The sequence below is a fragment of the Gopherus flavomarginatus genome, chromosome 10 (genome assembly GCF_025201925.1).
Source record: "Gopherus flavomarginatus isolate rGopFla2 chromosome 10, rGopFla2.mat.asm, whole genome shotgun sequence".
NCBI lineage: Eukaryota > Metazoa > Chordata > Testudines > Testudinidae > Gopherus > Gopherus flavomarginatus.
In genome coordinates this window covers 18,631,378-18,919,735 of record NC_066626.1, presented here as the reverse complement: position 1 = coordinate 18,919,735, position 288,358 = coordinate 18,631,378, and the positions used below count along the sequence as shown (strand labels likewise).

The 288,358-nt window shown below is 44.5% G+C and overlaps 4 protein-coding genes across 8 annotated transcripts; 2 read left to right on the top strand and 2 right to left on the bottom strand.

Annotated features, from left to right (window-relative positions):
- The first annotated feature begins 85,543 nt into the window (after positions 1–85,543).
- On the top strand, positions 85,544–141,316 carry CREB1 (cAMP responsive element binding protein 1). 3 transcript variants are annotated; one of them, XM_050916199.1, is made up of 8 exons: positions 85,544–85,764; positions 114,647–114,768; positions 120,467–120,613; positions 122,361–122,461; positions 126,361–126,503; positions 127,628–127,810; positions 129,113–129,263; positions 134,640–141,316. In XM_050916199.1, the coding sequence occupies exons 2-8, from the start codon at positions 114,655–114,657 to the stop codon at positions 134,782–134,784; spliced, it is 984 nt and encodes a 327-aa protein (XP_050772156.1). In that variant the 5' UTR covers positions 85,544–85,764; positions 114,647–114,654; the 3' UTR covers positions 134,785–141,316. The 3 variants fall into 3 exon arrangements, with proteins under 3 accessions (XP_050772156.1, XP_050772157.1, XP_050772158.1); XM_050916200.1 differs by lacking the exon at positions 85,544–85,764 and having other exon boundaries at positions 114,670–114,768; positions 126,387–126,503; XM_050916201.1 differs by lacking the exons at positions 85,544–85,764; positions 114,647–114,768; positions 120,467–120,613; positions 122,361–122,461; positions 126,361–126,503 and adding an exon at positions 126,513–127,301.
- A 13,795-nt stretch (positions 141,317–155,111) lies between these two features.
- METTL21A (methyltransferase 21A, HSPA lysine) lies at positions 155,112–165,612 on the bottom strand. Of its 3 annotated transcripts, none has more exons than XM_050916216.1 (5): positions 165,536–165,612; positions 163,658–163,834; positions 162,059–162,170; positions 157,670–158,104; positions 155,112–156,107 (listed from the first exon to the last, which is right to left on the bottom strand). In XM_050916216.1, the coding sequence occupies exons 2-4, from the start codon at positions 163,814–163,816 to the stop codon at positions 157,707–157,709; spliced, it is 669 nt and encodes a 222-aa protein (XP_050772173.1). In that variant the 5' UTR covers positions 163,817–163,834; positions 165,536–165,612; the 3' UTR covers positions 155,112–156,107; positions 157,670–157,706. The 3 variants fall into 3 exon arrangements, with proteins under 3 accessions (XP_050772173.1, XP_050772175.1, XP_050772174.1); XM_050916218.1 differs by having other exon boundaries at positions 157,788–158,104; XM_050916217.1 differs by lacking the exon at positions 165,536–165,612 and adding an exon at positions 164,254–165,407.
- A 22,663-nt stretch (positions 165,613–188,275) lies between these two features.
- On the top strand, positions 188,276–241,327 carry CCNYL1 (cyclin Y like 1). The gene is made up of 10 exons (XM_050916196.1): positions 188,276–188,532; positions 204,295–204,369; positions 208,651–208,685; positions 216,880–216,980; positions 220,157–220,192; positions 222,540–222,591; positions 226,551–226,670; positions 229,642–229,808; positions 237,411–237,573; positions 240,712–241,327. Exons 1-10 carry the CDS (start codon positions 188,316–188,318, stop codon positions 240,826–240,828), a joined length of 1,083 nt encoding a protein of 360 aa, XP_050772153.1. The 5' UTR covers positions 188,276–188,315; the 3' UTR covers positions 240,829–241,327.
- A 10,122-nt stretch (positions 241,328–251,449) lies between these two features.
- FZD5 (frizzled class receptor 5) lies at positions 251,450–253,460 on the bottom strand. The gene has a single exon (XM_050916159.1). It carries the CDS (start codon positions 253,436–253,438, stop codon positions 251,534–251,536), a length of 1,905 nt encoding a protein of 634 aa, XP_050772116.1. The 5' UTR covers positions 253,439–253,460; the 3' UTR covers positions 251,450–251,533.
- Positions 253,461–288,358: the final 34,898 nt, after the last annotated feature.

The following is a 288,358-nucleotide window of genomic DNA, read 5'->3' as shown; positions in this document are numbered from 1 at the left end:
TATCCTGTCTCTGGCCAATATATGGTCAAAAATATTTTTAAGCTTCTTTCATTTGTGTCCATGCAGTGAGCCACCAGGACCTAATTTTAATACACCTTGAAGTAACTACAAAAAAGTGACAAAGTGGCACTGTCTTGCAGTTGCCACGGAGAAGAAGCAGCTGTATAGCTAAAGAGTAGAAGCCCTTTTTCAAAATCCCAGTGCTAGTTACACAGCCAAAATCTCTAGTCTACGGCCATGCACAGATCTCCCCTAACTTACAGCCTGCCTAGAGGCATCCATGGATCTTTGAAACTATAGCTCATCCTGTGTATGTGCAAAGAGCATATAAGCAGTACTTTGCCCACATGTGAGATTTGTTGGTAACTGGACTCTTGGAAATCAGTAGCAACACCTTGAATTGCACTAAAGGACACCACAACCACATTCAAACCCTATCGTTAATCGCAGCCAAGTCAGGGGATTATAAAGGTTACAATGCTATTGTTGCTCCACATTCCAATTACAACACGGTTGAAATTTGTACTGTATCCTGGACTACCCATGTCCCCATTACTGAGCTAAACTCTCAGACTAACCATGTAACATTTAACCACATTTGGTGGGACTTCCGTAGGGGCTCAGTGCTGGCCCAACTCAGTGACGTCAATGGAAGTGTTGCTATTGCTTCAGTGAGAGAACAGTTACGCTAAAGCTGAGTGATTTTTGAAAATCCCACCCGTTTGTAACTTGGTCAGGAGAGAGCAGTGGTGTAGCCAGAATCCTGTGGCAGTAAGAGTTGTTACAGTTGAGCTAGGTCCTAATAGTCAGCTTGGTTGGCACCCTCAACAGAGAGACCAACTGTGTTGCCGCTTTTTCATGTTTCATAATGGAATGTACCTGATCTCTGAGCTGGAGTCCACTGAAACAAGGCCTCTCCATTTCTGTGTTTTACCCTGGTGGGTTTTTTAAAAACTAGAATTGACAGTTGAATCAGTCTGTGGGATTTCACTCTAGATTCCCTGGATTCTGTGAATGTGACCAGAAAAAGTCTCATCCATCTCGCTTTCTCTCCTTCTCTGTCTTATACACACATTCACAAATGATGCAATCAAAGCTGGAGGTGAAGCAGGATCCCAGAAGGGAATGCCGGTGACTAATACTCTCAAAGACTCTTCTCTCCAATTCTCTGCAGGGCTTACAGCGTAAAGACGCCGCCGACATATTACTGTACATTGGGGACCTCACAACATTGTGATGAGCGGCACAGCGAGTGGAGTAGCTAATGAATTTTACTTGGAGCATTCGGGAAAGGTTTTCATGACATTATCCTTCTCTATTTTAATTATTGATCAGGTGTGGTTCTCTGATGAGACGAGATTGTAAGAAAGAGGTTTTCAAAACAAAATAAACCTCCCCAGATTTCAGTTGATAAGGCAGCATAACATATTTTCCGGTATGATTCTGTGGCACAGCTCCCGTGTCACTGTAAAGCTGACGACTTGTAACATATAGGCAATGTAGGGAAGATGTTGGTTCGTTATTAAACATACCATAAGCATCAGCCCTTCAGGAAGGGTGCCTTTAGCCGTCAGCGTACTTGTCATGTCATAGGATTTCTGATCATCCATATTCACAGCAAAATGTTCCCAATTGGCAGAATGGAAGAGAAAATCTAGCAGTGACCTGATACTTTGAGAGCCTGGGAGAGTTAAGGTTAATTGCAACCTTATTTCTAGCTTAGATACCCCCAATGCCTCTCCTACTTATCTTGCTCCCCTCCCCCCCTCGAAAACCATCTGCACTGATTTGAGCTCAGCTATGTTACTGACTTTCACTGCAAGCTATTAAAGTGTAACCAGAGAGCTCTTATAGCTGACAGGGAGGCAGGTCATGTTCCCTTGTTTGCTTGTTACAGAGATGGCATTGGTCACCTCTCAGCTGTTAACACCAGTCAGAAAACATCCTTGCTAGTGGGGGTTCCGTGCATTCCTGCAACCTGCCCTCCCCCCGTCAATCACTTTCCCGTATTCCTTGGGTGCTGAAAACAAGAAGCAGGTAGCTCAATAAAACTGTGCCATGGAGAAGCCCTGCCAAGACGGTAGGTATTAGATTGCTGGATTGCAAAAGAGGACTTGCAGTACACACTGTTTTCATGAGGTGCCTGGCTAGCAGAAGGCATTGCTATTGCCAAATTTAGAGCAGGCCCTTGTTCACTATTAATATGAGTACACATCCTGAGCAGAGCTCATTGCAAGAGCAGGGCCTTAGAGTATTCCTGTCTCTTCATTCCTTTCTCTCAAATGCATTCCTCCATGTCACTGCCACTTTGCCATGCTTCCCCACGGTAGGGGCATAGTGCCCAAGCTCACAGTCAGTCCCTGGAGACGTAGCTTAAACTGCAGCCTGAGAGTTTCCTGCATGTGGCCATCCTCAAAATCTTTGATTTCACATGCTGGATTAATGGGGAAAATCACCCTTGGTTTGATTGAGTGTCTGGCCTGGAAAACTGGTGCTCTCACAAATGTGCTCTTTTATGTTGTTCATGTTTACATAGAATAGCGTTGTAGCGGGGTGAGCACCCACTCCAGCCCTGCAGAGGGCTGGGACTGGGGAAGGGAGCAAAACCCCAGCTGATTGGGGGAAGTGGCTGCAGGTGGGGCCATGCCCCAAACAGACTAACCGGGCCTTATAAGAAGGCCAGGGCAGCCAGAAGCTCAGGAGTCTCTCTGCTTGTAGAGAAAGAAGAGCTTGGCTGCTAGGAAGCTGAGCAGGATACTGGGAGGGAGCGGAGCTGGGGAGCTCTGGCCCAGGAAAGCCCTAAGCTGCAGCCCTAGTTGAGGGCCTAAGACCAGTACTGGGGCTGCAGAGGGGCAGCCTAGCTATAGAGAGAGGCAGCAGGTCCAACCCAACCTTGCCTGTGATGAGTGGTGTATAGTGCACTCTGCCCCAGGGAGTGCGGCTAGATGGTGACTGGCAGTAGCTTTACACTGAGGTGGGGTTAGTGGGTGGGGGTTTCCCTGAGTGGGGAGACCTAGTGTGTGGGGGTACTGCCGGGGGGCAGCAACCTGGATAAAGGGGACTGGGTAGGGTGACCAGACATCCCGATTTTATCGGGACCGTCCCAATATTTGCTTGTTTGTCCCGCGTCCCGACCAATGTTAGGTCAGGACACTGGACAAACAAACAAAGTCTCCAAAGCCCGGAAGGGCTTGTGCCCTCCTCTGTTCCGACTCCGCCCTCTCCTTCCCCATTGGCTCCCTCCCCAAATCCCTGCCTCTTGCCAAGCACGCCGCGCCCAGGAGACGCAGGGGAGCGCGGGGCCGGGGTGAGTGTGAGTCCGGCCTGGCCCCGAGCAAGCAGGACTCTGGCAAGGCGGTACCTGGAGGGAGAGTAGGGGGATGGCCCCCGGGGCCAGGCGGCGGCTGTTCTCCCCACCTGGCAGCGGGACTTGGGAGCAGCTGCTGCTGCAGCTCCCACTGCCGCAGGGGGAGGAAGTGGCCAAGCACGTGGCACCCAGGGCCGAGCCCGGGCCTGCTGTGGTTACCCAGCAGCGTGCACACTGCGCCCAGCCCCTGGCCAGTCACGTCTGGGCTGGCTGCCCATCTGGTGCAATCCCATGGCGGAGGCATTGGCAGCCCAGCCCTGTTCGTTCCCCTGCGGGACCCGAGTGGGATGGGGAGGCTGGGGCCTGCTGCCCCCACTCTGGGGCTGCCCGTGGGATTGCACCAGCTGGGCAGCCAGCCCAGACGTGACTGGCCAGGGGCTGGGCGCAGCATGTGTGCTGCTCGGTCCCCGCAGCAGGCCCGTGCTTGGGGGGTTCGTGGGCGCCAGAGCTGCAGCCGCCGAGCTTGGCCAGCGGCCGCTTCCTCCCCCCGTGGCGGTGGGAGCTGCAGCAGCGGCTGCTCCCGAGTCCTGCTGCCCAGGTGGGGAGAACAGCCGCTGCCTGGCCCTGCAGGCCACCCCCTACTCTCCCTCCAGGTACCGCACCCGAGTCCTGCCTGCTCGGGGCCAGGCGGGACTCGCACTCATCCCGGCCCCGCGCTCCCCTGAGTCTCCCGGGCCTCCCTCCAGTGCTTGCGGAGGGAGGAGGAATCGGGGGTAGAGGATTGTTTGGTGTTTTTTTGCTCTGCCACCATTTTTTTCCCTCTGCCCCCGCCCTGCCCCCCCCCCACGTCCCGATATTTGATCTGGGTGATCTGTTCACCCTAGGACTGGGGTCCTGGGAGGGGTACAAGGGTCAGCAGTAAGGCGGATCACCAGCCTGCAGAGGGCGTTCCTGGGTTGAAGAGCTAATTCCTATGGACGACCAGCAGGAGGCACTGCAGGGGTGAGTCCACTCCCTTACAAGCTTATTGTGAGCATCTAGGGAGACCAGACTTATTCAGATCAGATCTCCCATGTTGCCAAAGGGATGGGCACAGGGAAAAGCCAGCTAACAGTTCTGATAGTTAAGCACATTTCTGTCCAGTCATTTCATATCAGAGCATTTTCCATACGCCTGGAATCATTCACTAATGCTCAGAGCCTAATAAAAACACACTCTTCTGTATGATAACAGGAACCGAGGAACCAGTCAGGATTAAATTTTCTGAGAGAAATGCCTTTGCCAGGATGTAAAGAGTGAGTGGTTTCATGATCACATTACTACTGAAATTAACTAGAACGATACAAGTGTATGGGAAGCAAGTTCAGGTGCCTAAGGACAACACACCTGTGAAATGTGTCAGTCGTTCCTGCAACCATAAGGAAAGTGAGCTAGTCAAAACCTGAAGCTGCGGTGGAGTGGCGGATACCCACTAAAATGCCATGTGCAGTCTATAGCAAATTGCTGGGTTTCCACTTAACTCACAGATAAGTCCATGGATAAGTCATTAACGTTTGGTTTGTTCGTTTATTTGTTTAATGGACTCTTAGAAGGTTTCATGCAGCTCTTATGTTAGTGATTCTTTCCTAAAGAGCTGAGCAAAGCCTTGGAAGTGCCAGGAATCATCATGTGGGGGACTGAACTAGACCTCTCAAGGTCCCTTCCCGGTCTGTGATTCTATGTGAGTCATCTAGTTCTGAGCAGACATTGTTCAGCTTTAACATTCCCAGCAATATTGCTTATAAGAAAGAAACTCTGCTGCCCTGAGTCATCAATGATTTTGTCTGCTTTCTAGTTACACCAATAGATTGGGCCAAAACATGAATCTCTTATCCCATAGCCTTTGAACTTTGATGGTTCAGATAAAAACAGAATTCAAATCCAAATTAGCCCTTGCATTTGCTTTGAGGTTTCGGGGATGCCCCCACAATACCTGGCCTCTTTACCCCATCTTTTACACAATAATACACACAAGCACCAAGAATGTCCTAGAACAAAACTGTGTTTATTATGGTGGCCTGGTAACTAGCAGAGGAAGGCGCTGAATAAATGAAAGCAAGAGTGGGGCCTCGCAAGTGAGCAAAAGATTTTAAACTGGCACCATCAAGATCTTCTCTACCCACAGGTATTTATATGATTCTTTACAGACCTTGTGATAGAACAATGTAGATGTGTTACTACAGGAAACTAATCTAATCTATCCATCTACTGTAAATAGTTATATGACCCCCCCATCACCATAGCACCTCCAATAACACAAGCTAGAGCAGTTATTTCATTACTACAGTATACACCATACAAGTGCTATCTGTATATTAGCTGTTAACCTTGAACACAGTTTTCTCTCTTTCTTATATTGCAGTAGCACTTTAGGTCCCCAAACTGGGCCCCATTATGCTAGGCCCTGTACATAACAAAAGGATGGTCCTTGCCTGGAACAGCATACAGTCTACAATCTCCTGCAAACATTTACGGCACGTGCTTAACTTTACTGGCATGAGTGGTGCCATTGGGGCTAATTAAAGCTAATAAGATTTTTATCTACAATTAACTCAGCAGGAAGAGTGAAATTTCTGCACAGCACAAGTTAGTGTTGTGATTAGAGGCAGGACTTGGAGCACCACCGATTATCAACTTTGCCTGATGCATTATGGGACCCTGTTTTCAATTGTGTATAACTTTGCCAAACTTTAACGGTTCAGGCTGAAATTTTCCATTCCAGGGGTCTGCTTCGGGCTGAATTATTGGGGAAAATTTCAGCCAAAACAGTCCAGCTGTTTCCAAAACCAAGAGACAGATTGCATGAGGAGCCAAAAGTGAGGGACTGGGACTGGCTGGGCAAGAAGACAGAGGGTAGGGTGGCATTGGGGAACACAGACTGGTTGGTCAAGGAGACTGGGACTTGTCGTGTGGAAAGAGAGGGAGAGTGGGTGGGAAGCCTAGAAGCATAAGACTATGACTTGCTAGGCAAGAAGACCAGGATTGAGCTGAGAAGCTTGAGTGGAGACAGGGAATAGGACAAGGAGCGATGGATAGAAGAGACAGGACTGGGACAAAGCTGGGTTGGAGGGGATCACTGAAAGAGAAGTGGGAAGAAGAGCCTGTGCCCATTACACCACCTTCCCCTCCAGGACCTGGAACAGAACCCAACATCCCTGAGTCTCACCACCCCTTTGCTGTCAGCCAATAACTGTGCAATCCGCTGGCAGCGTGCCTCATCCCCCTCTAATACTGGTGCACATCGAGGATGATAACCTACTTCTGCCATCAGTTACTCAGTCAGCTCACGTGGCAGAGGTCTGTGTGAGGGCTCTATAGGTTCCAACCCTGCTGAAGACCCATGTAGATGGCAATATGAGGCCACATGATTGAATTTTTGTGTTTTCAGTTTGGCTTTTTAAAAATCTAGGAAAATATGCATACAAAAACCCCTACATTAAGAGAACACTACTAAGGTTGCAAAGTCAAGCACTCCGAAGCAAGGAAATGCTAGAATTAAGGTTGCCTGCTTCATTTGTTGCAGAAGTTGGATGGAGGCAGGAGATTGCAGGAAGAGAGAAGATGGCCTGATGATTAAGGCTGTTAAAAGCGGCCCTGTGGAACTGGCCTCTGTTCCTGACCCTGCCACAACATTCCTCTGTGGTGTTCACTGAAACCAAACTTTTCAGAGCTGGTCACTAATTGTGTCTTCCTCGCTTTCTCAGTGTCTGACCTGAGACCCTGAAGACTGATTTGTAGAAGTGCTGAGCACTCACAACAGCAACTGAAGTCTATGAGAGCTGGGCTTTGAATATATGAAGGGCTAAATATTCTGAAAAATCAGATTCTAGGTGTTCAAAGTGGACACTCAAAATTAGTGGATACTTTTGGCCATAATCTCGTTGTCCCTCAGTTCCCCATCTGTAAACTGGGATAACTCCACCCCTCACTTCCCCAAGGTACTGCAAAGCACTCAAATAATGTAATGATAAGCACCATAGAAAACCCATGAGGAATTTAATAATTCTGTCTTCAGAGTAGGATTTGAATCGTGTGTATTAAATAATGCCTGGGGAATCACACACTGAACAGGCAGAAAACAAAATATTGACTAGCTGCTTAGTAAATGAGCACCAGCCACCTTGTGCACTGAATGAGGCAGGGGCCAGAAAAATAGCATGTGATCACATAATTGAAAACTGTACCATAATGGAGCTGAATCAGATTTCACAGGCAACCTAAATTGTGGAATTTCCTAACTTCTGAGTGTTTGACTTTGCAACTTTAATAATGTTCTTTTAGCATAGGGTTTTTTGGTGTTATATATATTATGAATGTCATGTATAAGCCTTATAATTCCCTGTTAAAGCAATCTACTAAATCAGCGATTAATTCTGCATTTTTGTCCCTTACCAGGTACAGGATAATTGCAATTAGTTGTCAGTACAGCTTGGGGTTGGGTTTTTTTTGGAGTTTCCAGAAAGTAGCATTTGAATTTTGCCACGATTAAATATTCCAGTACTTGAACACAAGAGCAGGCACACTGGGTTAGACCAAGGGTCCATCCAGCCTAGCATCCTGTCTGCCAACAGTGGCCAATGCCAGGTGCTCCAGAGGGAGTGAATCTAACAGGCAATGATCAAGTGATCGCTCTCCTGCCATCCATCTCCACCCTCCGACAAACAGAGGCTAGGGACACCATTGCTTACCCATCCTGGCAATACTTGGCTTTTTCGCAAGGCCAGTCCCATATCCAAGGCAAACCCTGTCTCTCACTATGTGTTTGTGCAGCACTTAGCAGAATGGGCCCTGACCTCGGTTGGGGCCTCTATCCGCTGCTCTAATACAAAATAATAATAATAATGAATATACTATATTGCCACAAGGCACCTACAGTGGTAAGACGCACTGTTCTGCTTTGCACAGGAGAAGCACAAGAGAACAGAAGTTAGGACCCTAACTTTGAGGATCTAGGCCAGTGATCCCAGGAGACCCCAGAACTGTTTGGGCTGCCATGCTATTCAGTAGCTCTGCTCACAGGACAGGCTTTTCTGGCACTGTAGATGCCTGAAAATTCAGTTTGACTGGCAGCTGGTGAAATCCTTCCTGCTGTTTACTTAAAATACAACAGCCCAGTATGAGCTAGTGGGAGTGAAATGTGGAGGAAATCAGAAGCAGGAAAAATAGTTTAACCTCCTCCCTCCCCCAAATTAATTATGAAACCATATACTCTGGTCAATAGCAATGATAAACTGGAAAAAGATCCAGTGAGCAGCAAGTGGAAGCCAGAGTGGTGATAAATCCCTCATCAATCATAGAATCAATCTGATAACTTCTGTTCACTTGACATTAGTGTGCCATTAAGCTGCTATTAGCAATAGCTATGAATCTGAGTGCAGTTGGTTCCAGGGGTTAATATTAGCAGCCTGGGATGATATTAACCAGCAGCAATCCTTCACTCACCTCTTAAAGGACCTCTGCTCCATTTAAAAGCCCTGGCTATAGCTGATCCAGCTTCGAAACCTTGACCTATTGCTTTGGTGTGGCAGGAGATTTTGGACCGGAATTAATTACAACATGGCTCCATTTGCAGATCAATACCAGCCAATTAGAGGGCTCCCTGCTGAGGCCTGTCCCTGCGGAAGACTGGGTGAGCTTTGGCCTATGCATTCCATGTGCGGGTGCTGCTATTTGGGGGAACCAATAAAGTTGATGCTCCAGCTAGTAACTCATTTCACATAATGTTAATAGCACCAGGGCAGCTTCAAGATGAACATTCCCCTTGAATACGAGAGAGACATGCCAGCAAATGCTAAAGGAAGGCAGAGATGTAAATTATACAAGCAGTTCATCCGCACCTCACATGCTGTTCCATCAGCAATCAGTGACCTGAACCTTGGCTTGAAAGACTCACGTGGCAGCAAGAGAAATGGGGGAATTCTGTCTCCTCATTGAGTAACCCAGGCCAGGCAAAGCAGCAACTGTCTGTTATATTGAATTATAGACCATTGTCCCAGAATGCAAGTTTAAATGTCACCAACCAGTCATTCCGTTTAAAGGAGCATAGGTAAAATCTTGACCCAAAATTCGAGTTTTCTCTAAACAAGATTTTGCAAAACAACAGAATAATAGATTTGTCAAGGACAATAGAAAGATGCCTATGATTTTTTTAAAGTTTTTAATAATAAACATCTCCCTGCAGTATTTGCACCCAAACATTACATCCTATTAGTCCATGAGGACCTAGCTGAAAATGAAATTGACTAGAAACAAGAATGAAACTGAGCAGCCTATGTCCAGATGACAAAAATACAAAAAGTAAGCAAATAGCACAGGTGGTGAGAAGAGTGGCATACAGGTATGTAAGGTTGGAGAGAGGGGAGTGTGTGGTGCACCTTTAAGAACAGTGTCTGCTTCTGATCCCCAGCCCATCTGTAACAGACCACCCTGTGAGTCAGCCCAAATAGCTGCCATTGTAGAGGGATCCTCACACACTGTGCTCTCTCACGTAGACTTTGTATGTGTTCTTTCTTTCTTTGTTGATTCCTTTAAAGTAAAATAAAAGTTTCCTAGACTGCTCTTTGTTCTTGTCTTGAAAAAAACATAAGAAATAGATGGATTATTAAACTTCATGCAGTTGCTATCATTTATGGTGTTATTAGTAACCCTGATAAAGAATCTGGATTTTAAAAATATATGGACCAGATGCTCACACTTCCCCTGTGCTGAGGATTGAATCTAGCTCTTTGGCTTCAAGATATTTCTACACTGGTCATTGGCCTTTAAGGGCCAGGAAGCCTTGGGTCTGTTCACTTAGCCCTACTCTGCTACACCTGTACTGGGTGTTGGACTTAAGAGGAAGGAAGCCCAGCAGCTGAGTGCTGATTGGAGAGGAGACTAGATGGCTGTGAGGACTAGAGGAGGGAACAAGGCAGGTAATGGACAGTGGAAGACTCTAGGTAAGAAGACCTGGGAGTGGCTGCTTCAGAAAAAGCAAGGAGACACCCAAAGGAAGCCTGGAGGGGCTGGGGGGAGAGATGGAAAAGCTCCTGGCAAGGGTAAAAGCATGGCCCAGGGTGGGGAGTGGAAGACTGCTTGGAGTACAGGAGAGAAGACGGACTCCTTGAGAAAAAGGAGCAAGCTCAGTTTGGACTGAGGCAAAAACTTTGTGTTTTGTTTGTTTTTGGATTAGATACCCTGTAAGGGTTTGAAATCTCTAATGTGGCCTGGCTGGGGGGCTAAGTCACCTCTATGGCAGGAATGGCCTGCAGATTGTTGTGGGGAAACTGAAGCAGAAGTGCTGCAACAGCAGGTCTTGCTGTGATGGGCAGTCTGAAATCTTATAACAGTCATTAACGCACAGTTCATTTTGAAGCATTATTCAGAGGCTAGCAACAAGGTATCTTAGGTTCACGTCTGGCACAACTGCCTCAGCCTTGGACAGAGAGTGGAGGACTGAAAGGGGGACAAGAGACAAATGGGGTATCTTACTTTCTCCAATTTTATGCTGAAAGGCCACTGGCAGTCCTAGTGTGTTAGGCTAGCATGCGTGTTTGATGGGAATTGGGATAGCTGAGTAATTATGTGGATTAGAAATGATCTTGTGGTTGTCTTGGTTCTGATTTAATGCCTGAGAATCCCTGAATGACATCTGTCTCATCACACCTGCTACTTTTGGAACAAGTTACCCTCCCCCCCACTACTTGAAAAGGGGAATCAATAACAAATTATGGACACTGTGGTTTTCATGCAATCTGGTCAGTTTCCTGGAACAGATCACTGCAACTAGGGTGACCAGATGTCACAATTTTATAGGCACAGTCCTGATTTTGGGGGCTTTTTCTTATATAGGATCCTATTACCCCCTACCTCCTGTCCTGATTTTTCACACTTGCTGTCTGATCACCCTAACTGCAAGACTAATGTAAGCTCCAGTTGTACCATTATTCATCTGTGAGAGTTTCTTTACTTTATACTCTTGAGTTTGGGTCCTGGGCTTGTCCCTCATTCCCCAGTGCAAGCAAGTATTGGCTGGCCTTGCATTTCTCTCGAATGACCCATGAACGTGGATGACCATCACATCCAATGTTCACTGGGCAACAGAGATAAATGCGGGAGGGTGGGTCTTTCTCCAAGGAATCCCCTGATTAAAACTTCAATATGCTTGGGCTTTGGGAGGCGAGAGAAAGAGAGGGTCTAATCCATCTCCTACAATGGTGTCAAACCACTGTAAGTAACTTCATTTATTACTGTGGAGCTACTCCCAGTTTACACTGGTGTAAATGAGATCAGAACTGGGCCCAGAGAGCTTTGGAGACACAGGGCCTAATTCTGATCTCATTTACACCAGAATCAATATGAAGCAATCCTGCTGGATTCAAAGGGGTTACCGTGGGGAAAGTGAGCTCAGAATCAGGTTCACAAAGTAAAAGTAAGGAAAGGAGGGTGACAGGGAAACGAAGAAAAAGGGAAGAATGGGAAAGGGGTACTTGGGGAGAACTAAAAAAGAAAGAAAAGGATGAGGTGGGCATAAGGATGGAGAGAGGATTGGCTGCAGATGGCAGATATCCATTATTTACCATTCATGTACAATAAAAAATACATTTTAAGGATGGGAAGAGCACAAAACAAGCTCAATAACCATTTAAAAACATATGGAAATAAAATGCAGCAATTTAAAAGGCTGTAATAAATGTACATCGCTTTTTCTAATCCCCTGGCAAGAACTACAAATGTTAAGCCTTGGTGAATTACACTTAAAAATAAATGCAACATAAAAAAGAAATTAGGTACACAAATAACTTTATGCTCAGACATTTACCAAAAAAATCTGTTTCTAGCAGCTAATTAGAGAAAAGCTCTAATGAGCATAACTTTTCTTTAGCTTAGGAACAGGGCTAAAAATGCTAAATACCGATATAGCTACAGTGGGTGCCATTAAAAACTCAGTAGTTGCAACTCCACAGTGACTGCAGTAATGCAGCATCCTCTGTTATAGAGATGGAGGGTGAAATCTTGATGCCATTGAAGTCAGTGGGAGACATGCCATTGACTGAAATGGAGCTAAGATTTCACCCAGGAAGATACTGCAGGCACCTGGGTAATGAAGATCAACATTTTTTCCCCCTTAATCGTAACATAAATATTGATTAATCTGGAAAACTAAGTAAATATCAAAATATGTAACTCCTGAATGGAAATAGTTTATTATTGTTTGCTTTGTTTTACAAAAGCACCTAGAGACCCCAACCTAATCAGGGTCCCACTGTACGATGTGCTCTCCTGCATTTAATAAGAATTTATAATCTAAATAGATAAGGCTAGTGCAGGGTGGGAGAAAGGAACTATTATTATTCCCATGTTACAGATGGGGAACTCAGGCACAGAGAGAGCTAAGCCTTGATCCAGCAAAGCACTTAAGCTCACACTTAAATCAACCACAGGCTTAAGTACTTTACTGTATCAGGACCTGCCCCTGTTTAGTCCTGCTGTGACTATTCACATGCTTCAAGTTAAGCACGTGTTTCATTGCTTTTCTGGATCAGGGCCTTAATGACTTTCTCTAGGGCACATCAGTTTGTCCTTGAAAGTTCTCAAAGAACAGCCCAGGTACAATAGCTGAAAACAAGGAAAAGCAGACGAGGGAATGCCTGTCAGGCTGGTATACCCCTACCCTAATGCAGCATTTTTAATGTCACCCATTGGATAGACACTGTGTGAGTTTGCATAGTATTTTATGCTACTGTCCATTACAGTAGGTTAGGAAAAGGGGAGAAGGATATTTGGTCAAACACCATAACGTTGATTATGTTAGATAGGATCTGGTGCCCGACTATTAGCTTTGATAGCTCTGTATGTCCTTCTATGAACACACTAAATCAGCAAATCCTGTTAACTCCGTGTGTTCATTCTCCACTTCTGCCTCCAGCATAACACAGACTGGCTTCAGGGGAGCAAGACAACGTGGGCCCGTTTTAAAGGAAAGATGAATCATGAGGGATTCGAGGCAGAAGGGAGGCTGTGCCCATTCAGAGCAGGGAGATAAAAGTAATGAGAGTGGCGCTGGGTAGACTGTGGATGTTGCCAGTTGAGATTTGCTGGGCACAGTATAAAACCTCATTTCCAAGAGAGCCTTTTGTGTGGTGGTGGGTTTTTCAAAGGAATTGCAGGGCTTGCTAAAGGTGTTGGACTGACAGCTCTGGAGAATGATATTCTGCGTTTATCTACAGCAGCATTTTTCAAACTTGGGTCCGCCTGGGTACTCCAGGGGGTCCGTGGGCCCCCCTGACCAACTTCTCCCCTCCCTCCCAGCCCCTCCTGCATGCCGGGGAACAGCTGTTCAGTGGCGTGCAGAAGGTGCTGGGAGGGAGGAGCGGGGACGGGGGTGTGTTATGGGGAGGGGATGGAATCATGTACGGGGCCGCCAGCCTCACTGATCAACTCCTCCCCTCCCTCCCAGTGTCTCCTGCACACCAAGGAACTGCTGTTCAGTGGCCTGCATGAGGTGCTGGGAGGGAGAGAGGGGGAGGAGCAGGGACAGGAGGGAGCAGAAGGTGACAGGGAAGAGGTGGGGCAGGGTGGGACCTTGGGGGAAGGGGTGAGAGGGGGCAGGGCCTGAGACTGAGCAGGTGGCTTGGAGGTCCCCATAAAATTTTAAATCAAAACAGGGGTCCTCAGGTTGCTAACGTTTGAGAACCACTGATCTACAGGTTAGCAGCAGAAGAGTGCAGACTCCTCTCCTCCAGCCCTGCCAATGTGCCTCAGCCCGTGGGAGTGGTGGAGATCACCTCTGCGAATGACAAGACAGTTGCATCTCCAGATCTGCTCAATCCCCACTGCTGAGGATGCCTGTTATGGGGTGATATGGACATCTCTGTATTAGGAACTGAACTGAGACGGCTGCTAGCTGGTTGTAATGACAGTGGGTCACCTTTCTACTGGCCGAGGCTGGATTTGAACCAACAATTTAGAGGTGAAAGGCCATATGTCACCAATTGCTCTGAGCCCAGAGAGACCCTTTCTCATTCGGGTGTGTTCTAGGAAAGAATAAACTACGGGGTGGGAATGAGCACAGGCAATGATGCAGGATCATTTCTCGAGTCACACTTTGACTTTATTAATCCACTGGGATTAACAAAAGATGAGGCTGGACGATGGGATGGGTCACTTGATGATTACCTGTTGTGGTCTTTCCCTCGGGGGCACCTGGCATTGGCCACTGTCGGCAGACAGGATACTGGGCTGGATGGACCTTTGGTCTGACCCGTATGGCCGTTCTTATGTTCACTGTTCTTCCAGACCTTTAACTCAGCTAGCTGGGACAGGCAACTAACACCTGAAAGAAGAGGCTATTGCTGAGTTGGAAGCTTTCCCTCTGCCAGAAGAGGCTCCTCGGGGCAAGGAGAGCAGCCTTCCATAGGTCTTGAACCTGATACACAACGTGCTGCTATAAACGCTCTGAGGACCCATTTATGCCCAATTTGCCACCTCGTTTCAGATGTCGGCAGCCTCCCTTGCTTGCTATATCGTGGTTGAAGAATCCTGTTGCTCACTGGGGAGGTTTCCAATCTCTTACACTGCTGGATTGCCACAGCCCTGGCTAAGCTGTTGGCATTAATGAATTGTTGTGATGTACCTGGGCCATTCAGCTGCACAGCAGATGTGTTGTACTTAGAAGTGCCTGGGAAGTTCAGCAGCCATCCAGCAGTTAGGAGGAAAAGGTCTTGCTGCTAATGGAGAAATATTTAAAGCTTCTCCCGAAGCCAAAAAGTTTCTGCTTCCAAACAAGCCTTGTATTGAGCTGTTTATAACTGTATCTGCAGGGTGTAAGTGTTCAAATTGGTGAGACGGAATTTGGATACACAAAGCACAGCCTGATTTTGGTGCCAGGCCAAGGTAAGCTAAGCCCAATATCACAAGGAGAGGGAGGCACTGAACAGAGGAGGAAGACCAGTTAGAGCACAGAAAGGGTCCCAAAGCCAGTTGTGTTTCCTAGTGGTGAAGGGGCAGCACACTTAACGTTTCACGGAGGAGAGATCTGGTTTCCTACACTCCCTCTGGCCGGCTGAATTGCAGCCCTGAGGACTTCTGAAGGGAGCTACCTCCCCTTTCCGTGCTTGGGAAGCTGGTCAGCTTGATGAGGGAGACTAAAAGTGAGGAGAGCCAAGGAAGGAACTCAGGCAGATTCTCAATGCCTGAATGGAGCCATGTGAATACCACTTTCCTGCACATGCTATATATGGTGAGATTTTCAATCCAGCTCACTCTTTTGGGTGCTGGGACTGGACACAGGCTACTAGGCTGGATGGACCATTGATCTGACCCAGTATGGCCATTCTTATGTTCAGATCATATTCAGTTAAAAAGATCCCATTATTTCAGGTTCCCTGAGGTACCGTCAAGTCTGAATTTTTATACAAGAAACACACCATTGACTGCATTGATCCCAAGATGCTTTCCACACTGTAACTTATTGTGCATCCAAGTCTGTAATATTAGCCTGTAACAATCATACTGTTGTGTCATTTTTCTGCATTAACAAATAAGCAAAGGGTGACAAGGAAATGTGATGACACTGCAAGGTGATGACAGATGTGCCTCTAGAAACAGAAGAAACGTGGTTTTGTGTCTTTTGAAATCTCTGTGTGACATCCATGATGTGAGGAAAGCCTCAGACAGATTCTCCTTGATGTGCCCTTTGAGGGAAAAGTATCTGCACAATACTGAGCCGTCAGTCATACTTGGTCAGTGAAGTGTCAATAATTGAGTAACTGTGAGAAGCGAAGGAGGTGGCGCTGGGTGAACAGTGAGTTAGGCCGATGCGGGGCAGCGTGCGAGTGTACCCGTCTTTCACTTCTGTAGAGCTAGATTCAAAGACTGGGTTAGGTCACAGATGGAAATGAATTTGGTGGCCTCAGTCTGATCCCCAGTAGCCGTTTGTCCACACCAGAGAACTTGGTACATCTCAGTACAATGAATGCTTTCTGCTTTAGTAGTAGAACCACTTGGGGGATTGCAGAAAAAAATTATTTTTTTTCCTCAGAAATTTGAATACAATTTTTTTTTGTCTGTCACTGAAATATTTTGATTCAGAAATTCTGCTGCGGTGCCTCATGGGATTTGTGGTTCAGCTGTCTCATGCTCCCTTTCTCCTCTTTGGTTCAGCCACCTCGGTTAGATCACACCTGCTATGATGCACCATAGTCTCCACTTTTGGGGTGGGGAGGTGATGTATCATGGAATTCCCTGGCCATGTTGCATCATGGAAGATTTAGTATGCCCAGAGAGCCTGCTTCATAGGGGACAACAGGGATATGAGACATCTGAACTACAGCTCCTGTGATGCACTGCAGCAGCAATGCCAAATCAAGATATTTCAGTGTCTGTGCTTTTTTTAATGATGAAAAATTAAAATTTTCTATGGAAAGCAGACACTTTTTGTGAAAACTATTTTTGAGGGAAAACTTTCACCCAGTCCTACTTAATAATGACCTGTGGTCTGATCCTGAGAGGTGCTGAGTGCAGACAAACACTTGGAATGACCAGCTGGAATAATAGTTTGGAAGTATTCTGAGAGAATGAGAAAATTTTGCATAGCATCAGCCTACACTATAATGGGACCCTAGGCAGCTTTAACAGCCTCTCACTTTAATGGGTGTTAAAATGCAACCTCTAGATTTAAATTTTGTGTCTCATACATAAAGCTAGAATTAGACTCTTCCATCTTCACTGGAGATGCTTGATTCTCAGCTGTAGCACCATACTTCAGAATGACTAAATCAAGCCTGAGTGTCTCTTTAAAGATCTGCTGTGCTTCAACAGAAGTTATTCAGCTTGATGCAGGAATCACTGTGTATGACCAGGATTATGTAGGAGGTCACAGTGGCTGCATCTGGCCTTAAAATTCTATGAACCTTTGGGAAAAATTCCCGGTTTCCAGATGAAAACTCTGAGAGACGTGTATCTAATGGATCTCCCTGAGTCAAGCTGTGGTAAAGAGCCTTACAATGTGATGATGAGCTAACATTGGATGGAATGCTGGAGACCTGAATCCTGTGGTTTCCAAAGAGGAAGAAAGAAGTGGTACCATAGGGCACATGCTTCTGGGTAGGCAATTAATAAAATAAAACCCAGCTAGTTGTGTGTAACAGCGCTGGATGCCATGATGTAATAAGATTGGGTATGACAATGAAGACTTTTTTTTCTCTTCTTTCTGTGGAAGGAAAGCTCACCACAGAGTTAAGTCATCATTTTTTTGAGACCAAAAAATGGTGGAGAGTGCAATTATATACCAGATTTCTCGCTTAACCCTGTCTTGTCTCTCAGAAACTAATCCTACACTGGAACAAAGTAACTTCAATTGATCATTAGTTCTACAAGGGTTCTGAAGATCTGGTTGCTAACTCAGGTGATCAGATAGCCTCTCCTAAAATGAGCCTCCACGTCTCAAACATCGGAGACTTGTTTGTTTGTTTGTTTGTTTGGGGGTTGTTGTTTTTTTTAGAAAAAATGCTGAGATTCAGAGACAAATTTTCATCTCCCATATAGGCACCGAAATAAGTTACCACGTTTTTTAAAAGATCTCAGCATTTTGGATTGGGAGCATGTTGGGTGCAAAGTTCTTTTGAAAATCTTCCTGTATATATCACTATGGGAGCTGCTGAGTTCCTTTGAAAATCTGTCCCCAGTTGTAGGTGCTAAGCCCTTGAAGATACAGCCTTGAGCCATATTTCTCCTGAAAATCTGGCCTTTAGGGGGTTCATTCAGGAATCTGCTCTGACAGAGGCAGGTAACTGAACTGCACAACTGCCTCTCCATTGCATGTTTTGTCTCCTGACATAGGCAGGACAATGAACAAGGAAATAGATATTTAAATAATTTTCATACATTCCATGGGATAGTCCCTTAAAAATCCAGGCTGTTCTGCTGTGTTAGCCAGAATAATTGACAGAATATTCTGTCGGACACTGAATAGTTCCTTATTTCTCTGGCCCGCAAGGAGGGAGAAAAAAACCTTAATCTTCAAACTGGAAACTGATGGGAAGCAAACCCTCAGACAGTTGTAGGCTCTATCTCCCCCACCTCGTTACAAGAAATATAGAGTGAAAAGAGACAGACTGAAGTTAAACATACCCCAGATTGATAACACATCCAGGATTGCAGCACTATTTTATCCAGAAATGGAAATGTTACCAAAAATCAGAGCTACCTGTGAGGGCAGATTGATGCTGTAAAACATTATGTTTGGTGTTCCCATCAAATCAAAGAACCTAGAGTAACCACCCTCAATCTACCACGGACAGTAGAGTCTCATCACTGTCAGGACTGGTGCTTTCTCAGTCTCATCTCCTGAATGGAACATCTTTAGGAAAGCTGCTTACTAGAATATATGGAATAAATCTGTTGAAGAGGTGTGGGCATGGTTGACAGGCTCAGAACGTGACACACTCTATCTAAATCCCAGCTGATGAGTTGTGTGACCCAAATAAACCCAGATGCTTGTAGAACTGTCACTCTATGCTGCTGCTGTCTCCAATTCTATAGACTACTACGGGATTGAAGTTCACAAGCATCCTTTTCTCTGAAGTGCTTAAAATACCTGTTACATCTCAGGTATTGTAGCCCATTTCCCAGCCCAGCAATGCAGCTTCTGCCTCTGCAGTTTTGATCTGGGATTAAGAAAACAGCTGCAGTTTTTGTTGTGGGGACTGATCATTCTGAATGTATCAGGGGCACTGTAAAAGAAAAGAAAAGTTGAAGCATGATCTTATTTCTTTTATTTATCTGGACTCTCCCCTTCTGCCCACTCATCCCCATACCATAGCAATTTATGGTAACATATTTTCCCCATTAAGAGTAACACAACATGGCAATAAGTTATGATTACACCTTTCGTTTTCCCTTTTCCATGTGAACACCTTTCTCCCTACAGCCCCATGTCATAAGCACTAACCTTTCGGGTGAGGACTGCATGGAATGTCCTCCAAAGCTCCTCAAGGTCATTCAATGGGTCCACATGCTTGCACTTGAATTGTCACTGCATTCTGAGCCCTGGGCAGCTGAGAGACTGAAACACCAGGACTGATCGTCAGAGCCAGGTGTCCTTCTGCACCGCTTAGACAACAAAGAAAGAGAGTTGAGGTCTCCCTCATTTCCTCCTGCTTTAAATCTATCATCTCCACTTGGGGGTCCTGTCCTGCATCCACTCTCCCGCTAACTTAGGAAGACCTGATCCTTTTAGATCTCACAGCTTCTGAACCTTTATTTGACTTGACCTGACACGACACATGGTATCAATATCATTCTCAGCCCCGGATGGCCTGGGGGAAAATCATACCCTGTTCTCGTACATGGCAATGCATATCTCTATCATGGGGACACAAAATGGGCCCTTGTTCTCTTTTTTCCCCCTTAAATTGGTTCATTAAAAGAGAATAAAATAATGTTCTTCCTTGCTTTTATAGTTCTAAGCTTTTGCAAACAATGTGCCTGTACATAAAGGAGATTCAACAGAGCAAACAAATCCAGCCCACGTCTCCAGTGAGGCACAAGGAAATCTCCATTAGGCTGCACTGTAGTGGAATGATTCCCAATGCTATGCCATGCGTAGGCCACACTCCCTTTCCTGTGGCGGACTTGTTAACATTTGCTCCCAATATAGCTATGGGAAACGCCCACCATATTCCTGACTGGCACCTCCCTTTTGACTTTTCGACTGTGCAGTAAATTCAGTGCAACAGTGCAGGACACAACAATAAGAGATGTTGATTGGTTCCTTGTAAAGGATATTGCTGGTCTGTCATTCTCTGAGGGATTCTCAACCATCGATTGCCTTTCACGCACACAAACAAAACCGACAATTTCTGAGAGTAAAATGTGGGCCTAGCTTTTTGCACTTGTAATTTCAGATGTCTGTGGTTTTTCACACGCAACTGAAACTTTTGTATGTGAGGAAGCTAGGATTTGTGGAAACATGCCAAATCTGCATGTGCAAATCAACTAGACACCTAGTGGCCTGATTTGCCCACATACCTTTGTGACCAGCAGTCTAGATTGTGATGCCCTTATATTGAATCCTATATTATACCATGCATTGGTCCCACTGAAATCAGTGGGGTTGCTTATGGAGTAAGGTACTGATCAATGTGTGAGAGCCTATCACAGGCTGACCCAGAATAGGGCCTTTTATGCATGCCACAAGTTTGAAGATGGAAAAACTAAGTGGAGTTTGAGAGGCTGAGTGGAGCTTCCTCTGTAAATCTGGCCCTTTTCAACTAAAAGATGAGTGAAAACACTGAAAACACCAAAGAATTTAATGTATATGTATTTGTAAAAGAGGCCATGTGGCATAGTGGCTAGAGCACTGGGCTGTGCCTCAGGACACCTGCTCTGCCACTGGCCTGCTGGCTGACTTTGGACATGTCACTTCACCACTCTGTACCTCAGTTTCCCCATCTGTAAATTGCTTTGTGAGCCACTGCTGGAAAGTGCTATATAAGAGCTATGTATTACTACTGTAACTCAGAACCTCTTCCGACTCAACTGTATTTCCTTCCCATTTGCAATTGTCACTCTTTTTTTTTTTTATTTAGCACTAACGTAAGAGAATAACTTGTGCTGTCAGCAATAGAGCTGGTCAGAAAATTGAATTTCCAGCTCATGGAAAATTCTGAAATATCAAAATATGTTTGTGTCCCAAATCAGGATAAAAAGTTGAAATCTGGAAATATTTTGCTGAACAAAAATTCTGAAACATTTTGATTCGGAAACATCCAAATGACCTTATCAAACCAAAATGTTTACATTGTGTCAAAGTATTTCATTCTGATGATGTCAAACCATTACAGTATAATATCTGAAACAAAATGAGAAAGTCAAAATGAAACACTCCATTTCACATTTGAACCATTTCAAAACTTTTCCATTGAAAAGGTCATCAAAATAGACACGTTCCACTGAACATTTTGCTTTTGATCAAACAACATCTTCCAATGAAAATTTTTAGATCAGCTCTACTCAACTGTTGTGTTTGTCTTCCAAAAAATTTAGCAGCTAAGGCCCATACCATCACAAGTATTTAAGTGCCTAATTCCCATTAAAATCAATGCAAGTGAAGGATCTAAATACCTTTTGACAATCTTAAGTCACAGACCGGTATCTGTATCTAGAGCAGAGGTAGGCAGACTATGGCCTGCGGGCCACATCTGGCCCTTGGGACCCTCCTGCCTGGCCCCTGAGCTCCTGGCCTGGGAGGCTAGCCCCCGGCCCCTCCCCGCTGTTCTCTCTCTCCTGCAATGCTGTGGGTGGCCAGGCAGCACAGCTGCAGAGCCGCAGCCTGTCCTGGTGCTCTGGGCGGCGTGGCTGTAGCACTGCCAGCCACCGAGGCAGCGCGGTAAGAGGGCAGGGGAGTTCGGGGTGGGGGTGTGGATAGGGGTCTGGGCGGTCAGAGGGCTGGAAATGGCTGGTTGAATGGGGGCAGGGCTCCTGGGGAGGCAGTCAGAAAGGAGAGGTGGGGGTTGGATGGGGCAGCAGAGTGCAGTCAGGGGCAGGGGGTCCGGGAGTGGTCAGGGGACAGAGAGCAGGGGGTGGTGGATGGGGCAGGAGTCCCGGGGGGGTCAGATAGGAGTTGGCGGCTGGGCCACGCCTGGCTGTTTAGGGAGCCACAGCCTCCCCTAACCGGCCCTCCATACAATTTTGGAAACCCGATGTGACCCTCAGGCCAAAAAGTTTGCCTGCCCCTGATCTAGAGTAACTCTCATTCCGATGAAATGTAATTTGTTGACTATATCAGAAACAGGGAACGTTTTGAGCAATATGGTCCTTTCCTAAATGCTATAATGAATTCACTTCATTAAAGTGTAGCAACATATAAAGTGGCTATAAAAAATTATTTGATTTTTGGAATGGTTTCTCACAAGAAGACCCGGAAGTCCCCTAAATTAAGTCGTTTAAAGCCATATGATGATCTCATTTGAGCTTACATGGTAGTGAAGAACCCTGTGTTGGCAGGGAGATGGACAATATGACTTAATGTTTTTTTCCCCTATGATTCTACGTTTCCTGAAGTTTTGGTTCCTCTGGAAAACACCTAATTGAAACTGCATTTAGTTCACCTTCTTCTGTCTGTCTCAGTTATTAGTATCAGAGCAGACTGGTTATCTCATTTTCTTGGCCAGAAGTTTATTGATAGTCAGTGATGTCAGAGGAGAGAAGAGCAGAATGAAGGACCTAAGAAAACAGAAGTGGGCTGGCGGTGCCAGAAGGGGAAAGGGAAAGAGTTACCAAAAATCCCGAGAGACCAGTAACATCAGCTCATTGGGCCTGATCCAAAGCCAGCTGAAGTCAATAGAAAACTCCCATTTATTGCAGTCGGTTTTGGAGCAGACTCTTACCTGCTTCTCTAATCTAAACCTTCACAGTCCCATTTTCCAGACTAATCAAGACAAAGCCTCCTTAATGTCCAGAGGTACAATATTGTATGGCCCTCATCCAGCAAAGTACTGAAGTCTATGGCACCCACGTTCTGAAAGTTAGTCATGTCCTGAAGTACGTTGCTGAATCAGACTCTATAACTCCATTCCCTGCTGTTGTGAATTCTGCTTCCATCACAGTGTCCACACACAGCGCTCTACTTTGCTAACGCTTTTATACGACACTTGACATTTGAATGCTGGCCGAACATTAACTAATGAATCTTCATTATAGGCAACTAACAAATCTATCTATGTACGAAAATCAATGATTTACCCTTACCCTTGCTACTAAAAACCCTAATGCATACAAGAAAGAAAGTATACCAGACATAATACACTGGACCAATGCCTTTTCTCAAGGGCAAAATCTGAGAAATTTGCTTTTGCACGTGAAGAAATTTGGCAGCCGTTTGCCGATCCATACATAGTTTAGATAAAGGGAAACCTGTATTAAATATCACTCTAGAGACTGGCAAAAACTGCCTCTTAAAAGAATCCAGAATTGTGCTCATCTAATTTCAGGGAATCCCATAAGGAGATGCCATGCTGATTTAATGCAGCAATATTTTATTGTTTGTGCAGCACTTAAAATACAGCACATAATGAAAAAGGCGTTAAACCTCCACCATGACACATGCTGTCTGCTCACATGAAATTAAATGGACAAAGGTGCAAACCTCAAGACAGACACTCAACAGTGTTGTAGTTCTGGGATGCCGTGTCGCACCTTCACTTGCAGAAGTAACTGTGAGGCACGTGCATGAGACCCTGCAGATATGAGCTTTGCCTTTCTGCAGAATGGGTGCTCCAGATTATACTGCCATGCACAGACACTGCAAAAACAACTGACACTTACATGCACAGCAACTTTGAAAGGCATTGTACTGCCACAGGGACCATTTTAGGCAGTCGCTGGTCAGCGCAGTAAAGCGATTTCCTACTAATCGTTAGCTTGCATTGAAAAGTGCTTTAGGATACTGTGGGATGGGCACTTAGGCGGGATGATGGCCAATATAGGTTACACCGAGTACCGCTGTGTCACAGGGGGGCTGGCCTCAGTAGAATGAAGTAGATCCAGTGTCCATTTAGCCAGTTGGGTGTGGGAGGCACCTGGGAGCTATAAAGGACTAGAGGGAGTCTCAGGGAATCAGAACAGACTGGTTCAGTTGGGAGCACATGAGAGCTGCTGGGAGCAGGGGATTGGAGGAGTCCTGGAAGGAAGCAGAAGGTGGTTCCTGGAAGAAGGCAGGAGAGCAGCAAGAGGGATTTGCTGGCTGGAATCCCCAAGCCAGAGAGCCAGGGCTGGAGAGGGCTGAAGACACAAGGAGCAGCAGAGGGGCTCTAAGCTGGAGCCAGAGGGCTGAATGCAGGGGAGCAGCAGAGGAGTTTACCCACTGACATCTCCTGGGCTCGAGAAATGGTCCCACAGGAACCATAGGAGGGCCAAGGGGAGTGAGAGATGCTCTCAGCAGAGAGGCTGTGAGAGTTCCCTGCTGGGGTCAGCAAGGCAGCACTCCATTGAGAAGGCCTGGGGTGAATGCCCTGGTACAAGGATGGGAGAGGACTGACAGAAAATCTGGGCATGGCCGAAGGTGCCAGTGGCAGGTGGGGCAGTGAGGGATGAGATGTCTTAAGTTGAACGGCTGCTTGCACTGGGATAAGAAACGGGCTACATGTTTGGACCTTTTGTTGTGGACTGTTTGGACTGTGTTATAATCAACCCACCCCAAGGAGGAACAGTACTGAGATAAGAAAGCCTGAAGTGAAGTTATTGGGTCACCTGAGAGGAGAAACTGAGGCAGGCTTGCCTGTTGTGATAGGGTCTCCAAAGGAAGCACTCCAAGTGGAGCTGCCTATTCACAAGCTCTGACCCAAATTCTGAAGTCAATGAAACCTATAAACCCTAACCCTAGTTATACAATAGTATGAACTATAATCAACCAGTTGAGTTCTGGTCCATGACTGTGGCTCCTAGATGCTACAATAATACAAATAACTTACAATAAGCATAATCCTTCAGTCCTTTTCCTCTCTCTTGCACCCAGGCCCGTCCCCTCTCCATATATCTTTTGCTTTGATTTTGTCTATAGAGGTCTGGGTTGTAAAATACTCTGAGCAGCCTGGAGCCAGCAAAGCAGGTTGAGTTGTCTCATTGAAGTCAATGGGGCTTTTCACAGGTGCAAAGATCAGTCAGCATGATGCTCATTGCAGGATTAGGGCAGTAAGTGTGTGCATGCATGTGATAGTTGGTTGAATTTTTGTTTATTTTTTTTATCTGCTATCTCTCTGGTTGTAGCGCTGCTGGTCCAGTTTCAGCGCGCAAAGTCAGCCTGCCCTTTTAGTTGGAGTAATCATTAAAATGACAGTTCCTCTGAAGCCCAGTTCACATAATGGAGGTTTGGAGCCGTTTATCAGGCATTTTTAGATACTGCTTTGTAATTGCCTTGTTTAACTTGCATGTTATGGTTAAGTGACTCTTTCTGTCATCACAGGCATGACTAAAAAAGAAATCACTCCAGTTTTCCTTTGGTAATGTGAGCTCCAGGCTTTCAACTAGTTTTGTTTCAGATGTGTGCTTTCATTTCTGTCTTCGAAGGGCTGTGTCACTGATGACTGCACTTGAAATGTCTAGGTGGATGAGTGCCAAGCCTCCACCTCTGGCTTAGATGGATGCATGTTGGAATTGGCAGACTATGTAATTGACCTCAGGTACACATTTGTGTTCTTTCAAGGCCCTGACTTGTCATCAGTTGTCTGATCTGTTCCACTGACAGATCCTTGTCAGAGGCTGTATTAATCTCAGTGCCAGTCTGTCATTCTGGATATTCCTGAGCAGAGCAGCATATTTCAATCTTAACTCTGGAGACAAGGCCATGACTCCACAATACAATACCGCTCGAGTCACGTTCTCGTCTTCCCCTGTGATTGGGGCTGTGGGGGCTACCCAGCCCTCAGTGTAATTTAGAACCACCTCAGGGCTGCTGTAATTTATACTTTGCTTCCCACATCCCCCTATGGGTCTGGGGAAGAAAGAGAACAGCTGGAGTGCTGTGAACACCCTTGCCCCACCCCCAATCTATCCCCTACGTTGGGGACTGGGAATAGGGCTGATGTAGCACCCTCAAGCCAGCTATGTGCTAGCTGGGGAAACCCATGCACAGAAAGCCCTCAGAATGTTGTTTAAGGCCCCTTTAGGTTTGCCAGAGTGGTTGAAAAGGGTGTTAGTGCAAGTGAGAATCAGTCCCTATATTGAGATTTAGGGATGATAACTGACAGAGAACCGACTCCCACTACAATCATAGACAGTTTGAAGTGAGGAGGGGTGAAATTCTGTGTTGATTTACAGCTTGGGGCGCCCAGTGGCATCAGTGGTACTACATGGAGTTTAAAGTCCGTTGCAGGTTTTAGCTGTAGGTTCCTAAATCCCCTGCACCAGCTCACTCAGCCAGTTTCATTCTTCTGTTTCCATGTTGTGAGGTGGAAATGCTACATCCAATTCGCGAATAATCAGGGTAATGAATGGGAGCTGCAGCTTTTCTTGGCAATAAATCCAACTGGGTTGTCTGTCTAATCACCTCCAGCTGACTTTTCCAGCCTCATGACGTAAACAAAGTGGGCTGATTTCCTCCAAATTGGTAATAGTGTGATTAACCGCCATTTCCTTGTTTTATAGCAATTTTATATGAAAAAATGTAATAAGCAAAAGATGAAACAAATTGAAGGGTTACATTTGGATAATAAATACGCACTCTGAAATCCTCTGCAGTTGTTAAGAAGTATCCCGATGTACTGGATTTAGTGTAATATTAACGTCAGAGTAATTGGCTTGATTTAGCCAGGGCTTCTGTTGCAGTCGGTGGTTCAGGCTGGGGACGATTATGTTCATCAGGCACAGAATATAGCCCCCAGCCAGCCTCCTCTGCAGTCCTGCTTGACACAGAGAACTGCCCTCCCCTGGTGACAACCCTGAGGGATGGCAGCAGTGTAAACACCACCTGGAATGAATGCCCTTTGGGACGCAGCCGCCCTTGCTGGTGCAGCAAGATACAAATTACAGCTGTGAATCCAGCCTATGGATTAACATCGAGGGCCTGATTCAAAGCCCGCTGAACTCCATGGAAGTCTTTCTGTTAACTTTTGTGGACTTCGGATCGGCAGCTTTCATCCAGAAGGCTACCTGAGTTTTTGTCTAACGTGCATGTAAATAGCACAGGTGTGATGATAATACTCAGGTGACAAGTTGGGGAGTTGTGATAAATTGCATTTATCGTGCACCCTTGAACACTTAACCTGCTCTCTGCCTGCTAATCTGTCTCCTCAGGACTTATTCTGACATGATGTCACAGGTGACCCCAGAGCTTGGGGCCCAGGGCAGAGGCCTATTGGACCTGGAGGGACATAAAGGCAAGAGGTAGGGACAGAAGAGAGTATCAGTGGGGTGGAGGAAGGGGAGTACCCAGTGACATTTATGGGGATTGGGATGGAAAGAAGCATGAAACACGGGTGGCCTTGGTTTCCCCCAGGGGGAGAGAATGTGGGGAGATGCCCCTGTCCTCTGGGCACAGAGAGTGGGGAGATTTGTGACGGTGTCCCACTTCCTGGAGGGAGGTGCCCCTGAAAACAATGGAGAATGGGAGAAAGGGCTCTGTCATCCTTCCCTGCAGATGCCAATGAGGTTAGATCTGGCCACTGGGCCTCCACTCCTGGCTTGCAGGTAGGAGGAGTTTGATGAAGTAGGGAGGAAGGACTGGGTGGAGGCCAGAGGAAAGCAGGATCTCCTGAGGTACCTTCATAGCTTCAGAGAAGCACCCAACAGTCTGGACATTTCTGTGAATCTCTTTGAGGTCCTGATATAACTAAGCAGGTTGGTAACATTGACCAGGATCTGTGTAGTAAATCTCAACAACAGTTTGACACCGTCACTGAAATGCAGCCACTTCTGGGGAGAACCACACATTTAACTTGGTGCTGCATAGCAATGCTGTGCAATAGTTCAGAACTTAGGTAGGCAAAATGCGGTGAAGCAGTCATGACAGGGTTAACTAGGTTACCCCGAGTATTATGGGATGGAGCCCTGCCTCTTTAAGCAGTGGGACTTAAACTCTATCGGGCTGCAGTTAAACAAAGCCGCAAGTTCCAAGCCTGCAGTCCTGTGTGTCACACTGAGTGGGTCCTTCTACAAAACAGAATGTTCCCCTAACTGGAGTGTGACCAGAACACCTGGAGAGGAAGTAGTCCGGGCCATGATATTATGTAGCATTCAAAAATCAGGAAGTGACATTTCTTTTCAAATCAATTTCTGATGACAATGTGGCATGTGTGTAACAATTACAGCAGGATTGACCCCTAGCACAGACAAAGGAATAAGGCAGTGGTCCCCAACCTTTTCGTCTGGCGCCCGCCAGATGAAGGACCATGGCGGTGGTGGAGCACCTGCTGAAATGCCGCCGAATTTCTGCCTCTCGATGACGCTGCTTGCCACCAAGTGATGTCATTGAGAGGCGTCGCCACCAAAATACCGCAGAAATTCGGCGGCATTTCGGCAGATGCTCCACCAGGGGCCAGTATGCGGGCGCATTTAGATGCCCCTGCGGGCGCCATGGTGCCCACGGGCACCATGTTGGGGACCCCTGGCATAAGGGCTGGCTTCTAGTTTCATACTCTAGACTAGATATGTGACTGTTATGTTGTCTTATGCTGTGAAGTTATTCCATGGAATACTGTGTTGGAGGAAATTCTGAAAGAGCCCTCCAGAAAAGTTGCAAGCTTGAAAAGCTGCAATGTTGACTCTCTGGGAGAGCAATGGAAGCTAAGCATTTCCGTTATTCAGAAGCATGTGTTTGGGTCTAGCTGTTTGGGTTTCAAATACCTTTTCCACATCCACTGGAAAATCCTGAGGTCAGCAAGTTTGTGGCCTGCGAAGGTGGAGTGTTTAACTGCCGTTAAATCAGATTCATTCCATTTAAGAAAGACAGTTAAATAAATCTGTGTGGGAGGGATCCCTTTGGAAATTGTACAGCCTAACTCTTTCTTTTCCCTGCTACGTGTCAGGTTATAATCGCACAGGGATCAGAGAATCGGTTTCCTTTGCCGTTCTACTGAGCCCATGCAATCTCTGACAGCAGCTGGATATGTACTGGAGGCAGAATCATGGGAACTGTTCCTCTGTCCCTGTTGTTTTCAAGTTAGTGAAAGATACTGTTGGCTCCTCTGGAAAGGCATGTAGTGCAGAGTTGCAGCTCACAGCTGAGTTGCAGCTAAGGTGACCAGATATCCCGATATTTGAGGCTTTGTCTTATATAGGCGCCTATTACCCCCCACTCCCTGTCCCGATTTTTCACACTTGCTGTCTGGTCACCCTAGTTGCAGCTCATCTGTCTCTTCAATAAAACATTACCTTTGCTGAAGCACTTTAGGAAAAACTTGCCCACGCCTTCTCTGCTCATTTCAGATTTAGTCTGCAAGGGACCACAAGTTGGCCTAATCCAAAATTATACCTTGTTATTAAGATCAATTACCTTAACTTGCTGAATCACTGACATTGCAAGACAATACTCCAAATTGGGCAACCTTTGCAGCACGTTAACCATTGTTTTGGAAACACAGGCAGCTTAAAAGTTTTTGATCTTAACCCTTTCATAGCTGGGCCCCTCTTTACTCCTATAATCCCATTTCTTTGTGGCCATTCTAAGAACACGGCCTTTTGCTGATTTGACTTGCTGATTGGAAATTAATATTCAGGATATTCCAGGGATGTAGGACAGCAGAGCAGGGGTTCAACAAGATCCGTGTGTCCCATTTCAAACCAGTGTTACAGCATAGATTTGATTTGTCAAGTGTCATCTGTTTCATAACTGGTAACATTTAAAAAAATGTTGCCAAAGACAGTCTTCCAAATAAACTGGTCCTGGATTCTTTGCTGGTGATTGTCTGTGTGACCTGGGCAAGTTTCATTGTCTTTGTTTACCCTTCTGTTAAATGGGGATAATAAACAGCTACTGATCTTAGGAGAGAAATATTAAGCTATATTGACCTGGTAGGTGAATATTGACCAAGACAAATTTCCTGGAAATCCAATGAGTTTTGTAATTCACTAAGGTCTTTGCACTGAAACCCACTAAAGCCAATGGAAAAACTCCCTTCACAGGGCTTTGGATGAGACCCTAAAAAATTAGCCTGGGATTTTTGAAAGCATTCAGCATTGGCCTAACTCTGCCCTATTTAACTGCAGAGGGAGCTCAGTTAGGCCAACGTTTGTTTGCTTTGAAATTCCCACCCTACGATTATGTATATTGCTGCTATGTATGTTTGGACAGGCATTAGATGTGACTAGAAATTTCTCCCCATTACCGTATGACCTTGAGTTACAAAAATATGAGAGCTTTTCCTTTGAAATGCCCTTTGTAAAAGGGACCCAGGCACTTAGAAGTCCAGAAATGTCTATTACTTAAACCTGCAAGAGGGGAACAGTAATTTTCATGGAATTCACCACAACCACCAGGACGCTCTCTCTTGTGCTTGCAACATGTTTACCATTATTATTGACCTCCGAGGAGGTAAACACTAGAAGTTTGATGACTCCTCACATGACTGTTCTCAGTTAGCCTTGAACCAGGATTCTTCTCATGTATTTAGCAGTTCTATTTACATAAGTTAGAGGTTTGTTATGGGAATTAATTAATGTTTGTCAAGCGCTTTAGATCCTCAGATGAAAAGGGCTATGGAAGTACAAAGAATTATTATTGTTAGGACAAAGGGGGGCAAAACTATAAAATACAGTAAACATTGAAAAACAAGAGGCCAGATTCTCAGTTGGGTAAATCCAGTGTAGCTCTATTGACTTCAAAGCTCTGCTGACTTACACCAGTTGAGGACCTGGCTCAATGGAAAAATAAAAGACAAAGGGCCAAATTCAGCTCTGATGTAAATGATTGCAACTATTTGGACTTTAGGAGAGTTACACTCAGGGCTCTCAGACTTGTCTTGCACTCCAGCAATGATTCCATATGTATCAATATTTACCTTTTCAGACTAGTTGCTGTGGAAGCCCGAATTCATCATGTCCTGACTTTCATGCAATTAGAATCTCATATTTAACATTGCACAAATATAGGATTTTCGGGTATATAAGGTACATGCATGCTGTTTAGATGGAATGAGATAGTGATGGATTGGATTTTCAAAAGCACTCGGCAATTGGCCTAACCCTGATGTCAATGAGTGTTTTAATACTGACTTCAATGGGGCAGTTGGTATGCATACTTCCATCTTTTCATGTTCTCTGTATGTATAAATATCTCCTGTCTGTGTGTTCCATTCTGTGCATCTGAAGAAGTGAGCTGTAGCTCACGAAAGCTCATGCTGAAATAAATTTGTTAGTCTCTAAGGTGCCACAAGTACTCTTGTTCTTTAGGCCAAGTTTAGGTCTTTTGAAAAATCCCATCCATAATGCTCAAATACTTATGATATCAGGGTCATAGGACAACTCTGAGATCTTATTGTGAATCGTGGGAAAGGTATCTTTCCTATAACAAAAGGAAAACTGAGTCTAGGAGTTATCTGTCATTCAGTCAGAAATAGGAAATTGGGCTCTGATCCTGCAAACACTTACACATGTGCTTAATTTTAAGCCTGTGAGTAGTTCCATTTACTTCAAAGGAGCTACACACATGCTGAAAGTTAAGCCTGTGCGTGTTTTCAGGATCATTGCCCTGTGTTGTAAAAGTCTCACTTTAATAGCTGCATCTTATTCACATCAGAAATGATGACTCGCCAAACTAAGGATTTTTTATGTTGGAGTCTTAAGTGGTTTTGTGCTACATGTTCATGGAAATAGTAACAATGGGACTGCTCCAAATTCTGTTAATAAATTCAATGCAACAGTTGCCAAAAGTATGGGAGACATGGTTGCTTCCATATCACAGGGTATTGGCAAACTTGACCTTGAAAGTAGCACATAGGTTACTGGATTTTTCTGAATTGGCTAAACCATGCTAATCTCTGTAAAAAGATAAGACCATGGGCTAAAGTACTGAATGAAAAAACATCTATTCCAAAGATCTTCTGAAATGATTCTCTGACTGTTCTTTTCATTTTCTTCATAGGAAACATTTGCCTTGCACTGCAGTAAAAACACAAGCACCTCATGCACATAAGTAATTAGATGCTTTGCCTGATTTGAATTCCTTCCAGCAGGCTCCTGTTCTGACACGACTCTTATAATTAATTGTCTTCTCGCTGAGCTACTGGAAACTGAAGTCTGACCAAAGTACATCTTCTCATCCCACACAGATGTCCTAGTTACTCCACAAAAGGTTAATTAATCACAAGAGGTGCTTGAGAGCACAAGGGACTAGAAGAAACACAGAATGGGCTGCTGGCAATATGCAGTAGCTGCTACCATCTTTATTGCTGGTGATCACAGACAGAGGCAGAGGAACAGAAGCAAATTTTAGATGAAGAGTTTAACTACACAGAACAACAGAGATAGATAGATGTTATCCTCCCTTACTCCCTCGTTTTTGTCTGGCTTCCAGAATTATTCATTATTATGATCTAATCTGAAAGGAAATGGTAGCTTTTGTTTGGCTTTTCCTTTGACTCACTATGTCTCTGGAAAGTACTTAGACTTGGGTTTCGTTAGATCAATGTTTTTTGTTCTAACGTAGAGAGAGAGAGAGAGGGAGAGAGAGCTTGGTCCTATAAACTCTCCACTGGCATGGAAACCCCACTGATGTGAATGGGAGTTCTCTACATGGAGAGCTTGCAAGAGTCCAGCTCTGAGAGGTGCCCTCTTGGATGACACACCTGGGGTCGAACCAGGGACCTCCAGAGCTAAAAAGAATGAGCTGCTGCAGCTTGAGTTAAAGCTCTGTAGCCCATAGTCTCTGTGAGTTGGCATAGGGGGGACTTGTAACACATACTCACCATTGGGTTACACATGGCCTTTTTCATTTCAGTGAAGCACCAGGGGATTCCACCAGGTATCTTGTATTTCTTTTTCAGCAATTGCCATTGACTAACATCATCAGTAGGATTGAGCCCTATGTAACTCAGATGTATGCTGTAATTCGGTGGTGGGTGACTGTGATGTATGTACTTTATGTTAACAGTGATGGTGGTTTTTCAAGTTCTATTTTCTTGGAATTTGGGTTAAATAACTGGGTGAAATGATCCAGTAGTTATTTTCTCTCTAGCTAAGCACATATGTTGCCCTCATCACCCCAGTATCTAAGCTCCTCCCAGTCACTGATGGATTTTTATCCTCTCAGACAACCTTGTGAGGGGGCGAAAGATGGGGAACTAAAGCACAGCGTACATGAAGTGACTTGCTCAAGGTTACACAGTCAGTCTGTGACTTAGGATTTCACTCTTTGTGGGAATCTCCAGCGCCAACACACACAATGGTCTTTCCGCCTCAACAAAATGCCTGTTGTAACATTTTCAAAGTTAGGAGCCTAAATCCAGATTTAGGCACTGCCTGATTTTCAGAGGGGCTGAGCAGACCTAGCTTCCACTGATGTCGCTGTGAACTGTGGGCACACAGCATCTTTGAAAATTAGGCCACTAATAGGGGTGCCTAAACTGAGTAAGCTTGAAAATGTTGGCCTGTAGCTCCTAGGGGGAGAAAACGTTACCTTAATTAACAAAACTGCAGAATTGGAAAGTATGGCCTGATCTAGTAGTTTCAGCCAAACGGTCACTTGCATCAATCTCTGACAAAGAGGCTGCTTGAATGAGCTTTGTTGTAGCCAAACCTGGAAGCGCTGACGGATGCTTCCTCATAGTCTCATCTCTTTCTTTGAAAAGGAATGCAAATGGCATATTTATTTAACGTTGCGATTATAAAAGGGCCTGGTTGCCTTGTACCTGTATCTCTTTATCTGTCATTAACAGTCCAACTTCATTGCAGGACAGAAGGAAATTAGAAAAGGCATTTTTATTACTACTGGCAATATGCACTTTGCCTACCTTTGGGCATTTTGCCCACACTTCTTGTCAAACATATTACCTAGATGTGTCATATTTGCCAGCCAGGGGTAGCAATGTACTTTCCCAAAGTGCCTACAGCATTTGCACAAAATTAGGCAATGGAAGGAAAACGGTTCAGCAATTCTATGAAGGGCTGATGGCAAGCCAAAAGCAAAATGTATGCAAAAGGTGTGCTCCTTTGCCAACTATTTAGGTTTAAATTACCGAGTCAGGGAGTTTTCAAATAAGTTAAAATTGTATTGCAAACTGAGTTTCAATTAGCAGATTAAATAGAAGAGCAGCCTAGCTGTTGAGTAGCGGCGAGGCAGAGTGCAGCAGAGGACCTTTTGTCTAAGTTAAACGTTACTGGTTTTAGGGTATTTTTAAACAGTTTGCTTTTCCCCTTGAAATGTTTGTTTTTTGGCAGTTCTTCTCCAGGGCTAGGTTTGCTCAAGCTCACGCAGCTGCCATCTGGCATTCCCTACTCAGCTCTCCACTTCCGTGTGCGCGTGCGTACACATCAGCCATGAGCAGAATGATACACTTGACCAAAGTCCCAAGTCAGTGACACACTTAAGCAGGTGTTTAACTTGGGTGTCAAGGACAAGTCCAGCAGATGCTTTGCTTACTGGGGGCCTCTGAGCCCAATCATTCCCTTACTGAAGTTGGTGGTCAAATGCCTGCTGATGTCAGTGGAGACCCAAGTTACTGTATCTCTGGCAAGATTTTGAATCCAAGTGGATTCCTCATACAGCCTTTATTTGATTCTGTAGGCAGGTTCTCCACTCCCTGCACACATGGCATGGCAAGGCTGTGGAAAAGAAAGCACAGGTGGGACTGAAGAACCATCTCTTGCTTTTCATGGATAAAGAGCAAATACTTGGACTTCTCCACAGCTTCCAGTATAGTTGCTTGCAAGATACTACTCTGTGGGCTGGGAGTTTTAGTAGTGATGTGGGGAGTTATACTGCAGCCACTAGAACCTGGCACCAGAGCGACACGGGGTTCTATTCTCCCCTCAGTCTGATTTGATATTTATATGCTGCCACTAAAAGAAACGGGGAGCCTTCGTGGGCTCTGATGCCAGCTATATGCAGCTGACACACAGTTCTTTCTCTCCTCGGCTTTATGGGGCCAAGAGCAGCACAAGGGCAAGGAAAAGCTGGCTGAAGTTAAGCTCTAGCAAAATGGAGATTAGGCAGGAGCAAACAAATGAAAATGCCTTCTGTCAGAAAGCGCCAACCAATGATGCATGTCTGCGAATTGCAATAGAGAGGCGCTTCTCGGCTTCTCACTGCTACCAGATCCTCAGGAAGTTGTGGCACCGAGAAGTGCATTCTGTCACTTGCAGCTGGCTAGCCCCATCGTTGCTGCTGATGATCTGTTCTCAATCATGCATCCTTCATTACCTTCCACCTGGGTTATTGCAATACCATTTATTTAGGCTTGCCAGCATCAGCCCTGAAGACACTGCAAACAGATGCAGAAAGCAACAGCGCGCCTCAGCAACACGGATTACTGAGAGCACATCGTACCCAGGCTTGGCTTTCTCTCCTTTATCCCCTAGAGAACAGTGCATCGAGTTTCAAATCCTAGGCCGGGATTTTCCAAGCCAACCAGGGGATTTAAGGAGAGAGCTTCAAAGGTGCACCTGGGAATTAGGAGCCCAACTCTCATTGACTTGCAATAGGAATTGGGCAGCTAAATGCCCTTTGTGCTTTGAAAATCCCTTTTAGTCACGCTACTCCCATCACAGTTAATGAGAGGTGTGTGGCAAAATCCCCTAATTGGATTTGAAAATCTCAATTTAGTCCTTAATCTTGAGGCACAGAGGGGACATCTACATGCAAAAAACACCCCATGGCAGTGAGTGTCAGAGCCCAGCTCCATGAGCTCTGGCTCATGGGGCTTGTGCTCTGATGCTAAAAATAGCTCTGAAAACTGGCAAGCGGGGGGGAGGGGGTCCTAAGAGCCCGAGTTCCAGCCCAAGAGATGTGAGAGAAATGTGGGACAGAGAACAGCTTTGCCTTTGTAACACACTCAGGCCCCAATTCAGGACTATAGCATCAGAGAAACAGTGTGGTCTAGTGGCTAGAACACCGCACTGGGATTTAGCTGGCTCTTATCTTGCTTCAGCAACTACCTTTCTGCATGCCCTTCGGTGAGTCATTTCAGCTGCCTGTTCCTCAGTTTCTCCTCTGTTTGTCTTATTTAGATTGTAAGTTCTTTGGGGAAGGACTGTCTCTCACTATGCACCTAGCACAATGGCATCCTGATCTCAGTTAGAGGCTCTAGGTACTGCTATAATAACGTTCAGAAACACATGTCAGCATATGTCTTGTACTTTCCTGGGCACTAAATCTGAGACTCTGAGAGGATCTCATTTCTTGTCCAAGCTCTTTCTGATTTTCATAGCTATGTGCAACATACATTTCCTTCATGTTTTCTGCAGTCAATATCTGACTCCTGGCATGTGTTCATTATTCCATTTTCTGGTAGCGAATGAGTGAATAGCAATCAGCATTCCCGTTAAAAAGTTTTAGGAGATAATTACAATGACAGGAAGTGTACTACAGTCATTATATCAGTCATGCTGTGTTTGTTGTGATACCACTAATCACACTGAATTTTCTGGTATTCATGTAAATTACACATACAATCTGACAGACATTTGATATTAATATATCATTATGTTAGTAGACACTTAAAATGTCACTCAAAGGAAAAAAAATCCAGTGATCCATGGAAAAGTATCTGAAGCCAAGAGTAACCAAATCAAAAAGATTTGTAGACCAGATTTTTTTTTCAAGCACTTTTTTTCATGTTCGGGAGAATTAAATTCCCTCGCACTCTCTTTGCCCCTTTCGCTGCCCATCTATGTTACAGATGAACAATGTCCTAAATATGTGGAGTTGGGCAGGGAATACACCCCCTAAACATTTAACTGAGGACAAAAATTCCCCCAAAATTTCAGCTTTAATTTAAGAAACAGTGTGTTTCTAGCCCTTTTTGCTACAGAGAGAGCCTTCCAAACCTAACCTGAATGCTGGGGTTGAACCTTTTTCATGGTGCTATTCCTAAAAAATAACAGGCAATTCAGATTTTCAGCACATTTGGCCGGGGACAAGCTCTATGGTTCACAAAAACCCATGGGCACCAGAATCCAAAATTGTTTGGGCAGAGAAACCATCTAATCTCTAGTGCTGCCTCAGTAGCCATCATTGTCTTCTCTTCCTAGACCCTCAGCCTCTAATAAGCAAGGTCAGGCCCTTTCCTCAGTAGGTGTTGCTGAACCTATTAGACATGAACCGGGTTAAAAAAACTGATATTTACAACACTTTCTGAGTCAGCGAGAGACCTTATTGCACCTTAATTGACAGCAATAATGTGGCTATGGACTCTCCCTCCTGAGCACAGGCTGGTTTTCTGCAGCTGATCCAACGTCTCCAGTTAGCACTTAGTTCAGTCTCTGCACCACTAGTAGGGGCCTCCAATGGAAGATCTAGTTAGGCCACTGACATACCAGTGTACAATTCAAGCTAATGAGTAGCTATGGCACCCCTGCCCTGTAACCTAGAGTGTCCTTCACACGGCTTTGCTGCTGTAGCCTCCAACCTGGACTCCTCACAAACAGCCTCTAGCATGTAAGTCACATAGCCCATCTATGTCTGTGTGTTCTGCAACCAGCTGGCTTTTACCAGCCTTGATTATGCTGCTGGGTGTCCCCAACAAACCCTCAGTCCCAGATCTTCCCCTAGAAATGTATGTTCTGTACTGCTCGGCCCTCTCTGGGACAGTACAAATATATTAAATCTGTTGTTCCTTAAAGGGAATAATATGCCCACTTATTATTTTAAATAGAGTACCCAAACACTCCAGATTAAACACACTGGATTAGATAAAACAGTAAAACAAGTGTATTAACTACAAAGAGAGAGATTTTAAGTGAGTACAAGTAAAAAGGTATAAAAGTCAGAAATGGTTGCGAGAAAAATAAAGATAAAATGCTTCCTAGCATTTACCTAAGGAACTACCTTAGTTGCAAAGCCAACTTTATCAACACATACTCCACTAGATTACTGACCAAACTCTCATGTCAGGATCCACCCCTGCCAGAGTCTAATGGCGGTTTTCTTTTGTCCTCTTAAATGCAATGCCAGAGACATTCAGCGAGAGAGAGGGATGTCTTGGGGTGTCTTCCCCTTCTTTTTATAGTCCCGTCCTGCATTTGAGAAGCATTTCCAGCTGGCAGCAAGGCAATAGGCAGTCTGGGGAAGAAAGGAAACTCCATGCTGTTTCTTTGCTAAGCCCTGGTTTACACTGCAGACTTACACCTGTATAACTACATCATTCAGGGGTTTGTATAATCCACACCCCTGAGCAATGTAGTTCTACTGACCCGTGTAGACAGTGCTATTTACCACCTCTCAGGAAGGTGGATTAAATACAACAGGAGAGCTCTCCCCGTCAGCGTGGAGCGTCTTCATTAAAGCACTACAGCAGTGCAGCTGCACCAATGCAGTGTTTTAAGTGTAGACCTGCCCTACAATGTTGATTTTCATCTGTGGCTGCATCTTTGCCAAAGAATGGCCACTTAGCAGGTAATGGCCTATCAGCCTTGTTGACACCTGGCTGAGACGTCAGCTTGCCCTTTGTCTCTGAGGAGACACCCCAATTTGTCTGGGAAATACACTTTCAGCCATGATTTCAGCTTATGATCATAACTTCATATATGATATATGTCAGCGGTCAGCAACCTTTCAGAAGTAGCATGCTGAGTGTTCATTTATTCACTCAGATTTAAGGTTTCGCGTGCCAGTAATACATTTTAATGTTTTTAGAAGGTCTCTTTCTATAAGTCTATAATATATAACTAAACTATTGTTGTATGTAAAGTAAATAAGGTTTTTAAATGTTTAAGAAGCTTCATTTAAAATTAAATTAAAATACAGAGCCCCTCCAGATCGGTGGCTAGGACCCGGGCAGTGTGAGTGCCACTGAAAATCAGCTTATGTGCTGCCTTCGGCACATGTGCCATAAGTTGCCTACCCCGATGTATGTAATGCTATGTGCATTTTGCATGATATTATCAGCTAGTTAGGAGTTGTTAAATGATACCTCACAAGGCATATATTGTACAAACATTATTACAATAGTGTAGGGTGTGAACACAGGGGTGTATTCTGTCACAGACACAGGCAGCCAGCATAAGGGGGCTTGGGACACAGGTTGGCAGCTTCAACAGCTGGAGGGAGCTCTCTGCAGAGGTGATTTCATGAAAGTCAAAGGCAGGTCAAATCTGTATCATGACTGATAGTCTCCATACAGCTCAAGGTTTTTTGGGGGGGTTTTGGAGGTCTCAGCATGCACTTCCCCAAGAGTGCATCTCTGTGGCAGTAATTCCAAAAGAAGAAAACACTGTTTCCAGTTGTTATATTTTTAAAGACATACCCCTTCTGATCTCAGGTATGCTTTGGAGTTGACATCTCATTGAGATGAATGGGGTGGGAGAAGATTGAATACCCACTTCGCTACTGTTGCTACTTGGCTAGAGACAGTTTCCTCCACAGCCCTTGTCTATGCAAACAAAATTACCCATGTGTGAAAGTGGGTGTCAGCAATGGGTGCAGGAGAACTCATTTGCCTGGAAAGTGCACCAAAAGACAAACCATGTTCATCACCATTCCAGAAACCCTGGCTAAAACTTGCTGGCTATAATTTGCCCTTAGCTACATGTAATGAGTTTAGGACCAGTTCAGTGGCACCTGCTGTTGTTATTCTCCTAGAATAGTCAGGATTCTGGACGGGGCTAACAGTGCAGCAGCAGGTCAGCTTACTGCTTATGGCTAAGTCTTTGCAATGGAAAAAGAGAGAAACTACATTTTTCCATTGAATCTTAGTAGTTGCAAAATATTGCAGAATGCAGGAAAAAACCAGCCATTCTCAAAATCACGAGAGCTGTTGTTTGTGTATAGATTTTTTGTGTTATTTTTGTTCCCTAGTTGATGTTTACTATAAAGAGAGAGAGAATCCTCTCCCATGTAAACTCTCCCAGGAGTATACCCTAAGAGGACAGCATCCCCTATTCGTGTCAAAATGATCAGGGAAAATGCACTAGAATTCCTTGCCTTACTGGATGCTATGTAGGGAATAGGGCTTCATTAATGTCTGCTAAAATCTTAGCAGATGCCCAATGAGCATGTTCAGAAGTGATTTTTCAATTTCTGTTCAATTTACTCTTCTCTCCTCCTCCACCCCTAAAATCTCATATCTACAGCAAGTATAATAAAATACACCAGAGAGAGAAGGTGACCCAGTTTTTCAGAAGGTCCGTGTACTATAAGAGTGCTCTTGGGTTAGTTCAAATACTGATTTCCTGCCCAAATTAATCTTAAAATTGGACCAGTTGGGCACAGGAAACAATGCCTTGTTGCTTAGGCTCCTGAGATGCTGTCAGTCAGTCAAACTCTAAGGATAAAGTGTGCAGGTGAGACATGATGGAGACACACAGCTTTCATGGAGTCATAGCAATCAGAGAGAGAGTAACACAATTAAACCAGAAGTAGTAATACCTTTATTAGTTGTGCTCAGCTGGGCAGGAGGGGGAGAAAAAGAAGATTTTATGTGTGTGTGTGTTAAATAGAACTGTGAAAAAATAAGCCACAGCTAGAGAGATAAGAGAGGGAGGAAGAGGAAGGGGACCCTGTTATTAGGAAGAGCCAGGTAATAGCTATGAGAGGGATTCAATTATTAGAAATATTCACAGTTGGGTTTGTGATGACCGGGAGAACCGCGTGGTGAATTGCCTGCCGGCTGTGAAGGTTGAGGATGTCTTGAGACATCTAGACAGACTTATGTGCAGTGCTGGGGAGGAGCCAGTGGTCATTGTACATGTTGGTCCCAATGCCATAGGGAAGGGTAGGAGAGAGGACCTGAAGCCAAAATTTAGGCTGCTAGGTAGGAGATTGAAGTCCAGGACCTCCATGGTAGCATTCTCTGAAATGCTTCCAGTTCCACACACAGGGTCAGTTAGACAGGCAGAACTGCAAGGTCTCAAAGTGTGGATGAGATGATGGTGTAGGGAGAAGGAATTTAGATATATTAGGAACTAGGAAAGGAGGAGCCTATACAGGAAGGATGGGTTCCACCTAATTTAAAATGGAACCAGATTGCTGGCATGTAGAATTAAAAAGGTTGTAGAGGAGGTTTTAAGCTAAGGGCTGGGGGAAAGCCAACAGCCGCAGAGGAGCACATGGTTCAGACAGACACATCCCTTGGTGGAACGATGACAATGAATGGGACACAGTAATACCAGGGTACATAGGAATGACAGAATAGGTCACACTGGTGGGGGAGTGGCACTGTATGTGAAAGAAAGCATGGTATTAAATATAATAAAACATTTAAATGAATCAAACAATGGCATAGAATCTCTATGGACAGAAATTCCATGTTTGATTAATAAGTAGGAATGTACCACTGACCAGGATGGTGAAATGTTCAGGGAGATTAGAGAGGCTACAAACACAGAAACCCAGCAATAATGGAGGATTTCAGCTATCTCCATGTTTGACTGAGACATGTCACCACAAGACGCGAGAATGGCATTGTCCCTGCATGGAACAGGTACATCACCAATAGCACCAGGAGCCCACCGTGCTGTGAGAGTGCCACGTCTCTGGCCGTGGAGAGACCCTGGGTGCTGTTGTACAAGGCAGTGGGGATTGAAGTGTGGGCAGGAGGAAGAGAGGGGGATGGCTGGCGAGTAGATCTTCTGGCCTTTACCTTGCCCCCAAGGAGGAGATTAGAGTAACAGTAACTGTTGAAGCAGTGGCTGTGGAAGCTCAGTTGCCATGTCACATCCTTTGCTCTTTGGCCTATGGAGTTCCTCAGCTAGCAGCCAAGTTGCTTTGGCCTAGACACTGAGGCAATGACTTTGACACACGTCTAGTTCCTCTGTACAATTTGTCTAAATGTGATGGCTGTAGCGGTGTATTCACGTTTGGCTAAAAGCCAAAGGAGGGAGGCAGCTTCATCTGCACTTTAAAGTCTGCCTGTTCTACGTAATTATAACGGCTAACTCATCACATCCATAAATGACCAGAACTCTGTGCAACTCAAATCAGTGGTGAATCTCTTTCAGTGGCTGCAGTTTCAGGAATTCTCTGTTAATATAGAGGGATGTGTGTATGTATCTCCTCGTTTGGACCCAACCCAAATTATTTCCCAATACTCTTGAATGGATAAGATTTAGGAAAAACTGATTCCCATCCCATATCTTAGGGTGTGTCTGTGGTGCACGGGGTGTGATTACAGCTTGTGTATCCAAGCTAGCTTTAATCTAGCTAGCTCAGGTAACAGAGCAGTGAAGCAGGGTCTCCAGGGAGCCAGCATAGGCTTGTACAGCCCCTGCTCCCACAGCTTCACTGCTCTGGTGTCTGAGGTAGATTAAAGCTAGCATGAGTATGTCTTCATGAGCTGCAATCACACCTGATGATTGCAATGTAGACATACCCTTAGTCAGACTTTGAATCCTCAGCTGTAAAAGATTGATATGATTTCATTAAACTCACTTCTGAACATCCCCTGAAACTCTTCTGCCGTGAAGGATGTCTGGTTTTTGCAATATTCATGATGTTTTGCTAAGCTTTTAATACTGGAAACCTTGAGAGGAGGGGTAGGGGGAAGAACTAATTATCACTGAATATTATCATCAGTCTGCCATTATAGTCCATTTTCTTATTAACCTGGTCTGTCTCTCTCTGCTTCCCTTGTCTATCCCCAGCTTCTCCTCTGTCCCTTCACGTCATCTTGCCACGTTTGGTACTAGAGCCTTCTCCTCTGAATTTTCTGCCATCCAGAACTACTTTTGGCCTTGTATACTTGGGGTTAGCCCTGATTCCACCATCAGTGGCCAGCGATCAGTGTGGCTGCACCAGTGCTGCCTCTCAAGGCAGATGAGGAATATTATGCTTTGCATTAGCTTAATTTACCCTGGTTTCAAGAAGGATTTAGCTCAACAGATGCAAATAGAGGCTTTGCCCTGCTGCACTTGAGATTTGCACCGGTACTGCGATACCACTTACTTGTCACTGATGGTTGCACTCCAGGCATAGGGAAGGCCTACATCTCTCCACCTCCTCTGCTCTCCACCTCTTCGGATCTCAGCTGCAGGCATATTTTTCCCCCAGGTTGTCTATGCCTCATAATTTCTCTTGCCCCATGCAATTATTTGTTGTTTAACTGAGATGTAGCTAATAAGAAAAATACTGTACCAAAATACAGTTGGGCTATGTCATTGCCTGTTCCTAGACTCACCTTCTGCATAGTTATCAAGGCCCAAAAAACTCTGGCAGGGGACCCTTGATTTGATGGTCTGTCTCTAACAAACTTGCCTGCCTCAGTGTCCTGCTTTTAGGGGTCAGGTTCCCATTGGTCAGACTTGGGATGGAGTGTCCCCTCCTACAATGTTTCCACAAACAATCCACTTCTGGCTACCGTTTTTATTACTTTACAACACAGTTTTTCCTCAAATTTTATGGCATTTCATTAAAGCCGCCAGAAGGTGATACTGCCCCCTTTCCCGAAGTGAAATAAATTCAAGTTTTATCGCTTCTGGAAATGCTAGAGCAGCTGTCAGGACATTTGATGGATTTCCTCAATTACAGGACTTGTGGAGCGTTTTATACTTACAGCCGCACTGAAGCCAATATACTGGAGCAGATATTTGGTCCCTCTCTTTCTTTCCCTTATTTCTTTGCAGCTCTTCATTTATAGTGATCGACTTGTTGTTTTTTCCCTTAATTCCTCTTTAACTGTAACCATTTTTCTCTTTCCTGATAGTGATCTAGAGTTTTATTATATTTTCCCCCTATAATTTTGGGATTCAGTGTTTGGGAAAAAAAGGAATACACAAAATTAAATACAAAAATGGAAGCAACCTAACTATTCCTATTGGGATTGAATTCTAACATGTTACATAGTTTGCACTGGCAATATTTATTAATGCAGGCCTAGATTTACAAGAGGTTACTGATTCTGAGTGGCTCAGTTTTTGAGAACCCAGTTTTACCCACTGTACAGAATTTCGGAAAGAGACAGCTACCCATGCTCTGAATATCTGGCCCCTTAAAGGTGTTTGTGGTTAGGAACCCCAAATCACTAGTTACTTTTGAAAATCTTGAGCACAGTATATAGCATATGCTAAGGTGATAAAGAGTTCAAACTGTGTTACCCTTCACACTGATAGTGCTGTTTCTATGATTTATTGTTATTTATATTTACATAGCACTTGCAGGCCCCAAATGAGATCAGGGCCCCATTGTGCAAGGAGCTGCACAAACACATAGGTCGAGCTGCTTAGAAGTTTGTAGTTTTTATCCTGTGAAAAATGTTGGCTTTTTCTTTAAAAACCAAAAACATCGGCATTTTTGGCCAAAAACTGGAAACTTTTCAGTTGTTAGCATCTTGACAAAATATCAGAAATGTTCAAGCTTTCAGTGCATATTTTCATTTAGCTGAAAACCCAATTTTTGCTGATATTTTTTGCACCAGCACTACATAGTTAATGACAGTCCTTGCCCTAAAGAGCTTACAGTTTAAAGAGACATAAGAAGTGCTATCAACCCCAATTTAAAGAGAGGGGAAACTGAGGCACGGAGTGATTAAGAGACCTGCCCAAGGTCACACGGGTAGTCTGTGGCAGAAGTGGGAACTGACCCCAGATTTTTTTACTCTGGGGCTGCTGCCTTTAACCACAGGAATATCCTTGCCCTCCTATTAGAAGCCTTTAGTTTATAGGATATGATGAGAGTTACTAAAATAGCAAGATTAACGGAAAGCATTGCATCTCTGGTGTAAACAAACATTGAGAATATTGATTGCTCCAAATGGCCTCAGCGTTGTCCAGACAAGAAAAGCTTATTAAGAGCTAGCAAATATCTAGCTGAGTTCATTGAAGTGTAAGCATTGCCACTGAGCACCAAATAAACTAATAATATGTGGATGAAGCAGAGGCAGTAAGTAAATAGAGCTGGCACAAATGGATTGATCCCGTCTGAAGGCCTGGGTGTGTCCTGTCTTTGAGCGGTTGTGTGGAAGAGGTAGGAAGGGCTTGGAGCCTCTTTCATTACATATGGACAAGACACAGTTGCAGTCCCTGTGCTCACCCCATGTGTGAGGCTTGCCGCTGCACACCACCGCAGCATGGCCAGTGTAGTAATGATGCCATCCAGTGTAGGGTGCTGTAACCGTATGTGGGAGGGCTTGCACTGCCACTGGCTGAGCAAAAGGGGGAAATGATGAATACATGGCGAGGGAGGAGAGGAAAGACAGCTGGAACAGGCTGTCACTCTGAGGGCTGGAGGTTGACACCAGCTGAGGATCTGGCCCTTGCTTTTCTCCCAGTTTGCTCACTGGATAGCTGAGTGCCTGCTATGTCAGGATCACGTTACAACAGGGTAGTGCCCCAGCCATGTTATAACGCAGCGTGGTCTTCTTCCCTGTGGAGATGGGTCCAGAGTGTCTATAGCCTGGGAGCCACAATGTGTTACAACCACAGAGAGCCCAGTGCAAAGTGGAGAAGAACTAGGCTGCAAGCAGCAGTCATTTGAGTCACATTTGTTGGCAGGAATCTGCAGCACTTGGAGAGGCTCATGTCTGGTTCTGCTTTGACATGTCTCCTTTTCTTCTCCCTCCCCCAGACCTGGGGAGATCCAACCACATGTTGTCATTGCCTGGGGCTTCCATGAGCTAAGTGGATATGCACCTCACTACCCTGGGTCTGAGCCCTCTCGCCTACATGCACTGGCCTCATTTGCTGTTGTGCAGCAGAAGTGAGCTTTTGGGTCCATGGACATAGAAATTTTGAAATCTCATATCTGAATGCAGGACAACCTGCTCCAGTCGCTACATTTAAACCTTCAGTTAAAATCCAGGTGTTTCTCCCTCCCCATAATCTTTTCCATGGGCTAGATCCTTAGCTGTAGTCGTGATGTGCTCAGTGCAGCTGGAAGTGCAGGGGAATGGGGGCTCCAAATTACCTTGGCCTTCCTTGATCGTAGAGTCCAACCGTAAGTTGGGCTGCTCTAAGTTATGTGCACTGTGCTGCCCCGAGGGCACATTCCAGCAACCCAAGATCACTGTAGCATGGGGACGCCCCAACCATGCTCCTGGTTTCCCAGGAATAGCCCCTGTGCCGGGGCCAGGAGGGAGATGGTGCAGAACCAGCATTAGAATCCCCTTGGCAGAGTGTTGAATCCACTGGCAAGCTGTCTGCTTTACCCCTCCAGAGCGGTACAAAGCTACAACAAAGGCCCTGAGACCTGGGCTCTAAATCTTCATGGTAGATTTTACTACAAAATATTTTGGTTCCCTGTCACTGTAGAGTCTTTCTGTATACATTTACGTCCCCCCGCACTGCCCTGTAAACTCAGTACTGGTCATTTTACGAAATGGTTCTATTTCTTTGTTGTTTTCAGATTTCCAACTAGCAATCCAATATTTAGTCACATCGATGTTTTCTGGTGGGACGGTGGAAGGCATTCGCATCTTTTTCCTATTATGTTGGCTGTATAACTGCAGAGACTAACATTTTGGCCATCCATGGGCCTCCTGAACTGCGTTATTTCTTTTGAAATAAATCCCATGATCTCTATTTCCTTCCCCATTCTAATTTACCCAGTTATTGATTTCATGACTCTCTCATGTGGACAGAACGGTAACATTTTCAAAGGCAGGAATTCTCCATACACACTGTCACTCCATCATTGCAAGATAGCAAAGGAGACAGTCTACAGTAGTTTGAAACCTTTTTTAAAAAGATCCCAGTGATAGATGAACATTCATTTCAGAGAGCTCCCGTGGGAGCCGTTCTAGTCCAAGTTGCTCCAGGGATCATTTTCAAAGAGGTCTATATGAAACCGTTTCTCAGACTCTTCCTCGTGCTGTCATGTCCCCGACAGGCTGCAGCAACTCACATGAGGTAATGAAAATGTTCTTGTATTTAGAGAAGCATTTCTGTGTGGGGCAGCCTTAGGCAGGAGTACCCCACAGATGCCTAGGAATTGAAGGACATATTTTAACACATCTAAATTGTCTTGGCATCCCAATAAAAAATATTCCCTTTCCTTCTTTCTCTTGGCTTTAATCTGAAATGGAGAGGCAGTATGTTTTATGACTCCCCAAGCCCACACTATTGACCAGCACAAGAACTGGAAAGAGTAGTTCTCGGATGACGCATTGCCACATTATTCCTGCACGCTCTGACTCGGAAGGTTTTGTGCATTCAAGGAAGATCCCTTTGGAAGATTACCGGCACATGGAAGCATGGGCTTTTTGAAGAGAGTTTCTGTTGCTTTGCCAGATTTAAAACTGGACCGGTTTTCCTTTTGTCAGAGTTAGCTCCGTGTACAGAATATGAGGAAGAATCAAGTACCAGACGTCAGAAAAGCTGCCATTTTTAGACAGTGTCACATCATACTTGGGGTTGGCACAAAATCCTGGCAGATCTGCTGGTATTGTGGCCAGCCGGTATCCTGACTACAGGATGGGTGGCACCCCTAGCAGTTGTCGGAAGAAATTCCCCTGCATGTGATTTTATGTCTCCAGCGTAGTCTCTTTCCAATGCACAACTTCATCCTCCATCAGAACATTTGAAGAGGGTCAGTTTACTCTACAGGTCTGAGTAACAGCTACATCTAAGGCCCACTGGAGCTGGCCTGATGTATTTAACCTTTGTATTCATGGTACAATATCTTGAATTGCTTGGCTGGCAAAACCTATCCTTCGTTTTAGCAGCCTATGAGGACTTTGAACAGTTTGGATCTGGATCCAAGTCTGCACTGGAAGAATTCAGATTACTTCATGGAAACTCACCAGTGCAAACTTCTTCAAAAACACAGCAATAGCACAGTGGCGGTTACTGCTGTGTAAGAGTGGACCCTGGCCAGAGTTTAAACCACATCATAGTGGGACCTCTATGCCATTCATCCACAGAGCAATACTGGATGTGGCAATAGAGGGGGAAATAATCTTCCCCAAGCCAAAGAACAGTAATAATTGCTCACATTTGTATAGCCCAGTTAATTTCAAAGTGCTTTACAAACGGATATACGAATTATGCAGGGGTCATTTCCTTCACTACTGAAATGCAGTCACCGGTAGGGTGTAATATGGCTGCAGTTTACTGAACACAGCAACACTGTACAATAGTTGAGTGAAAAGGATATGATCTGCAAATGAAACGAGCAATTGCATTCAGCCTAGCTAAAGTTGGATTGTGTCCAAGATGCCACGGTTAACCCTTTCAACTCTTATGAAAAGTGACATGGGATCTTAAAAGACACAAGTGGTCAAGACCTTGATTTTACATCTCATCTGAAAGGTAACACTTCTGGCAACCAGTACTCTTAATACCATGCTGGGGTGTTTGATTTATTACAGATTCAGTCTAGCGTAGCTGATACCTCACTGGCCTGGAACTCCAGAGACCTAGATTCTATTCCTGGCTCTGCCACTGGCCTGCTGGGCAACTCAAGTTCCCTCTTTGTGCCTCAGTTTCCCCATCTCTCAAATGGGGATAACGATTCTGACATCCTTCACAATGTGCTTTGAGATCTATGGGTGATGAGGCAGCTGGGGTCTTCAGGTTTTGCGGTCTAAAACCACAGTCCCCATTGTGAGCATGCAACTGTAATTATTATTATTAATAATAATATCCTCACATATTGAATTATTAGCAATACTTGGTGGAGCACCAAGGCGGTCCTTGGAATTCTCCTTGCCAAGTTCCTTTTAACCACAGTGTCCTGGCCATATTCCAACTTGGCAAAGTAGCCAGCGCAGGGACAAAGATCTGACCCACTCATTCTAAACCCCCATTTTCGCCAGTGCAAAAGCTCGATGTTGAAACAGAAAGGGAGTCCTGGTATTGTCACACACTGCTTTAAATGTTTGCTGATGGATTGTGGATTAACATACAGTTCAAAAGCAATTCCATTCAGGTGCTGTGTCTTTGCAGTGGTAGCAGACAAACCTGGAGAGCTCTGCATTGAGCGGTGATCTGGTTAGCCCTGGGCTGTCCTCCTTTCCAGGCTAAAAAGGCTCGATGTGAACAGTTTGTCCAAGAACTGGTAGTACTGGAGAAGGTCTGGAATGGACTTGGGAGTGCGTGTGGGTGAAGCAGAGACGTTTCCTTCGCATCCGATTTTTATGTTCTCACCTTTTAAGAATCCTATATAATATGAGGGGCTGCGGAGGGAAGGAGTAAAATTCTGCCTTGAGTTACACTCAAGCTCCGGTCTAAGTAGCAGCAGAATCTGCCCCATTGTACCCAGAATATTAAGCATCATTGTAGGGGATAATCCTATTTAGGGACCGATCCTACTCCCACTGAAGTCAATAGGACTTTTGCCATTGACAGCAGTGGAAACAGCCTCCATGGCAGGAGAATTATTAAGGCACAGAACAAAGAAAATAGTAATCTATTATTCATTCCTTTCCCATAGATATTACAAGCCTTTCAATTCAAAGCACAGTTGAAATTCAGTTGCCAGAATGGTGGGAGATGTTGAGGTTTTCGTTTAATGTGACCTCCTATCATGAAAGGCATCAGGGCTGCTCCTTGAACAATTAGGGCTCTTCTCCGCCACAATTCCAACACTGATTAAAAAGTGTCCTTAAATTGTTATATTAAGGAAAGAGAAATTCAGATTTCAAGGAAGAGCATAGGAATAAATAAATGTGTAGGGCCTCATTCTGAGGTCTTTGTTAAGGCAACGGTCCCATTGGGCCCGATTCTTGGTATCCATCCACCCCAGGTAGTCACGTACGCCTGTGCAGTGGGTGTGAAATGCAGGCAGTCTGGAAAGGTAGCCTGTTACAATCACTGTGCACAGGTATAAACAACTACCCAAGGTGCCGAGCAGTGCGGATCAGGCCCAGCGAAAGTTATTCCACAGTCCTTCCTCTGGCAAACCTCCCCCAGATGAGAGTTGGTGGAAGAACTACAGAATTGTCCTATAAGAACCAGTCATTTGAGATGTGGAGTGTATCCTGGCCTTGGTTCAGCAAACCCATTTAAACATGGGTTTAACCCCGTCCCTATCCAGCAAAGAGCGAAGTGACTTAACATGTGCCTAAACTAAGCATGCGCTCAAGTGCTTTGCTGAATAGGGATCGGCTGCTGAATCAGACCCCTTGGCTGCACCAAACATCCCCAGCACGGATTAGATTGGGAAATGTCAGTGCTCAATGTGTAAATCTTTTTAGTAAATTTCAAAACCAAGGTGTGATCCCAGATTTATTCAAATTAAGGCAATTAAAGAGAAGGGGGAGACAATTCCAAGGGGGAAGGGAAAAAAGGAACCACCACAAAGCAGAATAATTACCAGTAAAGGCTATCATATTTACATAAAAAAAGATTAAAAAGCTGATTTACATTTTTTTTTAAAATAATCAGGCCTCATTTAAAGTAGATAACACATCCCACTGAGGAAAAATCACTTTGTGCATAAAAAGGAAGCAAAAGTGATTATATTTAACAAAACAAATCTTCTCTATTGCTTTAATCAAATTAGGCTGTTTCACCTGTTTATTTGGAAACTATTACACTGAGGAGAGGAAAAAATTCTTCTAAGAACTGCCTCATTTCCAGGTATCAGCTGAAAGTGACTTGGGTTTCTAACCATCCATCCCGAGAGCCTTTAATGATGGTGATTGCTCTGGAATATAAATGTTTGCTTAAGACTATTCTGTACTTAATACATATATTCATGAGTCAGGCTTTAGATACTATAAACACACAACTTGATGGGAAGATTTTTTTATAAGTATAGATGGTCAGCTACTTAATACCTCGGAGAGGGCCTTGTGTCTGATTCTGCTCTCTTACACCATGTAAATCAGGAATGAATTCCTTTGAAGCCAATGGGATTATGCTTGTTTAAGTGAGGGCTGAATCAAGCCCACATCTCATGGTGCAAGCACTAGAGTGGTTAATAGTTATCTCCTGCTCTGCTTTATGAGCGGGAGAATCGGTAAGAAGAATGGAAACAAGCCTGCAAAAGAAGAGGCAAAACCCAGAGTTTTCAATTTATGAGGCAGCGAAGTGAGAATGGCAAGGCCAAAAACTTTTGATATATGCCAACAACAACCTGGCCGGAGATAGCTGGGTCACTGCAAATTCTAGTGCTGGGACATCTGAGTGAGTTGGGTGGCTTGATTTAAAACGTTTTACTGATGATGCGGGACAAAGTTTCATTAAAGCTGCCATGCATTTTTCCCGCCCATAAATCTTGGATAACATCATTAACACGGAACTTACCTGGGGACTGTTCCACAAAGAGTCATCCACATGAACACATATGGAATCAATATTGGTAATATTAATAATAATTAATTGTGCTTTGATATGTTATACAGTATCTTTCATCCTGAAGGTCCACAAAGCTCTTTACATACAGAAATCACTGCAATCACCACTCTTTTGGGGCAGGGAAGGGGGAATGCATTTTAATAGCACTCAGCAACACTATCCAACAGTTTAGGACAGGAAGTGAAGAATACTGTATCTGACTGAAATTGAGAGACAGAGTACATTTTCCCAAATTGGAACTCGTTCAAGAAAGGGTCTAAAATCGAGAATTGGGTGAATATAATGCCAAAAGTGTGTGTGTGTGTGTGTACACCAACACCCCCATCCCTACATATATATAAATTTTATAAAGTTCATATATGTCCATGAATATTCACACGTTAACCACTCCACTCTACAAAGTGGGCAAATAATGAAAACAATTCTTACCCCAGTAATACTATACAATCTCAATAAATTACTCAACCATTATGTGATCAGCTTGACTAACCTCCCTATCCAGATGAAAAGAGCCTTGGGTGTTTTGATGACCACAGATGCTAGGAGGCCAATTACTTTACATCTCCTTGAGTACCCTAGCAGACCTGGCAGGAGGATGGAAAGATGCAATAATTGGGGCATGCGTGAAAAAGTAAATGATGTAAAAACAAATCACTTCTGCGCATTGATGCTCTGCTCTGGTGTCATGATTCCTTTTGAATCAGAGGATCAGCTCTTCAGTTTTAGGATCCTCACCTATTAAACTGAGATGCTTTTTTCCCCATTGCTACTCAGAGATAGAGTACTTTGAAATACCGTGAGAACTTTAAGAAAATATGCCCATGAAAACAAATATGTTGGCACCATGCATTATATTCTTGGTTATCTTAATACTGAGTATATGTGAGTGTCAAATGGTCACAGTCACAAATTTGGCAGAATATCAAGGATCCTTTTCTTGCATTGCAATCTACAGCACACACAACTGTGCTAATTCTATCTCCTGCACAGCAATTTGAGCACAATTAGATCCATGATATTAAACCCTGATGCTTTCTTAGTCCGACCGTTGGTTTTTTAAAACAATACACTATGGGCCTGCTCCAAAGCCCTTTGAATTCAATGAGAGTCTGTCCATTGCCTTGACTGACTTTCGTTTGGGATCAGACTCTAGGAGAGCAAATTTAGCTATTTGTGCAAAAATGGGTTTTCAACTAAGGGGTTATGTTGGCAATCGGACAGATCAGCGATATTAGCAGAGTCCATATCAGGACTGCAAATGCCTTCGCCATCCCATGTCAGCCCTAAATGCATACTTCATCTTTCATATAAATGCTATTTCACCATCCTCTCAGAATTCCTGATTGGCTTGATTGATGCATACTATCTTGGGCTGGCAGCAAGGGAAGGAAAACCCATTACAGTTATTGGTATACAAATCAGTTTGGGCAAGAAATACATTCATTCCTCTTTCTAAGACTAATTAGTTCCAGATCCCAGAGAATCCAGAAGAGGCGCAGAAATAAACTTGTAGGGGGACAGGGAGAAGGAGGGAAGAAAGTGTCCTCCTCCTCCTCCTCATCGTAAATCATTGAAATTGAGTTAGATCCTCTCAAATTGAGACACAAAAAGCCAGTTATAGATCTATTTTGCAACGCTGCCTGACATGGCTTCCATTTGCGACTCAGTGAGTGACATTACTTACTCAGAGTGCTTCTCTGACAATATAAGCCCTTAATGTGAAGACGTGTAAAATTACAGCGAAATGAATGAAACCCAGGAATGTTTTTCTAGGCATCCTCTCAATTTCTCTCTCCTAAATTAGGATTGGGGTGATGTGTCCACTTCTTTTCCCTAGTGAGGGTTCTTTTCTCCTCTTCTGCATGTAAGCAACTCCCATTAACACTAGTGTGCACTGTGGGGTGAATAGACCTCCCTACATTTCTGAGACAAATACTCAGGCACTTAAACACCTATACTGAAGCATCTCAGTCTTCCAAGTGCAACACACTTATGGAAATCGCATTTGTTCTCGTGCAATTTGCCTGAAAGCAAACATTACCAATGACATTTGAACCTGATTTTTTAAACAGATGAGGTCTGCAAGGGGTTTAAGGACCCATCTATAAATTACAACATAGAGTAAAGTTCCTTCTGCCTTCTTTACTCTCCCTTATTGGTGTGAGTGTCAAACGGTCACACTCACATATCTGGCAGCATATCAAGGATCCTTTTCTTGCATTGCAATCTACAGCACAGAGGACAGTGCTTATTCTATCTCTTGCACAGCAATCTAACCGACAAGACCAATAGTGTTAAAAGCGGCATTTTACTGGTCTACTTCTAAAATGTAGACAATGCACCGTGAATGCCTCAAGCTGGTCACAGGCTGCGGGGAGCAATCATAATAAGCCTGGCCAGATTTCACTGCCAACTGGAAGGGCCAGATGTGGGGAACAGATGTGTTGTGGAGGTGATGCCCTCAGCCATCAGCAGGGGGAGGATGGATGCTGCTCTCACAGCTCTTCCAAATCAGCATCCCTACTGGTAACTCTAGAGCTCAGCATTAGTGCCAGCTGCTAACATTTCTGCCATCATCAGTGCTCCTGGCCACCAGGAAAAGAAGTAATCACTAAAGAGGATGGTATAGGGAACGGGAATTTGAGCCTTGGTATATTTACAATACATTGCTTTGAAGCTGCTGTGAATGCACTGAGTCAGCACTGTTTGGTTATAGACTCATAGACTCATAGGCCAGAAGGGACCAACATGATCATCTAGTCTGACCTCCTGCACAAGGCAGGCCACAGAACCCCACCTATCCACTTTTATAACAACCCCTAACCCAGGACTGAGTTATTGAAATCCTCAAAATTGGTTTGAAGACCTCAAGCTGCAGAGAATCCACCAGCAAGCGACCCATGCCCCACGCTGCAGGGGAAGGCGAAAAACCTCCAGGGCCCCTGCCAATCTGCCCTGGAGGAAAATTCCTTCCCGACCCCAAATATGGCGATCAGCTAAACCCTGAGCATGTGGGCAAGACTCACCAGCCAGCACCCAAGAAGGAATTCTCTGCAGTAACTCAGTTCCCATCCCATCCAACATCTCCCCGCAGACCATTGAGCAGACTTATCTGGTGATAATCCAAGATCAATTGCCCAAATTAAACTATCCTATCATAACATCCCCTCCATATACTTATCCAGCTTAGTCGTAAAGCCAGAAAAGTCTTTTGCCCCCAATACTTCCCTCGGAAGGCTGTTCCAGAACTTCACTCCCCTAATGGTTAGAAACCTTCGTCTAATTTCAAGTCTAAACTTCCTTATATCCAGTTTGTACCCATTCGTCCTCATGCCTACATTAGTACTAAACTTAAATAATTCCTCTCCCTCCCTAACGTTAACCCCCCTGATATATTTATATAGAGCAAGCATATCCCCCCGCAGCCTTCTTTTGGCCAGGCTAAACAAGCCAAGCTCTTTGAGTCTGCTTTCATAAGGCAGGTTTTCCATTCCTCGGATCATCCTAGTAGCCCGTCTCTGGACCTGTTCCAGTTTGAATTCATCCTTCTTGAACATGGGACACCAGAACTGCACACAATATTCCAGATGGGGTCTCACCAGTGCCTTATATAATGGTACTAACACCTCCTTATCCTTGCTGGAAATACCTCGCCTGATGCATCCTAAAATCTCATTTGCTTTTTTAACAGCCGTATCGCATTGGCGGCTCATAGTCATCCTGCTATCAACCAATACCCCAAGGTCCTTCTCCTCCTCTGTCGCTTCCAACTGATGCGTCCCCAACGTATATCTAAAATTCTTATTATTAATCCCTAAGTGCATGACCTTGCACTTTTCACTATTGTATTTCATCCTATTACTATTACTCCAGTTTACAAGGTGGTCCAGATCTTCCTGAATAGTATCCCTGTCCTTCTCCGTGTTAGCAATACCCTCCAGCTTTGTGTCATCCGCAAACTTTATTAGCACATTCCCGCTCTTTGTGCCAAGGTCAGTAAAAAAAAGGTTAAATAAGATCGGTCCCAAAACCGATCCTTGAGGGACTCCACTAGTGACCTCCTTCCAGCCTGACAGTTCACCCTTCAATACGACCCGCTGGAGTCTCCCCTTTAACCAGTTCCTTATCCACCTTACAACTTTCATATTCATCCCCATCTTTTCCAATTTAACTAACAGTTCCCCATGTGGAACTGTGTCAAACGCCTTACTGAAATCGAGGTAAATTATATCTACTGCATTTCCTTTATCTAAGTAATCCGTCACCTTCTCAAAGAAGGAGATCAGATTGGTTTGGCACGATCTACCTTTAGTAAATCCATGTTGCAATTCATCCCAATTACCACTGACCTCTATGTCCTTAACTGCTTTCTCTCTTAAAATTTTTTCCAAGACCTTACATACTACAGACGTCAAGCTAACAGGCCTATAATTACCCGGATCACTTTTATTCCCTTTCTTAAAAATAGGAATTACGTTAGCAATCCTCCAGTCGTACGGCACAACCCCCGAGTTTATCGATTGCTTAAAAATTCTCGCTAACGGGCTCGCAATTTCACGCGCCAGTTCCTTTAATATCCTCGGATGGAGATTGTCCAGGCCCTCCGATTTTGTCCCATTAAGCTGTTCAAGTTTGGCCTCTACCTCAGTTGCGGTAATATCCACCTCCATATCCACATTCCTGTTTATCATCCCTCCATCATCGCTAAACTCCTCACTAGTCTTATTAAAAACTGAGGCAAAGTGCTTATTTAGATATTGGGCCATGCCTAGGTTATCCTTAACCTCCATTCCATCCTCAGTGTATAGCGGCCCCACTTCTTCTTTCTTTGTTTTCTTCTTATTTATGTGGCTGTAGAACCTTTTACTATTGGTTTTGATTCCCTTTGCAAGGTCCAGTTCAATGCGGCTTTTAGCCTTCCTCACTTTATCCCTACATGTTCTGACCTCACCAAGGTAGCTTCCCTTGCTAATCCCGCCTTTCTTCCACTCCCTGTAAGCTTTCTGCTTTTTCTAATCCCCTCTCTGAGTTGTTTGCTCATCCAGCTTGGCCTACAACTCCTGCCCATGGTTTTTTTCCCCTTTCTTGGGATGCAGGCTTCCGACAATTTCCTCAGCTGTGACTTAAAGTAATTCCAGGCCTCCTCCGCATTTAAATCCGCAAGTTCCTCCGTCCAATCCACTTCCCTAACTAATTTCCTTAACTCTTTAAAATTAGCCCTCGAGAAGTCGAAAACCCTAATCCCAGATCTACATTTGTTTATCCTTCCATCTAGTTTGAACTGAATCAGCTCATGATCACTCGAACCAAGGTTGTCCCCTACCACCATTTCTTCTACGAGGTCCTCACTGCTCACCAAAACCAAATCTAAAATGGCATCCCCTCTCGTAGGTACTTCAACTACTTGATGAAGAAATCCATCCGCTATCACATTCAGAAAAATCTGACCCCTATTATTCTTGCAAGCACTCGTCCTCCAGTCTATATCCGGGAAGTTGAAGTCTCCCATAATCACACATTTCCCCTTTGTGTTTACTTCATTAAAGACATTAAAGAGGTCTCTATCCATATCCAAATCAGATCCTGGTGGTCTATAGCACACCCCAAGCACTATCTCAGGGGAAGCTCTAGTTGCTTTTTTACCCAGTGTGATTTTTGCCCAGACAGACTCTGTCTTATCCATTCCATCGCTTCTTATTTCATTACCTTATTTCATTATCTTAGCTACAACCATGGGGGAGCTATCTACAGGCACCCAGGGCTGCCAGGCACCTGCCTGCCATGGAAAGCCATTGTCTGTCGGGTCCCTGACTCCCATCTCTGCCTGTGAAAAGCTCCCTGTGCCTTTACATTACTAAAATTCACGCCTGTTGCCCTGAGCAGGCTCAGCACAGCTAAACACCCATGCACTAAACCCATGTCAGCTTTGAGCTACTGAACGCTATGCAATCGATACGCCTCTGTTAGCGGCGTGCTGGGGAGATCCAGAGCTTAGACACATCATCAGAAATCCTATCTGTCTACCATCTCCTTAATCAATAGCTTTGTTATTGTTTGCATTATCTGCCTATACATTTAGTCAATCTGTCTAGCTAATGGGCAACATGAGACAGGGTAGGATTTCAGTTTCCCCAAGGTGTGCAGCAGCAGTAGAACAGTCTGTATCCTTGTGTATAGTCACAAAGCACTATACACCTGGTGCAATGCACTGTGTGCCTGATATCAAATTGTGTCATGATATGTCACATAATATTGAGTATAACACTAGGGACGACACTGGGTGTTGGATGGAGCAGGTAACAAAACACCAGCTTTTATTGGGAGTTCTCCACTGTACCCCATAATGCTCTCTACACTCCCTGTGTTAATAGCAGGTCGGTCAGTGTACCTAGTTGGCTGCAGCTGGCCTGTTTATTACAATTAGCCCTACAGTAATGAAATCCAAAGGGGCGACAATATTCTGATCCACTTGCTGCACTTTAAAATATGTACTGTTTTTTAACATTCAGATTTGGCAACAACCTTGCATACAGCAGGCACACCTCAGGGAATAACGGAATTACTCATTTGTGAGTGATCATTGTGAGATCATTTTCATTCTCCTTGAAGTCTTCATCATCCTGCCTTCAGTCATTAAGTATTCTTTCATCTCTCTACATCGGTTGATATGGATAATCAATCTGATAAACGCACACACACAGCCCTCACAAAGACACGACTCAGGTTATTGCTACACTACCTAAATCTTGGCTTTAATGCATGCATATACATTATAACTGTTCGTTGCTTTATATAGCGTATCTCACAAACACCAATGAAATTTCCAAAATTAAAAACCAAACCTAAAACAAGGCTCATTTTCACTTCATCGACATTGGGATGTTGCCACCTCTGGGGTGGGACAGCTGCTGTTATGCATTTGTGTGTAGTGTACATTCAATTAAGACAGGTCACTGTACCCTTTGTAGTTTTCCCAAAAAATTCTCTCTCCTATTAAATTCAAATCCCACATAAATATTTCTGATGGTGTTAAATGTTCTTTTGTGTGAAACAGAGTTAAATGTGAGGGAAGGAAGTTTGCCTTTCCTTACAATGACCTCAGGAATGATTTAATTAAGCCCCTATTCCAATCCCAATTTATATTCTGAAATAGTGTCCTCATGACAGCTGCTCCTATGCGCTGTGTTTTCCAACAAGCAGAAATGCAATAAGTTAAATTAAAATGCCGTTCTAGTTTCTGCTGCCACCAAGAGATCATCTCTGACAATGCATTTGTCTCTGAATCATTACTAATGGTGGTGGGGGATCTTTAAAGGATCTGACAAGCCATCTGAAAGCTGACACCTTCCTTCTTTTTCCTCAGGATCTAATCTTACTAGATGACCTCCACATTTCTTTCGTTTCGTTGGAATCCCCCACTGTGCCAAAAGTCTGATCCAAACCCACTGCAGTCAATGGAAAGTCTTCCATTGACCTCAATGGGCTTTCGCTCAGACACCAATTAGGAACATAGAGCTATGCAGGGTGACGCCAAATATCCCGTAGGCCAGTCCATAACTCACTGAAGAAAGAAGCAGTTTTGGAAATTCAGGAATGGAGTAAAACTAAGCATGTGACTCAAAAATACGCAAGGCCTCAAAATAGCTGTCCCAGGAAATGAGGTGTCATGCTGTTTGGAAGGGCTCACGACTGTGAGTGCCAGGCCCAGGGCATACTGTCAAGAAGCAGGGCAAAACACCTCACATGGCTGTAAGTTCTATAATTAGATTTCATCTACCAGGTAGCAAGTGTGAACTTCTCAAGCCTTGACATGGAGTCACTGACAGTCCCCTGGGGCATTCCAGTCTATCTTGCCACTCAGGCAAGCTTGACTTGGCTTAACGGCCCGTGAGGGTCCCATGTTCCTGCTGGGAGGCCGTTCGTTCCTAGTCAAATTCCAGTTGATGCAAGTATTTAAGAAGGGGCTGTTGTTCTTGGGCTTGCACCAGGATAGTATAACTCCCTCTTATTCTGTGCAGGGACCACAACAGCGGCTACCCAGTCTTGTCTGGGAACATCAGAGATCCGAGCTATAGGGTGCGGGTGATCCAGGGTCTATAATGCTTATATGCAGCTGCCTGAGAGGAGGCCAATGCAGGTAGTGGGCTGTAAGCATCAGGGTTTTAACCATGTCTGCTTCCTTCCCATGTCTATCATATAGAATGCATCAGAGCACACCTACGGCTGGGATATGGATTTGTGAACACAGCATTGTGCACTGGTTTCACAAGAGAGTGTGTAATTCAGCAAAGGGCTTTCAGCTGGGCCTTGGGCTGGAGGCAAATTTTGTCTTGGCAAAACAGATAGGACATGCGCTGGGAACAGCTTATGCCTCCTTTGCATGGGGTCTGGTGCCCTGTGAGAACACATCAGTCGTCACTGTTATCTGCCTGGGGAGAACAACCTGGGAATGTATTCCGGGCTCCAACTGATTCGGAAGGCTGAGCAGGATATAGGGCTGCTGGTGGACATGTTTCCTGGCATGGGGATAGTATAGTTGGAGATACTAACCTGCAGGGTTTGGCGGACTGCAGTCCACCCACAAAAAGTGGATAGGGCCCGGAGGATGACCAGATAGAAAGTATGGACATGGCTCAGTTATCAGCCCACAGGGCAGCTGAGCTTTATCAAGAGGATGGAGTGCACCGCTCTGATATAGGTGCCCATTTGTTCCTGGATGATCTCAGTATTGGGTTGGCCAAGCTTCTAGGTCGCCCATGCAGAGTGAGGTGGAGGCCACCAAGCTGATGCTGGCATCTCCTTGTGGCAGATGCCCAGTGCAGGAACTTGTTTATTTAGGCTCCAGATCCAAAAAGGTAACACAGAGGGCACCCTGAGGGCATGTTCTTAGGGAATAGGGGCATTGTGTCTAACTCTCTGGGGGCAAATGTGAACCAGGGGCCTGGGCATTACCCAGAGTCACCACCCTGCCAATGCACTTGAACTCAGTGCTGGCTGGTGGTCAAGGTCCCCTCTCACTTTAACTGCTGAAAGGGGCTGAATGCTAGTGGGTGAGTGGAGGTGCCCAAAAATCCTCCTAATGTGACAATTAGCTTCCCCTGTGGTGGGATGCCCCAAGAATTGGCAAAGGATTGATGGCGTAGGAGTCACTGCACTGGGCTGTCCCCTGATGGGAACCTTGGATGTATTTGACTAGTAAAGGTGTGGCCTAGTTAATACCCATCCCACATGTCCTGGTCGTCTTCCCCACAGTGAGCACGCCAGTAGCCACAAGTAGCCAGGAGGTGCTTAAAAAAGAAGTGGAAAAATAATGCAAAGGCAGGGACTGACGAAAGTGAAATCCTTGGATCCTTGGGATTTGAGCCCTATGGTCAGATGCAACAGTACGTCAGAGGTAGATTGGGGGATGGGCAAGAGTCCATCTGGGGCAGAGGTGGGAGACTCTGTCCTGGGGAGGGTGGCCTGATAAGAGATTGTTTCTTGGAGAAGGGAGGAAGGAAGAGTCAGTTCTGTGGTCCCCAGAGGTGGCTGATCTGGGTCCTTACAGACCTAATGCAGGACACAGATCAATGGATCTGCTTGCTCGTACCATAAGCCACTACGCATAACTAGAGATGGCGCTGAGATGCGAAGTTTCAATCAACTTTCTCAACATTCAGGGATTTTTTACTTTAATTTTATTTTGTTTGGTTCAGACCCAGGTCTTCTCATGACTTCGCTGCAGCAGAGCAGCAGTTAGAGTTACATGGATGAGTTAAATAGACTCGCTGAGGAATAGTGCAGAAAACAAAAAATTCCTCACTGTTTTCTTTAATAAAGTATAATAGGCGCCCAGCTGGACTGTGCAGAGGAAGAAGTGGTGGCTTTTGGTAAGTCTACTGTGCTTCAGAACTGAGCAGTACCTGGCATCGGAGCTTCCTGTTGTTTGTGTGTGCACAGCCTGCCCTTTAGTGGTCATCAGCTGGAACTGCATGGGCCAATGTTTGAGATCTAGGGTCTGTCTCCTCTGTTGTTTACAGTGAACCAGTTTTACATTGCTTTAAATGCCACTGGACTTCAATGGAGATATCTACTCCTGATTTACCCTGGTGTAAGAGAGAGGATAATCAGACCCATTCTTTTCTCACTGCCAGGTTCCATTTATCAAAATCACAGCAGTTCGAGATGGAAACAACACATCACCATGATACTGAGTCCATCTCCTTGCAAGTCTCAGAAATGGAACAGATTTAAACATTTTATTAAAATGAATGTTTGACATGAAATTTACACAGGTTGAGAGGGAAGGTACTGTACATCTGGGGTCAGGCTTGGGTTATGGGAGGTTACAGATATCATTTGCAAGGATGAAAAGATACATACATGTCGTATAACCAGCATACATACATGTCGTATAGACCCAGATTGGGGTGCAAGAGTTTTTAAAGTGTCAGTGGATAAGTGAGCTCGAGTATGCCACCCATGGACTGTATAAGGAGTCCAAGTCAGTACGGGTGGAGCTACTACACTTGATATTAGCCAAAATCAATGAAGTCTATATGAAATACGTACCAAAGTCCCCAGTTTATTTCAAGCATGAACATTCACAATGCCAATATAAATTGGCCCAAATCCTGCACTCCTTACTTGGGCAAAACCACCATCAAATTATAATTATTTGTATCACAGGGACAACAAGAGGTTCCAACTGAGATTGAGGCCCCATTGTGCTCGGTGTTGTCCAGGCACATAGTAAGACCCAATCCGTGCTCCAAAGAACTTAAAAACTAGATAGACAAGACCCACAAAGGGTGGGAGAGGAAACAGAGTGACACGAGGTCCATGAGAGAGCAGGAAATAGTCCCCGAGGCCCCAGTCCAGTGCCCTAGCCACTTGCCATCTCATTAAAATCAGTGAGTAAGATCTGAGTAAGGACTGCAGGAGTTTATCCCTTATGGTTACCTTTAGTGTTTTTTCTAGGGCCTCACTTTCTCTGCTGTGGTTCCCATAGGGCAGCAAACACCAAACTGGACAAAAAACATGGAAAATAAAGTTCCAGTTATATGCCTTACACTGGCAGAGGAATAGCCAATGGACTTGATTGTTAAAGGAGCCTTTTACCTTTCCTTTCCTTTTTTTGGTGAATGGGATAAATGTAGAACTACTGCACCCTTCCAAGGAAATCCTGTAAGGCTGATATAGAAAAACAACAAGTGAGGATGCTTAAAATATTTACATTTGTTTCATTGCAGATAACAGACAACTGCTGCCGTCTCAAGTGCAAGTCTTGCTGTGCTGAAGAAACTTCCAGTTGAAACATTACAGTCGCTCATTATCTGCCGTTAAACAAATGTAATAACGATATCTCTCTTCTGTGCTTGTTTCAGCCTCAAGGTTTTTTTTGCTTAGGATGCACAAAAGTTCTTTGTTTGGTTCGCGTAAAATAAAGTTAGAGAAACCTGCCTTGGCAATCAAGAAAGTTACAATCCCTCACAATTATTTAAGGATTGAGATATAGCATGCAGCAGCAGTGCTAGCTCACGGTACCTGACCAGACCTGAGGGACCACACATAGAGGTAAGAATGTAGCTCTTGGCCTCTATACTTCTACTGCCAACAAAGGCTGCCAATTCATGTCCATTTCAGTTGTGCTTTTGTGATGTGAATGCCTGTCTAATAGGTAATGAACTGAGACCGCCAATTCATTTTATGTAGAACAGCCATCATCATATGGCAACAACTGAGAAAGTTACTGGGTTGCAGACAAACACTAGTGAGTTCCCATTTCAGTGGGAAAGTCCCAACCAAAAAGATGAAAGGGCTGATCCAAAACTCATTGAAGTCAATGCAAAAACTCCTATTGATTTCAGTGGATTTCAGATCAGGACCTAGGAGCTACTGCTTAGCACTGATGAGGTCTTTGAATTAAAAACAGTGAAAACAGTGAAAAAACATTAGTGCAGGAGGAAGGATGGAAAGAACCTAACAGTTCCAATGACATTGACTAATTGGTCATTTAATTATCTTATTTGTTTATGTAGCACCCATCACCATGTATATTGGGTGCTGCATATAAGTTAAAAACAACAATCATGAAAATAAAGCTGTGTCTTGTTATCCAGAGAGAAGCAACCACCCTGCTAAAAGAAAGACATACTAAGAATATCCTAAAAAGGAAGCACTGGTTTAAAAAAAAGAGGCTCAAAGGATCAAAGATGAGCTGATCTTACAGTGAAACTTGACATCTACCAGAGACCAATGTAAAAGAGGAAGGATTGTTTTATATATAAAGGGCAGAAATGGGATTAGGACGATCCAGCTTCTGATTCTGCCATGAATTTCCTGTGTGACTTTGGATCATCAGAACCTCTCTGGAACCCACCTTCCTCCAATTTGTAAAATGGAGATGATAATATTTCCCTCCCCCACTACAGTATTCTAATTCATTCATGTCTATAAAATGCTTTAGGACCTCTGGATGGAAGGCGCTATACAAGTGCAAGGAATGAGAAAATATATATTATGCAAAGGGACTTGGGCAGACACACTCAGGGAGTGAGTCCCTCAACGAAGAAGACCTGGCCCAGCTCACTGCAGATGAAACTTGGGACAAAGACCAAGGACACCCCTGTCTGCTTCAGCAACTTTGGAGGGACTCAGCAGGAGAGAAAGACGCTTAAGTACCTCAGATAAGCTGAACGTAAGTATGGTAACTCATTAACCTTCTTTGTTTCACTTGGGAATGCTTGTATGATATGGATTGGCATGGCTGGAATTTAGGTTGATATGTCCTAGATGGTTTGAGTTGGGAATCTCACTTTCAAGATGTAAAAAAGTTTGTAACTAGAAATTAGGGCTTCTTTCATCAGTAAAATACAGGATATTCCACCATCTTAGATAACTCAGGGGAAATTCTGGTGAGGAGAATATAGGAAATGGGTACATTACTGACCTTTTCTGTGCCTCGGCTGGGCACACTGAGCTGTCTTCTGCCTCGCTTAAGAAACACTAATCACTTTACAGTGGAGATGACATCAAGCAGAAAAGAAGATTATAGGGAATTAATGGGTCAAATGATTTTATTAGCAGGATGTTTCACCATTCTGAATATGGTCTAGATTGGTAGTGATCAAAATTTGGTACAGTCTAATGACTGGTTAGTGCCCTACACAAAATTAGTTATTCATAGCAAGCACGTATCCATAACCAAGAAACCCACCCTCACAAGTGACACCCTTCTTGGCAGTCTCAGAAAAGAGGCAATGCTGGAGACCACAAACAGAAACATCTTGAATGGCCTCAGCTCCAAGATTGCTCCAGTGCTGTGCTGATCACAGTAGTAGTGGCACTTTCCAGGGCTAAGATCTGCAAACTTGTTTTTCCTCTTGTGCTTTCTTTGTCATAGTTTTCGATGTGCAACGGAAAGAGTTCAATTCTTCAGCATTACTGGTATGGTTTCGTGCTGTCCAACCTGTAAGAATATGTGGCACTGAAATTCTAATATATTGAGCTATCTTTTTGCTGAAATACATGGTTTCTCTCCTCACTTAACAAATTGGGTGACCTGCTGAGCATCTTTTTGAAGCCAAAGGCCGCTTCCAGAATTTGGCAGTGTATTTTAATTTAGACTTCAAAGTTTTAAAAATAGCTGCAGATGGGTGCAGTACTTGAGTCCAACCATAAGGGATGATAATACATTGGAATGCAGCAGGGCTGGCTCCAGGCCACAGCGCACCAAGCGCGTGCTTGTGGCAGCACGCCGCAGGGGGCGCTCTGCTGGTTGCTGGGAGGGCAGCAGGCAGCTCCAGTGGAGCTGCCGCAGGCGTGGCTGCAGATGGTCCACAGGTCCCGCGGCTCTGGTGGACCTCCCACAGACACGCCTGCAGCAGCTCCACCGGAGCCGCGGGACCGGCGAGCGGCAGAGCGCCCCCCGCGGCGTGCCGCTATGCTTGGGTGGCGAAATTGCTAGAGCCGGCCCTGGAATGCAGCGTTCAAGTACAAAAATATCTTATAATTCAGAGATCTCATACCGAACCTGTACCTCATGAGATTTTGTCACTGAGAATAAATACAAATTATAGAGATGAGGAAAATCAAGAAGGGCTATGGTTTTGTTCTGCAAAGTATCATCCACTGGGTTTTTGTTTTGCAAAATCGAAATCAAGCCTGGTTCAGATCCTGGTTCCATTGAAGCTGAATCTCTAAAGTTCAAGTAACATTAAGATGAATGGTTTGTGGTCTGACCCTTCTTGCCCAAAACATTATGTGAAACCATAAAGGAGATGTTCTTTCTCAAGGAACTTAAGGTCTCTCAACCATCTATTTCTCAACCATCTTCCTTGCTGTTATGTTCTTAAATCTCTTTCTATATATAAGAAGTTAGGAATGAAGGATGCATTTCCTTACTCTGAATAACTTGTTTTCCATTCTGACTAGGACCTTTTCAATATGTAATTGTTTGAATTGAATCTGAAATCTTTTCCTTTAGTGATGGTACCATATTATCTTTCCAAGCCTGATGTTCCTGTTTTGGCTATCATAAGGCTCAAGGTTCTAATGCAGAATGTCATTAGCCTCTTCAGAAAATGCTCGTGCACACAACACAGGAGATACAGGGATCATTGATTTAGAGATGACATTGATTGATCATGCCAGAGAAGGACAAAATGGCCTGAGGGTAGGGCCAGATCCTCAGCCCCATTTTCTAGATAATAGGATATCCTGTATATAATTCTGTGGCTACATGTTATAGTTATATGAAATTTTTTAAAAATTGATATTTTGTTGACAACGAGCCATCTCCTCAGCTGGACAGTTAGTGTAAAATGGTCTAGATCTATTGACTCTGGTCTGTTGTCACTTTCCATCATCTGAAGGTTTACTCGTCCGTCTTTATTCTTGGTTTATAGAATTTTTTCCCTTTTTTTTAGCAAATAGCAAAGTTTTAGACTAGCTCTGTAAATTTATTTCACTAGAAGGCATTGAATCATTTGAAACAGTAATTTGATCTCTTTGCACGGGTTAGGTGTATTTGCCCAGCAGTCATTGCCTGTCCCAGATTTTTTTTTTTTTTGAGAGCTTAGATGGAATCAGCAGAAATTCCTCCATGGAACAACATGTCATATTTACAAGTAATAAAAGACATTTCCACTGCATATATCAAGATCTTAATGGCTCATCCCCCCCCCCCCCCCCCCCGTCATTTAACATACCCAAAAGTCCCAGGCCTGCTATGCGCCTAGGCTGCAGTATGGAAGGTGGCAGATGGTATTCAATATTGTGAAATGGTAATCGAGGTTCTGTTTATAAACTGTTTAGAGAAGATTAAGAGAAGATTATCCCAAAGCCTGATGTTTAACTGAAGAAGTGGCCTGAAGACTGGTCCCTTGTCACAGCTGTGGGAATGAATGTGAAGATTAGAATACATGCTGCTGGTCCTGCTCACATTTCCTAGATGTCGGGCCCCAACTCTCTCAGACGTTGGCTGTTTGATACACATTCTCTTGTTGCAGGATTGTGGAAGAATAATTTGCGGCAGAGATGTTCTGTCGGTGTTGGCAGTTATAAATGTACGTTTGGGAATTTGCTGTATGTGATGGGGCGTCTACCCTACCCAAGCCCCAACTGCGTTAATGTGGGCCAGAGTGGACCTGGAGAGGAACCAGGGATAGATAAGGCCTAATGGCAGATGAAGCCCAGTTGGGGGCGGAGAATAAACCTGGAAGTGAGAGCAGAAAGGGCTCCGGGGAGGAGGTCTACAGTCACTCCCCAGAGGGAAAGGGAGTTGGCCAGGGACAAGGAGGAGATCCAGAGGGAGAGAGTAAACCCTGGAGTCCTGCCCTGGACTGGGGAGTTTGACACGCAACCAAGAAGGGTGAAATGGCCACGGGGAGCAGAGGAAGTTGCAGTGGTAAACCCAGAGATAGGCAAGGAGATCAAGAGATGGGGTAGGAAAGAGCCCAGAGAATCAGCAACAGAGTCTGAGACTGAACAAACCTGGATTGCTAGTCATAAGGTCTGTGGGCTGGAGCATGGCATAGTAGGTGGGCCTAGCTTCCGAGGACCCAGAGACTTGGAACAGAAGACTGTCAGAGGCAGCATCTATACAGCTTGTCCAGTGGGACTTTGTTACCCCAGAAGCGAGGAAAACTACAGAGTGACCTGGCTGGAGAGCCAAGTCACGGAAAGGGAGCATCCTGAGTCACAGAAAGAGAGAGGGGCCACAGCATGAATAACCACCAGAAGGGGGCACCAGACAGGGAGAGGGCTAATTCCCAGATCTAGCCACAAGGAGGCATTCCTGCAGTGAGTGAAACCCCCTTTACACCCTATCATGTAAAGTTCTAGAAACACATACACTAAGAAGATTTGTCTTAGGTGCACATCCATATTAAATGTCATCAACTCTTGTGGTTTAAACCCAAGTCTGATGATACTCAGTGTTTTTCATAAAAACCATGCTGCTGGAGTCAGTAGATTGTAAAAGAATCTCATCTTCCATTTTATTGGGGGAAAAAAGTAAGTTTTTAGCCCTCATAATTGTGGAGAAAAGCTTGAAATGTGAAGTGAGTGCACCCTAAAGGCTCAAAAGACAGAAGGCAATTTTTAAAAAAAACTAATCTCATTATTTTTAAGCCAATCACATGATTGGAGGGGCTGATTTTTGGAACATGTAGGTTTGGCAATACTATATGAGATTCAGAACAGTGCTGCTGGTATAATAGTTACAAATGGAGATGTTATAATCCACAGCTGGAAGATGCGTTCAATACACCTTGAAAAGTATTGCTCGTGTGGTTTGCTGAAGAATAGTTAAAGTTGCTGTACGTATTACACCTAAATTCTCAAAAGTGACTAGTCATTTAAATGACTCACTTTTGGCATGCCCACTTGAAACACCATAAAGAGGACCGCACCTCTGAAAATCGAGCCCCTCTCAAGTATTTCCAGTTGAGCACCCAACAATTGAGTCACCCACTAGACATTTGTAGAAATTTAGGTCATCTGTGCTTTATGTGTTATGTTTATTTTTACTGGATTTCTTTAACTCAAAAGCAGAAGGCTATGATTCTTGATAGCTATGTCTTGGTCAGAGTTAAGGTTGTGACTGGAACAGGTAGAAGGGCAAGAGTAGGAGGAGAAAATGGCAGAAAATCAGAGGTGGGATTATGGAATGCTTTTAAAGAGAGGAGACATATGAACTTAATGAAGAAGAGGAGGGAAGGCCAATACAGAGAATGAAGTAGGGAGAAAATATAACTAGAGTAGCAGAAAGAGACTGTCTTGCCAGGGCATTTTGGATGCACTGATGAAGAAAGGAAGCCAGAGAGGAAGCGGTTTTAATATTCAATATGGAAAATGCCCAGAGCATGGACTAACATTTTGGCTGCAGTTTGCTTTCAGCAGTTTGTCTAATGAGGTTTTTTCAAAAGAGCTATTTTATTGTACATAAGACATAGTGCAGTGACAAAACTGCAGGAATCTGGCTGCAGGAGTCCATTTCACACCTTCATATTCTTGGAAAATCCCCACCAGCCCTGGAAGGATAATGCTTTACTGAAGTTTTTATTTGATTTTAAAACTCAGAAAAGGACTTTTTCCTTGCTTGCCAATGTAGTCAAGCATATTCCAGAACAGAGATTCTGTGCAACTGCTTGCCACACAATTATGAGAAATCTGAGCGTTTTACACAAGTTAAAGAGGGGTGTTTACATACTACACACACAGTTTCCCTAAAAGTGCATTCATTTTTAGATATACTGTGATGGGGTAAGGCCAGAGGGCTACAGTTAGCCCCAGGCTAAACAAATCCTTAGGACCATGGTAACCAAATGGCAGTTGCTGCAGGTTAATCAAGACACCTGGGGCCAATTAAGATCTTTCTAGAAGGCAGAGGAGATAGCTACATTGATTGGGACACCTGAAGCCAATCAAGGACTGGCTGGAACTAGTTAAAAGCCTCCCAGTTGGTCAGTGAGAGGTGTGTGAGGAGCTGGGAGCAAGAGGTGCAAGGAGCTGAGAGTGAACTGCTGGAGGGTTGAGGAGCATTATCAGACACCAGGAGGAAGGTCCTGTGGTGAGGATAAAGAAGGTGTTTGGAGGAGGCCATGGGGAAGTAGCCCAGGGAGTTGTAGCTGTCATGCAGCTGTTACAGGAGGCACTATAGATGGCTGCAATCCACAGGGCCCTGGGCTGGAACCCGGAGTAGAGGGCAGGCCCGGGTTCCCCCCAAACCTCCCCACTCCTGATCAGACACAGGAGGAATTGACCCAGACTGTGGGTTCCACAAGAGGGGAAGATCACTGAGGTGAGCAAATCCGCCAATAAGTGCAGGACCCACCATGGTAGAGGAGGAACTTTGTCACAATACAGTAAAACAGTCTTTTGGGGAGTTCTGTTATAGTGAAGTAGAATGAAGCTCCTGGGCTTTTCCCATTCATTGCAATGTGAAAATCACAATACTGCATTTAGAGACAAATCCACCAACCCACGTAAGTGCTGTGTAAGGCCCTGAACGCCGTGGAACCAGAGCAACTCTGCTACATGAGGAGGGACAGGCACTGGCCTCCCCAATATCATGGGGTACAGCACCGTATTACCTTTAGCAGCATCACAGGCTTGCATGGTGTGTTGGCATGATGAACTAGGTGCAAGGCCATTTGATTGCCAACTACGTGGATTTACAGGACAAACCCCTGTGCATTGGGGGTTACAGACGCTATAAGCCAGGAGTTGCAGTGGTAGTCATGAAGAGAACCTCCTCTGCTCTGCACAGTGTAAGAACCTAGGAGGGTGATCACATCCCCTCCCTCTACAGCTCCTGCACATGCTCCATCTGTTTTGACTCTGCTCAGTAGAGAGGATTTCCGCCATTTGCTCTATGAAAAAAGTGACTTCACTCCACGCAGGTTTCCACTGCAGCAGAATCCATATTTCAAATTGCAGAGGTTAAACAAAGTCACCAATTTCCTTGGACTAATCGAGCGTGTGATTTGCCTTCTTGTAAAGCATGTATTTGGCCAAGAAGATTTACTACTTTGAGTGACAGTAAATGTCCAAATGCAGTTGAGGCAGAGCTGAGCTGCAGTTCATTAACTTTCAGTGTGAAGATGCTGGAAAAAACATTTCTATTTTTGGTTAAGTTGCCTTTGTATTTAGAGCTATTTAAGTAATAAAGAGCTGGGAAAATCCAGTGATTCTTATTCTTCACGGAGACTCTAATTCTGTGGTAGGTTTTCAGAATAATTCTTAATTCTATGGCGGGGGGTGAAAGTAATTTACAGGACTTACCGGTACTGCTGGAGTCCTGAGGGGGGCATGGCCTCATCTGGAAGAGGCGTGGCCTCTCAAGATTTAAAGACCCTGGGGAACCAGCTGTGGCCGGAGCCACGGCCGGGATTGAAAGGGCTCTGGGCTGCCCGCAGCCGCGGGCAGCCCAGAGCCCTTTCAATCCCCGCTGTGGAAGTCAGTGCGGTCCAGCACGGTGTACTGGCTCTTGCCGGTATGCCGGACCGGACTGGACTAGCTTACTTTCACTTCTGTAGCAGCAGATATACTGTCTCCCCTGTCCCCCCACCCCTCAAAAGGGCACTGGCGCCCTCCCCACGGGATAGTAATACATACTGTATGTATGTGTAGGTGTATGAATGTGTCACAAACAATGCAGCTGCAGCCTGCCACCGACCGGCACCGATCCCAGCAATCGGGCTGCTGCCTGCAGAGAGCCAGCAGGTGCAGCTGGGCTGGGTCTGCCAAGGAGTAAGTAACCAAGGCAAAAACCACAGCCAGCCAGGGAGGGAGCGGGGGGTGGGGGACGTCAGGGGTGAATGAAGAACAACTGGAATAGCCTTCATGAAATATACAAGATATTTAGAGAAAGTTTTGTCAATTTCAGCCTCTGCACTCTGTAGGCAGGACAAAACAAAAAGAGATCTGAGATTGCACCCGATGTCCTAAGGACATTTCAGGTGTTTAAATCAATATATAAAGAGGGTGGATTAGAATGAAATCTACTATTTCTTTCAAAGGAGGCACAATAACTTCCCTGAATATTCACTTTTCTCCTCCAATCCCTTTGTGGTTTTGTCTATGGGGGCTATTTGCTTTCCCTGTGAATCTTTAGTTGCTTTAGCAAAATTGCTTTGTCCAAAATAAACCCTAATCATCATGACACATCTTTCCACCATGTTCTCCATGTTTTTTATGTTTGTTTTTTTTTTATACAGTAACATTTCAAAGAGGATCTGCAAGCAGTTTGGATGTCACAACCATGATCCTCTGCTGGGGAGGGAATGGGATAGATTTGAACTTGGAAATGGTTCCTGATTTTGATTGTGTTTAGGAAATCCCCTCATCCCGGGGCAGAAAAGGACTGCCCTTGCCATGGTCACACACACCGAGCAAAAACTGGAAGTGAAATTAACAAGGATGTCAGAAATGGCTCTTAACTCTGGGCACTGAACTGCACAGGGAACAGCTGAGTTTAAACTGTCTTTTGCAGGCAGCAGCAGCAGGCATCTCAGCCAGTCTACCTACTGCAAGCTAGAGCCTAGAGGAAAACCCCAGCTAGGGAGGAATGCAGAGCCTTGTTTGCAGCCTGGCTGGAGGAGGGGGAGGGAGGAGACGAGAAACCAATGTAACAGTGAGTTTTCCCCTTCCACCTGCTTTTATTAGCTCTGGACTTAAGCTGTGCAGCCAAATGCTTGTATTTGTTATGTATATTAGTATTGGAGAGATCCCCTCATCCTGGGGGCAGAAAAGGACTGCCACTGCCATGGTCAAACACACCCTCCCCTCGACCCCCTTCCCCCAGCTACTGTGAGTGAAATTAACAAGGATGCCAGAAACCTAGCCCTAGGAGGCTGAACCATCTGGGAACAGCTGAGTTAAAACTATTCTTATGCAGGGAGCAGGCTTCTCTCTCTCTCCCTCAGTCAGTCTCCTTTTCTTACCAGTCCTCCGTACCGGCCCGTATCAGCTTACTTTCTCCTCTGTTCTGTGGTATTTGTTCTCATCTTGATAAGCGAGCAAGTCTCTCTGAATAAAGAAGAAAATGAGGCCACAGAATGCTCTTCTCTGACATCTGAAGTTAAATCTCCACCTTCTCAGAATCAGAGACCAAAATGGAGGATGAACCTATCCGAGACATTGGCTTATGAAAATATGCCTTTGGATTGTTTCTGTTTTCTCCCCAGAAAGTCACAATCTGGAATTGTCCGCGCTACAAAATTGCCATGTTTGCCATGGGGATACCAGACATGGCAGCCCCACCGCTTCCCCTTCACCGGTGTCAGAATCAGTTGTCCCACTTGTGTGGCATGGTCAACTGAATCCAACACTCACTGCAGTGAAGTGTGCTAGACCCGTCATTCTGCTAAGTGCCTATCATACTTTGCCATAACAGCTATTAAGCTCAGTTATCCCTGTCCACACTTGTGGGGAGGGCAGGAGCTGCTATGTTTCACACCCAGTGGTTCTGTAATGGAGACACATTCTTAATGGGAGGAGGCACTCTGTTGTTGAACATCTGGGGCCATTTGACTTCAATGAAGCCACACTGATACCAGGGCCAGCTCCAGGATTTTTGCCGCCCCAAGCGTTCTTCATTCTTCAGTGGCAATTCGGCGGCAGATCCTTCCCTCCGAGAGGGACTGAGGGACCTGCTGCCGAAAAGTCGAACATGCCACCCCTCTTCATTGGCCGCCACAGGCATCTGCTTGCTGCACTGGTTCCTAGAGCCGGCCCTGACTGATACACATCAGCCAAGGATCTGGCCCCATTAACTGAATGCAGTATGAAAATGAATCATACAGTCAGAATATTCCTCATGTAATATATTTTGATGCTAAATTCAATTTTATGCTGCTTCTAAATTTTCAATGGACTGCAGATTTTTGTATTGACAACATAGCCTGCATTGTAGAAATTGGCAGTGAAGGCCTTTTGGTAGCCTGGGAGGCGTCGAAGGTCGTTTGGAACTGTGGGATAAACAGATAAGATAATGTTTCTGCTAAAATGATCAACAGTGACCTAGTTAACAGTGTTGACATCTGAATTATCATTGGATTTCTGAGTGAGCCAAATGAGACGAATTCAGAGCTATTGCTACAGATCTTCTGCAGATTCTGGAAGACGCTGCATTGATTTACAATCATCTCACATTTGGAAGGGTTTATTTGGAGCCATAGGAGATGGAACCATAAGACCTAGAAGGAGAGTTTAGATTCTGGAGCAGACTTCTTCAGCCAAGCATGGATTCTGTAGCCACAGAATCACAGCATTCACTGGGATCCTGACAACTGGGCCATAAGGGGCTGAGATTTGTTCATGATTTATGCCTGAAGGCTCTGGGGATTTTGTCTGCAGGTGCTGAGTCATGGTGCCAGATTCTGTTTTGGATGCAGATCCTCTGTCTGGGACACGGTTCCCATATTCTGTGCACTGGAAGGAATCCTTCCTTCTTGGAAGACACCACAGTGGCAGTGTCAAGAATGGCCCAAACAAGCGTTCACACTTTCCCTCTGCTTGGGAGAATAGTGAATAATTAATGTTGCTGGAAATCCACAGGACCCATCGCATCTTCTCCTCTCTTCAATAACTCTTGTGCTCAGTGGACCACTTACACAAGCTCCCCAGGTCCTGACCCCACATTGCTCTGCTTGGTGCAGCTGCATGGTCCTCCAGGATTTGGCAATAAGAGGTTTTTGTGGTGCATTCTCTGATGGGAGTATCTTTGTATTTCTTTTTCAGGAGCCCTGATTTCATTTCAGGGGTATTGACCAGAGCCCTGCAAGTGTATATGTTTGTTTTAGCAATGTTATATTGTTGTGCATGACCAGGAGTGAAAGAAGAAGAAACCAGTCCAGATTATTATTTATGTACAGAGGATCTGCCACATATTGCAGCCATCTATGATCTTGCCTTGATCAGTTGTCTGTCACTAGCCTGAAAGTACCTTAGGCAGCAGGCAATGGACAACTAGTGCTATACACGAGGAGCCAGCTGCCCGAGGGAAACTGACTTGAATTCTACAAAGCTAATTAATTTGCCTTTAAGACTTAATAGTGAAGAAAACTAATTAATCTTGCTGGGTTTCACACAGCATCAAGTAAAGCAACTCTGTGCATGTAGGAAGGATGAAGGAGACTGATCCCACACAGCAGCTTTGTCTTGGATGATAATTGACATTCTGACTAATCAGCACATCGCGATGGCACATTTTTACAAGGGGGAACTCCCTGCTGAGACAGCAGTGAAAATGAACATGCAGGCATTTGGGAAATGTCCATTCATTTTTAGGTAAAGATGGCTTTGCATCTTAAAGTCCCAGTTTTGCCTATCTTAAAAGTTTCACTCCAATTTGATTGGGGCTAGGGGGAGACGGAGAATATGTAGAAGGCCTAGGTGGGAAAGGGCCCAGAGTGAGATGGCAAAATAGCTGGCATGCAATTTCACGAGAACATGTACAAAACTTTCACACAGCTCTACTCCTCTTCCCACAGAGGGGAATTTCACATCCAGCTCCACTGTAGAGATCTTCTATGCCTCAGCCGTGGGGTGGGAAATTAAGAGACCCTGGAACATGATTCACAGTCTCAGTCCTAGTGATGAACCAAGGGATTTTGTAAGGAAGAATGAGTCAGCTGGAGAGCCATGAGTTAAAAAAACCCATCAGCTAATGAGGTAGAAGAGATATTGAGTACTTTTGTGTGACTCTGTTGTAGTTATTAGTGGTGGTTTGCTGTACAGTAGTTGCATACAACAGTGAAGAAATATTTCCATCTAGTTTAAACTGAAGTTACAAAATCAAATTATTTAAACCTTCAGATACAATGCCAGCTGGAGGTACTGTGACATAAGTATCGAAAGGGTAAGCATTTTCTTATATATACACACAATCTAACAAATTGCTGTAATATTTCAAAATTAGCCAATAAGAATAACATTGTAGAGTCTGGTTCATGCAGTTGTTTTGTGGAGATATTGCTTGGGCTGTAAATTGAGTTTCAGGCTATGGCATGTTATAAAGACAGCATTTGTTGCTCAGGTGGACTATCTCCTCCTCCAGTCCATAGACAAGGGATGTAATGCATCCTGCTGGATTTCCTCATGGCATTTGATACCATTAATCAGAAAATACTTCCAAGAAGCTACAGAGGTGAATGGAAATGGCTCAGGTCCTCCTTCTCAGACTGAACTCAGAGGATAAGTATGGCAAATTGTTCCTCTTCCTCCAGAGTTCTCAACTGTGGAGTCCCACAGGCCACAGTCATCTCCCCCGTATTATTCAATATGGATACAAAGCTATTGGAAGAGCTGGTGAAATAGAATGGGCTGAAGTGTCAACAGCACGCAGTTAACACACAGCTCTACATCTCCTTTACCCGAGAACACTGCCCCTGTCTGGAACACTTAGACTTCAATAACGGAAGACTCGTTTGTGCAGCAGCAGGGCATCGCCTGTGAAACTTATTCCCCACAAGAGATAAGAATAACTATCACTGTCACAAGTCAATGCAAAAATGTATTCAATAGCTTTTCCTCAATAATTTTTTCACACAGAGCAACACAATGCACTCACACCTTAAAACAAACAAAAACCTCTTGTGAACTGATCAAGTTATTTTAGAGAGAGCCAATAACTAGGTAGCTGCCACAGCATCCCAGATATAAACGGCTTAGTTCTGCTTCACCAGGACTCGTGTCCATACCTGAGCCGTTGTTTACCTGGGGAAAGTGTTAGTGCTTTAAATGCCTCTTTGTATAGTAAAGAATTGTTTGCTGTGCCCACAAGTGAGGCTGCAGGGTATTTCTAGTTGTATGCGATTTCATTCTCTTGCAAGACTTTCTTAACTGAGGGGAACCTTCCAGGTTTACCAAGAAGCCTAGGAAGGAAAGCTTTTGGGGGCAGTGGTTTCCCTAGGAAATGAAATTGGGGGGGGGTGTTCGAATTTACAGGGAGGGTGTCAGGACCAATGAGATAAATAAAAGAGATATGAATAAAGTAAATGTTTTATTAGGATTATGCAAATTTAACATAAGAATAATGCAAGTTACACCAAAACACATAACAGGTCTAGATTTCTAAAAAAATATACATTTTTAAAAAAAGTATTTAATTTAAATTGACTTTTGAAAAGTAAGGCATCATGGGGTAAGAGGGCAGTCCTCTCATGGATCAGTAACTGGTTAAAAGATGGGAAACAAAGGGTAGGAATAAATTATAGGTGTTCAGAATGGAGAGAGATAAATAGTGGTATCCTTGAGGGGTCAGTACTGGGACCAGTACTGTTCAACATATTCATCTGGAAAAATGGGTAAACAGTGAGGTGGCAAAATTTGCACATGATACAGAACTATTCAAGATAGTTAAGTCCCAGGCAGACTGCGAAGAGCTACAAAGGGATCTCACAAAACTGAGTAACTGAGCAACAAAATGGCAAATGAAATTCAATGTTGATAAATGCAAAGTAATGCACACTGGAAAGCAATCTCAACTATACATACAAAATGATGGCATCTGAATTAGCTGTTAACACTCATGAAAGAGATCTTGGAGTCATTGTGGATAGTTCTCTGAGAACATCCACTCAATGTGCAGCAGCAGTCACAAAAGCAAACAATGTTGGGAATCATTAAGAAAGGGATAGATAATAAGACAGAAAATATCATATTGCCTCTATATAAATCCATGGTACGCCCACACCTTGAATAGTGTGTGCAGATCTGGTCACGCATCCTAAAAAATATATATTGTAGTTGGAAAAGGCACAGAGATGGGCAACTAAAATGATCAGGGGTATGAAACAGGAGGAGAGATTAAAATGACTGGGAATTTTCAGCTTAGAAAAGAGATGACTAATGGGGATATGATAGAGGTCTACAAAATCTTGACTGGTGCGAAGAAAGTGAATAAGGAAATGTTATTTAATCCTTCACATAACACAAGAACTAGCAGTCACCCAATGAAATTAATAGGCAGCAGGTTTTAAAAAAACAAAAGAAGTACTTCACACAATATAAAGTCAACCCAAGGAACCCTTTGCCAGAGGATGCTGTGAAGACCAAAACTATAACAGGATTATAAAAAGAACTAGATAAATTCCTGGAGAATAGGTCCATCTGTGGCTATTAGCCAAGATGGGGACAGATGCAACACCATGCTCTGAGTGTCCCTAGCCTGTTTGCTAGAAGCTGAGAATGGGCAACAGGGGATGGTCACTTGATGATTACCTGTTCTGTTCATTCCCTCTGGAACACCTGGCCTTGACCACTGTTGTAAGACAGGGTACTGAGCTATATGGACCATTGGTCTGACCCAGTATGACTATTCTTATGTAAAAATTAATTATAATAATAAAAATGTTTAGTACAGAAACTCCCCAACATAATGACCTCCCAAGATAGCAACAATGTGAGATAACAACCTTGGCAAATAATGCATTTTAAAAATCTTGGCCTACTAGGAAACATATTTATATAAGGTTCCATTCCCAGTCACAAATCTAGCATTCTGGAGCAAAGTGACTAAAATATAGTCCAATAAACAAATGTTTATTTAACTTTTCCCTCCCTTGCACCCCACTCACCGGTGTTGTCCTTTGTCAGTGGAGAGTACACTCAGAATTCAGAGGTGCTTTCACGTGAGTACACCTTCCAGGTGGGGGACAAGAAGGCACCTTGCTCGTTCCTCCAGCTGCTCACTGTTTGCTCTGGCCACGGCTGTTCGTTGTGCCACCGTTCACCCGCTCTGTTGCCAATGGCCCTGCGCTGTCACCTTCTGCTGCCACCTGCCCCTGTGACCTCTGCGAGTTGGTCTCTTGAGGTTCTACCAGCCCTCAGTGATTTCAGCTGAGCTCGCATTGGGGGAACCTCGCTGCTAGTGCAGTCTGGGCTGTCTCTTCCACAAAAACGCTGTCCTACAGGAACACTGTCCCCACAACAGGACTAAGCACTTAGACCTGATTGTCAGTGATTTCAGCTGCAGTGGTCACTTAACAGAACAAAAGACTATCTATGGAGCCTAATCAGCTCTGTCTTTAAACAGTGGAAAGGGACAGATCCCCACCCTCTCTCTTGATGCCTTCAAATCATCACAGGCTAAGTACAGTTCTACTGCCCTTTACTCATACAATAAGAACAACATTTCATCCCCTCCCCCCTGCCCCCACATTCAAGTGGTTTGTAACCCAACCCCAGCCAAAATCTATCACTTGGACAACACAGCTCTGTTTGCTGGATACCGAGGTAGATTAGGTGTGAATGTAAATATAATCTGGCCCCACAGCCCCAGCTCATCACTAGCTGTCAGGGAGAGCTCATTTAGACTTTGCTTACAAATCATCATTTGATATTATTAGGTTGGCTAACATCATGAATGCACTGACATCAATAAAAACAACAGCTGTATAAGGAAGCAAGGAAGCTAGTCTATGTTCATACTTTTCAAACCTAGTATACTTTTTCAGATACACATATTTTATCATACACTGTATAAGCTTTTAAGTGTGTATTAATGTTTCAGTTTAAATTCAGATTTCCAAACAGTCACTAAATTGGCATGTAACTAGCTCACAAAACTAGGGGGCGTGTTGGGGAAATTCGGGAGGGTGTACACACCCCCTGGGGGAGGGTCAAGGGAAATCACTGTTTGGGGCTGATTCTCATCAGGTCTTGGCTACACTCACACTTTATAGCACTGCAACTGGGGTGTGAAAAAACACACCCCTGAGCGCTGCAAGATACAGTGCTGTAAAGCGTCAGTGTAATCAGGGCAGCAGCGCTGGGAGCACGGCTCCCAGCGCTGCACGCTACACCCGTAAGGGATGTGATTTACATGCAGCGCTGGGAGAGCTCTCTCCCAGCGCTGCCGCTCTGACTACACTCACACGTCAAAGCGCTGCCGCAGCAGCGCTCCCGCAGCGCTGCCGGGGCAGCGCTTTGAAATTCCAAATGTAGCCATACCCTCAGTTGCCCTAGACTTGACATAGTCATTACACCAACACAAACTGAATGCAAAGCGGATTACTATGAGGGCTGGTCAAACATTTTCCATTAAAACTATTTTTGGTGGAAAGTTGGATTTTCAGTTATATGACTGTTTTCATGAAAAGGGTCTGCTTTCCACATAAAATGTCAAGCTTTTAGTAAAAAATCAGAAACCAAAAGATTTTGACTGTGGAAGAAACGAACGCCACTCTCAGGTTGGAATTAACAAAATCAGGGACAGCTTTATTCTGATCATGCAATTGCAAGGGAAGAACACAGCTGCCAGAGAGCATCTCTGCCTCAGTTTCTCCAAAGTACAAGCAAAATCACACGAGCATTATACTTCTTTGTGACATGCATTAATTAAAAACATCTGCATTTTATTTAGGCTATTTGTGATCTAGTCCAGTATTTTCTCACTTTCTCTTCTCAAACATCGTTATCTCAAGGCTAGGTCACACTAACTATTCTGCTGTTTTCCACTCGCTTCTGACGTGAGCCCTGCTTCTACAGGTCTCACGATATTAGGCTATGACTTGACAGAACAGTTGCTCTGTCTCTGACACTTAAATGGCTGCACTTAAACCCTCTCTTTCTTTCCCTGCTTCCACACTCCCTGCTTTTTTGCTTCCTTTAGCACAACTAACGTTCTTAAACCTCCAACTGCATCAAGCCTTGTATTTCTGTTTCTAGCTCAGGAGGATCAGAATCAACCCTATAGTCTTAACTGGATATAACGATAATGCATGATTAGTGTGAACATGAAAGGCATTTTTGTTAGTACATCCCTTACAACAACAACAACAACATACTCCTAGACTAAACGAAAGCAATACAAGCATTGATGTCCCCATTGTAATAATATGCTGGGGTTGTTTCATTGCCTTAATTACATAGCACATTACACCATAATTAGTACACAAAGTAGACACTCTATAGGCTGTATAAAAAGCATGTTTTTCAATTTGATGTATATTCTGAAGCACATGGATTTGACCCTGTAAGTCAGAAATTTTCTGAATCTCCGGTAGGATTGAGCATACATTTTGAAACTGGTTAGGTATCAAAGTGGTCCAATTAAAAGAAATCTGATACCTAAGGTCTAATTGTAGGGCTTTGTCTGCTGGCCAATAAATAATGTGATTTCCTGCAGCCATGGTGAGATTAAAATGCATATCTTGCAAAGTGGTGGCCTTAACATATACACAGCTATCATTAGCTTGGAACAGCAACTGTCCTGTCAGGGTAGTTCCTCGTCCCATACCTTCCCAACAAACTTTGTCAAACACTGTGACAACTTCCCCTTGCTTCAATTTCCTTACGCACTGAAGCTGCGGGGGCTCTAAGGGCCATAATGTCCACTGATTTCCTATTCCAATCCAAATATAAAGTGTTATTCCAGAAGCACTAACAACAAATTGGCTAGGCATACCAGGTGGTCTAATCTCCCAGATGTCACGGTGAATAATCCAGTCCCACATGCATCCTCCCCACGGACCTGATAGGATTCGGTATGTGGGAGCCCACACCCCTCCTACCGACCGATATGCTTGGGAGGAGCACTGCGAGTATATACGACTCCAGCCTCAAAATCTCTGAGTATGTCTCCATGGCCACAAATCAGATGGCATTCCTGAGGTATCTGTAAGGGCAGTAGGCCACACCTCATGCTCGAGATCACTCCGAATGGCCATCAGCTGGTCATTCAGGAAATCCTGAATCTCTGAACATGCCAGATCCCATTGCAATTCCTTTCCTGCCTCAGTGATCTTCAATGCCATCTCTGGCTACAGCTCCTGGGTCATTGACCTAAGGGCAGAAATAACATGTAATTCACCAACTCCAGCTTGCACCTGGGTCAGCTGTGCTCCAGTAATAAGACCAGTGGCCTTTTCTAGTTGAACACAAAACACAATTCCTATTGTGCCAATAAATGCATGGTATGTTGATTGCTTTTCAGCTGGCATCTGCTTTTTCTGATTTTCTGAAAGAAAAAAGAACATATGTCTACCCCTTCTGGGCAGTCAGTCATTACCTAAATATTTCCTTTTTATACAAATACCCTTGTTGATTTGAGGCAAAACAGAGGAATTACCCATATTTTCTTCTGTTTGTTTCATAGGCAGCCCAGGTTTCAGTGGCTTCTACCTTATCAGTTAGATAATTTTCATTAACACAGACGATTCTGGCTTGCTTCTGGATCCAAAGCTATCCACAACTTAAAGATTCTTATTTTAAAAGGGACACAATTAACTTTACCAGACTTTTGATTGCCTTTTACTTTTAACTTCTGCTTTCAAACACAAAGCGATCTGAAAGGGAGACAACATTTATTGTAGTCCCTTATAGCCTAATAGGATTTTAATTAAGTAGCATTGTATATTTGCATTCCTTTGGAAAAGGGCCCATTTTTCTTCAAAATGCCTGCAAAGAAACCAAGAATTCTTTTTCTTTCTCGTATTTCACAAAGTTCAACTGCTTAATTCCCTCCAGCAACTACAGAGTTAACTTCTCACTTTTCTTCCTTAAATCATTTGCTTATCTCCCAAAACTACACCCAATCAACTCAGATTTTACTATTCCAATTATTGTTCCAGAGATTTAAGTTTCCTATTCCTGTAATTACTTACTCCTTTTCTTTTACTATGCCCTCCAAGTTTCCAAGCTGTTTTCCAATGTCTCTATTTGTTGCCTGCCTGCTTGGGCCCGATCCTACTTTTCTCACTGAACCATCCCTTCCATGGGCACCAGATTTGTTCCACTACCAATTTAGCAAGGAGGGTGAGCTTCTCAACTAGCCTCCACCCTTCCTGGTCTTTTCCCTTAAACATTCTTACTCACAAGGCTATCTGAGTCCTCTCCTGTGAGGCTTGCCACCTGGGCAAAAATGCATGGCCCATAGGTGTTTAACTATTCAATTTTCTCTTTGTGGCAAACACACTGCTGTTACGGCGTATGCTGAGCACAAATGGTTAAATTTTGACAAGTCCCTGAAGTACCGGTACTTGTATAGCCAGTGCTTCCTTTTGTGCCTGGAAATCCTGTCTCAAGGCTAGCAACTTGCCCTGGGCGTAGGTTGGAGTTGCTGCCTGGTTCATGATCTATGCTCTTAATTGCTCAATTCTAGTTTTCAAGTACACATCTCTTCCCTTTTCCCCCAACTCCGCTTTGTACCCAGGCATGCAACAGCTAAGGTCATGTGCACCAAGGATTATATGCGTGGAGTGAGACTCCCCGACTCCTCCCCTCCACCAACCTGGACTTCTACAACCAGGATTACACCCACCTGCACTCTGTCCCCACCAACAGGGGTGGAGAGAGGAATGCTAAACCCCTCTCCGGTTCTCAGACTTACTTCGGCTGAGAGTGGGCACACTTTTAAATCATCCAATCCTCAACATAGAACACCAACGGTACCAAGCAACACAAACATAAAAAAACAAGGGCAAAACAAATAGATGGTGTGCATTTTGCAAGGCTCCCCGCTTTTCTCAATTTTCTACCAAACTGAGACAGATTTCTATATACCAATTTATCCCTCGTGTCAGGTGATCAGGCTGACACTGCAGGATCATTGGGGGAAGATAAAGAAAACACACCATATGACTGAATTGTAAAGCTTCTTTAATAAAATAATCAAACAACAACAGAGAGTGTTGGGAACGCTCCCACATCACTCAGGGGAAGAAAAACATTAATGCCCCAAGCTTTAAGCCACTTTCATACTCACACACATACATCCAGACTGGCCACGTCTGTGTATAACGTCCAGAGAAGTGGGGGGAGGTGGACGGGAGATTATCCTGTATAAAGCTTGTCCAGAGATATGCTGTGCAATCTGCGACTTGCTTCTGCTCTTGGGATGGTTGCTCTTTCACGCCCTTGGGTCTTCTGCGGTATCTCTTTCAGACATTCCAGTCCAGGCTGGCTGCCTGTGGCTTCTTCAGCGTCCCCAAACCACGCTGGGCTCCAGGGACATGAAGCTCGGCTCCTCCTTTCGCTGTTTCCTCTGCATTTCCCATCTCTGCAGCCTCTAAACTTTGTTGTTTTTTTATGCATGGCATGGTCTGTGTCGATTCTTGTCCTTGAACGCAAAGCAGCTTTCTCCTTATCTCTAGGCCAAGCTGCCTTTTCAAATTAACCCGTTAAACACTTTTTAGCTACTTCAGTCAAGTGTTCTACAGCTTGAATATTGACATGTTCAGCAAAGTAACAGGCCATTCTAATCTCTGCATTTTTAACTTGCTCTTCAAATTTTTGTGCTTTTTTTAATTTCACAAGCTTGTTTATTAAACATATCCTCAATTTTCTTTGTATTAGATACTGTCTCAACCTTTTGTTTATGTTTTTTTTACCATTAGCATACTTATCTAACTCACTAGTACCTGCCTGGATTTTTACATCACATTTGAAATAAGCTCAAAAACTATTGTTTTCTACTTTCTGCAGCCAGTCTTGAAGCCACAAGTCTTGAAAGGCTTTTTTGAAAGTAGATGGCTTCTCTTTTGGTGGAAGTTCACCCCGAGTCCTCAATCCTCTGTTGGCGGTGCTCTCCCGTTGTTTTTGTTTCGACGTGGATGGATCTTTGTCTACTCCTGCAGTCCTCTTCCTCTTTTCACCAGCCTTACTAGTCTCTTTATTCATTTTTTACGTTAGATAAAAAATGGAAAGAGATCTCTGAAATAATGGAATGCAATAATTAGTATAATGTATATTTCAATTTATATTTAAATCAAAGAAGGGAACATATTATATATTATTACCTAACACAGTAGGTGAAGATATTTAGTATTTGCTTGGAGGAAGGTGCTGTTACAAATTTATGAACAGCCGAATGCTCTGGTCCACATTCTCTGTGCTCTGCAAGCATGAAATACAAAATTTTAGAGATTTAATGACAGATCAAGAAACTAATCATAATCAGTAAGTATTGCAATATATTTAATTATTGGAAGAAACCTTACCTTTAATAATATATGGAGATATACCTCTCTCATAGAGCTGGAAATGACCCTGAAAGGTCATTGAGTCCAGCCCAGGGCTGCCCAGAGGATTCAGGGGGCCTGGGGTCTTTGGTGGTGGGGGGCCCCTGCTTTGGTGGTAGGGAATCCTTCTGCTCTGGAACCTGCCGCCAAAGTGGCCTGAAGACCTGCAGCGGGGGCTGCTCTGCTGCCAAATACCCTGCACTTTGGTGGAAGGTCTTGCTTTGGTGGTAATTTGGTGACAGGGGAGTCCTTCTGCCCTGGGGTGGAAGGACCCTCTGCCACCGAAGACCCAGAGCAGAAGAAACTCTTGAGGCCTGGGCCCTGCAAGAGTTTTCCAGGGCCCCTAGAGTGAGTGAAGGATGCTGCTCCAGGGGCCCTACAGAGCCCAGGGCAAATTGCCCCACTTGCCCCCCACTCTGGGTGGCCCCCTGCCTTCACTTGCAGGATCAAGTACTGCTTTTGCCTGATCCCTACATGGCCCCCTCAAGGATTGAACTCACAACCCTGAGGTTAGCAGACCAATGCTCAAACCACTGAGCTATCCCTCCCCCCAGAAGGTAAATTTGATAACCATCTCATTACCCTCAGCCAGCTGTTGCTGAGGTTGGTTTGTTGTGAGTACATGTGTGCACTTGTCACTTCACTTCTGCCATCATGCTATAGTACACTGAAGCACCACCAACAGGAGAGCAGCACAGCCCTATTATGAAAATCACATGACAAATATTCACCAATCGAAGAACGCATTTTGAGGGAAACTTAAAAGAAGCGCAAATATTTTACTTTTTATGAAAACTTCCCAGGATTTTTTGAGATTTGGAAAGTCTTTTACTTTTTATGATTTTTTTCCCAGGATTATTTAGGTTTTGAATGAAAATTTCCCATTTCCCCAGCGGAAACATTTTACTCAAAAATTCCCAGATTTCGGGAAATTTCCCAGGATCTAGAAGCACTGGATGGACCCTTGGCCTGATCCAGCCTAGCCGTTCTTATGCTCTTTATTCAGGCAGGCGTTAGACTCCGCCAGCCCCAATCGGGAATTTCCGTGCTTCTCCTCCGCACTTCGGCCATTTCCGGAGAGCTGAGCTCTCCGTTCGGGGCCACTCCCAGCGACGCTCTCCTCCTGAGCTTCGGTCATTTCCGTGCACTTTCGGGGGTTGCTGTTAGTTTCCGATGGCTGCCCCGCGCTTCGGCCGGGTCCGTACGTATTCGGGCTCCGGCGTGAGTTTTCGTGCCAGTCGTCCTGAGCTTCGGTTTTTTCCGTACCCATTCGGGCATTGCCGTGAACACAGTCGGCCGTTCGGCCTTTAACGTGTTTATTCGGGAGTGGCCGTGAACAGAGGTCGGCGCTTCGGTCTTTTCCGGAGAGATTCGGCTTTTTCCGTGCTCCCCGGTCGGCTGCGTTCGGGCGCCGCCGCGCGTTGTGTGGCTTCGGCCTTCTCCGTGAGAGCTCGGCGTTTTCCGCGCGGGGCCGCGGCGCTCTCGGCGCTTGCTCCCTGGCTGGCTCTCCTCAGTCGGCCGCTGCCTGCCTGTCGCCGGGCTGGGAGAGCCTTGTGTGTGAGTGACGCGGCGGAGGTGTAGTTTGACGCGGTGTGTTACGTGGGGGAGAGAATAAAACTGCGGCGAGAGCCTAGGCGCGAACGAAAGCAGTGACGGAGCAGCCCGTAACCGGTAAGAGGAGGAAGGCGCCCAGCCGAGGGGGGGATGGAGCCGGCGGGGCGCAGGGAGCAACAGGCGCAGGACGCGGCCCGGCCTGCACCGCCAGCGGGAGGGGCCCCCGCTTTAAAGATGGAGCCGAGCCGAGCCCTGCAACATCCCCGCCGCCGCCGCTCCCGCTCCGAGCGCGGCGAACAAAGAGTAATGGCGGCTGGAGCCGGCCCGCAGCCACTGTGGCTGCAGCCAGCGCTCGGCGCGGCGGGGGCAGGGGGAGCAGCGGCGGCTGCGGTCCCTTCGCCTGGCCGCGGGGGGAGAAGGGCTGGCCCCGCAGGGATCGCTCCTTTCCCGCCTCCGGAGAGCCCTGCTGCGGGAGCGCCGGCCGGGACCAGGGCGCCGCAGCTCGGAGGAGCCGCTGTCAGGAAAGTGGCGCCTCGCTAGAGCTTTGTGCCCCCCACAGCCCGCGCTGGCCTCGCCGCGGATCGTCCCCCCGGGACAGCGGGTCCCCTCAGCCCGCCCCCACGGATCGTCCTCCCTCAGCCAGAGCCCGGTCCCTTCCCCCTTCCCCCCCCGCCGCCGCCGCGGATCAGCCCTCCAGCTGCCCCCCAAAGCCCAGCCCGGCTCCGCACTGGATCACCCGCCTCCCAAAGCGCGGGACGGACTCCCCCTCGCCCCCCACTGAGCTGCCCGGCCCCTGCCGTGGATCGGTCCCCTACACCCCTCAGAGTCCGGCTGGTTTCACCGGCCCTCTCAAGCTTGACCAGCCCCATAGCGGATCGTCCCTCTTTTCCCCCTCCCCCCACAGCCCGGCCGGCCCCGAAGCAGTTCTCTTCCCCTTTCCCCCGTCAACATGCGAGATGTGAGAGTAGGGCGATATTTTACTCTTGAAAGGTGTGTTTTTGAAGCCTGCAAGGGCTGCGGGCAGACAGTTCAGTTCTACGGGTCAGTTACTGTGAACACACTCGATCACGTATGGCACAAAATCTCTTAGATTAAAGCTGAATTTTAAAAGCTTTTTCTCTTCATGCTTATTCCATTCAGTTTGGATACTGAACAGTCTAGTTAGTTTCACTCGTTTATAGTCAATTTCACTTTCTGACTGGTATGCTGCACTGTGAGGTCTCGGAATATCTGCTTAAAGAAACTGTAATTAAACTATATAAAAACACGTGTAGTGGTTTTAGCTTGTTAAAGAAGTTTTTCTCCAATAAAAACTTTTTAAGAGTTTGTGTTGGGCCAGACTTGATTTGATGGGATCCTCTTTCAAAGTAGGGTATGCAAATATTCAGTTCTGAAAGGCCTGAAGAAGAAACTTTCCCAAAGTCTACCACCACCTTGTTTTTCATGAAAGTTCAGTTGAAACGCTGAAGAGGCTTATATCACAGAGCAAATAATAAAGATACAGATCTCTGTTTGTAGTAGTAGAAAGATACACAATGTTGCTAATACTTTAAAATACTAAAAAAAATGAATTTCACTATAACTGTAGTTAGCTTTGATTCAGTGCTCACTCTTCCCACTGAAGAAACTTGCAGTGGCAGTTCTGCAGATAGAATGATAGTTGGTTGGATTGGACCTCTACTATTCCTCAGTATTTCTGTTAATATTTGCTATCTCTGCCATATTACCCATAATTCTGAAAAATCTTTAGATATTTTATACTACTTTCTGATAATTGTGACTGCAATTTTTGTTCCTTCCTCTTCAATGTCCATACTAGAAATTCTTAATCTGGGATTTTTCACTTGCTGTTGTACACCTGCTTCAGCCTTAGGATTCTGCATCTTCTTGTACAGTAACCTTTTAAAATACTCTGCAGCTAATTTAAGAACAGTGTTTTCAATTTTTTTTTTTTTAAGGACTGTTGTGATACAAGGGTGCTGGAACCTGTGGGGGAGGGGGGAGGGATGAGGGGGGCTGGCCCTCCCACTTTATCAGCTCCCCCCTCACGAAGCACAGCTCCTCCTGGTGCTGCTTTGTGCCTCCCCAAGGGAGCAGGGGCATGGCTCCCTGGTCCCCCCACTTCTGCAAAGGTTCTGGCGCCCTTGTGATTCCTAAAGTAGTTTTAAAACTTTTTTTTTTTTTAATTCTTGTTTGTTTTTATAAAGTACATGTGACTTTGTCTTTTCCCTCCAAAACAACTTTTTCCTTTTTTATATATAAACTCACACCAGCAACCCAGTGTTTCTGGAAAAACTCTAGCCATCAACTCTGTGAAAGAAATAAAACTCTTCAATTAGGGGGAAAAAATCAATTTTCAACTTTTTCTAGAGGTTCTTAGATATAAGCTGGAAATTATGTAGGAATATTGAGTGTCTCCTTCCAATCCTGCAAAGAGATGCGTCTAAAAGGTTAGAGTACCATGTGTTGATCGATTTATTGTGATTAAAAAATTGTTCTGAAATACTCTTGAGTCTCTTCATTCCCCTTCTGTATAGCCGGTTTTATGTTTTTTTTTGGAGATGCTTTAGGCCTCAGTCCTGTAATCAGGTCTATTTGTACCAATCAGAATGCAAGATTGGGATGTTTAAATTACAGCAACTGTAAACCTGGGATATCTCAAAATTAATTTTTTTCAGACAGTTTATCATTCACAAAAAATGTTGGGTTCTTGCCTCTTTTCAGTGGAAGCCACAAACAACTTCTGATTCCTGCACTGAATAGTATAAATTTGACAGTAGAGGAGTGCTTGAAAATCTTAGGAAACTGAAGGGCGGATATAGCACCATTTCCATTGATTTCAGGGGGCTGGTGATTCAGTGATTAAATATAACATGCTTTTGTTTTGTGTAATTCATTCTTAGTTAAGTGGATTTTGTGTTTTTTAGTACAAAAGTGTAAGTAAAATGACAGTAAATACTTACATCTTATTATTTCACATCTGCGAGACTTACCTCTCATCCCTTCCAAACCTGTTCTATTTGAGGGTAGGAAGGAAAATGCTAAATCACTGCTTTCTAACCTGCAAAATACCTATTTAAGAATTTTACCATTCCCCTCATCAAAATATTAAAGCTTAAATTAATTTGCTGTGAACGTGTCTATATTTTTGTCAATAAACTTAATGCCCTCTTTAGATTGTGTGGGAATCTTTTCCTGGGAAGGGAGGAGACTGAACTTCTAGCAGAGGGGAGAGGCCAGCCCATGGGGTATTGGCTGCCCAGTTGGACTCTGGCTCCACTGTGGAGAGGCTTATGTGCTACCACCGCTTTGGCTTCATAGGTCAGAGTGGGTGTGGGACGAGGGTAGTGGTATCTCCCAAGTACTGATATCCTTAACATGAGTGGGTAGACCTTCAGAACCTGATTATTCCTTACTTGCTTTAATCATCAGTGACATAACTACCAATATTGACGTTAAGATTATCCTAGGGTCCATGTGCAAAACAAAACTTGCACTGGTGGTGTTATGCTGCCACAGTCATCAACTGTAGATGTGCCACACTGACACAAATTACTGCAGTAAATCACTGTTCTGCTGGAATAAGAAGTATCAGTACAAGCCCTGTCTTGCACTAGTGCAGAGCTTTACATCACTATGTAGCTGCAAATTTTGTTAATGTAGGTAAGGCCCTACTTAGGCATTTTTAAAGATAAAGTAGATATCACTTATCAGTTACACGCTACCTTCCCATTTTCAGTGCTTTCCTTGCAACTAGCAGGCCTGGCTGGAGTCTTTTATTGATAGGTATGAGCACATCAAGAACAGAATGGCAATCTTTTTAAATTATATATATATATATATATATATATATAAATGCAGCAAACTGTCCAAATTTGAGCATTGATATTACATACTCCTACATCTTGTAAAGTTGTTTATGATACAGTTGGCGTGTTAAAACTTTATTTATTATTTGTATTGCTATCTCACTGGAGCTGAATCCTTAAAGTAAAATGTCAAGCTACCTTGTCTGTGGTCAGTGTTTATGAACATCTGTAATCTTATATCTGAGTGTTGAGAAGACTCCCTGGAGATGAGTGTTTCTCTTCCACTTCTCCCAGTTGTTTCCCTGTTCAACTGCCAATATTTGGTAAATACTTCACACTTTTACATTTAGACCATAGAAGTGCAGCATATTTTAAGAAGAAGAGCAGGAATGCACATTCCCATGCTGCTGTCTCCCTGATGTTGGCAAAAGCAGTTGTTTGAAATAGACAAGGATTTCCTCAGTTTCCTATTCCCTCTGTTTTCCCTGATACACTACCCATCTAGGAGAATTAAACAAATTGCGGAAGTCTCCTGATAGGCGAGGATAAGAACATTGGAGGAAGCATATTTAGCTGTTAAAATACAGCTCTTAGCATTATCTTGCTACTGTGGCTGACTCAATGACTCATGCATAACCTTACGCAAATCCTAATTATTGTGCATCCATTTCCCCCTTTGTAAATGGACATACCTACCTATCTCACCAGAGTATTCCAGGGGTGGTTGGTTGTTACGCATTTTGTGATCCTTGGCTGAGTGGTGCTAAAATAGTGCTAAATACATAGGAATTGCCATTCTGGATCATACTAGTGGCCTGGCCCTAGTAGTATCATACTCATGGTCTGACAGCTAAAAAAGCTAGCAATGTTAGGAACCTTTAGGAAAGATAAGACAATTTCATAAGGCCATTATATAAATCTACGGCATGCCCACACGTGGACTGCTGCATGCGGTTCTGGAAGTCCTGTCTCAGGAAAGATCATTAGGAATGGAAAAGGTACAGGGACGGGCAACAGAAACAATTAAGAGAATGTAACAACTTCTTTATGAGGAGAGATTAACAAGACTGGGACTGTTTAGGCTGGAAAAGAGATGACTAAGTGGGGATAAGATAGAGGTGTATAAAATCATGAATGGTGTAGAAAAAGTGAATATGGAGGTGTTATTTTCCCCTTTGCATAACACAAGAACCAATGGAATTAATAGGCAGCAGATTTAAAACAAAAGGAAGTACATCTTCACACAACGCACAGTCAACCAGTGGCACTCATTGCCAGGGGATGTTGTGAAGGTCAGAAGGATAACTGGGTTTAAAAAAGAACTCTATATAAGTTCCTGGAGGGTGGGTCCATCAATGGCAATTAGCCAAGATGGTCAGGGATGCAACCCCATGCTCTGGGTGTCCCTAAGCCTCTCACTGCCATATGCTGGGACTGGATGGATTACTTGATAATTGCCCTGTTCTGTTGTTTACTTTGAAGCATCTGGCATTGGCTACTGTTGGAAGATAAGATATTGGGATAGATGGGCCATTGGTCTTTGCCTAGTTTGGCCATTCTTATGGTCTTATGTCTGTTCTGAAGTACTGCCTCCAACAGTACTCAGCATCAGCTGCTTTAGAGGAAGGTGCTAGAAACCTGATCATGGACTTTTGTTACTCTGCTCTAGAGGTGGTTGGCTGATGCCCTGAAGCATAAGCATTTATGCCCTTTATGTACATTTTCATACTGTTTTATGTGACTAACCATATAAATCTCTAATCCTTATTAAGTATTATTTGAGTGATAGCATATTAGGTTGAGGATAGTTTTGTCCCTCATTCCCTTGGGTTAGGCAGGGTATTTTTTTTGAAGGGAGAAAGTGCCCAGGATTGCTCTGTAGACAGACCCTTTCTATTCCTGAGGGTCATCCTTTCAAGAACAGACAGACTAGAGGGAAAAAATCCTATTGTCCAGTAGCCTGGGACAACCAAGAACCCAATCTGAAATTTACTTACTAGCTTCCAGACAGACTTAAATATTAAAATTATGGATGCATATATAGCTAAGGATGGATGATATGGACTTATTCTTGTGGCTGCAGTGCTGAGTGGTTTATGTAAATTTGAATTTTTTTATATGTGCAATATAAATTAAAATGTGATGCAGCAGCTTCAAATGTTTCACAATCGCACACTTATCTTGTCACATTCATTATTTCACTGTCTTTCCGGGACACTTTTTACCTTATATGTTATCCTTTCTCAGCTCTGTTTCCTTCCTTAATCATGCTTTATTATTCATCTTGTTAATTTTTCAACCTCACTGCCCATTTCTTGAGCTTTCTGTTATTGTAATTTTCTAAATGCTCTCTCTAGCTCAGAGGTAGGCAAACTACAGCCCATGGGAGGACCCTCCTGCCCGGCTCCTGGCCCGGGAGGCTAGTCTCCTCCCCCGCAGCCTCAGCTCACTGGGCCACCAGCGCAATGCTTGGGGCAGCAGGACTGTGAGGTCTCGCTGGGCAGTGCAGCTGCAGAGCTGCAGCCTGACCCAGTGCTCTGTGCTCTGAGCTCTGTGCTGCGTGGTGGCGTGGCTGGATCCAGCTGGGCGGCACGGCTACCTGTCCTGCTGCTCTAGGCAGCACGGCTGTAGTACTGCAAGCCACCGGTGCTCCAGGCAGCGCAGTAAGGGGGCAGGGAATGGGGAGGTTGGATAGAGGCCTGGAGAGTTCAAGGTGGAGCTTAGGGGATGGGGGTGTAGATAGGGGTCAGGGCGGTCAGAGGGTGGGGAACAGGGGCTTTGAATGATAGCAGGGGTCGGGGGGATGGCATCAAGAAGGAGAGGGGGTTTGGATGGGGTGGCGGGGTGCCGTCGGGACAGGGAAATGGGGGGGTTGGATGGGGCAGGAGTCTGGGTGGGGCTTTAGGGGGTGAGAAGCAGTAGGAGTTGGATGGGGGGCGGGCCACACTGGGCTGTTTGGGGTGGCACAGCCTCCCCTAACTGGCCCTCTATATAATTTTGGAAACCTGATGTGACCTTCAGGCCGAAAAGCTTGCCCACTCCTGCTCTAGCTGCAATAGAATTTCCCAGGACCTTCTGGCACTTTGATTACATCTCTTCTTCTGTTATGTTACTGCTCTAAACCTTCTGCTTGGCATCTCAATAGCAGCAGAGAATAGACCATCATTCCGTTCTGCAAACAGACCCACCAGCACATCTGATCAGAGCTTGAATATGATAACCTTCTTCCGATATGGGTTTCCTTCGAAGCCCCCTTGAACAGTCAAAAAAAAAAAAAGCATGATTTGCCAGAATTGGTCCCTATTCTGCTAAACTCTTCCTGTGGCTCTGCTTCACTGGTAGTACCCTCAAATGTATTTGTGTGTGCTCTCCACAAAGTGCAGTAGGAGATGTAAGCGGGGCTTAAAAAAATCCAGACCCTAGTGGGATGTAGAGAACTTCCTCTAAAGAGACTATAAAACCAGTACCTTGAAAACAACAGGATTCTGGTCACGCTCTGTGAAGCTGATCACAGCCATGGCTGTTTCTCTCTTGCTGTTCTAAAAACTCCTGCAGGGGAACAGGATAGGAAGGGTCTTTTCCCTTTTGCTTCATTCTCACAGAGTGACTCCAGTAGATGGAAATAACAAATGCAGATTCCAAGTATAGGCAGATGCAAGAACCAAAGACTGATTACTATAACTGCTTCTGTCCACAGTGACCAAAGTCATGTAAACTTGTCCATACTGAAGCTGTGAAAGCTGTGACTGGCCAAAGTATGTGGGTGACCTAGGGGAGACGTTCCCCCTTTCAGAAGCGTGCACATGTATGGGGGGGAACATAGCTATCCTTTATCAAAAGTCATAGGTTGGGGGGAGAGGGGCAAGGAAGGGATCCTTGCAAGAGGCAAGGTGAGAGAACACCTTGGGTCCCCCTTTTTCCAGGTAGACAGGTGAAAGTAAGAACTCCAAAATGTCATGTTCCTTCATCCGAACCTTATAGGTGCTATGATAATAACGATATAAATAATATGAAATGTGAAACCTCCAAACAGAGTCCAGGGGCAGCATCTTGGTAGGGATCTGAGCAGTCTCTTTCAGCTGCTGGAGCAAGGCAGGAAGTATATTTTTCAGGGGACACTGCCCCTTAGAACTCACTGATGATGCTTCCTACTCTGCAGGACAGTGGTGAATTTGGCCTTCGTTCTGTCCTTATCTCAAACGATATGCAGTTTGGCCTCTCTTTCTCTTTTTTTTTTTTTTTTTTATGTAAGAATTGTACCTGAAACTGGATTAGCAAGAATGTTGCCAGTTAGGATTAAGGTGCATTGCAGAGCAGTTCACATTTCTTCTGGTTGGTGAAAGCCAGAGAACAAAATTGCCCATTGCTAATAAATAATCCACACTTTTTTCAGAGAAGCTACTGTAAGAAAAATGTAATTGCCTATGCAATCCCCCAAAAGCCTGCACTGAACTCAGCAAACCTTTCCAGTTACCATCCCATCTCCAAACTCCCAGGCTTAGGCAAAATCATTGATAGAGCTTGATTGTCACTATTTTATCTCGTGATTCTGTCAACATACTGGATACATTGCAATCAGGTACACTAAAAGATGATCTCCTCCTGGAAATGGAGAGAGACTTAATCTTAATGCACATACTGTTTGATATGCCTGTAGTTTTGGCTCCAGCCAAGCATGGTGTGCTCCTTTTCCACTCACATTCATAACATAACTAGAGTAGACAGAGCAGAACTACAGTGGCTCAAATCATTCCTCTCCAACAGGGGACAGAGAGTAGTGATGCTTTTCATCCCAAAGGCCTTGCCCTGTGAGGTCCCTTGAGGATCCATCCTGTTTCCCCTCCTCTTCAGTATCTACATGACTACTTAACGGAGATGGTAAGACATCTGGGGCACTGGTGCCAATGGTGTGCCACTGACACCTACCTGTCTGTTTTCTTTTACACCAAGGCAACTAACAGCATCACAAGCATGTGCCAATGTGTACATGAAATAAATATCAAACTCAGTCCAACCAAGACAGAAGTGATACTGTTGGAAGCAGGGAAATACATTTAAGAACTAAGCTGGACATTGTCCTCCTTTTCCATCAAAGTCATGTTTGACTAAAAGATAAAATAGCATCAGCACAGGAAAATAAAAAAACACTTTTCATCTGTAGCTGGTTAAGAAACTCCAGTTCTTTCTGGATCTGGGCACACTTATCCATGCATTTGTTATCTCCACATTGGATCACTGTAACGTACTGTACCAGGGCTGACCTTGGAAGCAAAGCAGAGACTCCAGTTTTGTGCAGGACGAGGATTCCCACTACCTCAACAGGACAAGCTGCTGCAGGTACCTCACCCATGTGTTCCACTCCTTCTCCTGGCTCCCAGTCTGATTCCATTGCCAGTTCAAGATCTTAGTCCTGATTTTCAAAGTCATCAATACCTCAGAACCACATCTCCATCCTGTACCTAGCAAGACAGCTATACTGCTCTGGAGCAATGCAGTTCTTGAAATTCAAGATGAAGTATTAGTGTTCTAGCTTGGGGAGGTTTGAGTGTGGAGGTCAAAGTAATCCAGACTGTGACCACCCATAAGGCATATTGCAAGACCCTCTTTTGAGAATGCCTTCCTACAATGGTCAGACTGATTAAAAATACATGGAAAAACTATTCACGGAGTGATTTTTATTTTTATTTTTTTTAAGGCTTAAATTTAGGAAATTTAGGTTTAGGGCTTTTTTGGGGGTGCTGCCAAAAGTGGCTTACAAGTTACATTGTTTTAGTACATTAGGACAATGAGTATAGAGTCAAGTCTCCTTGTATCGCTTAAGAAACAGTCAACAAGAGTAGTGACGTTGAGATAAATGGGGGAGTTCAATTAAAGGAAGATGACTGAGAATTTTGTTTCAAAATTAGTGGAGCCTGAAAGACAAAAGTAGTTGTAGAGAATGGGGTGTGTGTGTGTACAATATTATTTGTAAGTGTCTCAAAATTTAAGGGGTGACCTTGAGTGCACATAGCTTCTAAAGATTTATTTTGTGCATAATGGAGCAAGTAAAACTTTAAAACAATAACACTCCAGACATTGAATTCATAGATATTGACTCCTGTTCTTAATTCACTACAAACTTTTGGCCTCTGTTATTTCTAGCCATCTTGCTTCCAGATGATCACTTCACATAGTAATCCATTAATAAACTAGTAGAAAAAAATCAGTAGACATGTCCACTTTGGTTTTTTTTCTCCTTATGAACTCATTAAACAGATTTTAAAACACAAGTCTTGTCAGTGTTCATCATGTGACATAACCTCTTATTCATACATTTGGGGTTGAATATTTTAACTATCGTGTGTATTCCAAACATCAAACATAATGAAACATGTTTTTTGGTTTTTTTTAAACAATCTGTGCCTGTAAAAGCTCCAGTTAATACAGGAAGCAATGATTTTGTACAACCTGACTTACAATAGTGCTTACTTTAGTGCTCTAGATTCTAAAGTGGGTCAGATACATTCAAAATGAAGTTGTCACTTCTGATCAACTTGTAAAATTTGAGCATAGAGAAAGAGTAGTTGTCTGACATTCTGTTACATAGTATATAGAATTTAGTAATTCTGTTGATCACATCTAAAACTTGACATTCTTGCACTGAACGTCTTGACTCAATTGCCAGTCTTTATAATACAAAATCATTCTGACTGTAAATGTTGGTTTTACCACTTTGGAGCTTCAGCAGTAGATTTTTCAAGTTCCAGTGTTTTGCTTCATGCTCAGATGGTCTTAGCATTCAAATCCACCCCAACATAGAAAGGAAAGGCTTGGTCTGGATAATAGAAATCAAGCACTGAGACTAATTTATCATTTACTTTTTTGTGACTGAATAACAATTTTTAGCTACTCAGAGTTACCACCCAGTGTTATAGGTAGGGAGAGAAGACATGTTTTATTATCTGGAATCTATTTAGTTCCAGAATATTGGGGATTTTCACTAGTATTTTATTTCAAAACATAACCTTACGAACATAATAGATCAGGATGGCACTTTCATTCTGATTGTGATCTCTCTGGGCCATCAATCCAATCCTAAAATGGGATACCTTGATCTGTGTAAGGATTGCAGCTTGTGTTCACACTGTAATGTTAACCCACAGTCCATAAACAAATTAGTTTGGCTTGAAAGACTACAAATAATGGCACTGTATCTAATACAATGTGTAGTGTTTTTTTCTGATACCTGCTTTTGTAGCCTTCATACATATGTATACATTATACAGATCCTCTAAGAGTAACCATATAAATCAGATAAGGAAGCACCTGTACTGAGGCAATTTCCTTGCTCTTAGTATAACTGCAAGATTGCCACTTGCGCATGGACGTGCGGCATTCAGGTTTAGTAGATTACTGCCGGTCTAATTTAGTGTTCTGTGCCTGCAGAGAAGTTTTGAGCTACTGACTTTTTCAGAGGGAAGTAGTTTAGAGAAAGCTGCAACAGGAAACTTAGATATCAGTTTTTTAAAGGAAATTAAAATTTCAGAGTAACTTTGACTTTGTTAATTTAACCAGTATGTGAGGGACTGAATGATCAGTCTGTGAATCTTTGCGCTGCAGAGAGAAAACAAAGTCTGCGCAATAGATTATCTTTATTAGACAGCCTGATATCTTAAATCAGCTGCAAAGTATCCCCCAAATATGAGTACAATTCTACTTCACTTTCTTAGGAGACCACCTCTGTTAAGCAACCAGCCTTTGCTCCCCCAGCTGGTTGTTTAAACCAAGTTTCCTGGTATTACTAATATACCCTTCACTACCCACTTCTCGGCAGTAACTAGTTATTGCCTTATAGAAAATCATACACTCAACATGCAGCCTAAGTGACTGGGATATGTGCAAACTTCTCCGTAAAGGAGGAACCCACCACCACCACCAGGCCACGGAGGTTCAGGACTACCGTAGCTTCTGGAGCTGGTGGATCAGTTATATATGCACTGACCCTCACCCCGTGAACTGGTATGTATGAAGCCAATATGGCACATGGATCAAGATCCTTAAATCCGTTCATCTCACTTTTTCCTGAAGTGGTGACTGTAGGTCTAACTGGATGAGGTCTTCAGAGATTAGAATATACTTGGGGGAAAAAATAAATATTCTATTTAAATGAAAATATTAGGTCTGCCATCAATTCCAAATCCTGATAAACTCCACACAGTGAGAAATGGATACATGTTTGCCTCTTCAAGTGGCGCTTAATCTGCCTTTGCTTCTTTCCTGGGTCTCTTGGCATCTTCATTTCCTGTCTCTCTCATTTTTCTCACTGTTCACACAGACATTACCCTGCTTTCTGTTCGCTTTGCTCTCTCACTTCCTCTCAAGGGGTCTGCTTTCAGAATTAGCTCTTCTCTCTGTTTCTCTGCACTACCTCGCTCTTTCAGCCAAAGGCCCATCAGATGCTAACATTCCGAGCCTCCTGCCACTGAAGGAGATTCCCCAAAACATTTCACCTGCTATTAAATAGCAAAAGAGAAGAGAATCACTGTGTTGTACCCCGTTACATAGGGAGCTGCAGTATTTGAGAGCAGCGGAATAGGGGCCTCCATTTGAGATCATAAACCAAACGCCATATGTCTTAATACTGATGTGATTGTAGCTATGTTTTTTTAACTGCCAATCAAAATGGAAACTGGTTTGTAATTTAATGCTGGACTCAAGTGACAGTGTTACAAGAATATTTCTGAGCATGACTGAGCGAACAGAATATTTCTGAGCATGACTGCTAGTTCACCAGGCCTACACTACCTGTCAAGAACTGAGGAAGTGGGTATTCACCCACGAAAGCTCATGCTCCAAAACGTCTGTTAGTCTATAAGGTGCCACAGGATTCTTTGCTGCTTTTGTCAAGAACTTGTTTTGTAGAAGAGGTAGGTGTCTTAGCATACAGTAGGAGCATCAGCTCCCAGATTCTGCCATCAAAAAATAACCTGACACGTACACTTTACATGGAGTTAAAAACTTTGGTGTTTAAGTCACACTGGCCGAAGTATAGTGATCAGTCAGGTTAGTGGGCTATTGTGCTGCTACAGTGAGCAAGAGTGCAACTTTCTGAATTATAGTAGCTTCATTATTTTGATCTTTGATATCAGCACCAAGTTAAAAGGTGTGATTGACATTTCATTTTTGTCAGAGGAAAATTTTGTGTGTACTATTAAAGAGAGCCACAAAAAACTCAGTGGGGTTAAAAATAAGGTACTTTTAATGTTTTTTAAAAAGTAAATAAATAAAAAGGAAAGATACTAAGCTGCAGTGAAATACAAGTGGAATACAGAAGTGAACAGACCACATAAGATTTGTACTTAATAATGTGTGCGGTATGCTTATTGAAGTCCATGGGAGTTGGTCACATACTTTCTAGGGCAAAATTTAGCCTTCAGAATCTTTATTGCTTGTATAGTTGCAGCACATGTAGGTGTGTGGGGAGGAGGTTGTTTTGTTTTTATTCTTTTTGTTTGCATACTTATCAAAGATATTTACTAGTAATATTCTGACTGTATTTCATATCCTGGAACATATCAAAATTTCAAATAAAAGCAAACAAACTAATTTTTCTTTTAGTGTCCTATCTGTGTGCATCCAGCTGGAAGCAGTAAATCATATTCATGAATTAAAGGTGACTTCTAAAATAATTTTTTAAAAGAGAGTAGAGGTTGTGCCTTTTTCTATTTTGGTTCTGTTTCTGTTAGGTAATATTTTGGATGGTAGAAGGAATCTTTTTTGTGGTGGCTTTTTTAAACATCCACCTCAAATATTAAGTTTGGTCCTCCTTTTTTCTGCTGATAGCCTCTTTGGAGGATCTAAAGAACTGGAATAAAAGCTTTTTCAGTTCTTAGTTGAAGGGACAGGGTATAGAATCTTAAACAGTTAGAAATCGGGTATTTGAGTTAAATACAGTGATGCCCAGGGGTACTCAGGGTTGTGATGCACCTTGCTGTCACCTGCCCTTAGCATTAGAGAGCCTCCTCTGTAGCTGCCGTGGGTCAGCACCCTGACTCCTCAGGCAACACAAGCACTCCCCTCTAGGCCCATGCAGACCTTGCTTTCTCTACAAGCTAGTGATAAGCACCCCCAGAGCCCTCCGATCATGTCTCTGGAGCATCCAGCCTCTGGTCAATTGAACATTCGCAGTATTCACAGATTTGTTGCCTCTAAAGAAATAGTATACCCCAGCTTACCGATTTCACTTCAGATCACCACTTCACTTAACACACAGCACTTATTCTTGTTTTCACTATTGACATGTCTGCATTTATTTAAAAAAGTAGAGAGATTCATGTAATAGCAAGTAGAAATATTGGAAACAAATGGTTACATATAAAATAAAATCATAACAAACATTCTACCACTACACTTACTTATCTAGATACTTTCATATCTTACAGAGCAATGTTCACCCAAAGTCCTTCTAGCCTTTTTACAGCCAGCATTATACCCCAACAATCCATTGTCTATACTCATAAACAGGATCTCCTCCTGCCGTTTATCTCCTGAGGATTTTGCAGTCTCTTGATTAACATTTGGCTCAGTGTGCAAATAGATACTGTGACAAAGTTCCTCCTTTACCTTGGTGGGTCCTGCGCTTATTGGCGGATTTGCTCACCTCAGTGATCTTCCCCTCTGGTGGAACCCACAGTCTGGGTCAACTCCTCCTGTGTCTGATCAGGAGTTGCGAGGTTTGGGGGGAACCTGGGCCCGCCCTCTACTCCGGGTTCCAGCCCAGGGCCCGGTGGATTGCAGCTGTCTATAGTGCCTCCTGTAGCTGTCATGCAGCTGTTGCAACTCCCTGGGCTACTTCCCTATGGCCTCCTCCAAACACCTTCTTTATCCTCACCACAGGACCTTCCTCCTGGTGTCTGATAATGCTTGATTGTCTGATAATTCCTCAATCCTCCAGTAGCACACCCTCTCACTCTCAGCTCCGTGTGCCTCTTGCTCCCAGCTCCTCACACGTGCTTCCTCTCCTCTGGCTCCTCCCCACCTGACTGGAGTGAGCTCATTTTTAAACCCAGGTGCCCTGATTAGCCTGCCTTGATTGGCTGCAGGTGTTCTAATCAATGTAGCTATCTCCACTGCCTTCTAGAAAGATCTTAATTGGCCCCAGGTGCCTTGATTAACCTGGAGCAACTGCCATTTGGTCACCATGGTCCTAGGGATTTGTTTAGCCTGGGGCTAACATACCTGTTCCTCAGTACTTTACTGTAGCCACCTGGCCTTGCCCCATCACATATCCCGCGGCCTCCCCCCCCGCCCCCCCCGCTCAACACCATAGGGTTGGGCAACTTGAGACGCCAGTCAGTGTGCTCGTGAAAGACCATCAGCGTTGCCGTGGTGGCATCCAGCCCTGTGCCATATGCAAAACTGGAATGGTTGGAGAGATTAGAATCACCTGGTGACCCTTGCATTCTTTTCCTTATTTCTCTGCATCCACTGGAGGGCTGCATGGTCCGTCACAAGAGTAAATCGCCGGCCTAAGAGGTAATAACGCAGTGTCTCCATAGCTCATTTGACAGCAAGGCATTCTCTCTCGACTACTGCATACTTCTGTTCTCTTGGGAGCAGCTTTCTGCTTAGGTAGAGGATCGGGTGTTCTTCTCCAATCATTTGTGACAGAGCTGCCCTCAACCCCACCTCAGAAGCATCTGTCTGTAAAATAAATTCCTTGGTAAAGTCCGGGGCTATGAGTATGGGGTCATTACAGAGGGCTGTCCGAAGGTCTAAAAATGCCCCCTCTGCTGCGTCGGTCCACTTCACCATATCTGGACCTCGGGCTTTTACCAAGTCCGTTAGAGGACTTGCCCTACTGGCGAAGTGGGGAATAAAACGTCGGTAGTAGCCTGCCATGCCTAGGAATGCAGGGACCTGCTTCTTTCGGGTCGGCTGGGGCCAGTTTTGAATCGCCTCTAGCTTATTAGTTTGGGGCTTCACTATACCCCTTCCTACAGTATATCCCAGGTACCAAGCCTCTGCTAGTCCTATGGCACATTTAGCAGGATTAGCGGTGAGGCCAGCCCGCCATAAGGTGCGTAGTACGGCCTCAACTTTCTCCAGGTGGGTTCCCCAGTCTGGCATATGGATGATGACATCATCTAGGTATGCAGCTGCATAACTAGTATGGGGGCGCAGCGGCTTATCCATGAGGTGCTGGAATGTGGCTAGGGCCCCATGTAACCCAAAAGGGAGGACAGTGTACTGGAATAGCCTGTCGGGGGTGGAGAACGCTGTTTTTTCTTTAGCTTCTTTGGTCAGGGGAATCTGCCAATACCCTTTTGTCAGATCCAGTGTAGTCAAGAATCGGGCACTACCCAGTCGGTCAACCAGTTCGTCGATGCGTGGTATGGGGTATGCATCAAATTAGGATACTTCATTCAGTCAGCGAGTCATTACAGAATCTTGTGGTACCATCAGGTTTGGGCACTAGAATGACTGGACTGCACCACTGACTGTAGGATTCTTCAATAATGCCTAATTCTAACATTTTCTTTACTTCGGCCTTGATTTCTTCTCTTTTGGCTGCTGGGATTCGGTAGGGTCTCAGTGTTACTGTGGCTCCGGGGATCGTGTGGATACGGTGATAGGTCTCAGTCGTCCACCCCCCGGTTTTGTAGAGAACACATCTCGGTTGCAATTAGTCATGTCGGCTGCCTCGAGTTTTTGGATTGGCGTCAAGTCGGGTGATATCTTCACTTGCTCATGTAAGTTATCCTCCTGGGGAAGGGTCTCCTGGGTGACTAAGCATGCCTCTCGATCATGCCAAAGTTTTAGAAGATTGATGTGGTAAATTTGCTCAGGTTTCCTGCGGCCTGGCTGCCGCACTTTATAGTTTACCTCTCCCGTGGCTTCAGTCACTTCATAGGGTCCCTGCCACTGGGCCAACAGCTTGCTTTCTGTGGGCACCGGGACCATTACTCGATCCCCTGGTTGGAACCGTCGAAGCTTTGCTTGGTGGTTATAATGGGTCAGTTGGGTCTCCTGTGCTTCTCCAAGTGTTCCCGTACAATGGGTGTAACTCTGGCAATCCGATCCCTCATCTGTAGTACATGCTTGACTATGTTCTTTCTGGGATTTGGCTCCTCTTCCCAGGCTTCTCTGGCTATATCCAATATGCCTCGGGGGTGGCGCCCATATAGTAGTTCGAATGGAGAGAAATCTGTGGAGGCTTGTGTAACTTCCCAGATGGCGAACATAAGGTAAGGCAATAGAGTATCCCAGTCTTTCCCATCCCAGCTCACCACTTTCCTGATCATGGCCTTGAGGGTCCTATTGAAACTTTCTACAAGACAGTCTGTTTGTGGGTGGTATACAGAGGTCCGTAGGGCTTGTACTTGGAGCAATGAACAGAGAGCTTTCATCAACTTGGATACGAAAGGTGTCCCTTGATCAGTCAGTATCTCCTTGGGTAGCCCAACCCGGGAAAAGATCTGTACTAGCTCCTTAGCTATTGTCTTGGAAGCTGTGTTGCGTAGGGGGATGGCTTCCGGGTATCGGGTTGCATAGTCTAATACAACCAGCACATGTTGGTGGCCCCGAGCTGTCTTCTCTAGGGGCCCAATCAGATCCATGGCTGTGCGTTCAAATGGTACCTCTATTATTGGAAGAGGTATCAAAGGGGCCCGTAAGTGTAGGCGAGGGCTATGTAGCTGACGCCCTGGACAAGAGGTGCAATATCGCCTGACATCTTCATGTACTCCTGGCCAGAAGAACCTCCGCAGGATCCTGGCCTGGGTTTTCTCTACTCCTAAGTGTCCTCCAAACAGGTGACTGTGGGTGAGGTTCAATATGGCTTTTTGATGCTTTCGTGGCACCAGAAGTTGATGTATCTCCTGCTCCTGCATTTGCACCGTACAGTACAGGAGATCTTTCTTCACTATAATGTAGGGTCCTGGACCTCGGACCTTCCCCTCCACTGGTATCCCATCTATCTCAGCCACCTCTTTCCTGATGTTATCATATCTAGAGTCCTCTGCCTGGTCCCGTCCGAAAGTCTCTCTCCCAGGACTAACCTGCCTGAGCTCCCAGGGGCCGACTTCTGCTTTTTCCAACGGCTCGTCGCCATCAAGGCTGGGGCCAGCCTCCGGCTCACCTTCTGTGTTGGTAGTTTCTCTGATGGCTGCTCGTGTCCGTCTGCCTACTGGGTCAGGATCCGGGTTTCCAAAGCCTTCGTGGCCTTCCTTTCTTTTTCTCGTCTTCCAGGCCTTTTGGGGGGCTGAGAATAGATCCTGAGAAAACTCAGAAAACATTGGGGGTTGACATTGACATTCCCTCAATGATGAGTCACTGCCAACAGGGTCTCCACCTCCCTCCAGCCTCTCCGGGGGGGAGTAACTTATCAAACCCTGGATAGTCCCTCCCAATAACTACAGGATATGGGAGTTTAGGAACTACGCCCACTGTCACCTTAATGAGGTTCCCCTGAACCTCTATCTCCACTGGGATGGTGGGGTAATGGCTTATGGCCCCATGCACACACGTCACTGATACGTGTTTGGCTTGCAGCAGCTGCCTACTTTTTACCAGCTTACCCAATATAAGGGTGATAGCACTCCCTGAGTCCACAAGTACTGTAGTCTCTGCTCCATTTACCTTCACCGGCCTGGTGTAGTTATGCGGGGCTAATGCGACGCCCGCAAGGTGAATAAGGGTGCATGGGACCTCCCAATCCCCCAAGTTGCATTGCATAGGCTCTTCGGTGCTGGGACACTGTGCTGCTGTGTGTCCCCACTCCCCACATGCATAACATCTATAATTGTTTCTAATCATTCCCCTATCATGTGGGCTAGGGGGTTTAGTCCCAGGGTTCCCCCCACTCAGGCCAATCCCTTCCTTCTGGAGTCTCTGCTGGTTTTCTGCCCCCCTCTTCGTCCACCTAGGACTCCCCAGAGGTTTGGCTGCCCCAACTTCCAGGGCTGGGGTTGGATGTTTGCTACAAAAGGGGCTTTCCTTGGGTAGTTGGGTCAATTCTCTGGCTGTCATGTGTCTTTCTACCAGCGTGATCATCTCGTCATAGCTGAGTGGATCATTCTGGCCTACCCATTTGCGGAGATCTGGTGGCAGTGCCCTCATGTACCGGTCGATGACCAGAACCTCTAGTATCTCTTCTGGACTCTGGGACTCTGTTTGCAACCACTTTCATGCGAGATGGATGAGGTCATACAATTGGGACTGCGGGGTTTTGTCTTCCTGGTACCTCCGCTCATGATACTGCTGGGCCCACACTACGGTCGTTACTCCAGATTTGGCAAGGATCTCTGCCTTCAGCTGGGAGTAGTCTGCTGCAGCCTCTTCAGCCAGATCATGGTAGGCCTTCTGGGCCTCCCCACACAGGAATGGGGCAAGGATGCCAGACCACTGATCTCGAGGCCAGGCCTCACGTAGGGCTGTCCTCTCAAAGGCCAGAAGGTATGCCTCTACATCATCCTCCCGTGTCATTTTCTGCAGCTAATGGCTAGCCCGTATGAGCCACGTCCCATCATGGCCACGGTTCAGCTCTGTAAGGGTCTTTACCTGGTTTACCGCCACATAGCTTGGTCTTGAGCAGCTTGGTCCATCAGCAGGCGATTAGTTTCTTGCTGCAGCCGCGCTGCTTCTTGCTGGGTGGCTGCCTGGACACGGGTAGCCTCCTGCTGGGCCGCCATGGCTTGTATCAGTGTCCGCACTACATCATCCATTGTGGTGACAAAAAAAAAAAATTAACCCTCTCTTTTTTTTTTTTAAATCACTCTCCTTCTTCCGCCGCGCTCTGCACACCAAAAATCCCACCCCTGACACCAGTTGTGACAAAGTTCCTCCTTTACCTTGGTGGGTCCTGCGCTTATTGGCGGATTTGCTCACCTCAGTGATCTTCCCCTCTGGTGGAACCCACTGTCTGGGTCAACTCCTCCTGTGTCTGATCAGGAGTTGCGAGGTTTGGGGGGAACCCGGGCTTGCCCTCTACTCCGGGTTCCAGCCCAGGGCCCTGTGGATTGCAGCTGTCTATAGTGCCTCCTGTAACAGCTGCATGGTAGCTACAACTCCCTGGGCTACTTCCCCATGGCCTCCTCCAAACACCTTCTTTATCCTCACCACAGGACCTTCCTCCTGGTGTCTGATGATTGCTTGATTGTCTGATAATTCCTCAATCGTCCAGTAGCACACCCTCTCACTCTCAGCTCCTTGCGCCTTTTGCTCCCAGCTCCTCACACGCGCTTCCTCTCCTCTGGCTCCTCCCTGCCTGACTGGAGTGAGCTTCTTTTTAAACCCAGGTGCCCTGATTAGCCTGCCTTGATTGGCTGCAGGTGTTCTAATCAATGTAGCTATCTCCACTGCCTTCTAGAAGGATCTTAATTGGCCTCAGGTGCCTTTGATTAACCTGGAGCAACTGCCATTTGGTCATCATGGTCCTATTGGCATCCAGCGGGGGTCCCCAGCCTAAGGGGAGGACCCACAGGTCTGGGACACCAAGTAATTATGGGGGACAACTAATGAAAAAACAGGATCCGGAGTGAGGTCATAGGGCTAAACAAAGGGAACCTGATGGGGACACTGAGCAGAGAACCCCGGACAAGGCCCACTGCTCCTCGAAGGCGTCAAGGGAGCCAGTGGACGCCGCCCAGAGGAACTCTGCCCGGATGCGTGAACGGACGGAGGAACGGAAATAGGCCCTACAGTCGCAGGAAATCCCGTCGGCCAACCTCCTCTCCCTGGTGTTGTAGACGGCCAGTTTGGCCAGGGCCAAAAGGAGGTTGAGAAGGAGATCCCGCGACTTTGTGGGGCTACGAATGGGGAGCATGAAGATAAAAAGGTGAGGGGAAAAGTGCAACCAAAAACGCAAGAAAATATTCAGGAGGAGCCGGAACAGGGGCTGCAACCTGGCGCACTCCAAATAAATGTGCGCCAAAGTCTCCTTCTCACCACAGAAAGGGCAGGTGCTAGGGACAGACGTGAACCGCGCCAAGTACACGCCCGTGCTCACGGCCCCGTGAAGGAGCCGCCAATTGATATCCCCGGTGGGCCTCAGGACCAGGGCAGAGTACAAGCTGGCCCACCGGGGCTCCTCACCCTCGAAAGGCGGCAGGAGGTCTCGCCATTTGGTATCGGGGCGGGATGCGAGGGTGAGGTAGTGAAGGGTATGGAGCACGAGCGTGTACAGATGTTTCCGTGGCGCGGTCTGGAACAGAACTGGCTGCAGATCATGCAGCCGGCTGGCAGTGAAAGGGTGAGGGGGCCGATCGGGTGAATGGGGCAGGGGCCCGATAAAAATGTCCACGGGGCCTGGGGTGGAGGGTGGGCAGGGCGTGCCCTCTCGCAGGACCCGGTCGAGGTAAGCCCAAGCAGCAGGCAGTAAAGCGGCCTTCACCTCCTGAAGTACACGCTGGGGAGTACAAGGTCTGGAGAGCCCTATGCGCTGAGCGAGCGTCAGGGGATCCAGCCAGTCTCCCCGGTCGTAGTCCAGGAGATCTCCAACCCTGGTGACTCCCACCGAGACCAGCCTCTGGCGCATCGTGGGGGACTCCGCCACCTGCACATGAAGCTGGGGATTGTGTAGCAGGGGCTCCGCGAGGAGATCAACCCCCACGGTGGCCGCCATTTACCTGGTCATTGAAAAGAGCTTCCAGGTCCGGAGGAGGTCTTGGTAGAAGACCGGCAGCCCGGAGAGGTCTCGCGGAAGACCTCTCGGATGGAGGTAAAAGAGCTGCTGGTCGTATCGGAGCCCTCGGAAGTGGCGGAGGAAGGCGTGCGCCAATTGGTCATCATGGTCCTAGGGATTTGTTTAGCCTGGGGCTAACATACCTGTTCCTCAGTACTTTACTATAGCCATCTGGCCTTGCCCCATCACAATACACATTGTGAGACACACCTCCTGCTTCAAAGGAATCTGCTTGAGACATATCACCTCCTAGTTAGCTGCCTTAAGAGCATCATTTTCAGTAGAGACACACAACTCCTTAAATACTATCTGTAATACATTTTACAGTGATTATTACAACCACAGGGCTGCTGGCACTCTTTAGAGACCTCACATGTGCCACCCTTTAGTGATTTATGCTAATATCCGACCCAGGGGATGCCTGTAAAACTTCATGCACTCTTTCTGCCAGTTGGCACCAAGAGGTTCCTGGGTCACAAAACTTGCTGTTATTTTTTTTAGAAAAGAAAGAGAGTTGAATAAAAATATTTTCCTCTCTAGTTTACGGTCTAATCCAAAGCCCACTGAAATCATCGGTCATACTTCAGCTAGGTCTCTAGCATATTTCTACAGCCTGTATAGACGGACTTGCATTAGTTCTGCTCAAGCTAGTGGGCTAAAAACTATGGATATTGTGGCATGGTCAGAGGTTCCGGCTAGCCACCTGAGCTGGGACCTAAGGAGCTGAGTGGGCTTGGACTTTGGCAGCTAATCCAAGCCACTGCCCATGCCACGGCATCCATACTGCTATTTTTAGCGCTCTACCTTGAGCAGAGCCAGGATGCATCTGTCTGCCTGGCTTAGGAGGCATACTCCCAGCTGCAGATAGGTAAGACCTGGATTTCTAAAATTAAAAAATAATAAATCAGAAATTGTGTAAAATCACACACATCTCTTTCTATTCCCCCACCATCACTTGCCTGAATTTTACATGCTCATGACCTCCCAAAACATTCACCTTTTGGACTAGAATATTCCATGCTTCAAGTCTGTGTAAATACTTGTAAAAAAAAGTGTTAGGAAAACTCTTTCAGCTATAAGTTCAGCAAAAGTGAGGGGAAAATGCCCATTTGAAAATATTCTAAACATCCATTTTTTCTGGCGGAATATACAAAAAATGTCCTTATCTAGTTTCAAATGTGAAACTAATGACTTTGGTCATTCAAAAAGAAGAATTTTAGTTTATCAAAGAGGAGCATTACTAGTTCAGGTCCTGATTCTGCAAATGTCTGGCAATGGGATGACTCATATGAGTTAAAATTATGCATGCATGTATGTGCTTGCAGGACCAGACCATAAGTGCACACTTGTATTTGTTCATGGAGAGTGTGCAGCAGGAAATAAACTCCGCAATTAGATCACCACCATGTTCTCTTTTACTTAAAACAAAACAGTTTGAATTTAAAAAATCCTAGATAGTAGTGTAAAGTTCTGATTGTACTGTTAAGCATTCAAATGAGGAAATTCCAATAGTTAAGAATGCGAGGCAACATTCACTCTGACATCTTGCATGTATATTTTCTTTTTCTCATTCTTCCTGTTAAAGGAAAATTTTATTGTATTGCCGTTAGTGTGTGCCAAAAACTACACAGGCATTTCCTGACTTGGGTGTTCCACAGCTCCCATGTTACATTTTGTACTTATGATGAGATCAGACACTGGCATTCTTTGTTGTGAGATTGTAATTGAGGATGAAAATAATTGTATCTCCAATAATTTTTGCTGGTAGTTTGTCATTTAGATAGCCAAAATGAAGTAATGAAATTATTAATGGGAGCTACATGAAATTTGTTCAGCTATTGTAGTACAAAAAGGTACTATAATGCTAATTATTTCCTACCTGAATATCCTTGAAACGATCTAATGCCAAAGAGTGCCAGTAATGTTTGCACACAAGTGACATAGAAGAGGTCAAAATGGAATCCAGGCAGTTTGTTACAGATTCAAAACCTGGATTTGTGTATCTATGTAAAGACACAGTGTTTCTTGAAATAGTAATTACATTTATTCTGTTAAATATACTTTGGCTTTCTGATGTCTTAAGTATCAGTTTCTTTAAGGTGACGTACGAAATGGGTAGGGAGGGAGTTACATCTTTTTTTATTATTATTCTTATTTTTGTTGTATGAAGAAGTCCTGAAAGGTTTTCTACTTGACGATTTCCTTAAATATATCAGGAATGTATCAAAGGATGTTCCTTTTTTTTTGTTGGAGACCTTACTGGAAGACTCAGAAATATGTAGGGATAACTTGTTCACCCCTTTCTTGAAGGGGCAGGATGTTAAACCTTTAACAAGAAATTTTTTCCGAAGTGTGATAGCTGAATGACAGCTAAGAGTTTTAAACAGTCTGAGTTTTAAACACTTCCTTTCAAGGTTCAGTTCCTTTCTATGAGATGTCAAGATCATACTAATTCTCTAGTCATCCACACAGTATTCCAGGAGAGACAAGACTTCGTTTCTAATGTAGAAAACAAGAAACCATAAAAACAAATCTTTTCTGGCTGTCAGTAGGGCATCTAAGCCATGTTGAGGAAAAGTCAGATCCCTAGAGTGTGGCAACAATTGATTTTTGTGATGGTTCAGTGAAAATTGAGAGCGGTAGGGGAGTGTGGAGATGCAGGAAGAGGCAGAGAGGGAGTAGAATGTGATGTTCAAGGAGAGTGACGCACTTAGGAGAATATGGGCTGGTCTACACTAGGGGAGGGGATCGATCTAAGATACGCAACTTCAGCTACGTGATTAGCGTAGCTGAAGTCGAAGTATCTTAGACAGAGTTACCTACCGTCCTCACTGCGCGGGATCGATGTCCGCGGCTCCCCCTGTCGACTCCGCTACCACTGTTCGCCTTGGTGGAGTTCTAGAGTCGACAGGAGCGCGTTTGGTGATCAATGTATCGCGTCTAGATGAGACGCAATATATCGATCCCCGAGAAATTGATTGCTACCCGCCGATACGGCCAGTAGTGAAGACGTACCCAAAGTGGAATAGGAATAGACTGAGAGGAACAGGGGAATGTGAGCCCTCGTCCAGACTAACCCGCGGCATCGGCGGGTTAAAATCGATTGCTCGGGGATCGATATATCGCGTCTAGTCTGGACGCGGTGTATCGATCCCCGAGCGCGCTTACATCGATTCCGGAACTCCATCAATCCGAACGGAGTTCCGGAATCGACACGGAGAGCCGCAGACATCGATGCCGCGCCGTCCAGACTGGTGAGTACCTCGATTTTAGAAATTCGACTTCAGCTACGTTATTCACGTAGCTGAAGTTGCGTATCTAAAATCGATTTTAATTCCTAGTCTGGACGTGGCCTAAGGTACAGGAGGGAGACTGCAGAGGTACAGGTGGATACTGAGGAGCACGTTTGTTAAGTTTACTGGTCTGTAATTCTCTGGATCAACCCAATATCTTTTTTTTTCTTTTTTTAGATATAGGTATAACATTTGCTGCCCTCCAATTCTGTGTTATAGTAGCTGTTTTTAAGGAGAGCTTACATGTTTTTGCAAGCAGTTCAGACACTCAAGACTTTTCCAGAACTCTTGGGATATATGTGATCTGGGCCAAGTGACTGCTTTTTAAGTGATCTATTTGTTCCAGCAACTCTTCTTCTGTCACCTTAGTCTTTGGTAGTATGTGATCTTTATTACCAGAAAGGAGTGGATCTGGGAGAGGAATAACATCCTCTTTGTTGAAGACTATTGTAAAGAAATCATCTAGCTTCTCAACAATGTCCATATGTGCCTTACTTGATTCCATTAATTCCTTGTTTATAGTTGAATTTTGAACCTGAAATGATCATACAAGCTTTGTAAGGTTATGACAAAGATGTTATATGTACCCTCATTCAAATTCTTCTGTTCTGTCTCTGTTTCTGCATGTAGACTCTGTGGACAAGAGGACTTAGAGGAACAATACCAACTGAGTTTAATTTAAATAGACTGATTACTGTTTCAAAAGTCAAAAGTCATTTTTGCACCTTAATAAGCAGTGTAGTGGAGTGCAAGCTTGCAGTTTGCTTCAGTTATGATGTCTATGATTGCTATGGTAATACAACTAATAAGTAGTAATAGTGCATAGGGCTTGGTTTTTTGTAACTTTTTGGGGAAAATTAAATGGAACAAGAAAAACATTTGTGATATTCTAGCAAATAGGTTTTTAAAAATCTATCAGATTTTATCTCTAGAGAAGTCTGGATTAAGACATTGCTAAGGTTTGTCAGACAGCAAGAATATGTCTTCCCTTCTCTGACACAGAATTGCTTTACTGTACATACTAAAAAAAAGCCTTGCACACATACATAGCGTTTCACAAATATTAAGTCAATGGAAAAGCCATGAATAGCATGTATATAAATTATATTCATTTTACAGTGAACTTTTAATGCTGTGGAAAAGTCTGATGACCTAAGGAAGACTAAGAAGTCTTCGTAGTCTAAAGAAGACATTATAATATCCAGAATGACACTTCTGTGTGCTATAGATATTTCATTGTGGCTTGCAGACTAAAATCTTTGCTGACTTCCTGAAGTCCTCACCTGAACAGCTTGGGTTGAAAGGTTTAGGACAGCTCTGGATCATGGGCTAACTATTGCATGGATTCCCGTGAAGGTTCACACTACAAATATGTTCCTAGCAATTCTTAATATCTGTTTAATACCGTAAAGAGATTTCCATGCAAAAAACATAATTAAAGGTTAGAGTTAAGATGTAAATAAATCTTTCTAACTTTAAAGATAGATAAACACTGGAGTCCACAAAATTAAGCACTACACAGGAAGGAAGTTTAAAGTTAAGGTTTTATCTTTAAACAAAATGTAATAACTTTGAACTATCGAACAAAACAAACTATAGAATATATCAAATGATGAGTTAAATTGTCTCAAACAACCTTATCTGAACCCCATTATTCTGTCTATGCTCAAACTCTGTTCATAAGATATTCTTGGGCAAGCAAGCTTTACATTTTCCAACTAAGATAAGATCAGCCATGTACTACACATCCCACAATTGAAATACTAATATCTGCATCATCTGCCAACCAAACGGCTGTAGTATCTCCAGTCTGCTCTCTCCTGACCTATTAGCAACCCAGAGATCAAACCTTTTAGAGGTCAGACACACAAAGACCTATCCAAATCTTATCTTACCTTCCTAATATTGTTCCCTCAGATCCACCATTGGATGCAATGCACCAATCTTAAACTGTTCTGATCCTCATTGGCAGGCTTCCTGTGGATACTAATAGATGAAAACTTTATTCTGTGTATGTTCAACGGTGTGGCCCCTGCAAGCTGATTCTGATTGCATGGTTCATGATGGTTGCACAGCCACAGGCTGTGTATTTCTTGAAGTCCTTCCTAATGAAAATTTATAAGGTATAAACTGCTTAAGATACATTAAAACTACAAGATTCACAGCCAGATTACCAAATTATAGAGTATCAGGTATCTGTGAGCTGTGATACTTGTCAGACTCATGTCTGCCTTCTATGGAATATACAAATTCTGGCATCAGGGGGAGGCAGGGCAGTTTGGAATGCTTAGGAGAACCTAACTTGCTTTTTCCAAAAATGGAGAGGGTTTTGTGCTTTATGATTTTTAAGTGTAACTTAACCTTGATTTCTTTCCTTTCTGTAGTGTTTGAATTTTTAGAATTACAGTGTTCTTATGTTATAGTTCCCTTAAATTACTGATAGTTATTACAGTTTCACTCCAAACCAGGGACTTTTCTAAGCGTTTCCAAACTGATGTTGGAACTACATATGTGGTACTTGATAGCACTAAAACTAAGTTGCTGATTTGAGGGAATATTTTTTTGCATTGGAATGACCACGTTTTGGTTTATGCACAGTGGCTTGCTCTGTTCCCATGGAACATGACTGAGGTAGTTGGCACCTGTATCTTTCCATTGCTATTTTTCCTGAAGAAAACAAAAGTGTTTACGCAAAATTGGTCGTCTGTTGCTGCTTTCAGTATTTATGGAGCTTTTTCTTTAACGGTCTGGAAATATTCAGTAGAGGCCAAACTGGTCCAGGATTCACACTTATTGTTGCTTATCATTCCACAGATACTTGTTTTAATACTGTTTACTTTCATTGGTCTGATATGCAGTAACGCTAATCTAAGCCATCGAGATTTCATACTTTACTCAGGACTGAAGTGTGATAAACAGAATGAATGTGAAAGACAATGATTGCTTTAAAAGAGAGCAGTGCCTATTCGCAAAGAATATACATTCCAAAGTAATTTTGAATCACAGTTCTTGTTGAAATGGAAGCCTCTCTACAATAATATTTCAAATGAAATGTTTAGACCATTAAGAAGTGACTGGTTGTGCAATATCCAGGTGCTCATTGAAAGGTAGTGTGACTGGAAGACTTCTCTAAACTTGGAGGCAATTCTTTATTACATGCTAAATATTTTCTTTTGAGTATTTAAAGGCGATTGTAAAATGATTTACACAGATTGGTGCAGATTTAACATTCAATAAACTGTCCCTACATGCTTGCTCTTTGGGGTTGTGCAACTTCATTGTATTGAATTTTGTATGTTCTACTGAGACACACTTATTCAATTAACGCTTCAAAATAAGATTGTATTAAGAGCTGTCTAGGATGTGTAATTTAGCCAAGGAAAATTCACGTTATATACAAAACAGCATAAAGCCTTCTAACTTTTTTATAAAAGTAATTTCAAAAATATTCCAAAATATCATGGGTTGATTACTGGAAATCATGCCAAATCCCTTATCTTGGTGTTGGTCCATTCTGGAAGTTACTTTCAATATTATCTATGTTTATTTTCTTTGGCAGGTGAATTTTATCCACAATCGTGGGTAACATTTTATCCACGGGAACAGCATTTGTAGGAAACATTCCTGCTCAGTCCCTGGGATGGCACGTACTCAGTTGCTCCGTGGCGATGGCCCGTGCACACTATGATCACAGATAGGATTTGTGGGGATGGAGCATGAATAGTTCATACAGAATCTTCAGAAAATTTAGCTGCCAAACTTACGTTGCTGAGCATGTGCAAACTGCCATTTGTTTTGAAGGTTTATATAACTTGGCCAAATTTGGGCAGGTTTTCGTGGGGATGGCAAAAGCAAAACTGACAACAGAGAGAGCCTCCTGAGAGATACTGAGTCCCTGAAAGTGCTAGAACTTCTCAACAAAATGGTTGTAAGAATATTTTAACATGGGGCAAACAACATATTTTCTTTGTCTTATTAGAAATTGCTAAATTATTTTTACTGAAACTTCACAGAAAATTCAGTCTGAGACAGACACCTGACACGGAAAATGTCTTCCTGAATGGTTAAAAGAAAAATTATAAGCAACTGAAAACTAGGTCTTATAATACAAAATGTTGGGCTGCAGTAGCTATATGCATTGCTACCAGCTGCACCAATAATAGTGGAGTTACATGGATATGTAAGCCATGAAAGAGGCAAACCCATACTCATGACACACATCATTGTGATTGTAGGTAACTAAATGACCATGGAATCTGGTGCAGAGAACCAGCAGAGTGGAGATGCAGCCGTTACAGAGGCAGAAACCCAACAGATGACTGTACAGGCACAACCGCAGATTGCAACATTAGCTCAGGTACAAAGTGATTTGGTTTAATATTTTTACAGCATTGTTCCCAAACGCATAAGGTTTAAGAAGGAAACTATTTTCTGAGGCGAATGAGAGAATGCTCCATTTTATGTGTGTCTAGAACAAGGAATATGTGTATTTCATTTAATTTTGTAATGAGAGTTGTACAGTACCACTTGTTGGTTTATCTTTAATATCATATTGGACTGTGTTAGGCCTGAAGTAGTTTTAATGCCGGGATGTGCTTGCCGCCGCTTCCCACAGCCCCCATTGGCCTGCAGTGGCGAACAGTGGCCAGTGGGAGCTGCAATCTGCCGAACCTGTGGATGCAGCAGGTAAACAAACTGGCCCGGCCCGCCAGGATGCTTACCCTGATGGGCTGCATGCCAAAGGTTGCCGATCCCTGTTTTAATGTATAGTAACACGATTACAGATACAGAGTTTTGAATTACTTCTTTTCACTTGTAACATTCCTTCCCACCATTCTTTAAAGATACTTTGAAACTTTGAATTTCTGTGCTGACTTGTATAAACAGGATTTTGCTTATTTTAATTAGGAACTTTGTTGTGACAGTACACGTATCTCTAAAGAAAACAAACTGATTTGTTTTATATGGTTAAATAATGCAGAGAATGCATAAATTAACAAAAGGGATGGATATAACAAAAATTATAAGCAACTTCCAGACTTCCTTTTGTTTTATGCTGTTTGCTCATTATCAGAAACTCAGATTCTGCAGAGTTGTCCCCCGTTTACTGGGGCACTGTTAGACCCTTTATTGTCTCAAAAAAAGTTGCTTTGTAGAGGCCAGAAATAATGCAAACCTAATTATCTTCTGAATTTCGGGAACTCAGCTCTCTCCTAGGTTCTGTTGATGTTTGGCAAGAGTAACTCCATCATGTAAACGAGTATAGAATGTGGCCTGTGGCATCAGTCCCTTGTGTAACAGTTTCACTTTGTAAATTATTTGCATTTCCCCAAAGTATGTAAAATGATGTCTCACTCCTATCTCTTTATTTTGTGAATTTCTGATGTCTGTCTTATGGCATGATTATGAAATCATTTACCACCTTCATGTTTACAAAAATACATGACATCTTGTAATAGGCAACTGTTAACCCTTTTCACTTGGATTATAGTCTTGTGTAATTAGCAATATTGAAACACTGAGAATTTAGCTGTATAATAGAGTTCTGTTTAGTACTCGTTACTCAGGCAAAATTCCCAGTAAAGTCCATATGGAAGTTTTGCATGAGTAAGAAATATAGAACTGGATCCTAGATAATTAAGAATTGAGTAACTGCAAATAAGTGTTTAATCCCTTTCCCAGTTGTTACTCACTATACTATTTTACAAATTTTTTTGTTACTTTGAGTAAGTTATGATTCTGTTGCTGCATTTTTTCACACCATCCTAGCTTTACCCTATCTGTACCTTTATACTAAAGTGTTATTTTATTATAAGACTTTTAACTTGTGTTATGGCTATCCAGAGCATGGGATGTGCAGCTATAATCACTTTTACAATCCAAATAAATAATAATATCAATGTAATTCTTTCATGATCTCATTTTCAGAGAAATGTTACTCTCTCTTTATAACACTTCATATACTTGTAAAATTTGCAGATGACACCAAGCGGAAAGGATTGCAAGTATTTTAGAGGACAGGATTAGAATTCAAAATGATCTAGACCAGGGGTCGGCAGCCTTTTGGAAGTGGTGTGCCGAGCCTTCATTTATTCACTCTAATTTAAGGTTTCGCATGCCAGTAATACAATTTAGCATTTTTTAAGATCTCTTTCTTTACATCTATAATATATAACTAAACTACTATTGTATGTAAAGTAAATACGATTTTTAAAATGTTTAAAAAGCTTAATTTAAAATTAAATTAAAATGCAGAGCCCCCGGACTGATCATCAGGACCCAGGCAGTGTGAGTGCCAATGAAAATGAGCTCGCGTGCTGCAGGTTGCCTACCCCTGATCTAGACAAATTAGAGAATTGGTCTGAAATAAACACAGTTTAATTCAATAAAAAGAAGTACAGAATTCTTCATTTAGGAAGGAAAAATCAAATGCACAAATACAAAATGGGGAATAACTGGCTACGTGGTAGCCCTGCTAGAAGGGATCTGGGGATTATAGTGGATCATAAATCAAATATAAATTGACAATGTGATGCAGTTGCATTCTGGGATGTATTAACAGGGGTGTAATATGTAAAACACTGCATATAATTGTCCTATTCTACTTGGCACTGGTGAGGCCTCAGCTGGAGTACTGTGTCCAGTTCTGGATGACACACCTTAGGAAAGATGGGGACGAATTAGGGAGTCCAGAGAAGAGCAACAAAAATGATAAAACCTGACCTATTGGGTAAGGTTAAAAAAACTGGGCATGTTTAGTCTTGAGAAAAGAAGATTGAGGGGGGCCCTGATAACAATGTTCAAATATATTTGTCTGTTATAAAGGGGACAGTGATCAATTGTTCTGCCTGTCCACTGAAGGTAGGACAAGAAGTAATCTGCAGCAAAGAAGATTTAAGTTAGATATTAGGGAAAACTTTCTAACTATAAGGATACTTTACCTATTTAGAATAGGCTTCCAAAGGAGGTTGTGGAATCTCCATCATTAGAGTTTTATAAGAACAGTTTGGACAAACACCTGTCAGGGATGGTCTGCATTTATTTGGTCCTCCTTCAGTGCAGGGGCTGGACTTGATGATCTTTGGAGGTCCCTTTGAGCCCTATGTTTCTATGATTCTATAATTTTTTTGTTGCATTTGTTGAGGGCTAGGGAATGCTCTCCTAGTAAAGAGAAAAGTTATACTTGCTATTTTGAATAAGATAAATTGATTCCATAAGGTATGAGTCAGAAACATCTGCCGAAATGATTATCAGATGTTCGCCTAGCTCAACAGCAGAACAGCTTTCAGTTGATCAGCTTTGCTTTCATTGGCAAGAACTACTTTAGTCAGTTGGATTCATTATTAATAAGGCCACATGTTGATGGAACTTAATTTGTCTTAAAAAATTACATTAAAAGGAGGATTTTTCTGCAAGTTTGTACCCTACTGCCTGAGAAGCTTGTCGCTCAGATTGTTTACTACCCTTCCTCCAGCCAACTGACATCATGGCACAAGTGCCCCTCAACTGCTAAAGAAGAGTAGTGCCATGCTAGTTTCAGCTGCAGATGGCACATGTGAAATTGGTCAAGTGCCACTCGGCAAGAATGCAGTGCATCTTTGCAGTAGCCATTGTGACAAAGTTCCTCCTCTACCTTGGTGGGTCCTGCGCTTATTTGGCAGATTTGCTCACCTCAGTGATCTTCCCCACAGTCTGGGTCAACTTTTCCTGTGTCTGATCAGGAGTTGGGAGGTTTGAGGGGAACCCAGGCCCGCCCTCTACTCCGGGCTCCAGTCCAGGACCCAGTGGATTGCAGCTGTCTAGAGTGTCTCCTGTAACAGCTGCATGACAGCTACAACTCCCTGGGCTACTTCCCCATGGCCTCCTCCAAACACCTTCTTTAACCTTCCTCCTGGTGTCTGATAATGCTTGTACTCCTTAGTCCTCCAGCAGCACAGCCTCTCACTCTCAGCCCCTTGCGCCTCTTGCTTCCAGCTTCTCACACGCACTTCCTCTCCTCTGGCTCCTCCTCACCTGACTGGAGTGAGCTCCTTTTTAAACCCAGGTGCCCTGGTTAGCCTGCCTTGATTGGCTGCAGGTGTTCTAATCAGCCTGTCTGCCTTAATTGGTTCTAGCAGGTTCCTGATTACTCTCGTGCAGCCCCTGCTCTGGTCACTCAGGGAACAGAAAACTACTCATCCAGTGACCAGTATATTTGCCCTCTATCAGACTCCTGTACCCCACTGGTTTGGGTCTGTCACACCATCTTCACAATAAAGAGCAAAAAAACAGGCACCAAATTTGGAGAATAAAGGGGAGACAACTGCGTTGTCCAAGTACAATTTCCCTTGATTTTCTGTCAAACAAGGCTTCCACATAAAGGATTGTTGGTTATGGAAATTCAGAGATCAGTGTTTTGAAAATCATTCATTCGTCAAGATATAAATTTGTTCACTTCTGCATTACAATAAATATTAATGCTGCTATATGACATTATTTGAAGCTCATGGAAGACAGAAGTGTAATCTTTCCTGCATTTTTAGTCAAAAGTTATTACGTTTCCTGAAAACTGCATTAAACATAGTGACATTGATTAGCATTTCCAAACTGGGGTCTTTGAGGGCTTGTCTACATGATGCAGCAATGTACAATAGTTGCGTGTTAACGTAGCACTACATGGAACTTTTTTGCTCACTAGCAGGGTCTACATGGACCAGTTAGCGCACAGCATATTGGCGTGCTTTACAAATCACACCCCTCTAGTGCAGTGGTTCTCAAAGCCAGTCTGCCACTTGTTCAGGGAAAGCCCCTGGCAGCTGGGTCGATTTGTTTACCTGCCGTGTCCGCAGGTTCAGCCGATCGTGGCTCCCACTGGCCGCGGTTCGCCGCTCCAGGCCAATGGGGGCTGTGGGAAGGGCGGCCAACACATCCCTCGGCCCGCACCACTTCCCGCAGCTCCCATTGGCCTGGAGCGGCGAACTGTGGCCAGTGGGAGCCACGATCCACCTAACCTGCGGACGTGGCAGGTAAACAAACCGTCCCATCCCGTCAAGGGCTGTCCCTGAACAAGCAGCGAACCGACTTTGAGAACCACTGCTCTAGTGTGCATTGCTGCACCATGTAGACAAACTCTAAATTAAGCTTCAAAAACCATCTTTAGGCACTCATGTTTGAAAATTGTAGCCATTGTTCTTTGTAGCAATAAATTAACTCTCAGTTGCGTATCTTGCAGTATAGCATTGAAATGACTACCTAGAAGCCATTTTTTTCCATTAAAAGCATGCGTTGTTACTCTGTTTGAACAGTCAGTCTGTGGGCTTTATTTAAAAGGACATTGCCAGCTACTTGATTTGATTTACTTTGTGGCTGTAGTTTCTAACAAGTCTGAAAATTTGACTCCCTAACTAATTTTGACTTTTTACAGTTGGCAAATACTCTCCTGCATTTTCTAGTTTGAAAACAAAAGTAGCTCAGCTCCCATATGTTTCTGCCTGAGAATCAGCAACATATCATAGAATCATAGAAGATTAGGGTTGGAAGAGACCTCAGGAGGTCATGTAATCCGACTCCCTGCTCAAAGCAGGACCAACACCAATGAAACCATCCCAGCCAGGGCTTTGTCAGGCCGGGCCTTAAAAACCTCTACAGATGGAGATTCCACCACATCCCTAGGTAACCCATTCCAGTGTTTGGAAGGAAATATTCACTGTAGGAATATTCACAGTTCTGGCAATATTTAATTGCTGCAAGGGAAGGGCGCATATTAGGTTTTGATTACATTACCTCAAAACAGAGGTGTTTCCTTCATTTCTTGGCAGTGGTTTTATAACAAGATGTTTAGAGCCAGGGGGACATTCTTCAGAAGATTAAATTACAAATTAGGACAAATGTTGGGCCTAGATGGGGTGTGTATTTTTTTTTGTTTTGTTTTTTGGTGTCCCTTTTAAACATTTTTGGATATCAAAGCCCTTCCTAGGAGAAAAGGCATCGTCCTTTTACTGCTGAGAATGTTCTTGGTAGTCAAATAATGAGATGCTGCAATAATCTAATACATATTCCTTCTCTCTCTTTTGTAGGTATCTATGCCGACAGCTCATGCAACGTCTTCTGCCCCAACGGTGACCTTAGTACAGTTGCCTAATGGGCAGACAGTTCAAGTCCATGGAGTTATTCAGACAGCCCAGCCATCAGTTATTCAGTCTCCACAGGTCCAGACGGTTCAGGTATGTATTAAAGGATTTCAAACTCCTAACTCATGCATTCTATATAACCTTATCAGTCCACCTTAATCAAACATATGTGTGTTCTGTGTCATGTCAACTTAGAATGTGCTGAAAGGAAAGTCTGTACTGTACTTGTTATCCCATTCCTTTTGTCTCTTTGTGGTTTATCTGCTTTTCATTTCAACACATTATTGAGTTTCATTTCCTTCTAGAAGTTGGTAAGCCTATTAGGTTGTGCTTTTTGCTGATACTATTTCTATATCTGGCTTTTACCTGCTGCAAAGTTAACATTACTAGACCATTTTTATGTCTGTTTAGTGACTTCTAAGATGTCTCATTTCTGTATCTTAAATGAACAACAACAAGAATTTTAGAGATTGCCGAATTATTAATGTGGCTGATGTTCAGGAATCAAAGTTTTTGCTTCTTGGAAAACATTTGTATTGGTTTACATGTGTATTTCTACCTCTGGCAGGTTGTGATAAGTGATTTTAATATTAATGTTTTGAATGTTAACTTTATAAAACCTTAATAATTGCTTGATGCTGTATAAACAAAAGACAATACAGTTTATGATTCACAGGGTGAAAAGCCAATCTCAGAATTTATTAAAGACTTGGAGAAAGGCTTCAGTAGTCCAGAAAGCCTTAGTCTTAATCTCTACTATGGTTCCGTCTCTGAGCAACATTTTAAATTACCTTTTAAATCCAATGTTGCTGAACATGGAAGCAGGAACTATTTAGGCTGTAGTAAATCATTTTTTGGGCATTGGGAACCCACAGAGATGAGAACTAAACTAAATTAAAAGCTAACTATTGAGATTTTTTTTTAATAGAGGTATTTAAACCAGTATTGATTTAAAAAAAAATTAGGCGACCCTTTAAAATTGGATCATTCTGATAATGATCTTGGTTATTTCCTTGCATTGCTTCGGTTATGTACTTTTGTCACGCTCTACCTACCTCGGACTATTGGAGTTAGAGTTTAATGTTTTACCCAGTTAGAAATCTGGAGCTGCACAATTTTCAGGTGGTATGTGGCACTAGTTTCTGGCTCTAGTGATTCAAGGTAAGAGAGTGATGATGAAATCATGTTGGAATTCAGAACGGATGATGAAGTACAAAAATGTATTTTGAATGGTGATATTTACAGTCCAATACTTCACAGTCTGCTATGGTTGTATAACCCTTTAGCATGGCACCCAGGAGGTCTTAAGCGCCAAGTATACAGCATGAAACCAGGAAAGGCTCCTGCAGGACCTCCATATCCTTGTTGAGTTTTATAATTGGTTCTGTCACAACTGCACTCCTCATTCCCTTTGTCTCCAGACCCTTCTGCTTTCAATCCCACGTTGCTTCTAGTTACTGTGTCTCCAGACCTGACTGCCTACCTTGCTTTGGTTCTTTGGACTGGATGGAAGCAGGATAGAAAGAAGGAGTTATGGAAAGAAAAAAGTGGGTGGAACCATTATTTATAATAATTTGCCCATTATATATTCTCTCATTTGAGTGACTTAATAGTTAAATACATTTCTGAAGCTCGATGGTTGACTTTGGGTATCTATGTATCCAGTAACCAGTGATCAACTATTACTTTTGATTTTCGAGGTCAAAGTCCTGTATAATACTTGTATTGATAATGTCTTTTGCATACTGTGAAAACTTGCTTATAGTGGTAGATTTATTACTGTAGAAGTGGCTTGTTAAACTTGCTTACAATGGTAAATTTATTCTGTTCTTATTTACAGATCTCCACTATTGCAGAAAGTGAAGATTCACAGGAGTCAGTGGACAGTGTCACAGACTCTCAGAAACGCAGAGAAATCCTTTCCAGACGACCCTCCTACAGGTATGGATGTTAAAAGCTGAAGCATTTTGCTTGATGCATTTATTCGACAAATGGGTAGACAAATAGTGTGTTTCTGTAGTTAATATGAGATCTTCCTTTTTTACTAAAATATTCCTTCAGTGACACCTTTCCATGACCAATTTCTGGTGGGATGCCAGGAGATCAGCAGAATAAGATAAGGAGAAAGAGGAAAAATATCTGCCATTATGGAGAGATAGGAAAGAAAATCAGCTGAGAATAAGTTCAATGCTAAATAAATCTATATGTGTAGCATTTAGGTACAACTGTGAGAGAAGCCTTAGAAGTCGCATAAATAGATATTTAATTTTTGGAGCGCCACTGAAACGTGCAGGTAGGTTGCTGCTGTATATTCTGTAGTCTCTGTAGAATCAACTTTTCTGTTTGTTGATTATGTTGAAACACTAGCAATAGTCAGATTTAATTCTTCCCTTTACCTGAGACGTCCAGTGGAAACATGACATTATGTGGCTCATTAAAACTGCTGTAGGTGGTATTTCTTAGAATTTGCCATGCTTCTTGGGGAAAACTAGCAGATAACCAAACAGGCTGCAGGTGCCCAGCAGAGAGGGAAGTGGCCTAGTCAAGCTAGTTTACATGTATTATTCTCTTCAAAATGCAGGAAAGTCTTGGATGTGAGTTAGAACTAGCCTTGGGCATCTCTAACTTGCATGCAGGCACTTATGCAGCAGAACAACTTTTCTTTAAATCAGACATTCATGTCTTCCTTTAGTAAATGCCCATGAATGTTACAAAGAACAGCTCATTCTGGCAGGGCGGAATTTTCTTCTGTATTTGAGTAATGAATTCATTTTTAAAATGCAGTCCCGTGGAACAATTGATTATATGTAATTCCATTCAGCAATGCTTTTTGGTGTGCTGAAACTGACATGTATCCTTACTTTGGCATGTGAAGGTCTAGAATGAGCCGCACATCCTCAGAAAATGTGCAGGGACAATGTCAGTAGCGGATATGGAGACAGTACTGGAATCACTTATTTGGAGCAGAATTGGCCTTGGGACCCATAATTATATGCACACTAAATCTCTGATTTGAGGGCCCTTAAAATGAGAATTTCACCTTTTGTTTTAAAACATATTAACGATGCAGTTTTAATAAGCAGTCACAGCTCCCCTCAATGTCAAAGTGATTTGTAGGTGCTCAGTACTTCTGAAAATCCAGCTATAAGTTTCTAGCCCTTTTTTGTGAAAATTGACTTGAAAATATAAGCCAGTCACCCGGCTTGAGAACTTGTTATTCATTTTTCCTAGAGTGCACAGGTTATTCTGTGTCCCTTTCTATAGCCATTCTGGGTCTTTAGGGGGCAGTTAAAGCCATGATGGCAGGCTTCTAGATTTTACAAGTGCCCCACTTGTGTTTGTAGCTGCGGAGGGGAGGGCTACTCGTGTTAAATCTGCCACAGACTTCCTACTAGTCAGCTGTGTGCAGCTGAGCGGTTGAGCACCCAGTATGACCTCTGACCACAGGAAAAGGCAGTTGACCAAAATGAGGCAACAGAGTTTAGTGAACAAGGCAGAGCACTGAGTACAAGGGACTAATGCATTCTAATCCCACATTTAACACTAACTCTGTCTGTAGCTTTGGTGAAGCCACTTAGGGCCAGATTCTGTCCCCCTCAAGCCAGCTTCTATGTGCCATTTAGGCAGGAGGAAACTCAACTGATGTAAAGCTGGTGTACCTGGCTTCTATGCCAGCCAGCCTCCCCGCCCCAGCGGAAGGGTCATGTTGGAACAGAAAGGGTCGGGGCCAGAGTACAGCAGTGTTCTGCTAGTTCTCAGATAACATAACCAGCCTGTTGTAATTTACATTAGGGACAGGGCTGGTAGAGATCAGCCCATAGAATCAGGGAGCCATAACCAGCTCCTTGATGACCCCACCTTCACTTTGCTTGTCCATTTTTAACTCAGATATCTTTCACTTTTTCCACACCACCTCATGTGCATGGGAGAAACTCCCCATCTAAATTTGTAAAGCCAACACCTTATCATATTTGAAATTCCTCCTTAATACTTTACCTCTGCCACAGTACCCACCATGCCCATCTGGCATTGGTTAGGAAAGTGGTGAGCTGTAATTTCTGCTTTTCTGATAACTGCTGCTCAGTTCTATTATTACCTCATCCTCCCAACCCCCCATCTTGTTTGTCCGTTTTGTCCACCTGTCTCATCCTTTCTGTCTCATCACCTGTCCAATGCCTACATTGTAAGCTCTCCAGGGAGATGACTGTTGTCTTGTCTGTGTAGCGCCTAGCAAAATGGGGAGCTGAGCCTCAATTGGGGTTCCTAGGTACTAACAGAGTCTAATTAATAACAACAAAGCCCTATTTCTATCTCTGTCTTTGTCTCAAATTGTTTGGTAATTGACTAGCCTCCTTGGAATACAGGAATATATAGGTTTGGCTACTAAAGCCAGGCAGGAAAATTCAGTGTAATCTGGGCCTGGGTTCTTCAAATGTTTTTGGATGAGAACTAGGGGTGCAGTCCACAACAGAACGAATAGCGCTTCATACAAAAACAAAAGAAAATCCCAATTTGCCTTGTTGCCTAAAGAAGCCTTTTGCAGTTGCATATAATGGAGCATGCAGTCAATAAAAGAGAGTTTGCCACTCCTCCAGATTCTTGGTAGAGAGAGTTATCAGTCCAGTTGCAGCACAGAGGGCAAGTGGTAGACCCAAGCATTTTGGGCAGCTCTTTTGTTGAGCATCTATCCCAGTCAGTTCTAGTCATAGTCAGTGAGATCCATGGCCTTTATGACTACAGTAGAACCTCAGAGTTACGAACATCTCAGGAACGGAGGCTGTTCGTAACTCTGAAATGTTTGTAACTCTGAACAAAACATTATGGTTGTTCTTTCAAACGTTTACAACTGAACATTGACTTAATACAGCTTTGAAACTTTACTATGAAGAGCAAAAATGCTTTTAACCATCTTAATTCAAATGAAGCAAGCACAGAAACAGTTTCCTTACCTCGTCAAATCTCTTTTTAAACTTTCTCAATTTTTTTTAGTGGTGTACGTTTAACACAGTACTGTGCTGTATTTGCTTATTGATTGATTGATTTGATTGATTGATTCTCTGCTGCTGCCTGATTGCATACCTCCAGCTCCAAATGAGGGGTGAGGTTGACCAGTCAGTTCATAACTCTGGTGTCCATAACCCTGAGGTTCTGCAGTATGTTATGTTTTGTCCATTTTGGCTTTGAATAATTAAGCCAACTCAGTAATTAAACCCAAATTGCTCCTCCCTCCCTTTACTATTGCAAGTCCGAAAGCTTTCTCAAGCAGAACTATTACCTAACCTGTGGACTTAATTGTGTGACTTTCATTAAAACGCCCAGCCTTGTCTCCTGAACAGATGCTAGGTCATAAGCTGATTGCACTTCACAATCATTTCTGCTAAGTTTTTGAAACTAAAGTCCCTGGGTGAATTTTAGGCCTTGGTGGCTTCTGCAGCAGGAACACGTCCTCTGGATGTGGATGGTGGCAATGAGGAGGTTTGGTGCTTTAAATACTCTTGCTTTCTTTTTTCACATCTTTCTGTGACTGAGAGCAGGAAACTTGTAAAAAGTGTATCAAAGATGAAGTTTTTGAAGAAAAAGGGAAAATGTGAGTTCTAGATCCAAGTATGCAGAAACACACAGGCTGTTCTAGATTGATTCCACACCACCTTTTTCCTGTGGCATTTTTAATACGGTTACTTAGCATCGTTTTAAAGTGTGCTTTAATTTTTCTTCCCATCCCATGTATTTTATTGCCTTATTTGCTGCACTTTTGAGTTTTCCCCAGCACCAAGTAGCCAGTAGAATTGATTTTACTTTCACTTTTTGTTAAAATTTTTACAACACACTGTCTTTGCCAGAAAAATTTTGAATGACTTGTCCTCAGACGCCCCAGGAGTGCCAAGGATTGAAGAAGAAAAGTCCGAAGAGGAGACATCAGCACCTGCCATCACCACTGTAACAGTGCCAACTCCAATTTACCAAACCAGCAGTGGGCAGTACAGTACGTAGTTGCATTTATTATTGGTTGTGGTAGTTGGACCGGAAGAGAGAGAACTGTTAAATTCTACTTGCATGGCTGTTTGGGCTGGGGTAAAAGAAGTCAATATAACACTAATTTAATGTGGCCCTTGTGCAATGTCAGAAGCCTTATTAATCCTGTTCCATGACTCTATATATACTAGGGTCTGTGACTTTTAAGTACATTCCAGCTGTGGGCGTGTAAAATGTATAACTTACATTCCCAAGGCCTGTTGGTTGCTGTTAGTATGGTACATGTTCTACTTTCCAAGGTACAAAAGGGATTAATCAGAGTGCTTAATTCAGAACTTTCTTGGGAGAGGAAAGCTATTGGGGCATTTCAGAATTTTCCTTCTTAGCTAATATTTCTGTAGTTTTGGCTTAAAATTTTTTAACACTTATAATATATAACAAAGTAGCAATTACATTTTCAGATTGACAAGAAAAAAGCAGGGCTTCCATAACCTTATTTGAAATGCATAATAAATTTCAATTTCTGTGCAAGATGTGCTCCCCCTGCAGCCTGAATACTGAGATGGAAATTAGTGGATTAAGAGAGTGAAGGGGAAGAGAAAACAAAATTATTAGATGGAATGTGAGACTGGATATGTGTGTGTGCAAACAGTGCATGAGAAGGGGATTCGAGCAGGAAAAGACGCTGGAGAACAAAATGGACACAGCAAGGTGAAAATTGAAGAGAAAAGCATGGAGAGGAGAGGAATTAGAGAAAGGAGCAGAAGGAAGAAAAGAGCACGTAGCCAACAAGAAAATCATCAACTCAGTAAATACTGCAATTCTACATTGGGAGGGATGTAGCTTCTCTTAGGGATGTGACTGGTAGGAGAGGCAATTCTTGGTGTATATTTATGTCTGTCAGAAAGGTAGCAACCTTACGGTACTGAATGAAATGATAGTAGTTCACTGCTGAAGAATGACCGCTTCTAAAATACAGTTACAATGACCTATCTGGTGTTAAGGTACGTAGTTGTGCAAGAGATTTAACTCAGATGTTTCAAACCGTTCTTCTGTAACTGGGCTGTAAACTGTAAATAACCATGTCAGATAAATTAATCGTTTAACTATTGTATCAAATGTATTTGTTTTCAGTTGCTATCACCCAAGGAGGAGCAATACAGCTGGCTAACAATGGCACAGATGGAGTACAGGGCCTCCAGACGTTGACCATGACGAACGCAGCTGCAACCCAGCCTGGCACCACCATTTTACAATATGCACAGACCACTGATGGACAACAGATTCTTGTACCGAGTAACCAAGTTGTTGTACAGGGTAAGAATAACCCATCATTTTATGTTTAGTCCTAGGGGAATTTAACTTGCCCAAAATAATTCCCTCAAAAATGTGAGAAAAAGGAATTAACAGTTTTGGCACAGATCAAATTCTAAAACAGATAAAATAAATTCCAGAAAAAAACATGTCACATATTCTGTCACTCAGAACAAACTTAAGATATTTTTGGAAATAGAAAATGCTTTTATTTCGGTTCCTGAAAGTTAGTTCACTTTTGCTTTGTCCATACCATATTTCCTTCAGCTCTTTCAAGAGATTATTTGCTATCTGTTCCCCAAAACCTGTGACACAAATTTCTTGAGAGTTCCTAATTTCTGTCAAGTGGTTATCTGCAATGATGATAAATTAGAAGTAAAGTTTTAGGAATGTTTTCCTGTTCTTTGGACAGAGATCTGTTCACAGTGTTCTTTCCACAGGGGAATTTTCCTTTACTAGTAATTTACTGCCCTCTCCAGTTAGAAATCACTGTTCCTTTTTAATGCTCTTTCTGGCAGTATAAAACAGACATTGTTGAAAAAAGATGCTTCTGATTTTGCTCTGACTCTGTTCAAATCATTCAAGGAAGAGACTTTCAAGCCTTGATGAATATTAGTACTTTAAGGTTAATGTATATGTATGAGGAAAATATGTCTTGTTGATCTTCTGTCATGTATATTTTTTTAAAAAGACATTTTTTCAAGTAAGAGTGAAAATGCAATAGACTCCCAAGTAAATAAAAGCTGATCATACTAAAGAAATAGTATTGTGCTATGGGCTGTGTTTCAACAATTAGTGTCTAAATTGCACATATGCCTGCTATGGATACAAATCCTGATTATCTGCACAAAACCCTCAGATACTTACACATGCAATTACCAGTTCGCATCTGCAGTTAGTCATTTAGAGTTCATCTAAAAAGTACTGTTTGCCTAGGAAGATCCTAAAAGCTATTTCCTGCTTACCTTGCTAGATTTATGGTTGCTTAGCCTGTTCACAAAATAGAACCGTCAGAAATCCAGTGGAAGAAAAATGTACAGTAGGACTAGCAGCTGCAGATAAACCTAGTCATCAGACACAAGTTAAGCCCTCTTCAGCAAGAATGATTGCAACCATAAATATACTAAACTAGGAATGAACTACCATTGATAACCCAGATAATGCTAATCCCTCCTATATTGTAGCCTAGAGTCATCACCTTGTTTTATCTGGTTATGTTTAGTTTGGTGACTAGATGTTATTCACAGAGTGTTTTAACAGGATTCTCGTAGTGCTGTGTAACCTAACACTATACTTCACTTTCAGCTGCCTCAGGAGATGTGCAGACCTACCAGATTCGCACAGCACCCACCAGCACCATTGCACCTGGCGTGGTCATGGCCTCCTCCCCAGCACTTCCTACCCAGCCAGCAGAGGAAGCTGCACGAAAGAGAGAAGTGCGTCTAATGAAGAACAGGTATGTGCGTAGTGTTAATTTTGCTTTAGTTGTGCATAGAATTAGAGTAATGAGTGTTTAACTCTTGCAGTATACACGTTGTATTTCTAACAGGTCTAGAGAAGTGTGTGTGTGTAGTTGTTTATGCAAATAGATTCCTGGCCTTTCTCATCCCCTTTATGAAACACTATCTGAAGAAGGTCAGATTCTTTAAAGATGTCAGCTAAGACAAACAACATCTGGTAACTCAGTATATTGTGGCTATGAAACCATAAGACTTGGCTGTCAGTGCATTCTGCAAGGGCTAAGTTACCCTTTCAACTAGCATCTGTTAAGTAAATGCATTTATGCAATCTCCTTTCCTCTGTTCTTTAACTTAGCCTTCTGTGCGTTCCCCTTATTACTAGTCCCTGTGCCCACCTCCCACTTCGGTGAATTCTCTCTCTCATCTCACCCATCCCCTTTGGGCACTTGCCCCATGGGTTCTATTCTCTGGATTCAGCAGGAACCAAGGGGAGGAGCAGAGAAGCAGCTGCTCCTCTGAGCCTGGACTCTCAGGACTCAGCAGTGGCAGCAGATAGGGTTAGGGAGCGAGAAAAAGAAACTACACTATGGGGTGGGGATGTTTGGAGAAGCAGGAACTGGTGAGGCAGGAGAGAAACAGCCACTACCCCAAGCCTGTTACACTGTGGGGAAGAAGGGTGGGGGAACGGACAGCTCAGTGGTTTGAGTATTAGCCTACGAAACCCAGGGTTGTGAGTTCAGTCCTTGAGGGGGCCATGTAGGGATCTGGGGCAAAAATCAGTACTTGGTCCTGCTAGTGAAGGCAGGGGGCTGGACTCAACAACCTTTTAGGGCCCCTTTCCATTCTATGAGATAGGTATATTGCCATATATAAGTAGCATGGGGTCAGAGAGAGGCTGGGAAGGGGCCTGCTCAAGTCCAGATGTTGTAAAGGTGAAAGTGGCTGGCTGGGAGCAGGAGAAGGAGAAAGGGGTTTAACTGATTCTGTCCCAACAAGCTTGAGCTCCCGCTTCAGCTCCTCACATTTGGGCCCTCCTTGACCTATCTGAGCTGCAGAACAGGCCATGTGTTTGACAGCTCAGCATAAAACAGTATAACCCAAGAAAATGGCAATGATATCTGCCGTCTGTGTTGGGAAAGAAATCCTGGGGGTTGTGAAGGGTCTGATTGACTGACCTGTTATTCCAAAAGCCGACTGTGTTATGTAGGGGAATTTATCTTCTGTTTATTGGTAAGCCGTGGATACACTGTGAGGGGACGTCACATGAACAGAGTGTTAGGCATTGTTTGAATAGTACGAATGAAGAAATAACTAGTGCTGAATTGCAGAATTCACCTTTTCAAAAGTCACTTCTCCTCTTTCAATACAAGTTTCAGATATTAGTTGGTGTAACTGTTTACCCTCTAGAGCCTCTTCTATTTGAGGAAACATAGTTAAAATTCTGAGGTCCCGTAAGAATCCTACCCACAATCAAACAAAGCTTTGCAGTTTGGAGAATATCAGGAAAACATGGGAAATCAACCCTACCCATGTGATATTGGTGTCTTCTGCAGGAGTCACATTGCCTATTTAACCTGCCTAACTAATAGGTGTTTCAAAAGCGGAGATACATCAGAGAAGGAGGGAAAAATGATCTAATGCCTGAGATAGATGGGAAGACAATATATGCTGAAGCATTACATAAAATATTTATAGACGGTATTGTAATAAATGTGATTTTGCAAATTGTAAATTTCCTGTTCTTAAAAGGATCTTTCAGTTATGACAAATAATGGCTGACAATGACCCTAAATATGTATATTCTTAAAATCCGCCCATCACCCCAGATCCAATCAAGATTAATCTCTCAAAAATTAATTTTGGGCTGGATAGACAAGATTTGTTTTTAAAATAACAAAAACAGACCACCATGGACAAATTTCAGCCACACGGCCCATTTCAGACAATTCATATTAAAAATGTATGAAAAGAAATTAAAAACTGCATAGCAGGGTATCAAGCCTGAAATTTCAGATCAAAGAGCCACCTTTATGTAGAGAAAAACAGGAATTTGTCCTGTTTTTAAGCCAATTTCAGAATGCACCTTAACCCTGAAGTAGTAGCAAACGCATCCCTAATAATACTTCACATTTCTTCTGCAAGGGAATGTGTAAGAATGCTCTTCTCCCAGCTCTCAATGATAGAAGAAATTCCCTCATGAAGTTTTCTGGTCCCTACGTAGGTATTTCTGCATAGGATCATTGTGATGCTTCTCAGGGGTCACCATTGTGAGGCACCTCCCTACCACCTGCTCTTAGCATGAGGAAGCCTTGCCTGTATCTGCCCAGGGCCAGCTCCCTGATTTTTCCAGACACAGGAAACACAAGCACTCCCCTCTCAGCCCACACAGGCACCCCTGTCCCTCATTTAGGCTAGCAATAGGTATGCTCCAAACAAAAGTCCTCTAAGCATCTCCCTGTGGCATCCAGCCCCTTAATCACTGGACACTCAGAATTACCAGATCCCATAGTAACCAAATCCCACAGTTTACTAGTTACACCTTAGAATATGCTTATTTAACACAGAATAGAGATTCGAGAAGAAGCAAGTAGGATTAATGGAAACAAAGGGTTTCATAGAAAACAAAATCATAACATGCATTGTAGATCCAAAACTCAGCTAACATGATACCCCTTTGTCTGTTGAGGTACTGCTTATCTCAAAATCCTGCTCACAAGTGTTTTTCAACCAGGATAGCTGAGACTTTCTTTTCATGACCAAGCCTGCTGACAGCTTGTCTCCCACACATGAAGGATGTCAGGGCGACTTTCTGTACTCCTAGATATATTAGCCCTGTCTTATGTTCTTTACCTGCAAACAGTGTTCTCTCTCCCCTGCTGTTCACCTCTTCCTGTTAATTTCTTCTAGTAAAGTCCCCACAATTTCTTCATAAGCCTTTGACTCAGTATGCAAATCGACTTCCATTGTTGGACACACAGTATACAATGGTCTGTTAGGATAAGTGTCTCCCACCTCCTTTCTGGTGTAATTTGATTTCAGGCATGCTACGTCTTGGTGACCTACCTTTAACTATAAGACCTTAACATAATTTTATATATATATATATATATATATATATATATATATATATATATATATATATCTCCTACCTATCTGTGCATACATTTCACAAAGATTATGATGGCTGCTGTGACACAGGCATTGCCGTTCAGTAGAAACTACATGACGCTCTTTGGAGAACTAGAATGTAAATATCAGACCCAGGGAATCCCTATAACTAAGGCTATGTTTATGTCACAGAGGTCATGGGATCCGTGACTTCCAGAGACCTCCGTAACATTTTCTGCGTGGGACTGGAGCTGGCAGCCAGCGGGACCCCTGCAGGATTCCAGCAATGAGTGACAGCTGCACCGGGGGCAGAGGCACCTCGGGCGAACGGCTGGGGGTGTCCCATTTTCTCCTTGGGAAATATGGTCATGCTGCAGCTTCAAGCTGCTGTGAGCAGAGGGGGAAAATGTGGAGCTGCAGCAGCAAAATCACAGACAGGTCACGGCTTCTGTGAATTTCTTTTTATTGACCATGACCTGTCTATGACTTTTACTAAAAATAACCATGACAAAATCTTAGCTTTAGCTATCCCATATGCACCTCTGTGTGCTCGCTCTGCTAGTTGGCATCAGGAGGTCCTGGTCACAGTCATGAATTGATTTTATGGCAGTTACACAGAAGTCTTATGTAGCATCCAGATGACATGTGAGTAGAGTAGGGGATTTGGGTTCTTTTCCTGGCTTTGCCACTGCGTGATTTTAGACCTGTCCCATCACTCATTTATGTCAGTGGGGTTTTTCCATTGATCTTAATGGGAAATAAATCAAGCCCTTTGTGACCTTTGGTGACTAGTTTTAACCCTTCTGGTCCCCAGTTTCCTTATCTGTAAAATGAGTATGAGCTTATTTATGAACCCGACAGGGGTGGTGTGAGATCTTTTGAATGAAAGGTATTACAGAAATAGGGATCATGCCCCAACTCCGCCCTCTCAAGGGATCACCAGAAGATCCAGGCCTTGTGCAGAGTGATCCAGATCATCACAGCCATGCTGTCAGAGATCCCCCAGCTGGTGGGTGACTCCAGAATTCCCTTTCAAAGAGGGAGCACACCCAGGGCAGAGACTGGCTGTCACACCCACTCTTTGTTGCATGTAAATATTGCCTTCCAAATGTCCTGGTTGCTACAGCTTTTTACCAGATCCCACTGCCCCCTTGCTACGTATCCTTTACAGATCTTTTATCCAGCCTTCCAGTCAGGTCTGATACACATTTATTCATTTTGGAAGTTCTTGCCTCTGATTGCTTCAGTGCAATATTGTGGCTTTTTGACACCTGTTTTTCCTTTGCACTTTGGTGCTCATAAATTAGGAACTAGTAAAGCTTTTGCTTCAAGGATGGTTAGCACTTAGTTTGGCACTGTTGAGGTATTTTTCACTGATGCTCTTAGCATTCTGGTACCAGCACTGTGCTTAGAGGGCTGATATCTGAGTTAGGGGGCTCCAGCGCCAGCGTTTACAAAGCAGCCCTGCGGCTTACTGTGTTGAAGCTTACTTCAACACTTCTTGGTCCTTGTATTATTGATACAATAGACACTGGTGAGATTTGAGTTGAATTGAAATGCTGATGCAGCCGTTGGTTCAGTGTTTTCTTTTCTTCGGGATCTTAAATGTCACGTCAATATAGTATCATTGATCTGTTCAGCAGAATCAGCCTGGCTGGCCAGCTTCTTCAGAGGTTGCTAAGAATGAAATGCTGTAATATTAAGTGTATAGTATCAGTAAACAGTATGTACGGTATCAGTAAAATGAGGGCATTGTTAACAAGGTTTGGTACAGGTAGAGGGCAAATACATGAGTGCCTTAAGTTGCATTGGGTAAACAAAACTAAACATTTGTTTATCACTGCGGTCATTATTCAGTTGTGCCATAGCAAATGGATGAGTTTACTAGTAAGATGAACATTGCTCTTATGCAGGTTTTTTACTCATCTGAATCCTTATTATAGAACCCGGTGAAGTGATAGCAAAGTGATGCACTCAACACAAAGGCCACCATAGTTACGATACCATTCAGAGTTAAGTTCTAAACCACGCAGAATTTTGTTAGTGTTTATTTGCTGCTACTTATATATTGGAGTGATCCTTGTGGATTTGAGATGTAAATCATTATATACTTAATTTCTTCCTGAATTACAAATACCTCTAATTCTACAGCCAGGTTCTGAAAACACTGATACTGTTTTGACAGTTTGATCTGAACAATCAAGCTCGAAAGCAGCTCCTGGTCTCAAATTTTCTGGGTTTGAATGGCCTTTTTTGCTTTACAGGGAGGCAGCGCGTGAGTGTCGCAGGAAGAAGAAAGAATATGTGAAATGTCTAGAAAACCGAGTGGCTGTGCTTGAAAACCAAAACAAAACACTGATTGAGGAGCTGAAAGCACTTAAGGACCTTTACTGCCACAAATCAGATTAATTTTGGATCCCATTTTCACTTGTCAAGGTGGGATAGAGACTGGGTTTGCCCACAACCAGAAAGACAAAATAAACTTTTTATTTTCTAAACATTTCTTTTTTTTCTATGCGCGAAACTGCCTGAAAGCAACTACAGAATTTAATTCGTCTGTGCTTTGCATTAAACTGTGAATGTTTAAACACTTGCCTCCACTTCTCCTCCCAAGAGATTATTTTCATCACAACTATCCTGAGCGTGAAAAAGAAGAAGAAAAGACTTCTTTCTTGTGCCCCCCAGCATTTTCAAGGAGTAATAATGTTCATTTGTGAAGACTTGGGGAGGGGGGCTCTTTTGTATGATTTCAAGAGTTTATGCTGACCTCTTTTGATTGCCTTGGGGACAGAATCACCCCCATCCTCTTGGCCTGAAGTACTTTGTGGACCACATATATATAAAAGTAGGTATGGCGCGATGAAGAAGCAATAGTTGCCAAATTGATACATATTCATTATAAACAATTCAAATATATGGCTGAGTGACATGCCAAATGAAGGGAGCTCCATATACAGATTCTTAGTATGGAGAGAAAATTATTAAATTAGCCCAGGAGGCTTTTTGGTGTGTCATCTGTAATCTTTCTGCCTTCTAGATTGATAAAAGCTTCTCCATACCTCAGAAACCATTTCCTTTATTTGTCAGTTGTTGCTTCTTGCAGTAGGTGTATGTGTGTGTGTCTGTGTGTTCAATATTTTGAATACACTAAAAGAAATCACCAACTGAGTGAAACATCGGGATATTGGATGGGAAATGAACTCAAAGTACCCACAGGTACAATAGTGAACAGCTTTTGTTTAGAAGACAGTTACATAGTAAACAAGAGTAATGCTTAAAGCCCTACCTGTTTTTATCCAAGACAGCTATTTCACCAATTCCATGTGTAAATTCATTGATGAACATGGAATTCCTCTGAATGTCTCAGTTCTACTCAAACAAGTAGGTTATCTGCATTACTTTTATGTTGAACACTGGTTTGCTAAACTCTTTTTCAAACCCTGAGGCCTCTCTCTCTACTTAAATTCATCTTTGTAAGACAACTTCAAATATGAGGACTACAAATGTGACTAAATATTCCCTACTGAATCCCACTTTTAGGGCGAGAACTGTGTTTGGGGAAAATATTGACTATAAACCTGCCCATCCTAACCATAAATGTACATAACTTATTCAGTGGATGGTTTTAATGTAAAGGGCCAGATCCAGCAAACACTTTACTTATTGAGTAAAGTTGCTCACATGTGTCAGACGTTTGCAGGATCGGGCCCTTGAGTATGCACTGAGGGGATAGCTATTTTTTCCAGAAATACATGGCAAGAAACAGTAGATGTATCATGTTAAAAACAGTGAGCTCTGTACTCAACGTTAGGATTTCCATTGTGTATGAAAAAAAAATCATGCTTAGTTTGTGTATTGGCCCTTTAAAGCCAGACTGTGATGTTTTAACTTGGTCATTTGATGAAATAAGTTTGCTCTGGATCTCAGGTCCTGGTTATTATTTCAAGCTTTGTGTATATAGACATACACACAAGACTGTGGTCTGTACTAATACCTAGGCCATCTAAGTATTAGCTAATATTTTCTCCTGTTCACTCAATCTGTTTAAGGTAAAATTTCAAATTTAAGATCCTTTTAAATGGTGAGACAGCCAAGATGGCATTAGAATAAAAGACACTGAGAGGACTGTAACCAATTGACTCAAACAGCTGTTAGCAGTATTAAAAGTTCTGGCTTTCTTATTTGAGAGGGCATTCGGTTTCCAAGAGGTTTAAGAAAGAGCATGGTTAAACTTGTAGCATTATTGTTTAATCTTGGGGCAGAGATAACTTCAGCTCAAGTTTTGTTTGTATGTCAAATTAAACAAAACTGGAACATGAGTATCAGGATTATGAAAGGATAAGTTTTCAAATCTAGGATTGTCAAGTAGTTTTTATACATGGCCTATTTTTATCTGCGGTAGAGGATTGATTTTCCTTTTTTTATTTTTTTATTTTTTTTAAATTTAGAGGTCACTTTATGAGTTTAGTGATGCAAACTTAAGGAAAGCCCCCAAATTCTCAAATGTGCTTTTATTAAAATTGGCAGATTCTTAAAGATGGAGAATACACATATATTGGAGTGAATTTGTGCCCCCACTCTAGACAAAGAGCTTACTATAAATGCATGGTATTGTCTCAGAATTAGTGCTAGAAGCAGAAGCCCTGATGATATTGCAGGCATGGACTACTGATTGCCTCATTTAAACAATTATATGTAATAACTCCAGCTCTGAGAATTAAAACAGCTTTTTAATACTCTACCTGAAGCAGGGTTTTTCCCACTACAGAACCATCTATTTTCAAAAACTTGGGTTTTGTGGTGAACCCACATGAAATTAGTTGATGATCTCAGATCTGTTCCTTTTAGATAACTGGCACTAATTAGCACCTTTGTTAATAGTCTCTCAGCAGAGAGAGACCAAGAACTGAATAGGCTGTGGAGACTGAACTGTTAGCCCCAGAGGTGTGACTTCCAGGACATATGGAAACATATTGACTGTGCAGTGTGGGAAAGCTTGCATTGCTAATGTCCATGGTCTACATGTCCTGTGGCTAGAATCTTCAGGGTTAACAATCCAGACCCTCATCAGCATTAAGGTCGTGCACACAAAAAAACTAAGCCTTCTAAACTACCCAAAGATCTACAAGAATCTTTATTTTTGTACATGCAGCATTGAGGATTTGGAGACTTGGATTTCTTCAATGGAAATTAAACAAGCCAAGAATAAAAATTATCATATTAGACTAAGTACAGGGCTGGCTGAGTTTACCAGTGTATATGCTTTACTATTCACATTGGCCAAAAAGGGAAAGAAAAAGACAATGCAGGAATCCAGTAACAAACAGCAAGGTGTTGGGGGTAGTTAGCTTTTATAAATTAGGGCCATTTTGCTGTAGATCAGAATTTCTGCTGAGACTAAATGGGAGGCTTGTTTTCTATCTTACGGTTGTGAGTTTTCAAGCGTTGATAACCTGGTTTAACTGAAGAGAGGGTTAGAAAGGGCTAGATCCATTATGTTCATAATAAACAAGAATTGATTTCAAATATAATTTTTGTAATGTCATTATTTTTCATAACAAAGGCACCAAGCAGGCAGTTAAGATATTGTCAGAGGTGCTCTCTTAATTTAGATATTCTTGGAAAAAATACATATGTATAATATGTAAAATATATATATATATATATACACACACACACACAGTATATAATCTACAGCTCTGAGAGCTTTTAAGTCAGGAATGCTGAGTATTATAGTATATTGAGGTCAGACAATTTTTACTTTTGTGTGTGTGTGTGAGTGTGCGCACGCTTACATTTTCAGTAGGTTTGGGCTGCATTATTCAGGCGCTTATTGATTATTTTTTTTTTTTGTGCTGTTGTTGAGTTACCCATTTTAAAGGATTTTATTTCATCCTTCAAGGCTATTGTGTTTTTCTTAGATGGAGATTTTGAAATAATGTAAACAATTGTTTAAAAACTCCCTCCTCCCTCAAAATTGTTCACTTTTGTGCTTTGTGTCTTTGGCAGCTATATAACAAAGGCAAAAATTATTGGAAGGGGTTTTACTAAGAAAACCACTGGTAAGACTTTTTTTTTTTATCTCGTGGTGTAGGGACTATGCATTTTTATTTGACCAACGATTTCACCAGATTTGGATAGTTGCCAGCAGCATTGCTAGTATCTGAAAGCACAATTCTAGCCAGTCATGCTCTTCAGGACAAAGTCACCTGTAGGCTTTTGGTTGTTCTATGGTTTGTCTTTGTGTCTCAGACCTACTGGCTTGTCTGGTACTAAACACTGACCAGAAAGGTGGTGGGGTGTTTGGAACCATACAAAGACTCAGGAAAAAATAAAGGTTAATTTAACAAGGACAAACCACCCTATGCGTAACATTTCTGATCTAAATTTGTACTACCGTTTTTTAATCTGGGCTTCCAGTAGACAGCAGCTGCAGGCAGTCACCTGTTAATTAAAACTGATCTCTGCTTATTTTTAAAACAGACAGCCGATGCTTTTTGCAGGTTAAAGCAGCAACAAGTCTACACTCTAAAGTAAGTTCATTATCAGTGGTCACAAACCTGTGGCAGTTATAGGAGGGTTTATCTGCGTTTCTGAGATCCTTTTCATATTGCCATTTTTTGCCCTGAGAACAGAGTTAGTGACAGACCATTCGCCAGTGACCTAAAGGAAAGGTTGTATATTTATTTTTGTTATGTGATATGCTTTGTAAATGTTTGATAAAATGTGCACTTTGACAAAAAGAAAAATACCTTAGAGCAATTGGATATTGGCTTTGCTTGAAAAGCTCCCTGACATGGTTATTACAGACCTACTACCTGTTCGTGACTCTCACTCCTCTCCACAGTTCTGTTGACTCTTTCATGAAGAGCTTTCAGCATGAAGCCTCTTAGCACCTGACTTTCAGCAGGGGCTACTTCAAAATGGCAGGGGATCTGAACTGGCAGTACCAAAAGGCTAGATACCAGGGTGTCGTGTAAGAATCTCATTCTGTCTCTTAGGAACACGTACAGGACGAATGTTAAATTATTTTTAGACAAAACAGAACTAGTTCAAAGAACTCAAGTGAGAAAGGGGAATTAATTTGGAAGGGAAACTGAAACCTTTTCAGTCACGTTAGTCCCCTGTCCCCCGTTTGAGATATAGCTGCACATTTCCGGAGCTGCATCCCAAGAAAACAAATGCGAAAGGATTTACAGATTCTACGTACCAGGAAATGGAGGTGCATCTAATGATAACATGCCCATTCAGCTTTAAAAAAAAAAAAAGCACAGCTAACTCTCTTTTGCAGTGGCAATGAGGGGAATTAATGACTTAGCTATACCCTGGATCCTTGTACTGTGAGCTTTTCAAATGTCCTGTACATTCACGGTTTGTGTGGACTGTGACTAAGGAGTGGTTTCTTGATCTTCTGAATTTGCTAGTTATAAAAGATACTGATCCGAGAGGGACCTGTACATATCATAAAGCTGAGCTAGTTTTGAAGGATTCAACGTGATATACAGACAGGGTCCTGAAGTTCCAGCTGGCATTTGCTCATGGTAGGTTCAGCTCTGTTGATGGATGTAGCTTGAATATTTCTGTATCTTTAGGGAAGAGGGACCAGATTCAGTTTGCAAAAAGGGTTTGTGTTTCAGGTTTTTCAGCTTGCAGTGTTTTTTGTAAGTGTATTTAAATCATAGCCTGTGAAGAGAATTGAACAGGCAAATTTGCCTAGCACAAATTAAAGACCTTGACCTGTCTACATTCTGGTACTGCAAGTTCAGGTCCCAGCTGCACTTTTTGGCTCGCTATATAAGATGGTAATTTTAGATCTCGTTCTCACCAGCAAGAAATAGGGAAAGTTTACTGTCCTCAGGAGACATACATTGGGCAAGGGAGAGGGTGGGGGAAGGGGGCTAATGATCCAAGGTTAGCACTTTTAACATAAGCTGACCGTTTGCTGTACTTGTGACTTGGAAGCATACTGTTATCAAAATCCATTAGTTGAGTCTCAGCCTTAGGCAGCATCTCTATGAAGTAAGGGGAAATCTGGGATAACACGAAGTGGGGAACCAACAAGAAAAGGGTCTTGTGCCCATTGGCCATCTGCAAATGGTTAAAGTTAAGAATCGGCGACAGCAGGATGCTCTACCCAAGTTGTATCTTATCCAGGTGCCACTCCATTGTGTGTGTAATGAAATTATTTATATTTAAAAAGAAAAAAAATTATAGAACTGCAAATTTGTATGAAATTTAACACTCTACTGCTCGTGTGGACTTTCTGTGGTGAGGAAGGGAAGGGGCAGAGAGAGGTGGGAACTAGCAACTGTTCCCACACATCCCGCACAGACTAGTCCACATATCAGTTGTTCATGTCAAAAATAAATCATTTCTAGGCCAGATTTGTAATTTGAAATGTTTTTAGAACAATGTTTTTCAGGGAGGTTTCTAGAGCAAGGATTATTATTAACTATTGTTGTTATTTTTTTAATTTAAGATGGCGAGGGTGAAGCTCACCTCACCCCATTTCTGATCCTTTACCCAAAACTATCAGCACAAAACAGGGTATTTCAGCCTTAACTCCAGCATTTCTGTGGGAGTTAAATTACTAAACAAAGAAACCTTGATGCGGGAAATAAGTTCCTATTACAATTCCCTACATTCTAGAAACATCCCTGCTTTAATTTTTTTTTACTTAATCTTTTTGTGCTTTATCTGTGTTTAAAAAAAAATTGTACTGAGTTATAATGCATTTTATTAACACTATGTACATATTAGCTGCTTTGTGTTTCAGAATGCTAGTAATTGCTTTGTATATTAAAGTGATCCTTGTGAATTTGTGAATTATTGTCATAAAGAAGTGCTTTTTCTTACTGTAATCTTTGTGGTATAAACTGTCATAAATCCCTTTTTACACAAACATTGATGTGCAGTCACATAAACATGCTTTTAAAAACTCTCCAAGTCTCTTCTTTGAGGAGAAGGTTCCATTTAGACTGTTTTGCAAGCAGCAGCTACAAAGCAGTTAGGTAAGAACGTAACCATATTTGATCAGAACAATGGTTCATCTAATCCTGTATCCTCTCTCTCTGAGTAGCCAGTACTAGCCGTTTCAGAGGGAGATGCAAGAAATCCTGCTGTAGGCTGTTATGGGATAACCTGCCCATAGGGAAAGTTTCTTCCTTGCTTAATTAATTAGTTTAAGTTAATTAAAGATTGGTTTCTATCCTGAAGCACAAGGTTTAATATTCCTTCCAAAAAAACCTGAGCTTTTTTATTATTTTTAATCCTCTGCTATTTTCTCTCTTTCTAAAGGTCTAATCCTTTTTTTTGAAACCTACCGTCATAGTGGCAGGGAGTTTTATGGGATAACTGTGTGTTGTATGGAAAAGGTTTTTCCTTTTATCGGGTTTAAATGCTTTGCCTTTCAATGTAAAACCTATAGTATTGTTTTAATCTAGTACTATCCAAAGTAATAATAGAGAGACAAGGTGGCTGAGGTAAAATCTTTTATTGGACCAGCTTCTGTTGGTGAGAGAGACAAGCTTTTGAGCTGAAGAACAGCTCTGTGTAAGCTCAAAAGCTTGTTTCCTTCATCAACAGAGGTTGGTCCAATAACAGATATTACCCCTCACCCACCTTGTCTTTCTAATATCCTGGGACTATCATGGCTAAAATACTGCAAAGTAATAATGTGGGACAGAACAAAATACAGGGAAGCACTGTGATCATGCAGAGATCAGGACTGGGTTAGGTAGGGCCGGCGCGTCCATTTAGGTGACCCAGGTGGTCGCCTAGGGCGCCAGGATTTGCGGGGGCGGTATTTTGTGGCTCTCAGCGGCAATTTGGAGGCGAGGGGTCCTTCCGTGCTCCGGGTCTTTGGCGGCAATTCTGCGGCGGGTCCTTCACTTGCTCCGGGACCCGCTGCCAAAGTGCCCCGAAGACCAGGAGCGTGGAAGGACCTCGCCCGCCGCAGAATTGCTGCTGCTGACCGGGAGCGCAGAAGGACCCCCACCTAGGGCTCCAAAAACCCTGGCACGGCTCCTGGAGTTAGGTAATCTACAGATTAGGTCAAACAGTGAGGGTAAAAGCCAGTGGACCAAATTCAGCACTGCTGTAAGAGATGCCTCTCCATTAAGGTCAGCGGAGTGCAGTGAAGTCCTCCATCCCCTTTCCATGGCTGGTTTTCAGTGACCACATAATTTCTTAATGGAACATTTTTCCTTTGAAAATCCACCATCCCATCTATGAGAGGGTGACAGCAGGGCTTAAACCCCAGGAGTACTAAAGTAAAACTTGGCTCGAATTTCATTGTGAAGGAAGTCAGGTAACACTATATCATATTCAGGTAGTGGTGGTAACTGCTAGGCAGCATGATGGTAACTTTGTTTCACATGCTACAGAAATGCTACTACAGTTACATAGCTTTTGCTGGCAAAAATATTAAAATTTGCATCTGTGTTACATGGCTTTGCTTCCCTGCTTTCCTGAGCAGAATGGGTCTTTTGTCCTGACCGAAAAATACTTGCACAAGATGCAGTTTTTTCCTATATTAAGGCCAAATTCTGCCCTCAGTTTTAGCCACACCACCTTATTGAAAACAGCTGCCTGGATGTAGCAGGGAATAGGATTTGGTCCTTATGATGTAAATATTTTTAAAGCATATTCTTAATGACATTTCAAACAAGTTCACTCCTTTATTAAATGTCATGCTGGAAGATTTCAGTAGCAGCCCCAAGGCTTCATAGCAATGAATCCTGGTCAATGTCCCGACAACCTCCCTGGCTTGGATCCTATGGTTTTAACTGACCAGGAATTTCCTAATGGAATATTTGTCTTTTTAAAATTCATTACCCCATCAGTGGGAGAGTTACAATAGAGTCCCAGTGCAACGTAAAACTCCCATTGACTTCAACAGGACTCCTACAGTGACACGCATGGGAGTCTTGCACAGATAAAAAAAAATTCATCCTGAAATCCAAGTCTGTGCCCTAAACACACAAAGGAGAAACCAAAGGTGAGTTCAGCTGGGATTATGTAACTGTATTTTCCTGCTGTCATCCATTCTATTAGAATGCTAGTGCATGCCCAGACAAGTGTACCCAAAAGACATCCATATTGACTTCTGCAGTGCTAGAGGGGAAAGCAGCAATATAAAATTTGTCAATGAAATCTGATTACTTTATAAAACACGTGGTCAATGGTATTGCTAAAATGACTAATTGGGATATATTAATAATCTAATACCAATCTGAGTCACTTGTCCTAGATACCAGATTTTATTAATCTCATATAGGATGTGTAGAATCCTGAGGTCCCTTCTCAAAGCCCTTGCAGGGCTTAATATTTTTGTATTTAATGAAAATCAAAACCATACTTGTCCACCTTCCCTTTAGTTCCCTTTGGATCTATTGGCTAAACATTTGGGGGAGTTTTTTTATTGTTTTTAATTTCTAAACATGATAGCTCTTTAAATAGAATTAACTGTCTCTTTTTTTAACCATCTGCTATGCTCATAACACTTAAAAGTTAACTGCTACATTGACTGAATTGCCTTTTTCTTTTACGTCTTCTTTACTCTGCATTAACTTGAATCTTTCACCTTTGTTACTTTTTTAAACACTTTTCTTTTCAACTGATTCTTTTACTTTGCATTTTCTTTTTGTCCACCAGTTTTCTCACAGGTCTGGATGGGGCCAAAATACTATTAACGCTTCTACCTGGGGAGACTTGGATGGCACCCGTGTTCTCTTTTGCTCTTGCTAGCTCAACAGTGCAACTTAATTTAAAAGCAAAAGCAGGTCCCCTTCACAACTGATGAAACTGCCATTCAGCTCCCCTGGATGCATGGTTGCCAGGATCCATCCAAATGGTAAAAAGCAGTTTTATTCTTAACAGCCACTCTGTACAAGTGGCATTGTTAGGTTCCCTTATTGTCATGTCTTGATGTCCATAACAAATATGTTGCCCTTTAGTGGGGAAAAAATCCTTTTGTTCAGTTCAAGTTGGGAATCTGAAAATCAGGTTGCTTTCAGAAATAATAGTTGTGTAGGACAAATTGTCATCAGTGGAAATCCTGCCCCCCCCCCCCCAACCCCTCAAGCCTGTTGCCTCAAAAGGGCATTCCCAGCAATAACTCAGCAGAGCTCAGTACAAAGTGGGTGGATGATGATGCAAACAGAATCCACCACCATGTCTTGCCTGAAGAATAAAACTATGGGTTTTATTTGTAACTAAAGTCAGCAGCTGTGACTCTGAACACACCCAAGGGGCACATCTGTTAAGAAAGTAGGTGCTGCATTCATGAGGGTGGTTTTCAGCAGAAATGCATGTATATGTCACGCACACATGTTCCAGCCACTGGCCCTAACAAAGCCACCAGATTCTCTGTGGATTCCTACAGCCCACTTACCTTTTACTGTTAATGGGTGGGCAATCGTCTATTACAGCGGATATCAAACTGGGGGTCACAACCCCAAAGTAGGTCATGACTCTGTTTTAATGGGGTTGTCAAGGCTGGCAATAGACTTGCTGGGGCCCAAGCCTGAGCCCCACTGCCTGGAGCCAAAGCCGGAGGGCTTCAACTCTGTGCGGTGGAGCTCATGTTAGAGGCCCCCCACCCAGGGCTGAAGTCCTTGGGCTTCGACTTCGGCTTCTCCCTTCCCCCAGGGTGGTGGGGCTCAGGCTTCAGTCCCCTGCTCCTGGGGTCATGTAGTAATTTTTGTTGTCAGAAGAGAGTTGTGGTGCAATGAAGTTTGAGAACCTCTGGTCTATTAAAAAACACCTCAGTCAATGATTTCCTTGGACTGCTACTGACAGTCAAATTGGTTACCATCTTCTGTGTCGGAAGAAATGAGATACTACCTAAGCCTACGTCCACACTACAGCTTTAAATCGATATTAGTAAAATCGATTTTATAAAACAGGTTTTATAAAATCAATTTTACGCGTCCACACTAGGGCACATTACTTCGGTGGTGTGCGTCCATGGTCCCAGGGTACCATCGATTTCCGGAGCGGTGCACTCTGGGTAGCTCAGTAAAAGAATAGGACCAATAACTTCGATATCTGTCCACACTAACCCTAAATCGATTTAGTAATATCGATTTTAGGGTTACTCCTTTCATTTAGCTGGAGTACAGAAATCGATTTTAAGACCCCTTAAAATCAATTTTAAGTGCCTTGTAGTGTGGACGGTTACAGCGTTAAATCGATTTAACGCTGTTTAAATCAATTTAACGCTGTAGTGTGGACCTGGCCTAAGACAAGCAAGGTAAGCAGGGCCATCCTTAGGCATAGGCAACATAGGCAGCTGCTTAGGGCACCTGAAAATTTGGGGCACCACTGGGTCTTAGTGTCCACCTGCTTGTTTTCCTATCCCTGTTCTGACCCTTCCTGCAGGCTCCCACAGATGGCTGCTCTAGCCTGGTGAGTCTTCCTTGGGAGGGAATCTGGTAGTTAAAAGTGAAAAAACCTCCAGCCTGCCAGACCTATTAGCACAACACTGAAACTGTTAAAGAGATATTCAAGGGGTAATAAAGCCATTTAACAGGCATTTGCCAACCCCAAGGTATATACTGACAGGTTTCAGAGTGGTAGTCCTGTTAGTCTGTATCAGCAAAAACAAGGACGAGTCCTTGTGTCACCTCAAAGATTAACATATTATTTGGGCATAAGCTTTTGTGAACTAGAACCCATTTCATCAGATGTCCACGAAAGCTTATGCCCAAATAAATTTTTATACTGTCAGTTTCTGACGTTACTGACAAAAACAGTTGTGCATTAATGTAATATTTACACAGAACATGTCAGTCTACAGGACCTTTGTTTAAAATTTGCTTTAAAAATATTTCGTTAGTGAGCTGGTGAAGATTATAAAATCACATTTCTAAAAAATGCTTGCATAGAGTTTTAGATGCACAATCATCTTTAGCCTTAAATGCGTGGATCTTCAGACATACAGTTTTTTAAATAAATCCTTCAAAAGACCTCCCTTATCTAAAATACACATTTTAATTACTATAGTTAAAAAAAAAGTGCTTCCAAGTCTTCCTGTGTCCTTTCTGTCCATCCCTTCACCACCTCTCCCCCCACTCCCCACTGAAGAGAGCCCTTAAAGGGACAACAGTCCTTCCCTTCCAGATAGCTGGACAAAGAGTTTCCCTTTCTTTACTTCTGACTATCCGACGAACTAGTTTTAAAAGAACCCTCCAGCAAAATCAGTACCTTAGTAAGACAAAATCCTTGTTATACCTAAAATCTTTGGAAACATATTTTTTTTAAGTTGGTGAAATTTTATAACCATGTCTCTTGTTATGATCACACAAAGTAAATTACTGTTCCCTTTTTCTAAAAGCAATGAACGTTGTTATGAACACACTAAACCTCTCTGATTAATTTAAAAGAATGTCTTTGTTTCAGTGAGTTAAATATGTAGTAATCTGGAATGCTGGCTTAAGATTTGAGTACATTTAAAATATAAATTCAGCTTAGAAATATTGATTAAGAAAATGTAAAACAGAGAAGAGCTGCATCATGTATTCCATTATATGTAATGTTGTATTCAGCAGGACAGCTGACTCACCCTTACTATGAAGTTTTTGCAAATAAATCTCTGACAAACTTCAGGGCATATCAAAAAACCTGTGACTGACATTTTTTATTCCCAAATTTTAGTGCTTTTAATTAGGTACTTTCTTCATGTCCATTCTGCATGAGGGAGAGGGCATGGAAGTCTCTGCGGGGAACTGTGACTCTCCGCCACCATGAGGCAGGCCAGGCATCTCATTATCCTTTGCTGTCAAGTCCCTCCTCCCCCTCCCCCACCAGGCTGTGAGCTTGGGCTGCCATCTGGCATAGGGGCACCAGTTTAATAATACTACGTAGGGCCCCATAAATCCTAAGGACGGCCCTGAAGGTAAGGGCTAGATCTCAGACTTGGCTGTCTGATACTCTGTGGTTGTCCTCTGTAACAGGGTAGCTGGTCCCTTCCATGAAATCAGGCCCAGCTTTCCTCATCCAGTTGCCTAAGGGCACTGACCGAGTGCCGGATGCTCAGCGATGGATGCCCTGAAGGAGAGTTCAGAACTCAGACTCCTGAGACAGCGCGCAGAAGAAGTGCAGAGCTGGGCTGAGAGCTACACGAGGGGATGTCTCCAAAGAAGAGAGTGGTCAGAGTGCCCTGATTGAGCCGCAGAGGCAGATCAGGCTGGTGAAAGCAAAAGGAGAAAGGCAGTCGGGGTCACCTACAAACTTCCCCAGGCCAGAGAGGGCTGAATGTGGCGGAGGAAGATGCCTGTTGGCTCCCTGAGCTGGAGAGCTGAAGGTTGAGGCATGATGGAGGAGTACGACAGCTGATGTCTCTGGGCAAGAGCTAGAATCAGACCTGAGAATGAAAGTGGGCAGAGAAGCACCCTAGCTGGACAGGGTGAGGCATGGTGAGTGACATCAGAGCTGTACCTGAGAGCTGGAGCGAGCGGTGAGAGATGCTGGAGCTGTACTATTGTGAAGCATGGTGAGATGCTGGAGCTGTACAGGAGAGCTGCAGTGTGCTGATGCCAGATAGCCTGTTGGGAGTTGAAAGATTGACTGTACTATTTAGACTGTGCGGGGGAGGGTTAGATTATGGTTGTGGGACTTTATTTTGTAATAAATTAACGCTGCAGATGGCTATTTATACCTGGAAACAAAGGCTTGGCATTAATGGGGACGTTGGAAGAAAGGGGACACTGAGGCAGGTGCCCTAGTTGTACTATGGCCTGCCACAGGAGGGCTCCCCAGGAGAAGGGCCACCATATGACAGCCTTGAACAAAAGCGGGCGCAGAGAGGTAGCCAAAATGAGTTGTGTATTAATCTATGGATGGCGAAGTTCATTCAGTCACTGTCCTTTTTAATTTCTTTACACTTAAAACTAACTCTCATCCCACGAGCAAAGAAGAATCCCTGTGTGGATATGTGTTCTGGGTGCCTTCTTATTGCCTCCTACATCCAATTTAAAAGGGAGGGAATTCAACCACATCTCTTCCCCGCTCCCCAAATATCCTGCAGTGATGTTAGCTGAGCGAGCCAGCAGCACACAGCCGGGGGGGCAGAAGAGAACAGCAGTAAGCTCTAACTAGAGACAACAGCAGCGTGAGTGCCTGGTCTACACTGGGGTGGGGGGGTCGATCTAAGATACACAACTTCAGCTTCAAGAATAGCTGTATCTTAGATCGACTTAGAATCACTTATTTCGCGTCCTCACAGTGCAGGATCAACAACCGCAGCTCCCCAGTCAACTTTGCTTCCACCTCTCGCACTGCTGGAGTTCAGTGGTCGACGGGAGAGTGATCGGGGATTGATTTGTCACGTCTACACTACACGCACAATCACCACTCAACAAACAGATGCAGGGCCGGCTCCAGGCCCCAGCGCGCCAAGCGCGTGCTTGGGGCGGCATGCAGGGGGTGCTCTGCCGGTTGACGGGAAGGCGGCAGGCGGCTCCGGTGGACCACCTGCAGGCGTGCCTGCGGAGGGTCCGCTGCTCCCACGGCTCTGGTGGAGAATCCGCAGGCACGCCTGCGGGAGGTCCACCGGAGCCACAGGACCAGCGAACCCTCTGCAGGGACGCCAGCAGGAGGTCCACCGGAGCCGTGGGTCCGGCGAGCAGCAGAGCGCCCCCGCGGCGTGCCGCCGTGCTTGGGGCGGCGAAATGGCTAGAGCCGGCCCTGAACAGATGGCAAAGTTGCAAAGACACACACAGACATTGAGTGCAGCCTATGCGGATGATGAGGACAGCAAATGCTACCACTGCTTCTCATCGGCAGAAAACATATTTTGACACCACGGACAGAAGGTTCCTGTCTGGTTTGAGCCTCTTCCTTCCCTCTGGGGCAAGTTTCTGATCTGAACTCCACTTCACAATCGTGGGTGAACTGAGTGACACACGTCTGCGCCACAGCTGACAATGGAAAGTTGTGGCCTGCATCAGTTGCTTTCCAACAGGCACTGAAAAGCAGTGGTGCCCCACGCTACGCTCTGAGGGAGAGCGAACAAGCCATCTGTACCCGTCCTGGAGTGCAGTATACTGATCTGCAACAGCTAAGCTGACCTGGACAGGTAATTCAGCTCTTTCCTCTGGTAAGTACAAAGAAAATGAGAGAGGGTGGTAGCTTTAATTCTCAGATGCTGGTTGGCCTGGAGCAGTCAATGCTCTCAGGAGTCGAAGTAAAGTTCAGCAGCATCTTCTATTGGCCATCAATAATTATAAACCTTCGCTCCCATTTGCCATTTCTCACTAACGCCAATGCCACTAACGCCAATGCCAAGTGGGTGCACAGCACAGCCAAATCAGAATGGTGGGGCCTCATGCTCCCTTTGCAATGCGAAGAACTACACGAGGTGCAGGGAAACAGAATCAGGCCCCTGGCGAACAGACCTCACTTTTCCCAGTATGAATACAGAGCTGCTGTCATAAACAGATAGCTAAGGGTTAATGTCTCTTTCACCTGAAGCACCTGACCAGAGGACCAATCAGGAAACCGGATTTTTTCAACTTTGGGTGGAGGGAATTTTATGTCTAGAGTCTTTGTCTGTCTGCCTGCTTTCTCTGAGCTTTGGAGAAGTAGTTCTGCTTTCTAATCTTCTGTTTCTAAGTGTAAGGACAAAGAGATCAGATAGTAAGTTATATGGTTTCTTTTCTTTGGTATTTGCATGAATATAAGTGCTGGAGTGCTTTGATTTGTATTCTTTTTGAATAAGGCTGTTTATTCAATATTCTTTTAAGCAATTGACCCTGTATTTCGTCACCTTAATACAGAGAGACCATTTGTATGTATTTTTCTTTCTTTTTATATAAAGCTTTCTTTTAAGACCTGTTGGAGTTTTTCTTTACTTCAGGGAAATTGAGTCTGTACTCACCAGGGAATTGGTGGGAGGAAGAAATCAGGGGATATCTGTGTGTGTTGGATTTGTTAGCCTGATTTTGCATTCCCTCTGGGTGAAGAGGAAAGTGCTTTTTTGTTTCCAGGACTGGGAACGGAGAGGGGGAGTCACTCTGTTTGGATTCACAGAGCTTGTGTCTGTGTATCTCTCCAGGAGCACCTGGAGGGGGGAAGGGAAAAAGGATTATTTCCCTTTGTTGTGAGACTCAAGGGATTTGGGTCTTGGGGTCCCCAGGGAAGGTTTTTCAGGGGGACCAGAGTGCCCCAAAACACTCTAATTTTTTGGGTGGTGGCAGCAAGTACCAGGTCCAAGCTGGTAACTAAGCTTGGAGGTTTTCATGCTAACCTCCATATTTTGGACACTAAGGTCCAAATCTGGGACTAAGGTTATGATAGCTGCGTGGAGTAGCTCTTGACACACACGTCACACTTGCCAGCCTCTATGTAACTTGTTTTGTTTCTGCTAGATCAGCGTTTCTGCTACGGCTGATGACCACAAATCTCCTACCATCGTCTGGGTCGCCATTGACGCCTATTCCCGGGTTGGAGCCCAGAGCATATGAATTCAGCCCCTTTTTCTGTTCCCTCATAGCAGGTAAGGGAAGCTGGACCATTACAACCCTCCGACTTCAGTGTAAGCTCTGGGAGGAGCTGGGGTGAAGTGGGAAAACTTTTGCTGCAAGTTGTTAAATAATTAGCAGAAGTGACACAAACCCCTTGGTTTTAAGTTTGTGTCAAACTGTTCTCCGGTTGGAAAGTCCCTCTTTGCACCAAGATCTAGTATGAAGGCTACTTGTTTATTCCAGGGTGTGGGACTGCCTCGCTGGCATTTCTTCTGCTGCTGCACTAAGGTTACTACATCGTGTCAGTCGTTTCCAAGTGGCAACATACAGGTGCAGATGCCCTCAGCACTAAGCACTGAAAGACGCTAAGCACAGAACCATAGAACTGGAAGGGACCTCGAGAGGTCGTCTAGTCCACTCCCCTGCACTCAAGGCAGGACTAAGTATTCTGCAATGGGGCTACCCATAGGCTTAATATTAAGCACAAAATTAAATGTTTTACTGGATCAAGTAAAGTGTTCAAAGTAGGGCTAGCAAGAGATTTAAAAAAATAATCACGATTAATCGCACTGTTAAAGTGTAATAGAATACCATTTATTTAAATATCTTTGGATGTTTTCTACATTTTCAGATATATTGGTTTCAATTACCACACAGAATACAAAGTGTACAGTGCTCGCTGTATATTTATTTTTATTACAAATATTTGCACGGTAAAAAACAAAAGAAATAGCATTTTTCAGTCCACCTAATACAAATACTGTAGTGCAATTTCTTTATCGTGAAAGTGCAACTTACAAATATAAGAGAACTAGATAAATTCATGGAGGTTAAGTCCATTAATGGCTATTAGCCAGGATGGGTAAGGAATGGTGTGCCTAGCCTCTGTTTGTCAGAGGGTGGAGCTGGATGGCAGGAGAGAATCACTTGATCATTCCGTTAGGTTCACTCCCTCTGGGGCACCTGGTATTGGCCACTGTCAGTAGACAGGATGCTGGGCTGGATGGACCCTGGGTCTGACCCAGTATGGCCATTTGTATATAGAATTATGTACAAAAAAATAACTGCACTCAAAAATAAAACTATGTAAAACTTTAGAGTCTACAAATCTACTCAGTCCTACTTCTTGTTCAGCCAATCACTCAGACAAACAAGTTTGTTTACATTTTCAGGAGATAATGCTGCCGGCTTCTTGTTTACAAACAGGTGTTTGCGTGACACCGTTGTAGCTGGTGTCGCAAGATATTTACATGCCAGACGTACTGAAGAGTCATATGTCCCTTCCTTTTTCAATCACCATTCCAGAGGACTTGCATCCATGCTGATGATGGGTTCTGCTAGATAACGAACCAAAGCAGAGCAGACTGACGCATGTTCATTTTCATCATCTGAGTCAGAGGCCACCAGCAGAAAGTTGATTTTCTTTTTTTGGTGGTTTGGGTTCTGTAGCTTCTGCATCGCGGTGTTGCTCTTTTAAGAGATCTGAATGCATGCTCCACAACCTTTCCCAATCAGATTTTGGAATGCACTTCAGATTCTTAATCCTTGAGTTGAGTGCTGTATCTACCTTTAGAAATCTCACATTGGTATCTTCTTTGCGTTTTGTCAAATCTGCTGTGAAAGTGTTCTTAAAACGAACAACATGGGCTGGGTTATTATCCAAGACTGCTATAACTTGAAATATATGGCAGAATGCAGGTAAAACAGAGCAGGAGACATATAATTCTTCCCCAAGGAGTTCAGTCACAAATTTAATTAAAGTATTCTTTTAAACGAGCGCCATCAGCATGGAAGCATGTCCTCTGGAATGTGGCTGAAGCATGAAGGGGCATACGAGGCTAAGAGGGATGAAAACATTATCTAAGTTATATCTGTTCTTATCAGTTTAATATCTGGCACATAAACACCTTGCAATGCTGGCTACAAAAGTGTCATGTGAATGCCTGTTCTCACTTTCAGGTGACACTGTAAACAAGAAGTGGACAGCATTGTCTCTTGCAGATGTAAAAAAAACATATTTGTCTGAGTGATTGGCTGAACAAGAAGTAGGACTGAGTGGACTTGTAGGCTCTAAAGTTTTACATTGTTTTATTTTTAAGTGCAGTAATGGAACAAAAAAAATCTACATTTGTAAGTTGCACTTTCGGGATAAAGAGATTGTACTACAATACTTGTATGAGGTGATATCACTTTTGCAGTGCAAATATTTGTAAGTGAGCACTGTACATATTGTGTTCTGTGTTGTAAATAAAATCAATATATTTGAAAATGTAGAAAAACTTCCAAAAATATTTAACACATTTCAATTGGTATTCTATTGTTTAAAAATGCAATTAAAAGTGCAATTGCGATTAATTTTAATTGCAATTCATTTTTTTGAGTTAATCGTGTGAGTTAACTGCAATTAATTGACAGCCTAGTTCAAAGCTCTTTGCAGGATCAAGCCTTAAATGTACAGTGATGACAGATCAAGGGTGTGAGAAGAATAAGGGTAGACAGCACTGGAAATTAGGCTAATTGGGAGGTAATTGAAAGCCAGAATCTGGAGGCTAGCCATGCACATGGGAAGAGAATGTGAATGTTCTACAGTTTTCTTAACACTGCTCAGCTGACCCACAAGCTCACTTACAGAGTGAGCTTTATTTGCTGTTAAATTATGGCTTATGATTTAGAGGTGTGGTGTTTTTATTGAAGATGCAGTTTTCCCATCACCTAACCGGAATTAATATTTGTTTTCATTATGCTGGTTTTCTTTGAGCGATGTGTCTACAGCTTTAGTGACGTCTTGTGGCTTGTGAATTACAAGAAAATATTCCTAAGAACAGATCCACAGACTAGTGCATTTCAGGTAACGTCCTCCTTCATTGCTTAAAATTAACATTCTTAACAGATCACTTCTGAGTAATCTTCAATGCCGAGAAATAAGAACTATGGCCCCAGTTCAGCTGGTGGAAATGGACCCAGGGAAAACAGCTTAGCACAGGCTTGATTGGGACTTAAGCACATGCTGAAAATTCTTTTGTGAACTGGGGCCTTTATAAACTGAGTGTACAATAGACAAAAGTATTTCAAATAAGAAACTGTGTATTTTTTATGCTTTACAAATACATTTGGAGATCTTGGTGCTTGCCCCTTGATATTTGAATACTTTTGCTTTCTCACATGTATTTTTCCTCCTTTACTCTCGTCTTCATTTTCATATTTTCCTGATTTTACTTTCTGTTTATTTTCTCCCCCATCCCCTTCCTTTTTCTAATCAAATTCTGTTTTAACTTGGTAACTTGTTTGTTCATTCATTGGTTAACATTACACATGTGCATAAGTCTTTGCAAGGCAGCGGCACTGGATTGTAAGCTCATTGGAGCTCTGATTGCTTCTTTCTGTGTGTCTACATAGTGCGTAATACAATGGGACCCTGCTCTTGACTGGAGTTTCCAGGAACTACCACAAGACAAAGGATGATGGTAGTTGCTGTTAGGGAAAAGTAAGATGTGCTGGAAACAAAACAAATGGTAAACGGACTCGACCTTGTGTGGGGATAGATGATTTAGGGTGTGTTCAGGGTGAATGTATTGTCAGTTTGCTATGAAGACAAGGTGGCCCCTAGTCTCAGAGGGTGGGGAAGTGACAGTTGGAGAAGAGGAAGGCAGTGGAGGGATGGAGGCAGGCAGTGGGCAGTCAGAGAAAGAGAGAGTGTCTGGGAGTAAATGCAGAGAAATAGGATGTGGGGAGAGGGCAGCCAGAGAGACAGAGGGAAACGGACTGAGAGAAACCGAGAGTAAGTGGAGTGACTGAGATTAAGCGGGGCAGACAGACGTACAGAAGAAGGTTCTTTTAGTTTAAAGCTGGCTGGTCAGGTCAGTCCATGTTTGATGGCCAGTTCCTGAGCTTCCGTTTCTGATCCTCAGTTCTGGTTGTCTCCTATCATTAATACATGTGGTGCCAGAGAACTGGAGTGGGAGAAGCAAAGGTTCTTCCGATCCCATGGGTCTGGGCTAATGTCCACCCCTGCAAACGAACGCCACTGGAGAAAAGTCCATCCCTTCAGGAAGTCAGGAGAGCCACTTAGGGCTCAAAGACTGCCTTGAGCATTAGATAGGACCCAGTGAGTTATCTGGGGAAAGGGGAACCTTGGACTAACATAATAATAACAACAACCTATAAGATAATAGCCTGTGTATACAGAGATAGATCTATTTCTTTATTTAGCGGGTTATATTGAGTTAAGTACACTTAGTAGTAAGTTATTTATATATATATACACACACGCCCGGTTATAAATGTTTTTATTATATACAGTCTTCATCTGTTTAATGTTATTGTGGGTAGGTGGAATCCAGTTCCATTTGTTCCAATTTAAGTAAAATCCCTTTTATTTATTTTTTGACAACCCGTTGTATTATCTTGGCTCTCTCCTGTCGGGTAAATTATACCATCACTGTGATGGACCATGACTAGATCTTGGTTAGTGGTTTTGGATGGGGTGAGCCTCAGCTGTATTACAAATTATAAACACAATAACCTGACTCTGAGAGGTCTGTTTACAAAAAAACAAAACCCCACCCAGAAACAGCAATTCTGAAGGATAGTAGTCAAAATAGATGATTGAACCACATAAACAAGTTAGGGTAGAGAATCATAAAATTACAAAAATGTAGGGCTTGGAAGAGACCTCAAGAGGCATCTAGTTCAGTTCTATGAACTGAGGCAGGACCAAGTAAATCTAGACTATTCCTGACAGGTGTTTGTCCAACCTGTTCTTAAAAACCTCCAATTATGTGGATTCCACAACCCCCTTGGAAGCCTATTCCAAAGCTCAACCACCCTGATAGCTGGGAAGTTTTTCCAAATATCTAACCTAAATCTCCTTTGCTGCAGATTAAGCCCTTTACTTCCTGTCCTACCTTTAGCAGACATGGAGAACAATTCATCACCGTCCTCTTTATGAGAGCCCTTAACCTATTTGAAAACTTATCAGGTCAGAATAAGAGAAGCAGTTTCATGGCAATAATGTAACTGAGGTGGTGATGCTTGGAATACTATGCTGTAACCACGCTTTGAGACCCAAAGGCTGATTGTGTCTTTAAAAATCCATTTGTCTTGATCTCACAATATCCCTTTTTTTTGTGCATGTGTACACACACACGTGGGTGCACCAAGGAATGTTCACTCTCTGTGTGAATCCTAAAATGTCTTGCTCTAAAATCACCCTGCTATTTGGCGTATCTTGCTATTGACAGGTCTTCAGTGTCACAGTTCCTACAGCTGGTGAGAAAAAAAGAAAATTTGTTTCAGTTTTGCAGAATTTTTTTAAAATGTTCATGAAATGTTTTTTGAAAACGTTCAAACTCTTGTTTGTTTTCCCCTCAATTTTTCTTTTTTGCTGCTGAGTGCAATAAAATGAACGGTGTCCATGGCTTCAGATTTTTGGACACTTTTTTTCCTTTTTCTTAGTCCTGGTCTACGTTGAACAATTAGACTGATCTAGCTACATCGCTCAGGGTTGGGAAAAATTTCATGCCCGGAGCACCACAGTTAGGTCAACCTACCTCCTGGAGTAGATGCAGCTAGGTCATCAGAAGGGAGACCACACACCCTCCCTAGGAACCTGGTGGGAGTGGGAGGACCAGGGCTCACGCTGGCACCCTATAGTTTGGGGAGAGCAGGGATAAGAGGGAGGCAAACGCTCCACCCCATAGGACCTAGCTACCACTTTCTGTTGATGTAGGAAGCGTCCACATTACGGCACTACAATGGCATAGCTGCAGCTGGCCCTTTAAGGAGAGATGGGCCTCAGTTCTCCTGTGACAAGCCTAACTTGCCTCCCAGGTGAGAAAATGATTTTGGTCATGTGACTAAGTCAGGCCAAGCCTAGGAGTATATAAGGGAGAGGCCTGAGGGACACTAAGGAGTTGCTGGATAAAGAAGTCAACCAGCACACAGCCCCAGGATGGAGGACTCTGAGATCCCAGACTTGTGAGGTAAGTTACAGGCTGGGGAGGCCAAACTTTAAAGCCACAGTCACAAGGAGGACTCAGACCCTAAATCTGAAGAAGAGTAGAAAGGAAGCTCTGTGGGAGTTGAATTATATTGAACAAATCAGACTCCAGGAGAAGAGGAATATTGTTTCAAAGACTTTGGTTATGACTGAATTATTTTGGCAGAACTCAGAGGGAAACTGAGGCAGGGTGCCTATAAGGTTGTCCTAGGCCACAGTAGAGTGTCCTGGGACAATTACTTGTCTCTACCCCATTTAGTTTACATTTTTCTACTTGAATTTTTCAAAGATGAGGGAGCTTTGAAAAATTACAGCAAGGAAAGAGAGAAACAATGAGGGGGGAAATAGAAGTGAAAGGAAAAACCCTCAACATCATTCTATTCTATTAGGTGGCAAAAATGGGGAGAAAAGAGGAGGAAAACTCCAAAATCTGATATTTTGAAAATTTTTCAATTTATAAGAACTAAAAGGAAATGTTCATTTTGAAATAAGAAAATTGTTTGTAATTTTCGGTCAAACAACAGAACAACCTTCATGAAATGATATATTCCAGCAAAACAATTGTTTTCAGTTAAACCCTATTTTTCACAGGGAGTCTTTTGGCTGAGAAAGTTTAAACCAGTTCTAAAAATGACCTTTTCTAAACTCACTCAGTGATAATGAGACCGTTGACAATGAGTCTTACACATGAGAGGGGTGGAGCATACAAACTTCAAATGGGCTCAAATACCATGGCAACAGATGTGGCATAAGTGGCTAGATGGATCCTTTTGAAATTAAGCTAATCAGTACAAGTACAGTATATGTAATAGAAATAATAGTAGCAAACCTTCAGTAGTGTTTGATATTGGAGAAAACAAATGCAGTCAAAAGTCTTCCTTGTGAATGCTCTTCTGTGCTTTGAACACACGTACATCCTTACTAGGATCGTAGTGGACCTCACATACCGAAAATCGTCCCTTCAGCATCCCCAGGAAATTCTGATCCCGTTCATAGCGAATCCGACACGATAACAGAATAACAGTATGTTCTGAGCACAAGTGCTCCAGTGTCTGAAGCAGATCTGCAAAGGTGTCTTCCAGATAAATGATGTCTGCGCCCAGGATAAAGTCAAACTTTCCTGGCGAGAAGTTCCCCAAGTTTCTTCCCCACGTCAGTTCCTTTACCACAGCTCTCGGCTGGAGGTCGGGAGGTAAGTTAGCCTGAACGTTTGACTTGAGAAATTCCAGTGTGGCTTCCCTGTCTGTGATGGTGACATGAGCACCTGTGTGGCACAAGGCATGTAAGTCTCAAGACAAATAACTGATGTCCACTGATACAGCTTTTGGAATACAATGCTTTAAGGGAAGCAACCTCTAGTTCCCATTTAGAATTAACAAAATTACTGAATAACAATGGAAATATTTACTGAGCTGCTTGATTTTAAATCAACTGACACTTGGAATATTTAGTTTTATGTTTAATGGTAAAAATAGTAGAATCAGATCAAAATCATTTTTGGAATGACTGTATTTCTTTTTAGAAAGACGGAGCCAATTGCTTTCTGTCTTTCTACTAGGAAACAACAGAATAAATGGTGGGAGATTATTATAAAAAAGTCTCATCTGATTTTTGCCCTGATGTAGCATCAGATTACCCCTAGGGACCCAGACAGAGCAGATGGGTAACAAAGAGCCTTAGCCACAGCTATTTTACTCAATGGATGTTTCAGTTAAAGGTTGTGATATTTCATTTGAATTGGGGCATAGTTTAAACTATAATGGGGTTCAAATAAAAATTAGATAAGTTCCTGGAGGATAGGTCCATCAATGACTATTAGCCAAGATGGTCAAGGACTCAACTCTATGCTCTGGATGTCCCTAGCATCTGTTTGCCAGAAGCTGGGAGTGGACAACAGGGGTGGATCATTCGATGACTCCTTGTTCTGTTCATTGCCTCAGAAGCACCTGCCATTGGCCACTGTCGGAAGACAGGATACTGTGCAAGATGGACCACTGGTCTGGCCCAGTACGGTCATTCTGATGTTCTTATAGTTTCATAAATATTTGATTTTTTTTTAAACATAAGAACGGCCATACTGGGTCAGACCAAAGGTCCATCAAACTCAGTATCCTGTCCTCTGACAGTGGCCAATGGCAGGTGCCACAAAGGGAATGAAGACAGGTTATCATCAAGTGATCCATGCCCTGTCACCCAGTCCCAGCTTCTGGCAAACAGAGGCTAGAGACACCATTCTTGCCCATCCTGACTAACAGGTCCATCACTGGCTATCTTCCATGAATCTATCTAGCACTCTTTTGAACCCTGTTATAGCACTGGCCTTCACAACACCATCTGGCCAGGAGTTCCAGGCGTTGACAGTGTGTGGCATGAAAAAATACTGTCTTGTGTTTATTTTAAACCTGCTGCCTATTAATTTCAGTTGGTGGCCCCTTGCTCTTGTATTATGAGGAGGAGTAAACAACACTTCCTTATTTACTTTCTCCACACCACTCATGATTTTATAGACCTCTATCATATCCCCCCTTAGTAGCCTCTTTTCCAAGCTGAAAAGTCCCAGTCTTATTAATCTCTCCTCACATGACACCCGTTCCATACCCCTAATCCTTTTTGTTGCCCTTTTCTGAACCTTTTCCAATTGCAAGATCTCTTTTTTGAGATGGTGCGACCACATCGGCACACGGTATTCAAGATGTGGGCGTACCATGGATTTATATAGAGGCAATATGATATTTTCTGTCTTATTATCTAGCCCCTTCTTGATGATTCCCAATATTCTGTTTGCTTTTTTGACTGCCGCTGCACATTGAGTGGATGATTTCAGAGAACTATCCACAATGTCTTCCAGATCTCTTTCTTGAATAGTAACAGCTAATTTAGACCCCGTCATTGTATATCTATAGTTAGGATTATGTTTTCCAATGTGCATTACTTTGCATTTATCAATACTAAATTTCATCTGCCAGTTTTGAGATCCTTTTGTAGCTCTTCGCAGTCTGCCAGGGACTTAACTATCTTGAGTAGTTTTGTATCATCTGCAAATTTTGCCACCTGTTTATCCCTTTTTCCAGATTGTTTATGAATATGCTAAATAGGACTGGTCCCAGTACAGACCCCTGGGGGACACCACTATTTACCTCTCTCCTTTCTCAAAACTGACCATTTATTCCTACCCTCTGTTTCTTTTCTTTTAACCAGTCACCAATCCATGAGAGAACCTTCCCTCTTATCCCATGACTGCTTATTTTGCTTAAGAGCCTTTGGTGAGGGACCTTGTAAAAGGCTTTCTGAAAATCTAAATACACTATATCCACTGGATCTCCTTTGTCCACATGCTTGCTGACCCCCTCAAAGAATGCTAGTAGACTGGTGAGGCATGATTTCCTTTAAAAAAAAACACGTTGACTATTTCCCAACAAAATATGTTCATCTATGCATCTCACAATCTTGTTCTTTATGATATTTTCAACCAGTTTGCCCGGTACTGAAGTGAGGCTTACTGGCCTGTAGTTTTCAGGGTCAGCTCTGGAGCCCTTTTTAAAAACTGGCATCACATTAGCTATCCTCCAGTCATTTGGTACAGAAGCTGATTTAAATGATAGGTTACAGATGACAGTTAGTAGTCCTGCATCTTCACATTTGAGTTCCTTCCTTTCATTTCCATTTTAAAAGGAAGTCTGTCACAGTGGCTAGAATTTATGACTAAAGGGACATTACACTTGAATGCAGTCCTATTTTAGTTCAATGAGATATGATCAGCATGGCAAGTTTAGGCACTACACAAACTTGTGTGCTGTCTGCACTAGATTATAGAATTGTGCTAGTTAACACATGTTAAAGATGACTTCAAATTTAAGAGCTGACACTGGAGCAGATCCTCCACCGGGGTAAACTGTCATACCCCCACTGACTTCAGTGGGATCAGAGTCAGACCTTTCCCACCCCACTTCTACACTGATGTAAATTAGCAAAAGAACTCATTGGCCTAATGAAGTCAATGGTAAAACTCTCATTGACTACATTGGGTACAGAACTAGGCTAAACTGAATGCTTTTGAAAATCCCCACCTAGGACTCCAATCAAGCCCACCTACAGAGATCCAACTGCAGGATCAAATCCTATGGCTACAGCGAAGGTAAGAAAAAAAAGTAAGATGGAGGGAGTCTTCTTAGCGTATAGGCAACATGCCTTAGGTGGCACATGACCGGGATTCATCCCTGAATTTGGTCCGCTGGTTGGCTCATTAGCTTCCCCGGCGTGGCCCGGGTACTGAGGGGGCATGCGACGTGAATGCTGCTCATGGCCCCCGCGGGGCGTGGGGAGATAATGTATTGTTAACACACACAGTGCAGGAATCAATTACAATTAGAACGAGTGAGTTTCCCAGATAAAGAAGGTGCTAGTTTTAAAATGATCAAATACTGGCTACTTTTCAAATGGAAAATCAAACTAATATTAGTTCATGTTAGTGGAATTGAGCCTCTGTCAAAAGTTGTCAGTGGTCAGGCAAAGGAGTCCAGTGCTACCTTTACTCTTAGTCTGTGCTACCAGTAGGGTATCTAATGAAACTCTGAAACAATGAGCGAATACAGCAGGAAGCAAAGCTAAGGCTGTAAGATACCAGACTTATGACTGGCCCCGCCGTTGGTCTAACAATGCCATGACTCACTGAACACACCCATTGCAAAGGGGAGACAGCGCAGCACCGTGGATGGGACATCAGACTAGTTCAGGAGATTTGAGTTCTGTTCCTGGCCTTGCCACTGAGCGATTGACAGAACTTGGGCAAGTTGCTTAATTGCTCTGTGCCTCAGTTTCCCTGCCTGCAAAATAGGGTTAATAATGTTTATGCATCTTTGTAAAGTGCTTTGCTATCTGTTGATGGAGCTCACTACACAAAATGTGAAGTATTAATAAAGCTGAAGGACATAAGCACAGCATTTATTCCCTGGGGGAGAATAGCTACAGAAAAGAAGGGGATGCCATTGAACTCTCTGCATTGGAAACAGCAGGCAGCCTTAAGGGGGTTCCACTATGAAGAAGCCTGGTGTAGCATCATCACCACAATAAATAATGCAGGAAGCTCTACAGCCTGATAAGGAAGATAAGCCCCAGAGGAAACATCACAGTAACCCTCACATAGCTTGGCTGTTACCGCAGCCCTGTCACCTAGTGTGTGAATTTTACGGCTGCACCAATTTCTTAAAGAAAAACTTACCCAATAATGTGGCCACTATTCCCAGCAATCCAGTTCCTGCTCCTAATTCAATCACTGAGCGCCCTTGCAGATCAATACTTCCCATCTCCAGATAAGTACACAGGACTACAGCCTGAAACAAGAGACTAATTAAGACTTGGGGATAATTTTAGTGATGCCAGACCACAGTATTTCTGATTGAAACCAGTAGAGAAGGTTGCAAGAAAGGTATGGACAATCAAGCACCTCAGATCTACAGGTATACTTTGCCATCCATGTTATACAAAGGCTGACGGGAGGCAGAGAGGAATATCCAAACTATCAATCCTGCAAAGTAGGTTAAAATAATGACATGGGACTGTTTCTTCATTAAATCCAAAACACAACAGAAGGAAGCAGAAAAAGACATAGTTGCACTAAGAAAGGAAAAGCAGGATTTTGATGCAAAAATGAATGCAAAATTGCAGAACTGCTGAGATGCGCCATTTCCCTTCATTGTATTTCTTACAACTTTCCAAAACCTTTCAGTTTAATCTTGGTACATGCTTGGCATGCTCTTCATAATGTGTGTGAAGGTCAAGCAGTTGAGCGTAATGGATTAAGAGCACTTCTATTTAAGTACAAGTTAAATCCACTGTGAACTACTGGTAAGCAAGTTCCCACACCCAAATCATGACTTCGCAAAAGCATCTGCTATAGAAAATTCTGTCTCATCAATATCAGACTTATCCTCAGGAATGGAATGATAGCTGTGCTAGCGTATATGCTCCAATTAATACGAGCAGTTAAACTGCCAAACTCATTATTTATGATCAAAGAGAGGGGCATGATTTAGTGGTCAAAGCACAGGACTGGGACCCAGATACAGCTAAATTCCAATACAAGCTCGACCACTGACGACTCCTGTGCTTCAGCTTTTCTAGCTACTACATGACGCTACTTAACTATCTCATCAAGGTGGTGTGGGAATCAGTGGCTGTCCAGTGCTTTGAAGATTAAAAGAGCTATGCAAATACTAAGTAATATTTTATTAAGACTTGGTCAAAAAAAATGGGAAAACAACTTTGTGATAAGTCTTGAAAGTGGCCTCATTTCCCACAAAGTCTTTCATAGTTTTTTTCAAAATGATAAACTTTCTATTGCAATAATTGTCAACATTTTTCATCTACCAAAAAAACGGATTTTCTTACTGAAAACAGTTTCCAGTACACTAGCAATCTAACAACAAAAATCTAAAAATATTGAACATTTAGATCAAAGTATCAATTTTTAAATGTTGCAGAAAACTGTGCAAAATGGAAAGTTTTGATCGTGCTGACAATGTACCATGAAAAGATTTTCTTTAAAAAACAAAACAAAATAAAACAAAAAAAAAACCACTTTTCAATTGGGGAAAAAAACTTCTCATGCAGAAAATTTGCAGCCAGCTCTCCTAGGCTGCTGGGCATGTCATTTCACCTGTCTATAAAATGGGAATAATTGTACTGGCCTCCTTTGTAAAGAGTTTTGAGGTGTACTGATGAAAGGCACTACATAAAAGCTCAGTATTTTTAGGGGTTGGACTTGAAACAAACACATGTTCTGCACAAATGGAAATATTTTTATTTTAATCATACATACTGCGTCCCATACGACTGCTGCTACACCCAGTTGCCTCCAGTTTTGTTTGATTTGGATTGTGTGGTTGGCAAAATGATACACAGATGAAGATTTATGGAACTTCTGCAATCCCCAGACTGCACTGTAGTTATAGGGAACCAACGCCATTTTATTATCCATCTATCAAATCTCTCGGACCTATGGAGCAAGGGACAACAAGTCTATGTGAAACCTCAGTGAGAAAAGAACATCTGTTTTGTCCTCGCAAACTAATTTGGCTTGTTTTAAATAACATGAGGGAGATTCCAAATACCATTTTGGATCCTAATGATTCGCTCATTGTTTAGCTACTGTGGAACAGCTTCAACAAGAGACTGAAGGAGTCTCACGTGAGACTCTCTCTTAGCTAGGTGGTTACGGCATTCACCTAAAAGGTGGTCAACTTCCTCCTCTCACTCAGCTGGAGGGAAGATTTGAACTGGGGGTCTCCTACATCCCAGCTGAGTACCCTAACCTCTGGGCTAAAAGTGTTGGAAGGTGGCACTCCTCTCCCTCCTTGTTTTGTGTCAACTCATGTGTAGGAGCTTGTGCAGTAAGTGCTCTCTGAGAACACTTACCAGATAGGGCCCTCAGACGAGTTGGGCAGAGGAAAGCTGATACTCCCCGGTTCATATCAGATGCATGTGTAAAATTCTTTGAATAAGATGGCAAGACAGTGTGACAAATGTGGAAGTGTTAAATCATGCTGGTATGTCATTCACAGGAACATTCATTAGTAAGAAAAGACTTAGGTGGCTTGGACATGTCAAGCGAGTGCTGGACTACAGGATCCCAAAGAGTGTGCTGTACTCTGAAGCTCGCGAAGGGTCTAGAAAGAGAGGCAGTGCGCTGCGCAGATTTTGGGATGCTTGCAAAGAGGACTTAGTATCCTTTGGAATCGCTGTGGATGATTCGGAAAGGAATGCAGAGTGCCGCTCTGGTTGATGGAGTCAGCTTGTAGATGGAGCGAAGCATTGCGAGATGGACTGGATCAAGCTTTGTGATGACCGGGGTCAGAGGAGGAATGAATCTGTTGCTTGGATTCAGAGCATTGCTTGTGTGTGGGTTTGCCCTACTGGTGGATGGTGCTGTCCCTAGCCCACTGGACTCAGCAGCCATCAAAGAACTCACTGGCGCACACACCACACCCTGTAAAGAGCGCTGGTACCACTGAGTGATTGAACCCTCGGGAGACGGCAGTCTACATTTCCTGCCCTAAACTGCCATGCATTCTGATGATGCTCAATCCCATGTACTCCTGGGAGTCACATCACCCACTCTTGGGAGTGGAACAAAGAGTTTAATAGCACAGTGGGTTCAGACAGGGCATGAAGAATGTTACTGTAGCTAATGGAAGCTGCAGAAGGAAGTCAAGGAGAAGGTAAATTATCGCTAGCGGAATCGCCAGGACATTAGGAGTAATGCCAGTTCCTAACTCCTGTAAGGATGCCCAGGTCTCGGCCAAACCAGGCATCAGTAAAGAAAACAGCGTGTGGGTGGGTGGAGGGGGGGCGGCGGCAACGTGAGCTTAATCTGTGGAGCTTTGTAGTGGAAAGGAAATCTGTATCCAGCTGCTGCTAAGGCTCTGCCCCGCGATGGGGACAGGGCCTGGCTGCGGAGCTGCCCGGGGGCTAGCGCCGTGCTCGGCCGGCCATGCTCGCTGCTAAGGGCCTTCTCCGCAGCGCACGGAGCCGCTCCTGCGGCGAGCAGCTTGCACGGGGCGGTGCAGGCAGCGCCCCTTTCCCGCCCTGCACACGCTGGGGGGCCCCACTGGAGCCCATGCAACGAGCCCCCGGGGGAGCGAGGACTCTTTGCAGCCCCTAGGGCGCCGGGCTATCCCGGCAGGGGCCGGGCACTCACCGTCACCTTCTCGCTCCAGGCCGCGCTGAGTCCCCCCCCTTACAGGGGAGGTGTCGCTCCCTGCCCCGCCTGCGGCCGCCCGGCGTGCAGCGGGCGTTGGGCTGGGCCCGCAAGGGTTAAAAATGCTGCAATGAGTGGGGGGTGGCCCAGGAGTCCTTGTTCCCACTTGGGGCCAGACCCCCCCATGCATGAACTGCTTTCACTACAGTGGTGTAGCTGAAGCAATACAGCTCCGGTGTGTTACCAGCCTTTACCGGTTTTCCCTTAGAAAACACTCCGGTAAATAGAGTCACGGTTTTAGTGGTGGGGTGTAACGTACATAACTTGCTATTTAACAGTAACGCCAGCTGGGCGGGAAAGACTGTCCTTCTGGATAGAAAGCAGGAGGTTTCCTGCGCTGCTGCAAACCTAGCTCTATGGGCTACACATGGGGAGATTCTGAGTTTACAGAAAAATAGCAAACCCGGAACTAGTTTGAGTCTGAAATGCCCGCACCGTATCCTAGCGGAGTTGCCCTCTACTGCCTGAACTCCCCAGCCGCACTACAACTCCCTGATGCACCGCGGTCTCCCCTATGGTGAGGCCATGTATCAGACCAGCTGCCTGGCCATGGTGTATCATGGGAGATGTAGTCCGGCCGGGGGCCAATTGAGGAGGAAGGGAGTATGAACCACGATGACCGCATTTTAGAATTAAACCATTAGAGGGGTTGTCCAGAATATGTCAGTTTGGGGCCAATATATAAATAAATAAATGAATAATCTGATATTCGGGGTTTGGGGTTTTTTTTTGTTTTTTTTATTACAAGAAATCAAAATTTTCCCAGGTGCACAGATATTTTCTCTAAAACATTTTGTTTAGTCAGAAATCCAGTTTTCTGTCAAAATCTGTTTTTGACAGAAAATTTTCAGCCAGCCGTAATAATGTGATTTATATATAATGTGGGTAACTATCCCTTGCCTTGCTTTAAATAGCCTGAGTTTTGTAGAGGATATGTAAGTACAGGTTGTTACTTAGCAACCTTCACCAGTTTTTAAAATAAAGGTTCTTTGTCTCTGGAACCTCTCTAAGATATTAGATAGGCATCTATCACCTTGATATCTAAATGCCAAGCAAATGTATGCCAAAAAAAATATCAAAATTCCTAAGTGATGTTTGGAAGTTCATTCTGCCTCTCCCTGGTTTCAGTTGTGTTTGGTTTGTAGGAAATCATTGGATTATTGGAAAAGCAGGCTTGCTTTATCTTTCGATCTGCATTTACACTGCTATGAACATGACCTAAGAACCTGGAAGTTTTCATTACTCGTCTCTAAATGTTTCTTGGGTGACCACAGTTGACTCTTACTGCAGCACTGAACTTTTTGTGTATCTTGGTCAAAGCATATCTCAGGACTGGAAGATGCTCCGCATAGTGGCTGTTTGGTGTAAACGTCTCTGCAGAATTGTTTGTGTAGGGAGTGTCTGTTCATCTTACCCCGTTTCAAACGCTACTTGTTTGGCCTAGGAAAGCAATAGGACCTGACGTACTGTGTCTCTCTTTTTCCATCTTCAATATCTGGTTATGTGAAGCCTGATCCAAGTCCCGCTGAAGCCATTCGGTGTCTTAACATCGATTTCATTGAGCTGTGGGTCTGGCGCTTATGGCACAGACTAGGTCTATCTATCTCCTGAAAAGATACAGGATCAGATTCTTAAATGAGATCCCTCGGGCAGTGCAAATGAGACAGAATCTAGCTGTGAAAGGGCAGCAGGGAATTGGCTTGGTGTAGGGAAACTCCCTGTGACGTTACACTCCACATGTTTATGGAAATATGCTTATGAGTGTAAATATAATGTAACTGGAATATGCTTTATGCAAAAGGTCTTTTGTAAGGTATCATTACAAAGCTTATAATCTATTGAGTGTGATCATCCTACTTGTTTGGAGGTATCATTCTTGTATCTGAAGCTAGAAATATGAAGTATTACTCTAAATTTCTATTGTAATTATGCAAAGTGTGGGCCATTAATGGTGGCTTAGAATCTTGATGGCTCCCATTAGCTAGAACAATTGGTTTTAAATGGCTCTGTTTACTCGTAAGCCTTCCTGTGTTCACGTGAGTCAGGCCAGTAAGAATGGAGGCTTGGGGTGTCACAGGACATGTGACATGACACCTGGTACTGGAATCCATCTTAACCTGGTGCTTTTCCATTTAGAAGGAGGGGTGGGGACCCAGAGAGACAAAAGATTCCCGCCTTATGCCAAAGCTATAAAAAAGGGTTGAAACAGAACAAACGGGGCTGCAGTCATAGGAAATCCCCTAGTTACCACCTGAGCTGGTGCTAACAAGAACTGTACCAAGGGAAAGGATTAGACCCAGACTAGGAAGGAGTCTAGTCTGTGAAAGAAGCTTATTGGAACATCTCTGAGGGTAAGATTTACCTGTATTCAGTTTCTTAAATATATTAGGCTTAGACTCACGTGTTTGTTTTATTTTGCTTGGTCATTTACTTTGTTCTGTCTGTTATTACTTGAAACCACTTGAATTCTACTTTTTATACTTAAAAAATCACTTTTATTAATTAACCCAGAGTAAGTGATTAATACCTGGGGGAGCAAACAGCTGTGCATATCTCTCTATCAGTATTATAAAGGGTGGACAATTTATGAGTTTACCCAGTATAAGCTTTATACAGAGTAAAACGGATTTATTTGGGGTTTGGATCCCATTGGGAGCTGGGTGTCAGGGTGCTGGTGACTTGCTGAGCAGTTTTTGGTAAAAGTCTGCGGCGCTGAAGGCGTAGACCAGACCTGGGTCTGTGTTGCAGCAGACTAGTGTGTCTGGCCCAACAAGGCAGGGTTCTGGAGTCCCAAGCTGGCAGAGAAAATGGGCTCAGAGGTAATTCAAGCATGTCAGGTGACAGCCTCAAGGGAGTCTCTGTGACTGAACATGTCACACTCTCACCTGGCATAAAGTTGCTGTTACCAGCTCCTGTGCCACATGCACCCCCACCCCAGGTCTCCCCAGTCAGGGTGCAAGGGACTGTGGCAGGGCTCCACTAAATCGATCCGCCACTGGCATAGAATCTGCAGATCCTCCTCAGCTGCTCTAAACCTCATCAGGATCGGGGCCAGTGCTCACCCAGCCTTCAGGATCAGGGAACATAACCACTGCCAGATGTCCCATTGCTCTTCTGCACTAAGCACAGGTTGGCTGCAGGAGAGAAACTGTCCAAAGCTAGATTAAATTAATGTGGTAACATCTGAAACCTCTCATTTTCAACACAGTTGGTCAAAAATCAGTGCAAGCTCTTCAGAGACAATAATAGTCTGCATAAGGATGGGATGAACCAAACTTTTTGGGAGAAAAAACTGTTGCTATAGGGAAATGGAAACTGGAATTTCACTTGCCCCAAACCAGTTTATATGTGCCTCATGCTGTGCAAATCCCATGATTAGAAGCATGCCAGGGCAGGTGTAGTGATCCAGCATATTGAGGTTTAGTGCCTTAAGCGCTGATTCGTTGCTGTTAATACAGCAAGTGGGAACTCGAGTTGCTAATGCTGTTATCTGGCTGCATTTCTGGATATTACATGTGTGGGCAGTATGAGAAAAAGCTCTCGCCTAGTGATGAGAGCAATTGCACCTGGAAGAAAATCTCAGCTTGATTTAGTTTGGAATCACTTAACCTGTGCCTATCATGACTCCAGAAAGCATGTGGCAGGCAGCGTGGTTGTTTCTTTTCTTGAGTAATCTCCTTATTATAAGGTAACTCTGAAGACCTACTGTCAGGTAAATTATTTAACACTACTACCAATCCTGAAAAAAAAATGCTGTCTATCAAGTATTACAGCATTGTTCCCAAAGGAGATTATCTGGGGAATGACATGATAAAAAGACAGTGCTATGAGTAAGTCAGGGATCTTTAAATACCTTCAGTGGATACCCTACCAGACCAGCGCTATGTCATAGAAAAAAATACTTATTTGATTTCTGCCTTCTTCCCAGGTAATGTCTTTGTTTGTACTGACTTCCCTTGAACTGAAGGAAATAGATTAGTTTCACAGGGTGCAATCCAGGAAGTAACCTAGGTACCTAAACCTTCATGCATGGCACTACTTCAATCTGTGAAACTCCTGCATGGCTGCCACCTAACCCTGCTTAAACTCATTTGGCACCTAAATTTCCACTGAAAGTTCCCTAGGTGTCTGAGTTTTAGACAGTGGAGCGGGTGCGTTGCTGTCACTCTCTAGGTGCCCAGGCACCTATCTCCTATGACCCAGAGTGATTCATGAACTGAGGGAAGATAAGTATTTGTCTGCTTAAGTTGCGTGCAGGGCCCAGTCTTGTAGAGGGCCTCTGATCATGCCTACTGGGTGGGATCCCAATAATCTGGTGGAAAATAGGTGTTCATCTGCCTAAGTAGCATGTGGGGCCTGATCTCACAGGTGGCCTTGCATCATGTCTACATGTCTTATTCAAAATCCAGAGGAGGAGATGGTGGTGGTAACTTTTAGCCCAGTGGTCAGAGCACTCATCTGGGATGTGGGAGAGCTAGGTTCAATCCCCTCCCGCCCTCCCCGTGCCCCTTTGCAGGTGGAGAAGATGGATTTGAAGCTGAAATAAATAATGAGAGTGATTGGAGCAGGGATCCGGTGCCCTGCTGTACAGAATCATTCTCCCAGGGGAGCCTGAAGAAGTCCCATATTAAAAATATCCCATAGCTCAGTGATTAGAGCATTCTCCTGAGATGTGGGTGACCCCAGTTCAAATCCTTTCTTCCCCTTCTGGCTGACCCAGGGAAATTGAATGTGGGTCTCCCACATCCCAGGTGAGCCCTCTAACCACTAGACTAAAAGCTATAGGTCACCACCTCCTCCTCAGGCTGTGAATTCATTCCCTCAAGTGGCTACGGGGCCTAAGGTGCCAGCTGGTTCCCATTCATGGATCACTTGGTGAATGAGGCACCTCCCTGCAGCCTGGATTTAGGCTGTATCTCTGCGAGAAGGGAGGGGCTTAGTACACACCCCTGTTGTCGGCATCTCTTATTGGCTCCCTTAGGCAGTTCCTCACTTACTGTGCTGGCTTTTGTGGCTTGCATTCCTATGCGCCTATCTCTCTCCATTCATCCTGTAGGGAGCTGTCAAAGTTAGAAACAGGACTCACAATTTGTCAGACCACTCTGTTTTATTAGCACAGCGCTCTGCCAATAACACCCAGATATTGTGAGTGGCCATGCAGTGGCCCAAACAGTCTTATTTATACAGATAAAAGAACAGGAATTAGATAAAGGGACAAAGAAAGCAAAACGGTAAAATTCACCTGGGGCACAGCATGCATACCCTACTTCCTTACTAACTCTTATCGATCTAAGGCTAATACTTCACCAATTGCCCTTAAATGGTGCAATTGTTCTCTGTTAATGTCTGTATTCCTGACACCTGGATTGCACCATTCCAGCAATTTTGCTTAAAGGTACAGACAGCATTTCTTGAATCCTTTCTATTTTCACAATATAATTCATTCTACTTTCACAATCCCTCCTTTTGGTCATGCTTCGCCATGACCAACATTGGACTGGGTTCCACATATTAACCGTTCCTTATCTCTTTATTCATCAGTGATATTCAAAATCATCATATTAGCACTCTGTTTTCGGGCAGTCACCTGGGTGACACAATTCTGGATACAACAGGAGATTAACTGAAAGCATACAAAAATCACTGGAATTCCAAACAGGATAGTCAGGGCTCCCTGAAACAACCAGTTTCCTATGCCAGAGAAATTGAACAGGTTACTTAGCCACTTCCATAAAGAACTCGGCTCTTCATGGGGAAGATATACAATTTGTTCTAAGTGGCTAGCGCGATCTATTACCTCATTGGTATTGTCAGGTATAAACACACAACATTCTTTTCCAATGAGAGCACAGGTCCCACCTTTGGCCGCCAGCAGTATGTCCAATGCCTGACGGTTTTGGAGGGCCACCTGTCGGATCGCTCCTGTTTCTTTGGCCAGGGTTTTTAAACTTTCTCCGGTTTCATTTGCCATTATTTCAACTACTGCTTGTAACCTCCGGAGTCTTTTTGCATGGTGTATTACTCCCCCAAGTGGGATAAGGGAAACGCCAATGGCCTCTCCCCAGGTTAAGGGGCTTACATTATTTATATACCATTGGGCATCTGGTAAGTCCCTTCTTTTTTGCCTGAAATTACGAAGGCGTTTTCGTGGGAGGGACCCTAGCACTCGGAATTGTGGGAAAAGTTGGGCGGGATAACAGATACCTGAGCAGTTAACTGGTAATGCAGTATAAGCTTTGGTTCCACAAACCCAATGATGGCCTATTAAGGCCGGGAAGGGTTGATTGCATCCATTTGTTACTTAGGTATCTGCAAATGAGGAGTAATATTCTCCAAAGGGAACAGGGTAATTCTCCTTACGAGGAGTGGTAGTGTTTGTATGGCATTGGAAGATAGTATTATTTTTACTAAGATTACTGTAGGGGGAACATGAGATTGATTTTTCTGTTTGATTCCAGGTTGAGAAAAAATTCATATCCCCATACCCATCCAGGGAACAGTATATGGTGCAGCCAAGCTTACATAACAGATCCTGACCCAAAAGGTTTACCGGAGTGGAATCAGAGAGAAGGAAGACATGATCCGCAGAAAGGGGACCAACCTGGACCGGTGGAGGCTTTGAAAGGGGATAAGGGGTTGGGACTCCCGTAATGCCCACAGCAGACACGGTTTTTCCGGAGCGGGGAACCGCAGGCAGGTCGGTAGTACGAACTGCAGAGAGCAAAGCTCCCGTATCAACAAGGAAAGGGAGAGAAAGATCATTGATAGTTAACACACACTCACCTGTGGGAGTGAGAGGTAGTAAAGGAGCTAAAATTTCCTGCGGTTCCCCGGTGTCCCATCATTGCTGTGGGGCAAAGGAAGGTTGGGGACTGACTGGCTGTGCTGACAGGGGGTCTAACTGGTTATTCACAGAGTTACTAGGCCGGCTCGGACAGTCATTCTTTCAATGTCCCGGCTGTTTACAGTAATTACAAACATCCCCGTAACCCGAAAATCCAGTTCCCTGGCTCCTCCCATGACCACGTCCCCATCCCTGGTATTTTTCCCATCCCCGGTACTGTTTACCCTGCCCTGAATAATGCTGTATTTGCGAGGCCATTAACTGTTGAGCTGATTGTTCCTCCTTTCTTTTTAAAGTACGTTGGCAGTGCTCTGCTACTGTTTGCAATTTGTCCATGGTTTCGGTCTCCCACCCAACACTTATTCGTTTTAGTACATTGCCAATAGCAGGCAGGAGGCCATTAACAAATGCAGTAGCCAGGGCACCCTGTCCATTTCTATCTGGTTGCTGTGTACCAGAATGTTGCAGAAAAATGTCAGTTAGCGGGTGCGATAGTCGCCCGGGTTTTCTCCCTGTCGTTGCGTACAGCCATTTATGGCCGTCCAGTTGGTTTTAGGAGTCCATACCTGAGGGATGGCTTCAAATAGATTTTTAGCTCGTTCCTTACACTTTTTCCGGTATTCAGCGTTAGGACCAGTGCCTGGTAAAGTAGAGTGGCGGTCAGCAGCGAGCCAATCTGCTGCTGTGAGCCATTTTTCATGCTCACTAGGGGCTGCTACAAGTAGCTTGCACAGCTGCAGGAGGTCTGCCTCAGAGGGTTCATAGGTATCACATACTAACAAAAATTCCTCTGCAAATTTGGTAGGATTTTCTCGGGGCTTTGGAAAGCCTTTTACAATTGAAAGGAGCTCTGTGTGAGTCAAGGGTTTATAGCTCCAAGTGGGACCCCCGTCCTGGCCCCCAGTATGCAGGATTCAGAGGGGAGCCTGGATATTTTTAAGGCCCAAGCACAAGCTTTTACGAGGCAGAGCAAGTCCAGAGGAATGGGCCTCGGTAGTACCGGACAATCCGGACGGGTCTGAACTGGAGATCTCTGGGAATTGTTCCTGAGCCAGGAAATCTGGTGACAGTTGTTCCTGAGCTGGGAAATCTGGTGACAGTTGTTCCTGAGCTGGGGCGTAGGTGGCCATCTATTGATCTGACGCAAGGCTGCCAGGCCAATTAATGCGTCTTCCTCATCCTCGTCCCCGGAATCTATCAAGGGGTTTTCTTCGTCTTTTCCCACTCAGAGACAGGAATATGAAAGGGGGTCTGCTTGGAGAACCAGGTAAAGGGGAGCGCTCAGTCTAGTGGTGGGAGAGGAGGTTTCCAATAAAGCTTTTAACTTATCGTTTGAATCTTTGAGAGAGGCGAGTTTTGATTCTGTCCATCTACGATTTGCCTCTTCCCACCATTGCATGAAACAATCAACCTCTCCTTTTGCCAATTTAGTTTTAGATTGGCCGAGTTTGTCTTTTAAGACATCTGCTCGGTCCTTGTCCCAAGTTCCGAACAGTGGCCACTGAGTTTTGGGATCTCCCTGAGTTAGCCTAGACCATTTTTCCAGAAATTTACAGGAGTCCAGACCCTTCCTAAAATACATAAAATGAGCTGGCGTTCTTTTAGGGAACTGCCCCGACTTAGACATCTGGTTACCCATACAGGAGGACTTTACACACCAATCACATAAGAAGGAAATTCGGGTTCGTCAGAGCGATGCCCGGTGCAACACACAAAAGGAGCCCACAGGCTACTGCCTCAATCGCCCTTGCTTTCACACCAAGGGTTTTACCCAAGGTGCAGTGCAGCTGCGATTGTGCAGATTTCACTCACTCAGACCGCGGGGTCAGGAACCCCTTGGTTGGACGATCCCTGGACGGAGATGGCACCCAGACTCAAACACGCCACAGAGAGGATGGATAGACACAGAGACAGGACAGTCCTCAGTCCGGACAAAACACAGAAATAAATCCAGATTCCTGATGTCAGATCCCGGGATCCCTACCAGAACAGAGTGGGAACCAACAGGTTCGATGGCGTAGACTTCACTGTGGTCGTTCACCCTTCCGTTCAGAAGGAGGACCGCTCGGGCCAAATGCCCAGGTGCCGGCTGCCACGGTCATCCCACAAAACAGTCAGAAATCACACGGCCCCAGTGAAGACGGTTGCCATCTCGGTGGAACCTCCAAATTGTCAGAGTTAGAATCAGGATTCACAATTTGTCAGACCAGTCTGTTTTATTAGCACAGCGCTCTGCCAATAACACCCAGATAATGTGAGTGGCCATGCAAGACCCAAATAGTCTTATTTATACAGATAAAAGAGCAGGAATTAGACAAAGAAAGCAAAACAGTAAAATTCACCTGGGGCACAGCATGCATATCCTTCTTCCTTACTAACTCTTATCAATCTAAGGCTAATACTTCACCAATTGCCCTTAAACGGTGCAATTGTTCTATTTTAATGTCTGTATTCCTAACACCTGGATTGCAGCATTCCACCAATTTTGCTTAAAGGTACAGACAGCATTTCTTGAATCCTTTCTATTTTCACAATATAATTCATTCTACTTTCACAGAGCGTAGGTGCCTGACTTAGCTTTGTGGATTGCAGTGTTGTTCCTGTGAGTTTTGTAGGTACCTAAAAGTAGTTGCTAGGATGTTCAGTGCTGCAACAGCTAAGCCCCTTCTGGAGCCCATCCATGCTGCTTAGAAAGCCAGTGCAGATTAGGTTCCTGATCCAAAGCCCACTAAAGTGAATGACAATTTTTCCATTGACTGAGATGCAGGGCCGGCTCTGGCTTTTTTGCCGCCCCAAGCACAAAAAAAAAAAAAAAAAAAAAAACCTGCCTGGGTGCCGGAGCAGCAAAGGGGGGGAACAAACCTGCCGCTTGGCCAGAGCGGCGAAGGGGCGGGGGGAACAAACCTGCCAGCCGTCCGAAACAGTAGGGTGGGGGGGGGCAGGACAACTGCCGGCCGGTCAGAGCGACAAGTGGGGGGGGGGGGAGGCATGAAACAAACCTGCCGGCAGGTAGGAACGACGAGGGGGAAGGGGGGGCGTGAAACAAAACTGCCGGCCAGACAGCAAAGGGGGGGCGAAACCTGCCAGCCGGTCGGAGCAATGAAAAGGGGTGGAGGGGGGCGAAACAAACCTGCCGGCCGGAGCAGCAAAGGAGGGGGGAACCTGCTGGCCGGTCAGAGCAACGAAGCGGGGGCGGGGGGAGGACAAAGAGGCGAAACAAACCTGCCGGCCGGAGCAGCAAAGGGGGGGCGAAACCTGCCAGCCGGCCGGAGAAGTGAAGGGAAGAAAAACCAAAAAACCAAAAAGAGAAACAATCCCTGCGGGGCGGTGGGTGCAGGGGGACTCCCAGCCCTGCAGGCCCCGGGCAGCGGAGTGCACACCCCAGCTAGCGGGCGGGGGAGAGAGAAGGGGGCTCCAGGGCTTCCTTAAGCGGGGCGCTCGCCATGCAGCCCTGACCGCTGCGCCGCCTGCTGGAGGGCTCCACGCTGCTCTGAGGGGCAGGCTGCCGTGCCGGGCTTGCTGCAGACCTGACACCGCTCCCAGCAGCTACCCTCCTCTGCGCCGCCGCCCCCTACAGGGCGGCTGGAGCAGCAAACCAAAAAGAAAAAACTTGCAGGGGCGGTGGAAGCAGCGAAGCGCAAAAAAAAAAAAAAAGGATAGGGCGGGGAGCCGCCCCTTGGAATCTGCCGCCCCAAGCACCAGCTTGCTCGGCTGGTGTCTGGAGCCGGCCCTGCTGAGCTGGATTCTAGATCTGGCCCTTGCTGCAACTATTTCCCTTTAGTCATTCTACATCTGCTAGTCCTGGATTTTTTTTTTCTGTCCAAACTCGCCTGCTCTCATGAGATCTTATCTTGGGTATTACAGGAGCAGAGATCCATGGCTTCCACCGCAGCGAGGAACAATAAAATAACTCGGGGGAGGCACTGACAGAGAACTGATCCAGAAACCCTTGCCAGGAGCTGTATTACTTAATCTCTCTTCTGTTAAGGGCTTAGCTAAATAAGAAAGTTGCATCAGTATTACTTGACTCTGCTTTTAAGCTGATGTAGTTTAACCAGAGCAAAAAGGCTCTGCTGACAGTCTTATTTCTGCATAAGAGTGGCTTATTTATGTTTAACCTTGTTCCTGATCAACTTAACCCCCCTGCAGCCTTTTGCAGCAGTTTAACTATATTGGTTTAAATTCATGCCCTACATTATACTGGCACAATTTTGCGGGGGCAGTGCACGTGCTGAACTCTGCTGACTTGAGGAATCACAGTCCTGAAGTCATCCTTGAACCTGTATCTATTGTGTGCCAGCATTGTGCTATTTGCAAATTACTGGGATAGCTTTCCCTCTTTGTTTGTTTGTTGTTTTTAAATAAACTTGTAAGCTAGATACTTGTCTGCTGCAGGATGAGCTGAAATAGGTTTAAATCAAGAAACACTGCTTCAGATACATTGTCATGTGATTAATGGGGGGGGATCTCTCGCTCAGTTGGCCACTTGCTGGGATCATCAGGTTCTGTATCTCACTGTCAGTGAATCCTGCCAGCTCAGAAGCATGTAAGCTTCTTCAGTGATATCTAATGATTTCTTTTAAGTGCTTTTGTGCAAATAAAATTCAGAAGATCAAAGAGTCAGGAAGATGGGATAAAAATGAATAAGGTTTATTTTTAAAGCAATAGTTGTAAATATGTTACTGACATCTTCTCTCTCCTGCTTAATAACTAAAGTCCTTGGCTTCTGTTGAAATTATTTTGATCATAATGTGAAATCCTACCCACTACATATATTGTGTGACTGCACATGGTAGCTTGCAGTTATTTGTGAGCTGGAGAAAATACTGCACTAAACAAGAAATCTCTAGTTACCAAGGGAAAATGTGATATAAATAGAAACAGCTGGATTTTTTTTCACTTTGCTCCTGAAAACCTATGTTGTCCACAAGTCCCTAAGAGTTGTAGCTTATTCCAAACAATTCTGTTCAACAAAAGATTAGCCACAACCATTTGGGTAAAGACGTCCAGTTATTTATGCTGCTTATTTCTTTCTTCTGTACAAGAACATCAGTTCCTTCTGTGCTCCATTCTGATGAATTATTGAAAAGTATCTTTGAAACAAACATTTTATGCATAGATACTTTGCTATGAAAATTTCATTAAACAACTATGATTAGTTAGCAAAGAAAACAGACAAGGAAAGACAGTGACTTATTCTCCTTAAGCGCCACCCACAGTCAGAGACAACGGGATGGTTCTCAAATGTTCAGCAGTGAAATAATTAACAATGTTGACATTTACACATTCATCATTAGGTTTCAACTTTATCACACAAATAAGATGCGCGGGCAGTTTACATTTCAGAGCTAAATTAATCTCTGTTGAAGCAAATGAGTAACACCCAGGATGAATTTGGCTCATTGTATCTGTCAGTCTGCAGACGCAAGAAGATAACCTCAATTTGATCTGATGCTATATTTGAAACCAGGGAGGCCAAAATCTTTGTTTCAAATGGAAGCTTAAGTTTTGCAGAAACTGAACAGAGAAGTGGCAGTTTGTCCTGCCTGTTTAGTCTGACTCCTGCAAAGCATTATTGGACATTGGAAAGGACTCCTATCTGTGTGTTCCTTCACACTATCAGCTACAACAATACACACATGCACAATTGAATAACAGAGAGCTGTGCATGAACTGAAATGTAGGTGATTTCGGATTCCTCTGCAAAATAGTTTCCTTCAGTAATGTTATATAATTGCCTGAAGCCTCACTTGGATAATTAGTCACACATAATCTCCACCTTGATGCAAATGCCTTGTTACAGAAGAAACTCTTCGCTTTTAATGGCATGATATATTCAATGATTCAAAGGTGCTGCAATTTTAAAAGATAACTTAATCTGAAGGCTTAATTAAGTAATGATAACAAGAAACAAAACAAATGAACACGTACTGGATATGAGCATGATACAGTAGGAGTTCCATGCAAACCTGATGTGCTGCAATACTTATGCATGTGCTGTCACTTAGATCACAAACTATGAACATGTTTACAGTGCTGCTTTCCCCATTTTCCCCTCAACAGCAGCCACCACCAACAGTCACCACCCCTTGTAATAAAAGACGTGCGAATCTCAAGATGTGAGGCTAAACATGATCGGCACCAGTTGGTACCCAAATGTTAACTTCTTCTCACAGCGCCAGGATCTGAATCAAATACCCTATGCCCCCACAAAAAAAACTACAGCTGGTATCAAGGTTCAGCCCTGTGGTCATTCCAAAAAGTGCTAGGAAAACTAACGTAGAGGGTTTGAGGTGTTGTAATGCATTCTACTGCCCCAGGCAGCTCTGTGTAAACTCAAAAGTTTGTCCTCTCTCACCAGCAGAAGTTGGTCTAATAAAAGATATTACTTCACCCACTTTGTGTCTCTAATATCCTGAGACCAACATGGCTACAAATACACTGCAAACATTAATTTGAATGGACGTGAGCAACCCAAATTCCTTTGAGGATCTGGGCTTTGATCCCTCCCTGCCTCAGCATCTTACCTAACATAGGGATAATATTTCCTTTCTGCCAACTTTTCTTTTGTTTTATAAGCACTTCATGGTCTCTCAGCATGGCTCAGATCTTCAAAAGTGCACCCAACTCTGGGGGCAAGGCACCTAAATACCTTTGAGGATACACGCCTATGTGTCTATACAGTGCTTAGCACAGTGGAGCCTCGATGTTAATTGGCATCTAAATGATACTATAAGGTAAATAACAACACTTTCAAACCTGTGTTCTTCAAACTAGACTCCTAAATAAAAGTTTGGCTTCTTTTTAGAAAGTGCTGATGTGCTTATAAGACAGATTGGAGAGAGTCCAGAGAAGAACAACAAAAATGATTAAAGGTCTAGAAAACATGACCAGTGAGGGAAGATTGAAAAAACTGGGTTTGTTTAGTCTGGAGAAGAGAAGATTGAGAGGGGACATGGTAACAGTTTTCAAATATGTAAAAGGTTGTTACAAGGAGGAGGAAGAGAAATTATTCTTCTTAACCTCTAAGGATAGGACATGAGCAATGGGCTTAAATTGCAGCAAGGGAGGTTTAAGGTTGGACATTAGAAAAAACTCCCTGTCAAGGTGGTTAAGCACTGGAATAAATTACCTAGGGAGGTTGTGGAATCTCCATCATTGGAGATTTTAAAGAGCAGGTTAGACAAACATCTGTAAGGAATGGACTAGATAATGCTTAGTCCTGCCATGAGTGCAAGGGACTGGACTAGATGACCTCTCGAGGTCCCTTCCAGTTCTATGATTCTATGACTCTACCTGCAACTCCCATTGACTTTAATGGGATTTGTGAGTATTCAGCATTTCTAAAAGTTGCACCACATTCCACTTCTATTTAGGAACCTAAATACAGATTTAGAAGCTTAAACTTCAGGCACTCAGCTTTGCAGTTTTATTTACAGATTCTGTCTTATATAATTGGAGAAGAAATTACATCAGAAACAAGCAGAGTCCTTAAAAAATACCATCCCCAGAAGCAACCTGCACCTGTGCAAAATTTTCCAATTAAAACAACCAGAATCCTAGGTTACAAACACAAATATCAAATATTATGCCTGCTGCATTAATTATGTGTCTTTTCTCTAAGCATTTTAAACCCTACACACCACCGATCAGCTGTAATCAAGTCTACATAATAACATCTTCAAGTGACTCAAAGCTGTTCTGAGGCTCATTTACAGCCCTTCCCCAATTGTGGACGGTACTAGAGGTGGGCCAATGATGCCGTGAGGACTCTAACAGCACTAATTAATCAGGCTTAATGAAAGAGTTACTCCTGCAACGTTATCCCTCCAGAAGAACTTCACAACGACCTTCCACTGCCCATGCCAAAGTGCTGTAAAAGATTTGCCTCTTCCTCAGAGCAAAGGAAACTTTTAAACATGACTTGTTGCATCGACTCTTTTTTCTGCTAGAGGATGGTAAGTCATAGAAGTGGTTCTACCAGTTCCCTGCCTCAGTTTACACACAATACAGCCAACTAGGCTTTATGTTTGCCTGAGTTGACTAGAGATCACATTTCCTTCACAAGCATTTCAAAGAGTTGGGTGAGTCTACTAGCTGCACTTCCTTGTTCTGCTTAGCGACCCACAAAATTAGTGTACTTAGGACAAACTGAAGGTAGGATCAGGAGAGAGAAAGTCAAACCAAATGTTGTGTTTTGACATACTGTGGTTGTCAGTACAGCAACCTTTAAATTGCCCATAATAGCACTTTAGATTGCTGTTGAGACAACAGAGGTACTCATTTAATCTAAGACGGGGGGGGGGGGGTGGGCGGGCGTGGCGTAGCAGTCTGCCTTTGCGCTATCAAGCACAGGATGGTAGCCTTAGCTAGGCTATATTTACCAGTAGCCATGAGTAGCATGGAGATGATAGAAAAGTGCAAATGTATGTGGTTACTGAAAATCTAGGCATGTGTGTTTCACTCACCCTCACTGATGAATGGTTAAATCAAGTCTTAATGAATAGGTCAGAAATTCATACTTCACCATTAACTACTGTTTTATTTCAGGCTCTTTCACTTAAATGGCCATGATCCTGCCTGCTATAATTTAATTGCATTATTTACCAGCTTCAGAAGAAAATCATTCTAGCCAACATTCTTGTCCTGGTGCTTGGTGGTGGATTTTCCAAACAGAAGATTTTCTTTCCCCAGAATGCCCACTGTATGCCACAGGAAAATACACAAGTCTGAGCTTTTGTTTTCAGTTGGTTATACAGGTTCAGCCTACCGATTCACTCTTCCTGTCTTGGCTCCTGTCCAAAGGATCCATAGAATGCCCTGAGAGGAAGCGCAGAAATAGTCATCTGTGACAGCTGAGATACTTTCTAAGAAGGGATAAGATGAAGGAAGAGCACTCCTAAACTGGTGGATGTGTGAGAGAGGAGGTTGTGCATTGGGAAAGAGGGTGCAGATTCTACATCCAACGCTGGGCGAAGATGCCCCCTTAGTGTCAAGATCTCAGTTAGAATTTGCGAGACAGGAGTCTCTTAGCAATGGGAAGCACAGCATAGATTTTTTTCAGTTAGCCATTCTCCTCTTTCAGGAGTAAGGGCCACTACGAAGGAAGAGGAGGGGAGAGCATACAGAGTCCCTGTTGGTTCTGAAATAGCTTTTAGGAGCATCTCAATTCCTTGCTGCAATTAGTTTGGGTAAAAGTATACCCTAAATTTTTGGCATTTTTCAGGAGCCATTATTGAGACTGGAATGCCAGTAACTATGGTTTCAGCTACTGTATCTTTTTTTCTCTCCAGAAGACTTTCCCCCCCTCCCTCAGTTTTCAGGAGAGAATGATTTTACACAGTGAAGCAAGGGTGTAAGGAAACAGCATTAATTATGTGGTTATGAACATTACTGCTGAGCTTATAAAGCGGGAGAGAGTGAATGAAAACATACAAAAATCAAGAGAGAGAGCTAACCACACTAGGGACAGCGTGGGGATTCAAAATGTAAAAGACTCATCTGAGATGCAGGATTCTTTTCAACAGCCTGCCTGATTCTATGTGCGGAGCAGGCAGGCAGAGTGAAAAGACAGAATGACATGCTCTCATGTGTGCACAAGCACAGCTGTTGGCTCTAATATTAGTCTGTCCAGCCTAGGCAGTCTTAATTTAATATGCATCCTACAAATTATTGTATAGAATAATTTGTAGGATGCATATCAAAGATATGCTTAGCACCTTGATGCTATGCACAATAGTCACTGAGCCAAATTCCTCCCTGGTATAATTCCTTTGACCTCCTTGGAGCTACTCCAGGGATGAATTTGTTCCATTATATTTTCATAGCTTAAAGGAATCATAGATGTTAGAGACAGAAAAGGCCTATTAGAATATAGGCTGCTTCTCTTAATGTCATTGTGACATGACAACTAGGTCCACTTCAGAATCCTGACCAATATTCAGAGGCTGCTTGAAGTTTCCCTGATGACAGGGGGTGGCATTTCTAGGCTTTTGAAAGTTGATCTCCCTTTTAGGAAAATGAAACCAATAACACTGCCTTCAACCTTATGTAGTTAAACCCCTACCCAAAATGAGCAGAGTAGAATGTACAGATCTACACAATATACTTGCTCTCCTTTCTTACATACTTTGCCAGAGACATACTTTAGGTGTCAACATTAACTATCATTGTTAGCATTCATTGAAATGCATGAGAACTTCTCATCTTTGAACTATTATGTCAGGCTCTCTGCAAACTCAGACATTCATGTCTGCACAGGTTACACTTGGATCAGATTTTCTTTATAATCATAATAACAAGAGACTTACTTATTTTTTTGTGAAAGCTGAGACTCTGGAGAACAATTAAGAGGCCTCCCCGCATCCCTTTGGCTCTTGGGAGGGAGTATTCCCTACCCTTTGGAAAACACTGATTTAGGGCTTGCTCCTGCTCCCGTAAGTTAATGGGATTCCTGCTCTTGATTTTCACTGCTGTATGACCAGACTCTGATATTCACAATATTGCCTATGTCATCACCTCAGCTGGATCAGTTTAAGTTGTCTTGCAAATAGATATTTTCTATGGGGCCAAAAGATATTTAGAAGCACATATCTAACCATAGGATGGCATGTTATAAAAAAAACCTAGCATGATCTAATCTCGATAAAGCATTCATTTTAATATTAACAATATCACATGGTGTCGTGAGAACAATCATGTCAATGCCACTTTTTAAATTCACATTACATATTCATAAGAAAAGAATGTTCAATGATTCTTCTCGTCTTTAGTGAGTGGCTGAAATTTGTTTGCAATATGATTAAAAATGGAAAAGTTTACTCTAATTTAGGGATGTGGGAGTGTTTGAATCCAGGTGCTTGGTTTATGCACTTCTTGTTTCAATTGCCCCTTGAATTCCCATCACTGGTCACTTTCAAATCAAGATTGGGTGTTTATTTTTTAAAGAGATGCTCTAGTTCACAAAGAACTGTTTTGGGAAAGGTCTGTGGCTTGTGTCAGACAGGCGGTCAGACCAGGGCAGACCAGTGCTCCCTTCTGCCCTTGGAATCTATAAAACTATATTAGTCTTGTGCAGTGTGGACTTGTGTGTTCAAATGACAAAATAAAATGCAATTCACAAAAGGTTCACTGAGCATTAGTGGTATGAATTTAAACTAACTATAGTCAAAAGGTAGAGTTCTCACAGCAATGTAGCACTAACCCACACCACCAGTGTTGTAAATAATGAGTATAGATTTAATTGCCTAATTAATAGAATTAGTAGTAACCCTCCCACTGTAGTACATTATAACTGTGGATCTGTAATAAAGCTATATTGACCTTTTATAGTTCAGCTCCTTGGCTGGTGTAAGCTGGCACACTTCAATGTAGCTGTTTACAGCAGCTAAGAATTTAGCTCTACTTCTTTGCACTTTAGGGTGAAACTGTAGTTTCAATTGTCCTATATATGCTGTGAGCCCAGGCAGGTTAAAACAGTGTAGTAAGGGGATTCTGTATGTACTGGGCAATTCCTCTTTCATACAAATAGTCAAGAAAATATTGATTCCAATCCACTGGACTGCATAGTCGTGTGGCACTGGTTGGGTGTGAGTAGGTGACTAGTTGCTCTTTAGTGATTGTCAGACAGAGAATAAAAGGTCTACTAAGAGCAGCAACTATGGACATTTTCCTTTAGGTCAAGCGGTGCAGGCTTTTTGAGGCAGCACGACAATGGTTCAGATCTCATGTATATAGTAACCTGCTGGCAGCACATGAATTCATTATGCTGGAATTGATCATATTCAGCCCCCCCCGTTTATCATGTTAAATACGGAATAAGGTACATAATGTCCATATTTGTAGATCAAAAGTGATTTTTTTGTAGTGGGAACTGCCTGATTCATCGAGTTAGATCAAGCAGAAAATGGAAATAAGTAAGACAGTAGAAGAAAAAGACCTAGGGCTGGTAATAACTTGTGATAGTAGATACACTGTATTGCTATTAGCAATGAGTCAATAGGGTGTTAAATTTCAGAAATAGGGGAATAATGTTTCAATCAAAGATGTAATGGTCCCTGTCCACAGGCCTGGGTAAGGAAACATGGATTAAAAATGGATATCCTGGTCCTGGAGAGAGTACAGAGGGTGACAGGTTTGATTCATGATCTGAAGGGTCTGGTTTATCAAGAAACAAAGCCTCCAGTGGTAAAACAACACTGCAATAAAAAACTTTCAGCACCAAGACGCAGAGCTTGGGTGGGTCATCTGACTTGGGCTCACGGGGCTTGGGCTGCAAGGCTAAAAAACTGCAGTGGAGATGTCCCGGCTCGAGCTGGAACCTCAGCTCAGACTCTCCCACATCGTGGGATCTCAGAGCCCAAGCTGCAGCCTGACCCTGAATATCTACACTGCAATTTTATATCCCCACTGTCTGATCCCCATGAGCCCAAGCCAGCTGCCCTGGGCCAGCTGCAGCTGTGCAGTGGGTTTTTATCACAGTATGAACATACCTCAAGAATTAACTTGATAAACTTGGGGAACAAACTGAAGACCCCCCCATTTCTGTAACTAAAGAGGCATAAAAAGATCTGGATATGACTTCTTATAGGATGAGAAGTATAATGTGCAGCCATACTTGGGGAATGTGGAAGGAAAGGGTTAAACACGATATTAGGAAAAGTGTTCTTCTCCTGGAGTTACTGACCTGTGACACAGTTTGCTGTTTTGGGGTTCCCAGGGGTTGGAGTTTCCTTTTGGACTTTGAGCTTTATGAATAAGGCTGTAAAGGAAAACTGACTTCTGATTTGTCTCTTTTCTTCTTGCATCCTGCTCCCTTTGTAAAGAACTCGTTGCAGAATGATTAAGATAAATCTATTCCATCTCCTTTGCAGCCTGATGCATCAAGCTCAAAATCCAGCAAGAAACTTCAGCCTCTGGGAGTTGTGCAAATCATACACTTCCACTTGCTAGTAACTATGGGAGAAAACACCCACATCAATGTTGGTTCCCAGTTCTCATCTACCTCTATATATAGCTGTACTGATCCATCAGGCTTTTATGACTGGTACTCTATCATAGGGCGAGTCCTAATGATCAGCTGGGCTGGACTCTGGTAAACCACTGTTCCTCACCTCTCTCATTCAGTTGTCTGTGTTTTAACCTGCAAAATTTTTTTTGCATCCCCAAACCTCGGTCTTGGCAAAGTGCCCTTTAAAACCACATTGAAACAGTGACTCGGGGGGCAGGATTAGTCTGCAACAGTGGTTCTCAACCAGGGATCTGTGAGCAGGTTTCAGGTGGTCCGCCAAGCAGGGTGATTTATTCACCCCCTGAGCGACATACATTATGCCAATATATGCTGGAGTGTAGACCTAGTGTTTTGTGTACACAAGCCCTAAAAGTCTACTCCAAGGGTTTTCAAACTTCATTGCACCGTGACCCCCTTCTGACAACAAAATTACTTCATGACCCCAGGAAGGGGGACCAAAGCCTGAGCCTGCCCAAGCCCGGGGGAGGCAGGCAGGGTCATTCCCCACAATTTACTGCTTGTATTGAGGCAGGCAGGGGTTGCCTCTGCCCAAGCCCCACCGCCCCTGCCACCCAGGGCTAAAGCCCTCGGGCTTTGGCTTCAGCCTTGGGCAGTGGGGCTTGGGCTTTAGCCCCGCGCCCCAGCAAGTCTAAGCCAGCCCTGGCCACTCCATTCAAAGGGGGTTGCGACCCACTTTAGAGTCCCGACCCATACTTTGAGAACCGCTGGTTTCCTCCAAACCACTCTTGTATTAAATGGCACATTTCTCTAGGGTAACATGCCTTTAGACTTTAACAACATGTTACATGGACATAGGCGGCACTAAAGTTTAGCAGAACTAGCATGCAGATGAAAAACATAATTTATCAGTATGAGGGTTTAGCCCACATGTAAAACTAGGACTATATAAATCAGTAGGTTCCTATATTTATAACACTGTTAACTCAGCTGGACTCTAGTCATAAAGCATTTATATCCACCTTACGAAGAGAAGACATTATCTTGTTTCTAAAGTTATATGTTCATATATGCAAGATTCATCTTCAGTTGTTAGGATTACTACTACAAAATGGATATCAATTCCACTAATTTTTGGATACATGCCTGTGTTGTAGTGTCCTTTATTTCAATATATTCCTGCAAAAATCTTATTCTCTTAAATCTTTTGTGGTTTCATTCTTATCAGTATCTAGAGTTATACATTTTTTTGTGGTGATATGTTGCAGAGTCATGCATAGGCTGTATTTATCGTGAACTTTGACTGTGTCATGAGGTATCTTGCCTAGTAATCCATCTTCCCTAGGGTGTAATCTAACATTCCAAACCTCTGAGCAGCTGTTAGATAGCTGCTATTTACAACAAACAAACAAAACCCCCAACATTTATTGGGGAAGGGTAGGTTTTTCCCTCCATCAACTGTAGGGGTTTCCCCCTCCAAACCACACTGGTTTAAAAGTAGGGTGGGAAATATTCAGTCCTGAACTGGTGATGGATTTATGGTTCCTTATCTCTCAAACCAACCCCATTAGGCATGTGGATTTTCTCATGGGAATCCTGTTTCCCTACTGTGATACAGCACTTGTTTCTAGCCCAAGCAGCTTGGGAGACCTTATCTTACAATGTCAAAATTGTGACTTTAGATGAATTTAGAGCCCTCTTCTTCTGAACCCTATGCTGTTGGACTTCTGATACTTAAGGTTCCTGCTTTAGAGGTTGAGGGATAAATATATGAATTGCCACTAAAAATGTTTAAAACTCACATTTTAGACATATAGATTTTTCCATAAAAGGAACTTAGATTTGAAACTCAGTAGGACCATCTTTCTGGGTTGTGCATGTACCCTGCATCCCAAAAGGGAACCCCACTCCCTGATTGGGGCCTTTGCATGCTACTGTAACACAAATTAAAAAAAATGCGTGCCTTATAGGGAGTGGTATGCTACAACATTTTTCTCAGCACTCATCTGGGCACTGGCAGTTTGATCAACCCACAGTCAGGCTGACAAAACGTTTCTATCCCCTGACCCCCTTTGTGAGTGCACTATATTCGATTTGACCTCTTCTTATCTACTATGAAAACTTCTACCTTGTGGGGAGAAGGGGAGAGCAGCACAAGGTGTGTCTGTGCAACACAGGCACCTGTGGACCCTAGGGAACTATTCAAAGTGGATGAGCTGAACTGCTTTTAAGTCTGGCTGAGGCTAGACTATGTAAATGGATCTCATTTGGGTGAAGTCACCTCAGATCCCGTCTACACTAAGGCTCTAATCCGCATAAAAATGACTTGTAAAACGTGCCCAGGCTCAGTGGGCCATAAGGGAACCATATGGACCGGCCTGAGTTGGTCCCCTCTACTGCATCTTTCACCTCCATTCTCGCCAGCTTCAGTGCAGGGCCTGTCCCTGGAGCTTGCAGGGATTATTAGCCTCAGCAGCTGCTAGCAGCACGGCTCAGTTTCCCCTGCGCAGTGAAGGTGTGTGGGATGGGACAGGGCCAGGTCAGCAACGTCCCCACCCCGGGAAGCGACTAGTGTAGCCTGCAGCTGCCCCTGCCCTTCCCACGCCGCAGGAGTGTGTGGGGGAGGGGGAGGAGCAAGGATGGGAGAGGGAGGAGCAGGGGCTTCCCAGGTCACGTGACGCGGCGGCCCCAGTCCGTTCTTGCCCTCTGATTGGCTGCCCGGCATCAGGTGACGGGCGGGGCGGTTCCCCGGGGCTCCTGGGAAGGCGGTGGCGGCGCTCGCGCTCCATGAGCCGTAGCTGAGGCAGCTGCCGGGTGCGTGGCGGGATGCGGCGCTGCGCCCGCCCGTAGCCCGGCTCGGCCCCCGCCTGGGAGCCGCGTAGCGGGGCCGGGGGCTCCGGCCGGGCCCCATGGGGAACACGGTCACCTGCTGCGTGTCCCCGGACGCCAGCCCCAAGCTCGGCCGGGCCCGCGCGGGGGGCGGCGGCGGGGCCGCGCCGGGCACCGAGCGCCGGGCGGACGCTTACCAGGTAGCGGCGGCGGCCGCGGCGGAGGCCGAGTCGGGGGACTCGGATCCTGGGGGCGGCCCCCACCTGCAGCACATCAGCGACCGGGAGTTCCCGGATGGTGAGCGGCCCGAGGGGGAGGGGCAGTGGATCGCCGCGGGGGGAGGGTCAGAAGGGGGGGACCGGACCGGACCTGGGGAATGTAGCGAGGGGCCGGGCAGAGCGAGGGGGTCTCTACCCTCAGGTGACATGTGGTTGCGCCTTGCTGATGGGGGCACCGTGTGCGTGGCGTGGCAGCCCACGGGTACCGGCCTGGCCCTTGCGCTGTGATGGACCCTGCTTGGCCCCACTCCCGAGGGAGCCCCCAGCACTGCGGTGGGAGGGGGTGACGCTGCTGCCTGATGAATCTATCGCTTATTGGAGGCGCCCCCCATTTCTTTGGGATGGGTCCCCATGGATACCCACCTCCGTACAGGGGATGCTGCCCAGCCACCTCTCTCATCCCTTGCCCCGTCGATGGGCTGGCTGCAGGGAATGTGCTGGCGAGGCAAGATGCAGCATACATTCTTCTGCTCCTTGGGTGGATAAGGACTGAATCAGCTTCTCATTTGGGCACCTAACTGCTCGAGGCGCTCTGAAGATCCGTGCTGTAATTCGCATCTTAATTTTCTTTAGTGTTGCACTGCTTCCCTAGATGGCCTTCTGTAGGTCACGATGTAGCTGAAACAAAGATTTATTGGGTATTTGTAAATTTTATAATTCTTATAGGTTGCTGGGTTTTCTTCATTTTCTAGAACAATTTATTTTTGGCTTGAAACTAAACAGAAATATCAAGTCAAAGAACTTTTCGTAAGGAAGTTAGGGGAGGATCAGAAATAAGGCTTAGAATGGAAAACTACTGGCAAGCTTAAAGGGATGTTATTTGCTTGCAATCTGGTCAGTGTCTTTAAAAAAAAAAAAGTTAAAAGTTGCTGTAGGTTCTACAGTTTAACCTGAAATTCACTGTCAAATTTTGTGGTTTCACAAGATTTTCCTCCTAGACTGTGTGGAAGCCCCATCCAAGCAGGAGAGACCAACTCAACAGACAAAACGGTGAAACAGGCTGTAGACAATCAATCTCTGTAGAGTGTTTCTTTAAATTTTAGCTGCCAATGGTAATATCAGTAAGTAAAACACTTCCAGGTGGAACTGTGTGTTTTACATTGATGATAGCCCTTTAACTTTGGAGTCCTAACTAACGTCATAACTTTTGTGGAGCTGACAATAGTTGCTGCATTCCCAGTCTCCGTTTAGCTGAAAGAATGAGGAGGATTGGAGGGTAAGGGGATTATAAATTATAAAGATTGTGTGTAATGTGACATCACCCTCGGAGACAAGGACAATTTATAAACCATCCCCACAGGGAGCTAAATTACAGCAGTAGACTCATTGTGGTTCTGCACTTACTTCCCCATTGGCTCAAGGATTCCAGATGTTTCACTGCAGTCTGAACAGCAAACTTGGGTGTGAACATAATTGTTCTGTAGTGTTTCAAATCTCTCAACTGCACCTACCACCTAAGTAGAGCTGACAGGGCCATGCTGTGGTGGGAATTGTTTAGACATCACCTGATGTCTTACTGGTGCTCTGTGTGTGAGAACTTCGGTTCAAATGGTATTACACTCAATCTTTCACATTTCATGACTGTCTGCTTGACATCTTTAACTTCTGACTTGTATAAGAGAGCTTTGCCATCCCATTTCATGATAAGCACCACCACTCTACAAAATACACACAGTTCAAAAGAGACAGCATGTTTGCCATCTGGTGTGTAGGATGCCTGCAGTAACATTTAACATTGGTCTTCCATTCTTGTTCCTGAATTTTAGGGACACATTTTTGGCTGTCATTTAGAAACTGGCTGCAGAGGAGTGTGAGAACTCAGAAATGGAAGGTTTAAACATCTATGGTTCTGCACCCAGGACCATATGGCATAGCTGTTTTTATAGAAATGAAACTAAATAGAATAGCCAGCTTTCCAGATTTCCTCTGAGACAGCTGTGTAATGCAACAATGGAAAAAGTCACATTTACAGTTTAGGAAAAGGAAAATCCTAATCTTGCAAGAAACTGTTACGGAATTTATGAACTATTTCTCTCCTAATTCTCTTTGGGTGGGAGTGGGTGGGTTTGAATTCTCTAATAAAGATTCTAGTTATCTGGTAAATGCCTAAACTAAATAAAGCTGCTCAGAAATAAGGGCCGTGTTTGTCTGAATCTCTCAACTATGTAATCACTTCAGTTTTGATCCAATGCTGAATAGCTATGGTAAGCTTAATTGTGAGTTCATCCCAATGTCAGAATTGGCCTTGGAGAAGAGACGCATTTAATTTTCTGGGTTTGAAAACTTATGACAGTACTGTACAATCAAAGGATAACATAGTAGCTATTTAACACAGATTGGCTTTGAGGTTGTGGAAATTTTGATCTTGAGGTTGGACATAATTCTAGAATTTGTGATAGGCACAAATTAGACAAGTTATAAGACTTTCAGAGGCATAGTTATTCATACAACATTGCTCTTAATTCATTTTTATGTTGCCTTTGGTAAATTAGGCCTTATTACAATAAATCACTGTCTGTTTCCTGTCTCTATTAATATTATTATATGTCTTGGAGAAGCAACCAGCTTAACCATTAAAGTTATTTACTTCCAGGTAATAACCATAGGGGAGCCAAGCAAAGAAATCAGTTATAAATAAATTTGTTACTTTTAATATTATAAAAGTCAGGTTTAGAAAACTATAACTGATCACACAAGTTCGGGTCAGAAGGCTCTATCTAGAGAGAGAGCTGAGTTCTCACCACTCCATGAAGCTTGAATCCATCGGGATTCCCAGATGATGGTGGTAGCTGAGGGTCCAGAGTGTGGAGACAGGCAGAGTCCCCAGCATGATCAGTCAGGAGAAGATAAACTCCCAGTGGAACTGATGCAGATGTTGGATACAGGCATCAGAGTACTTACTTAAGCGTGGGTAGGAGTTTTTGTAGGGAAAGAACAATGGTTCAAGGGAGAACACTAGATTTGTTCATTGGGTAAACTGATGGCTCAAGGGAGTATACCAAAGTTGTTTTGTTCAGGCTAGACAATAGGAGCTGATCATTCCTGGCTATGGGCAGTGTTCCTTCAAGGGAGCTCACAGGGCAGTTAGGCAGCATCAGTATTTTGGATACCAATAAAGGATTTTTTACTAGAATTGGTCTGATAACTACTGAGCAGGGGGTGTGCAAGTGTGGGTTCGTTAACGTCTGGAACAGAGATCCCCCATCATGCACTGCTTCCCTGCTTTTCTGGTCCCATAGTTCAGTGCGGTTCTTGCCTTGGAATCTGTTCTCCATTCTGTATGTTAATAGGCATGCCTCCCTGTCCCATCTTTGATGCAGATGAGGCTAGGGGAGTTTCCTTGTCACCCTAGTCTGGAGGGGTTTAGATGTGTCTTCCACTGCCTTTTTTCATTGCTTTTTGTAAGTCTTCTGATTGGCTTTGGTTCAAGCAGAGGTGAGAGGGGGGTGCTTTCGTGAGTCAGACAAGTTGGATACTGCACCCTGGTTCCCCAAAAACAGAGGTAACAGGTAACACTAGTGTCTGAAAGTGATGATAGACATCTTGCTCAATTTCTGGCTTGAACAGAATTCTCTCTGAAGTGCTCTTTTGAGTGGGGACGATGACAATAAAGCAGGGATTACACTTTAAATTCACATTTTAACTCTCTCGTCTTTGTTTTGCTGAAATTGAATGTTTCGGTGACAAGAAGAACTTGACAGTTAACAGCTGAGACTTAGCACTGTTAACCTGTTTGCAGTGGAGTATGGTGCTGATGTGTGCCTGTATCTTAAACTGGAAATGGTCCCCAGTTTACCAGCATAGTATCTTAACAGCACATTTTAAGCTATTGTTGGTTTGATGGATAAACCAAGATTTGATGCTTAGAAAAAGACAGTGCTCAAACTACACTGCATAAATCCAAACCAGTTAGGATCTATTTTTGTTGTCGAAGAAACATCTTCACTCCAATTGTAACTTGAGTTACATATTCAGTGAATATGTACAGCTGAATAAATCCCTAATATTTTTGTTACCACAAATTGACCTATCCCATATTCAGGATTGAATTACAGTAAGCAGTTTGTGATTAGCATCTATTAACTGTACTGATGACACATGCTACAGCTCATTGGACTTCAATATGAATACTCATTACATTTAGTCATTTAAAAAGTTCCTATACTTATTGCAGGCTGATGGTTTACGGTCCTGATCTGAGGTCAATTGAATCAAGTCCTCCTAGGGAGGATAGTATGGTGCACTGTCCAAGCAAGGTTTGTTAATAGCTCTACTTGCATTACATGAATCAAATCCATGTGAGAAATCTACATGTATCAAATCTGAATTCCAAACAAGTCAGTACTTTTGGAGGATATATGTGGGGAAGAGAGGAAGCTGATCAGAAGAGGAAGAGAAATGAGAGGTAGAGCTGACATAACCAGCACTGGGTTGAACTAAGAATTGGGATAACCAGGAATGGGGAAGAGAGCCAGGCAAGATTAGGAGAAGCACCAGGTGGGGTGAAATAACCACTTGCGGTTAAGATAAAGATCAGGGCTAAAAAAGAATGGAAAAACATAGGCTTCACTTCTCTCTTCCCTTCACTCTCCCCTTCACTATCTGTCTAGGATGAGAACCTTACTACTGGAGTACAGCACAGTACTTGGTTCTTGTTTTGACAAACATGTCATCCTATTTTCTTCCCCTTTGACTAGTTAGATAAATTATTCTAATACTGACAGTCCCATTCAAAAGATGAAGGCTCTCCAGAGGAGTGCAGAAGCAGTTGCCTAGCCTGGAGGAAGGCATAATCTGTGAAGACTCTTTCTTTCTTTCTGTTTTTACGTAGTTATCTATTCAGTGATGAATATACAGTGCAATAATACATTGACGAACTATAGTCTATCCGCAGATCTTCATTTTAGATATTTAAGCACTATTCCATTTTATAGAATAACATGTCAAATAGCCTGAAGTGTGTGGGTGTTTTGCTCTTTTTGATCTTGGTAAAACTGTTTGCAAGCTAAATCAAAAATAAACTGATGCAAGGAGTCAACTTTTCCCCATGATGGAAACTGCTTGCGCATCAAAGGCTTAACAAGCTTATATTGTGTCTTATTTTGTGGCTCGTTGTATTTGAAGAGCAGTAGTGAAGTGGTGCATTCAGTTGTCTGCTGAGGTAAAAGATGAAGTTGCTGGTGGAAGACATGCTTTGCTCGACACAATCACAGTCTGTTTTTGTTTTGTTTGTCTTGTCCTGTTTGTGCTATTCAGGCTTGCTGTCCTGTTTGCATTCTGGGTTTTATCCTTATGATCTTCTTGCTCATCTCTTTAATCTCTCACTCTTGTGGTCTTCTATTTTTCCCAGAATTACAAATGGTATAACATCTTCACACATACCTGCAGCATGTTTGCTCAATTCTTGACTCCCTACGTTACCTAAAATGTATCTTCCTGGTAGTAGGTACAGTGGAACCTCAGAGTTACGAACGGACCAATCAACCACACCTTATTTGGACCTGGAAGTACACAATCAAGCAGCAGCAATATAGTACTGTCGTAAACAAACTACTGGGGGGAAAAAAGGGAAAGCTACTGTTCAGAAGAAAAATGTTAAGTTTCAAAACTGTATTAAGTCAATGTTCAGTTGTAAACTTTTGAAAAAACACCATAACGTTTTGTTCAGAGTTATAAACATGTCAGAGTTATGAATAACCTACCTTTCCAAGGTGCTCTTAATTTTAAGGTTCTGTTGTAGTTGACACCTGATCAGGTGTCAACTACCTGAGTTCCCATTGGATAGGTGGAAATGAGGGGGTGGATCAAAATGTCTTCCCCATGAATGTACTGTATCCATGTGGTAGTTGACCATGAAGCAAAACACCGGTGTTGTGTATCCCGCTTTTTCTTCCATGCTTAGATGCTACTAGTAACCAAAGAATCTCTCTTGTTCTCCTCTCCGTTTTTCCTCCATTAAATTCTGCAAATAATTCCATTACCATGCCATAAGAATCCCTGGTTATCAGTCTGTGGCTTGTACCTACAGTTCCAGTTCATGAGAAACTAAGTGTAGTTCATATGGAAAGGCAACTTATTTTATTAACTTATGATAGCATGATCCCACAGGGCAGTGGAGCTGCTATGTGGAACTCTTTTCTTGGCTATTAAAATTCCAAGAAGGATTGCTTTCCATGTAACTTTGGAAATGCTAGATAAAATATTCAACAATAAGAGCGTATAACAGTAGCTTGGTTTGATGAAACTTACAAAATAAAGGAAATTCAGGATTAAATTTCAGCTCTCTACTTTGTCCAAATATTGAGAGCTCTGTTTGCTATTGTATTGTAATTCCTCTCATCTTAAATAAGACTTACTACTTTTGATTTTTGTTGTTACTGTAAAGTATTGACCCTGCTGCAGAAAGGGGGAGGGGAATGGGAACAGATGCGGATGGCAACTGTAAAGTGCAAAAGAGTGAGAAGAGAAAAATCACTGGAGTAAACGTCAAAATTTAAAGTAGGAGAAGCTTTTAAAATAGCATTTCAGGTCTGCCCCCATCCGACTCCCTTGCCGTGAATCCCTTTCCTTTTTTGCCTTGTTTAGGCGGCTTTTATCTTGGTTTTCGCTGCTCAGGTCTCGTGCCCAGAAGCAGCAGGGGGAAGGTGGCTAAGAGCCTTCATGGATATCTCCGAGCCTGCTTGGAGCCTACAGTGGATTCATGCCTAAAGTTAGCTAATGGGAAGTGGGTGGGGACCGTGAGACTTTTTGCTGCTGGGTGTGGGAGCTAACTTCAGGTCTTTAACAGCACTTCCTTTAGTAGCTGGGAAGAACAGGGAGGTGGGGCTGGGAGTGTGGGGCAGAACATTTAGTGTGAAATTGGAGCTGAGATCTCAGATACACATCACTCGCCTTAGAACTCTCACTAAAACTGTATTTCTTTTTATGGTTCTGAGGTAACTTTTTTCATTTTATTCCTTATCCATACAAATGGAACTGAGAATATGAAAAAAATTATATAGAAATAGATATACAAAGTGAAATAAAACACACTATTTTCAGTGTCCATAAGGAAGATAAACTGAAAACCTACATTAGAAAGAAGGTGGTGACTGTGCTCAGAGAACTCTTAACATAAATTCAAGCACAGTAAAGCAAGAATACTAAAATTAATAAAATCAAAAACGTGGATTGATACAAATTGGGATTTTTAGGTAAAATCCCAATTTGAGTTTAATAAAATTCTGAGTTAATGAAACATACTGATGTACAGAAAACTGCCTTCCATTGTTGAAATTCTTAACTTTTTTTACTGTGTTTGTGCAACATTATACCTAATACTGGCTCAATATCAGTTGCGACCGGAGTAAGCCCTTTACGCTGTTGAAACTGAGTAGCCCTTACAAAATTAAAAAAATAATCTTAAACTAAAAATTACATTTTAATCAAACCTCTTACAGAACAAAATGTTAAAGGCTGAGAAGTTAGGCTACCAATAACCAAAACTGCTATGAAGAGAGAATTTGAATTGGTGCCTGAAGTGACCTTTAAAAGGAAGTTTGAAAAGTTCTCTGGTAACTTTTATGAAAGTCAGAGCATCATATTTTCAGCATTTAAAATTCTTACAGAGGGAAGGTATTTTTGCATTTTCACTTCACTGTTTAAACTGAAGTTAAAAAAACCCCACAACCTCCCTATAATCAGATGGCCTACTATGCAAATTAGTACCTAATACACTGCATTATTTTAATTTTATCTATAGAGACTAGATGGAGTCTGACTTGCCAGATTATTGGTCCATCATTTCTGGTAATAGTTAACACCTGACTTCCTTGTAAAGCATTCCCTGTAGTACACCAGACCAAGTGTACATGAAGAGACAGTGAGGAAAATGCCTTTTTTTAACCTCTGGAGTGATCCGTTTTGGCTGAGAAGCCTGAGATATGGCTACCCATACTTTAATGTACAAAAATGTTGTAAATTTAAAAATCTGTAACTTTCTAAAAATTCCAGGGTCTATTTTAACGTGTGCTAATGAATTCCAAATGCTGAGCAAATGCAAGAGGTTAGTGCAAACAGGGAGGGAAAAAGACAGTTTTAAGTTGTTTTTTTACCCACCCAACTAAATGGCACATTGAGTTTGTATTAAATTTTCTAATTGCTGTATTAAAATGTAGTCCATTTGTCACATCTTATTTCATCTGGGTTTCCATTTTCCTTCGCTCCCCCAGATACAAAATGTTGAGGATGTTTCTCTCTCCTTCTGTAAATTTTGTAATTGGTTTTATTTTTCCCTCTGGAATTCTTGGTCCCTTTCACATTCTGACTCTGCCCACCCAAAATCCTTTTGCTACTGCACACACAGCTCCAGGTGATGGACTCCTGTTCAATTTCTCTCAGTCCCTGAAAGGCCTGATTAGTGCATGTGGTGGAATGGGCATGTATTTTTTGTTTTAGGTTTCTTAGCAGGGGGCTAAGAGTTAAATTGACTAGGACTTCGTTGGTTTTGCTGTGAAGGAGATTGAGTACCACAGGGACTTCTGAAAATGCAAAACCTTTAATACCACATCCAGTGTCAATCCATGAACAGTATACAAATACTTTGCAATATCCTTATTTATTTAATCATTGTGTCATACAAAAAGCAATTTCCCTTTGTATTTATTTATCATCTGAAGTCCTGGTCCTTGGAGATTATCATTTCTTCAGCAGTGACCAATGGTGTATTTCTTTGATGTTGAAAATAGGATTGGACTTTCAGTGGAGAATGAACTGATAGGAGTTTCTAAAGATCCTGCTCTCACGCAATCTTGGTTTAAAGTTTTCTTACTCAGCAGACCTATTATATTCAGAGCCATGTTAGTTTACTTTAGTTGCTAAAATGCAGTAATCCTCCCCCAGAGTCAATCTGGCAATGGGAGGTTGAGTTGGATTCAGTTTCCTCTGAATTGATTGCAGAATGGTTTACTAAGTTCCTGTGCAAATTCATTGAAAATAGCACTAAGGGTTTAATTTGAAGACTCCGTGGCATAAATATAACTGAGAGCATAACTTGCCTTGCAGCATCTTTATTACTGGTGCTGACACATGGAAGACAAAGAGCTCACCTGGATTTTCAGTTTGTGTGTTAAATTTGCAGGGCTTGTGATTCTTCCACCAATGTAATATACGCCATCATATGCCAGCAATGCCCCTCTGCTATGTACATCGGCCAAACTGGACAGTCTCTACGGAAAAGGATAAATGGACACAAATCAGACATTAGGAATGGCAATATACAAAAACCTGTAGGAGAGCACTTCAACCTCCCTGGCCACACTATAGCAGACCTTAAGGTGGCCATCCTGCAGCAAAAAAACTTCAGGACCAGACTTCAAAGAGAAACTGCTGAGCTTCAGTTCATCTGCAAATTTGACACCATCAGCTCAGGATTGAACAAAGACTGTGAATGGCTTGCCAATTACAGAACCAGTTTCTCCTCTCTTGGTTTTCACACCTCAACTGCGCACACATATATATATACCTGCCCCTGGATATTTCCATTACATGCATCTGAGGAAGTGGGTATTCACCCACGAAAGCTCATGCTCCAAAACGTCTGTTAGTCTATAAGGTGCCACAGGATTCTTTGCTGCTCTTTCATGTTAGAAGTAAATGGAGCACATCTGATTTGGAAACTGAACCCCACAGTAGTTAGTCACTCTGAACATAAATGCACTAAAATGGTTTGAAGGAAATGGATCATGATACACCACTTTATCTTCATTCATAACTGTGTTAGGAAATAAACTTTGTACTTTCTGAAAGTTATTGGCATATGTATAAGTCTGTCGTCTTAACTTATTGTGAGTGTTAAATAGTGTGGACCTTCCTATTCTGGTAGATAGTGAAATAAGGGCAGTACAGCTGTTAATCAAAGTGTCAGACTGCTTGGCTGGGGACGAAATCCAGCCCAGAACAAAGAAAAGAAATGATTTTGTGACTTAAAATGCTTTAAGTATGTGCTATATCGCAATGTTAGTGCTTTGAGCAATACTGCTGTCCAATGAAGCAATGGATGAGGATAATGCTACCATAGAAAATGCAATATTTTAGTGTTCTCCTGCAATGAGTTCACTTGCTATAAAACTGTTACGGGGGTTGTTTTTAGATAAGAGTGACATCTAGTCTGTCAGCCACATTCTAACTCATGAATGTAGCTAGGATAATGCAATGTAAAGCACCTCTGCATTCTTAGCATGTAAAGGCTAATTATGGAGGTGCTGAGTAAAAGTAAAAACTGTGGGTGCTGGCCTAGTGTTGTAGCAAGAACATAAGATCTCTAGTTGTGAGTTGGTAAAGGATGGTTCCTTCTAGCAGTAATGTGATTTTCCTGGTTTTAGAGGGTGTGAGGGAAGATACATATTAGCATCAGCGCATCGAACAGCAGCACCGGTGTTTGCAGAGATTACTGTTTGCCTGCATTTCAAACTACAGCCATTGTGGGGAAGATGCTCATAGATGAAAGTGTTGTAGAATAATGAAGCGTGATCAGAAACCTACTTTAGTTCCATGCCACTTTATCCGAGCAAGGTGGTCTAATAATTTGACAAGCTGAGGCACTTTGTGAATAAATTTCATTTTCTAAGGAGAAGTAAAGGAATGAGAAGAAAAGGGGTTTTTTTTGTGTGCTAAATTGTGTATTTTGCTTCTGATTTCAGGACAAAATGTCTAGTAATGTTGTAGTTACTATGGCTGTGATTGTATGCTGCAGTGACTTGACTTCACAGTTGTCTGAGAGCTTTCCTTTCTCCACTCTACTTCAAATTGTGGGCTTGATTGAAAAAAAATTGTTATGGGGAGATTGTGTTTTGACTTCTGCTGGACTGGTAGCCAATAAAACTAAAGTTCACTTTTTCCCCTCCCTGTAATTCTGTGCTTTTTCAGAAGATAGTCCTTTTACTTCCTCCCTCTGCAAGGCCACTTGTCAAACTTGATGATTTTTCAGTTGTCCTGGAGTAGTAGCCGGACAATGACTTAAAAGCACATCGTCTCCAAAGCTGAGTGTGCTGGTTTCTGGCTCAGAGATGCTGCATGCGTAAAGGACTAGGTTTGGTCATGAATCCCCTGTGTTACTAGCAGGTCCAGCCTTTCCCATGGCTTTTCTCACTGCACTCCACTTGCTTTCTTGTCTTCCTCACTGCTCTGACGTCCTTCCTGTGTTCTGCTTTGTTCATCACCTCTGCTGTTGCTCCTGCTTATAGCACTTGCCCAGCAACACAGAGGGAAGTACTGGAAAAGTGAAACTGCCACAGCTGACCAGTTTTGTCCTGCATGCGCTGTGGAGGAACAGTGCAGTCATATAGATGCCAATCTTCCATGGCTGCTCAGATGGTAGGGACTCTGGAGTTGTGAGCTACTAAATGCATCTCTTCATCCCCTGCATTCTCAGCTGCTGTGGAGGAATGCAGCTCTGCTGTTCTTGCTGGTGCCTTTCACACTGCTGAGGGGATGAGAAGCACTGGTACACATGTAATCCTGATCAGGTGTTGCTGGGGTTTTGTCCCAGAGACAGCACACTATGTTGTCTCAAAGTGGTTTACTAGTGTGAGTAACTAGAAACAAGAAGGGCTGTATCTATATTTCTGGTTGCACTTTCAGCTTTTCAGTTTGGTTTCTAGTATCTAATACTAAGAAAGGATTGGCAGAAGAGAAGAAAGAGGAGGCCAAAATAATGGAGGTGGGGTCAGGGTCAATTTAACCCAATAGAGTGTCTTGTCAGTTAGACAAACATCACTTCCCTGGAGCTTTAGAGATGTGAAAGAAGCAATAGGGGGTATATCTCACTTGACTGACTTTAAGAAAAAAAAAAAAAGCAGCATTACTCTTTGCTCTTAAAACTTTTTTCATCCAATTTTTCACTGAGATATCGTCCCATTATGACAGATTGAGATGTCTATTCAGTCATCGCCTTTATGCTTTCAAACCATGATACTTGTCCCACAGCCTTTGTATTGCAATGCCTTATAAACATTGGTTTGAATTATGATATGCTATACAGTCTGCTTAGCTAATGATGAAATGTAACGTGCATGATAGAGGAGATGACTGGCATCTAGTAATGAGATACAGAGCACTTCCACTTCTGGGTTGCTGCTTTTTTCCTGTCCAGATTGGTAATGGCTGGCAGTCAAAGTAGCAACCAGCTTAGCTATCCAGTCATATATAAAATATGTTGCTCTTAGTCCATTTCCTAGTGGGCAGGTGTCCATGTTACATAAATCCTCAAAATATTATTATTAAGTATTAAAATTAATACTCTTGTTGACAATCCTGAGTATAGAAACAAAGGAATTAATGGGTGGAGAGAGTAAGCCACTCCCTCTTTTTGAGGTGATCCTGCCAAATTGTTACAGCCGATGGTTCAGGACTATGAAGAAGCTTTTTCATGGGCACCATGAGCACGAAACGTACACTGTGTGCGTGCGCGTGTGTGTGCGTGCGCGTGTGTGTGCGTGCGCGTGTGTGTGTGTGTGTGTGTGTGTGTGTGTGTGCGTGCGCGTGTGTGTGTAAGTAAAACTGTACAAAGAAATTCTTGCTTTAAGTTTAAAAAAACTGATCAAAGGGATCAGTTTTCTTGATTATGATCTGTTTGAAGTGGGAGGGCTGGAAGAATTAAAAAAAAATCCCCAAACCTTCATATTGCTAGAATAGATCTTTACGCACCATATTTGTATAGTAAGGTTCAGAATTACACTGTTCTGGAACTTGCTGTGTTCAATCCCAGACTCATGTCAAAACAATACTGTTTGCCATGATCAGTGATGGTTTAAGCCAAAAATTTGGCAAATGTCCCAGGGCTAGAAACCAATGTAATGTGCCATTGGGGAATCTTGAATGAAAGGACTGAGAGGAGTATGTTCACCTAACCAGTAACTTGACTTAAGCTTTATCTACGCTTTAAATGCTACAGCAGCCCAGTGCTGTAGCATTTCAGTGTAGACCCTCACTACAGTAATAGGAGGGGTTCTCCCAGTGCTGTAGTTAATCCACCTCCCTGAGAGGCAATAGCTAGGTCAATGGAAGTGTAGATGTGCGGACTCGCCCCTGCGGCGCCTCCTTCTGGTTGTCCTTGGGTGAATTAGCTCACTTCCAGCCAGGACCACCCTCTGCAGGCTGGTGATCCGCCTGTCGTCTTGGCCCCTGTGTCCTTCCCCGGACTCCGGTGCCCTTTTAACTGGGGTGCTGCCCCATAGCAGTACCCCACCAATCTGAGTCGCCCCTCCCTGGGGAACCCCCAACCCACTATCCCCACCTTGCCTCAGTTTTGGCTACTGCCCAGTCTCCATCTAGCCCCTGTTCACTGGGGCAGACTGCAGTATCAGCCACTCATCATAGGCAAAGGGGTTTGGACTTGCTGCCCCCTGCAACTCCCAGTACCTCTTGGCCTGGGGCTTTCCAGGCAGGAGCTCCCCAGCTCCTCTGCCTTTCCCCAGCCCTGCTCCACTCAGGTACCCTGTGTCTAGCTCTCTGCAGCCAGGCCCTTTTTCTCTCTACAAGCAGAGGGAGACTACTTGCTCCTGGCCTTTTTATACAGGCCAGCTGTGGTCTGATTAGGGTGTGGCCCAGCTGCTGCCACTTCCCCAATCAGCTCAGCTTTTAGAGCTGCAGCTTTCAAGCCTGCACAGGCTGCTTTTTAAACCCCTCAGGGCAGGAGCGGGTAACCACCCTGCTACAGGAAAAGTCCTGCCTGCCTAGTTCCCGGAACCCAATAGGTACAGGAAGAACGTCAGTTTAGCTACATTACTCAGGGATGTGGGTTTTTCACACCCCTAAGCGACATAGCTGGGTTGACCTAACTTTTCAGTATCAGAGAGGTAGCCGTGTTAGTCTGGATCTATAAAAGCAGCAAAGAATCCTGTGGCACCTTATAGACTAACAGATGTTTTGGAGCATGAGCTTTCGTGGGTGAATACATCTGATGAAGTGGATATTCACCCACAAAAGCTCATGCTACAAAACATCTCTTAGTCTATAAGGTGCCACAGGATTCTTTGCTGCTTTAACTTTTCAGTGCAGACCAGCTCTTACCATGACACGTGAGGAACAGATATATTATGGGTAGATGGTGTGTAGCACAGAAGGCTTGTGTGTATGTGCCTGAGGAGAATCCAAGAGATGCATGAAGAGTTGTCACATTTATTGTAAGATGTATTATTTTGCCTACTAATTATTTAATCAGCATTTTAGTGTGGGGATAGTGTCAGGATTAAGAGTGTAAACAGTTTAATCTCCCTTCACTTTTTCTGGGGAAAGTGTATGGGGCATTTTAAGTTAATTTGTACCCTTGAAGGAGTCACCACTGCGTCAATACGTTGTCTTGAGATACTAGACTTCTTGTTCCTGATATAGTTTATGTAGTAAATGCAGCATATGTTGGAAGAGGGTTGGTCAGAATGATTAATATAAAGAATCAGGAATTTTGTTTGTTAGGGTGTAGGAGAGCCTAAGTTTTGGTTGGTTGGGTTTTGTTTTTAAGTCCCATCAGAAAATACATGAATTGGATCGTAAGGCATAGATTGGTATTTCTAGAGCATGAATCCCTCAGAACAGCTGTTCCACCTTTCATAAACCTAGTGCCAGCTTGATATAGCATGATGTTTACAACCCTTTCAGTACTATCACTTTTCCAGGCACTGTGTCTGTCTCAGTCTAAGTGAGGTGTAGATTCTTTTCTGATGTCATCTTTGATTCATCATGGCAAGAGACTAAAGCAACCTTAATTCTTACATTTCCTTACTTGACTACTTAACCTACATCAGTGTTTCATAGATTAGTTGGAATTTTAGTGAGCAGGCTCTCAAGTGCTCATTTCTGAGTGGGTAAGATTTTTAAAAGTGCTCTCCCCTTCCGTCTCAAATATTTGTAAACATTTCCTGATTACCTAAAATGCATCTAATTTAAGTTTATGCAGATTTTCCACTAGTGCAGGTAGAGATGTAGTTAAAAAGCAGTTTGGCTTTTAAACTAAGTATTTATCCCAGTTAGTGAAACGGTTTTTAATGACAGGGTAGCTTGTCCACATGATATTCTGGGAATTGTGCATCTGGCATAGCTTCTATAAAGGCAGGACTAGTGATGAGATTAAAATCAAACACTTTGAGACTCAAGTGAGGCTTGAGCACGCTTGTAGCTAAGTAGAACCTACTTTGAAATAGATGTTTCACCAAACTATACTGCCTCCCACTAGGGTGGTTTACAAGTCCCAAATGGAAACCAGGCTGGCTGGGAATGGGGATGAGAGAGCAAGAGGGATCTGACAGCAGCAAGTACCTGTCCTGGGATGGGGGAATTCCTAAAGGTAGGGGAGAACAGGAGGAGGCTGCTTCTTAGCCCGTGTGATAGCACCAGCAAGAGGTGGCAGATCTTGTTACTTCTCAGGACTGGTGCTATTTGCATATCTCAGGCAGCTTTTCTTTGTGGGAAAGGAAACTTTAGTAAAGTGAAAAATAACCTGTTTACTTATTGAGACCATTTTTTGTCCTCTGCCCTAAATAACTTGGCTTCTAAATTGTACCTCCATTTGCTTATAGTTTTAAAACTAGTAGTGTAGACTGGATTTTTGTTTTGGACATTAAGCTAAAAAGCCAGGATTTTAACACCGGCTCGTTGATTTGAAAGCTGATACAGCTCTCCAAGAGTCGGACAGCCTTCAGAATGTTCCCTTCAGCCTCATCAGTAGTCACCTTTGCTACCACTACATGGGCCTTTCTTCTCTTCACCCCAAACTGAAATGCCATCTCTTCGTCCTTTTGTCTTTCAGATTTAGCCTTGGAATCAAATCCATCTGACCATCCCAGAGCAAGCACAATTTTCCTGAGCAAGTCTCAAACAGATGGTAAGCGAATGCTTGTTTCACTTTTTGAAAGGAGGTGGGAGAGCAGTGAAAAATAACTGGATATTTGAACTGCGGGTCAAGCTGAGTCATAGAAACGTAAATTGCCTTTGTGTTTAACCTGAGTCACAGCAAGAAATTACTAGCTTAAAAATTTGCAGCTCTTCATAGTAATGTCTTCATAGGCTGTTTTATTATGACTGTGCCATTTGTGCTTTATGGGTATCAAATATCAGGAGATTCAAGCTTCTTGATTTCCAGTAGTTTGAGAGAACAGGTTTGCCTTACCTCACTTTGGTATTTAGCTGCAGAAGACAGTTGTTTTATGACCAGGGATTGAAAAAAATCTCCTTGCAAGTGGGAAGCTTGCCCCAATGAATGGTGGGCCGAAGCCATGAATTCTGTAAGGGACACTATCTGTTTGAAATCTGTTCACTTTTGTAAGTGTTTAAGTAGTTTCGGAAAGCACACCTATTCTTGAGCCCCCCTTAAACACATGCATAGATTTACTAACTTAAAAATTTTTCCCTTTTCTGTGAAGACCCACACATTGGAAACTGACTATTCAGGGTAAACAGTGAAGCTATCTGATCACAAAAGGCTGTTGAATGCACAAGCTAAACAAACTGAAATAATGGAGAAATATATTCTCATCTTTCAGTTATAGAAATCTGTTATTTGTAATGATGATAGTGTTAAAAATCAGTGATTTAAACTGATTGGTCCCTTAAGATTCACTTTTCTTTTAAAGTTTTTAACCCTTATTTGGAATGTTATCTTTGCAACCATAAGAATTAAGGACCTATTTGCCTTGACAAAAAGCTTCAGTGTGGCTGCTGCTTGCTTATAGTTCTGCCAAAGAACAGTAGAGTTAAATTGACAAATCTGTAAATTTCGGAGCTGCTATTCAGAATCCCCTTTCTAGGGAGATTCAGTAATGTCAGCATCATGATTATGCTGATTGGGAAGTCTGTAAGTGATAGAGGTGGGCACTGAAGTTAGTCATGGAAAGGAGGACTCCACCTACTCCCACCCTACCAAAAAGCCCCCCCAAAAGAGGTAGAGGTTGGGACAGCTATAGAGATGAAGTTGCAAATATTAGAACTTAGTTTAAAGTGGCATTTGGATACTATCAGAAAACTTGACACATTTGGGAATGTGGTTTACTTGTGCAGTATGCAGTCTTTAAGCCATGCCAGAAATATGTTAAACTATACGAAAGTCCTGCTGGCGGAGGCTCAGTCTTAAACGTGGGTCTGACATGTTCAGTATTACTTGGAACTGATGTATAAACATTTGTTTTAGAAAAGTAGTATGGATCTGCTAAGGATTAGTAACTGTTAGCGCTATGGTGGACAGGACTTTTGCATGAGTAGAAGATGCAGAACCTTTTATTTAGAATGTACTGGGTCTGCTTTATTTCTGAACATTTTGCCAGGTCAATAAAATCAATTATTTCTACTTTGAGACATTAACACTTATCCGGGCCAGCAATTCTTGTTTGTTTAAAAGTGGTAGTTTATACATTGGTGTCAAATGTGCTAGTTTCTGTACAGACAGGTAGGAAGACAGTCTCTGCTTTCAGGAACTAGCAATCCGTAAAGTCAAAGGTTGAAGGTTTGGAAAGAGTATGTTGTACAAGCTGATAGCCAGACTGCTCATTATTTTTCAACTTGTTCTGTACATATAAATATTCCCAACTGCTCCCTATGCTTAGCTAGTTTTAGTTCTGTTTACTGCTGCTACTTTATAGTTGGCTTTTAATCCTTATTGTATTTTTAAAAAGACCAACACAGTATCATGAGAAAATTGAAGTAGTTCCAACCCTCGTGTAGACTTTATCTAACAAATAAAAACGTGGCCAGATGGCCATGAGCTTTGGCTTGTCATTTTTGGAATGAGAAGTCCCCTTTCACCTTCTGTTAAGTCTGTGGCATAAAAAGATTGCATGACAGGTCCCTCACCAAAGGCTCTTAAGCGAAGTAAATTGTCATGGGATAAGAGGGAAGGTCCTCTCATGGATTGTAACAGGTTAAAAGATAGGAAACAAAGGGTAGGAATAAATGGTCCATTGTCAGAATGGAGAGAGATAAATAGTGATGTCCCCCAGGAGTCTGTACTGGGACCAGTTCTATTCAGCATAATCATAAATGATCAGGGAAAAGGGGTAAACGGTGAGGTGGCAAAATTTGCAGATGATACAAAAATCACTCAAGATAGTTATGTCCCGGGCAGACAGAGAGGAGCTACAAAAGGATCTCTCAATACTGGGTGACTAGGCAACAAAATGGCAGAGGAAATTTAATTTGATAAATGCAAAGTAATGCACATTGGAAAACATAATCCCAACTATACATATAAAATGATGGGGTCTAAATTAGCTGTTATCACTCAAGAAAGAGACCTTGGAGTCATTGTGGATAGTTCTCTGACCACATGCATTCAGTGGTGCCATGACAGTCAAAAAAGCAAGCAATGTTTGGAATCATTAAGAAAGGGCTAGATAAGAAGACAGAAAATATTATATTGCCCCTATATACGGCCCACATGTTGAGTACTGCATGCACATGTGGTTGCCTCATCTCAAAAAAGATGTATTGAATTGGAAAAGGTTCAGAAAAGGGCAACAAAAATTATTAGGGATATGGAACAGCTGCCATATGAGGAGAGATTAATAAGACTGGGACTCTTCAGCTTGGAAAAGAAACAACTAAGGGGCGGATGATTTGAGGTCTATAAAATCATGACTAGTGTGGAGAAAGTGAATAAGGAAGTGTTCTTTACTCCTCCTCATAACACAAGAACTAGGGATGACCCAATGAAATTAACAGGCAGCAGGTTTAAAACAAACAAAAGGAAGTATTTCTTCACACAACGCACAGTCAACCTGTGGAACTCTTTGCCAGAGGATGTTGTGAAGGCCAAGACTATGACAGGGCTGAAAAAGAACTAGATAAGTTCATGGAGGGATAGGTCCATCAATAGCTATTAGCCAGGATGAGCAGGGATGGTGTCCCTAGCCTGTTTGTGGAAGTGGCTGGGTTTTTTCTGAACCTCTGAAGTCTTCCCAAAACGGAGGTAGTTATCCTTGAACTGTGTGGTAGGGCCAGAAGTTGATGCTGAGAATATTTCCATCTATGCATATGAAAACTAACAGCTAGTTGTAAAATGTGCCCAACTTTTACAGATGATAAAAGCTTTACATTCAAGGCATTCTCAAGTGTTTCTGGCTGCCAAATAGTTCAGTTAGCTTCCATACGTATTTTCAACACTTCTGCATTTTTTAGAAGACTATACAACTGAAATAGTGCAATTCTTAATTGTGGTTCTAAACTGAGTTTAGACTCTGTCATTTGATTTTATTTGAGCAACAGTATAATTTCCATTATCTGAATTGCCTTTATCCAGAAACGCTAGTTATACAAGGCCACAGTATCTCTCCCTCCCCCTGGAAAAAGCTGGGTTAGTTATCACCTACTGTCTGGTTAACATCAAGGTTGCAGGAACTGGGATTTGGGAGGATTTCTAGAGATAGGAATGAGAAAAGTAAGGTGTGGGGGGAGAATGAGAGAACATGGAGGAGGAGAGAGCAAGAAAGAAGTGAGGGGTTCAGTGAGAGGACAGAGGGAGACTTGATGGGCTAAGGAAAATGAATGGGGCAGGAGGAAGGTGAAAGGGAGACAATGGAAAGGAAAGGAGGAGGCAGGGGGTGGGGGTTAGCTGCAATGGGGAATAGCTTCCTTGTTGCTGCTTGAGCGCTTCCTGGCACTGCAAGCCCCAATGGACAGGGCCAGTCCTACCCCTCCCTGTTTGTACTGGTGCTTGCAGACTGTGAGGCTGTCAAGGATGCTCCCCGTTTCCTTACCCTTCTCTTTACCTCCCTTTGGGCTCTGTCCATGCAGCATGGCTGCAGCATGCAAGATCAAAGCACAGGAAGGCCTGACCACTGCCTCTTGCTTCCTCTGGCTTCTAGCATTAAATGCTCTGGCACTTCCATTTATCCAAATGCCCAGTTATCTGAAAGTTTTGGCTGTCCCCAGGTCATTTGGATAAGTGAGAGAGTACTTTATTCATAATGGCTTTGTGAAACATTTAAAAACAAACGTGTTGATTTTGTCCTCAAAACTGAATTCCTGATGTGGAAAGTACAAGAACTAAAATAGCATCCGGTGTGTTGCTTGTTTATATTTTGGGAAAACACTGCAGCTTGCTTGATACCACTGCATGCCTTGCTATGGAACTTCTTATTTTATAACCGAGTTCATTTTCCTCCCCCATTCCTAGTGCGAGAGAAGAGGAAGAGTAACCACATCAATCATGTAAGTAAAACAAACCATCAGACATAAGATGTTTAAGGGATACTGTCAACTTGGAATTTAGTCAAATTTCAAAAACACATTCAAAGTAGCTGTAAGTCCTTTATGTACCCCAAAGTCCCTGCAAACTTTATTGATTATACAATTACCTTTTCCAAGTTTTAAACCCTTCCACAATCATTTCATTCCTACATTGCTTTGTGAAAGATCTACGCAAATGGAGAAAACAGACACAGGAGAGCACAGTGATGAATGAGCTGTCAAAACATAAAATAGCATTTTTTTTTCAGTTATACTGACCTTCTGTATTAATTGTAAACAGTAGTGGGGGGAAAATTCAGACAAGTGTGATTCTTAAATTGATCTCTCTTTAAAGCAGAAGTAAAACCACGTACATTTAAAAACTGAGATTACAAGCTATTTAAACCTTAATTCAACAAAGATTTGCTATTGAGTGCTGCTATCTAAAGGCAATTTTAGGAAATGCAGCTAGTCTTCATTGAAGTAATGACATTTCTTCAGTGCAAACTGTCTTGTTAAAAGGAAGAAAAAATTGAGCGATGGCTTCTAATAAACAGAAGGAAGTGATCTGACTCTTCACAAGTGCTGAGCATCCATCCATAGCACCACTGCAGCTCTCACTGAAGTCAGGTATTCAGCACCTCTGGAAATTGGGCCCATGATAACCTGGCAGTAACTTTTTAGTAAACAGAACTGTTCTGAGCTTCTCATTTGCTGATACTTCACACATCTAGCTCATTTTCTCCCCCCCCCCCTTTTTTTTTTTCCTTTTTGACATCTCACCAGAGAGAGAGATGCATGAGACTATTATGCCACTGGATAATAGGTCAGGGAGATGTCTTCTAAGAACTTACACTCTTGGTACTTAAAAAAAAAAAAAAAACAAACTTAAATTAGTAAAACTGCTTTGGTGCTGCAAGTTTTTGGATGTGCCATTGAAAGTGAAATGTATATGCCCACATTGGTAGCACAATGACTTGTGTATTTTGTCATTCTTAATTTATATCTATATCTATGAAAATAAGTTCCAGTTCTTCTTCGAGTGCTTGCTCATATCCATTCCAATTAGGTGTGCGCGCGCTGCTTGCACGTTCGTCGGAGACTTTTTACCCTAGCAACACTCGGTGGGCCAGCAGGTCGCCCCCTGGAGTGGCGCCGGTATGGCGCCTGATATATACCCCTGCTGGCCCGCCCACTCCTCAGTTCCTTCTTACCGCCCGTGTCGGTCGTTGGAACTGTTTAGCACGGCTAGCCGTTCTCCACCTCCCTAGTGTTTCACTCTTCTGCAGTCTTGTGTATATAGTTTAGTTATTACAGTAATAGTTCTAGTTATAAAGTTAAGTAAGTACAGTTGTAAATAGTTATACTGAGGATCGGGGGTTCGCCCCTTTTTCCTCCCCGCGGTGCCGGGGCCCATGCCCGGTTCACCCGGCTTTAAGCCTTGTGCGGCCTGTCATCAGCTGATGCCAACAGGAGACCCGCACGACTCCTGCCTGAGGTGCCTAGGCAAGTCCCACCTTGTGGACAAGTGTCGGATCTGCAAGGCGTTCAAGCCCTGAACGAAGAAGGAGCGAGACAGTCGCCTGAAGCAGATCCCGATGGAGGCAGTGCTGACTCCCCCACCGTCGGCACCAACTCCGGCACCGGGACCAAGTGTCGCCTCCGCTCCGGACCGCCCGGCACCGGCGAAGGCTCCAACTTCCCGCTCGACACCGGCCCGGCACCCTAGCCGGCACCGCTCCCTCTCCCCGAGGAGCAAAAAGCACAGGGCTCCTGCGGTGCCTGCAACTGCACCACAGTCAGAGCGTGCCTCAAAACCTGACCGCCCGGCACTGTCATCCACCGTGGCACCGAGCGTCGTCGCACCGTCAACTCCGGCCCCTCAGAGACCGTTGAATCCGGTGCCCTTCAGCTCCCCAGTGAGGGCAGGGGTCGAGCTTGTCACGCCCTCCACGCCGGAGACCTCCTCAGCGGCACGCGACATCATCGCATTGACAGAGCCTGAGCTGCCCCAACCCCTGGCACCGCCGGTGTGGGTTATCCAATCGCTGGGCAAGCCCGCCATGGTACGGCCGCATTCCCCGGGTACTACCGGGCATTGGTCCCGTTCCAAATCGAGGGACCACTCCCAGCGTCGGCGCTCGAGATCTAGATGCCGCTCGCAGTCCCGGGACTGCTACCTGCGGCACCGGTCGTACTCGCGGCACCGCTCAAGATCCCGGTCGCTGTCGTACTACTCTCAGCACCGGTCTAGATCACGGCACCGACTTTCATACCGCAGCCGATCCCGGCACGGCAGTGGACGGCACTGGTCGACCTTCCGGCACTGAGCCGGTAGCAGGTCCCGGTCTAGATCACGGTACCGCCATGACTCCGGTACCGTTCACCAGCACCGCGCAGCGACGTCGGGATCCGCAGAGGCCTGCCACAGTCATCGGCGGCTCCTCCATGGCCTTCGAGGCACTCGTCCGCTTCTTCCCATATGGACAGCGCCTCTTACGGGGGTTCGGATGTGCACACCCGCACGGACCAGGGTCCACCTCAATGGTCCTTTTGGGCGCCCTGGGCATACCACCAAGCCCAGGGCAAACCTTCGGGACAAGCTCGCTCCAACCCATCGGAGCGTCGTGCACCAGAGGCCACAATCAGTCGCCCCCCCCACTCAGGTATGGAGGAAGACCCCACGGATACCCTGGGGCAGCAGGATGTCCGGGAAACGGAGGCCCCTCTGGACGAGGCTTCCATGCAAGAACCACTCCTCCCTGGGGTGTCTTCGTCCTCGTCCCCGGATGAGGCAGTAGCGGGCACATCTTCATCAGGGCCCCCGCCGGTCAATCTCAGGGCACATCAGGACCTGCTGAGGCGAGTGGCCCAGAACATAAACCTTCCTGTAGAGGAAGTCCCGGAAGTAGAGGACCTGGTAGTAAGCATCCTCTCAGCGGAGGCACCGACCAGGGTAGCCCTCCCCTTCATTAAGTCGATCCAGGCGAAGGCGGACACCATCTGGCAGTCTCCGGCCTCCATTCCACCCACTGCCTGCGGCGTGGAAAGGAAGTATATGGTACCATCCAAGGGGTATGAGTACCTTTACGTACACCCCGCTCCCTGCTCCTTGGTGGTACAGTCAGTCAACGAGCGGGAACGCCACGGCCAACAGGCTCCTGCACCAAAATCCAGGGAAGCCAGGCGCATGGACTTGCTGGGCCGTAAAATTTATTCTGCTGGAGGCCTTCAGCTCCGTATGGCGAACCAGCAGGCCCTCCTGAGCCGTTACAGCCACAACACCTGGGAGGCTGTCGGCAAATTTACAGAGCTGCTCCCCCAGGACTCACGCCAGGAATTTTCATCTCTCCTGGAAGAGGGCAGGAGGGTCACCAGAACCTCGCTACAGGCATCCTTAGATGCCGCAGATTCAGCAGCGAGGACCCTGGCGTCGGGCGTAGCCATGCGCCGTATATCGTGGCTGCAGTCTTCCGGACTACCGCCGGAGCTACAATACATGATCCAGGACCTGCCATTCGACGGGCAGGGCCTCTTCTCTGAAAAGACGGATCCCAGGCTACAGAGCCTGAAGGATAACCGGGTCATCATGCGTTCACTGGGAATGCACACGCCCCATACCCAGAGAAGGCCATTCCGCCCCTACCATCAGCGCACTTACCCCCCCGCCTCACCCCAGACAAGATTTCAACCGGAGGTGAGGCCGGCCAAATCGTAGACGGCAGTCAGGTCCTCAAAGGGGTAACACTTCCGGGTCCAAAAAGCCACCGCAGGGACCCAAGGCGAACTTTTGATGGTGCGCCCGAGAGCAGCTTACCAATCCCCTCTCTGGATCCACTTCATTTGCTCAACCGCCTCTGCCACTTCCTACCATCATGGTCCCAGCTAACTTCGGATCGTTGGGTCCTGAGCACGGTGCAGTTTGGTTACCATCTTCAGTGTGTTTCTCCACCCCCCCTCCCATCCTCCCTCCTTGTCCCTCTTCAGCGACCCCTCTCACGAGCAACTTATCGTCCAGGAGGTTCGCAAGCTCCTGTCCATTGGGGCTATAGAGGAGGTGCCAAGGGAGCCAAGGGGAAAGAGGTTTTATTCCCGGTACTTCTTAATCCCCAAGTCAAAAGGGGGCCTACGACCCATCCTGGACCTGCGAGGCCTGAACAAATTCATCAAAAAGTTCAAGTTCCGCCTGGTAACCTTAGGAACCATCATCCCTTCCCTGGATTCCGGAGATTGGTACGCCGCTCTGGACATGAAGGATGCGTACTTCCACATTGCGATCTTCCCCCCGCACAGACGGTATCTCCGCTTTGTGGTGAATCAGGACCACTACCAGTTCACGGTCCTCCCCTTCGGGCTCTCCTCGGCCCCCCGGGTATTCACCAAGTGTATGGCGGTCGTCGCTGCTGCCCTGCGACGTCGTCGTATCCATGTCTTCCCTTACCTCGACGACTGGCTCATTCGAGGCACGTCAGAAGCACAGGTGACCGGGCACATCACCATCATCACGGAGCTGTTTGTGAGCCTAGGCCTGACCATCAATCCGGACAAGTCCACTCTGGTCCCTACGCGGAGCATAGAATTCATAGGGGCAGTGCTGGACTCCAACCTCGTGACGGCCAGCCTCCCCCGGCACCGATTCCAAGCCACAGTGTCCATGGTCACAAGCCTGCGGGCCTTCCCGACCACATCTGCTTGAACGTGCCTCGCGCTCCTGGGGCACATGGCCGCATGCACCTTCGTCACCAGACATGCAAGACTCCGCATGCGCCCGTTGCAGACCTGGCTCGCATCGGTCTATCGACCAGGCAGGGATGCCATAGACACAATCGTAACGATTCCACCGAATGTTCTAGGCTCCCTAGGCTGGTGGACAACGCCCTCCCAAGTGTGTGCGGGCCTACCGTTTCACGCCCCACAGCCCTCAGTGTCCCTGACAATGGACGCATCATCGCTGGGCTGGGGTGCGCACCTGGGGACCCTGCGTACACAGGGTCTGTGGTCACAGAGAGAGTTGACTCTTTACATCAATGTGCGGGAGCTGCGGGCCGTTCGCCTAGCATGCCAGGCATTCCAATGCTATTTGCACGGTCGTTGTGTTGCGGTATTCACGGACAACACAACGGCCATGTATTACATCAACAAGCAGGGCGGGACCCGGTCCTCCACGCTGTGTCAGGAAGCAGTACGCCTGTGGGACTTTTGCATAGCCCACTCTATTCATCTAGTGGCCTCCTTTCTCCCGGGAGTGCGGAACACCCTGGCGGATCACCTGAGCAGATCCTTTCTGTCCCACGAATGGTCCATCCGTCCGGACGTCCTCTATGTCATTTTCCAGAGGTGGGGGTTTCCCCAGATAGACCTGTTCGCCTCCAGATCGAACAGGAAATGCCAGGTGTTCTGCTCTCTACAGGGTCACTCCCCGGGCTCCCTGTCGGACGCGTTCCTCGTACCGTGGACGGGTCATCTTTGCTACGCCTTTCCACCCTTCCCTCTCATCCATCGAGTCCTGATCAAGGTCCGGAGAGACAAGGCCCGCCTCATCCTGATCGCTCCGGCGTGGCTGCGGCAGCCTTGGTACACCATGCTGCTTGATCTGTCTCTGGCGAATCAGATTACCCTACCTCTTTGGCCGGACCTGATCACGCAGGACTTCGGCAGGATGCGCCATCCGGATCTACAGTCCCTCCATCTGTCTGCATGGCTCCTGGCTGGTTAAGCCAGTCCGAGCTGCGCTGTTCCGATGCAGTACAACAAGTGTTGTTGGGCAGCAGGAAGCCTTCCACGCGTTCAACCTACCTAGCGAAATGGAAACGCTTCTGCTTCTGCTGCTGGTGCAGTCAGCACGGCCACGACCCACTCGCAGTGCTAGTTCCCACCATCTTGGACTACGTGTGGTTTCTCAAGCAGCAGGGCTTGGCAATCTCCTCTCTACGCGTCCACCTCGCGGCTATATCCACCTTCCACCCAGGCGAGGCTGGCAAGTCCGTATTTTCTCACCCAATGGTGTCAAGATTTATCAAGGGCCTGGAGCGACTCTACCCTCAGGTCAAACGGCCTACCCCTACTTGGGACCTGAACCTGGTTCTAACCAGGCTCATGGTGCCCCCCTTTGAACCCTTAGCCACATGCTCGCTGCTGTACCTATCCTGGAAGGTGGCCTTCCTAGTCGCTATTGCGTTGGCCCGGCGAGTCTCGGAGCTTCGGGCTCTGACCGTGGACCCCCCGTATACGGTGTTCCATAAGGACAAGGTACAGCTGAGACCGCACCCGGCGTTCCTCCCTAAGATCGTCTCCGCCTTCCATATTAACCAAGACGTCTTCCTGCCAGTCTTTTACCCAAAGCCGCATTCATCCCGAAGAGAGCAACAGCTCCACTCCTTGGATGTCCGAAGAGCTCTCGCGTTCTACATTGAGAGAACTAAACCCTTCCGGCATTCACCACAATTGTTTGTGGCAGTAGCAGAACGCATGAGAGGCATGGCAATCTCCTCCCAGCGTATCACATCCTGGGTCACGTCCTGCATCAGGACATGTTATGACTTGGCCAGTGTGCCAACGGGACCCCTTACCGCCCATTCTACCAGGGCTCAGGCTTCCTCGGCCGTGTTTTTGGCTCATGTCCCCATACAGGAAATCTGCCGTGCGGCCACATGGTCTTCTGTACACACGTTCACATCACACTATGCGCTGGTACAGCAAGCTAGAGATGATGCCGCTTTTGGCGCAGCGGTTTTACAGTCCGCAACGTCTCACTCCGACCCCACCGCCTAGGTAAGGCTTGGTAATCACCTAATTGGAATGGATATGAGCAAGCACTCGAAGAAGAAAAGACGGTTACTCACCTTTGTAACTGTTGTTCTTCGAGATGTGTTGCTCATATCCATTCCACACCCGCCCTCCTTCCCCACTGTCGGAGTAGCCGGCAAGAAGGAACTGAGGAGCGGGCAGGCCAGCAGGGGTATATATCAGGCGCCATACTGGCGCCAGTCCAAGGGGCGACTTGCTGGCCCACCGAGTGTTGCTAGGGTAAAAAGTCTCCGACGAACGTGCACGCGGCGCGCGCACACCTAATTGGAATGGATATGAGCAACACATCTCGAAGAACAGCAGTTACAAAGGTGAGTAACCGTCTTTTCTGTCTGCCAAAATTCAGGTTGAAGACTTTCTTGTTTTTGCTGGAGGACTTAAGAACTGCCATGGGATCTTTCCCCAGGCCTCAGTTGAGGGGGTGAAAGGTGTTGGAGCTTACACAGATTTCTCAGTGCCTGAGGTTTGGTATTAAGCAGAGGTTGGCAAACCTTAAACTGTTCAGTTAAAGCTCTTCAACTTGATTTTGAGGTCATATCCCTTTGGTTGTTCAGGGAGGCCTCCAAAAAAGAGGGAAATCAAATCCTGATGTTTTTAATACTAATAATCCTTAATACGAAAAATCCTTTAAATATTTTTTTTAAACAATCAGACCTTGTTCAAACATCAAACGCTACATAGTTGGAGGACAGGAAGTGAATTATACCTTACTGAGGAAGAGGCACTCATTGGTAATTACCAGTATTGCATCCTTCAGCATGCTTTGGTTTCTTCTGAGGTTTCCTGTCCCAAGTACAGACCCTTCTTTGCCTGAGATTACAGCTGCAGACCAAAACAAAGATCTCCAGATAGCTCATGTTCTGGTTCAAAATGATAAGCCGGATACAAGGAAGAGATTAATGTTATGAAGAGTTTATGGAAGAGCTGAGATTTAAAGGGAGGATGGAGTGGCCAGAAAATGGGAGCGTGTTTAAAGTGCGGGGTGTGGTATAAAAGAAGGAGATAAACAAGGAGTGGGAGAAGGAGACATGGGAGCAGTTGGCATAGAGGAAGTAGGTAAATGTATTAAAGGAGGGAAAAGGCTGATACCAAACTAAAATTAGAACTCTTACATTTGTTGTCTTGCGTTTATGTACATGAACATTTCTGTCTGTCTGCAGAATTAGCAGCATCTTGGCTAACTGTACCGATATAGGGCAGTTTAGACGCAAAGAGCATTCATCTCCAAGTGCCTCCTGTTTGCTTCTTAGTATCCATCTGCAGTATTTTGGATATGTTGATGAAGTTGTACACCCAGAAGCCAAATTTCTGTAAACAAATTTGTAGCAGCACTTTTCTTAAATTAGTCTTTTTTTTTTTTTTTTTTAAGGTTTCTCCAGGGCAGCTTACGAAAAAGTATAGCTCATGCTCAACCATATTTATAGACGACAGCACAGTCAGCCAGCCTAATCTTAGAAGCACAATAAAATGGTAAGTACCATTCTGATCATGCAAGAGTCAGAGTGACATTGCGGGCTTTGAGCCTGGGATTGGTTAATCGTGCTGGTCTCTGTCAGTCAAGGCAGTCAAGTGTCTCTGATTTGACAGTTCATCCCAGACAGTTTAGTCACAGAAAGGGATTGGGGCTAGCAGAGTTCGGGAGGTGTGAGGGCTGAGTTTTTCCCTTGCCATCCAGTAATACAGCTTAACGTGTTTTCACATGTCAGGGCTTGTCTGCATAGGACATTACTTCATGGCAGGCCTGTGCATTGTAGAGTCACATGCTGCTGCATACTAATATCCTTAGTTACAACCACACTCAGTTCACTTGATTTTTTTTTTTTTTTGCAGAATTGGAATATTGATATTGAATAAAAAGGGGTTTTTAATTCTTTAAAACGAAAGCAAAGCAACAAACTCTGGGTTGAAAAATGGGAAGTGGTTTTGTGTGGAGTTCTGTAGAATACAGTCCTTGGGAAGGTCTTCCCAAGCTGCCAGTAGTGCTAGTCTGCCCTCTAGTGGTAGAAGAATATACCTAATGCAGAGCTTTAGCTCATGTATTTGAGTATAGTTATAAAACGTCTTTTTATCTACAAAGAAGTGACAATACCATCTCTGTTGTTCCCCATCTGAGGCTTCTTTTTGATCCACATGCCGCTGATAGCATAGTGAGAGCTAGTTTCATACACAGCTGGTAGGGAGCCAAAGCTGAGAAGTGATTTTCCTTTCCTTGATGCAACGAAGAGCAAGACTTTGGTAGCTCCCCCAGGGTGTTGCACCTGCAGGCAGATGCTAAAGTTTGAACAAATTTTGGAAGTGTATTAAGCTACTGACTTGGCTATTGGAATCCAGGTCTGAAAGTGACACAGCTGCGTGATACACAGCTGCTGCTTGGCCAGAAGGGAGGTGCTGAAGGTGAAGAGTTCAAACCATCCCATCCCCTCTTGTCCTCTGTTGCCTTGCTATATGCCTGGCTGTCCTTTCAGCAGTGGGTTGGCTGGCATGTTGGGCATGTCTAACTTTGTTTAGGACTTGGTACGTTTCTTCGTTTGGTAGGACTCTAAGGTTAGACTAGGAGAGGGCTGTGCAGATCAGAACTGTAATGGGGTTAGGAAGCTGCACCTACAGCTTGCCTCTCACATCTGATCCAGACAAATAGAACTGTCAGACTTGTTTCAAAAGGAATCTTCCAGCCAAAGTGGAAAACCGAACCACCAGTTCCCCTTTTATTGGCCAGTACTAGCAGTGAGTCTCTGCCATATGAAGGCTGTTTCATTGCCCATGTGAAATGAGTTGTTCGAGTTGGCAGTCACAACAGGTGTGGCCAGGACTGAATGGGCAAGAGAGTGAACTCTACTCCTGTCTGCCTCTGGGGCTATGACTGACACTCCCTGGTGGGGAAATGGGCACTGGAGTTATGCCCTTTTTCTCTGACTAAACAGATACTTTAGTCTCTACAGCTGTCAGTTTAATGTTTTATAATATTAAATTCATTACTCTGAATGTTCTGGCTTTTTAAATTTTGTACGTCTACTCAAACAAAGGGTTGCACCAAATCCAGCAAGTGTAATAAGAGAACAATTTTACTGCATGCGTTGTACTGCTTTAACTATTTTGGTACAGCCCCTCCCCCCAGTGTAAATGTGCTTATACCTGTTTGGGCAGGGGAAACTATACCAGCATAAGACACCTTTTGGTCTAACTGTGTGCATGCTGCATTTCATACTGCTATGACAACATCAGTAAAAATAAGCCATATCCCAAAACTGACCATTGCTATAGCAAAAACTCTGTAGACCAGGCTTTTCTCTGCACTCTACACTCTGAAAAGCTGCAGTGCTCCTACCCCTTCAGTCAGTTCTGAACAATCCACTGACTAAATACAGAGTCATTTGATTTTAGTTTTTATAAAGGATATTGAAAGGGAATATCAGCTAAAAATCACCTGTTTGAACATTTTTACCCAAAGTTATTGTGACTGAAATTAGCCGTTTTTTCCAGACTTCTGACTTTGTACACTTGACATTATAGTCAGATTTACTACTTAACTTGTTTTTGTAGGTCTCATGCACAGTAGGAAACAGGTGAAGAAAAAATTGGCAGGGGAGCTTGGGCAAGTACCTGAAATACCTGAAACTTTTAAAATCAGATCTTGAGTATATACTATGAATGTAAAATGCTCATTTGTAGCAAGGGAACTTCCAAACTAAAGCTCTGCTTACATGTAATGTGTTTTTTGTCTCAGCATGTGTCAGTTTTTAAGGCTGCTCACTTCTTAGAAACCACCATACAGAAGACCTTGGGCCCAGCTGGATGATTTAAAGATGAAGCGAGACTCTTACTCAGAATTTTCTTTGGCCAATATTTGGAAACGAAGATGACAACAGATCTAATTTAGAGGGTTAATAGTGAACTAGGCATAAAATAAAAACATGACAAATTTAATGACAGTTTATAACTGAATCGTTTATTTTGCTAATCTAGTGGTGCCCTGTCAATAAATGTGGACATGTTTATTTTCAAAGCATGATATTGTCAGTATAACTCAGGATCACTAACTTGATTTGTTTCTGGTGTGTGTCGGTACCATACAGTAGTGGGTGCTAGCTTCTTCCCACCATTGCATCTGTTCCACATATATGGGCCACATCACTGCAGTGTCTGAGTACCATTATGGACTGGCTGCTTTCTGGTTGTGGAACGAACAGATGTTTCAGCCAATAAGCCCATCTTACCATTAAAGTACAGTGTTTAAAAAAAAAAAAACAAAACAAAACTCCAAAGGGAGCTTATGATGAGCGGACTTCTGGCATGCTGAAGCTTTTTGTCAGTGGTTAATCAGACATGCATTCAACTAGGTGCCACAGACTTCTTTTATGATACAAAGATGTATACATGTAGTTTTTAAAATGAGTTTAGCTAGCAAATCAGATTGTATCTGTCTTGGCTAACTTCCGTTCACAGGAGAGAACCAGAGCCAGGGAATGAGAACTTAAGAAAAAAATGTACTTGGGAGATAGAGGAATCACTAATTTCATTTAATCTTCAGAAATAGAATAAAGTCATACTCTAAATGGGTTCTAGAAATCTGTTTTTGTCCTGAGCAACATCTTGTCAAGGCAGAATATGCTTCGATAAAATAACCTTTTTTCACCCTTTCCTTGCAGTGTGACATTAGCAATATATTACCACATAAAGAACAGGTGAGCACTCTAAACTTCTCTCTCTAGTTAAGCAAAACCATAACTGTGGCTTAACAGTTGTATGTCCACGTCATTTGAGCGGTAGTTGGTATAATTACTAAGTAACTTAGGTTCAAAACATCATACAGTTTTATGGAGCCTCTGCTTTTCCCTCATAGTTATGTCATAGGCTGATCAACCTTCTTGTAAAACAATGCTTATGTTCAATATTACATTGAGGGTGAAGCACAAAAATTAAAGTGGCAGTGTTGGAAAAACATACTGAACTTGTTCTAAAACCTGCTACTGCTTTTAAGTGTACCAGCACTTGATCTAGGCCTTGGCTGGTCTCCTAAATAAAATGGGGTTTAGATTATTACAGTTTAGATGTTCATTAGAAAATGTTGCTTTGTGTACTATATTAATATGCAAATACCACATACTAGTAACCTCATTACATATAATCTAATCCCTTTCCTTGCTAAATATTTGAATTGGGAAGTGAATGTTGAGCCTTGTAGAACATTTTGCCACTCATTTAAGTTGCTAGAGATGCCCATTCAGAGAATAGAAATAGAGACGAACACGAACTGTCTGATCATGTATTAAACAAATGATCAGCAGCTTCTTAAAAACAAGCCAGATCATGTCTAAGATCTGGCAGCAGAGGGGTGCCAGCCATCTCTGTCACTGTCCTTCTTTGTGAAGATGTCACTTTTTGTAGATTTGAGATCTGCTGCAGTCTTACTTTTGCTAGAGGTCTTACCTGAGATTAACTACCTTGAGAGAACTGCCGGTGTGATTGTGGAGACTAGTCCCTAGAGTAAACCACAAATGTCTAGGGACTGTCCAGGCTTGCCTCTACGATCCTATAAACTGCCTTCATCAATTATGAATAGATTAATTTGAGATAAATAACTCTCAGGGTGGTGAGTGGGCAGCCCCAAGGGTTGAGTAGAGTAGGGATACATGTCAGCTTACTTCACCCCTACAGGATTTACAGAGCTGTTCCTTTTAGAGAGGGGAGAATACCCTTGAAAGGTATCCAGCCTTCTTGATTGGGGAAAAATTGGGCATGTTTTAACACTGTGTTAGCTCAATCGAGTTAGTGTAACATGTTTGAAAAGCACTTTTCATGTCTGAGGTCTTGGTACATATCCCATCTTAAAGCGTAGTCTATACAAGTCTTTTGTAGACAAGGCATACACTGCCTTTAACATATGTTAAACTAATTTAGTTAAAGTCTACTCTAAGGGAAGCCGAGGCTACAGTGTGGGCCAGCAAACATCATAAGGAACAGTAAGAGGGCTTTTCATTCATGTTCAGTTAACTTAATTGAGCTAACACAATTGAAAAAAGTACATCAGGGCCTTTTCTTTACTAGAAAAAAAGGTGTATTTTTAAAAGCGTGTTGGTTAACATGATAAAATCCTACTGTAGGCAAGGCTGTTGTAGTTTTATGAACATTAGCTGGCTGAAGTAGACTCTAGGGAGCAAAGGTTTTATTTTGACTAGCTAACACATTAAAAATGTAGTGGCTTTGCCTGTACTAAGATTTTAACGTGTATTAATGACCACACCATTTTTCCTAGCAAGGACAGGGCCAACGGAAGCTCCCAGGGGTAGCTGCAGCTGAGGGATTCACTAGTGCAATGCTTGCTATATCTTCCCTAGAAAAAAGGTGCTTCTGACATTGAGATAGTTAAGTGTTGTTGTAAAATCCTAGTAGAGACAAGGTGCAGGTAGTTTTTTGCCTTGATGTCTCTAGTCAAGGTCAGCACTATACCCCTCACTTGGGATTTGTCTCAACTAGCTACACTGAGTGCAAACCACCTGTGCTTTGTCTCTGCTAGGATTTTACATCAAGACAACTAACTCACATTAGAGATTTCAATGTAAAAACATGTTTTCGTTTTTCTGCGGCAAAGACCTAGCCAGAAGTCCACTGGCACCATGCTGCCAGGGCTTGTATTACATTATATTTAGCTGCAGCGTACATCGTATGACTATAAAGCAACACTTCTTATACAATGAGATGAAAGTTTGTTTTCAGAAGAGCCTGTACAGTAAATAAATTTCATAGAACGTCAACTCTAGAGTCTTTATGCAGATGCTTAATTTAACTTCTGGTAGTGAGAATGTAGTTAGCTGTTCACATGCTTGCTTTTGCTAATTAAATTCTTTCAGTTGTGGAAAATCTCTTCATAATCATGCTTATGGGAATGCAGCAAAGCCTAGTGCCAAATTCCAGGAAAAACCTACAAAACTGAAAAATGCTTTAAAGTGGTGAACAATTTTTACAATATCAAATGCTTTGCTCTGCCAATAGTTATTCTCCATTGGTAAAATGTGTACTCTTGTTTGATAGAGATTCAGCAAGATCATTGGATATTTTTGATGAAAAATCCCATCCTCTCACGGTAAGTGTAATTTCTTGAGCTTATATTTGTCTTTTTTGTTACTCATGTATTTATTTTCATCTGTCGGTTTTGTATATCCAGTATAAACAGCATTCACTTTAAAAGAGTAAAATCGCCGCCTTTTAAATTTTTTGTTAATCTAGATCTAAGTGCAGGCAAAGATGTATGAGCCTCTCTTCTTGGAGTTTGTAAAACCAAATTCTTTTATGAATAGACGACCAACTATTATGTTATAGGCAAATTGCAATATAGTCTTCGCTTTTCCTCATGGTATTTGAAGAATAAGATGCAACAAAAAGTGAAGTGGTGACATTTAGCATGCATCATGTTAGTTCCATGTTTGTTCTGATTTTTACTATTCTTTCTTCCCTGTGTCTGGTTTTTTTAACACTATTTCGTGCCAAGCACTTGGCTAAGGCTGTATAATCATTTTGGCGGAAGCATGCGTTACCTTTACAGCCTTTGTGCCTAACCTTTAAGTGATAGCAAATAGGAGTACATAGTTCATGAAGCATCACACAAAGCAGGAGACGGTGAGTCTGGCCTTTAATGAACCTGAAAGGCAAAATTTTAAAGTAAATACGCTTAATGTCTCCTACTCTGGCAGTTTGGGGCATTCAACATATTATTCTAAAGTTATTAGTTTTCATGCTCCTGTTTACAGACAATCTTCTAAGGTACAAAACCTGATAGTAGATTTGAGCTGAAGGCTGTGCGCTTCAGTGTGCAGTTGCTTGAGTGGTGTCGAGTTATGACTGCCTTGTAGAGTCCTAATCATTTACTTTGTTTTCCTTTTCATCAGGATTGAACTTAGAAGTGCCGGTGCTGGTTTAAAAGACTTTTGTGGTTTAAAAAAAAAAATAAAAAAAATTCAGTTTGCCTGTCAAATATTTAAACAGATAAAGCTTTGATTAATCTTCCTGCCAGAGCTTAATGTTAATACTAAAGCATATTTTTACTATTAATATTAAAAATATAAATATTTCTGGTGTGAGGTATGTGTATTGACTATATTAGCTGAGCTTCATACTTTTTAAAGTAACTTTACAAATCGTTCTTTACAGTGTCTGTGTAGCGGCAGTGTTTGACCTCTAGTATCTAAAACTACTTTAAGAGAAGTTTAATTTGGCAAAAGAATTATTCTGTAAAGATACCTTCCATAGAGGAGTCTTGCTCCAGGGTCTCAACTCCGTGTGTGAGGCCTGCAGACATCTGCAAACTCTACATCTTTTCTGTCCCTAAAGACAGTGATAATGAGTAGGAGGAGTGCAGCCACCTCTGCCTGTTGATCACTTGTCACCACAGAGATTAAGCTTTTGAAATTTTTGCAGCTGTTCCTGCTTGATTTCAGTCAGCAAAGAAAGGTCCTCCCTATAGGAGCTGAACCCCTTCGGCAGATGTTTCAGTACCACTTCACCCTGTCCAGCTTTGACTGTTCCCGGTATCCTTTTCCATGGCCTTGTCTGCCTTCCAGTCAGATCATAACTTTTTCTTCACTTCCCCCTCTATTCCCTCCTGAATCTGCTGGCCTAAGATCAACAGTAGGATTCCATGTTCCAGGCAGCCTCTGAGGAATCTTGTTTCTGTGTCCTGTATTTTATTTCTGGTGTCAGGCTCAGTTAGGTGCTTTGCCTTAGAGTTCACTTACTTCACTGCTACTTGCTTCTACAATTCCTTTGTCTGTTTAGGACAGAGGTGGGCAAACTACAGCCTGTGGGCCACATCCTGCCCGCGGGACTGTCTTGCCTGGCTCCTGAGCTCCCTGCCGGGGAGGCTAACCCTGGCCCCTCCACTGCTGTCCTCCCACCCCTGCAGCCTCAGTTTGCCACGCTGCCAGCGCTCTGGCCTGCCGCTCCTGCTGGGTGGCGTGGCTGCAAGCTCCTGCTGCTCTGAGCGGCATGGTAAGGGGTGGGGGGTTGGATATGGGGCAGAGTGTCCCAGGGGCAGTTGGGGGAGAGGGGGGTGGTTGGATAGGGCAAAGGTTCTGGGGGTGGTGGTTAGGGGACTGGGAAGGGGGGGGTGGGTAGGCGTGGGAGTCCCGGGGGATATCGGGGACGGGGGTGTGGATAGGGGTCGGGGTAGTCTGGACAGGGAACAGGGAGGGTTGGCTAGTGGGTGGGGTCCTGAGGGGGCAGTTATGGTGCGGGGGCCGGGGGGGGTCAGGGCACAAGGAATGGGGGCGTTGGATGGGTTGGAGGGTTTGAGGGGAGCAGTTGGAGGTGGGAGAGGCCAGGCTGTTTGGGGAGGCACAGCCTTCTCCACCCAGCCCTACATATAGTTTTGCAACCCTGATGTGGCCCTTGGGCCAAAATGTTTGTTTGCTCACCTCTGGTTTAGGATATCATCCTCTGTTTCAGCCACTTGGGACAGGAAAAAAGCATTCCTTCTTCCCTCCTTTAGATACTCAGAAACTTATAAATCTGGCTCAGTGATTTGAAGGAGAAATCCTTGAATGGTATGGCAGTCAGGTTTGACAGCTGGATGCCTGGGTTGTGCCAGTGCCACTTGTGCCCTCACAGATTCTGCTTCCCTTTCAGCCCAGAGGTCAGAGTCCAACGTTATCCCCTCCAAGATAGGAACTCCACCGTTTGCAGAGTCCCTAATATCCTCTGGTCTGTTTTGAAGTCAGTAATACTAAGGTCGGTCTGTCTTGAACAAGACTTTACGTTCCCAATGAAGCATCAGCAGGAGGTGCCAAGCAACTAGTTGCCCCTGACTCACAGCCGCTAAAGCCTTTAACTTAGGGTAGCTCCGCTTCAAAGCGTATGTCTAAACTTCAGTTAGATACCTGAGGCTGGCCTGTGCCAGCTGACTTAGGCTTGGGCTAAGGGGCTGCTCAATTGCAGTGTAGAGGTACAGGCTCAGGCTGCAGCCCAGGCTCTAGGACCCTGTGAGATGAGTGAGTCCAGAGCTCGGCTGCAACCCCAGCCCCAGCCCAAATCTCTACACCCTTAGCCTGAGCCCTGCAAATCTGAGTCAGCTGGCATGGGCCACCCACAGGTGTCTAACTGCAGTGTAGACATACCCAAACACTCCAGCCTGCCCTCTCTGTACAAGTTCAGAACCAGAGACCTAGCCATCTCAGAGTGCAGTACCACCTTCGATGCTCTCCTTTGACAGGTTTTTTTGTTGTTGTTACAGTGCGACTTTTAGGTCTGTAATCGAGTGACCAGGGAGATTGAAGTATTCTCCAACTGGTTTTTGAATGTTATAATTCTTGCCATCTAATTTGTGTCCATTTATTCTTTTACGTAGAGACTGTCCGGTTTGGCCAATATTTGTGATTGTGGCTTATTTGGAGATGGAATTTTTGCTTCCTGCTAAATAGGAAAGTTCCATGGATGAGTTAGTCCCCTATGGGGTGGTTCATGTTCTTGCCCACAGAGCTTCGAGAATTACCTTTTCAAAACTTAGAATTTCCCTTGCCTCGTGCTAGGTAGCTCATGCAGAGCAATGAAAATCTTGCATGATACTTTCCAAGAAGCAGAATGCCTAGGGATTCCTGATGTTATGTAATTGCTGTGTGGATGCAGAAGAATGCAGCATGGACATTGATATGCCAAGAACATTACCCACCATCTCGCCTGTCAAGATTATATACTTTTGATCATCACTCCAAGGATATAATCAAGAAATGTAACTTCGGGATGACAGGCAGTAGTCTGCCTTTCATTCAAACCTATATTCTTATAGGAGCAAAATGTGAATTTAAACTGGACTACAAAAGACCAGGTAAACTATTGCTTTTTGTTAGAGGACTCTCCTAATATTTACGTGTATGGCCAGTGCTGCTTTCCTATTTTGTAAAGGATTTTGTTCCTTCTCTTTTTCCAAGGCAAAAGTTGGTGTAGATTTGCCTTTCAGATTGGTGAAAGGCAACAATAGTGTATTGCTGTAAAAAGCAGTCCCAAGTAACATTTAGACGTACAGTGACTAACTCTAGGCACTTTCTGTTTCAGCGGGAAGAAGTTCCAAATGACTACGGCAAGCATGACCCTGATCACAAGCACATTTACCGTTTTGTACGGACGCTTTTTAGCGCAGCGCAGCTGACGGCTGAATGTGCAATAGTGACACTGGTAAGCCATGCTCGATCATTCAGTTCAAGCTGTCAAAATTCCTTTTCCATTGAACAAGTTGATTAAACTCTGCTGAATATAAGGTATATGTAAATTGAAAAAGGATATAACCACAAATCAGTGTTTATCAAATCAGCTGCAAAATTGTATTTATAATTTTTCTGATATTTCAGGAATGGCATGTACAAGTCCTTTCACGTGTCTGCATATGCAAGGTCTGGTCAGTTTGTAAAATGAACCATTTGTTCCAATTTGATAAAATTAATGAAAAGTGAATAGTTACTAGTGAGATGCTGTTATAGGGGAATGGTCAAGGGGTCTATGGCACTTACAGGTTGAATCTAGCCCCCATCAGTAGTGATTAAAAACAACCACTGTTGAATAGTCATTTGTTGGCCAATAAGAACCAAGTTGTGGCTTCAGTATAATTCTTAAGGGAAATATCCACATTAGAAAGTTATTGTCCCTAGGCATCTGTGCGATGAGTAAGGTTGAATTGACTGAACTTCTGTCTAAATCCTAGAAGCACTATGAAGCATGTGATGTCTGCCCACATGGTATCTGCAATATTTGGTTTCCAGGACTGTCAGTCAGGCACATTAACTTCAAATTCACATATAGACTTTCCTACTTTTTCTTAACTGCAAATGTAGCAAAGACCTTTCTTTACAATATGGCTGAAGGCCAGTGGGCTTTGACATCACGTCTCATTTCACCTGTGGTATGCAGGCAGGGCTCGAAAAATCCACTCACCGGTGGTATATAGGCTAATTTTCCTAGGGAGCAGTGAAGCTTTTTTCTAAAGGATCTTAAGTAATCAGTTTCAGAGTGTTTTAAGCTTTCATTTAAAAATAAGCTGCTTCCCCTTATGGTAACTAAGAAACACTGTTGGGTAAATTGAAGCAATGGAGCCCTTGCTGCTCATGACTTTTCCAAGCCACAATTTAACTGGTTTATTCAGAAACCTATGAGCAACAATAAAACTAACCAGGTCCTATTTACTCTGCTCCTGCATATGATACTGAAGGGCCGATGTAGTTATTTACTGGTAGCGGAGAAACAAAATGTGCTTATGTATAATATAGTAGAGACCTTTTGCAGAAATTAGGAGTTTAGAGGAAGATATAGTAATGGACCACCACCCTAAACACCTCTAGAGTTGGGGGGGAATTAACTCCTTTTCCCTTCCATCAGTTGAGGGAGGTGGGCTGCTTCTAGTTTATCAGATGTATGTTAGCCAGAGACTGATGTGGAAGATAGAGCCCGTAAGTGGGTCTAGGAACAGCACTCTGGTAAGAATCCCAGCAGCTGAGCTGCCTGGCCATTGCAATGCTGGAGCCCCTCCTCCCATTTTATCAATATCCAGCTGTTAAGTTTGGTCCTCTGACTAATAGCTGCTTCCAGGTATGTTTTGATAGGATCTTTTAAAAAAAAAAAAAAAAAAAAGAAAAGGAAAAAAAAACACCCAAAACATACAACCATCTCATTGTGTTCTTGCTATGTGACTTTGAAAAGTGCAGCAGATAAAGAAACTGAAGATTGACACTGATTGTCCAGAAAACACTTCCTAACTTATAATTATTCTGGGGATGTGGACTTTACCAGATAGATTTATAGTAGGCAACTAATTTCAGTTTAGTTTCACATCTAGGAGCGGAAGAAATAATACAGAGATGAGTAGAGGAGGAAAGAATTACAATCAAAAAGAGATAACAGAACTGAGCGTGGCAAAGAAGCAGACTCTTAAAGTTAGAAATGATTTAATCAAAATTGTGACTGTGAAGGCTAAATAACTACATTTGAGCTACTGAAACTCTGCAAGCATTTTGTGTTGCTTTCCCAAAATACGCATGCATTTTTACAGTGCAGGCCATGTCTGACCTCAGGCATTCTGGCCAGTACAAATATTCGGAAATTAGCATTTCTCCTGATCTGAAGGAGTGTGTTTTTAAAAAGTGGACTTCCACCAGTAGGTGGCTCTATTAGCTGTTCGAAAACTCTGGGATTCCAGTCTATTTGAGTCCATCTTTTCCATTCAAAAAAGTCTTATGAATAGATGAAAAAGTATTGAAAACATATTGAGGTCACTAAGTTCTAGTTCTCTCCAGGCCCCCACACCCACTTGTGAATGGCGTTTTTAAAATCTTGATTCACAAGTAGATTTTTTTTTCTCAAAAGTATTTTTTTCCTATAAAAGTGCCAGCTGCTTGGCACATGTAGCCCTGGAGTAAACCTGCATGTACCTCTGGGAAGAGCAGTGTCTGTAAGGAAACAGTTGAGATTCAAGCTGCTTGGGGGCTGGTAGAAATCATATCTGAGGAGGTAGGAAATCCACTGGGAACTTTGAAATTCAGTTGTCTACTTGAGGCTTTGTCACCACCTACCTCTCAGTGTGGCAAGCTGAGATGTGAGGGCAGTGCTAGCTGAGATGTGTTCACGGTGACTAACAATCTGCTTTATGCAAATTGAAGTGGAGCTATGATGTGACGGAACCTGCATACCACAATGATGGGGCATGGGGCAAATAGATGCAATACAGCTTAAGGCTGTGGAAAAAATGGCTTGCTTTAACCACATCAGCCCAGCCATGAAGAGAGAAGGCTGATGTATTAGTGGAGTGGTTAATAATCCTGCGTTGGCATTAATGAAAACATCACACTTGTAAAGGACTTTCATTATGAGTCTTACTGGTATAGCAGAGCTTATTATTAGAAACTGGTTTTACTTCATGCATTGTATTCTGCACTTCAGGATCATTCAGTCCTTTAATGTCTTGCATTTAAAATGGAATGTGTAATCTTTTTGAAAGTCTGAATGCTAAAATTCAGTAATAGCCACTAATTCTGGTAGCTTAATGGATTTGGGATAAATAAATGAACATAATTGGTAAAGTCTAATTAAATCTGACTGAACACTTGTTTGGAACTCAAACTTCAGATTGAGATGTCTAAGATGAGTTCTCTTTCTGTAGGTTTACTTGGAAAGACTCTTAACCTATGCGGAGATTGACATCTGTCCTAGTAACTGGAAAAGAATAGTTCTAGGAGCTATTCTGCTGGCTTCTAAGGTTTGGGATGATCAGGCTGTGTGGAATGTGGATTACTGCCAAATATTGAAGGACATTACAGTTGAGGACATGTAAGTTGCAAGTTTTGTCAATTTGCTGCTTTCTTAAAAACTGTTTTTTGGAGAGCTGCCATTTTTGTAAAGTTGTCCATTCTAAGGCTGGTGTGCAGTATGGAGAATTGAAATAGTTCATGTTGTCAGGCTTCGTTCCCTTTGAAGTAGAATTATCTGTCTGTTAGTAGGGGAACTCTGGATAAAAGCGTTCTCATAGAACAAGTCCATATTGGTGTTTAGCAAAAATGTATTAAAAGTTATTAGTGTCTGCCATTTTCACTTCCCTTAGCTTGATGATTTAAAACAAAATAAAAGCTAGTCACTAATTGATATCACTTTCAGGTTTCTGTTTGCTAGTGCAATAAAGAAATATTTGGTTTATAGACACAATGGACATCGTTTTTAAAAAAATCCATTGAAATTTAAACTAAGAATTGATTAAAATACTTCTTGTTGCTCTTGGAGTTTTTGTAAGAGCTTTCAGGATTAGTTGTGATTTCTCACTCCTGATCCATATTCCAGCTTTCAGCCAAATCAGGAACACCTTCTTCCGTTTAGTCCAGAAGCAAGTGTCTTCTGTGACACATCGGCACCCCTAGTACTATGACTGCCTTTCTCCTCTGAATGAGTTGTTGAAAGCACTTTCCTGTGATCTGTGCAATCAGTTCTTCAGCTGTACTGCTCATCCTACAAATAAACATGTTCCTCTTGCCTATTCTTTTTGCCTTAGGTTTTTCAATTGCAAATCGTAGGAAACCGTGAACCACCTTTGTCATTACACATAGGCCCTGAGCCCCACAGCTCCTGCTGTGTTCTTGTGGTATTCTGTACTTGTGTTGATGGAGCACAATATGTGGAGAAGAGCTGGGTTGGGGACTAATAAATTTTTTTGTTTACAAAACAATGTGAATGTTTTGAACAGTCACACTGTGTGCCCCGTGTAGAAGCTTGACTTGTATTTTGTGCCTTACAGCAGTTCATGACTGGTTTTGCTATGACATTTCCTCATGTTACCTGAGGCACTCAGGCCAGGACCTGACCATCTGAATCTCTTCTGGCCTAAAAAGCCATCTCAAAAGACCTTAAAGGCTCTTGACCATGTGTGAACCAGCTGGTCATTAGTTCTTTTGGCACCTTGTGTGTGTTCTCATCAATAGGAGCTGAAAGAGTAGAATGCCTTCGGTGGCCAGAAAGACCCAGTATTGTATTTGCTTTCCTTAGGACGTCCTAAAGTTTCATACTACTTCAGCGGTGATTGATTCAGACTCTTGTTTAGTGAAATGTCTCTTCTTCTGAACGGCAAGATGGGTATGCAGTAAGACTGGTCTGTGCTGACTTCAGCTTAGGCAAGCAACTGGTCCAAACCTTCAGGTGCCTCAGCTTCTGTCAGCAGGATTTCTGGTGCAAGACAGCAGGAAGCATTGATCAGCCTCTTGCCTTCTTTTTTGTTCTGAACTCATGTTGCATCAGATTTCTACACTAAACCACTTGACGTGGTATCTTGAGACCCAGTCGTCTCCAGTGCTGTGGAAGCATTGAGCATGTTGAAGTAGAGGTTTGGACTCCCACAAGATGCATTGGTCTCTGGGCTGATGTCTATGGCTAAGCCTGCTGTGATGGTCCTAGTGTTAAAACACTTTGGTAGTTTAGCTGCTCCTGCTTTTGCAGAAACCTGCAATGCCTGTTTGGGATTAAGGCAGTTTCAAAAAATGATTTGAGAGATTTGGATGTTAAGGAGGAAGAGGACTTTTCTGATGCAAAGCATTTCTTTGCTGGGGAAGAAGACAGTAAGCAAACTCTTTCCAGGATATTTAACATTTACATGATATTTTAAGACTCTGAACATGAAAACTACTAACTTTCTGGATTTGGCTTTCTACAGACTTGAAGATAAGGTCCTTTAAATTTGGAGACCATTTAGGATACAAAGCATACATATTAGGGTATGTGGAGATAGGCTAGTAGTGCCCATCCACTTCCTTCTGGGCTATTTGATGTTTGTGTCTTGCAACCCCAGCTGGGTCAAAGATGGTAGGTAAGTAGTACCTTCAGCATAGGAACACCAAGATTGTTGCATCACACTTCCTGTTCGATCCTGGTTCTGATGACTACTACTGTCAGAGTAGATCTGTGGTACAGCACTTCTGGACCATAATCGGAAACATTGGGACACCTTTGGATGAAGATTTGCCAGTTCACCTTGATGGCAGGTGTCATTGGAAACTCCCTGTACTTCATGGGCAGATACTAACTAGAGTTCTGTTAGACAGCCCAGGCACTTATTAAATTCTCTTCCCAAACAGAATAAAGGTTCTCAAACTGATTTGGCACTGTGGAGACAGCAGTGGTATCTATTTCCTTTGATATCAGTGAGATGACAGTATGATAAACTATTTACAGTATTGATGTTTCCATAAGAACAAGACTGCCTTTTATAAGACTTTCCACAGATGTTCAGCAGAAATTTTGAGGATCTGCCAAAAGATGGATGGGGAATGTCTTTTAGGCAAAAGTTAAAGGCTAGTTGCAGATGCTAAGCTCAGTCATCCAGTCCTCTTCCAATCAAGTATGTAATAAAGAGACTGCATCAGGCAGAAACCGGCCCACGAGCCTGGTTGCAGGGTTGCTTACTACATCCAAAACTGGTGTTCTGCCTTCCTGTGAAAAGCCAAAGTCTTCTGAGGCCCTAAGAGAAGAAATAGCATCAAGATTTCTGAGGTTGGGAAACCAGCCAGACTACCAGGATCCCTCTTTCAGAGGATCTTTCTGTTGTACGGACACCAAAAGCCTTTTTACCTCCACCTCCCCAGTAAGCTTGCATTGCTGTGGACTTTTGCCTCTTAGGCATTAGCTAGCGGGCTAATTAGCTTCAGAGAATTCTCCAAACTTCCCCCTTGCAAATTCAGTTTGAGACTATAGGCAACAACTCCCCTCCTGAAAGGCCATCAGAAAAGGGGAAGATTTTATTCTAGCTGCTTGCGTATTTCCCCAGATGACAACAGGCTGAGGCCCATCCTGCATCTGAAGTCTTAAACACTTCAGGTTGCAAGAGAGAGTCTACACCAGGTGGGAGTCCTCAGTCTGGAAGATTCTTCCTCTTGCTGCTTTCCCCCACCAATCTTTTAAGGGCAGCAACATGAAGGCCAGTGCAGGATATCAACTGAACTGCCCGTATGGGTAGATTGAGAAGAAGCAGATGAAGCAGCTAAGGAAGTAAAATAGCAGGTAGGGTAGCTAACGAGCAGAGGAAACTAACTGAGGTAAATTGATGTGGCTATCTGTCTGCATAACTAGGAGGCCTTTCCTGGAACACTTACCAAATAGCTGGCCAAGTGAATTCTTTGGCTTTACACAAACCATTAAAACTAGGTCACTTCTTCTATAACCCTTCCTTATTGGATTAGTATGGTGATTGGTGCACTTAAACTGCATGTCATTTTATATTAATATGAACATCCTGATATGATTTACATCTACTCAGTACCCATGAGCTTGTGTTCTACGAGAACAAAAAATATGTAGCAGTGACTTCATGTCAAACTGAACATCAAGCTCCAGGGACTAATCCATTTTATTTAATTCAAATAACGCAGTGCTTAGGACAAATACTAAATTACCTACTAAGGTGGTTTTAACTGCTGCCTTTAATCAACCTGCTAATGTTCTAAAGAAGGCCCTTTTTTTCCCAAAACCCATGTCACTAGGCTTTTATATGGCGAGGACTTAAGCTCTCAAAACCCATCAGCTTTTGGTTTCAATTTACACCTCCATAGGCTCTGTCTCCAATAGAACATCATCAAAGCTGCAGTTTAATTATATTTCTTAGTTAATCGTGGTTTTATTTCTGTTCTCAATTATTTATCGGCATGGTATCTAAGCACCTCAGAGGATCCACAAAGCATTCAACATAGGGAACTTCACACTGGATTTGGTGCTTCACTTCTCCCAGGTTGTAGCTAGCTCTTCTGTGTGTTTAAAAAAAATTAACAGCCTGATAGAGCTATAATTCCTAGTACATATTCAGTCTTATTCAGTATAAGGCAGTTGTGTGTGCTATAACGGTAGGCGTCTGGTTTCTTTTTCAGTAATAGATTTACAGTGCAGAAATGCTGCATATGTTTCCTAAGCACTTTGGGTTCAGCCTCAAAATTTGACCTGTTTGGTTCTACAGGATTTTTTCCCCAGGATTTTTTTGAGGACTAGGGTCACACATTTCTCTTCCCACATAGTAATTGTACTTTCCAAACAATAAAATATCAGAAAAGTGTTTTGAGATAATGATCCTTTTTTAAACCAACCAACCTTGTGTTTATCATCCTTCACACCAAAAACGTTCCTTTGTTACTGTTCAAGGTATTTCCCTTGGCTTGTCTGTCTGCTTGTTTTATACACACGCCTTTCCTGCAGACTGGTCTTCAAGAATGGGGCTCTATTGACTGTTTTGGAGAAGAAGTGGAACTGGTGTTCTAGCAGATAGCAGTTGTGATAAATCACCATTCATCTTACCTCAAAGCACGTGTCTACACACACAGCATTCTTGAAAAATTTCCCACAAGTATCCCTTGTACAGCTGAACTGGTGTTGGCAATGCTGGGGAATCCTGCTGACTGTTAACAGCCAATATCTCATCCTCTAACCCTACTGGGAACAAATTGAATTGACATAGGGCTGAAAATATATTAATTTTTTAAAGGTGTTTTTCCCTAGTGTGGACAGGTGCTGAGTTGAAGGGTCTGTGATCTTTTTGATCAAGTCTCTCGTGCACATGCAAAAACTTTCCACCATTGGATTGAAAGGAGCTGGCATTCTAGGAGGTGGCTTACGTTTCACTGCGGGGTTTAGCCCCTGCTTGAAACTAGAAGCTTAGAACTCTGAGTTTGGAGTTTATGCAGAACAGACCCAATTGTGGTGGCCTAATGTGATCTAGATCTTTAGGAAACTGCTACTGGTAAGTGATTTCCTCTTAACCAAACCTAACTTAAGCCCAATTCAGTCTCTGTGTCCCTTTAATTAGTACTTGGCAGTGTATTTTTTTTGCCAGTATTAGCTGTTCTGCTATTTTTAAACTACTTTTTCCAATAGTGGGAATTAAGTCCTTTTGTATGTTAATCCTACTGAGCGAAATACTTGGGAAAGAATTTCAGAAATGGTCATGTTCAGATGTTGGAGACAGCTTTATAGCAAGTGCTAAGTTTGCTGCAAATGTTAAGCAGAGCCTTATTGTTTGACACCAGAGCAGCAGTCCCAGTGCAACTTTTATTTACCAAACACTTGGGCCGTGTCTAAACACAAGCTGCTCTGATTTTAACTAAATGGGGAAACTTAACCATTGGACCCATACTAAATAATTATACTGCTATAGTTATTCTGCTGGTCTATTTCCCTGTATAGACAAGCCCTCAATCATTTTAGAAACCAATCTAACTAAACTGGTGTAACTCCTTGTGTGAACACTCTCTTAAATCAGTTTGAGTGTCACAAGGGTTTTATACCAGTTCCACTTAAATCAGTTTGGTGCAATTTTTGTGTGCAAATAAAGCCTTTCACTCTCTACGGCTGTTAGACCTAGCTGATTTCTAGTAGCCTGTGTGCTTCATTTTCTCTTTGAGCTGAAATTTAGAAGATTGAGGACTATGATCTCTTTCATTCACACCCCTACCTACCTGAGAGTGGTAATTGCAGAACTGATGACAAAGATGCTTTACAGGTCTATAGCTGCTTATAAACCAAGTAGGCAGTTCCACAGAGGAAGGCATATTGCAGAAATAAACTGACTTTCTACTATTTATAACACCACTGAAGTGCTTAATTTTGCAGTGTGGTATGGTACTTGGGGTCCCAAATGCATTGGTTAGCTGTTAAAAAATTCGCTTTTTGGAGCTGTGGAAAGTGAACACTACCTAAAGTCCTCTTACGAGTATATGAATTTAATTTTGATATGAAGGGCAAATGGAGAGGCAACATGACCAAAAGTAAAGCATCGACATTCTGCATATCATCCTCCTCTGCCTCACCTCAGTCTCCCCAGAAGAAAGTTTGGACCTAAAGACACTTTCTTAATTGAAAAATTAAAAGAAAATTAATATGATATTTGGAAACCCTTCTTTGCTATAAACTTTTCTGCCTTGATGGAGTTTGTCTCTAATCAGTGACAAAATTAACCGTGCAGCTGCTAATCCTGTGAATTACATTGTTCAAAAGAGGGAACATGCTGTTCATTCTTTTGGCTACCTACATTTGTACAGAAAACACATGGGTATTATGCTTTTGCTAGACTTTTTTTAAACTGCTTTTAAGAGACTTGTTAATCCTATGAAGTATTGTATTTTTACACAATTAAAATGTATTAGTGTAGCAAGAACAAAAGAGGTGATGAAGAGCATTAATTCATGGGATAAATCAAGCCCTGATCAGCTGATCACCAAAACATTATCTGATTTACATTTCTATAGGCTTATGATCATATGAACAGGAAATTAATTTTGGCAGTAGGTTCAATGGGACTCAAGTCCACCCTGCTAGAAATAACACAAAGCTGCTATTCACGTTATGAGACCAGCCATCCAACCCGAGACACAATCTGGATGATTCCTCAGTTTGTTTTTCCCTCTCTGGTGGGGCCATCTTAAAAGCTTCCAAAGAGCAAGAACAACGTACTGAATTTTTTGTGACTTACCTTTCAAACTGCATACAGTTTGTTTATTCATCTGCTCGCTTTTGTATTAGTCTTGGAGACTATGGTGCTGTTCTCAATTAGCGTTGAACTTAATTGCCTATTCCAGGTACCAGTTTATTTTTTAGGTTAATTTTAAAACTTTTTATTTCCTTGTAAAACATTTCTGGTCTGTTCGATACCTGAAATAGCCAAAGAGCTTTTTTTTTTTCTGTGTAACAGGCCGCTTCCTACTTCCTCCCCCCCCGCCCCGCAAATGATTTGGATGGTACAGATAGCATAGTGAGTCAAAACTAGTGCCTGTGCTCTGACAGAGGTACTTTGTTATCCTGCCTAATACCATTGAGAAGAAAATTCCTTTTCCCACCTAATGCTGCTTGCTTATTTATTTACTTATTGGAGATGAATCCATGTTGCCTCAAGAGGCTTTTTTCTCTGAGATAATAGCGGCAGCTCTTCATAGATCCATTTGTTGCCGTGGTGATATGACTACTCCTTTTGTTGGTCCGCCTCTACTTCAATAAACCCCCTTCCTGTTATCAGCCCGGTGAAAATGTCTGCAAGTTCTTCAGAGCTAATAAATAGCATACATCATTCCTTTCATCTGACTGCTATAGTAGGGCCTTCTGAGAGAATGAGAATGGAGTAGGAATTGTACAGCTGCCCTAATGGAAGTCTGAAGAATGAACCTTCTAAGTCAGGTCATTGCACTGTTGCACACTCACTCTACTTTCTCCCTAACCTGGAAGTGCTGGGGCTAAGAAGCTGTACCTGCTTTTGAGCACTAGTGAATTAATCCATTGTGTTTTGAAAACAGTAGTACAGTCCAGAATTTGAAGGGCTGTTGTAGAACCGGTAATTGTGAAAGTGCTTCATGATCTGTGTTCAGCTTGACTTGGTTGCAAATGTTGAATCCCATTTCCTTGTTTCCCTGCTACCCCTTTTAGGAATGAGATGGAAAGACACTTCTTGGAGCTGCTGCAGTTTAATATCAATGTTCCTGCCAGTGTTTATGCCAAATACTACTTTGATCTTCGCTCCTTAGCAGATGACAACAACCTGAATTTTCTGCTGGAGCCTCTTAGTAAAGAGAGAGCACAGAAACTGGAGGTAATGGCCTGAGACTTGGTGAGCTGGGCACTCGTGTGTCTGCATAATAACAGCTTCTCTGGCTAATTGTATTATGTGGTGATTAGCAAAACTAAAAAGCTTTTAGAGTCGTGTATTAGAGAGGTTTAACCCCTTAATAATGGGAGTTGTCACCTGTAAAACACATTGGTGCTTTATAACTTACTCCATCTCCTCAGGATATTTGCTTAAGAGGGGCTACAGTCTATTTAGGTCCTTTAAATAAAACATGAGGCATTCGTTTCTGGAACTGTAGTTCAGCTTGGTCACTTAATAGTAAAAGCTGTATTCGGAATGGACTGTTTCTCTCTTTCCCTGGCCACATCTCCTTTCCAAGCGCCCTAAAACATCCTATTCAAACCTGTTGAAATTCAAGTTTCCATAGCACCCAGTGCACAGCTCCTTTTAGCTTTAAAGGAGTACTAACTGCTCCTAATGATGATTTATTACACTGGCTGTTTGGTAGTAGCAACTGTGGAGGTGGTAGTTTCATTTCACAACTTGAAAAAAATCACTGTGAACTAATATTCCTTTATCAATGGAAAGCACTGTTTTATGAATTATCTTGAATCTCCACGTAAATGTTAGTGTACTATTACTGACCTAGCAGAACTTGGCTAGTGAAAATACCCCGTGCCAGAGAGTCCTTATGACTGCCCAAGAGCTCCATTACTGTTCTCTAGTATTCGAGCTCACTTAATTAAAACAGACATTGCTTTTCACAGCACAAGCCTTTCTTCATGGTTGCTTTAACATGATGCTAGGGTACTATGCAAGGAGAACCATTTGAACAACATATAAATTACAGGGGAACCCCAGGCAAAACTTCTGTCAGGGTCAACTCCATCCCTTCTCTTTCTGAGGTAGATACATTGACTACCGTGCAGTTTGGTCTTTAATTTGAGACCTGAAAAACAAAGACTGTGTAGACACTAAAAGGTCCGATAGCCCCTTTCATAATAGAGTTTTGCTACGTTATTCTTGGCCCAAACCACTTTTAATCCACACCTCAAAAATTGTGCAGCGTGCTGGGTTCTTAACTCCATTTCAGAAATGGCTGCATTTCAGGAGTGTTATGTAATCACTTACTGATCCTTTAAAACAGTAGGCAAGATATGCCTAAAAATGGAACTATATCATTTCATTATCTTTCTGCACATTTTGTTTTGCTTTTCATTGTGGTTTTTTAACCTTTAAGTAACGTTAAAGCTAATACTGTCACTAACTGCTTCTGTGATTATAGTGCACCTCTGGGCAGGGAGCTCTTTCTTTAGCTGTTTGTACCAATACCAATACAGGTCCAGGACGGGTTCCCAGTACTACCATCCTACAGATGTTTTTATATTTGAGCACTCCAATAATACTATTCCTCAGAAAATTGTTCTGTAATCTGTTCAGTACGTAGGTAGAAGTAGATGATTTCTCGACAGGTGTTTGCCCCTGTTTTGCACTTCTTTGCTGCAAATATTTGAGTGCCTGTTATTCAATATTACTTCACTGAATGGTTTTCAGAACAGCATATGATTTGTCACAACATACTCACTAATGTGCCTATATATGAAAAATATTTACTGCATAGCCTGTGATTTAAAACGTGTACAATTTACCAAGTATTTGCTAAATGTTTTTTTCTGAATTTGAAAACAGACTTGCCTTTGGCTTAAACACACACAAAGGTCAGTTTTTGGGAGCTTGTCTTAAGCAGTGAATTAGTATTCCAGCAGACTGAAAACGGATTTGCACCATATGGAGGAGTGGGGCTTAATGTGCCACACGGGTTCCTTTATGATGGATATGCTAGCATTAATGCTAAAGCGAGGTTTTGTCTGGTCTTGCAGCGGGGGCTTGTGCAGCCAGTGTCTCAAAGCATGCCACTCTTGAGCCAAATGAATGCCTCCAGAAGGAGGTTGACAGAAAGAAATGTAAATAATTATTTTAGAATACACTTAGCAATCTATTCATGCTGAGAAGCGCTGCTCACCTTTTGAACTTTGAGAATATTGGGCTGTGCAGAATGGGTGCTACCCTAGAGAGAAGGTGCAGTCTTTTTTTACTGAATGAAGAGCTGTGAAAGCTCATCTGCTGATGATGGTAAATTTTTAATGGAAGTTAATACTCACAACTGATATTCTGAGTCTAATAGTAATGGCTCAGCATACAAATAGAAAGTGACACTCTTCTGTATTTATTTATTTGTATTATGATGGCGCCTGGAGGCCCCAATCAGGGCTTGAAACACTGTCCTGAGGCATTTCTAATCGGATTAGTTGACACTCATTTAATGGGAATCTCACTACTGAAATAACTGCACCAGTGTACATGCTGCTTTAATCGTTCAATAAACAGAGCTACTCTGCAGTTTAGTTAAAGCAGTTCAAATACTCAGACCTGTGTGAATAGGACATTACCTGCACTAAAGCAGGGTGGATGGTACTGTACAGTTCAGCACCAGGATCTCCTTATCGGATTCACAAACCCTTTGTGCTGGTTTACAAATGTCAGCAAAAAGTTGGCTGGCTCAGGAAGTGCAAAAACACCAGCCTTAATAAATTTCCCTTTCAAATTCTCCACTGTACACCCTAAGAATCCTAGATGGTTATGTTCGGGGGGGGGGGGGGGAACCAGCAGCCACCTGTGACTTCTTCCTTCAGGGCTTAGGAATCTCTAGCATCCCTCCTGAGTCTCATATCCACAGCCTGGGCTCCAAACCCCATCTATTTACATGGAGTTTTGAGTGGAATTTGCACATGAACACACATACTTGAAGTTGGTTCCAAGATTTCCATTAAGCTGTAGAGTCTCTGGTATAAGATTTAAGTTGCTTAGAGATGTGGAGATTGAAATGCATTTAAAAATCATCTCCTGTAACTAATAATGATATGGGTGAACATGGGGAGAGATCCTTAAAGATGCAGTTTCTACAGCTCCTTAATGTTTTCCCTCAACAAAAGGCTTTTTTTTGTAACGGCATACCCAGGACAGCAGCCAGTAGTGTCACTGAAAGATATAGGCACTGTAAATGCTTGGTCCATTAGCGTTGCTGTTGTAAGAGCTTTCTTAAAATGTCAGAACGCTTCTAATTCATGCATTCATTCTTTTGTATCTGAATATATTTTACAGGCTATCTCCAGGCTCTGTGAGGACAAATACAAAGACTTGTCCAAAGCTGCTATGAGACGATCTTTCAGTGCTGATAATTTAGTTGGTATCCGTCGTTCTAATGCCATCCTCTCCTGAGGAGAGAGAAGGGTGCAGCACCGTGAAGCCAGTGTACGTGTGAACCGGAGAAATACCACCACTCCATGCACATAAGCCAGCAGTGATGGTGTCTTCCAGAAAGGGGAGGAAGGATAAAACCAGCCAAGGGACCCCAGGGCCTGAGGAGCCTATTCCATTCAAAAAATGGGACCTTGTCAAATCAGTGCTCCTCCTTTTAATGTATCCAGAGGTGCAAAAACAAGCTCCCCACCTCCCCCCACAGATGTTTGCTTACTGTGTAGGCCTATAGCTGTGAACGATGAGGTTTTTAATAATGAGTAGTTTTAAATTTTAGGATTTAAACACTAACCACGTGACGATAGTTACAATGTTCTTCCCTCTTCTCTCTGTCATCCAGAATCTTGCTGCGTTTGCCTTTCAGAGCGAATGCAGTGTTAACAAAACAAAACAAAAAAAGAGGACTCTAACGAAGTATAAAGCCACTCTGGAGCTCGAAATGATAGCATAGATAAGTGTTGATGGGTTTTGCTATTCAAAAGCTGCTATTATTGGTGGTGGTTTCAAAACCAAGAAGCTGTTTGAGCAGGATATAATAACTGTGTACCAGCAGTGTCATTCCGGTAGAGCCTGTCAAAGGATTTTGAATGTTTTGGTTGGAAGCAGAGAAATGGTGTTACATATTGATTGTTCAAATGTATAGGGTCCATGCTGCATTTCTTGTGAACTATGGTGCTTCTCACTTTCTAATACTTTTACTACTGCTTAGGAAAATATGCATCCAGTATATCTTTCTGAGGCACTGAATGAGAGAGAGCTGTATTGGAAACAATGTGGCAATCCAGTGATGAATAGCCAACTGCATTGCTCCTCTGAATTCTTCCACTACAGGTCTGTTGTGCTTTATGCAGTGGAGTTCTGACAAAGTTGATGCTGAGATTATCATGTCTGTTTTGGTTTCCTTAGACTTCCTGCTTTCAGATGGGGGTTTACTTTTGTGGTGGGACAGTAGTGAGTTTGAGGATCCTGGACTCACTGATAGGGATAGATACCTATTCCCAATTAGCACATAAGATTTTGTTCAGAGGAGTTCTTAAAAAAACAACCCCCAAATGTATAAGTTGTCAGACTCATTTTTTGGAGAAGTGACTTGTGTAGCTCTGCTTTTCCTGAAGAGAGAGTTTACTCCCCCAGAATGAGAATTTGGGATGAAGTTTCCTTTCAAACTTCAAAGCTCTAAACGGGATAAGTGTTAGACTCTTCCTGGTACTAACCCTTATATACCTCCTCCTCCCAGTTCTACATAGATTCTAGGCACTGAATGACATTTAGTTCCTAGGTCAAATTTTGTTCAACCCTGCTTCCATCCAAGGTCCAGTAAGCTGTCAGCTCCCCATGCCTTTTGAGATTAGGGACTTCCGAGTATAACAATTTGGCAGCATTCAAACTATTTAAATACGTATAGTATTTTAAAGTTTGCAAATCTACCAGCTCCAGGCCCGCAATCCATGGAACTTCAGGTATCGATCACGATTCAATTTTGAAAATAATACTACATCTTCAGGTGGTTTTCCTTTCTCATGTTTGTATTAAAAAAAAATAAAAGCTAATAATAAACTCTATTTTAATTAAAGCTAAAGGTGGTTAGAGTGTTCTGTACCACTTTCTCTGAGTTTGTTTGCAAATAACTTGTTGAACAGATTAAGATGAAGATTTGGCCTTGCGTGGCTGCTTTAGAATCTCACCAAATCTTAGTCCTATGGTGTGTGTGAAATCCACCCCAATATGAGCTGATTACATTTTTTTTGTCTTACCACCTTTATCTGAAAATATCCCTTACGAACCAAAAATGAATATTATTAGAAGTTTCAAACAGTTTTGTGTGTGCTGGGGTCATACAGTTTGCAATCAACTGCAGTTTGTGTGTTTTTAAGCTGAAGGAAGAGTATGACTGAATGAAAACTTCTGTGATTCCAGGTCCTATTTATTGTTAACATTTGTGAACAACAATGTTTAAGTAACTAATGGTGACTGGTAGATTTTTTTGGTTTAAATGCATGGAGACTTTTTGAAGGTAACTTGTCTCTCACTGCTGCATTAGTCCCCCTTTTGAATCTACTCTGGAACGAGGTTAGCTGCTTGTAATTTCCAATCTCTGATTTTTCAGGTTGACCTGTAACCTAATTCTTACTAGTCTGTGTTTTAGTTAATACTCTGCAACCTGATTTGAACTTTCTGAGGTGAATATAAACACTTTCTCCTGTGCTTATTTTGCTGATTGGTTTTACAGCTTTCACAAACGTAGCAGGCGCCTTCTGGCACTTCTAAGGAAAGCATCACCTGTGCCTGGTGTTCACCTTTTCTTTGACAGATGAAATAGTGAAGGATGTAATAGCACAGTAAGAAAAGAGATTTATGATTCTGGTTTCTAGGCGCATGACCGATCCTAGGATGTATAAATAGACGTCTCCCTAACAGTGTGGGAGAATTGGAAAAGAACTTCCCACAAAGTAATCTGAATCTGCAGGATTTATCGCTAATCTTTTGTGTAGCTAGCACAGGCTCTCACAGAAGGCTAGGATTGCATCTGACTCCTCATAACCAGACTGAAATCAGGAGCTGCCTTTGCTCAGTGGTATTTTAAGTTACCAAGTAGCATGCATGACATGTGGTGCTGCAACAGCATGGGGCATCTGATGACACATGCAGAACAGATAAAATCTGCATTTGAAAAAGTCAGTTTACCTTACACATCAACGTTCATTGATGCATTAATCTGACAGACTGGCTAACAAATTGCTACTTATCAGTCAGAATGCTCATTCTCTCCTTTCCACCTCCCTCATATGGAAATCCACTGTTCAGCCAGCCTTTGGTGACCAACCCCTACAGATGTTATATGCAGTGTAGTTCTAGCTGTCAGTCCCAGGATATGAGAGGGGAGGTGGGTGAAGTAATATCTTTTATTGGACCTTTCCCAGACCTGAAGAAGAACTCTGTGTGGCTCAAAACCCAGTCTCTCTCAACGGAAGTTGGTCCAATAAAAGCAATTACTTCATCCACCTTGTCTCTCCAACCTGTGAAAAATACCGTGTATGAAATTTCTACACAGTAAGATATTTGTGTGGAAACATCTCTTACTAGGTTCTCTGCATTTCTACTGATATTTCATGTTCTTCATTTTAGGTGTAGGTGATCGTGTTTGTATTACAGATGCTTTGAGTCTCCTTACCCGTTAGTTTACATCTTTGCATTAAAAGCTTTTGAAAATGACTTAGGGAGGAATAAAAGGTATGCTCTTTTTACTGCTTCACGATGTATAAAGGCCTGAATATTTTTAGAACACTTTTTCTTTGGAAAAGCAAGTCTTGCAAAAACAGGGTAGTAAAGAGGAGTTGGTGGTTGACTGGAGAACTAGTGAGATTTTGCTATAACCAAACTGAAATCTGAGCTACTGAGGAGGGGGAAGTGATTTTTAATCTATTTAGAACAGTTAAATAGGAGTTAACAAAAGAAACTGACAACCGCTTGTGAGAAATTAAAGCTGGCAACATCCATTCCCCTTTGGTTGAGGACTTAACTCCCACTCCAGTACTCTAGTTTTCCAGCAAAAACACAAAAAACAAACCTTTAAAATCTACTTTGCAACCTCAGAGAAATTGGGGATATTCAATCTTTTGGACCTTTCTATATAGAAGCAGCAAAGAAATTGGGTTTTGCTGTTTGGTGCTGTAAGACACCTTACGGAGAGACAGCATATGTGTGTTTCAAAGGGAATCTCATCCAACTTTTCCTCGGGAAGCCTGGTGTTTTTAGAGAAGGCTCCATAGAAGGTGTCAACCATGCTGTTTCAAAAACAAGCCATTGCTAAGAGGGAATTTATTCATAAGCACTATTGGAAATGTCCCTTTAAAAACAATGAGATTTTATTATAGAGGACAAGTTAATTCTTTTTCTCTCTCTACCTGTGAGCCAGCCTGGCAGGATAGGTCAGTGTGTGCATTGGGCTGTGTACTGGGTCTAGATAACCCAATGAAAAATGCCCACCAATCCAACAGTTGGATACTTAAATCTTTATTGAGCTGCAACACTGTCATCTTCTAGTCGTAGTTGTGACACACTCAGTCGCTGACAGCAAATTGCCCAGCTATGTGCTTGCTTCAATGCAGGCTAGATAGAATCAGCTCCGCTCCCATCCACAAGTAGTATTAGGTGGAGATCAACACTCTGCCAACCATTCATTGCTACGGGCTTAGTCTGATAGAATCCCAGCTGAAGAATGCAAACTTGCTTCAGTGCAACCTTTGCCCTCTGGATACAGGAACTGTGTGTTTTGTTCCTACGACAACTTAGTATGAGAACCACTTGAAGTGGGTTTGGTGGGTAGTACTCCCGGGATAGAATAAATGTCAACACCCATATTTTTACCAAAAAAAGACATCAGGCATAATGTGGGCAAATGGAGGAGGAGGAGGAGGAGAAGGGAGCAATTTTGAGGCAAGCACTGAAGGAGAGGTGGAGTACGTGCTACAGAGTACGTTCCAAGCACGTAAGTAGGGGTGGCTGCTGGTCAATGCTGAAGTGTAGATCTGAATAGTGGAGAGAGCTCCACCAGAAAGGAAGTGCTGGTATCTCTTCAGACCTAATTTCCATGCAAGAACAGCCATACTGGGTCAGACTAATGGTCCATCTAGCCCAGTATCCTGTCTTCCGACAGTGGCCAATGTGCCCCAGAAAGAACAGAAAAAGTAATCAAGTGATCCATTCCCTGTCGCTCATATAGTTCTTGAGTGACCTGTACCCAGTTTTGGTAAGAAATATCCATCCTTATGTGATACATGTTCTCCTGCCAAGTGGCATACCAGAGGGAAATGCAGAAAAGATTTATAGAGAGCACCAAATTACACCGCTCTTTTCTTAAGAGCGTTGTCACTCAACACTCAACGTTTACCTTCCTTTCTTCTGGTGCATGGTATCTTAGAAGTTGTGAGCGCTCTGGGGCATTGGACCTGATCTTCCTGTCTCTCACTTCTTTGTGGTTCAGTTGAATTACTGCTGATTTGCTGTACTGGGGGTGGCAAATTAGCCTAAACTTGTCAGTCTGTAAAGGCTAGACGGGGAGGGGGCAGCAGTAGGAGGAGGAGGAGTCTAATCCAAGATACATGAGTTTATCCCCAGTAGTGCAGTTCCTAAACTTACAGGCAGCTTTTTTCAGCTCATAAGACTAAGATCTTGACAGCACCTGTTCCCTGCCAGCTCCTACATGCTGTGACTGGTTCTGTGCAAGACAATGGAAGACACAGTAGCTGCCCTGAGAAGATTAGTCTGAATAGACAGATACGGACTGAACACACCCTGGGGGACCTAGAGATGAGATGCCTAATCATGGGATAAACTATTCCAATACCTTACTTGTTAGTAAGGGACTGACTCGCTTAGGTGACTAGCAGCCTGCCTCCTACAGTAACCAGCTTCCTTCCCCACCTGGAGGGATGAACTCTGGGCCAACGCTGTGTTGACTCTTGGTGTGCCACTTCTGCACACCTATTCAGCTGTGCATTCTAACTCTCCATGCAGATCCAGGTCTCCAAATCCGAGAGTATGGCAGACTCCAGGAGAGGGAAGGCTGGAACAAGGCAAGACCCAGTGTGTGTTTTAAAGGGCGTATTTAAAAGAAAGTGAGTGTGCCCTAGCTTATTAGAAAAGGCCCCATTCTGAGAGGTGCTGCAGGCTCTCTACCCAAAGGAAGTTGTGGATCTTGACGCATGGCAGGATCAGACCCTGTGACCATCTTATTTGCACTGATGGAGAATGGCCAGACAGGTATTAGTGCCTTGGAATCATAAGCTTGGGGGTCAGTGTCTGTATATTGTCCATGATCACTTCTGATAGTGCTGCTTGGGTGATAGAAATCCAGCTGATGCTATGCACACTTCAGAGCTAACTGGATAGCTGAGTGCTGCATGAGCAGTCACAAGTGAGCAAGTCTTAACCCTGTGCCTCCCTATTTTAAATGCTCTTCCTGCAGCATCGGTACCTTTAGACTGAATCCTTGCAAAATGAGATGTTACCTCCTGGAAAGGAAGATTTCCAGGGTTTGTCTTGCAGATTATGTGGGTCTGCACCAAATCTGGACATAGGACTGAGATTGGCATACACTCCTAGTTGACTGAGACTTGCTTGACTGTGTTAATTGGTAAGTACTGAAGGACAGGGGTACGGTGCTTGAGTTTATTGCTGGATAAGGACCTGACACTATTCCAAGTCAAAAGACCCATACATTTTACAGCAAGGCCTATGCTCCTAACTATGGGGTGTTACCTTGAACAGTCAGGGCAGTGCACTTTACAGGAGCTGTTATGGACACAAGCCAACAGCAATGCTGGCTTTGAAAGCAACTCTTGATCTACTAATGTGTTTACCCCCCCCTTTTTTTTTTAAAGTCACAGAACAGACCTAAGCTTCCCCCCTCCCCCCATTTCTGTAACATTTCCTTACAAGGCTTTGTTTATAACCTGCAAGAGGACTTCTGGTGGGATTCTATTAGCTACATTCCTGTTTCCTGCAGGGAAATGTGACATGTTTCTTATTTGTATAATAATGCCTGGAGTCCCCAGTGTGGGAATAGGGCCCTATGGAGCTAAGCACTACTCCTATAAGCCCTATTTCATTGCCTCAGGGCTAGTCTCAGCACATCCTTTCAGTGCCTCCTGCTGGTAAGAAATGGGGGGGAAGCATTCTCTAGCACATTCTCATTTCCCCCCTCTGTTGTTCCTTTTATTTTGCTCTACCATCATCAGGAACAAAGAAATAAAAATAGACACTTTTGTTTTCTCATAAATAGCTAATCTCATATTTTTTTTCTTTGAATAAAGTTTTCTTCAACTTTTCACAAAATAGAATACATACAAAGTTACTTCTTAAAAAAAAAAGAAGTTCACAGGGTCACAACTGAAGTGTGTGAAATCTAATGTGAACAAGGGTGGACCCCACCCACCTGGGCACAAAATAATGTCTTTACCCACCTACTGCTTTTAGTTGCTGCTGCTGCTTTGCAGTGGTGAAAATCTGGAGAATCCTGAAAGCCAGGGCAAATAAAGCTTCAGCCGTTATGATTGGTTGTGGTAAAGGTTTGTCACTAGCTCAAAGCTACCCTGACCCCTGCTTCAACTATGCTCACATTTTTTTCAGCAGTCCACAGCTGTTTTTTAAAAAAGAAAACTATACTGAGGCAGTTACACTTGAAGCAAAATCCTTTTGATGTGGTCTTGTTCAAGGTAGTGAATGACGTGTGTATAGCTATACCTACAACAGGCCACTACAGCAAGATCCAGGTAAAACTGGGCATGAATTTAACAACTAAAATGAGTCAGGCTGCTGAACTACGCCCCACAACTAGCCCCAGTGTAGCTAGGCTGAAGCTGCCTTGTTAATGAGAACAAACCCGTATCAAAGTTCACTAAAATTCTCTAGTATATACAGACTAGATTCCATAATACAATTATTTACAGGGTGGAACAGAACTATCTCCCAGTGCGATACTGTACACTCACTGCATTGCAAGGCCCTTGTCACAGCTGCTGCAAACTTGTGCTGGGGCAGCTTATTACCAAGCTGCTGGGGCCTTGTTCATACGCTTGCCCCCCACCACACATGACTGGATAGGCAAGACCCTGGCCATCCTTGCTTTCCAGCTCTTTGTTTCTGACAAGCAGGGGACGAGAGCTTGCCTATAGCGCTACCTTGGGAGGAGGTGGGGTGTAGAGCGTTCAAAGCCTGGCCATCTCCGGTAACAGGTGCTCTCTGGCGCCACCGTGGCCATGTGAGGTGGTGCAGCTCAGAGGAGAACACGTGCACTCAGCTGCTTCTGGGGAAATCAGGGATTTTAGAGCTTTTCCCCTCACTCCTTCTACTGCCCACAAAGCGAAGGACTAGACTCAGGGGCCTGGGCCTTGAAATATTCTGCTGCTGCGGAGAGGGACTGTGTGCAGGTCAGTGGTGCTGTTACCTAGGGCAGGGCAATGCACCAGCCCTGCCCCCTTACCCATGAGAGTCCCGCTGACTGAGCGCTCGCTGGTGGGTGCCAGCTTTAAAGCCACACCACTTTATAGTCCAAAAGCAGGTGCAGGGCTACCCCCACATTGCATCAAAGTTGGAGGCTGGTGCAAGGAGAAGTGGAGGGGGGGGGAAGTCATTAGGGGGCGGTTTGCTAGAAAGTGAAGAGCACGCTGGGGTTTTATTCCTAAATTTGGTCCCAGGGAGTGGAAGCAGCTCCTGGGAAACTCTAAGCAGCTGCACTTAGCAGTGGGGGGGCTGCTCCTTTGATACAGTTGGTAATTCTTGCTCCTCACACCCAGCTCCTGATTCTGGGTAAAGCTGCCTGCCCAGTTTGGCAACAGTGCCTTCCTTCAGCCCGGTGAAGCTGGCCTGCTCTGCGCTGCTGAGCCCTGGGTGGCTTAAGGGGGAGCAAACTGCTCCATTTGTGTCAGGGTTGAGGCCGTTGCACAGGGAGGGGATTGCACTTCTGTGCACCAGTCATGAGTGGGGAGCAGGGAGACACTGCTGCCAGCTCTCCCTGGGGTCATTTCTCCCTCACAGGGCTAAATACACAGGCAAAGGGGCCTGTTGCTTCCTGACGGCTCAGCGAGCCTGTCTCAGCAGAGTGTAGGGGCAGCCCGTGAAATTGACATGAGCTGAGGCAGATCTACACGTGCTCCCGCTGAAGCCTCTCCTTTTTGAAAAGGAAAAGGGGCGGGGCTTGGGCCCCCAGTAGCGTGTCCAAATCAGGGGCAGCCCCTTAGGACCCGGCAGCCTGGGTAACGCTGGCGGTGGAAAGTTGCCTTCCCCTGCATCGTGTCCCGGGCGCAGAGCTCCTGGGCGCTGACAGGGCCCAGCCGCTGGAGCAAGGCAGGAGGCCGCGGCTTTGGCTCTAGGCTTTAAAGAGTTTCAATCCGGCACCATCCAGCCGGTTTTCCGCAGCTGCCCGGCCCTGCCCTCCTGCTGAATTCGGAAGCCAGGGCCGGTGGCGCCCCGCCTGGAACAGAGCGGAGAAGGAAGTGGCCAAGCCGGTGTCAATAGAAACCTGCCCCGCGTTCCCCGGGGGGGGGGGGGGGAGGTGAAAACCTGGCCCGCGCTACTGCAGCAGGCGGTGGCCACGGGGAAATGATGCACTGGGCAGCCGCTAGGCACCTTTGCCTGCCCCTTCTCCATCTCCCCCTGCAGAAAGGGCACAGCCCGGCTTTAGCTCTGCCTGCCCGGCGGGGGGAGGGCGATGCTTCCTGCTAAGAGCTGGCTGCGGATCGCTGCTAATCGCGCCCTCGCCCACCGCAGGAACTCGGGAGTCAAAGCGGGAAAAGAGGCGGCAGTAAACTCCGCCCTGGCAGGCTGAGGCGGGCGCAGACCTTTGCGCTGCTCCAGACGGTGGCAACACTCGCAGGTTGCAAACACGGGCAGGCGCTAAGTGCGCAGCGCCAATAAACGACCGCTAGCAGCCAGGGGCCCTTTCCCCTCCCGGACCCTTTCAGGGAGGAGGAGAAGCGCCCCCCTCCCCAGGACACTTGTTTTTTGTAACTGTTTCCTGCGCTTGCTTCTCCCCCCCCTTCACTAACTCGGGGGATTGACTCCGGTTTAAACAGGCGGACTTTTAAAGGCCCCTTGTAAACTACGAATCTCTGCTTCGCAAGAGCTCACTGAGGTTTAACCCCCCCCCCCCGCGGCCGGAGGAACTGGAGGGGGGGGCGGATTCCCGGGGACTGCAATGGCCCCAGCCTTGCATTGGGGAGGGGGCTTGTCTGTTGCATGGGCACGGAGCTGGGTGGCCGAGCACTCAGCGATGGGGATTTGCCTTCGCACGCAGTTGATTAAAGCCCCGCAGTGTAACGCGGCTGTCCCTGCCTGGATCAGCAACCAGCGGGGTCTGGCCTGAGAGCAGGAGGCCGCTGACCACAGGAATGAGGTTCAAAGTCTAGGGCTTAGTCCTTATTCAAACCCCTTAGCTCCCTCCCATCCCCGCTTGCCAGACGCTGACAGTCCGTCTCGTCTCACCCCCGTCCTGGGGTCTGGCCCTGCTCTAGGAGATGACAACGGATTAGCCCAAGACCTGTCAAGCTTAGGGTGACCAAATGTCCCGATTTTATAGGGACAGTCCTGATATCCGGGGCTTTTTCCTTATAGGGGCGCCTATTACCACCCCACCGCCTGCCCTGATTTTTCATACTTTCTAGCTGGTCACCCCGGTCATGCTTAGGTGACTGCCCGTCCCTGGCACCCTGCGGAAGAAGGCAGCAGTATCGGTAAAAGGGGCATGAAAGCCCCGTCTTTATTCTCCGCCCCCGCCCCCCAGGGTTTCTGAATAAAGCTACACTGGAAGTTGATCTTCCAGTGCGTCGATCTTCTGAAAGTCTCCGTTCAACGGGCTCCCTCGTCTGTTACATCCGCCCGTGGCCAACTCGGAGTGAAATCTACCAGGCAGCCTTAGGGAACCGTCCCTGCTGGTACCCGCAAGAGGGGAGCGAGCAATAGGCTGGAGTTACCTGCGAGCGGCTCTGAGCGGGGCCGGCCTGAGCGGTCCGCTCTCCCGACTCAGCCAGGGGGACACACCCGCTTCGAGGGACCCCGGCACTTCCCAGCCGGATCCCCGTCCCCTTACGAAGTGCTGGGGGAGGCAGCAGCTCCCGGAGCGGAGCTCCCACGGCCCCGGGGGAGTCTGGCGCGGTCCCGGTGCTCCTCACACCTGAGAAAGCGGGACCTGCTTGTGGTAGGAAGCGGCGGCCGCGCCCCCAGCCCTGGCTGTCAAAGCGGAGCTGGCTTCCCCGTACATGGAGGGCTTCCTCCCCCGGCACCACCTCCCCGTGAACTGCCTCCAGGAGTCCAGCGTCTTCCCGGACCAGATCCACACGCCCGAGGTGATGCCCACCACCAGGCACATGAAATACTTGAGCATGAAGACGGCGTAGTCCGGCTTGGGCTTGCTGGGGTCGCCGGGGCAGGAGCAGTTCTGCGCCCTCTCCCAGCTCTCCCGGTAGTGCTGCTCGTACACGTAACACGCCACCACCAGGGTGGCCGGCACCGTGTAGAGGACGGTGAAGATGCCGATGCGGATCATCAGCTTCTCCAGCTTGTCCGTCTTGGTGCCCCCCTGCTTGATGACGCTGCGGATGCGGAAGAGGGACACGAAGCCCGCCAGCAGGAAGAGGGTCCCGGTGAAGAGATAGACCACCAGGGGGGCCAGCACGAAGCCCCGCAGGTTGTCCAGGTTCTGGTTGCCCACGTAGCACACCCCCGCCACCGGGTCCCCGTCCACCGAGCTCAGGGCCAGCACGGCGATGGACTTGACGCTGGGGATGAGCCAGGCGGCCAGGTGGAAGTACTGCGAGTAGCCGGCGATGGCCTCGTTGCCCCATTTCAGGCCGGCGGCCAGGAACCAGGTGAGGGACAGGATCACCCACCAGATGGAGCTGGCCATGCCGAAGAAGTAGAGCAGGAGGAAGACCATGGTGCAGAGCGCGGGGCCCGTGGTCTCGTAGTGCACGTGGCGGTACTCCGGGTTGCAAGCCACACTGGCGTGGCCCGCCACCAGCCGCACGATGTAGCCCAGGGAGACGAAGAGGTAGCAGGCGGAGAGGAAGATGATGGGCCGCTCCGGGTAGCGGAACCGCTCCATGTCGATCAGGAAGGTGGCCACGGTGGTGGAGGTGGAGAGGAAGCAGAGGATGGACCAGAGCCCGATCCAGAAGCTGGCGAAGGTCTTCTCGTCCTGGGTGAAGTAGGGCTGGAAGCAGGGCACGGCGCAGTTGGGCACCTGGCCGGTCCGGATCTTGCTGTAGAGCGGGTGGGACTCGCGGGCGATGGGCACGAAGGGCTCGGTGCAGCGGCACACCCGGCCGCAGTCCGGGCTCAGGCTCCGCTGGGGCCCCCTGGAGGCGCGGGTGGGCTTGGCCAGGGCGGGCGGCGCGGCGGGCGGCGTGGTGGGCTCGCTGCGGTTGTAATCCATGCAGAGCGTGTCCGGGTCCCCCAGCGCCGGCAGCCGGTCGCAGCTCATCCGCTCGGGCCAGGCGAAGCCGTACTGGCGCATGAGGGGCGAGCAGCCGGCCTTGGCCCGCTCGCACACGGCGCGGCAGGGCGGCAGGGGCTTGGCGTAGTCCAGCAGGCAGATGGGGGTGTACACGCTGCAGAGGAAGAAGCGCAGGTCCGGCGAGCACTGGATCTCCACCAGCGGCCAGAACTGGTGCACCTCCAGCCCCGCCTCGTCCTGCGTGTCGTGGTTGAACTGGTTGGGCATGTAGGTCAGGTTGTAGCCGATGCCCTTGCACATGGGCACCGTGATCTCCTGGCACACGGGCGCCTTGGCGGCGGCGGCCGCGAGCAGCGGGAGCCGCAGCAGGAGCAGCAGGCTCAGGAGCCCCCGGCCGGCGCTGACCATCGTGAGCGCAGCGCGCCCCGGCCCCGGCCGCGGCTGGCCCGGGGCGGCAGCAGACGAGCTCGGGCAGGAGCTGCGGAGTCTCTCCCTGGCGCCCGCCGGCGGCGGGGACCCCGAGTCCGGCGGGCCGGGGCGCTCCCTAGGCACGGGCGGCGCTCGGCTCCCGGAGAAGTTTGGCAGCGGTCCCTGCGCCGCGCCCGGCCCCTGGGGCATGGCCCGCCCGCGAGGGGCGGCTCGGCGCTCAGCCCCGGCCGGCCCGCTGCCCCCGCACGCCGGGCTCCATGGCTGCGGGCAGGCACCTGCGGCGGAAGGGGACGGGGAGCGGGCAGGGCATCAGGCTGCCCCGGGCACCGTGTAGCGCCCTGCAGCCCGCGCGCTCCGGCTCCGGCACTCGCTGCAGCCACCGCCACCCCTGCAGCCGGCGCCGGCGGAGTGCAGCCGCGGACACAGCCACCTGCGCTCAAATGCACGGGCTGCAGCCCCGCCCCCTCACTTGCTGGTCACGCCCCCTATGGAGTGCCACGCCCCTCCGTGATTAGCCCCACCCACTCCATGCGGTGATTCCCAGAGGGAGCGTCTCATCCGCCCTCCCATTGGGGCACACACCGGCGCCGGGCGGGGCGCCCCACCTCTGAATCTGCTCAAACGGGGGTCCTGCCTCAGCCACAGCTCCCCATCCAGGCCACCCCGGAGCTCCTGAGCGCTCACCTCCACACGGGCACCGGCGGGGGAGTGGCTTGCACTGTCAAATGCAAAGGTGGGTGTGGCGATGTGTCCCTTCCCTTGCCCTGGGTGCACAACATCACAGCACCATGCTAGTGCGTGAGCCCCACAGCGGGAAACTGACTTGCAGAGAGTCTCTTTGCAGCTACCACAAACCTAAATAGTAAACAACCCTATAGGGAATCGATTAATAACACAGATGAGGAATTTAAAAAATCTCAGTTTAGGATTTTTAAACTGACAGTTCTTCTTAAAACATTCTAGGTGTCCTAATATTTTTATTTGCTAATATTTCAACATCTAGAGAAGGCTCATAAGTTTAATGTGTTTGAGATGTAGTTCACCCCATGCATGTACACAAAGACAACTTATATGACCTTATATAGAAACTTGGCAATAGGTGGACTGGGATAATGGAGCTCATTGAAACAAACACGATTCCCTACACAGCGATCAGTTAAAGTGACGAACAGGAAGGAACAGGACAGAAATAAGCTGTGGCTTTGTGCTTTCAACACCTAAGAAGTGCATCAGTAACCTACTAATGCATTCTCTGGAGAGCCCGAGAGCTCACTAATTATACAGTTCATTAAAAACTCACAAACAGTTTTGGGATGTTTCTCCAACATATCCTTCTGCTATGAAAAGTAGCTCCCAGTAATAGGAGAAGCAAACGTAGCAGGGAAACATTTAGAAACCCCTTGTCTCAGCTAGTTTGAATCTAACTGGGTCCCTCTTGTTTGCGTTGCTGCTCTCTTGGTCTCTCATCTAGCTCTTTCTGGCCCTGCAGAATCCCAGCTGTTCTTTCAGCAGCACAAGGTCAGCTCGCTTGCTTTGCTAAAACGCTGATCGAACAGCTCCCAGTTTTGCTAGACACCAGACCATGAGTGCTGAGCCTCTGATACAGGGACACGGATGGGGCGTTTGGCACTCCCAGGAAAGAAGCAGATATTGAAACTTACTTTTTCCCCTTCATCTCCTCACTGCCCCCTTCACTTTCCACCCTCAGAGGTGCAGTATCTTTGTCATGCCTCCTCCATTAAGGAGTAGGATTTTGGCATGTAAGATTAAGCAGTGGGAATTGGTGTACAGCAGTGATATAATAAAAAAAGACCCAACTAGACAATCAGAAGGTGGTTTTGGACACTCAGTGTCCTGTGTTGGGGACTAATAACCTGCAAGCACAGAATAAACTATAAATTACCCACCCTCGTCTCCAGGCCTTCAGTTAATATTCTGACTGCTAACCACCTGTTTCCCTAGGCAGTCTGCGAAACTAGCCCCCTCTGCACTGAACCAGAAAGAACCAGAGCAGGAAACAAACACAGAAACAGCATGTAGGTTGAAACGTCTGCTCTGTGTAATTCTGTCTAAAAGAGATTCTTATGCATGTAAACAGTCAAAGTCTGGAGAGGAGGGTAACTACTTTGCAGATGCATAAAGATGGTTTGGCTGGAGAGTGGGCCACTGCAGCTAGGGATGTCTCAAGTGTGACCTGCTGCTGAACTGGAAAACAGGCTACCTCAGGAAGACTAGAGTTCCCTTTGGAAGGTGTCCCAGAGTACATCCTATTAGACTCTCACTTCTGTATTATAGAATATCAGGGTTGGAAGGACCTCAGAAGGTCATCTAGGCCAATCCCCTGCTGAAAGCAGGATGAATCCCCAGCCAGATTTTTGCCCGCTCAAGGATTGACCTCATAACTCTTGGTTTAGGAAGTCAATGCTCAAACAACTGAGCTATCCCTTCCCCAGACACAAGCTCTGATCCGGCGCCTGTTGGAGACCATGACAAAACTCCCATTGACTTCAATGGGAGGTGGATCATCCCATATTATTTCCCCTCCTAGGAGAGAGTAGGTACTATGACAGAATCCCGCCCAATTAGTTTTTCCAGAGAAAATACGGGCGGGGCTACACTAGCAGGTTAGGTTGATCCAGCTACGCCGCTTGAGGGTTGCGAAAAATTCACCCCCCCACCCCCCGAGAGACGGATGTAAGCCGACCAGTGTGGACAGCGCTAAGAATTCTCCGTTGACCTAGCTGCCACCTCACGGAGAGGCTGAACCCCTTCTGTTGCTGTAAGTGTCAATGCTACAGCAGTGCTGCCGCAGCCTTTCTAGTATAGACAGAGAGCCTCCTGATTACAAAACCCTGGGCCTAGTGCCCAGGGATTGCCCTGGAGACCAGCTCATCAGCCCAGAGAAAGCAAGTGATGAACCGGGGTACACCTTGTGATTCCAACATCACATCCCTTCTCCATCTAGATGGGTGTCCCCTTGACTATTTTGCTTTAGTCTGAGTAGCAATAGAGCACCCTTGCATGCAGAAACTGTCAGCAGTTTCTCTTGGTTCCACCACCATTGTACTACCAGGGGACAGCAGCCATGGCATTGGCCCACCTTGGGTCCTGTGTACATAGGGGAAATATCCATGGTCACCTTCCTAGTTACCACAGGCTGGACGCTTGCCCCACGCAGCGTCACTCAGCTGTATCATCCTGCTCCCCGAGTGGCATGAAGAACCAAGAAATTGCTGATATTTTTTCAAAACAGAAGCCAGCTTCTGGTTCATAGTATCTCATCCATATTATAATCAATAGACGATAACAAACACGGTTCTTGTATTTACAAGGTGCCTGTCACCTTAGGTGCTAATTCCCAACTAGTCAATGGGAGTTAAGTAAGTGCCTAAATAACTTTGTGAATCCCACCTACAAGGCTCTGATTCTGCAAAGGCTTAGACCTTGTCTACACACAAAACGTGCACCAGTTTTGCTAAAATTGGATTTTTTAAATCGATTTCTTGAAAGCAGTGCAAGGCCCTACATTAATTTAACCCTGTTTTGGTTTACTGATTTACACTAAATCAAAAGAAACCAGATTTAAACTGACCTAAGAATGCCTACCGACCGGATTGCACCAGTTTAGCAAAATCAATTTAAACACCTTACTGTTTGCTAAATCAGTACAAGTCTGTACGTAGACACGTACTTCAGTATCTGCTTAACCTTACACCTGGAACTAGTTCCATTGACTTCAAAGGAAGCACTGGTGTGTGGTATTAAGCATGTGCATAAATAGTTGCACGTTCAGGGCCTAGCCACCAAGCTAAGCATTAATAACTGCTGTCCTGTAATAACAGTGAATAGTGCTTTTTTGTCCACGTGTAAAATTGCCACTTTACCAAAAAATAATCAGTTGATACTTATACAAGCGCTTAACATATTAGGAAGTGGACTAGACAAGTCTGTTATATCTCTTTCTTCAAGATCAAGCTCACTGCTCCTTATGGAAACGTCCTATAGCATTTAACAGGGAAGAAACTAGTCTGTTTCTATAGACACTAACAAGCCTGATGTCTGGGAGAATGAGCTCCTTTTCCTAGAATTTTTGAAGATGCTTACAGAATTTAGAGTTTTGGAGTGTTAGCAGCCAGAGAAAGGATCTTCTCTATTCATTTCAATATGGCAGGTCTGTAAGCAGATTCTATGATTCCTTCATGTTGCAGCTGCTTGAGCATTCCAAAACTGAATGCAGTTTATCATCAATATTGTAATACTGATAACACGACCTTTGGTGTAAATGGCAATTTGCAGCTACTACAGCTGGCTGAAAAAGGGGGGGTGAGGAATTGCAAAAAATTGGTCCCCTTTTGGGTGAATTTTTTTTTAAACCAGTGCTAGCAGGGATTTAAAGCAACCAGATCCCAGCTTCAGAGTGCTTACAACCTCATTATTGGCTCATTCTTTCCTTGTGGTCTCCTCCTCTGTCTGTTGCCTCTCATTGAATGCTGCCTGTAAGCTCTTTGGGGCAGGGACCCGTTCTTTGTTGTGGGTTTTTACCGTGTCTAACACAATGGGTCTCAAGTCATGATTGTAATCTAAATAATCATCTGGCAACCTGAGATCTGCAAAACCTTAAAGACTGCATGTGTGAGTGAGGGTTTTTGCAGCATTGGATCAGCTAAATAACAAAACCACATAGGCACGTAAAGACCAAGTCAGGCACTGAGTGGTATGGGAGAGGACGGGAGTGAAGCAATAGAAAATGACAGCATGTTGCTGCCTCCAGGAAAGCTGATTCATTCATCCATTCACAGAGTTTAAGGACAGAAGGGACCAGGCAGCCTGATCTCCTGCATGTGGCAGGCTATTGCATTTCATCCAGTTACCCTTGGATTGAGTCCAATAACTTGTGCCTGACTTGAAGCATGGTCCCCAGACAGGCATCCAGTTTTGATCAGAAGACATCAGGAGATGGAGAATCTACCACTTCCATTGGTAGCTGGGCTGAGGTATCCTATTTTGTATATTTCTTGGTTATTGTTAACAATGACAAATGAATTAAATTCCATGCAGCCGAGGGATTTTAATCCATTAATAGTGAGCCCCTGTTCCCCACCCCACCCCTGGAACACGCTCAGCTGTCACTTTCATTCACTTAGGACGGAATGATCGGATGCAGGCTGAAGAGGTGTGCCCGCTGATCTGAGTGTTTGCATATGCAAACCGGTATTTGCCTGTGTATTGAGAGTATTGTGGGAGCAAAGGTGCAGGGAGGCGTCCCCGTTACATGCAAATACTGCCCACATGTGCAAATGCAAGCGCATGTACCCGCTGGGCCCCAGCTTGAAAATACTGTCTTGTTTGGCTTGCAGTTTTAGAGAAACAATTGCACTGGAGTCATGAATTTATTTGTCTATCCAGGTGGCAGGAATACGTCTATGAATTCAGCACTGGAGTCCACCTCAGCCGTTTTCAGTAATAAAATAGCCCTGTTTGGGAGATCAGACCCCATTTCATCTGACTCTGGTAGGAAAAACTGCCTGACTGACTAAACTTGTAGATCGAGGTGACAGGCTGGTAAAAACACCGGCAGCCACAGCTCCCACCGTTCCCAGCCCCAGTGGAGCTGCCCTGGTATTAGAATAACAGTGGAGCTGGTCCTACAGCTTTCAAGGTACGCAAAGCCTGTCAGAGCAGGGAAAGCAGCAGGAGAAGGAGGAGGTGCTAATCATTGTCAATGAGCAGCACTTAGCACCTCCTGGGCTGTTAATGACAATGGGATTTGCCGAGGCAGGGAACAGGATGAGCTGTGAAAGTCCAATGAAAGGCACTGAAGCAAGTGTGGATTTTCATTTCACTTCATTATCAGCAGCTTCTGGTCAGTTTGTTGTTACCCTTGTGCATTGTCTACGCTAGTTCTCCAGAAGGTGAGCGAGTTCTCCAAACATGCCAGTGCAGCCACAGGGCTGCTCTACACTGAAAACTGGGGGCCTAAATTAGAACACAGCACAGCTAAATCTCTCAGGGGTGTGAAAAATCCGCACCCCTGAATGACGTAATTAAACCGACCTAATCCCTGGCATAGCCAGCGCTAGGTCAAGGGAAGAATTCTTCCATTCACGTAGCTACCACCTCTGGGGAAGGTGTCTTAACTACACTGACGGAAGAGCCCCTCCCCTCGCTGCAGTGAGTGTCTACACTGAATTGCTACAGCTGTGCCACTGCAGTGTTTTCAGTGTAGATATAGCCAGAGTCATATTGCCCCGCTGTGCCCCCAAGCCAGCAGCGGGGGTGGTTAAGAGGAACTACAGTAACTCTGCACTACCTGAAGATCATCCTACCCCTGGCCAAATCCTCCAGGGATCTGCTGTGGCTTAGGGTCTGAGAGTTCACTCAGGCTCTTATTCACGGTTTAGTCCAAACTCCTCTGCTGTCCACACACAAAACCCTTCGACCCAGGTCTATATGTGCTTTGAACTTGGGCTGTTTACCTGGCTTGGGGTATAAGTTAGAACCCAGGTATTCCTTTATGGTGAGCTCTAACCCACCCACTTTCCAGTGTGGATCGAGTTGAAGCCCAGCTTACAGAGCTAGCGTTGTGATAATCCTCCAATGTCTTCCCACAATTCCTTGGCGGCTGTCTCTTCCTGCTTTTCTACCCATCGGCTTCCTCTGTACTGTGAGCCAGCGGCTGGTTGATATACAGGTACTCAGCGTTCAAACCCTTCCTTCCGCGCATCCTGCTCTTCCTCTGCACAGCTCACTCACTCAAACAGCGCTAGAGCCGAGTCGCTATCTGGGAGATCCTCACCCCAGCGTGTTGCTGGCTGGCCAGTGACGCTCAGCCGTATCCTGGTGGAGTGCTGGTGTTGGTTCAGTTAGCAGCATGGTTCTGGGAGACATACCCCAAACCTGCACCTCTGCAACTGGAGGAAGAGGGGAGTAAGCAAATGGCAATCCAGTGCAGGAAGAGAATACAAAACTGGAAGAGGGCATATACAGCAAGGCAGACGACGCCAACGGCATATCAAGACGCTCCCCATCAGCCTGCCCCTACTATGAGGATTTTGACCAGGTGCTTGGCCCTGCCCTGACCATGAAGCCCACCCCTGTGCTTTGTGTTGGTGACTCAGCAAGAGTGGGTAGGATTAGGGTCTTGCTGTTGAAGCTGATAATGACATAGACAGGGATCGTCAGCAGAAAGAGCAAATTAAAAAATCCTAGCTCAACGTGCAAGACAAGAGTAGGATCTGTGTTTTACTCAGTAAGCTGCGCAGGATCCTGAAAGGTTTTTCACCAAATGGTGAGGGTGTCGCTTTATGATCAGTACTGGCTCTATGCCAGTTTCCAAGTTGGAGCACTATATACTTGCGAATCTTTCAGACTCTTTCTCTCGCTCTTTGCATCATCAAAGGAAACCTACTGGCAGTCACATGAGTCTTCCTTTAAATGTTCACACTGAAAATTTGTTTGAATGAAAACGATAGTGGAGTGCCTGCTCTGCTTTCGTTTAGGTGGCAAGGCGCTGATTGTTTAAAAGATAGCTATTCCTAGTGCTCTAAATCTAGCCTCCTCCTGCATTCTGCACAGCGCCCCCCCTCCCCACAGCCCCCACCGGCTTACCAGGGGCATGCAGTGCAAGGAGGAGGGTGGAGCTGGTGTGTGGGTGTGTGAAGGGGCTTGAGGCAGTGGGGGCGTATGTAGGGGGGGTGTGGAGTGGCAGGGAGGGGGTTAGGCAGGGCAGTGGGTGTGACGAAGGGCCTGTTGGGGGAGATGGAGCAGTCAGGGGGTGTGGAGGGTCAGAGTAGTGAAGGGGATTGGGTGGGAGGTGTTGGAACAAGGAAGATTGAGGTGGAAAGGAGGGGGGAGGAGCGAGCTATGCAGTGGGACGTGTTTTGGGGATTAATCTCTGTCCTCTCCAAAACCCCCAGATCCAGGCCCCCCCATTTCTGTTCTCTCCCTGCACAAAACAGCCCCACGGACGCCATGCTCATCCCAGCACTCTTCCTTCAGCCTCTCCCCAGCTCCTCAGTCCTGCTGCCTCCTTCCTCTCCCGGCAGAGAAACATGAGACAAGGAGATGACACTGAGGCAGTGAGGGGACCTACATGCAGCCAGTGCATTCAGTGGCTGGGGCAATCATTGCCAAGGAGCCAGAGGCAGTGAAGGGGGAAAGTCCATGGTGCATGGGGCTATGGAAAAATTATTTAAAAAAAAAAAAGATCAGGAAATGAAAAGCTCGATAATTTCATTGTTTCTCTGGTGGTGCCTTGTGCCCTTCGGAGAATGTGGAGATCAGCTAAACGTAAACCTCTGCAAACCAAGAAATACGTAGTACCTGCCACTCCCACTGTGTAACTTTAACTCTGCCCTCTTTGAGAGCTGCCCCTAACGCATAGAGGAGCATTACACCCTCCCAGATGCTGCAGAACATGTTGGGAACTGAGTGCCTGTACACTGAGAGACTGACACCTTCTCCTTGCTAAGGCAAAACATGGGTGTAGGTCAAGCAGAGCAAACAGGAGCTACCTACAGCTGCAGGGCCGGCTCTGAGTTTTTGGCTACTCCACGCAAAAAAAAAAAAAAAAAAAAAAAAAAAAAAAAAATCTGAGAGAGAGCTACTGCTGAAGGAAAAACAAACCCAAACCCAAAACAACCTGGAATGCCGCCCCTGGAATTGTGCCGCCCGAAGCACGTGCTTGGTTTGCTGGTGCCTAGAGCCGGTCCTGTATACCTGACCTACATTCAAACTCCGACTTCAGCTAAATCACCCCCGCCTTGCTAAATGTAACCACGCTTTCACATTGCCCTGAGGAGTCCTTCGGAGACATTGCCTACACTTACCCTCACTGAGCCCCCCCAGCCCATTGTCATGTATGACCCTGGCCTGCTGACAATTCGCATGGCACAAAGACATCTCTACCGGCACAGCCTGCACACTTCAGCAGTGAATAAGGCTGACTTGATTGCTCATGGTACCTCCCTTCCGATCCCAGGCACAGCTCTGCCAAGCTGCCCCAACTAACCCCTCCACCATTCAATGCAGCTGCCCCTAACACGGGGCGCACAGCTGTCGGGGCGTGCAGATAAATGTTGAAATTCAAAACACAACCAATGGCACAGGCTCGTAGCCCTGCTTCATAGCTATGTAGTGTAAATTCATAGCTGTAAAGGCCAGAAGGGACCATTAGCTCATGTTGCTTGATCATACCTGGCCAGAGGATTCCATCCGGCTACTCCTGTATTGTGCCTAATACCTTGTGACTGAGCCGAGGTCTCCGCTCAAAAGTTAGGTCAACTCAGCTGTGAAAAATCCACATGCCCGAGCAGTATAGTTACGCTGACCTAACCACGGGTGTAGACAGTGTTAGGGCGCCAGAAGAATTCTTCCGTCGGTTTAGCTACTGCCTCTTGGGAGGGGTGGATTAACTACAGCACTGGGAGAATTCACCCTGCTGTTGCTGCAGCGAGTGTCTACACCGAAAGGCTACAGCTGCGCCGCCCGTAGTGTTTTACATGTAGACAAGCCCTGACTCTTCCGCACAGGTGTCCCAGCTTGACCTGAAGAGCGAGCAGGAGATGCATAGATGACGCGAGCCTCCCCGTACTGTAGGGACACACTGTAAAGGGGAAGACACGTGACTGCCTCACGCCTCCTCTGCCCAGTGACACAACATACCCGCCCCCCCCCCCCCGCACAACCAGCCAACAGTAAGCGGAGCTGTGGGGAGCTGCGGACCCTCCACCTGTCCTGGGCAGGGGTCCAGGAGGTGGAAATATTGGCCAGGGGCTGCTCTCAGGCCATTCCCTCCCTGGGCATGTGGAGGGGCTGTGGCTTCCCACAGCTGCTTGGGCTCCGTAGGCCGCTCTTACCCCAGCTGGGCTCCAGCTTCTGGCTTGGCTGGGGGTGGGAGGTGTCAGGCCTGTCCACTTCCAAAAGTAGGAGGGCCATGGCCCCTTGGCCCCACCCTGTTCCAAGGCCCCTGACCAACACTAACAAGGCCCAATTCTGCTGAGCCCAATGGACAGCCTGTCTGGGTAGCCTGCAAAAAGGAAGGGGAGGGGATTGAAACTGTGTTGCTGCATCTGTCAATAACTTGTTATTCGTGTCCCAAACAAAACAACACTGCACGTGATGCAAAAACCACTTTAAAAAGGTCACTCCACTGCTGCATCCCCTATTACATGCTGCTTATTGAAACCCTTGCTGCCCTAGGCGCACAGCTGGGAAAAGACACAACGCTCCATCAGTTGACTGCTCATAAACACGCCGAATAGCAATGCTGAGGAGACTGGTTTGAAGGAGGAGGTTTGAAGCAGCCTGGCTGAGCGCGAAGGCACACAAGAAGGCAGTGAAGTGAAAAGGTTAAGGTGCTGTCTAACCTATTACCCTTTCAACGTGTGCCTTTGTCCTCCGTGTCTGTTCTAGGAATTTTAACTCTTCCTCCACTCCACCAAACAGACCTCTCGCTCTCGAAAATCCCCTCCACAGCAGTGCCGCTTGGGGTGTCGCTGGGCCCCATTTTAAACATTCTGTTGTTTCACTTGCAGGTGGGGCTGTGTGGCTTTTCTGTGGGAAGCGACAGCTCTCACAGGTGGTCAACGAATAGCCCAGAACCAGAGAAGAGCAATAGAAAAGAGAACAAAGCTCGCCTGTGGAGATGGATGGAACTGAGAGATATTTTTTCGAGTCTGTTTCTCTCCTTTCCCCTTCTGACGTGTCTGGAGGATTTGGCCTATGTCTGGGTGTTGGCGAAAAAGGGTGGTGTCTATGGAGTTCAGGGTCTCGTGCACCTCGTAATATGGAGCTCTTCGTAAAGGCAGCAGAATGGCCTTTTCCCCAGTTCTTGTTTTTCACACCCACTCACAGCCATTAGATTAAATCCTGCTGCTCCCTCCCCCCACCAAGGCCCCAGGACTTTTGACACGTTTCATGGCCCCCAACCTAGCCCATCTCCTGGCAGAATAATCAGGAAGTAGTGCTGGGGGGAAAGGTGTTGGAGCCAGGGTGAGTCAGCAGTGACCAGTGTTTGCTTTGTAACTGCAATCACACCACAGCCTTGGTACAAAGGTCATGGTAATCTCTCAACTCCCCTCCCGCTGCCTGGCTGTACTCCCTATATGGCAGGAAAGACTGTGGTGCAGCTGCTGCTGGAAATCTGTGCAAAGCTGAATCCCCCCCTCGTCAGGCACATGAAACAAGTGTGGCCCTTCAGTCCCACCCTTCTAGCAGGCATCTTCTCTGGCCTAGTTTGCGGGAGGTTAGTTGAGCTTTTCAGGGGCATTTTTTTTTTCTTAACTACTGTATTCTGGGATTCAGTTGCCTTAGGGTGACAGATAACAAGTGTGAAAAATGGGGACAGGGCATGTGTGTGTGTGGGTAATAGGAGTCCATATAAAAAAAAGCCTCAAATGTCAGGACTGTCCCTATACAATCAGGACATCTGGTCACCCTAGGTTGCTTGTGGGGAGGGTGAAGGCTGTTGAGCTGAACTGGGTTGAGCTGAGTTTTTGTATGTATTGTATGTCGTAAATTACGTGTATGCAATCCAGCTGAAGGTTAGGGCCTCTGTTGCCAATCAAACTACATAAATAAATAATACACACCCACCCCCACGCCCTGAACGCACTGCAGTGACCTGGATGGTGGCGGGTTCTTTCCTAACTTGCCCTGTTGCACAGCTACCGCATGTTGATTGTAGCGAGTGAGGCTGAGCATGAGATCAGGTTTCTCCCTTCGTCGTTTTAATACAAACTATCCCCTGCAGTTTTTGTAGCCTAGGAGTGGCGATAGTAGTTTAATTTCCTGCTCCTGTTGAAAGCTGTGTGTACAGCCATTGATGACATGGGCCAGTTGCACCATCATCAACTGACAGAATGCTGTTAAAGTGGCATGTCCCCATTGTGTGCACAGTGTGTTTAAGAGATATGGCCAAATCCTCCACTGCCAGCTAACGGGAAACACCAGATTGCATGGCTGGGAAATGGTTAGGAAGTCATTGTTGACTGCGGAGATCAACAGGGACCCTGATAGCAATTCGGGGGCAAGGGGAGGGACTCACAGCACTGACCCCCTAATGAGCCACCACCTTCTGGGTAGGCTTGGGTAAGCCATGGTCCTCCCCAGAGCTTCCCCTCCTTTGCTTGTGCAGGGGACAGCTCTCACTCTGCCTTCAAGCCACAGCTGACCTCCCAGGCACACCCCCAGAGAGTCTAAACAGAGACCAGAGGCAAAATAAGATCCAGCTTTTGCCTTTTTCCGGACATAAAATCGGCAGCCCACTGGCTACCAGCCTGGAAATAGTTTTCGCAGTGCTCCAGCCAAGCAGTGCATGGTACGTGCCATGGGACACGGATGGCATGCGTCACCCCGGCCCATTTCACTCAGACAGAAGCATTGGCCTCAGTGCTCAGCCTATTATCAGAGCGCAGATAAAGAGACTAAATCTGGAAATTCCTTCGTTCACCGAGTTTTTCTTACCTTGACACTTTTCCGGTGGGAAAAAAATCTTCTTGAGCTAGCCAGTCGCTATACCTATATCTATGCTGCCCATGAGTGGAGTGCCTTAACACTGATTCTGTGGTCATGGCTGTTAAAATGTTCACAGATTCATAGCTTTTTAAGGGATGATTATGATCAGCTAATCTAAAGTAACCCTTGTATAACACCAACCACAGATTTCATCCCGTAAGTCCTGCTTGTAATTGAACTGGAGCAGCCAGCCAGTGTTGATTTAAACGTTTTAGTCCCTGGCAGGCCAAAGTTTTGTAGTCACGAGAGCGAGGCTGTGCTTTCAAAAGCCTGCCTATAACTCAGCATTGTTTGGGCCCGTGTAACGTTTGCTGGGGTCTCTACACTGGCACAATGACACAGCACATCGACGGAGCTCTGTTAAACTAAGTTTTTCCTGTGCTGAAGCTATACAGAAGCTGGCGGTGGCTATTTACAAGGCACCCTTCTCTTTGAAGCACAATAGCACACGCCTATGCAGGCCTCACGGTTTTTTTAATTCTCCCCTGATCAAGAATTTCTGTAAATTAGGAGACTGTCAATAAACACTCATTGGAAATGTCACTAGGGCATTTGGTTCCTGATCCAAAATATGACAGATGGCAGAGGGCCTTCTTCTGTGCTGGTTACTGTGGAATTAGGAGTTGCTGGATGTAACCCCACGGCATTCTTGTCTTTTTCTGTTAATGTTTTTTATTTTGATGAGTGTTTCCCTGGTGGGCCACGCGTTGGTTTGTCCTGGGAAGTGTGTACATGCGTGTTGTTAGGGGAAACAGAGACATGCTGGCTTCCCAGATGTTCTATCAGCTGTTTGTTGCAGGTTTTTTGCCACTGCTCCAGATGCATCTAAGTCTTAGAGCCTGGCTGTAAATAATGCTCTATTTTTACATGAAATCTAGCAGGCATTGGTTGGCTTGTCTATGCTTCTGTTCTTTTTTTTATGAATACATAGCAGAACACCCATAACAGGATTATGTATTGTATCAGTGCAAGCACATTTGGTAGGATTACAACTTACCTCTAGAGTATCGTAGGTGAGCATAATGCATGACAAACAAATACAAATATGTTGGTATTATAATGTATTTTTTTGTATTGTGGCAGTGCCTCAGAATCCCTCACAGATCAGGACCTCAGTTTGCCCGGCCCTGTATAAGCACAGAACAAAAAGACAGACCCTGCCCGAAAGAGCTGAACAATTTAAGGGAGCACGTGGGTGACAGATATTGTGAATTCCTAATGCAGCGCTTTACCTTTACCCCATGTAATAAAGATGTTGAGGTATTCCCCCATCCCACCAGCAGTTTCTGTTTGGACGTCATGTGGCTCTTTCCTTCCAGGAGACTGCTGGCCTAGGCTGACACTATATGAGTTCCTGGAGATAGACCTTGTCATTGTAGATCAGTGATACTCAGACTGAAGCTCAGGAGCCACCAGTGGCTCTTTAATAGGTCTCTTTGCAGCACATGATATTAAAACCGTGTGATTTATTTATTAACCAATCTAAGTTATTAACCAACCAGGATGCTTTTACTATATTAACCAATTGTAGATTACTTGGCCAGTCATTTTGCTGTGAGAATTAGATAGATCCATCAATTGACAGTAAATGAAACAAGGAATTGACACAACTATGGCTCTTTTGGGTAATGTTGATCGCTAATTTGGCTCCTGAACCATGGGGGTCTGAGTATCACTGTTGTAGACAATTTCTGCTCACTGAGAGCGGAGCTATGCTTGGTAAGAATGAGACACATCAACTGGCGAGCGGTTCCGTATTTGATTCTGTTATTGATCTTGTGTTAGCCTACAAGCATTAACTTGAATAATTCTCTTGATGAGGGTATCCTGGGATTTTTGTACATATCAGCTGGGATTGTCAAAAAGACCTCAGGCAGTTGGATGTCTAATTCCCTTAGGTTTCTTTGAGGAGACCAGCCATTCCCCTTGTCTACACTAGCGGAGTTTTACAGATACTTCCCATATTGGTTAATACTGCGTCAGCTCCACTGGCATAAACGCTGGAAGCCGCAGTGTAGATGGTTTGCTGGTTGCCTCCATCTTTTTAAGTACCATGACAATTAGACCTGCTCCAAACAGGGTTAGTTGAAATGGTGCCAGTCCCAACACTGCTAAACTCAGTACAACAGAACTAGTGCTAGCAGTGGGGGAAATGTTTCCAGTTACACAAGGCTCCACTGCCCGGCCCATGGGTAGTCATTTACCTCAACTATGAGGATTTGGAGGCGCATTGCACCCTCTTTGCCCAGGTGAAAATGGCAACACCAGGTGCAAGGCAGAGGAGAATAAGTGCCTCCTCTCCCTCCTGCCATGTTGCCTTGGGGGGAAAATGCAGAGAGGGGTTAGCCAGCGACTCCAGCAGGGCAGAGCAGAAGCCACCAAAGGGGAGGAAGGACCTGTGGACATTTGGAGAACTTCCTATAGTTTTGATTGGTCTGTCTCAGCCTTGTGCTGATTGGCCCCCATCACAATCTCTTCACCTCACATTTATGCCACATCTGCCCTTCTTAGCCTCTTCTCCCCAGCTTCGTCCTCCTCCCTTTTCTAAATGCTGATCCCGGCCTCATTAACCACCCGCTTCTGCCCTCCCCCCCTCCATTGGAACTTATATGCCACTGGCTGCCAGCACATTGGTCACTCTGCTTGTGTGTTCTATCCTTCCCCCATCCTGGGTCTGGCTTGCCTATTTACACTGTAAGCTCTCGAGGGCAGGGACTGTCCCCTACCGTGTATGCACAATGCCTAGCACACTAGCTGGGCCCTTGGGAACTGCCCTGTTAGGCATGATTTGTTTTATTTTTACATAATGCATCTGTATCAATCAGCTGCCTGGCTTGGAAGATGCGCATTTTCTGTATCTAAACTCTCAACACATGGGGCTCTGGAATACGTGTACAGATTGTACCTAAATAATGGCACTTGTCTGGCTTCCCTGCTCCAGTGTTGTTTCACTGCCTGGCCTTGCTTCTGACTACCTGAGTAATGTGAGACCTTGGGCTGGGAGACCTGCACTTTGTGTGCAGAGCCCAACTTTGCTCAGCTGAACGAGGGCGAATGGTTTATAAATACGAAGCCAAGGCCCTGCATTACCTTTGAACAATGTAGCCGGAGTCCCACGTTCAGTAACAGGGCAGCTTGCTTTGTTCCTGACATTTCACCCAGGTGGGTGACGGACATCCGACCAAGAGAACAGCATGGGCGCTAAGGATGGCATGGGGGCTTTACCTTTGATCTTCCTGGCTGCCCTGCTGCGGCCCATCACAGCCTGACATTTTTCATAGATGTACTTTTTGGTGCATCAAGTTGTGGTTTAAAATTTTTTTTTACACCAGCCCTTGGAAAGGAGCAAAGGCTCCATGCTGAAGTTGACATGATAAATTATGATGACTCTTGCAAAGCCCTCAGTGTTCCTTGTGTAAATACTTATTTCTGGACTTTAAAATTGTGGATTATGTAACTAGATGGTGAGCGACTTTAACCCCCTCCCTCCACTCTATTGACTTGATAGAATCTAATGGCTCCTTCAAAGCAATTAGGGTCTATTGGGTTAGGGCCTACTGTGTATTTAGAACATTTTAAAAACATGTGTTATTTACCCAAAAGACTGTAAGGAGTGTTTAAATACCTAGCTGGATGGGTTCTGAAATGGATATTGCTACATAGAGTGAAATGTTTCATGAAAAGAGGTTGCTCTGAGTACTTTGCAATGTGAAATAGCTTGCTCATTTGGGATTTTTAAACAGCAAGGGGGATTGTGGTGGGTAGAAATTTGTATGTTTAAAAATCTAGTTGTAGTGAATTTTGGGTTTCATGAAAGTTGCCAAATTGGAAAAAGCTGTTGGAGTTCATGCTCCAGAGTCCTGGCCCCGTACTGTCCATCAATGTGGCTGAACAGCAAGGACTGCTTCCTGGGGGGAACGAAGTGCTCAGCGCCCCGGTTCACTCAAAATTTTGTCCTGCAAAGGTGACAGTGAATGACAATGAGGTGGAGCTTTTCTTTGGAACAGGACTGAAACCTATTGCCTCATTTCTCAGACCCTGCTGAGCGGCCATCAGATGGGGAACAAGTCCTGGTCAGTACAGACTCATGCTGGATTTGAGTTGCTGACCTATGGTCAGCTGGTTTTAAACTGCATAGCTCCATTGACTTCCTAAGAGCGCCACTGATTTACACCAGCTGAGGATCTGGAGGCAAAAAGCGCCATCTCCCATCTTGGAGCAATCGAGTCCCTCTATGAGATGATGATAATATAAGCTAATTATTACGTGCTATATTTTTAGCCCAAAACTGTTTTTGACCAACAACCACCCTAAAATAGCTATTTTCTTTCATTCCTCTCCCTTACAAATGGAGCACCAATTTATTTGAGTCAAATATGCACAGCCATTCCATTGTGGCACAAGGCTTTGCGTACCATGTTTCAGACCAGAATATTTGGCAATGTGCTTATGTTCCTGTGCATTATACTCAGGCTTAAATACACTCAGTTTCAGTTGCAGCATATAAACACCTTCACAGGGGGAAAACACTGGGGGCTAAAGGGCTCTTCTCCAGCAAAGAAAGGCAAAACAAGAACTTATGGCTGGAAGTTAAAGCCAGACAAATTCAAATTAGAAATAAGGCACAAATTTTTAACCCAGAGGAAGAAACAGTCCAGGGAAATGATAGATTCTTCATGTCCTGAAGCCTTCAAATGCCTTTCTGAAGTCTGTGCTTTGGCCAGACACAGGTTATTGGCCAGTCCAGCAGTAACTGAATGCAGTTCTATGGTCTGTGCTATACATGCGGTCAAACTAATTGATCCAATGGTCCCTTCTGGCTCTACAAATCGAAGACAAAGGTATTAACTGTCATAGCTCAGCATGGATGCAAACCATGGTCAGAAAACCAATTTTGAACCCATACGTTCATAAAAATGTCACGATCTGGTACACGCACGGTAGGAATAAACAAAGCCCTGAACTGGCGCCATTTATACCCTCGCTCTGTCCAGAGGCTACGACCAAGCTTTTCAAAAAGGCTGAGTGATTTTGAACGCCCATTTTGAGACACCTTAAAGATGCCTGAGTGTCAGAAAGTAGAGGGCACCCACCTACTGAAAACCAGGCCCCTGGAAATGTCTCACAGTGGCCATCCAAAAACAGGGGCAGCTAAAATCACCAGTCGCTGTTGAGAATCTAGACCTGGGTGTTTTCCTCCATATAGAGGGGAGGACACACACACTTAGCAGTATTGGCAACTCAGACTTGTATGAGCCAGTTAATGAACATCAGGCACAGGGTGCTCCCAAAGCAACCTCCTTTGACCTCAATATGTGCTTTTAACATAGTCTAACTCAGGATGCCACTTGCCGAGGAGTGAGTTCAGGTTAAAGTCAAACACTAAATTCAGGGACGGGGAGAGAATTCTGCAGAAACAGTAGGTCAGCTGCTGCGCTCATATCAGAGCAACTCCACTGAAGTCAGTGGATTTATTCTGGATTTCCACTGGTGTAAAGGAGATCAGCATCTATCCCAGTGTACTCAACCCTGGGGCATGAGGTTGTTCCCTAGTGCCTCCTGCTGGCAAATGGAAGGGGGAGCTGCAGAGGAAAGATTTTGCCTCTGTGGCTGCATCTATAGTGCAATGGAAGCCCTGTGGCATGGCATGGCTGGCCTGGGTCAGCTGACTCGGGCTCACAAGGCTCAGGCTGCAGGGCTGCCAATTGCAGTGTAGATGTTTGGGCTCAGGATGACATCTGGGCTCTGAGACCCTCCCCCTTATGAGGTCAGGACCACCAGAAGTATGTGGGGCCACCGGCACCCAAACTCTGCCCTGCCCTGCCCCCCTTCTCTCTGAGGCACTGCCTCACGCTGCCTCTTCCCCGCAAGGCCCCACCCCCCACTTGCGCCTCTCTGCCCCCTCCCCCCATCGTTCACCCTTATGGCCAGTAAAACGTGACAAGGCCATGGCCCCCTCCATTCCAGCGCCCTTGCAAGGGGTCTCAAAGTCCAGGCTCTGGCTCAAACTCAAACGTCCACATTGCTGTTTTTAGGCTTGCAGCCTGAGCCCTGTGAGCCTGAGTCGTGGCGTTTTCATTGCAGTGGAGATGTACATTGAAGCCCTGTCTACATTTGGCCGGGAACTGGCTTAGCCACGCACTGAATTTGGAACCGCTAGCAGACAATGTAAACGTGGTTTGGCTGCCCTCTCACCCTAGCGAACCAAAACAAGTTTAGGCAAACGGTGTTTTAGAGCGTTTCAGTGACCACACACTGGGTATGGCCGCACGGCAATTCAACACCCACGGCTGGCCCTTTTCATCTGACATGGGCTTGGGTGACTGGGAGGGGGCATTTAATTTCTGTATAGCCATTCGGGCTTAGGCTGGAGCCCGGCCTCTGGGACCCTCTCGTAGTGGGAGCCTCGCAAGCCCAAGTCAGCTGACATGGGTGAGCCGCAGCTGGTTAATTGCAGCGTAGATGTACCCATTGAGTCCTACTATGAGTGAGAGGTGGCTGGGGAAGGGCCGTAGAGAAAGGAGGAGATGGGTCATCTCAGGAGAGACTCTCAGGGTGAAAGGAAGACAGCCAGCTTCCATGCTGAGCAAATGCATACAAAGCCCTAAAAGGAGCTGGGATTCGGTTTGTTTCATTTTTAACCAAAGTGGATCCTTTATAGCCGCTAAACTGATTGGTGTTGCTGCCACCTCAGCTGAACTCCATAAAAGTCCCAATGTTCAATCTATGTATTTTACGAGGAAAGGAAAAAAGAGCCCCAGGAAGCATGGTGCGCTGATTAAAAGTGCCAGGATGTGCCCTGGTTAAAAGTGGCAGAGGCTTGGCCACTGCACACATCTCCCCAGGCTGCAAAAAGGGACGGGGCGGCTCTCAAGGTACTTGAAACAAGCCAAACGTTGACTCCAAAACTGTACCCATATGTCGTGCTCCGGCTGCAAAATACCCTGTGTAATTGGCTACAAGCTTCAGAGAATAAAATCCAATTTACCTGTCAAAAAGAAGCACTGAATGGCCCTCTACAGAATGTGGTGAGCACTGAAGTGCCGCCAATTCCTAGCCCTGTAGCTTTTCTCTGCTCCCCCCGCACCCGATTTGTAAGGGGAGGGAGGGGGGAAGAAGTAAAAGTTGGAACAATCCACTAAAAAGGCCTAGTGTTCTTTGCACAGTTAGCCCACTAATTACTATTAAACCCTAGTTCCTTTTTGTGTTCCAAGGGGTGGCTTCAATGCGATGCTGGTTCTTGGGCCTTTCATGAGCTTGGCCTAACCCTTGAATAGCCGATTCCCCTCTCCGCTCCCTTTTTCTACACTGCTTGCTCCCCCACCCCCGCTTCTTCTCTTTTTTCCCTTTGCTTTTCTGATAGCATTTTCTGTCCATGTTGTGTAAGGCCCTAAATGAATCTTGACTGCCCCCACGGCCGACTGGAGAAGCACAAAAGCAGCCCATTCCACTGGCTACAGCGCCATTGTGTGCCCGAACAATGCACTAATTGGCGGTGACAATTGTGCGGTTGGAGAGGAAGAGGAGGGGGGCAGGTGGGCTTTTCCAACCAGCGCACCCCCTCAATAAAAAGACGACGACAAGGCAGGGGAAGAGAGCGAGAGAAAGAGACACGCACACAAGCTACGCTGTCGGCTTGTTTGCGCCGAGCTGCCAGAAAATTAATAATGATACGAGTAAAAATAATGATTTTTACTGTGTGTGGTGGTGGTGGTAGGGGGGGAAATAAAGGGAATGTCTCAATCTGCCAAACAGTCTCAAGATCTCAGTGGCTGAAGAGTGTATGTAACCGGGGCGGGTGGGGGGGCACCACTTAAATACTCATGGGAAAAGAACACAAACAAAAACCAGTGCTGTGTTTAAAAAAGCCCTGAATGAACTGGACTTTCAAACTCTTCTTTCTGCCTAGGACCAATGGGAAACAAGAGTTGACTGAGTACGACAGTGCTCTACTGTGTACGGCCGGGGAGGATGGGTGGCTGGTCTGTGGCGTGGCAAGTCCTGGGCTAGTACAACCATAGGGGACAAAGTCTGAACACACCTGGGTGTCATCTTCAACTGCGCTACAAGCCCAGGCGAATGAAATGATACAACATGAAGGGTGCCCAGGGAGCGAGGCCGCTCCTGTGACTGTTGGGACAACATGAAGGGTGCCCAGGGAGCGAGGCCGCTCCTGTGACTGTTGGGACAAGAAGAAGGGTGCCCAGGGAGTGAGGCCGCTCCTGTGACTGTTGGGTAAGGGTCAGATTCTCATGTCACATACCTTGGGGAGTAACTCCGTTCAGTCCAACAAAGTTGCTCTGGCACAAGATCAGAGTCTGCCCCGGCATTTGCAGCAGAAGTTCTGTCCAGATGAGTGAGGTGCAGGTTCCAGATCAAAACCAAACATCTCCAAACTAATCATCTGGAATAGGAGAGTAGCAAGAATAATGGGGTAGGAGAAAGAGAAAAGGCTGATGGGCTTGGAAAGGAAGGACAATCTGGTGGTTCAGGCTCTGCCAGAGATCGCCAGTGTGTCCTTGGGCAAGTGACATGGGAGTAGAGAACTCATCACCCAGCAGTCTCCACTGAGAATCCTCCTCATCAACTCCCTCTCAGAACAAATCTAGTGCATCTGCTGTACCTCAGTTCCCCTGGGTAAAATTGGGGTGCCACTCTCTGCCTCACAGGCACAATGGGTTGAGGCATTCATTCCGCTGTGTCAAGTGCCCCATAAATACCTACACGGAGGTGAATTTCTTGGAAGCTTAGGAGGTTTTGGAGACGCATAGTCCAGGACCAGGCCACCAGACTGTGAGCATGGAGACAACCCTCCCTCAAGTGGGAAGCTGCAAGACAGCTAGAGGATGGGACGTTTCAGCTAAATCTTTGCTGCAAACCTATCCTAGCTACCTGGAGAAAGAAGCAAAACCTCTGACTAGTAACAACAGCCCATGGGAGACTAGTAACTCGCCAAAGCAAGACGAATGAGGGGCTCCAATTCTGTCTCGAAGAAATTGAGGAGAAAAGTTGGCATAATCATACAAAGGGATGCAAAGATGTGTAGTCAAGATGGACCCACACTGAGCTTGGATCTAAACTTCCCCCTAAATCAGGGTGTCTGGACCTGGGGTTGTGGTTTTGCCCACTATAAAAATGGGGGTTCAGCTGTCAAGTCTGGATCTGAACCCCCAGGTTCTGGGGACAGGCATGTCCACAATGATGTGCTTTAAATAAAAGCCAGGCAGCACAAGGCTGGCTCAGTACTGCCATCCCAGGGGGCTGTGGGATGAGTTGTCCAGGAGAGTGACTGGAGTATGGCTCTGACGCTCTGCTACCAAACAGCACGTGCTGTTGGCAGCAGTGGTGCCATAAACCTGGCCCATGACAAGTTGTGCTCTCATTGGCTTTTTCTTTGTAGCTCGGTATCAGCGAGGCTCTGACTCAAAACCACAAACGCTGGGGGAGACAGTCACAAATTCCTCTCTGGCCTTAGCGTCATCTGTGCTGTCTCTGGCCAAAGGGTGTTAGAGACCCAACCCCTACTGAAATTCCATGGTATTTGGGTGCCTAACACCCTTAGACTCTTTTGAAAAATCTAGGTTTCCCTGTACATAGGCCTGGGGTCAGTGAGATGGAAGCACAAGAAAAGGTGGTGATCCCTAGTAGTTAGTACCCACAAAAATGGCATTGTGTGCGAGTTTAGGTTGCCCTTAACATAACATAGAAGCAAGGAAATGAAATGCTGGCCTCTAGCATTGCATACGTTCACCCCCTCTGTCCAGAGACACACACCTCGCCACTAGACACACCACCATCCAGCATGGACAGCGCTACACAACCGCTCCCCATCCCATTTGGCACGTTTCCCTTCCAGCACCCACCACAGGCGGAGGGGAGCTCATCAAACCAGAACTGCTGCTAACATGGTGAGTTACATGCTGTCAATGTAGCAAACAAACCATCTGCGCTTCCCTTCCCCTTGTAGGATCCATTCTAGCTTGTACTGAATTCTCTGGAAAGATTGGTGTTGATTTCCAGAGAGTTAGAGAAGGGCCTTATTTAGTGAGATTCTGCTACCTGTCCCTTTGCCCTGACCCCCTTCACAGAAGGGCTTTATTGCTTTATGGCCACGCAGCAGCACTTGACATAAACCTTTAGGTCCCGTTTACAATGCCACTGCTGTGTACGTCTATTACACACTCCTTATTTTACCTGGTAGCATCTAGTGTTAACTTGGTACCAAACACACGTGCCGCTGCTTCATTTTTACCGGGAATCTGCCACCCTTGTAAACTGCAACAGTTTTGTATTTCTAAACGCTGTGGGCTCGATGCTGGTCTCTCTCATACTGCTGCCTCTTCCACTGACGTCACTGGGATCTGTCCCTGTTTACGGGACCAAGCTTGCTGAGCAGACAGCAAAGAGCCCAGCCCCAGAGTAACGTGCTATTACAGGGTGTGGAACCTGGCCCCAGCTCAGCATGTTTAAAGTCAAACTGTGCCCAAGGCTGTGCACGTCCAACAGCCATTGATTTCAATAGCAGGCACACGTATGTGCCGGAGGGCTGAATGTTAGCCTCAGGACTCAGTGCTTGCATCACTCAGGGCAAGGTTCTGTGCCCACTGGACTCTGTGACAAAAATTCAGCACAAGGCATTACTTACCGTGAAGCAGCGTGGCAGAACCAGATGCTGGATTTTCAGTGCACTTTGACTTAGCATTTGCACATTATGTACCTGCCTCTGGCATTAGTCACAGACCAGTGAGGTTAGTTTGTAAACAACGGTGCTTGATACAAGGATACCTGGGTTTCAGTTACATACGTACGCTTGATTTCTACCCGCTGCTGTCTTACTTTGGCCAAGTGACTACACCTCCTTATGCAGGCGTTGTATTTACACAGTGCTCACATTGTTAATATGGTTCAATGCTACGACATTGTACGTAGTGAGCAACTCTGAGTTCTCTAGCGAATGGAAAGTGCAACACTTGAAACAAGCCCTTACCTTATTTCTCTTTCCAGATGAACTGACCTCATTTTTAGTGTCTGAACAATTCAGTGGCAGAAATTCAAGAGTCCTTTACTATAGGCAATAAAACAGCTCTTCAGCATGCTCACCACCCCGATGCCAAGGTTTTCATTTGTCTGTGCTTCAAATGGCTGGAATTTACTCCTACTCACTGTGAAGACCTTGTCTGGTTTGACTTGTGACACCCAATTAGCTGATATGCTTTTCAGCTCTTTTCCTTAATGGTAACACAAGGCCCTCCTGACTAACCTGGTGTCTGAAATGCTATTTGGCTGCTGTTTAATTAAACAGGAGCCCTTTTAAGAGACAAACCACAACTGTGTACGCCAAGCCCCAGGAATTCTTTCCCTTCCCAGAGACGATTTGCATATTGGTTCATGCTGCAGTTCTCAGCCCCACCCCTCACTGGTCACTGCCAGTCTCAGAGCTAGACAGCTCAGAGGGCTGGAACGCTCTCCTTCCCCCGAGCTAGCTCTAGCTGGCTTCATTTACACCTGTAATTTCACACCAGTGCATCTCTATCCAGAGTTTTATGTTTAGGGCCCTACCAAATTCACAGTCCAGTTTGGTCAATTTCATGGTAATAGGATTTTAGAAATAATAAATGTCATGATTCGATCGGAAATTTCACGGAGTTGTAATGGTAGGGGTCCTGACCCAAAAAGGAGTTGTGGGGGAGGATCACAAGGTTATTGTGGGGGGGGTTTGCAGTACTGCTACTCTCACTTCAGCCACTCGCTGGCCGCCCAGCTCTGAAGGAAGCAGTGCAGAAGTAAGGATGACATGGTATGGTATTGCCACCCTTACTTCTGCGCTGCTGCTACTGGGGTGCTGCCTTCAGAGCTGGGCACCTGGCCAACAGCCACTGCTGTCTGGCCACCCAGCTCTGAAGGCAACACAGAAGTAAGGATGGCAACAGTGTGACCCCCCCACCCTAAAATAACCTTGTGACCTCCCCACAACTCCCTTTTGGGTCAGCCCCCCAATTTCAGGAACGCTGGTCTCCCCTGTGAAATCTGGTGACGGGAAAAAAGATGGTGGCGTGGAAGAGGTGAACCTCTCAATCACCCTGGAACGTCTGCAGCGGCGACAAATCAAGGAGCTGTGCACTAGCTTCGCCCCATTGTTCTCAGCCACCCCAGGACGGACTGAACGGGCATACCACTCCATTGACACAGGTAATGCTCACCCCATTAGAACCCCACCCTACCGGGGGTCTCCTCATGCCCAAGCTGCTATAGAACGGGAGATCCAGAACATGCTACAGATGGGTATAATCCACTCATCTACCAGTGCATGGGCATCTCCAGTGGTTCTGGTACCCAAACCAGATGGGGAAATACGCTTTTGCGTGGACTACCGTAAGCTAAATGCGGTAACTCGTCCAGACAACTATCCAATGCCACGCACCGATGAGCTATTGGAAAAGTTGGGACGTGCCCAGTTCATCTCTACAATAGACTTAACCAAGGGGTACTGGCAAGTACCGCTAGATGAACCTGCCAAGGAAAGGTCAGCATTCGTCACCCATGCGGGGGTGTATGAATTCAATGTCCTTCCTTTCGGCCTTCGAAATGCACCTGCCACCTTCCAGAGGCTGGTAGATGGTCTACTAGCAGGACTGGGAGAATTTGCAGTTGCCTACCTCGATGATGTGGCCATTTTTTCAGACTCCTGGCCCGAACACCTACTACACCTGGAAAAGGTCTTTGAGCACATCAGGCAGGCCGGACTAACTGTTAAGGCCAAAAAGTGTCAAATAGGCCAAAACAGAGTGACTTACCTGGGGCACCAGGTGGGTCGAGGAACCATAAACCCCCTACAGGCCAAGGTGGATGCTATCCAAAAGTGGCCTGTCCCAAGGTCAAAGAAACAGGTCCAATCCTTCTTAGGCTTGGCCGGGTACTACAGGCGATTTGTACCACACTACAGCCAAATCGCTGCCCCATTGACCGACCTGACCAAAAAGACCCAGCCAAATGCAGTTAAGTGGACTGATGAGTGTCAAAAGGCCTTTACCCAACTTAAGGCAACACTCATGTCTGACCCTGTGCTCAGGGCCCCGGATTTTGACAAGCCATTCCTGGTAACCACAGATGCATCTGAGCGTGGTATAGGAGCAGTGCTCATGCAGGAAGCAACAGATCACAACTTCCATCCTGTCGTGTTTCTCAGCAAGAAACTGTCTGAGAGGGAAAGTCACTGGTCAGTCAGTGAAAAGGAATGCTATGCCATTGTGTACGCCCTGGAAAAGCTACGCCCATATGTTTGGGGACGGCGGTTCCAACTACAAACTGACCATGCTGCACTAAAGTGGCTTCATACTGCCAAGGGGAACAACAAGAAACTTCTTCGTTGGAGTTTAGCTCTCCAAGATTTTGATTTTGAAATTCAGCACATCACAGGAGCTTCTAACAAAGTAGCTGATGCACTCTCCCGTGAGAGTTTCCCAAACTCTAGTAGTTAAAAAGTGTTCTTAAAATGTAGAAGTCTGTTAGTTATATACTTAGTGGTATATGTAAAGGTGCATGTGTTGTAGTAATCTGTTTATTTTAAAGTTCTAGAAGGAAATCGCCACCAGTGAGCTTCCCCACTGTCTGCAATTTGAGGGGCGTGTCATAAACAGATAGCTAAGGGTTAATGTCTCTTTCACCTGGAAAGAAGTAATCTGAACCACCTGACCAGAGGACCAATCAGGAAACCGGATTTTTTCAACTCTGGGTGGAGGGAAGGTTGTGTCTGAGTTCTTTGTTTTCTGTCTGCCTGTATGCTCTCTCGGAGGAGGAGTGATTTCTATTTCGTGCTTTCTAATCTTCTGTTTCCAAGTTGTGAGTGCAAAAAAGGTTTGTTGTTTTTGTATTTACATGTCTATAGTTGCTGGAGTGCTTTGATTTGTATTCTTTTTGAATAAGGCTGTTTATTCAATATTCTTTTAAGCAATTGACCCTGTATTTGTCACCTTAATACAGAGAGACCATTTGTATGTATTTTTCTTTCTTTTTTATATAAAGCTTTCTTTTTAAGACCTGTTGGAGTTTTTCTTTAGTGGGGAACTTCAGGGAAATTGAGTCTGTACTCACCAGGGAATTGGTGGGAGGAAGAAGTCAGAGGGAGATCTGTGTGTGTTAGATTTATTCGCCTGACTTTGCATACCCTCTGGGTGAGGGGGGAAAGAGAGATTAACTCTCGGTAATTCTGTTCTCCAGGACTGGGAACGGGGAGGGGGGAGTCCCTCTGTTTAGATTCACAGAGCTTGTGTCTGTGTATCTCTCCAGGAGCACCTGGAGGGGGGAAGGGAAAAAGGATTATTTCCCTTTGTTGTGAGACTCAAGGGATTTGGGTCTTGGGGTCCCCAGGGAAGGTTTTTGTGGGGACCAGAGTACCCCAAAACACTCTAATTTTTTGGGTGGTGGCAGCCGTACCAGGTCCAAGCTGGTAACTAAGCTTGGAGGTTTTCATGCTAACCCCCATATTTTGGACGCTAAGGTCCAAATCTGGGACTAGGTTATGACACCCCCTACCCTAAAATAACCTTGTGACCTCCCCACAACTCCCTTTTGGGTCAGCCCCCCAATTTCAGGAATGCTGGTCTCCCCTGTGAAATCTGGTCGTTTGTGTGCTTTTACCCTTTATTATACAGATTTCACAGGGGAGACCAGATTTCACAGGGGAGACCAGATTTCACGGTCCGTGACGTGTTTTTCATGGCCACGAATTTGGCAGGGCCCTATTTATGTTGCACTGTTTATGGCAAGCAAGCAGGAAAGAAACCCTAGGGAAGTTGACGAGGGAGGTAAAATTTTAGTTCTCTAGAGCTGGGGTCGAGCTCTGGGTGGGGGCAGAAGCCATATGTTACTTTTATTTTAGAAAGGTTCCTGTAGACTCATTGAACCTGGCCCTTGCTGTGGTCACATGCACCTGGTTACATTCTAATTCTAATTACATGCTAATTCCGCTATGTGGACTGCCTGTTAAAAAATGAGTAATTGAAAGATTATTAAAGTTCATAGTTTCCACGGCCAGAAGGGACCATTGTGACCATCTGTCTCGTCTAACCTCCTGCGTAATGCAGACAAGTTGGGCATGGCAAATTCTTGTTGCAGGTGGACGGTCTGATACAAAAAGATTATTAGGGTACGTCTATACTAGTCACCGGATTGGTGGGTAGCGTTTGATGTATCGGGGATAGATTTATCGCGTCTCGTCTGGGCGCGATAAATTGATCCCCGAATGGATGCCCATACTCCACCTCGGCAGGAGGAGGAAGCGGAGTCGATGGGGAAGCGCGGTAGTTGACTCTGTCATGGAAATGACCACCACTGTGTTGAGTTGATTAGACAGCCTGAGGCTTTTTTTATTGATTAATTAGAGATACATGAGTACTTACGGAGAGACGACAAATCCGCTAGCAAGGGGTAAGTTGCTCTACCTTACAGCAGTGATACCTGTGCTTATAAAGCTTAAAACCGCAAATTATTATATGAGCTTATACATTCGTTATTACCTTATTTGGCTAATACATGACATTTTTTGAAAACAATTGCTATTAATGTTTTTAGATATTATAAAAGAGCTAAAAATTGCAAGCCTGTTTTTTTTTATTTTCTTATGGAAAGTTCTTGCAATTGCCAGGACCTTGACACCTTGGTTATTTTTTACTTGCGGTTATGCAGCTGTTACACGTTACTAAGCTTTTTGAGGAACTTGTGTTTAAAAATACATATTGTTTGTTTTTTTGGCCAAGTTATCATGAGTTATATTTTATGCTTACACGAGCTACTTAATGAACTATAATGACCTAACAGCTGTTAGTATATTTTGCCATGAGGACGGCCAGGTAAGTCGAACTAAGATACTTTGCATTCAGCGACGCAAATAGTGTAGCTGAAGTTGCATATCTTAGTTCAACCCCCCCCGCTAGTGTAGCCCAGGCCTTAGTGAAGAAGGGCCCGATTCTGCACTGCCTGAGCCTTGGGTTAGTCATTTACACTGGCGCGTTGTGGTTTGGTAGCTGCAACACCCGCTTCGCACTGGTAGCAAATGACTATCATAAGGTGCCAGATCAGACCTGGGAGCACAGTGCTGGGATCATTTCGCCTACGCAACCCAATGCAGAATCATTCGGCCCTAGGCACGGGAAGGGTGGATTTGGAATGAGGAAAAGTGTTTCTGTGTAGCTTAGTACGCTAGTCGCATTAGTAAGTGGTTATAAGGTGACTCCTCCAGGGGCTGGGACTACAAAGAATCTTGAGCTGGTCCAGCTGACTCTACTGTAAAGTACCGTGTGTGCAAATAGGGCATGAAAGGGTAAAAATGCCCTTAACAGCTGGTTTCTCCCAGTAGATTGGACTTCAGAGGTACAGCCCAGCGCCGGTGTGCTCTGCCTGTGATACAGTGCTCCCAGAGCATTGAGAGGGGCATCTAGACACGTGTATGCCCTCAGGATGAGGGGTATAAATGAACCCACGAGGAGGAACACAATGCAGAAGGGTGTCTGGGTCAGGGGTTCATTCAGCCTTATCCTCGTGAGGGCCTCTCAGGGAAAGAGACCTGATTTATGGCCCACAGCACCCTGACTGACAGCACACTGGGAGGGGAGAGGTACACTGCCTCTATCTTGCTGATCTCAACTAGTACTCAGCAACTGCGCTCCCACTGGTTTCTGTGGGGCCTGGAGAGTTCACAGTATCCCAATGGGGCATTTCTACCTCCTTCCATGCCTGGGCTGATGACAAAGCTCAGGCCCGCTGAGCAGTTAACAGAGTGGGTTAATAGAAGTAGCAGTTAAGTCCATCTGCAAGGAAAACAAGGGCCATGAAGGTAAGATTTTATTGCCGTAGTTAGACTTTACTGCAAGGAGGCAGTTCCAAAGTGTTTACTATGCACCACAGGGTGGGAGGGGGCAGGAAAAAAATCACAACTATGAGGTTATTGACCCAAACTGAAATCAAGGCCTCCTACCCCAAACGGCCCCTGACAGAGGCTGGAATATATTTTTTTTGCCAACGTGGTTCATTTAAACGCTCATAAAATGAAAAAGAGCATGATGGGGAAAGAGCTGCTTTCCAGCCATCCGGCTCTCTGCTTCCCACTGATGCCTAGTGATGAGCCAAAACGTCCTGCCTTGTCTAATCCTATTGACTGGAAAGGTGTGTGGGGAGGGGGGGGAAGCTGTAGAAACAGAACTCACTCACCTTGTAAGGCAAATAAGGAGGTAAGAGGAGGTCTTATCAGGAACATGGTTACATGTGTGGCTCCTTTGGCTTCAGTCAAACATTAACTCGTTGCTCTTTATCTTAGCTGGTTTCATCAGGGGGATGAAGTCCAAAGGCACCTGAGGAGTAGAGGATTTACACTCCTGATTGATTTTTTTTTTTAAGGGTTGGGTGGGAGGAGTGGGGGAGGGATCACTCTGGTCTAAGACGTGACAACACAAGGGTCACCAGTAGACACTAGAGGCACTTCCCTTCTTGTCCATTTTCTCATCATCTTTTTCTTCCTTTATTTTAAACAGTAGATTTAGTGCTTGCAAGAAGCTCTGGCTTCCTATCCCTGGGGCATGGATGCACAGACCTGATAGAGCAGAGAAAGTGGCACTAAAAACTTCCCTACAAGGTTAACTTGCCTTAATCTTGACGTGGAGGGACCACATCTAGAGGTGACAGGGTAGTTGAATAGCCATTAGACGCCTGGTCTCGCTACTGGGCCTAAGGATGCTAGAGCATCCAAGTCCCATGACGTCATAACGGGATGTAAGCGCTCCGGGCTTCCACCTTGTTTATTTTAAATTCCCGCACCTCGCCAAGGTCGATCTAGTTTATTTAATCTTTGCCTGGTTGTAGATTTTTAAACATTATATTTCCAGAAATGAACCCAAGTGCACTTTAGCATAACACAGCAAATTAAAACATTGTCATCATCCACAGAGCCAGGGACGGGGCATTTTTATGTATGTGGTCTTTTAAAATTTGAGAAACGCTTAGTCATCACATTCTTGCTGATGCACAAGAGCTGAGGCAATTCCAGGGATGTCTCCTGGCCTGAGACAGCTCATTGTGCTCTGTGGTGCACACCAATGTGATCATCACCTTTGTTCTCACTTGTGATCCAAAGCAAGATTTGAACCCAGGTCTTCAAAGATGAAAGGTCAGCGCATTACCATGTTCTGACAAACCCTTGGACTAAAGTATCCTACCACTCCTTTCCAAAATCTTGCTCTTTATTTCTCCATGAGGCCTGCTCGTCCACAAGGCTACAGCAGTAAGGAACAGGTGAGGACGGGATCTGATCATGACACCAGCTGACTCAGTGGTGAAGACTATTTGCCCTTGCCTATACTGACTGCTCAGTCATTGTCAGCATCACGACAGCTAAGACGTCTTCACAACAGTCTTAGAACATGGTAACATTCTGTAAGGCAGACAAGCCAGAGGTGGCTGCATTTCAGTAGTGAGTGACGTGGTCTTTCTACTTCACGGTGGCAGTGAGAGATTTATGGTCTGGTTTTCAAAGTTGCTGAGCAGCAACCGCTCTCATTAATTGCAAAAGGAGTGGTAAGTGCTCATCCTCAGAAAATCCAGTCATGAATCGTTTGTAAAGTGCTTTGAGATCCTCAGAAGGGAGGGACTAAAGCTCAAAGCCCAGTGAAATCCATTGACTTCAATGAGCTCTAGGCCAAGTCTACACTTAAAATGTAGATTGACATAGCTACATCATTCAAGGGTGTGAAAAATCCACACCCCTCAGTGATGTAGCTATAGCAACCTAACCTCCAGTGTAGATGCAGCTAGGGTTGATGGAAGAATGCTTCTGTCGCCCTGGCTACCATCATGAAGAGAGGTGGTGTTCCTACAGCAACGGAAAACCCATGTCCTCTAGTATAGACTGTGTCTACACTACAGGGTTATGCCGGCATAGAGACGGTGCCATAGCTATGCTGGTATAGTCTCTGTAGTGTAGCCATGGCATTGGATCTGACCCAAGAACAGCAAAATATTATTATTAGCTAGAATCTAGAGGACTTTCCCCAGTGCACTAGGGTTTGAAGGTAAACTAGATTTAAGGCCTGAACAATCACCCAATGTTAAGTCTGCCCTATTCATGCTGCAGTGTTTCAATAAAAGAAAAAATGGTGCCAAGGAGACTTTTTTTTAACCATTTATTTAGATTTAGCTTTATACACAAGAGACTGGTGCTCTGAAATTATGTCACAAATAACCCCCACCTAGGTACACTGTCAACATATAATTCAAATCACTGAGCTTAAATGGTAACATTATTATCTTTACTGATCATAAATTAAGGATATTGATTCAACAGTTGCGGATAATTAAAAATAAATCCTTGTCAAAAGTAAAAAACACAATTGTGTCACACACAGGTTAGCAGCTAGACTACGATGACTGTCAATGAACGAACAAGGCAGTACAAACTCAAGAGACACCACCATCGGTAAAATCCACTGTTCTTAAGTTCTCTAGGTAAATTTGGAGCTCATGGACGAGGGAGTGGGTTCAGGCTAATGCAGACTGTAGGAGCCTCCCCACACTGGCTTTTCTTAGATCTTGTCTACCCAAGAAAGTTGTCTTGGTTTAACTGAAATTGGTTTTGAAACTGGTTTAGTTGAACTGATGCAGAGCCCTGTGTAAATGCTCTCAATTCTTTTTGTAAGTTTCTTATTTTGGTTCAGTGTAAGAAAGTAAGGGATTGATTTACACTAAATAAGCCAGATTTAAACTGGTTTGAGTATCTGCACAGCCTTTTGCACCAATGTCACTAGAATGGGTCTGAAATCATACCTTTTGTTAAACCAGTGTAAACCTGCCTTTAGATGAGCCCCGAAGCTAAACTGAATCAAGCCACCCCACTAATACAGTGGTTTTCAAACTGTGGGTTGCGACCCAGTACTGGAATGTAAGGTACTGGGTCGCAGTGGCTCTGGTCAGCACCACCGACCGGGCCGTTAAAAGTCCCATTGGCGGTGCTGCCTGGCTAAGGCAGGCTAGTTCCTACCTGTTCTGACCGTGCTGTGCCTCGGAAGTGGCCAGCAGCAGGTCCAGCTCCTAGGTGGGGGGGGCCATGGGGTTCCGTGTGCGGCCCTTGCCTTGAGCACCGGCTCTGTCCTGCAGGCGAAAGCCGCATGGAGTCACTTGTGTGCCTCCACCTAGGAGCCAGATCTGCTGCTGGCTGCCTCCGGGGCGCAGCGTGGTCTGTGGTGCTAGGACAGGCAGGAAGCCTGCCTTAGCATTCCTGCTGAGCCGCTGCCCAGGAGCTGCCCGAGGTAAACCTGTGCCCTAACCCCACACCCCAATCCCCTGCCCCAGCCCTGAGCCCCCCCCAAAACCTGGAGCCCCTTCCTGTACCCCAAACCCATCATCCCCACCCCAGAGCCTGTACCCCCAGCCCAGAGCCTTGAACTCCCACACCCCAATCCTCTGCCCTGAGCCCCCCCAAACTCAGAGCCACCTCCTACACCTCAAACCCCTCATCCTCGGCCCCAACCCAGAGCCTGCACCCCCAGCCCAGAGCCCTGACCCCATCCTGTACCCCAATCCCCTGCCGCAGCCCTGAACTCCTCATTCTCAGCCCCACCCTGCAGCCCTCACCCCCATACCCCAACCCTCTGCCCCAGCCTTGAGCCCCTTCCAGCCCCAATCCCCCTAATCTCCGTTGGGTCGCGGGCATCAACCATTTTCTTGGTTCTGGGTCGCCAGAAAAAAAGTTTGCAAACCACTGCCCTAATGCACATTGGTTCCGGCCAGCGATGCCTCTGGCTTTCTAGACTCTGGGTTTCTCTTGGGATTCCTGACTGGGCCAGAATGTTTGGTGGCTCTATAACGTGGGTGCCTGCCCTCCTTAGGGACTGAGAGGAGACCAGCATTTCAAGTCAATATGTGATCTTAGGATGCAACAGCTTCTCTGCTCAGCTACAGGGACAAGAACGCCATTTTTAAATGGGATTCCTGCTAGTGGTTTAGATAATGGGCTTAAAAGGACACACCAGGTGGCCAGGCTTTCCCCCAGGCTGGCGCACACATTGGTAGCGCTTACTGCTTCTTTGCCGGGACTTAAGCAGTTTAACCGCCTTTCTCGGATGTCAGTCCATCAGCATAGACGGGCTGTCACATGTGACACTGTGCCAGCTGGTCTTGGCCTAGCCCATGGTTCCAGAAAGACCAGCTGGCACAATGTTAAACATGACTTGTCCCGGTGTGCACTACAAAGAGGTGTTGGTCAACAGGACACCACCTAATTGTCTCGTGAAGAGAAGCCCGCTTGTGGAATTCTCCTGATCACAGGTAATAGTGAGTTACCTCCCCTGACAAAACATCCAAAGTGCAGGAAGTTACAAAACCGCATTGTTACAGTGCTTGGTAAAGTGGATGCCAACGGGAGCCGGGGTTGACAGCTCCTATCCAAAGTGGTTTTCAATTGTGACAGCGAGTTTCTGACAGGGATCCTTCACTTTTGGAAATTAAGGCACCCAGTTAAGCGAAAGTGAAAGGTTTGCATGGTGCTTGGTGTATGCAGAGCTGATATATCCTGTCTGTGAGGGTCCTGCGGGGGTGAGGTGGAGCGTGAGGGAATGTTAACAGAAGATTTAGTTGAGATCTACAGATTAATCGAATAGCAGCTTCTGTCAGGAACCATGACACAGGAACAAAGACACTAATATACAGTATTGTAAGGCACTCCTACTGGGGAGGGGGAATCGAAAGGCAGATTATGAAGATGGAACCACCAGACTCCACTGGTTCAATACCTATACAATGGCCTACGAAGCTGGAAGTCTGGCTGGAGAGCTCAGGAAGACAAAGAAAAAGAGAGAGAGAGAGCTTGCAGCAGGCACAAGAGCTAAGATTGTAATGATTAGTCAATTAAATCCCTTCTATAGGTACCAACAGTCAGCTGCAATCTGGACGTGACCTTCCCAAAGACAGGTTCTGTTCCAGAGGGAGAAAGCAAACTGAAGGCTCTCAGGTTCTCCATTTAATTTTAATGAGGCTTCCCATTTTTTTAACTTGCAAGACATCAATACATTAGAGTGTACACAGCTACTGATATTAAATATTAAGAGAAAGACTTGCCACGAGCAGCTCTCTCAATCTCCACTCCTCAAGGGGTGATCAAGGCTGGAGTTCTCGCCAAATGAGCCTTAGCTCAAATAGTTCAGAAGCCAACCCAACTGTGAGCTCCTTGCATCAGAGAAACGAGGCTGGACCGGTATGTGCCAGTCTGGACACTGTGTCACATGATGGAGAAATCAACTCTCATCAGTTGAGACGGACAGAGCAGGAAGGGCGAAGAAGCATGTAAGAGAAAAACTGGTGAAACCCATCCACTGGGAAATCCCTTGTTTCTCATATGTGACAACAGCACTAAAAACTTAAGGTCACAGGAGCAAAATTGTGAACAGACACCAGTCAAAGCCAAACCTGCTGCTTGGAGAAATGCACTTTGCAGCAGAAATTAGGACGCCGACTGATTCAAGTGCACACAATCAAGACCAGCAAGATTTGGGAAATTTCGTTCAAGTGGTCGACAATATAAAAAAGCTGCAGCTTTCATTTTCTAGCTACGTC

Excerpts from the sequence above, each read along its gene's own strand:
- CREB1 (XM_050916199.1), top strand. The coding sequence starts at position 114,655 with ATGACCATGGAATCTGGTGCAGAGAACCAGCAGAGTGGAGATGCAGCC. Across the intron at positions 127,811-129,112 it reads TAACCAAGTTGTTGTACAGG|CTGCCTCAGGAGATGTGCAG; the intron begins GTAAGAATAACC and ends CTTCACTTTCAG. Across the intron at positions 129,264-134,639 it reads GTGCGTCTAATGAAGAACAG|GGAGGCAGCGCGTGAGTGTC; the intron begins GTATGTGCGTAG and ends TTTGCTTTACAG.
- METTL21A (XM_050916216.1), bottom strand. The coding sequence starts at position 163,816 with ATGGATAATAAAATGGCGTTGGTTCCCTATAACTACAGTGCAGTCTGG. Across the intron at positions 162,171-163,657 it reads CAGCAGTCGTATGGGACGCA|GCTGTAGTCCTGTGTACTTA; the intron begins GTATGTATGATT and ends CTCTTGTTTCAG. Across the intron at positions 158,105-162,058 it reads AATAGTGGCCACATTATTGG|GTGCTCATGTCACCATCACA; the intron begins GTAAGTTTTTCT and ends TGTGCCACACAG.
- CCNYL1 (XM_050916196.1), top strand. The coding sequence starts at position 188,316 with ATGGGGAACACGGTCACCTGCTGCGTGTCCCCGGACGCCAGCCCCAAG. Across the intron at positions 204,370-208,650 it reads GAGCAAGTCTCAAACAGATG|TGCGAGAGAAGAGGAAGAGT; the intron begins GTAAGCGAATGC and ends CCCCATTCCTAG. Across the intron at positions 220,193-222,539 it reads TATTACCACATAAAGAACAG|AGATTCAGCAAGATCATTGG; the intron begins GTGAGCACTCTA and ends CTTGTTTGATAG.
- FZD5 (XM_050916159.1), bottom strand. The coding sequence starts at position 253,438 with ATGCCCCAGGGGCCGGGCGCGGCGCAGGGACCGCTGCCAAACTTCTCC.